This window comes from Spermophilus citellus, assembly GCF_964194105.1.
Source record: "Spermophilus citellus genome assembly, chromosome: 10".
Lineage (NCBI taxonomy): Eukaryota > Metazoa > Chordata > Mammalia > Rodentia > Sciuridae > Spermophilus > Spermophilus citellus.
In genome coordinates, this window is record NC_138197.1 from 71,229,117 (window position 1) to 71,517,474 (window position 288,358).

General features: G+C 42.3%; 5 protein-coding genes and 1 long non-coding RNA gene across 11 annotated transcripts in view; 4 read left to right on the forward strand and 2 right to left on the reverse strand.

The window, feature by feature from the left end:
* The first annotated feature begins 16,137 nt into the window (after positions 1-16,137).
* On the forward strand, positions 16,138-192,474 carry SCN8A (sodium voltage-gated channel alpha subunit 8). The gene is made up of 27 exons (XM_081310121.1): positions 16,138-16,232; positions 74,544-74,873; positions 94,191-94,308; positions 96,213-96,303; positions 97,127-97,255; positions 99,048-99,139; positions 107,979-108,200; positions 109,534-109,597; positions 111,180-111,321; positions 113,186-113,392; positions 114,644-114,922; positions 125,976-126,338; positions 137,403-137,535; positions 142,375-142,613; positions 151,572-151,745; positions 153,835-154,191; positions 158,910-159,380; positions 159,860-159,977; positions 160,427-160,581; positions 163,454-163,627; positions 169,342-169,464; positions 175,935-176,219; positions 178,189-178,242; positions 178,773-178,910; positions 180,169-180,273; positions 182,914-183,184; positions 187,791-192,474. The coding sequence occupies exons 2-27, from the start codon at positions 74,598-74,600 to the stop codon at positions 188,936-188,938; spliced, it is 5,928 nt and encodes a 1,975-aa protein (XP_081166247.1). The 5' UTR covers positions 16,138-16,232; positions 74,544-74,597; the 3' UTR covers positions 188,939-192,474.
* A 1,823-nt stretch (positions 192,475-194,297) lies between these two features.
* Positions 194,298-196,552, reverse strand: TMDD1 (transmembrane and death domain 1). Its single transcript, XM_081310120.1, has one exon. It carries the CDS (start codon positions 195,893-195,895, stop codon positions 194,978-194,980), a length of 918 nt encoding a protein of 305 aa, XP_081166246.1. The 5' UTR covers positions 195,896-196,552; the 3' UTR covers positions 194,298-194,977.
* A 1,722-nt stretch (positions 196,553-198,274) lies between these two features.
* FIGNL2 (fidgetin like 2) lies at positions 198,275-228,966 on the reverse strand. Of its 3 annotated transcripts, XR_014024089.1 has the most exons (3): positions 228,651-228,966; positions 199,197-202,251; positions 198,282-198,362 (listed from the first exon to the last, which is right to left on the reverse strand). XR_014024089.1 is itself a non-coding variant. In XM_081310119.1 (2 exons), the coding sequence occupies exon 2, from the start codon at positions 202,238-202,240 to the stop codon at positions 200,267-200,269; it is 1,974 nt and encodes a 657-aa protein (XP_081166245.1). In that variant the 5' UTR covers positions 202,241-202,251; positions 228,773-228,966; the 3' UTR covers positions 198,275-200,266. The 3 variants fall into 3 exon arrangements, 2 of the variants coding, with proteins under 2 accessions (XP_081166245.1, XP_081166244.1); XM_081310119.1 differs by having other exon boundaries at positions 198,275-202,251; positions 228,773-228,966; XM_081310118.1 differs by having other exon boundaries at positions 198,275-202,251.
* Positions 228,967-229,107: 141 nt separating this feature from the next.
* LOC308657890 lies at positions 229,108-236,885 on the forward strand. 3 transcript variants are annotated; one of them, XR_014024091.1, is made up of 4 exons: positions 229,125-229,578; positions 230,379-230,501; positions 235,203-235,291; positions 235,953-236,885. It is a non-coding gene; the product is annotated as an uncharacterized lncRNA (long non-coding RNA). The 3 variants fall into 3 exon arrangements; XR_014024092.1 differs by lacking the exons at positions 235,203-235,291; positions 235,953-236,885 and adding an exon at positions 232,267-234,907 and having other exon boundaries at positions 229,126-229,578; positions 230,379-230,538; XR_014024090.1 differs by lacking the exons at positions 235,203-235,291; positions 235,953-236,885 and having other exon boundaries at positions 229,108-229,578; positions 230,379-234,907.
* Positions 236,886-261,780: 24,895 nt separating this feature from the next.
* Positions 261,781-264,313, forward strand: ANKRD33 (ankyrin repeat domain 33; the record flags this gene model as incomplete). The annotated part of the gene is made up of 4 exons (XM_081311915.1): positions 261,781-261,945; positions 262,169-262,298; positions 262,459-262,599; positions 263,595-264,313. 4 exons carry the CDS (start codon positions 261,781-261,783, stop codon positions 264,311-264,313), a joined length of 1,155 nt encoding a protein of 384 aa, XP_081168041.1.
* Positions 264,314-276,866: 12,553 nt separating this feature from the next.
* Positions 276,867-288,358, forward strand: part of ACVRL1 (activin A receptor like type 1) — a 14,000-nt gene continuing 2,508 nt past the window's right edge. Inside the window, exons 1-8 of one of the 2 annotated variants that reach the window (XM_081311724.1) lie at positions 276,867-277,260; positions 283,348-283,416; positions 283,949-284,200; positions 284,377-284,588; positions 284,795-284,894; positions 285,226-285,372; positions 285,669-285,944; positions 286,758-286,955. In XM_081311724.1, coding sequence (XP_081167850.1) covers positions 283,353-283,416; positions 283,949-284,200; positions 284,377-284,588; positions 284,795-284,894; positions 285,226-285,372; positions 285,669-285,944; positions 286,758-286,955 — 1,249 coding nt within the window. In that variant the 5' untranslated portion in view covers positions 276,867-277,260; positions 283,348-283,352. The remainder of the gene's footprint in view (positions 277,261-283,347; positions 283,417-283,948; positions 284,201-284,376; positions 284,589-284,794; positions 284,895-285,225; positions 285,373-285,668; positions 285,945-286,757; positions 286,956-288,358) is intronic. The other variant, XM_081311725.1, reaches the window with a different exon arrangement.

The window sequence follows — 288,358 nt, forward strand, 5'->3', positions numbered from 1 at the left end:
CATAGCACCATCTCTTTGAAGACATTTATAAAATGTCTTCCCTATGTATCAGGTACATACTAAGCATTGAGGATAGAGGACTGACTAGGCCTTGGATAAAGACATGATAAAACACTTAGATAGTGGAATCTATGCACCTGGAACACAGAATGAGGAGGCCATATAGGGATCTGGGAAGATTTCTGAGATACTTTGTTAAATAAACAAAACTAAGTCACACAGGACTTTGTATACGATACCACCCTTTATGTAAAACATGAGGGAAGGTTAGAATTTTGGCATTTATAAAAAATATTTTTAGTTGTAGGTGGACACAATATCTTTATTTTTATTAATTATTAATTCAATTAATTTATTAATTATAATAATAATTTATAATAATAATTTATTATTATTTTTATGTGGTGCTGAGGATCAAACCCAGTGTCTCACATGTGCAAAGAGAATGCTCTACCACTGAGCAAAACCCTAACCCCCTTGTGTGTGTTTTACTTGTTTAAAAAGACCCAGTCCTTATCATCGTGAAGTTTATATTCTAGGCAGTATACAATAGTAAGTGCACAATTGATGTACAATGGATTTTGTTCTTGAAAAAATATATATTCTAAAACCTTCACAACTCCCCTGAAATGATAACAACCACCGTGGCAGAGAGGTCTGCCCGTTGTTCAAGGAAGCCTCTTGCTCCCTTCTCAAGTGTAGAGTACAGGAAATGGCTTTGAGCAAAGGACCGTGTTTCCCAACCTTCCTCACATGTTGGGCAACAGGACTGAGTTCTGGCAGAGGAAATGTGGGCAGCAGTGATGCGACCACTTCTAGTCCCAACAATAGAGACCTCCGGGGTGGGGGGGTCCGTGGGCTCCCTCTTCCCCTGCCTCTTCAGGCCGGATGTCAATGTCCAGAATTTTCCTGAATGACTGGGGAGTGAAGCTCCTTTCACCCTCTCCCTGCTATTGCCCAGTGGGCCTCTTATGGGAAATGGAATTCTATTGCATTTAGCCAGTGGGTCACAGCTATTGCAGATGGTGTTGCCTTTGTTGATGCACCATTCCAGTATACAATTCTCTCAGGGTAAAATGTTGATTCCTTCAGACTCTTTAATAATTTATCTCCTTTGATAACCATTTTTTTTGTACTGGCTGGAGCACCCACTGGAAGAGTATTACAAATTGCTTTTTTTTTATATTTTCACCTAATGCTATGGTATTATGATCATTCAGAACACAAAGCTCTGCCACAAGCATATGTGATATCTCACTGTGCAAGTGATCCAAAATTTCTATTTTATTGCAAGAACTGTATTTTCTTAGACCTTTTAACTTCTGTCTCTAGTGTTAACAGCTGCCAGCTTTCCTCTTCTCCTTTGTAAAATTTTATTTTATTATGAGATGCATAATACATATAGAAGAGTGCACAAAACAGAGAATAGAGTTTTCAAGAAAAAGTGCAAAATAGACTTGGTAATCACTGCACAAGTCAAGAAACAGAACATTATCCAGCCCCCAAGAAGCCCTTAAGTTGTCCCTTCCCAGTTACAATTTCTTTCCTTCCCCCACAGAGGTAGCCATATCCTGACCTTTTGTGATAATGATTTTCTTGCTTTTAGTTATAATTTTTACTACCAATGTATGATCCATAAGTTATATAATGTAGTGCATCTGTTTTGGAACTTTATGTGAAGGGTGTAATTGACTTTATTTATTTTATGTCTAGTTTCTGTGTTCAACATGTTCATGAGACTAATTCACGTTGCTTTGTGTAGCTTTGATATATTTTCATAGTGTTTATTCTTTCTGTGACTATACTCCATTTCACTTATGCATTCTGCTGTTGAAGGGCATTTGGTTATTGTTAACATCGCTTTTTAAAATATATATATATTGTAGATGGACACAATACCTTTATTTCTATGTGGTGCTGAGGATCAAACCCAGTACCTCACACATGCAAGGCAAGTGCTCTACCACTGAGCCACAACCCCAGCACCCCTGCCGTGATCATTGCTTTTTATGACCCCTTTTTCTCATGTATCCTCATGTTGCGGCACATGCATTAGGATGTGGAATATTCCTATCTTTGCTTTTGCCAGATAATGTAATAGTGTTTTACAAATGGTTGTGCCTCTCTGTGTGCCAATCAGTGGTAGATGAAAGTTCCCCTTGTTCTTCATCTATACCAACATTTGGTGTTGTTGGACTTGAAGTTTTTGTGTCAACCTGGTAGGCATTTCACTATGTTATTGCTTTGACATTTTTTTATGATTATTAAAGTTGAATATCTCTTTATAAGTTTATTAACTACTGGATTTACTTTTCTGTGTGGTGCCTATTTAAGTATTTTCCCCACATTTTTATTGGTGCATTATAGGTGTACATAATGATGGGCTTTGTTGTTACATATTAGTACATACATACAATATAACAATATAATTGGCCAATGTCTTCCCAGCACTTCCCCCTTCATCCTGGTTTCCCAGTCCTTGGTCCCTTTCCTCTACTGATCTCTCTTTGGTTTTCATGAGACCTGCCCCACCTTTCTTTTCCTTCTTCCTAGCTTCTGTATATGAGAAAAAAACATATAACTCTTAATCTTCTGAGCTTGACTTATTTCATTTAACATAATGGGTCTCTACTTCCTTTCATTTTCCTGAAAACAACATAATTTCATTTTTCTTTACGGCTGAATAAAATTTCATTGTGTATATATACCACATTTTATTTATCCATTCATCCATCGATGGACACCTAAGCTGGTTTCATAGGTTCACTATTGTAAATTGTGCTGCTACAAACATGGGCATGCATATATCACTAATAATTCTAATAATATGCATATATCACTAATTCTTAGGATAAATACCCAGGAGTGGTATGGCTGGGTCAAATGGTGGTTCCATGCCTAGTCTTTGGAGGAAACTCCATACTGATTTCCATAGTGTTTGTTTAATTGACAATCCCCTCAACAGTGTAAAATGTTCTTTTTTCTCCACACCCTCTCCAGAATTTATTAATATTTGTATTCTTGATGACTGTCATTCTGACTAGTGTGAGATGAAATCTCAGTGTAGTTTTGATTTGCATTTCCTTAATTGATACTGATATTGAACATTTTTTCATGTATTTTTTGGCCATTTGTATTTCTTCTTTTGAGAAGTGTCTGTTTAATTTATTTGCCCATTTATTAATTGGGTCATTTGACTTTTTGGTGTAAAGTTTTTTTTTTAGTTATCTAAATCTTCTAGATGCTAATTTCTTTGTCAGAGGAGTAGCTAGCAAAGATTTTCTCCCATTCTGTAGGTTATCTCTTTACATTCCTAATTGTTTCCTTTGTTGTGCAGAAGCTTTTTAATGTGATACTATCCCATTTATTAGCACTTCTTTGCCCGTTTTTTAATTTTTGTTTTAATTATGATTGCAGGAGTCTTAATCCTAGACCTGAGCCTGATCTATGCTTTTTAAACATGCTCCCTACTTTATTTTTTTCTCTCCAAGAAATATTTTTAATTGATTTTTAAAAAATGACAGTGGAATGCATTCCAATTCTTATTACACATATATACTACAATTTTTCATACCTCTGTTTGTATATAAAGTATGTTAACATCAATTCGTGTCTTCATACCTGTACTTTGGATAGTGATGTCCATCACATTCCACCATCCTTGCTAATCCCCTGCCTCCTCCCTTCCCCTCCCACCCCTCTTCTCTATCTAAAACTCATCTATTCCTCCCATGCTCCCTCTCCCTACCCCACTATGCGTGTTCCCTACTTTATACCTTGTCTTTTTACTCTCTTTATGGTATCTTTTGGAAAACAGACACTCTTAATTTTATCTGGTTTGAATTTACCTTTTCCTTTATAGATAGTGCTTTTTGTGTTTTATTTAAGAAATCCTTTTTCCTGAGGTTATGAAGTTATTTTCCAGTATTATAGTATAAAATTGTATAGGTCTGATTTTCACATTTAGATCTTTATTTTGCCTAGAACTAGGGTTCTCATCTCATTGTTTTCCATGTGGTTACCCACTTTCCCCAGCACTTTTACTGAAAAATCTGTCATTTCCCTACTGATCTGCAATGTCACGTGACATCACACATCAAGGATTTATATACGTGGGAGTCTACTTCTGATATTTCCATCCTGTTCCATTGGCCTGTTTGCCTAACTCTGTGCCGAAATCATGCTATTTCCCATTTCAGTGTTCTTTTCGTCATTCAACACATTCATTTTGGGTGCCTAATAGACATCATTGTAATTATGGAGGATGAAGCTGTGGATAAAGCAAGCACAAATCTCTGCCCTCCTGGAGTTTATGTTCTAATAGTCAGACAACAATCAAGTTAAAGATCTAAAATACCTAGATGTTAGATAATGATACTTGCTAAGGAGAAAAAGAAAGGGAAGTGGAATAAGTAGTGCTGGAGGTGGGGCTGAAATTTTGGAAAGGATGGCTGGGAAAAGCCCTGTTGAGAAGGAGATTCTAGTGATAATATCTGAAGATAACAACTGAGCAAGCACCACATGGCTCACAAGAGGAAAAGATCTCTATGAAGAAGCTTTGCAAGTGCAAAATCCAGGAGGCTGGACTATCCCGGATGCGTGAGGAATGGGTGCAGCGGGCCGGGAGCATGCGCAGTGTGAGAAGTGCAATGAAGTCAAGAGTTAACGCACCTGTCATCCCCAATAAGGATCCCAATAAGGAGCCCTCTGAATGTTGAGTTGGGAAAAGACTGGAGAGGGGCCAGCATATGGAATATATCAACCAAGAGACTCTTCAAACAAGTCAGTTGAAAGATAATAGTGACTTGGATGACAGTGTGTGGGTGTGGGGGGGGGGGGCATGCCAGAGTTGATTCTGGATTTGCTGACAGATAGGTTGTGAGGTTTGAGGAAAAAACAGCAGTCAAATATGACTCCCTGGTTTCTTCTTAAAGACATTATCCATAAAAGAGCTTAGTTTTTATTATTTGATGAGCATTACTATGCACAGAATGCTGACAAACAGAACAGGAACTTCACTGTGAAGCAGGTGCTGAGCCAAACTCATGCACCATCACCACTTCCATTTGTAAAAGTCAAAGACTTCTTCAGGGAGGCTGAATCCAAACTGGTCTTTTTGAAGGACAGATGTGAGTTTGCCAGATGAGCCCTAGGCATTTCAAGCATGGCACTGCATGGGTAAAGGTCTAGATGGGTGAAATGGTGTGGGGCAAACATTCCCAAACTCTCAGTTTCTCTGTGACTTTTTCATGGCATCTCTAGGCCAAAAGTAATGTCTTACCATCCCATTATTGATTGACTAGGTCCAAAAAACTTAATAAGCTGTTAAGTAACTGCTTTAAATTTAAATAAAACAACATTTAAAATTTATTCTTAAATAACAATAATATACTAATAGGATATGTGTATCTGTTGGGCACTACAAAGATTCTCTGACATGAGGATCATATTGCACACCCCCACGCTAATTTCCTTTTCCACAATGATTTTCATATACTATTGCTTTTTATTCTAGAAACCTTAAAAATCCAACTTTGCAAAGAGATAATGTCATTTAAAGGAATTCTTGCTATCTAATGTTGAAATTGTGAACTACCTCAAGTTAAAGTTTGTGTAATGTCTGACAGATGTTGAGTATCAGTGTATTTCCCTTGAAAAGTTAAAATATCTTCCAAAGGCCGTGGGAGTTAGGTATCCTGGGGTGCCTTGGTGCATAGTTCAGATCTGCAGGACTTGGACATTTATTTGGACTAAAAGCATTATGATGCAAGGAGATAGTATTTATGTATAAGAAAGAATGAAAATAGAGAAAGCTAAACTATTAGGGGGCAATGTGCACAAGATATTGTCTTCCAGGTTAAGTTTTATCCAGACCAATAGAGCACCAGGAATGCATCATCTTAGTCTCTGGAAAAGCACATTATAGCTAGGAGGAGATAGATACATATCTAGCCAGCTAGATAACTACACATGCACACACATATGTGCACATATATGTGCAACACATTGCAATTATTCTTCTAACAAATATATATAAAAAATAATTTTTACTTGGGAGGAAATTAGAGAAAGTTTAGCTTCATAAAGCACAATATATACAGGTTGGCCCTTGAAGAACAAAGAACAATTGACCGGGGGGAAAAAAACAGAAAAAACTGCTTGAGCAAATGCACAGATGTGATATTGCATGACATATCTGTGAACTGCACAGGGCTGGTATAGCCAATGAATTAAAATCACAGGACATAAGAATGGAAAGGCAATCTAGAAACTAACTGTGAATATCTTTGAATGCAATGCTGTGGAATTTAGATTTTATTCTGAGAAGTATAAGGAGCTGTCAAAGGTTTCTAAGAGGTGACTGATTTGATTAGTTTTATGTTTCAGAAACACAAATCTGGCAGCACAAAGATAGACTGGAATAGGGAGAGATGAGAGGTAGGGAAGCTAGCAAGAAAGATGGTTGCATCAGTCAGCTATCACTGCATTAATACTGCATATCAAACCACTCCCAGAGTGTTTCTTACTCAAGCATTTCTCACTCATGAGCCTGTGGGTTGGCTGCAATTCAGCTAGTGGAGGCTGATCCAGGCTCCAGGCTTCAGGGTGGGTCCAGGTTTGTTCCATGTGCCTGCACATTAGTTTTGGACCAGGGAATAGCTGGGGGCATGCTGTTCTCACAGTTGATCTTGGTACAAGAGATTAAGCCAAATAGTGCAAAGGCGCCTGTAAAGCTTCTGTTTGTATCATGACTGTTAACTTTCTATTGAACTAAGCAAGTCACGGAGCTAAATCCAAAGTCACCAAGGCAGGGAAATATGTTCTGCCTACTCCAGGATGCTATAAGAGGAAGGAAGGAAGAATTAACAATACTCCAGCCACTGTAGTAGTCACAAAGAGAAATACGACATAACAGTTGGAAGGGAGGATATAGAATCAAAGGTATTAAAGACCAGGAGCTCCCAGGACTTAAGGTCCAATATAAGTGAGGTCTCTACCTTGAACATATGAATAATAAACTAATGTTTACAAGGTGCATAGTAGGTGTAAGGCACCATACTAAGTGTTTTTGTACTGTCAAACGACCCGATGAAATAGGAACTAATATTATCTCTATATTACAGACAAGGAAAACATCTCAATAGTTATGTGACAGACTAAGATTAAATGCCTAATACAAGGTGAAGGGTGGATTTGAATCCATGATGTCTGGCTCTGTAGGCCACACGACAGCTGATTTCCATGTTTGTTAAAATATTAGAGAGAGGACACAGAACTCTTTCCTCACTCACTGTTTGGCAAATAATGCTGAATGATAGCTCCAAAGTTATGAACACTATCTCTAAATTATACCTATGTAAGAGTATACTTACCACATAGGATGTCTAGCAGTGTCATTAATGAGGTGGATGCTGACCTAGAGGCATAAGGTATGCTCTTATAGATGTAGTTTGCCCAGATTGGTAAATTATTTGCAAAGCAACAGCAGTTCTAAAATAGGATGTGACAAGAAAACCCCACAGGCTAACATGAAGCATATTGTCAGAGGGGATTTCACACTGGTTGCAGTGGAAAGGAAGGCTTGAGTATCTTCTACATTACCAGTATTTCTGCAGGGCCTGCAGTTGTGGGAGGAGATTAGAGGTAATCTCAGAGATAAACTCTTCAGACTGGAGTCTGCTGGCATCACCCAAAACTAAGGGATTAAAATCTGTCTCCATTGAAGGGAACAGTAAATTTAGAGGAAGCAATAATGTCTGGAATGAGAGAGAGAAGATTAAGTAAATTATTGCTGGGTAAAAAGACAGAAAGAAGTGAGGCAGAACATTCAAAGAAGGAAAGTACCTCTGCTGGATTTTTAGGAAACCTTAGATGACCTCTAAAAGTAGAGTTGAAGATGGGAATGAATCCTAGAGGGTCATATGCTCTCAGAGGAGGAAAGTGCAGGGTCCTACTTTATCCTTAAAACATCTGTATATGCCAGTCATTGTTAACCTGGGCTTCAAGAATAAGTTTCACAGTTGAATACAAAATTGTGGTGTGTGTGTGTGTGTGTGTGTGTGTTTACATGGAGGTGTATGTGAATGGATCTGATCATTATTCTGGCAAGAAAAAAGAACCATGATTTTGATCAGATTTCCCAAAGGGTGTTTGATCCTAAAAATGTTCAGAACAGCTGATTTTACTGTTTTTCCCTGGACAAACACTTCAGGTGCTTTCCCTTGGAAGCAGCCCATTTTGTCACTGCATTGTTAGAGCATCTTTCCTCAAACTGAGCTGGCATCCGTCCTCTCAGAACTCCCATCCCTGCTCCTGGCTGTGCACTCTGGAGCAACACTAGGTAAATCTAATCCCTCTTTTATCTTTCTAAACAGAAACTCATTTCTCAGTGCATTGAATCCTGCTCCTCCCAATATAATAGTTTTTTAAAGGAAATCCTTGATATTTTTGATGCTTTCAAAGATCCTCATGTAGTCAGCAAATGTTCTCATATTTTGAAAAGTTTGTAAATTCAGCTACCTGGAACTTAAATGTAACAGATTCTATTACTTGAACCCCATATAATCTCATGGAGCAGAATTTCCATGTTTGTTAAAATATTAGAGAGAGGACACAGAACTCTTTCCTCACTCGCTGTTTGGCAAATAATGCTGAATGATAGCTCCAAAGGATCTGATTTTCTTTATAAAAAAAGACGTACATTCTGATAGTTACAACCATAGAGTTTCATAAAATGCAAAATAAAAGCTATTTACAAAGACAAGTCTATTAAAAAGAAAGACTTTCTCTATATAAAAAAATGGTGGGCTTTCTTTTTTACAGGTGCTAGGGATTGAAACTAGAGCTTCATGCAAGCACTATACTGAGCTACACCTTGGCCTCCATTTTGTTGGTATTGAAGTTTTATAAAATAAATTGGTGATCTCAAACTCCTCATTCTAACTTCTTTACACACAGGCTTTCTTATAAATTATATGACACAAAACCTTTAGTAATTCTATTTAAATCACATTTTGGATTCCTCTTCCTTTACTTCTGTTTACAATCTCCTTCATTGAAGAACCCTTAGCAGGTAATCACAAAATGTTTGCTGATATGAAGAGAATAAACAAATGCCTATTCACTAAGTATGCACTGAAAGCCTACTATGTACAAAATAATTAGTTCAAGGAGTCAGGGAACTTACAGGTTAGTTTAGTTAGAGTTAAGGCAAATATTTAAATTTATGTATTGCTAAAATAACAAAGAGTTTAGCTAATAAGCCAACAATGCAAATAAAATGGAATCATAAAATACATTCTAATTAATTAAAATAAGGCAGGTATACAGAAGAGGAAACAACACATGGGAACAAATAAAAAACAATACAAGTTTAGATTTAAACCCAATCATATTAATAATCACATAGACTATAACTTGTCTATCCACCCCAATTTAAAACCATGTGCAGTAGTGGATGCCTGATACTCCAGTCACTTAGGAGAGAAAGAATGATTGCAAATCCAAGACAGCCTGGGCAACTTAGCAAGGCTCTGTCTCAGAAGAAAAAATAAAATAAAAAGTGTTGAGGATGTAACTCACTGGTAGAGTGCTTGCCTAGCATGTGCAAGGCCCTGGGTTCAATCCCCAGTATCACCAAACAAACAAACAAAAATAAATAAAACCAGATTTTTCAAATTGGAAAATAAAACAAGACCTAATCATATATTAACTAAAAGAAACTCACTTTTGGTTTTTTTTAATTGATAAATAAAAATAAATTTTATAATTGATAAATTTTATAATTGACAAATAATAAATAAAATAAAAATAAAATTTATAATTGATAATTTTTATACTTGATAAGTAAAAATAAATTTTATAATCTATATGTTTATGGCAAATAACATGATACTGTGATATATATTGTGGAATGGCTAAATATAGCCAATTAACATATGCACACTTTTTGTTGTGGAGAAAACATAACTCTCTTAACAATTTTCAAGTGTAAAATGTGTCATTATTAACTATAGTCACCATTCTGTACAACATATCTTTTGAACTTATTCTTCCCATCTAACTGAAATTTTGTGTCCTCTGACCAACATCTCCCCATCATCTCCAGCCTCTGGAATCACCATTTTACCCTGGTTCTGTGATTTCTACTTTATCAGAATCTACATATAAGTGAGACCATGTGGTATTTTTCTTCTATGCCTGGTTTATTTCACTCAACACAGTGTCCTAAGGTTCATCCATGTTGTCACAGTAACAGAATTTCCTTTTGTGTTAAGACTGGATAATTTTCTATTGGGTATATATATCACATTTTCTTTATCCAGTTATCTAGTGCTAGATGTTTTGGTTGATTCCATATCTTGGTGATTGTGAATAATAATGCAATGAGCATAGGATCACAGCTATCTCTTTGGCATATTGATCTAATTTCCCTTGGATATATATCTAGTACTGGTTTTGTTGGATCATATTTTTAAAATTTGAGCAACTTTTATACTGTTTTCCATTGTGGCTATACTAATTTATATTCCTACCAACAGTATACAAGGATTTCCTTTATAAAAAATATGTATTTTTTTAGTTGTAGGTGGACACACAATCTTTATTTCATTTCTATGTGGTCTGAGGATCGAACCCAGTGCCTCATGTGTGCTAGGCGAGCGCCCTACCACTGAGCCACAACCCCAGCCTCAAGGATTCCTTCCTTTTCTCCCCATCCTTGGCAACACTTATTTTTCATCTTTTTTTTTTGTAATGGCCATTCTAATAGGCATGACGTGATAGTTCATTATGGTTTTAATTTGCATTTTCCTGATGATTTGTGATGTTAAGCATTTTCCACGTCTTTCTTGTCCATTTATATATCTTTTTTTTTTAAAGATGTCTATTCAGGTCTTTGTCCATTTTTAAATCATATCATTTGTTTCATTACTATTGAGTTGTCTGAATTCCTTATATATTTTGGATATTAACCACTTATCAGATATATATATATAGTTTGCAAATTTTCTCCCATTACGTTGGGTTGTCTCTTCTTTATTCTGTTGATTGTTAATCAATCCAGTTTAAATATAAAGACCAAAAACAGGCTAAAATTAAAACAATGAAAAAAAGAAATACTATGCCACAATTACTTGCAGAAATATCTTTCTCACTAAATAATAAAAAATAGAAAGAAAATCCATAAGAATATGGAATATTTGAACATCAGTATCCATCACTTCAACCTGATTATCATTATTTAAAATATTTTTTAGTTGTAGATGAACACAACACCTCTATTTATTTATTTTTATGTGGTGCTGAGGATCGAACTCGGTGCTTCACACATGCTGAGTAAGCACTCTACCACTGAGCCCCAACCGCAGCCCCAACGTGATTATTATTTATAGACATTCCGTCCAATAACAGCAGAGGACACTCTCCTCAAGTGCACATGGAACACTAAGATCATATTCTGAGTCATGAAATAAGTCAAAAATTTAAAGGCATTTAAGTCATATAAATCACTGACCGATCACATGCAATAAAATTAGAAACTAATTAACAGAAAGTAGTCTGGAAAAAAATCTCTGAATATTTGAATACAAGATGATCTATTTCTAAATAACCCATGATACAAAGGTGAAATCAAATAGAAAATTAGAAAGCATTTTTAAACTGAATTAAACTGAAAATTCAACATATCAAAAGTTTTGGGTGTAGCTCAAGCAGGACTTAGAAATTTATAGCATTAAATGCTTATTTTGGAAAAGAAAAAAGGTCTGGGATCAATTACCTCAGTTTTTACTTTAAGAAACTGGACTGTGTTTGGAGGGACAAATGAAACTCTAAAAGAGCAGAAGAAAGCAAATAAAAATTAATAAAACAAAACATAAAACCAGTATAAAAAAAAATCAATGAAACCAGAAAAGTGTTTACCAGGAAAAAGACAGATGGAGCTGGGGTTGGGAGGGTGGTGGTGGTAAGGGGATGAACAATCATCAGTAACAGCAATGAGAGAGTATTACAAAGATTATACCATTTATAGGTACTAAAAAAATGATATGGATGATACAAACAACTTTATGTACATAAATTTAACAACTTACATAAAATAGACAAACTCCTTGGGAGACATAGCTTCCAAAGTTTAGTCAATAAGAAATAAAAGTCTCAAGTATCCTTATATATTTTAAAAAACATTTCTTTAGTTGTAGATGGACACAATACCTTTATTTTTATTTGTTAATTTGTATGTGGTACCAGAGATCGAACTCAGTGCCTCACACATAACTAGGCAAATGCTCTACCACGGAGCCATAACCCTGCTCCCATATATTTTTTAAGTAAATTAAACTTGCACTTACAAACTTTCCCTCAAAGAAAACTCCAGGTCCAGATGATTTCACTTGGCAATTCTATCAAATATTTAGGGGAAAAATAATATAAATTTTATATAAACTTTCCCAGAAAATAGAAGAGGAAGGAATCTATTCTATGGGCCAGCATTACTGTGATACCAGAAATAGACAAGGGATTGCAAGAAAACTATAAACTGATTAACTTCATGAACACAGAAGCAAGCATTCTTAACAAAAGTTAGCTAATCAAAACCAACAGTTTGTAAAAGGGATACTATGTCATGATCAATACATTATCCCAGGAAGGTAAGTTTAGTTTAAATTTGAAAATCAGTATAATCCACTATATTAACAGACTAAAAAGAAAAAAAAAATGCAGATGCATTGACAAAATTCAATATCCATTCCTGATAAAAACCCTCAGCAGAGTAGAAATAGAAGTCTTCCTTAAGACTTCCTCATTATAATAAAGAGTATCTAGGAAAAATCTATAGTCAATATCACACTTAATGGTGAAAGGTTGAATTTTTCCAAAACAAAAATGTCTGCTCTTATCACCTCTATTCAACATTGTATTAGTGGGTCTAGCTAGTATCATAAGGCAATAAAAACAAATACATCCACATTGGAAAGGAAGAAATACAATTTTTTATTCACAGAAAACATGTTTATTGGTAGACTGTACAAAGAAAATCTAGAGTTAACAACATAAAATATAAGCTCAACATACAAAAATTAATGTATTCATATAGAATATCAATCATAAATCAAAATATACTTTTAAATATAAATATAAAATATTTATGAATATAAATATAATATATAAATTTGTGAATATAAAATATTTATGAATATAAATATAATATATAAATTTATGAATATAAAATATTTATGAATAAATTCAAGAGGTCAGCAAGACTTTTTTCCTGAAAACTACAAAACACTGAGAGATGTTCATGAAGACTGAAATTAATGAAATGTTTATGAAATTGAAGATATAATTCTAATATAAGTTTTCTCCAAATTGATCTATATATTCAATTTTTTTGGGGGGAGTACTGGGAATTAAACCCAGGGATGCTTTATACTGAGCCACATCCCAACTCCTTTATCTTTTTATTTCTAGACAAGATTTTGTTAAGTTCCTGAAGGTCTCTTTAAGTTGCTGAGGCCAGCCTCAAATTTGCAATTCTCCTGATTCAGTTTTCCAAATCCCTGGGATTATATTTTATGCACCATTGCACTCAGCTTCAATGTACTCTTGATAAAAATCCCTGTGAATTTTTTGTTTACGTAGAATTTGATAAGTTAATTCTAAAATTCATATGGAAATACAAAGGACCCAGAATTGCAAAACCAATATTTAAAAAAAAAGGAAGGTCAAAGTGAGAGTTTGTGAGCTACCTGATTTCAAGATTTATTATAAGGCTAGAATAATCAAGAGAGAGTATTCGTAGTGTCAAGAGAGACATATATATCAATGAAACAAAATAAAGTGTCCAGAGCTAGACCTTACATACCTGATTAAAACATGATCCATGGAAGGAGAAAAATAAATAAATTTGACACTACAGAAATGATGAACTACTTCTGCTTTTTTGAGTGGGTTGGGAAGGGTTGGGCTGGAGATTGAATCCAAGTCTTATGCATGCTAGGCAAACATCTCCAGTACTGCAAAAATAAAAAATAAAAAAAAACCCAGCTAAGTTGGGTTGGGGTTGTAGCTCAGTGGTAGAGCACTTACCCACCATGTGTGAGGCACTGGGTTCCATCCTCACCACCAAATAAATAAATAAATAAATGTATTGTGTCCATCTACAACTTAAAAAAAAAAAAAAATTAAAAAAAAAACCACCTAAGCCTGGCACAGTGGCATACACCTGTAATCCCAGCAACTCAAGAGGCCAAGGCAGGAGGATCACAAGGTTGAGGCCAGCCTGGGCAACTTAACAAGAATCTGTCTCAAAATTAAAAATAAAAGGGCTAGGACTATAGCTCAGGGGTAGAGTGCCCCTGGGTTCAATCCCCAGTACTGGGGGGAGGGGGCAGGAATGAAAGGAAGGAAAGAAGAAAGAAAGAAGGAAGGAAGAAAGATAAGCTCATACTGGGAAATTGTATAATAGTATTTGCCAATTTCTTATCTCATAGAAGACTAGTATCCAGAATATATAAATAACCCTTAAAATTCAATAAGAAAACAATGCCCAAAATAGGCAAAGAAAAGCTGTGAACATTCAACATCTTTAGTTATTAGCAAAACAGAAGTCAAAATCACAGTTAGCACTATACACCTATTAATGGCCAAAATAAAAAAGACAAATCATACCAAATGTTGGTTAGAAGGTGGAGCAACTGAAACTCTCACGCTTCTGGCAGGAGTATAAAACACTCTGCAAAGCAGTTTGGACCTTCTGAAATATGTTAAATATACACTTACAATAGGGTCAATCATTCTATTCTTAGGTGTTTATACCCAAGAGAAATCAAAGTATTTGTCCATCTAAAGACTTGCACATAAATGCTCTTAGCAGCCTTTTTTTTTTTCTTGTAATAAGCAAAAAGAAACTAAATGTCACCAATAGGTGACTGGATAAATAATTGTGGTGTATTTGCATATTGGTTCCTCTTCAGCAATTAGAGGGAATGAGCTTTTGATAGGCAACAACAGAATAATCTCAAAATAATTATGCTGAGTGGAAGATGCCATATAAAAAAGAGTTCATACTGTTATGATTCCATTTCTTTAAAATTCCAGAAAATGCAAACTAATGTACAGTAATAGAAAGAAGATCGGTGGTTGCTTAGAGAGGGTGTATGGGGGCGGGAGATGCAGGGAAGGATTACAAAGAAGCACAGGAAAATTTGGAAGGTGATGTACGTGTTCATTACCTTGGTGGTGATAATTTCATGTATGTATACATACGTCAAAATGTATACTCTAAACATGCAGTTTATTGCTTTATTAAGCAATAAAATTACTTTAAAATGCATATAGTGAGGCACACTAGGCGGTAGGCATACTGTGTGCCAGTTTGTTAAAGTGTGCCAAATGCATTCTTCCCATTTTGTCCTTACAATAAATCTGAGATTAGTACTGAGACTGATTGTTCCTTTTCACAGTTGGAGAACACTGAGGTTTAGAGAAGTTGTTTAGAGGCATCCCAGTTAGTAAGTGGCAGTCTGAGCATGCTTTTTCACTCTCAACTGTGAATCTGTGGTAGAAAGATCTATTTTGCAGTAAAGAGGCAAAATAAAGTGCTAAAAGTTCTCGCATTCATTATGTAGATCCTCAGAAATGGGGAGAAAGCATTTCAAATGCTCATGCCTACTTCACAGAGGGACACACTGAGGTTCAGCAAGAATGATGACTTGGACACAGTTTCAGACTTGGGCGCTGTGTCTTCCCACTACTTATACCAGGCCCCTGGCTGCGGAAACACAAGCCTCCACGTGCTGTCGGTAGACCTAGACCTCGAGTCTCATCAGTTGGCCAAAGATGATGTAAATCGAGTCCTTGGGTTTACAGATCAGAAACTTCAACAACTGAGCGCTGTACTATTACCAGACAAATTCCAGGGAAAGGTACGACTTGACATTGACAGGGGCCGCGGAGCGCGAGTCAACACCACACCTTTCAGGTTTCCACTCCGGTGTCTGCGGGAAGCGGTTCCGCGGCCTGTGCGGCCTTCCGCGCGGCCCCTCCCGCGACTCGGCGGGGGCGTCGTGGAGGCGGGCCCGGGGACGCTCGCTGGCGCTCCGGCGCGGCGCCCCCTGCCGGCGCCCTGCTCTCCTTCGCCCGGATCCGGTCCTGGCGGCGCGGGGACGCCGGCCTGCAAGCCAGCAAGCGGGCGGGCGGGCGCAGTGGGCGAGCGGGCGCGCCCTGCAGGGGTAGGTGGGCCGCGGGGCGAGGGCGGGCGCGGGGCACGGGGTGCGGGCGGGGGCAGTCGGGCGGGGGGAGTGCGCGGAGGGGTCGGGCGAGGGGCCGATGGGCGGGTGCGCGCGCGGAGGCGCGCGGCGGGCGGGCGGGCGCGAGTCATCAATTATGCAAGTACTCGGGCGGCGCGGGGGGCGGGCGCGGGGAGCGCTCCAAGATGGCGCCCACCGCAGTCCCGCCCGCTGCAGCCTCGGCGCCTCTGCAGTCCGGCCGCGCCTCCCGGGCCCCGCGCTAGGGCCGCCGCTGCCTCGCTCGCCGTCGCTGCCGCCGTAAGTCGCCCCGGAGCCCCCGCCCTGGCGCTGCTCTTCGCCCCGGGCTCCCCTTCCCGCCTCGGGACCCTTGAGCGGGCTCGCCCCTCTCCAGTCAGGGGCTTTGCCGCAGAGTGCGCGGCGGGGCTCGCGGGGCTGTGGAGCCGAGTTTCTGACCTCCCTGTTTTGGACAGGTGTTTTGGAAGTCTTGCTTCCTTCTACCGTGTTTACTGGGGGCCCCTAGGAGAATCTAGGACCACCGGCCGCACGCCCGGATACCTTCCTCTCCTCGTCTCTCTAGTCTACACTGGGGGACACGGGTTGCCCTCGGTGCCCCTTCCGTGGTGCACCCCCCTCCCCCAGCCGGGGTAGAGTCGGGTCGCTAGCCGGCTTGCTCTGGGAAGGGCAGCACTGTCGGGATCTTCCTACAACAGCCCCTCAGCCTTTCCCCCTCCCCCATGTCTTACTGCATCCTTGTCCCTGATCAGGCTCCAGATTTCTACCAACTGCAGAAGCCAGGTGTTCCTGGGTTCTTTGGGTTGCTAGGACTTCCCCTGTCCTTTACTCGGATGTGTCTGTCCCCCTCCTAACAGGGTGTTCTGTGGCTGTGTTGGGGGCGCCCGGGACCTTCCTCGGCAGGCTAGGATTCCTGCATTAGGGAGTACATCACTTTCAGAATATCCCCCTTCCCCCATCCATACGCCACCCGATGCAGAGCTTGTTCCTCTCCTCCTCGCTCCCCTTCCCCCCCACCCTTACCACCGCCAGCAGCACTCTGGGCTTCTTGTTAGCATAGGGTCCAGGACTGACTGTTTGCCCAATTGCACAGCTTGGACCCTTCCTCTCTACTTCTCTGTTGGTACCTTGGGGGACCGCAGAGCCTCTGCATTTCTCCTGGGAGCTCAGCTCCATCCTCTCCATTGCCTCTCCATTGCCAGCAGCAACCACCGGTGGAGACTTGGCAGCTAACTTTTCAGGGGGAGGGAGAGTAGGCCAGGGTTGTTAGACCCCTCCAGGGGACCCAGCTTTGAGTTGGCATGGAGTGGGAATCATTTTTCAGCTTGATAAATAGGATTCTTTAAACCATGTATTGCTTCCAACTACTCCACCCTATGCCCTTTTCCTCACTTACACTGCAGTTTTTAATTTTAAGCATGGGGGAATACATTTTATATCTGGAGATTCCAAGATTCACATCAGTGTTCATGATAAATGAATGTCATCTGTTCGGGGGAGGTGGGTAGAAAAAACTTTGCATTGCATCTGGCTGAATTCAGGGGGAGGGAGTAATAATTAGCATGGAGCAAGCTCTGCTACACAAGAGAAGCCGCTTTAAATGCACAGTGGGCACCAGAGAGGCAGGGATGGAAGCAGGAAGTGTGGGTGAGGACCTTGAGGGCAAAGAGGGGAGAGTGCTTTTTAAAAATAACTGTTTTCTCAAGTTTGAACCTGGAGAGATCCTTTAGAGAGCTAGTGGTGTGTTAGGGCTGGGGGATGTTTTAGCTTTCCAAGAGAGATATCGGGTGTGGTAGGTTTTTCACTGTCTCACAGTCTCTCTGTACTTCTTTTTCTCCACGTGCATTAGAAGATATGGGGGAGGGGGCTTTTTTCCTTCCTAAAATTTTTTTTTTGATGTGTAATGCAAATGGCTGGACAACATTACAGCCTAGTACCAGGATAGTAGGAATCTTGGGGAATTCAGATTTAAAATGACAAAAGCTACATTGTAGCACATTGTCTGTAACCTGGTTCTTGAAATACTGCAGCGTTTTTTTTTTTTTTTTTTCCTTTGGAACTCATGACCTATAAGGCCTTCAGTTCTCCCTGAAAGGATTTGATTGCTTGTTGGGGGGTGGGGGTGGTAGTGATGGTTCCTTGTTCAGCAAGCATTCTCTGTCCTAGAAATTGAGGCTGTTCCTGGAGAAGGCTACAAGCATGTTCTGTGTTCTCTGAACATCTGATTCAGGGTGTATGTAAATGCGTTGTGTTTCTTAGTAGGGTTGGTCACAGGTATTGCAAAGCAGTTCTTGATGGCACAGGCTAGTTTTATTGGTTTCTTGGGTTCAGTTTGAGAGGCTGACTTTATATGCTTTTGGTTTTCATTTGGGGCTTTGTCAGCTTTTATCAAAATATTTGGAAGATTTTGTTTTAAACTGATAAAGAATAATTAAGGAAAATATAGCTTGCTTAAACACACATAACCCTACAGTTGCTTCCTTGTAGGACCCTTAACAAATTTTTCTTGAGCTCCAGCTTCCAATTGCCTTTATTTAGGCTTGTACTAGGGTTTGGTGGTGTGGTGCTGAAAGGACAGTTCCCCAACCAGTTTTGCAGTGAAGAGCACACATGCTGGACAGGATTTGGATTTTTCTTTGCTTTATATCCATCGTTTAGCAGGCTTTCCTGTGGATGTGCATGTGTATGCGCAGCTGGGTTTGTATTTGAGGTTGAAGGCCTAGTTATCATATTTTATTACTCCCACATAACTCCTCATTTTGGCTGTCCCTCATGGAGACAGTGTTTAAAAGGCTGCCACAGATCCATAAGTAAATCATACAGTGACACTCTGCTGATTGCATTAATTCAGTACATTTCAGTCATTTCAAATAGCAAGACACTGATAATATTATGGATATTTGGTTTTCACTAGAAAGAATTAGATAGCTTGCCAGGCTAATCAGGATCAGAAGGGCATCTTCCCTGGGTTGATCTGAATGTGAGCTGCAAAAGAGACAGGTCACAATAAGCTGGTCTGTAATCCATTGTATCACCAAAGTTTATTCATCAAAAAATTCATTTTAAACTCATAGAAAGGGAAGAGGACCATAAAATTAAGCTTGTTCATCCTTCCACCTAACCCAGGAATTCTTCTTACAGGAGATTTCTTCTTCGAATACTTTCATTGGTAGGGAACTTATTACCACAAAAATAGCCCATTCCACATGGATTCCAGTGTGATTGAAGTACTTTAAACTCACTGAAAAGTTAACATAAATCAAATAAAAAGACATATAAATTAGGTTTAGTTTATGAGGAAATGTCATTTTTGTGCTTACCAAGAAACGATTGGGACTTAATGAAATTCTTTATACAAGAATCCTGTACCTACATGAAAAGAATACAAAGGGACGTGACCACTTAAAGCAAGAAAAACATTCTATGAATGGAAAGAAAAATAATTATCTTTAATATGCTGGTATTATGTAACAAGTTGTTCTAGAAGACACATGCTTGAATTAATGAATACTTAATTTCTATGGATTATATCTAAGGAGAGTAAATCTGCACTGTATGGAAAGTGTTAAAGATAACCATTTTATCCAGCGAGAGAAACCACTTACCACACTTATATTAACTTTTTCTGCAGTATTATTTTTTATGTAAAAACAGGAAAAGAGTCATTAGTCTTAACATCCTGAGCAAGAGTTGTCTGTGTTTGTTTTTACAGTCTTTTATTTCCTTTTTTTTTTTTTTTTGCAGGAAGTATTTGAAAAATACTCTGAATGCCAATATTTTTAAATCAAGCCTTTCAAGCTTTTAAATTCATCATCTACAAGTCAGTCATTGGGGTCTTAAACTCTACATTGTCTTATTTCAGTTTACCTTTTTCTTGGCCCTTTTTAACTTTTTGAAAAATCCATCTTTATTGTGAAAGAATTTACTTATAGAATTGGATTCCTTTGACATCTCTTAAATTTAGTAGCTAGAGGAGTAAAACTTTTTTTTTAAGTTAGTGATTCAATATACAGTCTTACTCGTACCTACTATGCTCAAGGAATTGTACTAGGAACCAGATTAGAAGAAAATGCTGTGCTCAAATACTGGTTGTTTAAGGAAGGAAATAGAACTTACACCCTTTAGGTTTATTGATTGCTGAAATGTATGGCGGCTTATTAGGTTGAGCCCAGCGATTTAACCTAGAGAAGAAATAGTTTGCACAGAAATGGGAAGGAAATGAAGGGAGGGGGAAAAAAAAGACAAAGGAGAAGTCTTCTGGAAATTTTTTTCTGTCCATTTGTGAAGTTGTAGAAACTTATCCAAGACACACAGTTAAGTACTATGTTAGGAATTAAGGTGAAATGAAGGCCCAAGAAGGTTGCCATAGTTACACCATTGAGAATAAAAGTCAGGATAGTATGGGCTTTGGTGTCAGGCAAAACTAGGTTCATATACCAACTCTGCTGCTTATTTACTTTGTGACCTTGGGCAAGTTATTTAATCTGTCTAGGCTTTAGTGTTCTCATCAATAAAAATAGCAATAATAATATTCACATTGCAGGGTGTTTGTGGGGATTAAATGAACTCTGTTTCCTTATGGTTTCTGACACAGTATATATTAGTTCCTTACTCTCTAGATATTGAGCAGCTTAGTGTGTGTTTTTATTTGTATTTGATATAGTGTATGTATATTGTTGTAAATTTTAGGAGATTGAAAAGCAGCTGGTTACTTTATCCTCAGTCTGGCATAGCAGATTGAATCTGCAGGTTCTTTAACTTAAATGGACATTACTAGTCTACAAAGAGAAAAGTTTTATTGTACATTTGTTGCGTTGGCCTTTACTGCATTATCAAAGTAATATTCTTACTCATTCCCCATCTACACTAGAATAGGACTCCACGAAAAAGGAATGCTTTGGTACTCACCAGCTGGCAGGCAACTAAACTGTTTTTAACCATAGTCTGGAATCTGAAGGTGGAATGAACCCAGAAATTAGGGCCTGCTTTTATTTTGTTCTGAACTGGGTTTTTAAAATCATGTTTAAGTGATTATATGAGTTTGGAGTTGCTTTTATCCCAATCATTTTAGGTTTTCCATGGTACAGTCATTGAACTTTTTTGTTTGAATAAATTTCATATATTTAGGTCTCACAGATGACCTTTGGCAATTATTACTTTATATTTGTCTGTTTTCAAAACTTTTTTTCTTTTTTGGTGGTACTGGGGATTGAACCCCTGAGCCTCATGCATGCTAGGCAAGTGCTCTGCCACTGAGCTACATCTCTAATCCTGTTATCAGAACTCTTAAAAATGCTTCTATCAGTTGATTGTTGAAGTTCGATAAGATGAATATTATGTTACCCGTTGTATAGTTAAGGAAACTGAAACTCAGTCCATAAGATTGAGTGGTCCAGGGTTAAGGACTAGTTAACTAGTGGAGACTGGTATTCAAGTTAGTTGACTCATGCTTAAAATTTTTTTTTTCCCATTAAATGGTGTTATATTCTGATGTTCATATAACCAAGTAATGTGAACAATTTTGGTTTTATTTTAAGAAATTATCATTATCCTAGGTAGCTAAACATATCTTAGTGAGTGGGCATAATGAAAGATTCTGAGATAGGCAGAGGGAGGGCAAAAGTACCTTTGGAAGAGAGCATTTTGGAAAAGGAAGGATGAAGGGAAATGAACTGAAGATGTATCAATTAGTAGAATATGGGTGAAAATAGGAGGCATCAAAGTAATACACTTGTTTTCCTTTTGTAGCTATCTTAGCTACTGTGTGTGTGTGTGTGTGTGTGTGTGTGTGAGAGAGAGAGAGAGAGAGAGAGAGAGAGAGAGAGAGAGAGAGAGATTGATTCAACCCTTTTGGTGCTCTACCACTTAACTACATCCCTGAACCTTAATTTAAAAAAAAATTGACATAGGGTCTTGCTGAATTGTGAAGGATGTCCTCAAATTTGTGATCTTCCTCCTCAATCTCCCCACTAGCTGGGATTACAGTGTGTACAATTATGCCTGGTTGCTACTTTTTAGATAGACATCATGTCTTAGTATCTGCTCATCTTTCTCTATATCTCTTGACATAAATATACTCACCTTGTTACTCAGAAATTGCCAACCTTAGTTATAACCAGGACTGTAGAGAATTGTGGCCCCTTTTCACCCAGCTATCTTTGCTTATGCAAGACTTAAATTATCGTAGGTCTCAGAGAACAAAGCATGCTGGGAATTAGTGCTAGGAGGAGTAAGCTAGTTGGAGCAGAAGTAGTTCTGTGAAGGATTTGGGCTAGAAGAACAAAGGTAAAAGAATAATAATCAAGATTTTCCTTTAGATATATTTCGACAGAGAAAAGCAGTAAAATAAAAGCTGGAAACTTCAGGTTCTAAGAGGTACTCTTGATTTGGGACTGTAGCTCCGTTGCTCCTGGCAGGAGTTGATTGAGCTGGGATGACTAAACAGGTGGAGAGGTTGGGAACACTTTTATAGTTACTATTGGAGAGACCTCTTGTGTTCATTGGGCTTGTCCCAGTCTGGAAATGGAAAACACTGAAATCCCTCAAAAGTCCTATTAACAGGCTCCTTTCACGTTCAGTTCATTAGTGTGGTTTTTATGCTGTTTAATCTTCTGAGTTTCTAGAGAATAAGAACATTAGATAAGTTGTGAATTATACATTTATTTTCCTATGTTTTGAATATTTAACTGATTATTGACATTTCTACCAGAGTGGAGGGAAGGGAGAAAAAGTCAAAGTTAAAATGTTACTTTTAATTTGTAGATGATTGATAATGGAGGAGATTGCAACTACTTTATCAATGAAAAAGTAATTGATTTTTGATCTGTTCTTATTCCCTCCCTATTTTAATTGTATAGACAAGTGAATGCTGAGCTTCCAAAAGCTTAACAGCTATTGCAAGCCAATGTGTAATAGCATTTTTCCTTCATTTTGCTGAACAACAACCCTGTAAACAAATAGTGCTTAATTTATTATATGGTTAACTCCTTATTTTAGGAGGAATTCTTTTTTCATTTAAGCATAATGCAGCAGGCTTTTGTGTCACATTCACTAATGTCTTTTTGTCTTAGCAAGAAGTTGAATAAAATGCTTTTAAATGAAAACAAATTGATACATTATTATTAAATTGCAGAGAAGACTTAACCAAGTTGCAAATGGGACCAATAGAGTTCAGAAGACCCAGAAATCTCATTCACATAGAATTATCAATTGGATTTCCTAAGATTTGGGTGTAGACTAAAGATATATAATGCTGGGTTTCTAGGGGACAATTCCTTGATGATAGCAAAACATTTTTAAAAGATTTGTATTGTGATAAGGATGAAACTGTTGGGAGTATGAGGAATCATCAGGAGAGTGAGGGAAACTACAGGGGTGAAAATGGACAAGGGAATTAGATGTGAATATGGAGAATTACTTATATTTTAAGAGAAGGTGTTCATTCCTCTCCAAAGAGTCCCATCTAGAATGGTCCATCTAGAGTCCTCATCTTTCGGACAGGGCACAGAAACTTAGGAAGGTGGGATTTTTGTTTGTTTTGTTTTAAAATATTATTATTAGCTCCGTTAGAACTTTGCTACAAGTTGCTTTCTTTATATGATCTTTGCATTAGGAAAACTAGAGAATATTTTCTTGTTTTATGCCAAAAAAATTAGTAACATTCTTAAATGTTTCTTTTATTTTCTCCCTTTTTAAAAAGGGACTTTTAGTTATTTAATATATAAGTCTTTTCTCCACTGAGTGCAGTGGTACATTTCTATAATCCCAGTGACTTAGGAGGCCAAGGCAGGAGACTCTGTAATTTGAGGCCAGCCATAGCAGCTTAGGCCCTAAGCAATTTAGCAAAACTCCCTGATTTCCTCCCCCCAGTTTTTTTTTTTTAAAGTCACTGTTGATGGTATCTCTTTCATTCTAATTTATCTTTTATGTAATATTTGGTGAATAGTTCATAGGGGCAGAGGGTTCAAAAATCAGAAGGTTGGAAGTTTTCTTTTTGTCTCCCAGTCATCTTGTATGCACTCCATAAAGGCAACTCATTACCAAATTTCTTGTGTAAATTTTCCTACCTACATATGCACATATACACTTTATCTCCCTCTGCAGCTGCTGCTCCCACCCCCCAGTTGTTTCCAATTATCTCTTAAAGGAAGACTGTTAAAATAGTTTATGGATTTGAATTCTCATTATAGATATCTTAGATCTAATTGGAAGAATCAAATGCTGTCCCAGTTTTGGGCACCCTAGACTTGTGGAAAAAGCCCTAAGCACTGCCAGCTAGATAAGTCACCAGGCCTTCGTGTGTGGTTTTATCTGTATCTTTAAGATTTAAAATCTCTTGTGGTAAGAAGTAAAACTTAACTTATTCACAAACAACACAATCTTCTATGTTGAATATCCTAAAGAACCTACAGAGAGCCAGGCACAGTGGTGCATGACTGTATCCCCGTGACAGTGAGTGACTCAGGAGGCTGAGAAGGAAGATCACAAATTCAAGGCCGGCTTCAACACCAACAGTGAAGGTTTGAGCAAGGAAATTGACTATATGGTCTAGAGGAAGAGAAGGAATAAGAATGTCTTTCGAGAACTCCAGTCCCTTATGTTCAACATGAAAGCCACAGGTGGAAGATGAAGAATGTCAAAGAAGGATCAATAATGAAAACAAAAGTGCAACAAAATAATTACTTTGCTGGACAAGAATTAACTAGTAAGGAGGAAAGGGAAACCCCTGGAGAAGATGCCACTGCATTGTCATTCTGCTAAACTAGAGAAGGACATGCCCAGAAGGGTCCTTTTGTGCTTGCCCAGAGACAGAGTTCCATTGAGTAGAAAAGCTTCGTTGGCACCCACGTTTGGAAAGTTGGCTCGCCCAGACTGCAGGAGAGCAGGGTCTCAGTCTTTTTGTTCAGATTCTTGGTAAAAGTCAATTCTGAGGCAGTTATTTTTTTAAAATCTTGAATGAACTGTCTATAAATATAATAACTGATTTCAGGATCCTAAAGTAAGTATGCAGGGAATACAGTATATTATTCACTGAATGTTACAAACAAGTGAAATATTTGTCAGTTAGTTACACCTCTGCAAAGCTGAGGGGAGTAAAAACAAGGAATATCCTACAGAATAAAGATCTATTTAATATAGCACCATTAAAAATCTCTCATACCCTTTAAAAATTTCCTTATGATATACATAACTCCTCTATGTTTTATTTTTCCTAGTAAAATTTATATTCCAATTTTTTGATCTATTTAATGTAAAAAATTAGTTTGGGTCAAAGCACTTTTCTACTAACTACATTGCTTTTTAAGGTTCCATTAGAGAAATTTTTTATGAACAATAATAGTGTAGAAGATGTCATGGCCTTGAAAACTCTTGGCCCATTGCTTTATGTGGTGAACCGAAAATCACTTGTCCTGATCACACCAGGGAGCAAATATTTAGTGAGTGTACAATGGGTGAGGCATCATAAGGACTGAGAGAGACAAAAAATGTTATACCTTTTATTGTAGGAACTGATTTGGTTAAATATATAAGAAACACAAAATGTTAAGTAAGGAAAGATTTTTGTAATGTTCATGGGTAAATAATTGAAAAGGCAATAATTGTCAACTGAATGGTACAGTTGATTTTTTTAAGAAAAGAGAGCATCAAGCTGGTATGATCAGAGAGGTTGATGGAAGAAGTGTGAGTTGAACTCGGCTTTACGGAATGGTTAGAAATAACAGTGTGAGCCAAAGTGAGGGGTAAGAATGTACAAAGTATTTTGGGGGAATAGTGAGCAAACCACTTGGGCTAGGGTAGAATTTCCCAGTGGCAGATAAACCTGCAAAACTAGCAGAGAGTTAGCCAAATATTAAGGACTTTCTGCAGTTGTACTTATGACAATAGAGAGCAACAGAAGATTGTTGAAGAGGTACAGAATGACATGATCAAAACTGTGATGTAATGGTTTAGCAAGAATGGGCAGTAGTACCTAATGGGATGGCATATAGCAAGGAATGGGACATCTGGTTATTTGATTTGGCTATTTGATTTGGCCTTGCTGCATATTGATGAAGATTTGGACTAGTATAGTAGACACAATTTAAATATATGTGTCACATGGATGTATGTGCTTAAGTAATCTTTTCTAATGTAAGAGTTTATAGAAAGACTCAATAGAATTTAGTGAATAACTTCACATGGAGGAGAGAGAGGGTAAAGATTATTTCACTGTTTTAAAGTTTAGAGAAAGAGAACCAACTATTTTGAAAAACTTGTGACGTTTGTTCTGTAATATGTATTGGGAGTCTAGTTCAAAGTGTTCAAAAAAAAGTGTTCAAGTTCTCATTATTTCTAATTTTCTTATAATTTCTCTTCAGAGGACTTTTCCCTATTGGTTACTAATGTTGTTTCTTTTAGGAAAACCTGTCTTCGGAATTTCTTTATATTCTATCTTCTCACTGATAAAGATTATTTAATCTTTCTTTGTGGATCTGTACCTTTGGAGTCTTTCTCTCCATTTAAAGACACTTAACTCATTGTCCTTCTCTTTGAGATTCTCAGTTAACCTTCAATTTGGAGGAGAAAGAAACAAGAATTATGCATGTTATTTTCTGATAACTGTTGTAGCCTTTTGAAACTGTGGATTTCTCCTTTTGATCTTTGCTTATATTCCTCATGCTTCATGAGAGCTACAGTATTTGAAATTGTGGGCAGAATTAAAGGTAGCAACTGAAAGGATTCTAACAGATAAAAGCAGAGAGCCAGAGGAAGAGGTCTTATTCAGCCAGTCCTGTTGATTTCTATTTCAGGTACTTAATCTTGGGCTGTGGATGGAAAGCCTCAGACTTGACTTGCATTAATATAACATCCTTGCTGTAGCTGGAGTACAGGCCAGTGGCCAGTGGGCCTTAACATACAACTTCAGCTTTCAATGGTAATTTATAGAAAGGTCAAGCCTGGGGAGCTTGGTTCTGTTCTTACCTTTACTAGTCAGCGAAAATCTTTGAATAAGAATATGTAAAGGGCGATTAGAACATAAGAATGTATACAAAATCAAAAGAATAAAACCCACTTAGAGAAAAAAAATCACAAATTTAATGCAATTTTAAAAACTCAATTTGTTGAAATTATTTTTTTTTTAACCACTAGAGTTACTGAGTTCTTGTAAATTCCACCATATTTTAAAAAAGTTTGTACTCAGATAGTTGGCAGAAGACCCCAGGGTTTGCTGTGTAACCAGTAGAGCTAGCAGAGTTCACCTACGAGATGTTAATAAATTTAGAGCTCTATTTAGGGATGCAGAGCACCCTTACAACAGTAGTTCATTAGGAGGTTCTCTGTGCCATCACATTGTTTGTACTTGCCTCCTAGTTTGAATCTCAGGCTAATAGCCATTAAATAATAGTGCTCTTGGAAGGCATTCTTAAGGTAGCATGGGATGAGGAAAGTTCATGAAGACCATTTGACTGAATGATGTCATCTGTTGTATTAGTCTAGATGTTCTAGTGCAAGTAATATTTTAATAGCTCTATAGTCTTTTTTTTTTTTTTTTTTTACTTTTTAGCTTTGTTTTTATAATTCTTCCTTGTGTCTAGAAAAGGTGTCAGGGGCTTTTACTGGACGCACAGATTGAAAGATACAGTATAGTAGGGAAACAGGATAAAATAATCTTGTACATATTTCACTTGCCTTACAAGGCCTTTTTTCCCCTCCTGATTCATATAGAAAACTTCGACTATAAGTACCCAAGGGGTAAGATTTTTTTTAATATTTTATTTTTTAGTTGTAGTTGGACACAATACCTTTATTTATGTGGTACAGAGGATCAAACCCAGAGTCTCGCACGTGCTGGGTGAGCGCTCTACCGCTGAGCCACATCCCAAGTCCCTGATTTTTTTTTTTATTTGTTCTAGTTAGTTATAATGCCAGCAGAAAGCACTTTGACATATTGTACACGAATGGAGCACAACTTTTCATTCTTCTGGCTGTATAAATAATTTTGAGATCTTAAGGTAAACTTATGGCAATAGAAATTTCTCAAAAGCATTCATATTACAGGACAAAGAACGTAAGTACATTTTTGTCTTTTTGTGTTGAGTGAATATCAGAGACTTGCTATTAATAGATATGAGTGTTTTCCATCTTAAATTTTTACTAGATTATATCTCACTTGACCCTTGGAGGCTGATGTGTTTTTTCCTAGCCACATGTGTCCTGGTCGTTAGTAAGTCTTTGGTTTATCTTGTAACTTTAGGAAGTGATAAGTCTTTCATCCCCAACTCCTTTGCCTGCTGCCTTGCTGGTTTCCATTGGTGAGGCACAGCAATTGAATGGGAGTATTACTTATATGCCATGCTTGGCCTCTGCTCTGGCGCCCTCTCTTCACCCAGGGAGGTGCTCAGAGAAAGGTGGGGTTTTGTTTTAATGAATGATGAATTCATTACTTAGTGCTACTGTTGCAAAACCTCAAGAAAGAAAGAATTCCCAGAATTCTATATCACTTTTCTAGCCAGGATTCCTAAGCCATTAGCTCCTTATAGGTGCCTCTTCTGTTTTCAAATGTTGAGTTGTCAGGCCATTCCAATTTTTAATTCCATGATTTAATCACACAACCTAGTAAGAACTGTCTGTAGGAATTGAATACCAACTTTTGGTAGTATTTCATTGGATAAATTACTTGAGCATATTTTCTCCTATTGTGTAGCTTTTCTTGTCTTAACAGTTTCTTTTGTAATGCTAAAGTTTGATTGGGCCAATTTGTCAATATTTTTTTTTGGTGGATCATGGTTTTTTTTTTTTTTTTTTGTCATTTATAAGACCTATTTGTTTAATTCAAGATGTTCTTTTAAAAGTTTTGTGGCATTGCATTTTATGTTTAGATCTATGTTTTATTCAAGTTAATTTTTTATAAGGGGTGATATTTAGTTTCTTTTTTGTTTTTGCACATGGATATGTGATTGTTCCAGTGCCATTATTGTTGAAAAGGTGATCCTTTCACCCCTGCATTGATTTTGGGTTTTTTGGAAGTCAGTTGCCTGTATTTTGTAGAGGTCTATATCTGGATTTTCTATTCTGTTCCATTGATTTATGTGTCTGTTCCTTCACCAATATCATACTATCTTGTTTACTATAGCTTTATAGCAAGATTTTACTATGGCTTTATAGTAAGTTGTGTCGTATGAGTTTTTCAGCTTTTTTTTTTTAAGTTGTGCTGGCTGTTCTCGTCCTTTCTGTATATTTTGTATAATCAGGGCTGGGGTGGTGGCTCAACCGTAGAGTACTCGCCTAGCACATTCGAGGCCCTGGGTTTGATCCTCAGCACCACAAAAAATAAATAAAGATATTGTGTCCAACCAACTACAACTAAAAAATAAATATTTTTTAAAAAATGCACAATCAGCTACTATACAAAAAACTCCTTCTGGAATTTTGGTTGGAACTGTATTAAATTTGTAGATCAATTTGAGAATTGATGTGTTAATTATATTGAGTCTTCTAATCAAAGAACATGATACATTTCTTTATATGGGCTATAGCTGGTTTTTTTCATCAGTATTCTGCACATTTTTTTAAAAAGATGGATACAATATCTTTCTTTCTTTCTTTTCTTTCTTTCTCTAAGAATCAAACCCAGTACCTCATAAGTTGTGAGGGAAATACTCTACTGCTGAGCTGTAACCCCAGCCCCTCTGCACATATTTTTAGATTTATACTTAATTTGTTTTCTTTTTTCGCAGAACTGATATGCCTAAAGGGTGGGTTGTTTGTTTTTGTATTAATGCCAATGTTTTTACTTTAGGTTTCAGTTTTTGATTCATTTCTTGTATATAGAATTAGAGTGGATTTTTTGTATGAGAACTTATACCTTTACAACCTTATTAAACTCACTTATTAGTTCTAAGGACCTTTCTTTTTTTTTATTGTTGGTTGTTCAAAACATTACATAGTTCTTGACATATCATATTTCATATTTTGATTCAAGTGGGTTATGAACTCCCATTTTTACCCCGTATACAGATTGCAGAATCACATCAGTTACACTTCCATTGATTTACATATTGCCATACTAGTGTCTGTTGTATTCTGCTGCCTTTCCTATCCTCTACTATCCCCCCTCCCCTCCCCTCTCCTCCCCTCCCCTCTTCTCTCTCTACCCCCTCTACTGTAATTCATTTCTCCCCCTTGTATTATTTTCCCCTCACTTCCTCTTGTATGTAATTTTGTATAACCATGAGGGTCTCCTTCCATTTCCATTCAATTTCCCTTCCCTCTCGCTTTCCCTCCCACCTCTCATCCCTGTTTAATGTTAATCTTCTTCTCATGCTCTTCGTCCCTACTCTGTTCTTAGTTACTCTCCTTATATCAAAGAAGACATTTGGCATTTGTTTTTTAGGGATTGGCTGGCTTCACTTAGCATAATCTGCTCTAATGCCATCCATTTCCCTCCAAATTCTATGATTTTGTCATTTTTTAATGCAGAGTAATACTCCATTGTGTATAGATGCCACATTTTTTTTATCCATTCATCTATTGAAGGGCATCTAGGTTGGTTCCACAGTCTTGCTATTGTGAATTGTGCTGCTATGAACATCGATGTAGCAGTGTCCCTGTAGCATGCTCTTTTTAGGTCTTTAGGGAATAGACCGAGAAGGGGAATAGCTGGATCAAATGGTGGTTCCATTCCCAGCTTTCCAAGAAATCTCCATACTGCTTTCCAAATTGGCTGCACCAATTTGCAGTCCCACCAACAATGAACAAGTATACCCTTTTCCCCACATCCTCGCCAGCACTTGTTGTTGTTTGACTTCATAGTGGCTGCCAATCTTACTGGAGTGAGATGGTATTCTAAGGACCTTTCTTATAGATTTCTTGGGCTTTTCTCTGAACAATTATATGGTTTTTGAAAAGTGACAGTTTGATTTCTTCCATTCTAATCTATAAGCCTTTTTTTTTTCTCCATTATTGTATACTTCTAGTAAGATATTGAATGTAGATGATGATAATGAACATCTGTGCCTTATTCCTGATCATAGGGAAAAAAAAACATTCAGTCTTTTGCCCTTGAGTGTGGTGTTAGCTGCTAGTTTTTATAGATGTTCTTCATCAGATTAAGTTCCCCCTCTGTTTCGAGTTTGTCAGGAATAGATGTTGAATTTTGTCAAGTGTTTTTGTATATATAAATTGATATGATCATATGATTTTTTTCTTCTTTAGTTTGTTAATATAATGGATTGGATTGATTTTCAAGTGTTGAACCAGCTTTGCATTGCTGGGATAAAAGACACTTGGTTGTGATATGTCATTCTTTGATTTCATTGGAGTTAATTTACTCTTATTTTTGTGGAGGAGTTTTGCATCTACAAGAAGATAGTTTTGTTTTTTCTTGTACTATCTTTGTCTAGTTTTGGTATTAGAATAATGTTGGCCTTCGTCAGAAAGGAAGTGTCCTTTTATTTTGCATTTCATATTTGGTAGAATTCTCCAGTTGAAAGCATCTGAGTCTAGGATTTTCTTGAGCAAAGATTTTAAACTACAAATTAGATTTCTTTAATAACAATTCAGGATATTTATTTCTTTTGAGGTAAGTTTTGGTAATTTGTGACTTTCAGGGATTGGTCCATTTAATCTAAATTGTCCAATTTATGTGTATGGATTTGTTTGTAGTATTCCCTTATTATCCTTAATGTCTATAGTAATATATCTTCTTGATTTCTGATATTGATAATATGTAATTTTTCCTTCTTTGCTTGGCTGGAAACTTATCAACACTTTTTATCTTTTCAAAGAACCAGTTTTTGGTATTATTGATCCTTCTCTATTGTTTTTTAGTTTTTAATTTAGTTGATTTTAGCTCCTTATTTTCTTCCTTCTGCTAGCTTTGAGTTAATTTATTCTTTCTGTTTTTCTAAAGTAGGAACTTAGTTATTGATTCAAGACCTTTTATCTGTTTTAGGGGGGATACGGGAGTTTATTCTTTTTAAAATATTTATTTTTTAGTTATAGGTGGATACAATGTCTTTATTTTACTTTATGTGGTGCTGAGGATTGAACCCAGTGCTTCACGCATGCTAGGCGAGCCACAACTCCAACCTGGGAATGTATTCTTTTTAATGTAAGCATTTTATGTATAAATTTCTTTCTAAGCACTGCTATGGGTGCATTTTACAAATTTTGATATGTTTAATTTTTATTTCCTGTAGGATGGATTATTTAAAAGCCCATTGTTTGGGGTATTGGGAGATTCTTCAGTGTCTTTGTTTTATTGATGTCTAATTTAGTTCTGTTATGACTAGAAAATATACTTTCTATGATTTCAATAGTGTAAAATTTGTGAAGGTTTGTTTTATGACCTGAGGTATGGTTTGCCTTGTTGACTGCTCCATGTGCTCCTTTTTTTAAAAAAAAACAACAACATTTTTTTAGTTGTCAATGGACCTTTATTTTACTTATTTACATGTGGTACTAAGGATCAAACCCAGTGCCTCACACGTGTGAGGCAAGCACTCTGCCGCTGAGCTATAGCCCCGGCCCCTCCAAGTGCTCTTGAAAAGAACATATGTTCTGTTGTTAAGTAGAATTGCCTGTAAATATCCTTTATGGCAAGTTGGTTAATGGTATTTTAAAATTTTCTTTGTATCCTTGTTCATTTTTTTGTCTATGTGTTTTAATGATTACTGAAAAAGGAAATTTGATTTGTCCATTCGTTGTGTTAGTTTCATAAGTTTTTGCTTCACATATTGTAAGATTCTTTTCTTGAATACATACACATTTAGGATTGTTTTCGTTTTTTAATAAATTGACCATTTATTGTTATTTAGTGTCTCTATTTATCTCTGAAAATTTTCCTTGCTTTGAGGTCTACTCTCTGTTGAGGGTGGTGGTGCATGGCTATAATCCCAGTGACACAGGAGGCTGAGGCAGGAGAATCGCAACTTTAAAGCCAGCCTCAGTAACTAAGCAAAGCCCTAAGCAACTTAGTGAGACCCTGTCTCAAAATAAAAAATAAATAGTGGTGGGGGTTGTGGTTTAGTGGTTAAGTACCACTAGGTTCAATCCCTAGTAACAAAAAAGAAAAAAAAAAGAAGTCTACTGTATGATATTAATAAAGCCACACTGGCTTTCTGATGATTCATATTTTTGTGTATTTATTTTTCCTTTTTTTTTTACTCAAAAAATCTTTTTATCTTGAAGTAATTTCAGGTGCAAGAAAAGTTACAAAAATAGTACAGAGTTCCTGTATACTCTTTACCCAGCTTCCCCTAATGTTAATATCTTTTATAACCATGATTAAATGTATTGAAACAAAGATTTTACATTGATATTTACATTGATTCTATTAAGTAAGCTACAGACTTTATTTGGATTTTACTAGATTTTCTACTAATGTCCTTTTTCTATTCCAGGATCCAAGCCAGGATACCATATTGAACCCTTTTATTTTTAACCTATATATATCATTGTATTTAATGTGGGTTTCTGATAGAGAGCATGGAATATGTCCTTTGGTTTTCTGTAATCCATTTTGACAATCTCTTCCTCCTTATCCCTTCCCCCTCCCTCTTTTCTGGGAATTAAACCAGGGATTCGAATGCCAGGCAAGACTGTACCTCTGAGCAACATCCCCAGCCCTTTTTTATTTTGTTTATTTTGAGACAGGTCTTGCTGAGGTGCCCAGATTGGCATAGTACTTATGATCCTCCTGCCTCAGCCTCCCTAGTAGCTGGAATTATAGGTATTGTGCATTGCATTCTATTTAAATTTTTATATGGGAGTTTTCTTTTCTTTCCTTCTTTCTTTTTTTTTTTTTACTTTATCCCTTTTTATAGTTATTTTAGTATTGCACTAGGGATTTTAATATACATAAGTGTTCAATCTGCTTAGAATTAATATTTTACCACTTCCAGTGGATTGCAAAATTCTGAGTACCACATAGATCTCTTTACTGTCTTTTTTTTTTTCAGTACTGGGGATTGAATAAGAGGGGCACTTCATTACTGTGTTACATCCTCAGCCTTTTTAATTTTTTTGTTTTGAGAGGGTTCTTGCTAAGTTGTTTAGGGCCTTGCTAAATTGCTGAGGCTGGCTTCAAACTTGCAGTCCTCCTGCCTCAGCTTCCAGAGTGACTGGAATAATAGGCATTTGCTATGATGGCTCTTTACCTTCTTTTCTGTGTAATTGTCACATGTATTTTATCTACATACATTGAAAATCCCTTCAACAGTGTTATAATTTTGTGCTTTCAATCATCATTAATATTTTAAAGAACTCCAAGAGGAGTAAATAGTTTTATTAAAATAAAACAGAGAATGTTTCTATTCTGTTTGTTAGTTTGTTTTAGGAGACAACTCAAATAGTTAGGTTCAGGCTAAAATTCCTCCTGCCTTTTGTGGTCTGGGATCTGACATCAGTTCAAATTTCAAAGTATTTACTATGCTATTTCTGTTTGTCTCACATATGTACTAACCAGTGGCTAGTCTCAGACCAGGCAGTTGTATGTATAACCCTGAGATCAGTTGTCAAAATCTTGTTGAGCGCCTGTAATCCCATCTCCTCCCAGGCTGAGGCAGGAGGACTGCAAGTTGGAGGCTAGCCTGGGCAAGATTTTGTCTCAAAAGAAAAAGTAAAATAAGAAGGGCTGGGGTATACATCAGTAGTATAGTAGAATAATTTTCTAGTATGCATGTGTGAGGCCTTGGGTTTAATCTCTAGTAAAACACACACACACACACACACACACTTTGATATGTTGTTTAGGATCAGACACATGCATGTGCAACTTGGGGATGGGTTTCATGGTTCATGCATAGCTTTAATGAGCTCCTTCCTCTTATAGTTGTTCCTCAAACTTTCCAAATCCAAATGATTATCCTTCCTGCACTTTGTCTAGAAATCTAGGTCTTTAGTTCCTCTCTGCTCTGCTTTGCACTTTCTTTGATCTACTTTGGGAATCAAATGAGAGGATAGGGAGAGACAGCAGTGGTGACTCTCCCTGTGCTCTTGGGATCCCAGTTCTCCTGGTCTGATAAAACATCACTTTGCCCATCTGGCTACTACAACTGTTGTCATTGCCATAGCTGCCTCAAGGTAGGGCAGGAGAGAACAGAAGAAACAATTGGGATTTCCTCTACCCCCTCGACTGTTTAGGGACTCTTTCCCGTTTCTTTGACCACAAATGAAGGTCTTCTCTTGGTGTTTGTTCTGTGTATCTGGTACACATTTCTGGATTTGGACTGCCTTTGAGAGTCTAGGCCAGGAGATACTAGAAAGCAAAAAAAAAAAAAAAAAAAAAAAAAAGGGGGGGAAACTCAGTTTCATAATACTTTGGGTTTTAGATTTTTTTTCTCATTCTACCTGCTATCTGTAACTTCATAGAATCATCAGCTACTCAGGGATTTTAGTTGGATTGACTGGGAAATACAGGGTGGAATGGCCTGAGTCCATCTCATCTGAAACCAGTTTAAACACTTGCTCAGAAAGGAACAAGGCTGGCTCAGAAAGGAACAGAGTGAGAAAGGTGGTGGTTGGGACCCAGATTATCAACCCCAAGATATCAAGCGTCCAAACTGATGAATCTCAGGATCCCCAGTGGAGGGAATCCTCCCAGGAAGGACTGCAGTGTTTTTGATCTCACCTCCTCTTTTTTTTTAAAAAAAATATTTATTTTTTTTAGGTGGACACAATATCTTTATTTCATTTTTATGTGGTGCTGAGAATCGAACCCAGTGCCTCACGCATGCTAGGCAAGCGTGCTACCACTTGAGCCACATCCCCAGCCCTCACCTCCTCTTTTTTAAATTTTTAATATTTTAAATGAAAATTCCAGATAATATCTGTATTTAGTGCCAAATTTGAAATATGTAAAGTGAAGAGGTTAGTCTTCCTCATTTACCTGTCTCCTCGACAGGTGGTGACATTCCCTGGAGGCAACTACTTACCAATTTCTCATGTCTCCTTACAAAAACATTCTACAATGTTAACAAAGGAAAAATATGGATAAGTGTGCATATCACAACAGAATGGTGGTTCATTGCACACACTGTTGTATGTCTTGCTTTTTCACTTAATTTGTCCTGGAAAGCTTTCCGTGTCAGTGTCTGTAGAAGGTCTAATTCTTTTATCAGCTGTGCAAAATGCCCATTAAATGGATTTATTATTTTGTAAGTCCATTTTTTAATCAATAAATGTACATTTGTTTAGTAAATAAGGAGCAATTATTCCATTAATTTTGATCCTTTATTGTTACAGAAAATTGCATAGAATTTCTTTGTATACCCATCCCATATATGTAAGACTGTGTCTATAGAATAAATACCTGGGAGTGGAATCATTGAGCTAAAGATGTATATTCATTTTATTTGCTAATAGCATATTGATGTTGTATTTCATATGACTGCTAATAATTCATCAGCTTTTAAACCTTGATGGGGTAAAGAATTTTAGAATAGGTAATAGAAATCTTCAAAAAAAATGTTTTTTCTAACTTGGGTTGACATTGAACTCTGGTTCTCCCAAGTCTTTTACCAAAATTATTTGGGGAAAAATTAAATGGATCAATTGGCATTTTCCTTCTTCCCCACTTCGAATTCTCACAAGAGACATGTTAAGTGACTAATTAGAAAAAGCCAAAAGGGAAGGATATGACATTCAACAGTATTTGGATGACCAATTGCTCAGTCAATTCCTAATCCTCAAATTTGGTTTGAATGAGTTCTTTTCTGCTGAGGAACATTTTATCTATCATGTGTTCTTAGCTACATAGCCATGTCTATGTAAGTAGAGAAGCAAGTGAAAGTAATCATTTATTGCAAGATGGTAGAAAAAGAAGCCCTATAAAAGTAATGATTTTATTTTTTCTTCTGATCTCTAGATCAGCACATGTAATACAAAAAAAGTTTTGAACAGGGTCAAAATGGCAAGCAGGCCTGCCGTTGAAGCCTCCAGCCAGAGGTTAAATAATATTCAAGAATGGCATTATAATGCTGCAGGATTCAAGAGCTGGGGTTAATGCGAGATGATACAGTATATGAGGATGAAATGTAAAAGAAGCCATAAGAAGTCTTCTTGAGAACCTTTATAATGACAGGATGTTTGGCATTAAGATAGCCTTGGGGGCTGGGTTGTAGTTCAGTGGTAAAGCACTTGCCTAGCATGGGTGAGGCCCTGGGTTTGATTCTCAGTACTATATAAAAACAAAAGGGCTGGGGATGTGGCTCAAGCGGTAGCTGGCTCAAGCGGTAGCGCGCTCGCCTGGCATGTGTGCGGCCCGGGTTCGATTCTCAGCACCACATACAAACAAAGATGTTGTGTCCGCCGAGAACTAAAAAATAAATATTAAAAAAATAAAAAATAAGTTAAATTATTTAAATATATATGTGTGTGTGTGTATATATCTGTATGTATATATATATTTTGAAATATATGTATATATTTTAGTTGTAGATGTACACAATACCTTTATTTTATTTATTTTTACGTGGTACTGAGGATCGAACCTAGGGCTTCACACATGCAAGGTGAATGCTCTACCACTGAGCCACAACCCCAGCCCCAAAGGTTAAATTCTTTTTTTTTTTTAAATATGTTTTTAGTTGTAGATGGATACAATATCTTTATTTATTTTTACGTGGTTCTGAGGATCGAACCTAGGGCTTCACACATGCTAGGCGGACACTCTACCACTGAGCTACAGCCCCAGCCCAAAGGTTAAATTCTTTAAATAAATAAATAAACGCAATGGACCTGACCATGAGGCATCAGATCACTCCTAAAGAGCAATGGAAAAAATATGAGGAGGATAAATTCTATCTTGAACTCTATCTCAAAAAGGTTATTCAGGAAAGAAAAGAGAGAAGAATGGGAAACAAAGAATCATGTAGTTGAAATCTGTCCTCATAGTATTTTTATGAAGTTGGTTAAATGTGAAACATACAATTTAAAAATTATTTGGTCTGCATATGTATTACTTTAAATAAAGTCTGTTTTTAAAAAAAGTTTTGTGCAAATAGCTTTCTTGAAAAAATAATATTATGGAGTCAGAATATTAAAGCAGTGTCATTTAGGATTATTTTGATGATTTGCTGTGTTTATTGGAAATCAAGGGTTTCTTAGAAGATCTGAAATACAGATTTTTTTTAGTACAGTGGGACATTTTCCTGATAATAATCCTTTTAACACTAAGAATCGAAAGTCAGAACAATTAAGTGCCTAAAGTTTTCCAAATTTACTTAGTTATGATTATGTATCTATTTCAGTTAATTTTAGTATATCTTAAGTAAAATTAGCTATATAATTAATCTGAACAGAGAAAAAAGAGTATTTTATAGTGATGGTGTGTTCTTTGCAAGAGGGTGCCCTTCTTAGACTATAAAGTAATGAAACTGGTTTTGGTAGCTCTTCAAATAGTCATCTTGTTTTAATTTTTTCTTTATAGATCCTGTGTAATGAGAAAAACTGAAATGAGCCTAAAGAAATACAATGCTATAAAAATACAAAAGAAAGAAAAAAAACCCAGCTGTTTCAGAAGGTTGTGCATTTAATACAAAGAGGCAATTATTGCATGAAATGCACTTGGAGTTTCTGAACCTGTTCCATATAAGTCTGATTAAAAAGAATAAGAAAAGGCTGTGTAGGATCAGGTGCCACTATGGAATATACTAAGAAGGAGAAAATGGTGGTTCTTGCAAAGGCTTGAGTGGTGCGTGCTTACTGGGAGATATACAGAGGTATTTGTCCTTGATCTTTCCTCAGGTAATGACTTTGTAGAGTAATGCAGTGAAGGAACACATTAAGATATTTTTAATTGCTTACATGTTGTATTTATCCATTTTCTGTTGCTGTAACAAAATGTCTGAGGCTGTGTGATTTGCAAGAAAAGGTTTATTTAGTTCACAGTTGTGGAGGCCCAAGAGCATGGCACTGGCTTTTGCTTGGCCCTGGTAGGGCTTTATGGTGATGGCATCACAGTGGTTAGAGCACATCTAAAAGAGATCACATGAGAAGTCAGAGAGATTCAGGGGTACTGTATTTCACCACATAATTGACCACATAATTGTCACCACTACATAATTGTTGCAACCTGTTTTCTCAGTTTTCAAAAATTGGTTTATAACCTTTCATCACATAATCATCACGTGGCATAATTCTGTTTCTCACAGCACTTAAAGGGTAACTAGAGCAGCAGTATATTTACTAGTATCATATGAATGCCCATTCATCTTCTGGTGCATTGTTAATCTGGACCTAGAATTTGCAGCACTTGCACATTGTCAATACATTTCTGAAAGCTGACCTGTATGGTTTGTTTAGAGTGCTGCAGCACTAACGGTGGATACATCTTTTATGAATGGCACTGTGGATGGCACATCAGATAACAAAGCATAGAAGCGTAGAATCTTTGGACACTGAAAATTAAATTTTTAAGTTCATATTTTAGGACAATATAGTAAATTTTCTCAAGTGTAATATTTAGAGTGTAATGCACAAATCAACAACAACTAATGAGTTAACTTTTTTTTTCAGACTAGAAAAATATTTGCTAAATTGTCATGAACAAATCCTGTACATGATTTAGACTGTTCAGTTTTAATGTATATTCATGAGTATTCTGTGCATTCTAATCTGACACCAAATACAATTTAGTAATAGATGATTTTAATGTATTACTGGCACTATTTATTTATTGTGGTACCAAGGATTGAACTCAGTGGCACTTAACCAGTGAGGTACATCCCCAACCCATTTTTGTATTTTTTTTAGAAACAAGGTCTCATTGAGTTGCTTAGGATCTGGTTAAGTTGCTGAGGCTGGTTTTGAACTCACGATTCTCCTGCCTCAGTTTCCCAAGCCATTTGGATTACAGGAGTGCGCCACTGCGTTCAGCTTTGGCACAGTCTTTTTTTTTTAAGCATCACATAATGGTTACAGGAACTAACTCACTCCATGAGACCAGCATTAATTAATCCCTTTTAAGGGCAGTGTCCTCATGACCTGATTGCCTTGCAGTAGGCCCCACCTTTTAAAGATTCCACCACTTCAATACTGCCACGTTGGAGACCAGCTTCTAACAAATGAACAGTTGGGGGACACACTCAAACTGTATTCATACCATAGATGCTCTTTTAGTTTTGAACTTCATAAAATTTGTGTCCTTTTTTACTTAGTATATAAAACTAGTGGTAGTTCTTGGCAACTTTAAACTTACTGTGTCACTATGGGCCTAGAAATTCTCTTTTGAATGATATTTCCTGAATTTCAATTTAGTGATCAGAGTTTATGTGGTCAGTGAATCTTTCCCAGTGAATGGCCAAAGAATTCTTAGAATTTTAAATATTTTTTTTTAAAAAGGTATTGTTAATTTTTACTTAGCAGTACAAAGTATATCAGATTCATGATCCTTTAGATGATGAGCTGATAAAAACAATATAGGCTGGAGTGTCCAGTTTTTTACCCATTAGCTGTGATGTGTTATGTGGAACTTTTGCAGTTATTTGGCTACAGACTAGGACATTGCTGATATATTATCTGTGTTACACCCTAACTAACTTAACCAGATTCTGTCTCAAAATAAAAAAATAAAGGGGGCTGGGGATGTAGCTCAGTGGTAAAGTGCCCCTGGGTTCAATCTCCCAATACCAAATTTAATCAACATATGGAGAGATTGAAGCAGCATAGATTTCTACTTCTGTGTCATAAACAGGAGTATAAAAGAAGGGGCAAAGTCTTAGCCATAGCTATAGGCTTAAGTAGGCCAGAGTTTAGACCATACAAGGTGAGAGATGTATGAGAGACCAGAATTCTGTTACATAAGTAGAATGGCTGGAAAAACCTGGTTATCTCATCTGGAAGCATGGGAGGGAAGCAACGAGTCCTCATCAAAGAAAGAATGCGATTTGGGTTATTATTTTTCCTTCTGGTTCAGAAGCATCTGAATCATGAATATGCCATGGAAATCCATTTTCATCATTAATAGAAGTATCATTACAATGGATTTAATTCACAAGATGGTATAGCAGTTGTACTTTATTTGCTCTTATGAAAAGATGTGCCCAGTAACATAATCCTATACTTCTGTCACAAAGAAGTGTTGCAAATAGGTGTGGTGGCACACACATGTACAGTAGCCTGGTGTGATGCTGCATGCCTATAATCCCAGAGAGTCAAGAGACTGAGATAGGAGGATCACAAGTTCAAGGCCAGCTTCAGCAAATAATGCGGCCCTAAACAACTTAGTGAGACCCTGTCTCAAAATAAAGAATGAAAAGAGCTGATGATGTAGCTCAGTGGCAAAGTGCCCCTGGGTTTAATCCCCAGGACCACCCCCCACAAAGTGTTACAAATAAATTTTGATTAGATATGGAGGGTTAATTTTTCTCATCAACTTGACCCTTAACTAGCATTAGATTTTTTTTTTTTTTTTAGTTGTAGTTGGATACAATACCTTTATTCCATTCATTTATTTTTATGTGGTGCTGAGGATCGAACCCAGGGCCCTGTGCATGCTAGGTGAACGCTCTACTGCTGAGCCACAATCCCAGCCCTAGCATTAGGTTTTTAAAGCCAAATTTTGGGCTGGTTGTTTTCAGCTTTTTTTTTTTTTTTTTTTTTTTGGAAAAATTTTTAGGTTTATGGACACATTTGAAAAGATAATACGGAATTCCTATATATGCCTCACCCTGTTTCCTTTAATGTTAACAGGTTACCATGGTATATCTGTGAAAACTAGGAAACCACTATTGATCTATTACTTTTATTTATTTATTTTTATTTTTAGTTGTCAATTAACCTTTATTTTATTTACTTATATGTGGTGCTAAGGATTGAACCCAGGGCCTCACACATGCTAGGCAAGCACTCTACCACTGAGCCACAACCCCAGCCCCACTATTGATCTATTACTGTTAACTAAATTCCAAATGTCATTTGGATTTTACCATTTTTCACACTGGTGTTCTTTTTCTGTTCCAGGATCCAGTGTGGGATACCATGTTCTATTTAGTCCTATGTTTCTTTAGTCTTCTCTGGTCTCTGATGGCTTCTCAGTCTTCCCTTGTTTTTTGTGACCTTCATAGGTACGAAGAGTACTGGTGAGGTATTCTGTAGAATGCCCCTCAATTTAGGTGTGTTGGATGTTTTTCTCATGTGAAGTGTCCTTCTTATCACATACTGAGGTGGGATATACTAACATAATTTGTCACTGGTGATGTTAACCTTTATCATTTAAGGTAATGTTTGCTAGGTTTCTTTGCTGTAGAGTTGCTGTTTTCCCCCCTTCATACTGTAATCTTCTAAACAAGTCACTAAATCCAGCCTATACTTGGGGAAGAAGGGGGTGAAGATTAATTCTCACTCCTGTTGGAGGTAGTATTTTGTTTGGAATTGTTCTGTAAAGGAATATTTACCCCCTGCCCATGTGTTTATCAAATCATTAACTTTTATCAGTATAGACTTATTTATTTGGATCATAGCACAGTGCTATGCTATTTATTTTATTGCTCAGGCTGGCCCAGCTTATGTTGTGGCCTCTTCCAAGTTTTCTGTGTCCCTTTGATGTGCCCTCATCCTTTTACTATTTGAACACCTCCCTACTTTTTTTTTCTTTTTTTAACTAGAAGATATTCTAGATTCCCTTTGTATTTTCCTTGTTCCGGCTCTAAAATCAGTTCTTTTCCTAAGGACCCCTAGTTCTTTTTATTGGAGAAAGCAAGATCTGATCATTGGGTGTGCATTGCTACTAGGCCTGCTCAGTGAATAGAGCCAGTAAATATATACAGGTTGAATATCCCTCATCCAGAGTGCCTAGGACCAGAAGTGTTTTTGAATATTGGAATATTTGCATATATATAATGAGGTGACTTGGGGACAGGACACAAGTCTGAACACAGAATTCATGTATGTTTTATATATATATTCTGCATATAGCCTAAATTAGTTTCATATAGTATTTTTGGTGTGCCTGTGTTTTGACTGTGATCCATTACATGAGGTCAGGTGTGGAATTTTCTACTTGCAGTATCATGTTAGCAGTCAGAAAGTTCCAGATTTTGTAGTAGTTTGGATTTTCAGATTAGGGATGCCCAACCTGTATATACTAACCCTTGTATACATATGTATTTATTTTTATGTCTGTTGATTTGTATATGTATTAAACTAAGCATGCTTCCCACTGACTCTAACCTAGTATCACAGAGTTTTTTCTAGCCTCCCTCCCTTGTTTATCTGTATTTCACTCTGACAGTGAGAAACCTCTTTCTCACATCCACCATGGTAGATGGGGTTTTACTTATTTTTTTAAAACCCATGCACATGTAAAGCAGGTTCTGAATTGCTAATTTATAACCACCCATGAGCAACAAAGTTACTGCTGGAGTATAGCATTTATGTACAGATCCCTTTGTCTGTAGCCTTATGGTTGCTAGTCACAGCACTGGTTTCTAAGGTTACTGAAGTCGGCTCCTTTTTCCCCCTACCTTCTTCAGTGGGTTTATGTCTTAGATTTATGTTAAATATGTTAAAATCTTTTTTTTTTTTTTTTTTTAAGACAGAGTTTGCCTGTTTAACAGGCTGGTCTTGGACTACAGGTGTGAACCACCATGCCCAGCTAGTATATTAGATTCTTTTGTCACAGTCTTCATTTTATCCTGGAATCCCTTGACATCCTGATTGATTTTTAAAATTTTAAAATTTAAAATTTTTTAAATTCTGTGGACATTTAAGTTCACTCGTTGCAAGGTACAGTTGTATGTGCTTAGACAAAGCTAATGAGTCGTATGTATACCACCCTAATAGCATAAGAACGTTTCCATCACCCTAAAATTTACCTGAGTCTCCTTGCTGCCTCCCACTGCAAACCCTGGTAACCACAAATTGTTTTTCATCCTTGTAGTTTTGCCTTTTTGAGAATGTCACATAAATATAATTATACAGTGTGTGTAGTCTTTCACTTTGCATAATGCATTTGAGGTTCACTCATTTTGTTCTACGAATCAATTGATTATTCCTTTTTGTCATTGAATAATACTCCATTCTGGGGTATACCACAGTTTGTTTATTCATTCACCAGTTGAGAGATATCTTGTTTGCTTCCAGTTTTTGATGCTTTTAAGCATTATAAATGCTTGTGTACAGGTTTTGTGTGAACAGAGTTTTCAGTTCACTTGAATAAATATTTATGTGTGTGATTGCTGGGTCATATTGTAAAATCACTTTTTTTTTTTTTTTTTTTTTGGCACTGGGGATTAACTCAGGGGCACTTAACCACTGGGCCATATCCCCAGCCCTATTTTGTACTGGTGGTAATGGTAACACCAACCTTAATTTATGTCAGAATCTTAATTTATGATTTATGCCGGAGCCTTAATTTATAAATGGTTTATAAATTAAGGGGATTGAACTCAGGGTACTTTACAGCTGAGTCACATCAGCCCCCCCTTTTTAATATTTATTTTTTAATTGTAGTTGGACACAATACCTTCATTTTAGTTATTTTTATGTGGTGCTGAGGATCGAACCCAGGGCCTCACATGTTGGGCGAGCACTCTACCGATGAGTCACAACCCCAGCCCCCTCCCAGCCTTTTTCATTTTTTTAAAGAGAGAGACAAATTTTTTTAATATTTATTTTTTTAGTTTTAATATTTATTTTTTTTAGTTTTTAGATCTTTGTTTGTATGTGGTGCTGAGGATCGAACCTGGGCCTCATGCATGCTAGGTGAGCGCGCTACTGCTTGAGCCACATCCCAGGGCCTCACTAAGTTGCTGAAGCTGGCCTCTCTAATTTGCCATTCTCCTTCCTTAGCCTCCCAAGTCACTGGGATTACAGGATCTTTTGAAAGGGTCAGAATTTTGAAAGGATCTGTGGCAGATTTTTTTTTAGACTTTCATTTAGCTAGCTGTTCTATGTTTTTTACTATTGCTTCTACCAAGAAGTGTAATTGGGGAAATGGCTGAAGAGTGGCAAGATTAGGGGCTATTGGGAATATTGGAGGTTGTGAGGACAGATGGGACTAGGAGACCAAGAGACTTGTTCTTATGCTGGTTTTATTGTTAACACGTACATTTTTGGTAGATTCCTTCCTCTCTCCAAAGCCTCAGTTTCCTTGTTTACAGAATTGGGCTCATGATTGCAGCTTTCTCTAATTATCTCACATTGTTATTAAAGATGAAATGAGATTAAATTAAGACTTAAAGTTCAATATAAATGTATGTTTCAATGCTTTATAAATAAAAGCCTCAGAAAATATTGAGGGAATGAATAAATATCTCTTTTTTTCTTTGTTTCTGATATTGACTCCAAAAAAATGGGAACTGAGAGAACTTGATCTTCTTCTTTGAACTTCTCTAGCATTTTTAATCTATAAATGTAAATTAGTAATTATGAACTATCTTGTATTTAGTCGTTGTTTTGAATGAGTTAGTCTTGGCACTTCAAAGGCAGAAACTAAAGAATCAACATACTTATTGTCACCGTAAATATATTATAGGTAATTATTTACTTTTTGTTGATTGCTTGACATTTGCTGAATCCTTAATGTAACTAAATAAAATTTTAAAGACATTCTAAAGAAGAATATATGCAGGTGAATGAGAAACTGTTGTACAGATTGGGAGAGATCATCATTGATTGGAATTAGTAAAAAAAAGACTTGATGGAAGGTTTAAGGGTAATGTTGATAGAGACTGTGAAGGCACTGTAGGTTTAGTTTGGGAAACAGAAGGAGGATGACATGCCAGGAGGATTAGAGGAGGAATGAGACTGGTATCTGAAGAGATGAATGAGACAGAAGTAAAGGTCAAGTTGGTGAGGTCATAAGCAATATTTTTAAATTGCAGTTATTTACTGTGGTTATACATTTATCAGAGTCAAGCAGGTGATCTGCAAATTTTGTTTAGAAATGAGTCACTGTTGTATAGATTAGCTCCTCAAGGTTGAGACTTCGAGTTTGTAAAGCTCCTTGCATCTGCAGAAGTAATCTCTTAGGCTGCTGATATCACTAAAATATAATCTATGTCGATTGTCAGAGGTTTTTTGTTTTTTGTTTTCCCAGCAGTTTTTTTTTCCCCCGGGTGCTGGGCTGCCTTAGGTCAATATTTTCTGTCCATATAGCTATTATAGCAGAGGTACTTTTTTTCAATTTGTAAAGAAAGTACAGGTTAAGCATCCATAATCTGAAAATCCAAAATCAGAAATGCTCCAGAAAGTTCTGACATATTGCTCAACAAGTTTCAGATTCCAGAGCATTTCTTATTTTAGATTTTGGATTATGGATGCTCGATCAATAAATTCCTGTGCAGCTGGATGCAGTTGTGCACACCTGTAATCCCAGCGACTTGGAAGGCTGAGGCAGGAGGATTGTGACTTCAAAGGCAGCCTTAGCTACTTAGCAAGGCCCTAAGCAACTCAGTGAGACCTGTCTGTAATAAAATACAAAAAAATGCTGGGGATAGGGCTCATCGATTAAGTGTCCCTGGGTCAATCCCTGGTGCCAATAAATAAATAAATAAATAAATTCCTATGCAAATATTCCCAGATCTCAAAAACTCTGAAACACTTATGCTCCTACACATTTCAGAAAAGGGACATTCATCCTGTGCAAGTGTCAGGTACAAGTGGTTGGGCTCTCAGAGGGTGTTAATCTCTGCACTATTGACATTTCAAACATGGTAATCCTGTGTTGTGGGGCACATTTTAAGATATTTAACAGCATTTCTTGCTCCACCACCAGATGCCAGTAATCCCCTCTCCAAGTTGTGACACTCAAAAATATTTCTAGACATTGCCAAAAGTCCCCGGAGGACAAAATTGCTCAGTTATTTAACTTTTGGACTAGATAAAATTAAGGTAACTCAGAACTCTGGAAATTTATAATTTTTGTTTTGTGAGTGCATTATGCAGCATAGATTTTATTAGCAAGCAAGGATGGATTAGAGGACCTACATAATTAGTGAGTGTCCTGTTACCTTCTAAATCAGGTAGGTCTTTTAGGACTGAGGTTTTTACAATCTTTCCAAGTAATGTTGGTAAGCTTAGACTATACAGGATATTCTCCATGACCCACTCTTGGAAGAGGACTGAAGTGAGAGTGAGATCAAAGAAAATTTGAGCAAAGATACTTGGAATGAGAATGACAAGTATAAAGGGGGAAGAGAGAGAGTTGGATCAGGCTTTGGTCAGGTGAGCATCAGGAATCTGTTCCTGGGCTGGGGATGTGGCTCAAGCAGTAGCGCGCTCGCCTGGCATGCGTGCGGCCCGGGTTCGATCCTCAGCACCATATACCAACAAAGATGTTGTGTCCGCCGAGAACTAAAAAATAAAAATAAAAAAAAGAATCTGTTCCTGATAGTTGTCTCTGTCCTTCTCTCCCTCAGCATATATAGTTCTGTGGTGGAGGAGGAAGGAGTATCCTGGGAGATTATAGTCATGAACTAGCATCATGGCTTGAATTGTGTCTTCTTCATCTCTAAGTCGTACCCTAGCCAAATTTCTTAATTTCACTTTGCCTTGTTTTATTTATTTTCTGATTTTTAAAAATCTGTGGTAAAATATACATGATATAAAATTTATCATTTAAATCATTTTTAGTGTACAGTTGAGTGACATTAAGTATTTTCATGTTGTTATGCAACAGTCACTACCATCTACCTCTGGAGCTTTTTCCTGAGCCCTGTCTGAAACTCTATACCCACGAAGCAACACCTCTCCCCGCTGTCTCCCCACCCTACCCTGGCTATCTTATAAATTTGACTATTTTAGGAACCCTATATAAGAGCTGTACAATATTTGTCTTTTTGTGGCTGGTTTATTTTTCTTCACATAATGTCTTTAAGGTTCATCCATGTTCATCCTTCCTTTTTAAGCTCAGTAATCTATTTTATACATAAACAACATTTTGTTATGGACACTTCGGATTGCTTCTACCTATTGGCTATTATGAATAATACTGTGGTGCTTTGCTTTGTTTCATTGTAAAAATGACAAAAATAATTCTTCTTTCACAGAATTATGGCAGTTGCTTGAAGATTGCTGGGCCCTGGCTCAGGATAAGTGACACTTCCTCTTCTCACCGTTTTTTGTGCCAGTTTCTTGCACCTTGCTTATTTTATATCTCCCTCCTAGTATACTTGGGTCATTAAACCCAAGCAAGGACTAATGTTTTATTTTCCCCCTGCTAATTCAAGTTCATTTCAGGTCTGACATTTTACAATCATGTTCTCCAAATTGTTTGTTATTTCTTTTTTTGTTCTTGTTGTTGAATAAAAGTTTATATAAACATGAGGATCTAGGAAATGTACAGCACAATTCAAATCTAATTACAGGAATGATATTCTAAAGCACAAAGATATGGGAAGTATATTCAGTGTTTAGTTTTTTAACTATACTTTTAGCCATAACTTTTTTCATCTAACCCTCTGTTGTGCTTTGGATCTGGACTGTCTCCCAAAGCCTCATGTGCTTAAAGGTGTGGTTCTCAATGAACATTTTTCACAGGTGGAGCTTTGAAGAAAGAATTAGATCATGAGGGTTGTAACCTCATCAGTGAATTAATCCATTTGATGGATTAATAATTCAAATGGACTGACTACTGGGAGGTGGGACCTAGTTGGAGGGAAGTAGGTCACTGGAGCTATGCCCTGGAGAAGTTTATCCTGTCCCCAGCCTTTTTCTCCCCTACCTTTCCCTCCGCCCCCCTCCTTTCTCCTCTTTCCTTCCCTGCTGCCAAGAACTGAGCAGCTTTTCTTTTACTATATCCTGCCATGGTGTTCTATCTCATCTCTGGCCCAAAGCAGTGGAGCCAGGGACCATGGACTGAAACCTCTCAATCTGTGAGGCAAAGTAATTATTTTTTCCTTCAAGTCATTGTTGTTAGTTATTTCTGAGACTAACCAATCTCTTTGAAAATTTGAGTTTTTTTCTTTTTTGGGAGGTTGGGTACCAGGGATTGAACTCAGGGGCACTCAACCATTGAGCCACATCCACATCCCTATTTTGTATTTTATTTAGAGACAGGGTCTCACTGAGTTGCTTAGTGCCTCACTATTGCTGAGGCTGGCTTTGAGCCTGTGACCCTCCTGTTTCAGCCTCCTAAACCACTGGGATTACAGGCATTCGCCACCTGGCCCCCTGGAAATTCCGAGTTTTTTCTAACTTGCCTTACTTGTTTAAGTTCTCTTTAATGGCTATAGGCGTCCTTCACTAAATCTCATTGTCACACTTTTTCCTAAGATAATTTGTTCTAAAACCTTGCAAATGACAGCTTGCTGTGCCCAGAGTCCTGAGGTCTCATCACCAAGGGTTTTGATTCCTCTGTCATTCACAAGACTATTGATATCCTGAGGGCAAGTTTTAGATAATACTTGGTGAATTTCTTTGCTTTGTTCCTTTGACTCTTGCCTTTAAACACCCCAGCTCCCTCCCTCTGTGGGAAGACATATTTTTGGCTGTCCCTTTTCTATCTGTGCTGTGCCATCTGTCACAGGGGTCATTGCTCAGAGGCTGACTTCTTCCCTGCTGGGAGCAGGTGGTCAAAACCAATGGCTATTGATGAGGTCAGTTGGGGGCAGCTTACCAAAGTGCCCCCTAAGCTGTATGTATATTGTTATCCTGCAGAGGAATGAGAAAGCTGGGGGTGTTTTGTATTAAAGAGGAAAAGATGCAGATGAGATCCTAAATTGTTCATTTATCTTTCTAGTCCAGCCACTTATCAACTGTCATGTTTTTGTCTCTCTGTACCACAACTGGTACTGGACCCCGAGACCACTATCTGAAGCAGCCCACGGGGTACAAAAAAACAACATCCATGAAAATTATGGATAATATAATTACTAAACCTGATTTATGTCTTAAGACACTAGAGGCCATGATCTTGACTTTTGTTCAAACAAAATAAAATACCCCTAAAATCTTTTGATGAACTTGAGTGATAACAATCCTGTTTCAAAATTATTTAAATTGACTGTGCTTCTAGCCACTCAGGATTCTGGGCCTGACTCACAGGAGAGCCAGCCTAGTGCTGAGTCACTGAGCCAACTTCATTCATTGATCATGTGCTTGTGCACAGCTTGGTGGCAAGGTGGGAGAGAATTACTATTTTCAAATGTTCCTTCCTGAGGTAGCATGGTCCAGAAGTGAGCTGAGAGACAGGATGCTGGAGTTCTATTCTTGGCCCAGCTATACACCTTCAGCAAGAGCCCCCAGCCCTCAGCCCCCCGCCCTGCCATGCTAATATAGAAGGTTCAGGGAAATAAGTACAACCTACAAGACAGATAAGAACAGAAGAGGTTTTTTTAAAATGTGTTTCCCCTAAGAATTTTTGAAGAAATAGGCTCTCAAATCTCTTGTCTCCCTGACTGGCCAGGTTGTGTTGCCACTACTTGCTCAAAATGACATCCCAGACTTTTAGACTTGCCATAGACTCCACTGATTAAAATAGAGAAGATGCTGTCCTCTAAAGATAAACCTGACATTCTTGGCTTTGTTCTTTTTGAAACCTGTAATGCCTCTTTCCTGTAGTATTCACTGCATGTGCTTGGGGTACTTACCTATTTGTAAAAGCACAAATGATTTTTCTGCAAAGTGGGGGAAACAGTTTAGAACAACAGTCTACAGAGTAAGTCCAGTAACTGGGTTACTGAAACCTGCTTGACCCAGCGTTCAATTGTTGCTGGGTTTTTGGGCCTCCTTAGTTGCCTTCTAGCTTTAGTGTTTTTAAAGCCCTGCCTTCCCTTGCTGGTATATTCATCTGTCTAATCTGTACTAGATATAACTGCACCTTTCACTTTGTCTGATCCTTAGGGAGGTAAAACCTTTTCTACCTAGGCTCCAAGTGCTGTGTAGGCCCAAGGTTCATATCAGAACAGTTCTTTTCACTGACATCTGAACCTCAATGTGTTGGCATCTCTAAATATTTTGAGCGTAAACAAAGCATAGAGAATAATATATTTGCTTTCTTTTTCTGAGAAAGAAGTAATTGCAGGTAGATTTGAAGCCCCAAGACACCATGTTCCCCTAGAACTTTTAGACAAACCTTTTTTTGTCCAAGGTTCAGTGCAGAGTGCTCAGCTTCCCTGTAGGTTTGCCTTCCATGACCTATTCTCATTATTCTGTTTCCACAAGTGTTTTTACAGCCCCCCCTTTTCACCTCTCACGATGACCTTGAGCATATTGCTTTACCTCTCTGAGTTTTATATTTCTCATATGTGAAATGAGAATAATAACACCTGCCTTCTTTGGGTTATTTTGAGAATCAAATGAGGTAATATATGTCAAAGTATGTTATAAAGTTCTGTGTTACATAGACGTTCTTCATCTATGTAGAGAACCTACAGTGGTGTTTTCCAGGCTTTGGGAGAAGGGAGTGGGACTGCCAGGGAAGTGGTAGATAGGAATCCCTGGGGGCTTTCTCAAACTGATACATATTTGTCTGCACTGTTGTGTGTGGGTGTCTATGTAAACACACATATATGCACATACACACTTACACACATAACAATTAGAAATACTATACTTTAAAGGTAGGGACCAAGGACAGTCATCTTTATTGAGATCCTCTTTCATTTTCAAGGTTCTGTGTTATTTTCTGACCTCTCTCTCTTAGGGTGATGGTCATTTACACTGGGATAGCCATTTTTTTAAAAAATCAATTTCTTAGTCTGTTTGTTCAAAGCTCAGACTTTAAATTAAGAATCTTTGCATCAACTTTCTGGCTAAAAAGGTTTGTTTTCATTAATATGCTTTGAAAAATTCCTGCCAGAATTTTTCTTAGACCAGAATGTTTTTCTCTCCTTCCTCTCCTACTGCACGGGGTCTGAAGAGGGTTCTCTTGCTCTGAAAGCTTATATGGGTGTCTTAGCACTTAATTACAGCACATTAGCTTGGAGACAAGCGATCATCACTATTGGATCATGTTAAGAAAAAAATTATTCAGTGATACTTGTTCAAATATGCTAAGGAAGACTTTATTCAGGACCATTGTGATAGGCAGAGGTACTTCTATAGTGACATCTTGCAGTGGGGGAGAGAGATGGGGCTCAACTCTGAATACAGTGTAGACAAGTAGAGATCTATAGCCAAGGAACAATGTGGGAGTTGGTAGATGAAAACTGGTGGGTGGAAAAGGAGTAATGGGGATTCTTGCCAGGGGGATCAGATATCACTGGGGCATGGTGGAGGTTGAAGAACTTGATCACATCAAGGATAATAAGATAGTGAAGCAGGGAGTATTTAAACTGACTTTGCAGGGTTCTTTTGCTGAAATTGGTTTCATAGGGAAGTGCACAATGCAAAAAAAAATTCAGAATACAATTTACAAAATACAATTCAAAAAAATTCAAATACAATTTGGCCAAGCAAAGAACCTTTGTCAACCATTTCTTACCTCTGCTTGTAGGTTCTCTATAGACATACTGGTTGCTGTTCATTGTCTCCTAGCATTCCACATTTATTAATCATTTGCATTTTATTTAATTATAGTATTGTGGCCCAGACTAGAGGTACTTTGTGGAAGATTATCCTTGTATAATTGTATTTAAGAACTGTTCATTTTTATGGTTTAAAATGTTTTAGGATCCAAGAAAAATTTTTTTTAATGTGTAGATGCTCATTATACTCTGGATGCTTACTATACTCTAGAATCCAAAACTTGCACTATGTATATACCTAAAAGAAACTTATTCATGTGGGCACATAACAACCTGAATAAGAATGTTTGTGGTAGCTATGTTGATAATAGCATACAATTGTTGGAAACAAAGTCTTATCAACAAGAAAGAGGATAAATTATGGTAGAATAAAATAGCTACTACCATGTGAAAATGTATGAATTACAAGAAAATGTGTCAAAAGAAATGTCAAACATAATGTGGAGCAGAAAAATCCAAGTTTCAGCATATGATCAATATTTGGCACAAACACAAAATTTTAGCCAGGTATGGTGGCATGTGACTATTTCCCCAGCAGCTTGGGAGGCTCAGCTAGGGAGATCATGGGAACCCAGGAGTCTGAGACCATCCTGGGTAACACAATCAGACCCTGTCTCTTAAAAAAAGAAAAATGTGTTTCAAAACATATCTTTACACTGTATTTAGATATACTCACTATTCGGTAATGATATAAAATATAGAAACACCTGATTCAGGATAGTCTTGAGGAGAGTAGGGAGAAACTGTGTGGGAAAGAATACACCAAGAACAACAATAACAAAATCCAACAATTGGAGAATGATATTGATCTTATATTGTTATATAGTGTGCATAATGAATTGCATCATTATATACCATTATAATACACCAATACAAATATGGAAAAAAAGAAGAAAATAATAAATAGGGAACTTTAGTTTTATCTGTAAAGGTCTGTTGCCATCTGCTTTTCTATACTTAAAATATTTCATAAAACAAGTCAACTGTAATAAAAAGATTCAAAATGTATATGGAATATAATCCCAGGTTTTGTTTCGTTTTGTTTTGTTTTTGGTGCTGGGGGTTGAACCCAGGGGTGCTTTACACTGAGCTACATCCCCAGCCTTTTTATTTTTTGATAGGGTCTTGCTAAGTTGCTGAGGCTGGCCTTGAACTTTTGATCCTCCTGCCTTGGCCCCACAAGATGCTGGGTCTCCAGATGTGCACCACCATGCCTGGCTCCTATCCAAGCTTTTAAAAATAATACACAAAGGAAAGACCATGAAAGAATTCAATGTTAGTTCTTTAAGTATTAGGCTTATAGATGGGTTTCATATTTTTCAAGTTTTCTGCAATGAAATATGTATGGTTATTTTTATTATTTTGTTTTTGATTTTAAAAAACTAGGCTTAGAAGGAAAAAAACTCCTAGGACTTTTTAAACCAAAGAACATTATTTAGCGTTATGTAAAATCATTTTTAAGACTAATAGTTTCAAAGATGGCAGCATGGTTAACAAGTTAACCACTTCCGGATAAGAAGAAATTCTCATGGGGTTATAGATAGAATCAAACTTCAGAGAAATAAACTTGATTTATTATTCTTTTTGGTTTATGTTATTCCTAGGACTTTGCACATTTCACATTATAGAACAGACTTTGCTTCTCAGTTTAGGAAAGTATCCCCCTACCACCCACTCCTAATCCTGAGTTACGGGAATCCCTAATATCTGGTCCTGGATGCTGTTGTGTGTGTTTTGTAATTGACTGGTAATCCATCTGCTATTGATGGAATTTAAGCTCCATAAGGATGGGATACAAGCATTTTGTTCATCACTGAATCAATTTGCAGTACCTAGCACAATGCCTGGCACACGGAAGACTCTGGTAAATAATTATTAAATGAATGAATGAAAGTAAAGGTCACAACTTAAGGGGGCATTCTGGAAACGTAAGTCATTTGAGTCATTTGATGGGGATCTTTAAACTAGATTTTCCACTCATATGTACAGGAAAGGTAATTAGGTTGAGTAATAAGCTGTGAGTAATTCTCTTTGGAACTCTTTAAGTGAGAAATGAAAAGCCAGAGCTTTAAACACCAGTGCCTTACTAGAAATAATGAATGAGGAAATGGGGAAAGGAAGAAAGTACACCCAAGATTGAGATTAGGACTTTAAAAAGTTGATGTTGGTTCTCCTTCATTTATTAGGTGTTATTTAAAAATGTTTCTTTAAATGGTATATCCTCCTCCTCCTCTTGATTGAACCCAGGGTTTCTTGCATCCTATAAGCATGTGCTGTGCCACTGAGCTACACTCTCAACCTCTGATTTCTTAATATTGGATGAGTTTTATCACTATTGGTTTTAACATGCAGACAGAAAAATACAGAAATCATGGAAGTATAGCTCGATTAATTTTGGGTAAATGGCAAGCCAGAGGGTTCCCCCTCTACTCTGTAATCACTGTTTCCCCACAAGTAACTGCTATCCTGAGTATCTCTTTTTTAATAATCCATTTTTAATGGAATGCTTCAATTTATCATACCCCTATTCATATCAGGAGTAAGTCAGCCTGTTGGGCCCAATTTAGTTGTAACCATCTTCCACTTAGTGATATAAGTGAAGGCATGGCAAATTTAGCCCAAGGAGCTCCATCGTATTGATAACAAATGTCACATACTCCAAATCATCATTTAGCTTTTGTCATAGAGATCTTACGCTATGAATGTGTGGGAATGTGAAGAACAGAAATTTACTTACGTAGTTGAAATTATCCCTGCCTTTCTTGGATATGGAAGCTCTCAAAACTGTTGGGTATATTATTTAAGAGGTACTAGAGTCAATTTGCTTCCCCAGCGTGGCCTTTGTTTTTCTTAGGAGAATAGCTGGATATTATTCTTTAATCTATGCCACAAACATGCCATGATTTTTATGGGCCAAGCTCAGTGTAAAGCTAGGCACTGTGAAGGGTGCAGTGGTTAATGAGTTATGCCCTCCAGGTGCTGATAATTGGGCATGGAAAATGAAAAACTTCAAACACAGAACTGTAGTTTAAAATCATGTTTTATAAGTAATATAAAATATTGAAGGGAAGGGAAAGGTAGTTTCTGCCTGGGAGGAATAGGAACAGCTATCCCAGGCAAGGATAGGTAAGAGTGTTCTAGGCAAAAGGAATGGCACAGCCGAAGTGTAGGAGTGGAAAAGTACAGTACGAGTGGGAATGGTTTTGTGAAGCATAAGAAACAAGCAGAGAATGTCTATTAATAGGCTGAAAAGGACCCTGAGTGCTTGGGTAAGGATTTGAGACTTTATTCAACAAGCTATGGAGAATCTGAAAGCTAATGAGCAGAAGGGAGCCATGACTCTGAAACCTATGTTTCATACTGGTTTCCAGTTGTATCACCAGTAGAGATTTCTGTACTGGCCCTAAGGTTGCATGCGTTGTGCCAGCTTGGAAGATTAGTAAAATTTATTTGTCATCAGTAAAGTGGTTAGATGAGAGAGAGAACTTTGACTATCTCAGGGAAAAGTATAAGATTAAGTTTTGTTAATACATACAAATGAGATTAGAAATCTATTTCTCATCTTTTTTTTTTTAAAGAGAGGAAATTTTTTTTTAATATTTATTTTTTAGTTTTTGGCAGACACAACATCTTTGTTGGTATGTGGTGCTGAGGATTGAACCCGGGCCACACGCATGCCAGGCGAGTGCGCTACCGCTTGAGCCACATCCCCAGCCCTGTTTCTCATCTTAATACCACTGTGCCTGTACCATTTTAACTTCTGATTGAGAGACAGCATACTGTATAGAAAAGCACACAGAACAGAGTCAAATCCTGAGTTTAAATCCTGGCTCTGCTACTTACCATCTTTGTGACCCCTAGTAAGTCACATACTCTATTGAGTCTGCCACACGATGGTTAGGAAATTCCAGTTGGAAGGTAGCTAACTATGAAAGCATTATTAGCAGTATTGGGATGTATGTTGCTTGGGTTGATATTTGGACATGGTGTTTCTTACAGGCATTGCTGACAATGTTCATGATGCCTCTGAAAAGACCAGAGCATGTCCATAGTACTTAGAGGCAGTGTTTTGATAAAGAAAAGCAGTGGGAAAAGAAGAAACACCAAATCTCAGCGTACACCCTGCCACTTGGTGTAACTTGGATGTAACTTGGACTTTTTAAGTTACACTACTTTTGTCTGGAGGCACTGTAAAAAAACAAAACAATAGTAGAAACCTTTCTCTCTCTCTCTCTCTTTCTTTTTCCTTTTTTCTCTCCCTCTCTCTTTTCATTTCCAAAAATCTTAATAAATAATTCAGATCTTTACTAGAATTTTTGGAGAGGATATATTAAACACGAAATACTAACCTTCCTAAAGAGTATATTTTAACAACACCATTTCTTCCCTTCTTGCCCTCAAACCTCCCATCCATCTCCTAAGCCATGACATCAGTTGCATTCCTAAATTTTTCTTTGCTGGGCTCTTTATCATCTCTCTTATTATCAGTGTTATTATTAGTGTTTTCCACTTTCTCTTCCTACCCATTGTTCTCTTCAGCTAGACTCAACAGGATAGAAATCCTCCCTCCTTAGAAAATGGACAGGAGACCACTTAATCTTTTGTCCTTGTGTCACTGACTGTTTGATACAAGGCAAATCAGTTCTTCTCTTTAGCTCCAAACACCTTTTCTGTGAAGTTTGGATCTAGTAATATTTGCTTGTTTAAACTCACAAGTGAGGATAAAATGAGATAAAGCATAAGAAATTGCTTTGTAAATGTTAGAGCACCTTGCAAATATGAGGTTGCATTAATATGTAGCCTCAGCCACTGTTTGCCAAGTTGGTCATTCTGTCAGCTCAATCTCCTAAAATCCTAAAAAGAATAAAATCTTGTTCACGAAACAGCCACTCTGTTTTTAATCATGGCTGACCATACTGGTTTGCTTTCTGCTATGATTTCTTAGGAATGCAGAGCTATATTCTACTGTGTTTTTATATTTAGATTTTTATAACACTTTGCACAGTTCTTAACAAATATTCTGTCATTTGCTCCTCACAGTAACCCTAGGAAGAAGATGAATCTATTACTCCTAATAGCTAATAAGCTATGCCTTAGGCTTCCCTATTGTTTTGGTCTCTCTCTGCAGTCACCATGAGTGCCCTAGCAACTACTTGATTGACCTGTCTTCTCTTCCCCTGTACAATCTCACAGAAGTGCGAGCAGTGCTTCTGAATTTAGTTAGTAGGATATCCTCTAGCAACCATCTCGTGAATCTGCCTGCAACATGTGATTGGTAGATACAGCAAAAGCAACACCCATACAAACCTGAGATTACCTTTGTGTGTCTGAATCCAGACCTCTAAGCCACTTGGAAGGCTAGGTCACCTTGCAGATTTTGATGTGGAACTCCTTGTTGCTTTAATGCCTATGTTTGACCTAGTCTCATTGTCTTTTTTATTTTTATTTTTTTTTCAGCCAGCGAAGCAACGTGTGTGTTACTTGAGTAAGAATTCTATGCAGCCGATCAGCTCTCTTAGTTTCATTAAGTCTTTAACTCCTTTGGAGCTCCCTTAGAGTAGATGAGTACTTGATCTTTGTCACCATCGGAGCCATCAGGGTATAGGAAGAACATGGGCTTTGGAGAGAGGCTGCTTCTACTGTGACCTTGGGAAATCATAGTTTTTCTTTCCCTCACTTATAAAATGAAGATGCCAGTACTTAATTAGGTTATGAGGATTAAGGATAATGTTTATAAAGTGCCTGATAACACATATTATCATAAACTTCACAGGTATTACACCAGCTTTGTAGATAGGCCCCTCACCACTTTCATGTGTTTTTTGCATGTCCATTTCAAGGGAATGTTATTAGTAATCAGCTCTAGATCCATTGTCTAAGAGTTGCCCATTGAAGAAGGGAGTTGAGAGACCCAATTTTTAAACTATTTGTATAATAGTTTAGAGTGTCCTGACACTCTGTAGGAGTATATTCAGGGCTTCCTGAGAGGGGTGAGGTGGACTTGAGGCTCCATCTCTGCTTCAACTAGAGCAGAAATATTTACGTCTCAATTTTCGTTTCATGTTAAGATTTCATGGTTATGATAAGAATCAACTGAATGGTCTTGGTATTTTATCCTCTGTATGTGCATGTTTGTAACTTTATTCAGTACATAATTATTTGACAATAGGTTTTGTGTTAGGATGTCCTGTTTTTGGATTTAAGCCCCTATGCTTTGAACAAGAGAAACTAACTTTGCTTAATCTATTAGAGTCTCTTGTTTTGTGGACTCAGAGCTGAAGGGGATTTTATAAGAGAGAAAAGAGAAAGGAAAGAGTTTGATAACAAGAATAGTGAAGTAGTTAAGAGAACACAGATCCTGGAGCCAAATGGTTGGGTTTAAATCCTACTATGTGTCCTTGAGCAATTACCTAATTTCTTTGTGTCTCCGTTTTTTCATCAATAATATGGGATATTAACAATAACTACCTTAAAGGATTGTTGAAAGGAACAAAAGTATTCTATATAAAGCTGTTAAAAAGGTACCTAGCATGTGATTAGTGCTCCATATTAACTGCTATTGTTGGAAGTATTATCATTCGTAAGACCTACTTCATATATATCATCTCATTTAACCCTCATATGAAGAGCTGGAGGCTCCATAAATTTATGTAATTTACCCATGATTATCTAGCTGATAAATTGCAGAGCTGGCTCTATGAATCATTTCACCCACCTCCCAAACAAAACCAAGGTTTGGACAGGTAAATTGATTTGTGAAGGGCTACACAGCTGGTTAATAACAATCTCTGAGCTCTAATATTGCATTTTTAATCATGGCCTAGAATTGTTCCTTTTTTAGGGGGTGTATTAAATTTAAATATATATGTATACTCTCATACACACATATATATGTATGTGTGCGTGTGTGTATGCATATGTATGTATCTCAAAAGTGATGTCAGCCATCCCAAACTATTATTGTTATTGAAAATTGTCCAGCCTCATAGAGCACGTGGACTAGGGTCTTACTAATCATAGAAGGCAGGAATCTTGTAATCCTCATCGTCAAGTGTCATTTTTGAGGAATGCAAAGTTAAGGCCAACTGCAAAATCTTGTGACTTAATCTCTGAATTCTAGTTTCTATGCAAAAAGTATATGGCCATGTGCTGTTTCCAGTTTTATCACAGTTCCTGCCTTTACCCTCAGTTGTAGATGTAGCAAGCCTTTCCACTGTTTCTCTCTCTTTCTCTAGAAGGAAATAATCTTCATTCCTTCATTGAACTTGGCAAGTGTGCAGTATGGCTGTATGTAGTTAAAGTAGAGAGTATATACAATGTGCCTGCTTATCATTTGTACACATATCAATACCCCTTAACTACCGATTATACTCACATTTGGATATTTTGTATCAACTAAAAAATGAACATTTATAGAAGGTGTCTATGAATGTTACCCATCAAAAATTTATTCCCACAATGCTTTCTTCTTTGTTCAACAGGATTTATGCAGTTATCTGAAGAAATTTATTTTAACTTTGTTTTATAAAGGTTGAGTGGGATGGAAAAATTAAACTGAAGGCAGAAGTGGTTTAATATTTACTGTACACTTTCTACATGTTAGACATTGTATTAAGTTCTATACTTGTCATTTAAGTAGATCATTGTACAGTGGAGACAAAACTCAAAACTTTTGGATTTTGGCCAGAGGTACTGAATCTCTAACACAAATCACATACCTAGTGGACTTAAGCCGATTACTTGTATCCAGTTGTAAAGGCAAAGAGCAACATGAAATGGGAGATGTATGAATTTTTTTGCATCAATTACAATAAGAATTTTATCATTTTTCAGTGCAGATAGGTGCTTGTTTATTCCTCACCTTTCTTAAAAGAGAAATTTTCCTATTCCCATCAAGCTCTGTAAATGCTGATGGGAGAACATGTGAAGTAAAAATTTTTCATTCAGGCTGTAGAGTATCAGGTTCTAGAGTAGTACCTAGACACCTGTCTTTGTATACTTGAGATAAAATACAGCTCCTTAATGTTTTGATCCTCTTAGGAGCATGGACACTTATTAACTTGGTATTTCTTTCTAGATATTAAATTCAGGCCAATAGTTTTCTGACAAACATAGAAACAGAGATGTGTGAAATAAGAAAACCTCTGCTGTTGTTACATGGGGATGAGAGGACTGGGACCGAATGGGTGGAAAGGAAAGTCTGAATATTACTATGAAAGGAACGAATAGGAAATTGAGGGTAAAATCTAACATGCATTTTAAAATTGAGGCAAAAAGAAGTTGTGAACCACTGATCACAAAACTGAAATCCTTTTCTACTGGATTCATCAGTGTTTAGCAGGGTTTTTTGTTTTGTTTTCCTGAAGGACTCTTCAGAGCCTTTAATCACTAGTGTTATTTTTCTGGGACTGGTACCCAAGAACACATTAGTGAATACTGTATTAGTCTATGAGATGCCACTAACGGAAAGAAGTTAATGAGTAGAATTATATCCTAGAAACATTACTCTTGGAGCAGATGGACTGACAGGGAGTGAAACTGAAGGCAGTGAGTCTGGTTAATGGTTGCTGTGGTAACATTACAAGAAGTGACAAGAGACTAGGGTAGGGGTAGGCAGGCTTTTTCTGGAAAGGGTCATATTGTCAATATTTCAGCTGTGTGGGCTTGGGCCGTATAATCTCTGTTGAAACTACTTGACCTACCAGTGTAGCACAAAAGCAGTCATAGAAACAGACATATGTAGCCATGTTCCAGTGAAACTTGATTTACAGAAGTCCAGTGGGGCCATAAAAAAGTTCTGGTCTCCCACCCTGGTGCTAATGGTTGTACAATGTGAATTTATTTCATGCCACAGAACTGTAGACTTTTAAATTGCTAAAATGGTAATTTTGTACCATGTATATTTTATCACAAGAAGAGAAAACTTTATGGAAGAAAATAGAACCCTTTAAGTTATAAAGCACTAGACCAGTAAAATGGTTTGCATAATTTGAATCAAGATGACCAGTGAAAAAAATGAGAAAGATGTGGCAGCAACAATGAGTCTACAAACGATTCAATGTGTATAATGTAAGGGGAACGACTCCTGTGCCTCATGGAAGACATAAGCATGGAAAGCAAGTTAAATTTGAAGAAAAGAAAACTGATGATGGCGGGTTAAGTGGTAAAACAAAGAACAGTTTTGACTCATGTTGCCTATAGGGCCAGGGAGATGGAAGTCTAAATATCCTGATTGAGCTGTATATTGGGAATCAGTTACAAAGGTAGCTTAGTAGTTTTATGGTGTGTTAGTCACCTTTCTGTCACTCTATCAAAATACCTGAGAAAATAAACTTTTTTTTAGCCTCTTGCTATATTGTCCAGGCTGGCCTCAAACTCACTGTCCTCCTGTCTCAGACTCGCAAGGAACTGAGATTGCAGGATTGTGCCACTGTGCTGGCTCTGACTCTGGCTCACAGTTTGGAGGTTCAGTCCATAACCTATTGGCTCTGTTGCTTTGGGCCTGTAGTGAGTTAGTATACTATGGCAGAGCAGAACCAGTTACCTTGTGGTTGGGAAGCAAATAAGAAAGAGAGGAAGAGGCCAGGGTCTTACTATCCCCTCAGGAGAATGCCCTCAGTGTCCTGAAGATCACCCTCCAGGCTGCACCTCTTGAAGATTTCACCACCTCTCAGTAACAATACTTGAGGGACAAAGCCTTTAACACATGAGCCTTTGGGAGGTACTAAAGATCCAACATAGCATAAGGAGATATAGAGAAGGTAGAAACCTATCTTCATTTTGGGCTAATGGGACCTGCTCAGAGAAACTTTGAGATCCAATTTAAAATCACTCTAATGACTAGGCTGATGTTGCATGCCTACAGTCCCAGCTACTCTGAAGACTGAGCCTGTATATTTGAGACCAGCCTAGGCAACAAAACAAGACCCTTTCTCCAAAAACAAACAAACAAATAAATAAATAAAATAAAAAATAAAAATTATATAATTTAATTCTAATAATTGATTTTTACTTCATTTGAATAGGATGAATTCTTTTTTTTTTTAAAGAGAGAGTGAGAGAGGAGAGAGAGAGAGAGAGAATTTTTTTTTTAATATTTATTTTTTAGTTCTCGGCGGACACAACATCTTTGTTGGTATGTGGTGCTGAGGATCGAACCCGGGCCGCACGCATGCCAGGCGAGCGCGCTACTGCTTGAGCCACATCCCCAGCCCCTAGGATGAATTCTTACCTCAAAATATCCAAGTACTCAAAGTATGAGTGCTTTACTAGTATCTCCTGATAGTTATTTATCATAGTTAATTTTACATTATATTTGTATTAAGCCTCTTTCAAAGTATTCTATAAACAGGCTCTTCAGAGGGTTTTTATAAAGAAGACATATATGTTAAGTCACCCAAGAAGAACTTGTTTTAAGAGGATTAGGAAGACACCATTTATTGAGAATCAAAGGCAAATAGATCAGCTTTGGGAGAATATGTGGGTGTGTGGCTTAGAAGAACGAATTTTAGAGGTGGCCTTGCTAGTTGGAAAGATAGAAGAATACATGGGGTAGCTCTCAAATGACATACATCAGGGTGAGGATGGGCCACCAGACCAGGGGGGAGAGAGAGTTGGATTTACTGTTACCAGAGAGACTTAATGCCACAATAGTGCGTGTTTAAAATGATTAAAATTAAGCTTTGACAAATTGTTTTATTTAAATTTCTAGAACTGTTATAGATTTTCCATAATGAAATCTGTAAGACACAAAGTAGGAAATTGGCATCCCATCATATAGTCATTGGAGGAAGAAGGAGCCCTGGGAGTGGGGACAGTGTAAACTATCCATCTGGCTGCATTTCTATCTTCTCCTATGATAAGAGCCACCCACCTTCCTGCAGTGCAGAACTGCTTCTCTGGCCAATTCCAAATGAGCTATATATCAACATGCAAAGAGCTGGCTTGCAGTCCTCAGAGTCTGGCTATAGTTGTATATCATGTTTTTGTTGTTGTTTGTTTGTTTTTTGTTTTTTTAAATATCTTCTTTTGGTTCTTGTCAATAAACCTTTCTTTCAAGCTTCAGAACCGTATGCCCTGTTGCCTGAATGGTGTCCCCATTTGGATGCATCAAAGCACCTATTTGAGACATATTAAAAAATGAGTCATCTTAACTCCAGAGCTGTGCATTATATCTTATTCCCTGTCTCACCGAATTCCATTCATTTCCCATGACAAAAATTTGGGCATCTTCCTTGGATTTTCCTTTTGCTTAGTTCCCACCCTCAGTCAAGAGGACTATTCAGTGTGTCATCCCTAATGCTGCTACCTGGTTTGGGCCATCACTGTCTCTCAACTGAATTGCTACCACAATTTTCACTGAGCCTTCCTACTGATCTTGCTCTTCCCCCACCCTCCCCTTTGCCCACTCATTCTAAACATAATAGCTGGAATCTTCCTAAAATGTAACTTAGATGGTCATTCTTTATTTTAAAACCTTTGATATCTCCTTATTGCCTTCAGGATAAAATCAAACATCCTCATGATAACAGGGCTCTGCCTTCCTGATGTGGCATCTGCTTACCTATTGGCTAATTTTCTGAAGTCCACTTACACTGAACTATTTGCAGTACTCATGTGGTTTGATTTCCCTTATCTGCAGAATATGATATTTTCTTCCTGTAAAACTCTACCTATTTTCTTGCCTTCTCCTACTCCACCTATGTCCTCCAGACCTAGCTATAGTGTCAGTTTCTCAAGGAAGCATACCGAGGTCTCTCCAAACAAGATTAGGTATCGTGCTTGCATATTTCTGTAAATGTATGTTTTTGGAGGATGTAGCATGTTGTACTTTGCCTATATATTTGTCTACTACCCCCCAGAAGACTGCAAATTTCCTTAAGACAGGAGGGAACTATCTTATTAATCAGAGTATAACTTATGGCTTATAGTAGGGGGCATAGTAAGAGCTCTTTCTTCTCTTTAAAAAAATGATAAAATATTTTATTATCAGCCCTTCATCACTGGAACAAAAGAAAAATAACTTAGAGGAGGAAGGATTTGTTTTGGCTCATGGCTTCAGAGGTTTAAGTCCGTGGTCAACTGGTTCTGTTGTTTCTGGGCCTGTCATGAAGCAGAAAGGTGTGGCAGTGCAGATCTGCTCACATTAAGGCAACCAGGTAGAAGAGAGCGGGAGGAAGGGGTTGGGGATAAGATATGTCCCTCCAGGGCATGCTCCCAATGACCCTTCTCCCCCAGCTAGAAGGCCTACCTTCAACAGTTTCCACCATCTCCCAATGTTATTAATCCATAAATGATTGATCCATTGATGAGATCAGAGCCCTCAGTGATTTACTCTCTTCCCAAGAGCCTCATATCTGAACATTGCTGCACTGGAGACCTTTTTAGTCAGTTTTTGCATTCTATGACCAAAATACCCAACAAGAACAACTTAGAGGAGAAAAAGTTTATTTGGCCTTCATGGTTTCAGAGGTCTCGGTTCTTAGACAACCCACTCTTTGGTCCCAAACTGAGGCAGCATCATCATGGGGGAAGGGCTCTGTAGAGGAAAACTGCTCAGCTCATGGCAGGGTCAGGAAGCCACTGGAAGAACAGTCTTCCAAGGCATGCCCCAGTAACCTACCTCCTCCAGGCACCTCCTCCATGCCCCAGTAACCTCCTCCTCCCACTTGCCTACAGTTACCACCATGTCAGTTCATTCAAGCTCAGATGGACTGATTAGCTCTCTCAATCAATCATTTCACTTTTGAATATTCCTGAATTAACTGGATCCTTTGGGGGATACCTCATATCCAGATCATAACAGAGAAAAGGCCTTCAACAGATGAGCCTTTGAGGGACATTCCAGATCCAAATCATAATAAATATAAATGATATAAAATTTACGGTTTTACCATTTTTAAGTATAGAATTCAGTAAGTTACAGTCATATTGTTATGCAACCATCACCAATGTCCCTCTCCAGAGTTTTTTCATCATCTCTGACTCACACTCTGTACCAATTAAGCAATACCTCTCCATTGCAACTCCCCCTAGCCCTGGGCAATCACTATTCTACTTTCTGTGTATTTGACTATTCTAGGTATTTCATATAAGTGGAGTCGTATAATATTTGTCCTTTTGTGTCTGGTTTATTTTACTTAGCATGATGTTTTCGAGGTTCATCCATATTTTAGCATGTGTTAAAATTTCTTTCCTTTATAAGAGTTCACAATATTCCCTTGTGTGTGTATGCCATGTTTTATTTATCCATTCAAGAACATTTGGGCTATTCTACCTTTTTGGTAATTTTGAATAATTTTAAGAATATATATTCAAGTCCCTTCTTTCAATTTTTTGGGAGTACTTAAAAGTGAAATTGGTGGGTTTTATGGTAATTCTATTCTTAATTTTTAGAAAAACAGCTGTACTCTCCTGTAACAATTATACCATTTTATTCCCACCAATAGTATGCTAGGATTCCAGTTTCTTGACATCCTTATCAACACTCATTATTTTCTTTTTTGCTTGTTTATTTGCTTGTTTTTAAATATAATTGCCATCCTAATGAGTACAAAATGATATTTTCTGATTCTGGTTTACATTTACCTAATGCTCAGTGATATTGAACATCTTTGCATGTGCTTATTGGCCATTTCTATATCTTCTTTGGAGAAATGTCTATTTAAATCTTTTGTTTAATTTTTAAACTTTATGGTTGTTATTGAGCTGTAGGAGTTCTTTATATATTCTGTGTATTAATTCCTGAGGTATATTATTTGCAAATATTTCCTCCCATTCTGTGGGTTGCCTTTTCACTCTCTTGATAGTATCCTTTGATGCACAATAGTTTTTAATTTTAATGAAGTTCATTTTGTCTGTTTTTTCTTTCTTTCTTTCTTTCTTTCTTTCTTTTTTCCTTTTCCGGCGCTTTTGGCATCATATCCAAGAAATCACTGTCAAGTCTGATGTTATGAAGCTTTTCCCTCATGAGTTTTGCTAAGAGTTTTATAGTTTCAGCCTCTTATATTTAGGTCTTTGATCCACTTTGTGTTCATTTTTGCAAATGGTATAAAATAAGGGTCCAGTTTCATTCTTTTGCATATGGATATCCAGTTTTCCCAGTACCATTTATTGAAATGATTGTCCTTTTCCCAATGAATGCTCTTGGTACTCTTGTTGAAAGTCACTTCACCGGGCCGAGGTTGTGGCTCAGTGATAGAGTGCTTGCCTAGCATGCGTGAGGCACTGGGTTCGATCCTGGGCACCACATTAAAAAAATAAAATAAAGGTATGTGTCCATCTACAATTTTAAAAATAATAATAATTTATAAAAAAGAAAAGAAAGTCACTTAACCATATATGTGAAGATTTATCCATTTCATTGGTCTTCTATGTCTGTCTTTATGCCAATACCAAACTTTTAATTACTATAACCATAGTAAGTTTTGATATCAGGAAGTGTGAGTCCTCCACCTTTGTTCTTCTTCTTCAAGTCTGTGACAAGGTTTTATGGGTTTTTTGGTTTTGGTTTTGTTTTCTTCTGTTTGCAGTGATGAGGCTTGAACTGAGGACCTCAGTTATACTAGGAAGTGATCCACCACTGAGTTACATTACCCCAGCCCAAGACATGATTTCAGTACTACTTGCTACTTTTTATTTGTTCCTTTTCCCAGCATATTTTCTTCTTCTTTTTTTAAAAAATATTTTTGTAGTTGTTGATAGACCTTTATTTTTTATTTATTCATATGCAGTGCTGAGTATCAAACCAGTGCCTCACACATGCCAGGCAAGTGCACTACCGCTCAGCCCCAGCCCCAGCCCCTCCCAGCATATTTTCTTGTGCATCCTTGCACAGAGTGTTTCCTTCCTCAACTCCTCATGGATGACTTCCCTACCGTTCATCCCTGTTATAACCTCGCTTCAATGTCAGTTTTCTTTCTATTTTCCACCCCATAATCTTTAATTTGAATTGTTCATTATTTGCCAGGCTACAAATGGCATTTTAAGGTCTTAATCCTCCTGGATGACCAAGAGAAGAAAGCCCTAGCCATCTATTGCCCTCAACTTTGAGTCAAGTTCATTTTCTTTTGGGACTCTGAGGGCCAAAAGTCACTTTTCTTGTTGCTTCATATCTGGGCTTGGTCATGTCTTTACCTTTAGCACTGCAGGAAGATGAGCAGCAGAGAGAGTAGTGGTGTGATGGATATGGTGCATTGACTGAGAGACTGTGGCTCAGGGAAAAGAGCATTACAGTTGACCCTTGAACAACACAGATTGGACACCCACCCTCTCATGCAGTCAAAAATTCACATTTAGCTTTTGACTCTCCCCAAACTTAAACTAATATCCTGTTGTTGATGGAAGTCTTACCAATAATGGTCAGTTAATACTTATTTTGCATATTATGAATATATGTGGGGGAAAATATACAAGAGCTGCAAGAAATCACTTTTTTGAGATATAGAATTTGCTATAGGGTAGAATTGTTCACATGGAGATGATTAGCAGCACATCAGGAGCTCACTGTAGTAGCAACCAGGGGTGGCTTCAAAATTATTACAGAATTATATACTATATTTACTACAGTTAATTTTATGCAGTTATGATTTAATAGATTTTAACTTTTTATAATGGATTTTTACATACTTTATGGTAATAAATGATCAAATAGACTATTATCTATGTATATTTTGTACCTTCATGACACACCTTTTTCTTAATTTTTCACTATTTCTGCCTACTCTGAGTATTTTCAAATTGTCACAAATCTTTAAAAAAAATCTTCATACAAGTGGACTTATGCAGTTCAAAGCTATATTATTCAGGGCTGGGGATGTGGCTCAAGCCATAGCGCACTCGCCTGGTATGCGTGCGGCCCGGGTTCGATCCTCAGCACCACATACAAACAAAGATGTTGTGTCTGCCGAAAACTAAATAAATAAATTCTCCCTCTCAAAAAAAGAAATAAATAAAATAAAACAACAGAAATTTATTTTTTAAAAAAGCTATATTATTCAAGGGTCAACTGTATATTGGAAGGCAAGAAACTTGGGTTCTAGCTCTGCATCTATCCTAATTGGCAGTTAACAGTCCAGCCTGTCTTACTTAATTTACAGATAAGGAAAGCTGGACTTGATGGTCTCTAAGTTCATTCTATATATGAAATGTTTATTTTCACTTTTTGCAAGACAGTGTCGATTTGATGGATGAATATAGCTTAGGTAAAAGAAGAAAGAAAGAAAGACTTCAGGAGGTTTAGGACAAGAAAATAAATGGACATATATTTAGTAGTAAGAGAAAGTAACATTTTATTAAGTGATGCTGGGTAAGTTGAATATTGGAAAAAAAAAAGGAACCTCTACCTCTCATCATATACAAAATTCTATTTCAAATGGATTACAAATCTAAATGAGAAAGATAAAGCAATAAAGCTTTTAGAGGAAAACATAGAATACCTGTGTGATCTTGGGAGAGGTAGGTTTCTTTAAAAAATTAAAAGGCACCAACTTGAAAGATAAGATTAATAGGTTAGATTTTAGTAAAATTAAGAATTAATGCTGGGCTGGGGATGTGGCTCAAGCGGTAGCACGCTCGCCTGGCATGCATGCGGCCTGGGTTTGATCCTCAGCAGCACATACAAACAAATATGTTGTGTCCGCCAAAAACTGAAAAATAAATATTGAAATTCTCTCTCTCTCTCTCTCTCTCTCTCTCTCTCTCTCTTAAAAAAAGAATTAATGCTTATCAGACAGTATCACTAAGAAAATAAAGGTGAGGTAAATACTTGGACTTATATAGAGAGTAGATAAAGAACTGCCATAAAATAATTAGAAAAATGTAAACACAATAGAAGAAAGTAAGCAAAGATTGAAACCTGCACTTTGTAGAACAGATGTCTAAATAGCCAGTAAACCTAGGAAAAGATGCTCCATATCATCAAACATTGATAATTACAATTGTAGTGAAGCCAGGCATGGTGGTGCACACCTGTAATCCCAGTGACTCAGGAGGCTGGGTCAGGAGGATCACAAGGTTAAAGCCAACTTTATCAATTTAGTAGGGTCCTAAGCAATTTAGTAAGACTCTGTCTCAGAAAAAAGAAAGAAAGAAAAGTCCCAGGGAGGCAGCTCAGTGGCAAAGTGCCCCTGGGTTCAAACCCCACTACCAAAGTGGGAAAAAAAAAAAAAAAACATGTAGTGAACCAACAAACACATGAAAAATGCATCAGTGTCATTAGGAAAATGCAAATATGAAAAAGAGATACTACCTCATAACTAGGATGGCCATAATTTGAAATAAGGGAAGGGAAGGGATAGGAAAAAGGGAAAATAACAAGTTTGACAAGGTAGTGGAGAAATTGTAACCTTTTTACTTTGCTATTGAGGATGAAAAATGGTTAGGCTGCTGTGGAAAATAGTTTGGCAGTTCTACAGAAACGTTAAACAAAGAATTACCATGTGGCTCTGCGATTGCACTCCTAGGTCCATGCTTTGAAAAATTGAACATGGGAACTAAGACAAGTACATGTGTATACACTATTCATAATAACCAAAAGGTGGAACGAACCCAAATGTCTATCAATGGGTGAATGTATATGTAAATTGTAATATAACATATGTAATATCATTCATCCATAGAAAGGAATGAAGTACTGTTATATGCTACATGTGAAGGGACCTTGATATTGTTATTCTAAGAAGCCAGACACAAAAAGATGCATATGGAATGATTTCTTTGATATGAAATATTCAGAATTGATCAGTAGAGAGAAAATGTAGACTGATGGTTACAAGGAACTGGGACTGGCGGTAGGGAGATGGGGAAAAACTGAACTGCTTAATGGACAAGAGGTTTTACTTTGGAATGGTGGGAAGGTTTTGGAACTAAATTGCTACTGAGTTTTTCTTTTTAAAAATAGTTAATTTTATGTGTTTTACCTCAATAAATAATTTTTTAAACAAAACTGTGTGATACTATAGTCCACCCACCAGGATTGGTGAAATTAAGGCTGTCATTTACAAATGTTGGTGAGGAAGTAGAGGAACTGGAATTCTCTTACGTTGTTGATAGGAATATCATTAAAGCTAAATATATGCCTTCTGACCCAGATTCTTCCCCTTGTTATATGCCAAAAAATGGGAATATATATGGCCACCAAAAGACATAAACAGGAATGTCCTTAGTAGCTTTTATTCGTAATAGCCTAAAATGACAAATAATCTACATGGCTGTAAAAGTAGATTGGTAAATAAATTGTACTACATGTATACATGGAATACTACACAGCAACAAAAGAATGTGTGCCATACTCACAACAAAGGTGGATTCATAGAAATAAGGTTGGAAAGAAGCCATACATCCAGGAGTTGTTTATATTTTACTTAGGTGAAGTTCAAGAAGCAGTGAAACTAATCTATAGTGATAGATGTCAGAACAACATTTACTGGAGGTGGTTATTGATAAGAGAGCTTACGAGAGCCATCTGAGAAATAAATCTTCTCTGTCTTGATCTTAGATGTGGTTACACAGATGTACACATTTGTACAGAATAATCAAGTTGTGTACTGCAGATTCATTTACTATATTGTATTATGTTTACCTTTAAAAAGAAACATTAAAAAATAGACAACAGTCACCAGAGCAGATGTTCTTGCAGGGAACCAGTGGAAGAGAATGCTTGAGAAGCGTAAAGTCACTGAAGGCCTTGAGTAGTAGTGACATGACAGGAGTCTGGAATCAGTTCTATAACTGTGGTAGGTTTGCAGGAGGGAAATAACATAAAGAAAGCAGGATTTTTGGTGAAAAAGATCTGTGGAGATGTACCTGGTAGATTGAAGATGATCTACCAGGGGAGAGGCTTTTGCAGTAGGACCTTTTGCAGTAGATGATGCAATTAATTGAAAATGGAGGCTCTGCAGGAAGGATTTGGAAGACTGGTGACTGACTTGTTTTTTTTTTTTAGAATTGTTTAATATTTATTTATTTTTTAGTTCTTGGCAGACACAACATCTTTGTTTGTATGTGGTGCTGAGGATCGAACCCGGGCCGCACGCATGCCAGGCGAGCGTGCTACCGCTTGAGCCACATCCCCAGCCCCTGACTTGTTGTAGATAGCAAAGGAGAACTGGGTAGAGGTGACTGAGATTCCATGTTAGATGATTGGAAAAAACATGGTCCTAGTAACAAAAATGAGAAAGTTGGGAGGAATCCACTTTGGAAGTAAGAGTAGTTTTAAATGCTTGAATTTTGAAATGTTGACAAGTCCCCTTGAGATAACTGAGGGACTCAGAAAAACAGTCAGGGCTGCTGACAGAAATTTGAAAGTCATTGTATACAGATTATTTTGAGTAGTTGAGATCCCTAAAAGAAAGAGTGTAACAGAAATTTCAGAAGGCCAACCCTTAGAGGAGGAGGGAGAGAGGAGACTACAGCTGTGTTTAGAACCAAGATAACATAGTGTTACTGAGGCTGAATGAGGAGTGAGTTGGAAGATGAGGATGTACAGGAAAAAGATAGAGGAAGGAAAAAGGAAGGTTGAAGATGTGCTGGGAAGCAGAGATGACTGAGAGGACACTGTCCTGAAGAAGGCAAGAGGAAGCAGAAGCAGAGCAAGAGCAGAGGACCTAGCTGTGGACTGCCATGAGGAGCCCAGCTGTCTGTAGTTACATCACTAGAATTTGTCAGCATCCTAAGTGTTCTTTGTCCTCTGAGTAGAGGAGTGACCTAGGGTTGAAGATGAATGTGAATATAGAAGCCAGGGAGTCCTAGTTTTGGGGTTCCATTGTGGGTTCTGGTTTTGGCAGTGGTTTTAAGTGTCAAAATAAGTGACTTTAGGTGTTTTGCGTCCTGACTTTGTCATTTTCTAGCTGTGTGACTTCAGACAAGAGTATTAGTTCTCTAAGCCTCTGTTTCTTCATTTGTTAAATGGTGATAATACCTACCTCATATGTTGTTTTGGAAACAAGTGAGTTAATGCAAGCAAAGAGCTTGAAACAGCCCATGATCAGTGTTAGCTCTGATCATGATGGAGCGTTGTAGGAGCACAAAGGGAAGAATTAACAAAGGCTGGAGTTGTGAGGAAGGCTTTGTGGAGAAGGAGGGGTTTATTTAATAGGCAGGAGGAAAGGAATGAGAGAAAAAGAATTCAATGTGGGGGGATATTTGTAAATAAAGGATCAGTAGAGCCATAACATTTTATTTGATTTCCTTAATGTACCAGTCTATTGCTTTAGGGGACTAATAGGAGATATGATAGGATGTGGGTAACTGATTATTGTTGTAATAAAAGAAGTATGAGATGTCAGAGCTCTTGGCTGTGACTTTTAATCCTGGCCCTGGGACTTTGGGTAAGCCGTCTCTTAAGATCCCTTCTCATCTACAGAATGGAATGACTGGACCTCCATGTCTTGCAGCTCTAAAGTCCTATGCAGTTATTTTTCTGGCCCCATCTCCTGTCTGTGGAATGTTTTTCTCTGCAGCATGAGGCTAACGATATGGACCTACCTGGGATAAGTGTGTTGTTCTGGCCTTATCAACCCTGGAGTAGGTGAACTGCCCAGCCCACATACAGATGCTCTAGGCTGCACAGCAGCACCCTGCAGTCACCACCAATAGACAGAGCCTGGGGTGGGGGTGGGATGGGGGTAGGGATGGGGGTTACAGAGCAGGTGGATTCACGAAAGGAGTTCTCAGAAATTGCACTCCCAAATTACTTAGAGTTAATTCTACTACCATTCTCTTGAGGAACTTCAAGTTTTATGGATTCTTGCCTTGAAATGGACCCTGAGGGCTAAGTAGGAGGGAAAAGAATTGTTAACCTTTTAAATTTTTTCCCAGGTTGTCCTTTTAGAGCCCACAAAGCTAATGGAAGAAAGTGGCACTTTGAGCATCAGGTGAGCTGCCAGACTCTGTCTATGTGTTCTGGCAGGAACTGAGCACTGTTGCTTTTGCTACCAGAATTCCTCCATTTAAAGCTTGTATATGGATAACCCGGCTTTTCAAATACCAGGCTTAGAAGTCCCCAGCTCCTGTCTGACATTCAGTCTTTCATTTTAGAAAAGAATTTTGGGTTGTTTCTCCATTGTCACGCCTCATACTTTGGACTTGAGCCCCTCTGGGGATCTCCACCATGGTAGGACAGAACAAGCTCTCTGGAATTCCACTCACACTTGCTTTTTCTCATTGCCAAGCAGGAGGTATTTATGGAGAAGTGTCTGCCCTCACCACAGAAAACCATGTTTAGTGTTTGTCTCAGGCAGGAGCTTTGTCTTAGAAGAAGATACTTATGGACTTTTATAGTGGATAGATTTTAAACAACTTGGTAAGTTGAAAAATAACTTGAAGTGGAAGGACTAAAGCAGACGGAAGCTATTGTATTCATATTTTGTGCCCACAAAGTTTCTAAGGGCTAATTTTGTTTTCAGCAAGTGAAATTTGAGAAGAGGAGCAACTTATCCTTGTGTTGCCCTTAAAGAGGACTGTTTTTTTGGGGAGTGGAGATCCAGGAAAGGAAGGTGACCTGAGCATATAAGGCCACACGAGTTAATATATGCCCAACAGAATGTTAAATATGCCTTACTAATTTAGAATAGAACTTCCCTGAGGATAGGGAATACTTCATTTTATTGTCTATGGTTTCTAACAGTAAGTTGGATCTAAGTAAATGTAACAATTGCTAGCAACCCAGGAGTCTCCTATCTTTCCATTTATCAGGCTGATCATTCTGTGAGGGGTGGTTATGAACATTACCTAGTCCATTCACGCCACAGATTTCCTGAAGAAAAAAGAAGTCATGGAAGAGACTATGTGTTGCAAAGGTTGTGAATAGGGTTGAGAGTGAGATGGTTTAGTCTGGCCTCTTTTTAGAACAGTGATTGATTAATGCTGTCTGTGTTGCTGTTTCTTCTAGAGCTGACCTGTCCTGGACGCAGCATAACTAACGAAGCTGCTGCAGGATGAGAAGATGGCAGCACGGCTGCTTGCACCACCAGGCCCTGATAGTTTCAAGCCTTTCACCCCTGAGTCGCTGGCAAACATTGAGAGGCGCATTGCTGAGAGCAAGCTCAAGAAACCACCAAAGGCTGATGGCAGCCATCGGGAAGACGATGAAGACAGCAAGCCCAAGCCAAACAGTGACCTGGAAGCAGGGAAGAGTTTGCCTTTTATCTACGGGGACATCCCCCAAGGCCTGGTTGCGGTTCCCCTAGAGGACTTTGACCCATACTATTTGACGCAGAAAGTGAGTTGGAGGAGGTGCAGCCGCAGATGCCCCTTTCCTAAAAGGCTGTGGGAGATGGGGAGAAAGAGCTGTGGCGTTTTGCCAGAGTGGGGAGAAGAGAAGTAGTTAGCTTTTTTTTTGGTTCTGATTTTCAGGGGTTGTTTTACCATTTAGTTGCTGGTAAGGATCATTTGTGGATCTTCTTGTCAACTCTGTTAATAGGACTTCTGGTATTGGCTTCAGGTCAGATCAGAAAAAGGGGACATAGGGATTGTGGGGTAGCTCAGTGATAGAGCACATGCACAAGACCCTGAGTTCAATAGCCAGCACCAAAAGGAAGGAAAAAGAATATTTATTAGTGTCAATAAAAAGAAGAAAAAGAAGATAATATAGTATAGCCCTGTGGAATCTCTTAGACACACACATTTGAAATTCTATCTTTAAATATAAAGATGATGTTACTATTGCAAATCAGCAGAGTCTGTGGTTAATATAGTGGAGAGGATGGGTTTGCTCTCTTGTACGGTCCCTTTTGTGACATTAGAGCATTGCTGCTGGGGACAGGAATAGAATAAAGCACTCTGAGCCAAGGAGGAGGACTCCAGGTCTTTGGTCTTGTTACATAGTTGTCTGGATGGATTCTTGCAGCAAAGTCAATTCTGTTCTTCCTGTAGTAGGAAACACAGGTGAAAGAAATACCAGTCTTCCTTTGGCCAAGGGTTTCAGACTTCCCAAATACTTGACTAAATCTTAGTTTTCTTTCTCATAGTTATCTACTAAAACAAAGCAACAGATAGAGAAGCAAAGCCTCCAAGATGTTTCACCAGCTAACCAATTAGCCATTGAATCCTGAGGGCTAACATCAAATACATTTTAGGGGACTGCTATCCAACAGATGCCATTTAAAGAATTATAAAGAATTAGATTGATAGGTTTTTCCAGATAACGGGGGAAATGACTTTGTGTAGTTATATATTTACAATATAAAACTTAACTAAACTGTCTCTGTTAACAAAAATGCATTTAAATTGCATTTTTGTCTTTCAATTTGAGAAGAAAGTTAAGCTTTTTTGACTTGAAAATGGAATAGAAGTAACAGATTTAGCTATAGCTGTGGAGGCATTTTTAGTTTGGGATGACAAAAGGAGTTTAAGACAGCTCTACACAAAATGGCTCTTTACCCAGGTGCTTCTGTTCCTGCGTAGAGTAGTTACATAGTAAGAAAAAATGGAACCAGTGGTCTAAATCTTTCCAGTTTAAGAAATATAAAGAACAGTAGACTGGAAGTAAGGAATTTTGACTCTACAATAATTCACTGTTTATTATTTACTTTTTAAAATATGTATTGTCCAAGATACCACAAATAATTTATATGGGAAAAATTACATGAAGGAGGGGCTGGGGATGTGGCTCAAGCGGTAGCGCGCTCGCCTGGCATGTGTGCGGCCCGGGTTCGATTCTCAGCACCACATACAAAGATGTTGTGTCCGCCAATAACTAAAAAATAAATATTAAAATTCTCTCTCTCTCTTTCTCTCTCTCACTCTCTCTTTAAAAAAAATTACATGAAGGAAAAAAACTTCACAAAAGGATTCATGACTGTTAGCAAGTCACTTTATCTCTCTGGGTCTAAACTATTTATTTTTCCAACTCATATACAAACTAAACTTTGTTTTCTTGAACCTGACTTAAGATTTGAAAAATATATAGATATATTAGTTCTCAGAACCCATTTTCCCTTCTGTACCCTCTGGTTCCTGCCCTGTTGTTTCTCTTTCCTCTTCCAATGCCTCAGTTTTCAGTGGTCTGGATTGCAAGTGAGAACTCTTCAAAGAAAGTAGGTCTCCGGCCCTGATGTGTTATTCTTTGGATAGGCCAAATTGTTGATGTAGCTCTATTATGGGACTGGCTCAGCATGATAGAAAGTCTGACTTGAGCCTTTGGCTTTGCCACAAAGGTAAATTGTCCCTGGAAAGGATAACCTTAGTTGTAATTTTTTTTTGGGGGGGGCGGGGGGTACTCTTTAAAAAACTGTTTATAAAATACAAACACTCAGTTAATGATTATTATAAAACAAACAACACCTATAGTTGTGGAGGCATTAAGAGAAAGAAAGCTCTGCTAGCATTTCAGAAGTATTTATTGTACTTTTACTTACTTTTCTATTTATTTTTATGGTGCTAGAGAACAAACCGAGAGCCCTGTGCATGCTAGGCAAATGCTCTGCTGCTGAGCTACGACCCTCAGCCCCCACATTGTACTTTTTTTTTTTTTAATCTTTTTTTTTCAGAGCTTTTTAATATTTATTTTTTAGTTCTCGGCGGACACAACATCTTTGTTGGTATGTGGTGCTGAGGATCGAACCCGGGCCGCACACATGCCAGGCGAGCGCGCTACCGCTTGAGCCACATCCCCAGCCCCACATTGTACTTTTAAGTGAGGAATTTTTCAGTTGATTAAAATTAATGTGCTTCCTCGAGTTCACTTGCAAATCTTACTAGTATTACTAATACTTCTTACTAATTAGGCCTTGCACTATGCTAAATTAGCAGGGCCTCTCCTACAAGGAAGCACACTGGGAATTAACCCACAAATCAAACATTCATGAAGGTAGAAGTGACTTTAAGAGGACATTCCTTTCTGTTTGCATTTCAAGGGCTGCCTTAAATAAATCTTAGCAAAATATCATCTCATTTCTGTGCTAAATGATACAAGCAGAATCCTTTATCTTTTTCTCAGGTCTCATTTTCTAACTAATAAATCATTTTTATCACTTTCCCAGAAACTTGTTTTTTCGTTCCTTCCCTCTTTCTTTTTTGGGGGTAAGAGAGAACCAGTTCCCTATTATTTTTAAGTTCTGGTGTCATCCCATTTTGGATTCCACATTCCTGAGGCACCCAGGGCCATGCAAGTTGTATATCAGATTTTCAGGAAGCTGTTCTTTATTCCAGTTGGGGGCTGGTTTGGCCTGTCCCAAGCTTCTGAGGTTCTTTTTGGGTTCCACAGTGACTTTTCCAGCTGGTCACTGCAACAACCTGGATCTTCCTCTCTTTGAATTCCTCAGACCTCCCAGTGCTACAACTTTACATTTTCTTTCCCTGTTGGTACTCTGTTCTAATGCCTCCTTTCTTTGGATTTCTTATTTTTCAATTGTTACAAATATTTGAGTTTAAGGGGCATTTAATAATTTTATTTGTTTACCATTTAAAATAGGTAATACGTTTAACTGGTTAAAAATTCAAAGGTATTTATTTGGTAAAAGTCTCCCTTTTATCCTTGTCCCTCATATGCCTTCTCCCTTAGTCTTCTGCACTGACAACCACTCATAGCAGTATCTGCCAGAGTTTCTTTATATATGTGTAAGCCAAAGCAAATACATATTTTTAAGAACTTGAACTCTCCTTTTTTCTTGCCCCCCCCCCCCCGATTATTTTCTTAGGCTCATTTAATTTTGGCTCCCCTTCTTTCAAACTATGAAGTCTTACCTATCAGTTCTTAATTCATTTGCCTCCTCCCCCAATTTTTTTTTGGGGGGGTGTATAAAGTCAAGGACTGTTGAAAGTGTCCCTCTGTCTTCACTACAGAAAATACTCTCTAATGAATCATAATACTTGCTGAATTTTAAATACTCATATATATTCCTAATAACAATAGTAGGCAACAAGAAAGTCTATGGATTAAGTTGAAAGAATGCCTTCCTAGCTTTCCTAGTTGATTCCTATTCCTTTTTCCCATTTCTTAGAACTGATAATTTGTGTGTTCTTTTTATTTATTAATTGTACTCTGTTATAAGAAAGTTCTATAAACAAAAATTCAAATTACAGGATTGATTGATGTGTCTCTAAATAGGGCACATTCCTGTTGCATTAAAAAATTGTATATGGCTTCCCAAAGTTTCATTTTACCTTCAACTCTTCCTCTATTCCTTTGTCCACAAAGGAATCAGAAAATCACAGAAAATTATAATTTGGTAATCTTAGACATCAGCTAGATCAGCCTCTTCATTTTATAAATTTTATGAGGTGAAGTACTTTGCAAAAGCCAGCACCACTCTTAGTAGTAGAACCAGTCAGTATTAGAACTCAGGCCTCCCAACTCTACATTCATTACAATGTATTTCTGTTTCCCACTTTTAAAATTTTATATTGGGCTGGGGTTGTGGCTCAGCGGTAGAGCACTCACCTCACATGCACAAGGCCCTGGGTTTGATCCTCAGCACCACGTAAAAATAAATAAGTGAAATAAAGGTATTGCGTCCAACTATAACTAAAAAATAAAAATAAAATAAAATAAATAAAATTTTATATTATTTGATCCTCAGCCTCAATTGGCTCAGTTCTTCTGATGTTGGGCAGTCAAAATAAAGAAGAAGAAAAATGAACTCCTTTTCATTTACATTCCTAATAATCCCTGTGGTTTATAACTCTTCTTAGTCAGTTGAGTCCTAAAATATAAATGGGTAAGAGCTATGCCTCTGGGGGAGAAGGATGGTGGGCCAGCGGCCCTGGACAGGCTCTCCCAGAGACCCCGGCTCTTATCAACACCACTGCAGTTATTCAGCCATGTGGTCTTCAGACAATTAACAACCTCTTCACTTATTGTTACTTTTCAAAGGAATATTCTCTCCCACCCACTATAATGCATCCCCAGTCTAAGCCAGAATATTATTTCAGAAAGAGCACCTACCTGGGAATGTAAAACCTTGGCTTTAGTTCCAGTTTGTCCTTGTTTGCCCTTAGGTGAATCACTTAAATTCTTTGGACTTCAGTTTCCTTATCTACAATATATACATAATAGTTGTACCTACAAATACATCTTTAATTGTATTTCACACTTATTGCACTTTGTGTTTGATTGCAGACTATTTTGTTCCTTTAGGGTTTTTCCGCCTTCGGGTCTTGTCCCCTCCTGGTGGAATGCACTCAGTTCTTTTCACTTCACTTTTTAGTATTCTACCTGTTCGTCCAGGCCTGGCTCAGAGATCTCCTTCCTTATGGCCCAACTTGATTCTCGTGCAACAGAACAGGTTCCTCCTTCTTCTCTTCTGAATTTTAGTAATATGCCCAGATCTTCAGCCCCACCTTAGAAAAGAATATATTTTTAAGTTTCATTCAGTTTAGGTGTGGAGGGTAACAGTTCCCAACAGTCCTTACAATTTTCTTCTTACTTCACTAATGTTAGTGTCATCAGTTTCCTCAAATGAAAAACACTTACACATGTACACACAGACTCATAAGTTCCTGGCAGAAAATCCTTGCCAAATTTGTTTTCACACACTTTCAACAGGTATGCAGCACAGAGACAGGCTATTAAGGGAAGATTTATGTTCATTCAGCATGATTTTGAAGTTTTGCTAATGAGTTGTTCCATTGCTTGTTTTTACACAATAAGTTTATAAAGATGTTGTTTTCTATTTTAAATAAAAACTACACATTTTAAATTGTTGCTTTATTCTGTTAAAATTTTTCCCAATAATATAAGAAAACAAAGTGGTAGTTTAGTTGTTTTATTCACCAAATCAAATTGAAGCAAATATTTTAGAGCTGAAAGGTGGGCCATTCCCATGGTGATGGATTAATGATGGGCATATATGGGATTTCTTGTTCACCAAATAAGGTTACGTAGAGGGAAAGGAATTTAATTAAGCATTCCTAAGTCTGATTCCTCTTTTTAACTTTAGTAGTTGATCAAGAATTATTCTAGATGATTTGGGGCATATCACAACCATTCGGAGTCTCAGTTTCTCCAATCTAGAAAATTAAGATCATGCTAATAGATAATATCTCACATGTTTTACAGAATTTTTCTAAATATCATTTCTTGGCTAACCTATATAAAACAGATCAGCCAAATTGCCTATTAAATAGCCCATTAATGCTTCATTTTTCTTCATAACACTTAACATTTGGCATATAGTATATTTGTTCATTTTCTCATATTATCATCTGGAGCAGTGCCTGCTCTATAGTAAGCATTTGATCAATATTTGTTGAATGAATTAATCTTATGAAATAATGCATGTGAAAACACTATGTGATTTTCTAAGTGCTATGGACACAAAAGGTAACATGACTTTTTTTTTTCCCTAATGACAAATGTTTCTATATGAAATGAACTAAACTCTAGGGGGAAAATGACCAATTATCAGTATTTCTTTCTCAAAGAATTGATTGTGTTTAGGAACTAAAGAGGGAATCAGGGAGAGGATTTCCTGTTGTTTTGGCTGTATTTTTAGAGGGCTGGATAATTTGTGAAGTGCTATCAGGTTATGTTTCTTTTGTGAAGCCTTAGAATTAGAAAGAACTTTATAAAAGGCCTTAGGCAACAACCTCTACTAGTGCTTAAATCGCTTCTTGACTTATTGGTCACCAGTGTGTATCTTCTGTTGTGTCCATCTGCACTAAATGTTTTGCTGTTTTCTTGGCTATGTCAGTTGTTACCCATACTCTATTAACTGACTATTAAGGAAGTCAGAGAAACTTGGGTGGCCTCATATAAAATGTGATTGATTTGTTCAACAAGTACTTCTTCAGTGAGGCATTCAGTTCTCTTGGAGTAAATAAAGATTCACAAGGTCCATTCTTTACCCTAAAATAGGTTGTAACTGGTGTCACTTTTGACAAGAGAGCCCTGGGTAAATTTCATAACAAGAGTAATGTTTGAATTAGACCTTGGATTTTAGAAATGAGGGATGAACTAAAACATTCTAGGCAGAGAGAACAATATAAACAGAGGCTCAAGGACAATGGCATTGGACATGGTAGAGTGTCTGGCCCTGGTCATCCAAAGTGATTGGAATGTGGGGAATGACTGAGGAGCAGTGGGAGAGAAGTCTGGGAAGGGAGGTACAGAGCCATATCATGGAGGGCTGAGAATGTTAGGCCCAGAGTTTGGTCTTTATTTGATAAGCAGTAGAGAGCTATGAGGGTGTTAGAAGGGAGTGAGCTTATGTGATTACAGCCAACTTCGTTCAGCAAGGTGAATATTGCAGCAGTAGTTAGGATGGACCTGAGGGAAAGAAAACTGGGAGAGAGCAGTTAGGAAGTAATGAAGGATCTGAGTTAAAGTGGTGGAAGCAGAAATTAGGGGGAATGGATAAATTTAAGAGTTGGTGTAAAGATGAATTGATAGGATTTTATGATTGATTGTGGAGGGTTAAGGAAATATTTCATCATTCATTTGATAATGTGATAAATTGTTAGAGTGTTTTCTATGTGCCCAGTCTCTGCCCCATGCCCTGAGAACAAAACGGACAAGCTGCATGCATTCTTAGAACTCAAGTTTTGTTAGGGAGACAGGTAATAGACATATAAGAAAGTAAGGTGATTATGGGTAAAGATACATGGATTAAATAAGATAATATGGTCCAGCCTTAGTCCAAGTATTTTGGAGATTTGGGATGCACTAACCTTGTACTGAGACTAAACTGGGAAGTTCCAGAAGAATTGAAGGTTACATTCTCTCTAAATATTCAGTGTTTTAAATAGGTTTCTAGCAAGTACCAAATTTTAATCTTCAAAAGGATCTGTAATGCAGATATTCTGTGTTGTTTTAAAAAAACAGTGTTGTTGTTCTGTTGAGAGTTTGCTGTCTTACATTTTTATGTGGCAGGAGTTCAGTACATTTTAGCATCAATGTAATCTATAGAAGTGCCTAGAGATAAACCTAGCATTCTCTCCAGAAAATATCTTTAGGTGTTCTGAGGTCTTTTACAAGCACTCAGTTGTGATTCCAAAGTTCTGAGCCACATATCAAGAGCCATCTTTTATCTGAACTCTAGGATATTTGTAACTAGCTAATCACTTCAGCCATAAAATTCCACTGGTAGGTAGTTTTAGGAACTAGTTTCTATAGGATGTGAGCTGTGAAATCCTAATAATTAAAAAATTGACCTATTGAATGGAGTTATTCAAAATAACCATTTAAATGTTGGAGATCTTAAGATTATATTGATATTTTTAATTTTCTAACAATAATTAGCCATCTTTTAAGTCCTTTCTTAATCAAGGAGAGTCAAACTGTCATCTTTACACAAAGGGATACTTCTCTTACTCATTGTGTCTAATTCATATAGAAGTTGTAAGTGGTTCTTTATATACAACCCTCGTTGACACAATTTAAGATTAGAATTGCCCCCACTGTATGGCAGTTTTTGCCAACTCTAATTCTAACAGAATTTTTGATACAAGCTCTGAAGATGCACTCCTATTTCAGGTACTTTATTGAGACTGCAATACTTGGCCTGTGGAATGAAGTGTGAATAAGAGTCCTCCAATTTCAAAGGGGAAGGTGTCCATCTCCTATTCAAGATCAGTCTCTCTCCTGCCTTTGACCCTATCCCTTTCTACCTGCTGCCTCTGGGCCTTCACACTCTTGGTGCCTCCTTCCTCTTCTGCGCTTGCAATCTTTCCCTTTTCTATTGGTTCCTTCCCCCCAGGCTATAAACACACAAAGCCTCTCCCATACTCATGGGTCCTCATAGTTCCACCTAGTGTGATCTCTTCTCAAGCCATTGAGAACTTTTACAGTTCTCAGGAGCCTCTACTCACCACCTCCTCCATCCTTGCAGCCTGACTACTTCCTCACCCTTCTCATAATGTTTTCAGGATAAGATCTTCTGAAGAAGGTAAGCTATCAAATCACTAAGTTAAAGATAGTTTTGAGATCTTATCTCTCTGAACATCTGTGCTGTGCTTGGCACCATTGATAACTCTCTGATTCATCCAGTTCTTTACCTCCTTGGCCTAATTTCCCTTATGCCTCAGACTCTTCCTTTTCTTCCTCTTTCCTTTCTTTCTTCTTTCTCCTCAGTGTTGATAATGCCCCAGGGTTCAGTCCTTGGCCCTTGTTCCTCTCATCTGGCACTCTTCCTGGGTGATCTCATCCCATCTCTCCTTACCAGGCCTCCTGACTAGATCTCCAGCCTGGAATGCTCTGCAGTATTCAGCACTTTCCCAGTCACCTCTATCTGAATTTCCCACAGGTGACCCAGTGCATTCAAAATGGAGCTCATTTTCTCCTCTCAGACTTCTTACCTTCTTTCACCTGCTATCCTAGTTGATGACACCTCCAAAATTCTAGATATCATTTTTGACTCTACAATTTTCTTCATTCCTTGAGGATAACCAATATTATGGAGATTCCAGTCTAAAAGAAGTAAGAAAATTTATGGTTCAGAAACATACTTGTTCAAATTCCCTCAATAAGTATATGATAGAGCCAGATTTCATCTTCAGGGATCTGTGAATTTAATACTCATGATCTTTCTACCATGCTATGTTGTCTCTGTAGAGTATATTGCAGAAAAATATTTTGTTTTATGTTTCTATTATCATTTTTAGAGCATTTCCTATCATTTTGCATTTTCCCAATAGGAAGTTGGTGTTTTGCCTTTTTATAATTCATTGTATGTATTATGTTCAGCATAGTATGGGGCATAGAAAAGGTAAGAGGACCTTTTAAGCCAAAATTAAGTATTCTTATGGGTGGATGAACAAAAGATAGAAAAGGTGGCCATATAGTTTCAGTGGGTACTTAGCAAAAGCCTGAATAGTTATAGGATAGTTGGTTTTAAATGAATTATTTCTTCATATCTCCAAGATCCATTCATACTTTAACAAGTATGTATGAGCTGTGTCGTGCTATATGGGTCTCATGTTACGTACTCTGTGAAGCTGAGAAAATCCCAGTAGATGGAAGATAGACCCTGCCTTCACTGATCCTGGAGTCCAGAGAGAGACACTGACCATGTAGATAAAAATGAGTATTCTGGGGGCTGAGGTTATGGCTCAGTGGTAGAGTGCTTGCCTTGCATACGTGGGGCATTGGGTTCAATCCTCAGCATCACATAAATAAATAAAATAAAGATATTGTGTCCATCTACAACTTAAAAAAAGTGACTATTCTGTGTTAGCTGCTGCCGTAGAAGTAAGGACAAGTGTTGTGGGGATATACAGGAAGGAAGGATAATTCTGTTTGAGAGAACTGAACAGAGTTACCTTCAGAGAGGAAATAGTATTTGAAGTAGACTTTGAAGTATTAAACCCCATTAATGTTGATTAACCCCATTAATACATTATTAAATCCCATTAATTTTAGGGTTTATATATGCATTTAAAAATAAATAAGACAACAAGTTGACTTAAAAAATTAAAATGAAGTATTAAAGTATGGTAAAGGCGCTAGGGTTGTGGCTCAGTGGTAGAGCGCTTGCCTAGCATGTTTGAGTCACTTCGGTTCAATTCTCAGCACCACATGTAAAAAAATAAAGATCCATTGGCAATTAAAAAATAAAAACTAAAACAATTTTAAAAAATAAAGTATGGTTAAAAAAAAAAGAAGGAGAAAGAGGTGTGAAGAACAGGGCATACAGAGGCTGAGAGACATGAAAAAGGGTGAATTGTTTAAAATAGTGAAGTTAGTTGTGACTGGAGCATAGGGTATGGTGTGGGAAGAGCAGGTCAGGTGCCAGAGGCAGGTTGGATCCCAACTTATGCATATTGAACAATTGTGGTTTCTTCCATTTAGAGTGTTGTCAGGTCTGAAATAAAACGTCTGGGACTCATTTTGAGCCAGTGACGCCTTGCCTGTGACTCCAAAGGTCTTTTCACCCTTCCAGCTTGTGCACCTCCCACAGACTTGTGCCCAGTATGTGAGTAGTAGTTAATGTGAATCCTAGCCCTTAGAGCTTTTAATGTTTGGAGCCAAAGAGCAGAAGTGGCAGTTGAGTGTGACACAGCAACAACAGCATAGTCACATTCTGTGCCAGTCACTGTGTTAAGGACTTATGGTGACCTTTCATATAACCCTCACAACAACCCGACAAAGTAGGTACTATCAATTATTATCCTGTTTTATCAATAAGAAAACCTTAGCAACCTAAACTAAATTGCCTCAAATCATGATAGATATAAGTATCAAAGCTGGGTTTTGAATCCAGGTCTCTCTGGCCTCAAAGCCTCTCAATCACTATGAGCTGTTGCTTTCTGAGAAAAAATGAGAACAGATTCTAGAATATGAATTTATAAGGGGTTATTTGTTTTATATAATAAGCATGCATTTTGCCATATCCTAGAGCAGCAAGTCTGTATATCCTAAGACGATAAAGAGAAGGAAGTTACCAGCAAATTCATGTCAAAGGGTAGTGGGAAAGAATGGCCATGGAAAAGGTTTAGACTTGCCCTGCCCTGGGGAGCAGCATCTGCTGGCTCAGCAGGGACATAGTGCTGCTGTTCTGCCAGCTGTGGCTTCCTGTGACCAGGATGTAGGCAGGAACAGTGTCAGCTGCTTCAAATGTGAGTTGGAAGGCATGGGGTTACAAGGTCAAACCAAATGAGGAGATGTATGAAGAAGGACCAGGAAAATGTATAGCCATAGACAGATGTGGTACTAGCATTATCTTCATCCAGCCCAACCTGGGGAAAAGACCCATAAATAAGTAATTGCTATACTCTTTGAGGCAAATGCAGGGGCTTTTCTTTTTGTGAATATCAAAGGGATTAGGTCAAGAAGGTTCCTTCACTGATCTGGATTGGCTCAGATAACCTAGCATGGTAAAGAATTCCTGCCTAGAAGCAGGAGATCTGGACCCTAGTTTTTTCTACTGTTCCTGTTGCCCAGCTCTGTGACCATAGCTTAGGCAGAGCACTTAGCTTGTTTTTTTGTAGGTTTGTTTTTTTTGTTTGTTTGTTTGTTTGTTTGTGGTTTTTTTTTTTTTTTGGTCTGATAATGAAGAGCTAGATTTTTGGTCTGATAATAAAGAGATAGATTTGATTAATAGTTTTGAAGTTGTGTGTTTTGTTTTTGAGTCAGGGTCTTTCCATGCTGCCCAGGCTGGTCTCTAACTTGTGAGTTCAAGTGATCCCCCTGCCTTAGTCTCTTGGGTAGGTGGGACTATAGGCATGTACCACTGGCTTAAAGCTTTTTAAAATTTCAGCGTGGCATGATAAGTAAGAGTATAGGCTTTGGAATTAGACTGTACTGGTTCAATTTAGATTGCTTTATTTTTTATGTGTGTACTGGAGATTGAATCCAGGAGTACTCAGTCACTGAGCCACATCCAACCTTTTTATTTTTTGAAACTGGGTCTCAGTAAGTTACTGAGGCTGGCCTTCAACTTGTGATCTTCCTGCCTCAGCCTCCTGAGTTGCTAGGATTACAGGCATGCACCACTACGCCAAGCTAGGTTTCATCACCTACTAGCCCTGGGGTCTTTGGCAAGTTACTTAACATTTCTGCCCTAATTTCATCATCTGTAAAATTGTATCTACCTCACAGAGTGATTGCTGTGAGACAGTTATTATAGAAAGCATCTTAGGATACCTGCCACATAGTAAGTGCTTAATAAACCTTAAATATTATTATTTCTTCAGATTCATTGGTAAAATTATCAGTAGCCAAAAGGATTTTGGAGATATATATTAGTTGTTGATAGACCTTTATTTTATTTATTTATATACAGTGCTGAGAATTGAACCCAGTGCCTCACACATACCAGGCAAGCGCGCTACCGCTGAGCCACAGCCCCAGTCCCGGACTTTTTATTTGTTAATATGAGATTTAGACATCGCTTTTGCTCAGTTCTTGGTATACTGAAATAGGGACTTGTGGGATGAGGGTTCTAAATATTCAAACAGAAGTACAAGTGTAAAAAAAAAAGTTTGTTTTGCCTAATCCCTCATGCCCTGCTTTATTCAGTATTTCTAAGGACAGTTGGGTCATACTAGGACACAGGTACTCTAGAAATATAGTCTAGTTATGCCTTTGCTGGAGCCTTCCTGGGACACATTGCGTCCATATAGCCTGTATTATGATTTTACTCGAGGGATTAATAAGGCATTATGACATCAAGATACTTCACTATGGTGGTGTCATTTTCATTTGACAAGTCATTCATTTCTGAATAGCTTCATAGCCTGACGTAGAATTTATTTAGATTCTGCTTCATATTTTCCTTTATTAAAACAAGAAAATTTTGAAAGGACATTTATTTGTTGCCTGCTGTATTGGCCATATACATAGTTAATCAGAAGTGAATGCCAAATTGCTGTTGATTGTTGGACAGCTGGCCAGTTGCCCAGTTCAAAAGAGGTACTTAGGTCTGGGAGAATGTAGTATATATAATAAATAGGTTCAGACAGGCAAGAATTTAAGGCCAGAGAAGTCAGCTAAAATGAGAGGGTCAGGTAGTTGTGGAAATCAAAACAGGTAGGATCTAGGGTCCAGGTCCTGGGAGATAGTCATGAGCCAGTGCCAGTAGCAGTTATAGCCAGGTAGGCGCAAAGAGCCTTGGATCCCAGCTGCCTTCTTATAGGTTAGGTAAGCCTCTGAGCCCCAAGTGTTCATTAGAGACAAGTCATCAGGTGTATACAGATTACTTTTGCCCTAATTGAGATCATGAGGCGGAGAACTTGGCTGAGTGGAGAGTCATTCTCCTGGGTCATGTGTCCCACAGCAAACGAGGAGCTGGGTCATAAACATTTCCCTAAGAAGCTTTCTGTTCTGTGATACACTCTAACATCCTTTTAGATTTATATACCCTTTGTTGTTTTAATGTGTACTTTTTGTATGGCTAAAAAAATCATTCCAGTCTTGGGATGGGGGTCAGGACATGTGATAAGTGGCAGCACAGCAGTACTGTGATAACTGTCTGTTGTATTATGTATGCAGTGTGCTGGAATCTGTTTGGTTTGTATATGAATGTGCGCAATGTCCCTTTTCCTAATTAGATGTCTTCCCCAAAAAGAAGACATCTCACCCTGAGTTAGCAGCGGTGGCAATGCTCCCTCATCACATGTTCTGGGCCCCACATTGCTAATTAGAAATGAAAAGCCTGTGCTTTTCAGAGGCTCATTTTATGCCAGCATGACACATTTATTAATACTCCATGCCATAATTTGCTAAGAGCCGTTCCACGGCTCTTAATGGGCCTTGTACGCTAATTCATTGACTGACTGTTGTTATAAACTGATATTTCCCCTTGGGCAGTAAATCACAGTCCAATTTCAATTTCCCTTTTACTCATTTACTTACAAAGATCTAACTTAAGACAGATTAGGTTAAATACTATAGGACTTTATAGGAACAAAGTGATTGTTGCTTAAAATGTATTCTCATAAAAGTATAAAGTTTGTTGTCCTTCCTACTCTGGGCTTCAAAAGCTTTTATGTTGGAGCACAGAGTTGAACAAGGGATGAAACTTTTTTTCTGGATCTCACCAGCAGTTAAACAGTGATGACAGAGGTTTAATCACCCATGCAAATAGCTTTAAAAATCAATTATATGTATGGTCAGTGCATCACCAATTGTACTGTTCATTCTCTCTCCCATATTCACTGTTCCCTGGAGAGAGGGAAGGCAGTGGAGAGAGAAGCAATAGTTGATGCATAACGTACTGCCCTGAGACTGCTCCCTGCTGCCCCCTGCTGACACAAGTATGGTTGTCAGGATAGTATCAAGCACTCTTGTACCTGGACTTGACGGATTATAACTTGAGAGAGCTAATTTAGGAGAGCTCTACCAAGAAGTAATGTGAAAGAATAAATAATAATACGCTTTCTCTTCAAAAGTATGGTTTACTGCTTTGCTGCACTTCATCTATGCTGTGAAATTTCCAAATCAGAGAATCACAGATATCAGACCTGGAAAAAACCTGAGCACACCCCTCAGCCAGCCCTTTCTCTCATTTTATAGATGAGGAAAATGAGATCCAGAGAGGTGTGATGGCTCACCTAGGCCATATAGCTATGTAAAGGTAGGCGAAGATAGACATGAGCTGAGAGATGATCTGGTGGTTCCCAAAACCTGGTGGACACAGATTCTTTGATTCTTCTGCAGACACATTTAACCAGAACCTCTGCAGGTGGGATATATGAATCTACTCAGATTATTCTTATGCAACTGGTCTCACCTTAGTCAGAAACTGGTATTAGTGTATTCCATGGGCCAAGTCAGCTCTGTCATCTATTTTTATGTGACCCATAAGTTCAGTATGGTTTTCATATTCTTCAACAGTTGGACATGTGAAAATTGTATGAAATTTCTGTGTTCATGAAGTTCTGTTGGAACATAGCCACTCTTGTTTTTTATACATTGTCTGTGACTACTTGTGTACCACAGTGGCAGAGTTGAGTTTTTACCACAAAAACTATGTGGCCTACAAAGCCTACAACATTTGCTACCTGTGCATTGACAATTAAAACTGGCCAACATTGGGTGTGTTCTCTCCGTCACATAAGCACTGCCAATACCAGTATTAACGGGGAAATTCCTAAGCTATGAGGACTTGCATTATTCCAAATGTTATCTTGCTTTATGCAAAACTCCATTTTAATTATCTGTAAACCTGATTATCTTAATAATATTTTATTGTAATGCAACTTGCTACTTTACGTGTGGAGGATTTGCTTTCATTTCAGGAGGTTTAATGTGGACTATGTGCTTGTTTCTTTTTTTTTTTAATTCATTTTTCAGTTTTCGGTGGACACAACATATTTTTATGTGGTGCTGAGGATCGAACCCAGCGCCCCTGCGCATACCAGGCGAGCTTGTTACCGCTTGAGCCACATCCCCAGACCTGCTTGTTTCTTTTTGACTAGAGAAAATATCTGGTTTTCTAAATACATGATGAAGATATAGAATATAAATATTTAGAAAGGAGAAATGATAAGTGATTTTTGTTCTATGTGTAGCATTCAGTACCAAATTACGGAAATTTATTCTTCGTAAAATGTCCCTAATAATGCCTTTCTACTTACAAAACCATAGTTATTTAATTCACTAAAGGTACCTAGTTTCCCTCAGTCTCCCACTTGTCAATTCGTTGTTGTATTAATTCAGAATCCTAGCTGCCTCCTAGTTTATCTTCATCCAGAGAATAATAGTTTTAATTTCCTGATGTCATCTTTTTCTTTTTCCTCTTCCACTTTTCCATTATCTCGGACAACATGAACATTTGTTTATTAACCAATAAACAAACATTGATTGAGTGCTTGCTGTATGCCAGGCACTGATTTTGTGATAGGAAATACCCCCCATGGTACTGCTAGATCTGTGTTTCCATTGTGACAAAATTAAGAGACAAGAGGTAGTAGATACAGAACATGACACTTTTTAAAATGCTATTATTTATTTTCTACAGCAGTAGGCAATTTAGTGAAGACCTGGCCTGGTGGTTTGTAGGGGCATGGGACAGTGGTTCTTCCATTGTTGCTTTGCTACTTTATGTAGTATATCCCAGGGACTCAAATTTCCCATTCACAGAGAATCCATCCCCCATTCCAGCTTCATTCTCTGCCATATAGCCATGAAATTGCCTCCCAGTCTGGCACAGTAGAAGCTGAAAGAGGCTCTGAGCTCCACATAATATACTGCTCTTTGCTACCTGAGCTTTATAGGTGGTTTCCCCTCCTGGGCTTTTGTAAGATGCAGAGTGCTAATAATCTCTCCTTCACCCATACTTCACAGAAATATTATGAGGTTGAATAAGGAGGTTATTTGAAAGACTGGCATTTTTACAGAGAAGGTTGCTATAGAAACACAGAGGGCTACAAGTACTTCAGAGAGGGGGTTTGAGGAAAGTCCTGCCCTATTTGTTTCTTTTGGAAAAAAAAAAAAAAAAAAAAAAGGAAGTCAGAGCTGTACCTTTGATCTGTTTCATGGTAACTTTAGATCTACTATTTCTTTTTGCTTTTAGGATCAGACTATCCTTCCAGAACCAGGACACTAGTACAGGAAGTGCATTATTACACTGCAATATTGAACATGGGATGATTCAGTAGATGTTTCCAGAATATATATAGCTTTCCTATTGCGAAGATATTAGTGTGATTGGCAGACTAAGAAAGGTACAAATAGAAGAGAAAAGGAACTTAAAGAAAAATCTACCAACAGTTTATTTGGAACACATGAACTAAACATTATATAGGAACTGTGGGAGGAAGTGTTAAGATTGATTCCTGCCTTCAAAGAACTTAAAGCCTAGTTGTAAGGATGGGGGTAAAAAAAAGTATGTTAGTTGTGATTTGTTTCATAAATAGTCTTAATCAGGTTAAGGAAGCTTTTATTTCTAGTTTTTTGAGTGTTTTTATCATGAAAGGATGTTGGATTTTGCTAAATGTTTTTCTGCACTTATGTGATAGTTATGTGGTTTTTCTTTATTTTTAAAATTTATTTCATTGGTTGGTTTTCATATGCTAAACCATCTTTCATTTCTTGGATAAATTCCCCTTGGTCATGGTGCATAATCCCTTTTAAATGCTGGATTTGGTTGCTGGTATTTTTGTTGAGTCTTTTTTGTGTCCATATTCATGAAGGATATCAGTCTAAAGTTTTTTTGTGATGTGAATATCTGATTTGCCGAAATGTTTCCTTCTGTTCTTTGGAAGAGTTTGTATTAATTCTTTAAACATTGGTAGAATTCATTAGTGAAACCATCTGGTCCTGGGCTTTTCTTTGTGTTCATTCATTTTTTTTAATGTAAGGTAGAAACGATTAATTATTGTATAATCTCATTTGAGGGAGAGACTTTTTAAGGATATACCTTATCTGTATGTTTATATTTATACAGAAAATTTCTGAAAGTATATTACTCCCCCCCGCCCCCTGCCAAAAAAAAAGGTAGCTGCAAAGTTATCCTTCAGTAAAAGGATGATATTAGTCATTCATCCCCCTCTCCCCCAGTACTGGGAATTAAGTCCAGGGGTGTTGTACCACTGAGCTACATCCCCATCCCTCTTTCTATTATGAGACAGGGCCTAAACTGATGTGGCTGGCCTCAAATTTGCAATCCTCCTGCCTCAGCCTCTTGAGTAGCTGGGATAACAGACCTATACCATCAGGCCCTGCCTTTTTGTTTGGTTGTTTGTTTTTAATTGTAAGCATACATTGCTCTAAATTAAAACAACAAAAACTACTTAAAATTACTTGCCTTTGGCCATTGCTCTCTGTATTTATTTCTGATCTGATCTCCTTAGAGACTGCCAGTCTAATAGACCCTGTTTCGCCAGCATCACGAGCTACTGTTCCCCTGCCCAGTTTTATTCTCATCAACACAAAATTACTTGTCCACTCCTTGAAAGTAGCCCACAGTTAACACTGTTGTGCTTCTTTGTACATGTTATGCTGTTCCCTTTCCTGCCCAATTTTTCTTAATTCCTATTTGTCCTTAAAACTCCTTCCAAATATGATTTACCTCTCTTTGTAAACCCTTTCCTGTTCATAGTCCTTTTTATTCTCCACCCAAGGAGGGGTGGGGGTCTCCCTCCTGTAGCTTCTTATACAATATACATATTTTATTTTGAATTTTGTACTTACCCTGCATCATAATTACTAGTTCACATATATGTCTTCCCTAAAAGTACAATTCTGTTCAATTTTGTGTCCCTGGAGCTTAGCACAATGCTTGGCACAGAATGGATGCTCAAAAATAATTGAATTAAAATGAATTCGCAAGACAAAGCATTCAGGGTAGGATGAGCAGTGTGAAGGAAGGCCAGAATTCATGCGTCATTGTAACCTGTTCTGGGGACGTGGACTAGTTTGGCTACATGGGAGGATTCATGCTGGGGATACAGTTGAACAATTTTGGCAAGGTCTAAATTGGAAGCTCTTAAAAGCCAGATAGAGCAGACGTGGTAGATAAATACTGATATAGTGATTGAATGAAGAGCTCTTCTTACTTTCTTCCAGTCTTTGCTCAACTCTCTTCCCAGTAGGCTTACCCTGACCACCTTCTTTAAAACAGTCACCTCTCCATCTATCCATCCTCTGCCTCGAATTCTTGTCTTTTCCCTGGTCTTCCTCTTTTTTCCATAGCACCAATCACCTTCTATTGATCACAGTCTAAATAATTTATTTATTCATTATGTTTTATTTATTGTCTGTCCTCCCCATTGGAAAATACTCTCTCCAGATCAGGACTGCATTGTTCACTGATAATTCCCAAGTACCGACAATATCGTCTGACGAGTAGTAGTGTTCAGTCATCATTAGTTGAGTGAATGAATCCTAAATTAATGAACTTAAGTATCTTATCCAGATCTGGCATGGGGAGCTTAGGTATAGTTCAAAGTCTTATTTCTGAAAGAGACAAATATATTTTGTAAAACTGCCAAGATTATTCCAGCTATTTGTAATAATCTGGGATAGGGCAGGAAAAGGGAGGTGAGGGGGAAAAGATAGTCTTAAGGTTTCTTGCCTTCAAAAGCAGATAGAAGCAAATAGAAGTGTAAAAATTGTAAATACCTTTGAGTTTATTTATTCCATAACTAGAAAAATGTTGTTTTGTATGGTGATTAATTCTCATGCTTTAATCATTTCTCTCTTTTTCTTTCTCCACAGACCTTTGTAGTATTAAACAGAGGAAAAACTCTCTTCAGATTTAGTGCCACACCTGCCTTGTACATTTTAAGTCCTTTTAACCTGATAAGAAGAATAGCTATTAAAATTTTGATACATTCATATCCTTTTTCTACGAATGTGGAGTGAATGCAGCAATTGCCTGATTGTGTATGTCCTGATGTTTGACAACTGAATTATATATTAAGGGTTTGGTTTTGTTTTTGCCAATAGTAGAGTTGGCTGTCCCACCAGTCAGAGGTTTAAGAGTGTGGTCCTGACAAACTGCAAGCTGAAGATTAGCAAATTCTTTTTTTTTCTTGGGATGATATCACTGGAGTCTGGAATTTTGGTGGTGTCATGAGGGACAAATTAAGATGGTAACCTTTAATTGAAGTCTTGACTTTTTAATTTCATCCTATGGGAGACTATTTAGCTTGTTAACATATTAAGATTCAATATGAGAATTTTTTGAAAGCTGACTCTGGAGTTACAAATAGTTGAATGAATGCTTTAGAGATATTCCTTGAATATATATATATTTTTTCTTCAGCAGCTAGTTTAGAAAGTATCCATGATAATTCTCAGATGAAATAGCCTCCTCGTTACAGAGGTTTAGATGCAGATTGCAGGATAGATATGAATATTTTCTGGGATTCTTACTCTCCTTAAGTAAAAAAAAAAAATGTTGATTTATTCATGTGACTTGGCTTTTACATCCTGTTATATAGAAAACCATATGACACTTGAAAAATTATGTGATGGGTTTAGCAACCCTACATAGTGACTTTAAACTTGCATGCTTGGTATTTAATTTAACAGCACTTTAGTCAAGTGTCAAAGAGTATTGTGTCCTCCAAAGAGGATGAAGAAATCAGCAGATGAACTTAGCCAATGAGTTTAGTAAGCCCCTGCCACATTGCAGGAATTTAGCAAACTGGTTCTGAAATCCGTGGTTTACAGGCAACATAGTTCATAAATCAGAAGATTTACGGGAAATAAATAATTTACAATGGACTTCTTCCCTTTCTGTTAGATCAGAGGTGGAGTGCTTTTTTCTTTTCTGGTTCCAAAAAGTATGTTATTATACTCTCTTCTGGTTCCAAAGGGTATGTTATTGTACTCTAAAATAAAATCCAACTAGAAGAAGTAGCTTTCTCTTTTTAAAACTCCATTTGGAGAATAAAGATGGGGAATGTCATTAAGAAAAGAGAATGGGTTAGCAAATGAGTTAGAGCATGCTTGTTAAACTGACAGTTTGAGTTTGAGAATCTCATGTTGACCTGAAACAGTTGAATTTTCCTCAATGAGAACAAAAAGAGCTAAGAAAGATGTGGATGAAACTGAAACAGCAACAAAATGGTTTGCTATTCATAAACTTTCCTGGGCACTCTCAGAACAATCGATTAGATTTGCCCCAGGAGTATGGGAGTACAGATGTCCTTGAAATCTGTACCTAACATGCCACAATTGCATTTCCACGTTGGGCATATGCAGTGCACACTGGCTGGCACCTTTATCCCAAGACAGTTCAGCCCTCTGGAAGGACTGGGGGGCTGGACCATTAATTATATGTAGATTTTCAAATAATTACTTATATAAGATAATTAATAATAAGTGAATACTGAGTAGTAAAGATTTATTTTTTCACCTGATGATTTTTAAGTATAGTAGACTGATAATTTCTATACACAAAGTTAAGGTAGTTAGAGGATTATTCTATAGTTGAAGTGAAAGTGGTAAGAGGAGAAAATATTTTATCCAAAAGATGTAGAACAGTAATAACCCTGTGGAAAGAAGAACCATCCACCCACAGTTCTCTGGTGGGGATATACACAGTGGCTTTCTTTGTTGGTGATGGTAGCCAATTTTCATTATCAACTTGCCTTTTTCTCTTCTGTGATTTGTCTCTGTTCTGTCTATTGATTGAGCTCTTATGATATCCAATGCAAAATGTGTTTGTTCCCTGAGAAAAATTTCTTTTAAAAAGCCAGATTTTGTGTATTCCCCCTTGACTATTCTCTACAGTATTTAGCATGATCATTATGTGCACTATTTTGACCAACTGTGTATTCATGACTTTTAGTAACCCTCCAGACTGGTCAAAGAATGTGGAGTAAGTAGCCCATTTATTTGTCTCCTTGTTTGCTTTAAAGATTTTTAAGTCATTGAATCTTGTGTTTTGCCAGTTTATCCATCAAGGAAAAGAATAGTTATTGACACTATTTCGTGGAGAAAGGTGAGGATACATGTGGAATTTAGGAAATAGTTCTAGAAGTCAACTCTTAAAAAGAGCAAAGTCTGCTCCCACCTCTGCCCTTCTTGTGCTAGCCAGTGTTTGCCCATGGCTCTGTCACTGTATTGTGTCTTTAATTCCTGATGGTACTCTCTTTCTCTTTTGACTCCTCCCAGGTTAAAAGTAGCTCTGAGGGACTCCTCACCTGCTCCAAAATGATGATGTACTAGATGGCAGTACATTATTATTTCCTTGAAATATCACTCAAGCTGGGCAAGGTGGCGCACGCCTGTAGTCCCAGCAGCTTGGGAGGCTGAGGCAGGAGGATGGAGAGTTCAAAACCAGACTCAGCAAAAGTGAGGTGCTAAGCAACTCAGTAAGACCCTGTCTCTTAAAAAAAAAAATGGGGCTGGGGTTGTGGCTCAGTGGTCAAGTGCCCCTGAGTTTAATCCCTGCCAAAAAAAAAGAAAAGAAAAGGAAAAAAAAGACATATCACCCCCAGCATTCCAAAGTTCTAGGTGTGGGCATTTCAGTGAGTTTCATTCAGAGTGCTCCTTTCTCCTCCTCATTCTGTCCTACCACTTTGGCGATGCCCTTTCTGCCCTTCTGCAAAGCCATACTTCAGGCAGGTGTGATCTTGAAAGGTTCATTTGAAGTTTGTGTATGTTCAGAAGTTACCTTAAGTTCTCCATTTCTTTGACAGGTACACGTTCACAGGGATTTATACATTTGAATCACTAGTGAAAATCATTGCAAGAGGTTTCTGCATAGATGGCTTTACCTTTTTACGGGACCCATGGAACTGGTTAGATTTCAGTGTCATCATGATGGCGTAAGTTCTCTGATTACTTTATTGGTGTTGTGGGTGTGATCACGTGTGTGGCAGAGGATTCTCCTGGATGTTTGCATGACGGTGTTTGCAAGTGAGAGCTTGTGGACTCAGTGGTAAGGGGAATCAATGGGTACACACGGGAACTTGTGCTTATGGTTCTTGCTTGTGAGGACCTTTTGTTTTTCAGGCAACAGCAGCCACAGTGTGTTTATATGGAGAAGGTGAGCAGAGTCTTCACAGCTGGGAGGGAAAGTAGGATATATTACCCATGGATACTCATATTTTATTTTTATATTTTATTCCTTTTTATGACATTGACCATGATTGGCACACCTATCACTAGGGGGCCTCTGTGAAGATTCAGAATCTTTTAGAGGTGAAAATGTGTTTTTCTGGGCACGTCTTATCACATGTGATTTAATGAGGCTGTCCAGGTGTTGCAGACTTCAAAGCATACTTTAGAGTCAAATCATGAGCCCCGGTATCCAAATTGGCACTTCCTGAAGTTACTAACCAGAATTTTGAACTGTCACTGGAGACTGTAGAACTCCACATAGGTATGCTAGGTGCTCCTGGTAACTTGTGTTGCTTTAGCAATAAAATGTCTCTTGGGAAACTCACTTGATGATAGAAAAGTTATAGCAGGCTTTAGTATTTTTATTTTCAGGGTGTGAAAGTGCTTTGTGTTTTGGGGATGTGATGGGGGGTGGTGCCTAGGTTTTATGTGTGTGCACAGATGTATGAGAAAGAGTGTGTTGCACATGTATGGGTCTGAGCATTGCATAGAAAGATGTATTTCCCCTGTAAAATGTGAGTGAGTGTTATGCATTGAATATTTGAAAGTGGAACTTGGACTTTCCATTATATAATGAAATTTCTAGCTCTCCAGCATTATGAAATACACATTGGTGTTCATTTAAAATCTTAGTGTCTTTGTAGGCACAGAGCTGGTGATAGAATGGGCTCTCAACTCAGTATTTGTTCATGATCTGGATTTTCCTGAGCCCTGTTTTTGTCTGTCACAGGAAACAATTTCAACTGTGCACATGACTGGAAGCATACGCATACCACTCTTGCATAAGTCATATGTGCAGCCATTTAGGCATTTTTGCTGTCATTAACTAGGGAGCTACATTAATGTAGATTTGTTTTTGTGGGGCTCCTGCTGCAGAAGTTTGTTTCCCTTTCTTAAGAAATTGTTCACAAAACTTGGGGATATGAGTCTCTGCTACTTCCTGGCTTTCCTTTTTACTAAAAATGTAATTGACCTGACAGTAAAATGATTCTGATCGGGATCCGCACATCACTGCTGATTAAGAGAGTAAATCCTAGAAATTTAGAGTGATTCTTTCAGTTACACTTTTGAATTCTCCTTGCCCGTTTTTTTTTTTTTAAGACATGTTACTTAAATGTTTATATTTTGAAATTTTTCTTTTTCAGGGAAAAAATGAAATCATACCTTGTATATAAGACCCTTTCTTTCCCCCATTCTCAAACTCTCACCCAGTGGTACCATTACAAGTTAACTTTGGTTTGATTCTGCAGGTATATAACAGAGTTTGTAAACCTAGGCAATGTTTCAGCTCTGCGCACTTTCAGGGTACTGAGGGCTTTGAAAACTATTTCGGTAATTCCAGGTAAGATGGCCTGGGGTTGGTGTTAGGTGTTGGGTTAGGGCCCTGACGTGACGTATTGTACTTTTTGTTTTGTTGTGGTTTTGTTTTTTCCTTTGGTGTTTGTGTTTGTGTCTGTGTTTGTCATTTGTGTCTGTGTGTGACCTCCCTTACTACAGATATGTGACAGAGTTTGTGGACCTGGGCAATGTCTCAGCGCTGAGAACATTCAGGGTTCTCCGAGCTTTGAAAACTATCTCTGTAATTCCAGGTGAGAAAATGTGTGCACAAGACTGACCTTGCTGCATCTCTTTTTTCCCTTCATTCATTTTGTTCACCACATTCTAAACTGGTGTGAGCATGGTTGATATGCTCTGCATTCTGCATGCTTTTCCTGAGAGACATTCTCTGGAATGGCCTTTTGGTCCCTAGGCAGGTTTTTTTGACTGTGCTTGCAGGCATGCAGCCCCCATTTCATCCATGCTTTTGAAAAAGCACGTGCTTAAGAAACCCTTGGATCTTACAATATCTGAAAACAATCATCGTAGAGCTAGCTGTCTCTTTGTATATAAATCATTTGAATCCCAGCCTCATGGAATTACAGTAATTTTAACATGTGCCATCATTCCATTGCTTGTGATTTCTAGGCTTCCTATAGCATGGTTTGCTGATGGAATGTTATTCAAAGAATTATGTTTTTATTATTACTGTACTAATGGAATTATTTAATCGTAGATGAGACCTACACAGTTAACTAGTCCAGAATTGTAGAAAAACTTAAGAGCCTTGGAGTTAGTGAACTGAACTTTAATAATCACCATTTATCCTGTTCTACTGCTGTCTGTTTCACTAGAATGAGAACCAGTAGCATCTACTATACATATATTCAGGGATCATTCTCAAACCTAAATCCCAATGACAGCTTATACAGGTGCTATTTTTAAAAAATTCAAAGGTAAGATAAGATACAACTAAAGATATGGGCAAATAAAAGTATAGAAACTTGAAGGGGAAAGAAATCCTGAGGGTGGTTTGAGAGGTAGTTGATTGACAATCTCTTTAAAATTTTTGCCTTTTTCTTTTTGGTCCTGGTTGAGTTAGCCCAGTGGTTCTTAACCTTTTGAAGGTTTTGGATCCTTTTGAGAATCAAATGAAAGTTGACAGACCCCCCCCCCCCGAAGCCCATCTGTGGACCCCAGATTAAGATCCCTTAATTTAATTTAAATCATTGCAACTGGCTAATACTTCTCTTCCTAAAGACTAGCCTTAAAATTGGAAGGAAAGGTACTTGGTTTAGTACTTTGTTAGTCTTGTGAGCCTAAGATAGACTAGCAGTAACTTGCCAGAGCTTAAGACAATGTGGTTGCTCTTTGGATTTTAGTTGTATTTAGGATTTTAAAAGAAGATTCCCCAGAGACCAGGCTTTCCACAGTAGTTTTGTAGAAATAGGAGTACATAGAACAGGGACAATCCATTCTGATCACGTGCCTCATCCCCTGCGGCTGCCTCAGAAATATTTCTCTTTTTCCTGTTTCAACATTATCAGATAGCAAGAGGGGGAAGAATAAAGGTAGAATCCTGGAGAGGGCAGACTTAGAATGTGATTTACCAGGAACCTCAAGGAACATTCCTTAGGCAGGCCTTATTTTATGAGGGAGATGGAGTGCCACATCTACTTTCATTTTTCCTTTGGTCTCTGTCTTCCTCTGGCCCCTTTAAAATATGATCCTCTCTTTTCTGTTCATTTCCCCCAGCGTACTCTGCAAGGCATCTGTCTCTTTATGTTCTTGTGATCTCAAAACTTCTCTTCCAGAATTAAATTGGAAAGCTGCATTCTGTTCACTAACTGGGGCAGCAGATGCTATCTCTAGTCTAGCTCATTGCTTCTGTCTTTGTCTCTGCTCTATAGTTACCTTTTGACCAGGGCATTTCTTGATCATGTTACTTAATACTGTAGTAATACAAATAAATACATAAACATACAGTTGACTATAATACAGTGCCTGGCCCATAGCAGTGCTCCATAAATGGTTGTAGTAGTAACAGTTATTATCATAAAGAAACCTAAGCCCAAAGAAAGGGTTTGTGTCAAGATTTAGACATCAGCCTCACAGTTTGAAATAGATTCCCAGGTTCCTCTTTCTAGAAGCATCCCCAGTTGAGCTGGCTTTGGGAAGCTAACTGGGATGGAGAATAACTTTAAGGATAGTAAAGCTAATAATAGATCACTGTCAATAAAAGGTATATTGGGTTTTTGAATTAAAGTGTGACTTTTAGTTCCAATCCTTTTGCTCCCCATTCTACCTTTTAGAGTTAGTAAGAGAAATCCAGGAGTTGACGTCTTCCTTACGGAGAGGCTTTTCTCATCCCGTGTAAAATTCTGAACTTTTCTATCATTCTGTCTTCCTCAGAGTGCTGTTGTCCTTTCCCTACCTTCCAGTTACACAGGTCTCCTTCCAAGGCCAGGCACCAGTGTGAGTCAGTGGATCTGAGCCTATCTCATGTTTGAAAATCTAAGTCATTTTGATTCCACTGTTGTAGAACTAGGACACTGTGCCCCTTAGTACAAACCAAAATTTGCCTGCCCAAATTTTCTTGTGGGCACTTCAATGGAACTGCTGCTTTTCTTGCCTTCTCCTGTTCCTAGTTAGATTAGGCTTTGCCAGATCTGCCAAAAACAGAATGGAAGTGAGAGTGACCATAGAGTTGACACAGAGTCTGCAGGATGTTCAAGTCTCAGCTCCCTTCATGAGAACTTTTCCTTTCCTAGAGCACTCACCCTATCTCACCTGGGCCAACACTGACCTTCCTCTGAATTATCTAGTAGATATTTTGAATGTATCAGGGCTGCCAAGACTCCAGAATATTAGAGAGTAAAGTACATCAGTTAGGTTTGGTGTTTTGTATAAGAAATGCTTTACTTTAAGAGACTTTGTGCAGCTTAGAAAAGCCCAAACCCCACTTTCTGAGCCCTTTTATTTACCAGCTCAAGACCTGGATAAAAATCTCTCATGGTTCCTTCCTTTTTTATTTTTTTCAGAGTTAACAGCTTAGAGAACAGAGTGAGCACACTGGATGCTTAAAGGGTCAGTGATAGAGTAGACCCTTTCCAAATTTGCTTTGGCCTGGAATTTGCCAGGTTCAATTTGACATCAAAATATTCTGCCTAAAAGTTTATGTCTTAAAACTTTGTTTTCAGTTTGTATTTATAAACTTATACTTTGTCAGAAGTTTTATCATCTGCATGCTTTGGTCATATGCCTCAGGACTAACATACCTTAAGATAGGGTAAGATTCCCAGTGGAGGATTCTCAGGCTTCTCTTGGAGGGTAACACTTAATAACCTATATAGAACCAGTTGGGAGAGCCACACTTGTCAGTTCCTTTTCATTTCAGTCATTTAAGTGGCTCCCCCAAAGCACTAGTTACCTGCTGCTCACCAGTGCTGATTTTATACCATTTCTCTCTCTTAGGGTTGTAGTTTCTTAATTACTTTTCTCTTGGATATTTTGCATCTCTGCTCTTGTTTCTGTTACTTTTACTTATATCCAGTGGTATCAGGTAGGAAGCAGGGGAAATGATGAGCCCTTCTTCTTCCCATCCCAGTATTCACAAAGAAAGTACTTTGTTTAAATGTGTGTTCAGTAAATGTGGCAATTTCTGCTACATAATAAAGGGGAATAGAAAAAGTGGTTCAAAACTATATTCAGACTCTTTCTTTTTCTCTTTTAGTACTTTAATGCTGAGCTTCATTCCTCATCCTTTTTATTTTTTTTATTTTGAGACAGGGTCTTGCTAAGTTGCTAAAGATAGCCTTGAACTTGTGATCTCTTGTCTCAGCCTCCCAAGTAGCTGGGATTACAGGCATGTACCATAACACCCAGATCATTTTTTCTTTTAAAATATTACAGTTATTCATCCTGATGGTTTCATATTTCTCCTTCCACATTGCTTCCTAGGAAAGATAACTAAAATTTAATAGTGTTCCTAAGTGGAAAAGCACTGAAGAGTCACAAGATCCCACTGACCCACCCTTGAGGGCCAGTTTAGCTTGGATCATACTTTGTGATGTGAATCTGGTCTTATAAGTAAATCTATAGGCCCCAAATCGCTCCCAAATTACATACATACATACATATATGTATGTATGTGTATATATATATATATATATATATATATATATATATATACACACACACACACATAAACATATATATAAGTTTTAGTTGTAGATGGACACAGTACCTTTATTTATCTATTTTTATGTTGATGTGAAAAACCTTCAAGAACTGTTGTTATGAAGATTGCATTTGCAACAGAAAAATTGATGAGGTTCTCTTTTGTCCCTGGGACTTATCAGGGTCCCAGCCAGGCTCTGGGAACTGGGAAGCTGCTCTTTCACCTTCTCTGAGAACTGCTTGTGACTGCTACTGAGGCTTATTCCAGTATTAATTTTGTGAGGGAATTAACTCACATTGCTTCAAACCACTTAAATTTCTCAGCCTGAGTTACTGAAGAATGAGAATTGATGATTTTGTTATTTATAATCTGGTCATGATAACAAGGGAAGATTTTGATCCCAACATACATAGCTGATTTCTCTGGACATAGCACATAAGCTGGCTTTCTTTGTTTGTTCATGGGATTGTTGGGCATTATGGAAGGTCACAGGAAAATCCGAGGTGCCTTTGGACATAGAGTAGAGTCGAATCCTGTAACAGTGACCTGGCTTCACCTGTTTCCCAAAATTCCTGAAGTACCTGACTTCTTCTCTGGTAGCTAACTTTTCTGTACATTAGATCCAGCTGTCTGTTTGTGGTCTGTAGTAAATGTATTAACTTCTGCTCAGACACATACCAATGCTAGTTAATGTTAGCCTCTTCCAAGAGTTCTTGCTGTCCAATTTGCCCCCACATGGCTTCTGTTGCACACTCTGTTGTGTAGGAGTCGTTGGAAGGAGCATTCTGCTGTTTTGGATAATCGGTTTTCAGTCAGTATCTTGCTTGTTCTAGCATGTGGTATTGTGAGCCAATAGAAAAAGCAAGACACAGCTTCGCTTCACAGCCAGAACAGCAGCACTCTTCATTCTTGCTTGTGTGGGGTCAGGAATTCTACTAGCAACTTCTTGCTTTGCTGATCCATGTTGATGGTGGCAGGAGTGCTTTTGCTTGGATATATTATTGTGTTGGGCAGCCACCGCTGGCAGGACTATAGAGCTTGAGCTTAAGAAATGTATGGATGGTGTCATCTTCATAAATTGACATGGATGTCTCTGCAGATGTGGTCACTCTAAATTATCAACCCTAATGGAAGAAAGAAGAGTCTTGGCTGAGACCAGTATATAATTCAGTGACTATTTACATTTGTTTGCTTCATCCACAAGTATTGAGCCCATTATCTTTTTTCCCTGTGCTTCTAATTTTGTGGTGGACCTGGACAAGAATCTTGGAGAGTAAACTTTTTAGATGGTTAATATTATGTAGTAATTTTTCTTGCTCAATTAAAATTCATTTCTCTGAGCCCCAGTGAAACACAAGCACCTGAATAGGATTTCTAACAAGTTTACACTTTAAACTACTTGATAGCTACATGAACTGTCACCAAGAAGACAAGCTAAGTTTCAGGCTTCAAAACACTTGGGGAAATTATTTTGTTGTTTTTTTGGGTCTTTTGTTTTTTTAGCTTTCTGAACTTATGTTTCTAGATCTCCTCAGTAATGACATCTGGTTTCTGGATAAAAAAATGTTAAACCAGCAGCTTATGAACATTCTTGTCCATCTCTAGGAAATGATGAGTGTCATGCATGGTTGATGTATTCGCTGAGTATCTCTGGGCAAGTAAAAGCATATAGGAGTGCTTTAAAGAATCCCAAGACTGGAATGGTCTTGAACCTCAGGAAGACAGAGTAGAAACAAGAATGCAGAGCCCAAAAGCCTGTTTCCAGGAAGTAATCTCTCTCTCTCTCTCTCTCTCTCTCTCTCTCTCTCTCTCTCATATGTGTCTATTTCTTCTTTCCCTCTCTTTGTGCATTTGTGCACTAAATTCCTTTACTTCTCAGACACATCTTAGTATAATGACAAAGTATTTATATATTACCATTCTCATATATTTATATATTACCATTATATGAAGACTGCTCAACTGTCTCTTGTCCTATTCCAGATCCCTGTAGGAAAGGATCTGGATTTAGATCAGATGTCTACCCTGTCATCTGTAACTACTCAGAGAAGGTACAAACAAGGTGCTGAGAGCCCATCCTTAGGGAACAGGGGATAGTAGCTGCTTATGGCCTGGAATTTCTTGTTTTGTAGGCCTAGAGCTTTCCAAAGAATTCTCAGGAAATTATATCAGACTCTTGCTAAAATTGTGTGCTTTAAAAAAAAAAATTATGTGTTATAGCAAATGGATTGCTTTGGTTATTTCGTAGTTTTAAACTTATTTCTAATACAAATGTCAACTCACACATATTTTTCAGTTCAGTCAAAAAAGCAATAGATGGCTAGAGATGTACCTCTGGGGAAGAACCATTGCCTAACATGTTTGAGGCCCTGGGTTCAATCTTTAGTACTACACCAAAACAAACAAAAAACTTAAAACAGCAATAAAAAAGACTAAAAGTTTTCAGATAAGTAATTTAACTGTTCAGGGCAAGGCAGCTGCATGAGTTCCTTTTGAAGAAATCAAGAAACAAAATCTTAAAAACATTGTTCAGTAACCCATCCAAATATCCCCTTTTAAATCACTTTTTGACTTTGTAAACAGAAGACCTACATGATTTTTAAAGACTTCCAGAGAAGATTCTTCAGCTTCTCCTTCACTGCCCGCTGCCATGTAGCACTGTTTTCTATAGATGAGAAAATGAGGCTTGGAGAGGTGATCTTAAGTTGGTTTTGAAACATGGTGGGTCATAAATAATGACTGAGCCAGGACAGAATTCCTGCTTTCTGATTCCCCATCTGGTGCTTTTTCTGCACAGCCACGTGAGGAGGAAAGGAATCTGATTAGGAGCCCAGGCAAGCCCTTCCTAATCTTTTGGTGGCCACAGTTTTCAAGGAAGATACTCTGTAAGAAAGCCTAGGCTTCTGCACCCATAGCAGCACTGTGGTCTAATTCTTAACGCTTCTCTCTTTAATTCCCCTTAGATCCCTTTCAAGATATTGTATAAGAAGAGAGAAATTTCTCATTTACTCTTTTAATAAAAATTCCTTAAGTACCTGCTTTGTGCCAGGTCCCAGGCTAGACACAGCATACATAGCTATGCAGAGAATTCTGTTGGGCTTAACTTTGAAAATTGTAGGTGGATACTACAGGATACAGCAAGAGATGACCCAAGTCCATGCCACCATCATATGATTGTGTCATTTCCAAGCATGTCCCTTTGAGGAAGGAAATGTCTGTATAGTAACGGTAGCTAATGAGTCCTGCATACCAGCTGTGTGCCAAGCACTGAACTAGATATTTCTTATATTCATTATCTTATTTAAACCTTACAGCAACTCAATGGCATTAGTATTGTAAATCTCTTTATGTAGATGAGGTTCAGAAAATTATTACAATAATAACATTTGAATTACTTACTGTGCATCAGGTGCTTTGTTAAATGTGTTATATGAAGTATGCTTAATCTTCACAGTAGATCTATGATATTCAGCTATAATTTAAAAATAAATAAATAAAGATTCACTTATTTATTTATATTAATTTTTGGTGGTGCTAAGGATCAAACCCAGCCTTGTACATGATAGGTAAACACTACCACTGAACTACACCCCCAACCTTAATTATGTTCATCTTAAAGATGAAAAAAACTGAGGATCCAAGAGGTTAGGTGCTCAGGTCACAGAAGTAAATGACATACCTTTGATTAAAATTAGCAATGATTTGCCCAACTGTATACTTCAAAGCCAAGATTAGGATTACTTTAAATGACACTCTGATATTCTTGCCTTCATAAGTAGATCAGAAACAAGATCCTTTCTGAGGCCTGGGTGTTAGGGCTCAGTATCTGGTTCCTGCTCATCTTGGTACAGTGGCCACCAGAAGTATCAGGTATCAGTGCTCTGTTGGCCATGTCCTGGGTTAGCACAATGTTGGGAATTCCAAGAAGAGCCACATGTAGACTCATTTGAATCCAAACAGCATGAATCTATAACCATGTTTTTCCATCTTCCATCACTGATCTTTCCCTGCGCAATTAAAAATCTACCTTCTTTAGGTTTAAATTTGAATCAGTGGCTTGCACTTAAAAATTAAAATAGATTATAATATAATTAAAATTAAATAGATTATAAATGGTTTTTATTTTTAATCTAAGCCAGAGAAAAGTGGGGGGGTGGGCATTGTAGCAAGCAGGTTATAAATGTGATATAGACAAGGTATACTTTTAAATGTAAAGGCAAATTATAAATAAAGAATTAATAATTAACCTTTTCAATATGTTGGCATTTCCAGAACTGATGGGAAAATATTATTATACCTCCTTGCTTCTTATTGGCTTTTAAATTTCCCAGTTGTTTCCTTTCCAACCTGGAAGCCTCCTTAATTCCTGATTTTTCCATTTGTTTCTTCAACAAATATTTACTGTGGACCAGGCGCTATAGATTCGGCTGTGAATGATACAGACGTAAGAAATGCATTATAGCCGTGATAAACACCACAGAGGAAAGTGTAAGGTGCTATTAAGATAGTAACAGTGGTGGGGGAGGGAGAAGAGCTGGGAAGGAAGGATGGATTCTGAGGGAAGTGATTTCTGTGCTGAGACCTGAAGGAAAGGAGATAGTCAGGTAAGACAAGGGCTGAAAGAAAGCAGTCAGCCTGAGGGAAGCACTGAGGACCTGGCTCATTTGGAGAACTAAAAAGTTGTCCAAGACAGGAAAGTACGTTCAGAAAAAAAGGAGCCACATGTTGGTAGAAGAAGCTTTCTTTAGCTTTTTAAGAATTATAACTTCTGGAAACCCCTCATTTTGCTGACATCGTTATTCTCGTGGTATAAAGACACACTGGGCATATTTCAAGGATGCTGTGGGGAGGAGTAGAAGCTCAGGCTAAGGGGGAGGCTGGGAGGGAGGGGCTCTAAGGTGACTCTGGTTCTGGGTGCACTGTCTCTTCAGGCCTGAAGACAATTGTTGGTGCCCTCATTCAGTCTGTGAAGAAGCTGTCAGATGTGATGATCCTGACTGTGTTCTGCCTGAGTGTTTTCGCCTTGATCGGACTACAGCTGTTCATGGGGAACCTGCGAAACAAGTGTGTCGTGTGGCCCATAAACTTCAATGAGAGTTATCTTGAAAATGGCACCAAAGGCTTTGATTGGGAAGAGTATATCAACAATAAAAGTAGGTGGCTCCTCCCCTGCAAGGGGAAAAACCCATCTGTGCAGTCAGAGCCACCACTGGGCTTAAAAAAATAGTTGGGCTCAGAAAGGAATGGCAGTGTTACCAGAAGCAGCCTCAGGAGGTCATTTCCTTTCCCCAAGGCCAGATTGTGTTCAGAAACTCAAATGCCAGCACTCTCTCCCTTTTTTTCTCTTCTACCCCTTGAAACCCAATGAAACTTTATACAATCTTCACATGTACCCACAAACTTTTGCTCTAAAATTCAGGCTTAGAAACTTGGTCCAAATTCTTCCTTCCTTTGCTAGGTTGCCTGGGGTAGTTAAATATTTAGTCCAAGATATGCCTATGCATAGAACTCAGGCTTTTTTAATATTAATTAGTAAGACATTAGTAATTGACCTAGTCTAGGGAGTCAGGCAATCTCCAAGACACCTTTTGAAGTCAGTTAAGTAACCATTAGAAAATGTTGCAAAGGAGATTCCAGGAATACCTGCCTTCTAGTTTAAAATAGGGCATGGTAACTAGTGACCAACTAGTGAGGAATTCTAGAATATCTTGATAAAAATAAGTCATAAGATGTTTTAGCCAGCTTTTTCACTGCTATGACTGAAAGACCTGCCAAACAATTTTAGAGGAGGAAAAATTTATTTGGGGGTTCACAGTTTCAGAGGTCTCAATCCATAGGGACTGAGAATGAGTGGCAGGCTTCATTCCCTGGGGCTCAAGGTGAGGCAGGACATCATGGTGGAAGAGTGTGGCAGAGGAAAGCTGCCCAGGATGTCACATCAGGAATCTGAGAGAAACTAAGCTCAACTCACCAAATGTATACCCCAAAGGCACACCACCAATGACCCACCTCCTCCGGCCACACCCTACCAGCCTGCAGTTACCACTTAGTTAACCCCTGTCAGGAGATTAATTTCTGATTGGGGTAAGCCTCTCATAAACCACCTTGCATTGTCTCATACATGAGTTTTTGGGGAACACCTAATATCTAAACCATAACAGTACAAGATTAAAATTGTCTAAAGGGATGAAGAACTCAGAAAATTACTTTAGACCCGTTTTTTTCAGGTACCAAAACCTAATATATATGTGATGAGAAGAGTATTATATGAAGGGCTTCAGGGGAGCACTTTAAATTTGTAGATATCTATAGGAAAATCATTAATGGGAAGGACTTCTCATCAGCTTTCAACTGCTGGTGGAAAAGATTTATATGAGCTAAAAATCAATAGCTATTTCTGTTGGGGCTAGCCAGGAACAGTATAACCTTATTCTCTCATTCACTTCAATTTGCCTTTTCATTTCTTGCCTCTTCAAATTTTTCTAGCAAATTTTTACACGGTTCCTGGCATGCTGGAACCTTTACTCTGTGGGAACAGTTCAGATGCTGGGTAAGTAGCTCACCTAATTTTATTCTCCTTCCTTAAAATAATATGCCTATTTTTAGTTGGATGTAAACGGGCAATGTTTCCACTTTTCTTTGAACTCATAAAATAAACCCTACAATCAGACCTTACCTATTAGTTAACTCAGATTTCCTACTGTTTTATATTTGTCCATCCAAAGATGACATTTCATCATAAGGTGAATGTACCTGTAGTCTCAAATTAAAAATTAACGATGTTAAAGGATAAAGAGAAAATCTATAACACCAGGTAGCTTACCACCTCTTATAGATTCCCCTTGTTCTATCTTAACACAGTTAATACAATGTAAAATAAGGACACCATCTTAGTGATAGTTTAGCATCCAAGGATGACCCAGAAATGGTCTAGACCTGACATGGGGGAAAGAACAGATAACAACATAGTATTTGAGTCCTGCTTCTCTTAGCTTTTGACCTTTGCCAAGCCACTTAACTTATCTGAGCCTTAATTTCAGTAAACATAAGATAGATTTAATAGGTCATGTTCTGTCTTCCTCATGAGTTTACTATAAGGAGCCAATTAGATAACATACATGAAAAATGCTTTGTAAACAGAGCTATTCAAATGTACAGAAGTAGTGTTATTATTCAGAGTATATTGGTCCCTTAGGAACTGGTACTTTAATATGACAATGACAACAAGAAATCCATTTAATTTTTACATTGAAGTAGATATTAAAGATTTCATTGAAAACAAAACAGGTGAATCCAAAAACAGAAGAATAGTATAACTGAGGTTACCAAAAATCTCCATTATGACTTAGGTCAACACAGCAAGTGTTAAAAGAACATAGACAACTAAAAGGAACATATAGGCATTTGTCACTTGGGAGAATAGCTAAATTGAATTTTATTGAATTACAGATTGATATGAATCTGGGACAGTGGTTTTCATATTTTGTCATGAATAAGGATTACCTGGGAGCTGAGTGTAGTAGCCCATGCCTGTAATCTCAGCAGCTCGGGAGGCTGAGACAGGAGAATTATGAGTTCAAAGCTAGCTTCAGCAATTTAGTGAGGCCCTAATGAACTAGTGAGACCCTATCTCTATATAAAATATTAAAAAGGGCTGGGGATGTGGCTCAGTGATTGAGAGTCTCTGGGTTTTATCCCTGGTACAAAAAAAAAAAAAAAAATTACCCGGGGCTAGGTATGTAACTTAATGATAACACTTGTCTGACATTTCCTGGTTCAATTACCAATATTGGGGGAAAGAAAAAAGTTACCTGGCATATCTCAAAAGTGCAGGTTCCTAGATCCTATTTCCAAAGCTTTCAGCTCTTAGTTTTGGGGTAAGCATAGAAATCTGCATTTTTAAGGGACTTACCATGTGATTCTGATGTAGGCTCTGCTCTGAAATTGACTAGCTACTTGTGTTCTCTCTCTCATTTTATTTTTCTTCTTCCAGTTTGTTGGCTTGGCTTTGTAAATAGTTACTTCCTACCTATAAGGCCATGGAGTAAATAAAATTATGTTATTTAATATCTTTAAGATTATGGCTTGTGGAATTATGTTGAAAAGTCCTGAATTTCCCTTTCTTTCTTCAGGCAATGCCCAGAAGGATACCAGTGTATGAAGGCAGGAAGGAACCCTAACTATGGTTATACAAGCTTTGACACTTTCAGCTGGGCCTTCTTGGCATTGTTTCGCCTTATGACCCAGGACTACTGGGAAAACTTGTATCAGTTGGTAAATAATACTTCTTTTTCTTTGGCAGTAGAGTCTACATGGGGCAGCGTGGGCTTGGGGGACATTCTGTGTGAGTGACCTTTAGTGAAGACGTTAAACAGGATCTGAGGATGGCATTGCCCACCGTCCATTGCTTTATAATATTTAGAACTGGGAATTCTCCCAGTTCTCATCCCTGTTTCTCAAATACTTAGTCATGTATAGTTGTAGAAGCTTGTAGCACTGTTAGCTTTTGCCTGGCTTGGGAATCTGCTGTCTATACTTAATTCCTATTGTTTTACCACTTGCAGTGTATCTCCTTTTGGGTTTCAGGGCTTAGGACTTCTGTTTAAGAAATACTAAATACCTGTTTGTGTAAGATGAAATTTTTATCCAAAAGGGCTTTGGAGTTTAAATATGTCAGCATTTTTGAGATTTATAATATACTTGGACTTGTTCAAACAGGTTGTAATGGTAGAGATAAGGTCAGTCTCATTCCATCAGGCCATATTGATGACTAAACACATTGTCTAATTTTGCTAGTTGTAGGATAGATTTATGATAAGGGTCTTTCGGCTTAGAAATTCCACAATAGTCCATTGTTTTCTTTTTGACTCTGGCATTTGGTGATGCTGTAAGGGTCCGGCGAAGCGTCGGAGAAAGAGACCACCAAGAGACCACTCATGCAATTGGCAGAAGGGGATTTATTGAACCAGCATGCTGGGGCTCCATGCCTACTCAAGAAAGGAGAGCAGCCCAGAGCCTAGAGCAGGGGTTGAACAATGCTTAAGTACACTTTTTGGAGGGGGGGGGGGCTTTGCATACATCAGAACAAATCATCATGAGGCGCGGGAAAATTGAACAACAATTCTTAGACTTGATTAGTACATTCATTGGCAGGAACAGGCTTGGCAGGGGTGATTGGTCACTTCTAAGCGGGGTACACATTCAAACTGATTGGTTTTGGGGCCTGAATACCTACGTGCCGGGCTACTCAGAGCCCTTAGTTATTAAACAGCCAGAGGATCAGGAGGAATATTTACTGGGCAGTTCAGGTATTGTCCTAACAGCTACAGGAATTTAACCCAGGCTTTGCAGTTTAGAAGCAGGTTTACAATGCCTGGTCCTTTACATTTTAACTCAGGCTTTGCAGCTTAGAAACTTTACCCTTTCAATGCCAGTTTGTTTAAGAATAAAAAAACATGCCCTCCTCATGCATGAAGGATCCTCTTTCAGGGAAGCATCTAGTTCAAATCCCCAAAGCAGTTCTTATTTTTCTGTTGGACACTTTCCTCAGGTTTGACTCTTCTCATGAAACATTTATGATTACAATAAGTTCCTTTAAGTTTTGGGGATTGAAAGGATGAAGATGAAAACTCAGGAATAGTGGGTTTCATTTACATAACCTAAAACCCAATTGTTCTTTGATGTTCATTTGCTCACTGTTAGGGAAAGGAATAGGTCTAGGATCAATCCTCTTCCCTTTTTCTCTTTACCTCTCCAGTCCTTCATGTCATATTGTTTTAGAACTAACTGATGAAGTAAAATATAATTCTTAATTCAGGATGTGTTTTCCTTAAACAAATGAATAAAGCATTGTTATATGAAAGAAGTTTATAGGAAGTATTTGGGAATGGAGAAAGATCCCCCATACACAAAATAGATAGGAGGAACTACTGCCACTTAGTGTGAGTTAAGCATAAGGAAATCCATTTGGCCACTGAGGATGTGTTTCTCTTCAGTAAGAAAGAGTACCACACAAGAAAGGACTGTCCTATTCAAATTGCAGATGGTGCCCCTACAGAGGAACTAGGCTCACAAGGTGTTTTCAGCCTACTTCATTTGATGCAAGTGACTCAAAAAAAAAATGGTTTTATCTTTGCAGACCTTACGAGCAGCTGGAAAAACATACATGATCTTCTTTGTCTTAGTCATCTTTGTGGGCTCGTTCTATCTGGTGAACTTGATCTTGGCTGTGGTAGCCATGGCTTATGAAGAGCAGAATCAGGCAACATTGGAGGAGGCAGAACAAAAAGAGGCTGAGTTCAAAGCAATGTTGGAGCAACTTAAGAAGCAACAGGAAGAAGCACAGGTGGGTGATTAATTTTTTGAAGCAGACCTTCCTGCCAAATCACAGAGATTAAGGCTCCATCTGATTGCCACTGCAATTGATCTTTCCTAAGTACATTATCAAATAGAGGTCATTGATCTAATTAAAATAACCCAAGTAACAACTGCAGATGGTTAATCCAATTATTCTTTTTTGTCTTAATGGCCAAATCGTTTGTTAATATGTTAATATGATCTTTTTCTTTTTTTTTTCTTTTTTCTTTCTTTTTTTTTTTTTTTTTTTTTTTGAGACAGGGGTCTCACTCTATTACCCAGGCTGACTTGAATTCCTGGGGTCAAGCAGTCCTCCTGCCTCAACTTCCCAAGTACCTGGGACTACAGCATGCATCACCATGCCTAGCTATTAGTATGTGTTAATATGATCTTTTGTTGAAGATCATCTCTTCAGTGTTCAACTCGTTTGTTGACTGGGGGGAAAAAAAAAGTAACCAGAACAGTTCAAATAGTTCTTCATATAAGCATAGCCTCTTTTTTTTTTTTTTTTATGTTTGGGATTCACCCCAGGGTCCTCCATATACTAAATATGATCTCTACCACAAAGCTGCACCCTCAGATCCCCTTCAGAGATACTCTATGGTCATAGAGTATTGTTTCCAATTTAAAAGGAGAAACAGGGGCCGGGGATATAGCTCAGTTGGTAGAGTGCTTGCCTTTCATGGACCAGACCCTGGGTTCAATCCCCAGCACCACACCAAAAAAAAAGGAGAAATAGGCCAAATATTAAAAGTAAAACTTGAAAGTAACCTGTTACCCTAACAATTTATATACACACATGCTAGGCACAGTGGCACACTCCAGCAATCCCAGTGACTCAGGAGGCTGAGAAAGGAGGATCACTAGTTCAAAGCCGGCCTCAGCAACAGTGGCACTAAGCAACTCAGTGGGACCCTGTCTCTAAATAAAATACAAAATCGGGCTGGGGATAGGAGTGGGGATTTGGCTCAGTAGTTGAATACCCCTGAGTTCAGTCCCTGGTACCCCCGCCCTGCCAAAAAAAGAATAAAACCCAAAGTTGTCACCGTTGGGTTCTGATCCGATCACTTAAGGCTGTGTGCTAGATGACAGATTTGCCTAGATAACAGAGCCAGCTAGACCTAGCCATGGCCACCTCTCTTCTCTAGCTATGGAATGGAAATTTGCTCCACATACTGGCTGGCTCAGGTGACCCTAAGTAATGCTTCTGAACCTATCTGTCACTGTGTTCCCTTTCTAGGCTGCCGCAATGGCCACTTCTGCAGGCACTGTTTCAGAAGATGCCATTGAGGAAGAAGGTGAAGATGGGGTTGGCTCTCCTCGGAGTTCATCCGAAATTTCTAAACTCAGTTCAAAGAGCGCCAAGGAAAGACGTAATAGGAGAAAGAAGAGGAAGCAAAAGGAACTCTCTGAGGGAGAAGAGAAAGGGGATCCTGAGAAGGTATTTAAGTCAGAGTCAGAAGATGGTATGAAGAAGAGGGGCTATCGAATAGGGAGGAAATTCTCCATTATGAACCAGGTAAACTCTTTGTACTAGATCAGATAAGCCTAGAAATTCTGTTTTTTTGCTAATCCTGCTTGATTTTATTTCCTCTCTGGCTTCCCGACTTTCAAACCAATCCCTGCATCTTCAGTCCCCCCTCCTCCTATGCTCCACATTGCCCTCCCCTAGGAAGAAGCATTACCAGCATTGGGGATGGCTGTTCTCTAGTCCTGCCCTGCCTTCCCTGATGTAACCATCACCTCTGGTGGCCTTGCTTCACAGTAAAATGAATGTCCCACCAGCAAGCATCAAGTTCTAAAAATATTAGGAGGAACTTTTCTTAGCAGTTGAGCTTCAGACATCTTTGTTTAAGAATTGCATATAATTGTAGGTAATAATAATAAAAATAGTGGGAAACTCTTTAGCATACCTTATTTCAGCTTGACAAGTTATAGTAATGAACTATCCTAGATATTCTAGACATATAGTGTTGTGCTGATAAGTTAGCCAATAGTATGTCAAAAGCCTCCAGTTTTACACAACTTGGATTAATGAGGAAACTAAAAGAAAGAAAGGAAAGAGGATATATAATTGTTGATCATTCTACTACTATAAATATCATCATATGATAAATACCTTTGGGTTTTAAACATCACCACTTAGGGCATTAAGAATTAAAATTTCCCCATCTTAAAGAAATGCTAGAAAGTTTAAAGGTACAGAATAGATTATATTTACTGTACATTGCAATGTCTCCAGTGTCTCTCCCTGCCCCGCTCCAGAGATGGTTCATTTAGCCACTTCTTGGTGTCTCTCACTTTCCATTCAGTCTTTGGCCAGTCTTGTTCATTTTAACACAGCAAATCTCCCACCATCCCTTCTTTCCATTCCTATTAATCTGGTTTTTTTTTTTTTTGTTGTTGTTGTTGTTGTTTTGTTTTGGTTTTTTTTTTGTGTGTGTGTGTGTATGTGTGTGTATGTGTGTGTTGCTGGGGATTGAACCCAGGGCCTGTGCATGCAAGGCAAGCATTCACTGAGCTATATCCCCAGCCCCCTCTATTTAATCTTATCTTAGTTCAGATTTTGATTTTCCCTTTAGTCTTTCTCCCTCTCCTTATGGTATGGGCTATCAGCAGACCACTTCCTAAAATGTAGCTGTCGTTATTCAAGAAGCAAGCACTTATGGAGTTTCTACCACATATCAAGGATCCCAGAGACTAAGAGATGGTTTAAACGTCATCTCTACCCTAAGGAGTTTACAGGACAGTGGGACAGCCGGATACACTAAAGAATTATTTATGTAATAGTTGGACAGTATCATTCCATAATTGAGATATACTGGGGGTAATTTTAATTTGTGTACCCTAAGTTTGGATTATTTGTTGGATAACAAAGTAGAACGGTCTTTTAGACACGTGTATAGTCAAATGATGGCTCAGGGAAGAGGTCCTGAGCGAGAAGTGGTGATTGGAACCATGAAACTTGATGAGATCTCACTAACTGAATGTGTCAGGTAGACCAAAAACATGACTATTGGTGTTAATGGAAGTAGGAGATGGAGCTCATGAAAGAAAACAGATGATGACTGCTTAGAGGTGCCAAGAGAGCCAGGAGTTAATGAAACTAAAAGTAGAAGAGTTGGAGAGGGCAGGGCAGTGATCCAGGGGGTTGAAATTTAACAAAGATGCAGAGTGAGATTAGAATGGGAAGAGTCCAGTGGATTTGATAATATAAAAATCACTGAGGACTTTTAAAAACATATTTCAGTCAGAATGAGTGCCAGTCTGAATGGGAAGACAATGAGCATAGACTTCTTTTTTTTTTAAAGAGAGAGAATTTTAACATTTATTTTTTAGTTATCGGCGGACACAACATCTTTGTTTGTATGTGGTGCTGAGGATCGAACCCTGGCCGCACGCATGCAGGCGAGCGCACTACTGCTTGAGCCACATCCCCAGCCCGAGCATAGACTTCATATGTAAACTTCTTTGAAGGATTTAGATGAAAATAGCACTTTTATCATCTGTGAGGGAAAAAACAGAAGATGGAAAGGTAGGATTAGAAAATGGAGTAGACTAGAGTAGAAATGAAGTACAATCTTGAAAGATGGGCAAATAGATATGGTCTTTAACAGAAAAGGTGCATCTCATCCTCTGAAACCTCAGGAAAATAGAGAATATTGAGGCATATAAGTTTGTGGACAGTGTATAAGAAGTTGAAAAAAATGATCCCTCTAATTTTTCCATAATGAAGATAATTTAAAATGTATTGAAGGAAACGAGAAGTTGAGTTGTGGGCTAAAGAAAATATCAACAGTTCCAAATAGTTATTAAGAAGAGTGGGAGAGGGTATTCCCTTAATCAGATTCATTCTGTTTGCTAATAAAGTTCCAACTCTTTAGCATGGAGTTCAGAGCATTCCTCTGCCTTTATTAGGGACACAGTTTATCTTTTAAGTTTCTAGTCAGTGTGCCCCATCAAGCTTCTAGTATTTAACCCAAAATGAACTACCCAGTACTCCTGATGCATAATGTTTGTTTTCTACCCTCTATGGTTTACTCTAAAAAGGTCCACTCTAAAATGTCCCATTTTTCCATCTCTGAATTCCACATCATAATTATCTTTTACCTCTTTTCTCAAGAAACCTTCCCTGACCTCCTCATTCCCTAAGGGAAATTTTCATTTCATCTTTTCATCATGTTTTATATGTCCCTCTCTGCTTGTTGATTTTTTTACTGTATGTGTACTCTGTATACATATTTATTTATGTTCATATCTTCTTTTCAAAGTCCTGCAGTCAAGCTCTCCTTCTTTACAGATAGCTAGCATTCAAATATTGTTTGACAAATGACTGTAGGACTTTAAAAATTTGGTTTAACCCCTTCTGAGACTTCTTTATGGCTGGGAGCCAACTGCCTCACCTTCATAGCACATTTCTCCTAGTTTGGCCTCTCTTAGGGAGCTTTGTTGTAATCCTAGCCTTGTCTTAAGAGCCATCACTGAGCTAGTTAATGAATACCTTAGCGCTGGTAGCACTTGACTATTGAATAGTCTCTGATTAATCTATAGGCTTTAGCACAGAGCTGCAGTGATTACTCCCTGGCTCAAAAAAATCAAACTGGGATTCTGAGATATCCTGCTTTACATGAAAATGTTCACTTCTTCTAATCCCCCTCTTTGAAAAAAAGAATATATATAGATTCCTAGAGGCCATATCAGACTGCCAAGACTTGCTTAGATATCCCACAGGGTAGCAGTATTCTTTTTCCAGGGGCTGGGGTTGTGGCTCAATGGCAGAGTGCTTACCTAGCATGTGTGAGGCACTAGGTTCGATTCTCAGCACCACGTATCAATAAATAAAATAAAGGTTCATTGAGAACTAAAAATATTTTTTAAAAAAAGTAATATTCTTTTTCCCCATGACTCTACTGCAGTTTGTCTGATTTTATTTGAAAGAATGAGGAAACTGAGGCCTAGAGATTTAGTTACTTATCCAATGTTGTATAGTTAGTAGGTTTTAGAGCCAAGATTTGAATCCAGGCCCATCTACTCCAGAATTTGTGCTTCTGACTACCTCTTCCCTCACCTATAACCACATATATGATCATCTATCTCTTACAAATGAATTTGCTGTTGGTTTCCCACAGCAGTTCAAATGTACGTCACTTTCCTTTACATCCTCATATTCTGAGATTGTCTACTGCCCATTCATCTCTTACCTATTTCTCTATATTTTTAAGATGCAGGACAGTTTCTAAGTATTAGGATGAGTTTATATTGCCAAATTAATTTATTCTGTTGGCAGTAGTTCTCAAATTTTTTGGTCTGAGGACTCCTTTATATTTCTATACATTTTTTTTTTGGACCACCCTTTTATATCTCTAAAAACTGAGGACCATAGGAGCTTTATTTAAATGTACCTTTAATTTGTCTTATTAGAAATTATAACTAAGAAATTTTTAAAATATGTACTAATTTATTTAAAAATAGGGATTAAAAAGGCTGAATGTTCTCTCTGATATGCAGGTACTAATACACAATAAAGGGATAGGGTGGGAAGAATAGAAGTTCATTGGATTAGACAAAGGGGAATGAAGGAATGGGAGAGGGAATGGGAATAGGAAAGATAGTAGAGTGAATTGGACATAACTTTCCTATGTTCATATGTGAATACACGACCAGTAGTTCCATATCATGTACAACCACAGGAATGGGAAGTTACATTCCATGTATGTATAATATGTCAAAATACACTCTACTGTCAAATATAACTAAAAAGAACAAACAAAAAATTTAAAATATAGGGATTAAATCCATTAATAGTTAATTTAAATTATATATTTTTTTCTAAAAATGAACTGTTCCAAAACAATAAAAAAAGAAATGGGAAAAGTGGTTTCATTTATATTTCTGCTGTTCTCTTTAATCTGATGTTTAATAAAAAACAGCTAGAATATCATACCTGCTTCTGCACGCATTTAATCTGTTGCTATATATACATTTTTTGTTAAAGTATTTAAAGGAAATTCAATTTCATAAAAATATGTAGTTGGAAAAGGGAGGGATGTTATAATAGCCTTTTCAGGTCATGAATGTTCCTTCTCAGTTCTGTTCCCAAACTTAACAATGGCAATTTTTTCAATAGTTGCAGTGTAAAATTTGAAACTACATGGTGACTTCATACTCTGCTCTATTAAAATCCTTTGCTTTGTTTAGCACCATAAATCTTTAACCTGTGAATGATCTGAAGCATCATGCATTGATTGATCAACTGGGAAATTTTGGTTCACTGAATCATACAAATCTTCCAAATACTGATATACAATATTAAAAATCATATTCATTATTATCACTGCTTTTTGCAAAAGAAAAGTCTTTAAGTATTGTGAAGCTTTCAGGCCTACTGTGTTCACTATATGCTTGTGAGAAAATGAGAGCCATAGAGGCAGATATTATCTCAGCATTATCATGAAATGGCTTTGACCTCATTGGCCCCCCTAAAAGGGTCTCAGGGACCACCAGAAGTCCCCAGACCACACTTAAGAATCAGTGCTATTATTACTAGAATTCTAGACCAAATGCCCAACTCTGGGAGTCCCAAGAAATTAGGTCTGGCCAAAAAACAAAGAGAAAAAGTAATTGTAAAAACCAGGAAAGGGGGAGCTGGGGTTATGGCTCAGCAGTAGAGCGCTCGCCTCGCACATGCAAAGCCCCGGGTTTGATCCTCAGCACCACATAAAAATAAGTAAACAAAATAAAGTTATTGTGTCCAACTATAACTACAAAAAAAATTAAAAACAGGAAAGGAACGTTAACCAGTGTGGCCACATTGGGTAGCAGAGTGAGATCAGGAGTCTCAGCCCTGTCTTCTGAGTGCCGACATGAGCTTTAGGATTAAATAGAGGAAGAATTGGGATAGGGGGAGTAGAAGATATGCATAATTTAATAGTCTTAGTCAAACTGATCTGGTTGTTCATTATTTTAGTTCTGGTTTTGTGAGGCAGCTTTGATCCTTATTGCTTAAGGGGACAATCTCCATTTGCTGCTCAGGGTGTTTATCTATCAGACCTGTGATCCTGGAGGGAGGCAATTTAATTCCCATGAGAGGGGGGCAGTTTTATCCTGGGGTGATCTACCTGAAAGGTTCTGTTGTTCCTAGAAGCTGTAGGGCAATGACTGGAGACTTCTAGGTATCACTCCAGAAGTGTGGAACAGAGCATTGTAAAAGCTGGCAGTTGAATGCCCCTACAAATTTTCAAAATATCTTAGTTATTCTTATCCTGGTGTACTCAGTCTTGAAGAGGAACAAGATAGATTAGGTTAATTTAGGGCTAATAAGCCTTGTTATTATGTTTTAAAATGAATACTCTGTAAATGATAAAGATGCCTTTATGCAGAGCTGAGCAGGAATCTGAAGACAGATACAAAATGAAGGCAGGGATGTCAATTTTTATCCTACTTTTTAGTTATTCCTTGGGCATTTGCAGGTCCAAATGAAGAAGCAATACTTTTAGCAAAAGCAGCTTCTAATTCTCTGTTATATTGTATTGGAAAGAAATGTGAATTAAAAATGAAATATGGCATGGAAATAGAACATTGAAAATCACCAATTTGTCAGATTCTAAATATCCAAGTTGTTGTAGACCTGTGGGTGCCCTGAAATCCCGACAGTCGATTTTTCTGTGAGATCTGCTCCCTCAAATCCTGAACACCTCAAAGCCATTCTCCTAAGAAGTACATAGACCTAAGGTGATATTTTTAATTAGCTGTGTTATGACCATCTGAAAAGGACCAGAAGGATCTAGTTGGTTGGCAGGAAAGATTTTGAAAACAAGAAGTAAGATCTAATCATCTCATAAATCTAACTCGATTCCAGGAATTAATAGAGTGATAAGTCCTCAGACATAATTAGTATTTCATTAAGCAAAATTTAATTTTATCTTCAAACAAATGAAACCTCTTTTCCTTGGGTGGGGACTAATGTATTGGGTAGTGTCAGCACCCATATTGGCTGAATATAAAATATGGGTTCAATCCAGGTGACTTACTTGCAGTGTATAATTGAAATACTTGTTAATTAAGCTAAATGTTGTATCTCATATGCAAAATAGCCCACGAGATATAAAGATGATCAGGCAGTATGCTCTTCCATAGTTGAAAATGGAGTGTGCACTGGAAATGGAGAAAATAAAGTCCTGAAGGCAGGGTGACTGTATGGCTGGGTGTGTGAGGGGAAATAGTGAAAGATAAAATGTAATAAGTAAATTGGAATCAGAGTTGGAAGGGTCTTGATTTCACTTCTTAGGACATGGAGTGATGGTGTTAAGGATGATTGTGGAATTTAACAAAGACATCCCAAAATGTCTGAGTCCTTTTTTACCCCTAGTCATTTTTCTCTCCAGTGAGGCCCTCAGGGTAATATAAGTTCCTAATCTGTTAACATCCAGACCTATACCCTGAGTGTTCTATGTCACACTGCCTTTTTAATTTAATTTAATTTAATTTTTTTTAAGACAGGATCTTACTAAATTGCTGAGACTAGCCTTGAATTTACAATCTTTCTGTCTCAGCCTCCCAAGCCACTGGGATTATAGACATGTCACCACTAGAACCTCACACTTGCTTTTGAGCATGCCTTTCATATGTAGATCAACAAATCCAGAGCTCATACCCCAAGACATCTCCTATCTAACTCAAAAAACAAGCCAGTATTTCTCTTGCCCCAAACCACCCAGGGTCAGGTACTAGATACCAAGTATCACTTCTATAGTCCAAACCCCTCTAAAATTATTGACTGTCCAGTCCTAAAGCTATCTGTTCTGCTTCACTCATTCCTGGAGAATCAAACTACAATAAAGGCTCTGGGCTATGCTTTCCCACTCAATCCTGCCTCCTAGCCATCCCTGATACTTTACACATGGTCCTCCATGGTGTGGCATGGCCACCTTTCTTGGGAGTTGAGAAATAAACTCTTCCTCTGTACCTGTGCATCTTAAGATACCATCTCTAGCTTTAGAGCAGTGAGTGTGTCCCAAACTGTGGTGAAGGACTAATTTCTATTTTTTCCCTATTCTTCATAAACTGATACCATTATAAAATATAATAACAATGAATTTCTGGAAAAGTCATCACATTCTTAAATGTTATGACTATGTTACTTGCTATAAAAATTTCTAAACGTTTCTCAGTTTCTTTGCTTGTCTCTTTGCAAACCAGTAACAAGTCTTATACTAGCATTGATCTGTGAATCACACTTTGAATAGAACTGGTTCAAGGGAATGACTCAATGACTCAATGGGGATGCCCAAACAAGAGAGGAGTAGTAAGGCAGAGGAGGCCCCCATCTCTTTACCAATCCAACAACATAGGAGAAAGCATAAGATTGGCCAGGCACATGCCCTTGTGATAGCGAGTCAGGCTTTACTCATAACAAGACCCAGCCACCATTCTGGAATCTACTAGTGTACCTCCTCCTCTCTGAAGCCAAGATGCTACAGAACAAAATAAACCAGGGTGATGAGAGATGTTCTTACCTGCAGCCTCTTTCCTAGAGGCCTTTGTATATAGCCTATGGCATGTGTTTAACAGTGAACTTTATATAAATGACCTAACAATAATGGTTTAGAGCCTAGGCAGGAAAATACTACATAATAAATGAAAAAATAAATAAACACAGGTGAGAGAATGGAGCCATGATAAAAGTAGAATTCTCCAAAGAAAATGTACTGATCTGGGGATGGGGACTTCGTACGTTATAGGAAGAGGTAGAAACTGAAAGCCTTTTGAGTGTAGAACTAGAAATTGAGTTCTGTACAACACAAAGACAAGGATAGAAATGCTAAAAAGGGTCCTACAGCCTTTCCAATGTTATTATCAAAAGTATTATCAAAAAAGGTTTCTTTAAGCACTTACAATATATGCACTATCTTGGCACAGTGCATGCCCTTAACTTCTACAATGCAGTCTTTTTTTTTTTTTCTCCCCACTGGTAATTGAACCCTGGGGTACTTTTCTACTGAGTTACATCCCCAGCCCTTTTTATTTATTTATATATATTTTTGTTTTGAGACAGGGTCTTTAAATTACCAAGGGTCTCAATAAGTTGCTGAGACTGGAGTTGGACTTTTGAGACTCTCCTGCCTCAGCCTCCTGAGTCATTGGGATTACAGGTGTGCCACCACACACCCAGCGAGGGCAGTTAAGGCCTAAAAACTCTTAAAATCCTACATAGTTTTAAGCTGTTGTGAAGCTCCTTCAAAGTCCTAATTGGACAAAACTAAGTATCTCAGGGTAGCAAGGAGGATTGTCTAATAGCAGTCATTTTTCAAGTTTCTTTCTCTTAGGGCAGTGGTCTTCAAAATGGGCTTATATCCTCTTGGGGCACTTGAAGACTTTCCAAGCACAATTTTAAGGAACCCAATTTCCAGACCTTTAGCACACAACTACCTGAGATCAACCCTGTGGTTCAAAATCACACTGGTTCTCTTTTCCCACTTTCCTTTTCAGAAGTACTCTCCTCCTTATTCATCCCAAATTTTATGTGGTTCATTTCTCTGAGGTATAAAAGTCTTTGGGATGCCAAGTAAAAGGACAATTGAAAATATTACTGTCTATGAATTTTTCTTTAGGGACCTTAAATTCACCATAAGGTTGTCTGAATTTATCTGTATCTTATATTTTTGTTAAAAATAAAGCAGTTATGGGCTAGGATTGTGGCTCAGCGATAGAGCACTCCCCTAGCATGTGCAGGCCCTGGGTTTGATCCTCAACCTCATAAAAATAAAAATAAAGGTACTGTGTCCAACTACAACTAAAAAAATAAATATTTAAAAAAATAAATAAAGCCGTTATAATCAAGGGTGTCGGGCTGTTGTAAATTCAGGGTAGGATGACTGTCACTGGGATACATTTATTTAAAATGAAAAAATGAGGTCATGCTTTTTCAAAATTAAAATAAGTCTAATCTAGCCTGTTACTTTGACATTGAGGGCTAGCTTTATCAATTAAATCATGTGGTGAACACTCTCATAAATGAAATGAGCTAAATCTTTCACTCTAAAGTTTTGATAAAATTTATATTTAAAGCATGTGATAAGATAGAATCATTTTATTGCAAAATGTGGCAAATGACATAAAGAAATTAACAGTGTTTTAATTATTCCAAACTTTTCAAGTGGGTTAAAAAAGGTGTCTTTAAGGAAAAGAGTAACTCATGTAATTATTAGTAAATAATAAATCCTTTTTGGAATACTTCTAACAATTAGGTAAAAAATCCTTTGGCAAGTTTGGTTTTCAGTTTTTTGCTTTCAACAAAATTAAAAGAAGACCTGATTTGTTCAGTGATAGATCATTATGATGAAATTTGCTGATAGTTTGCTACATTAATTTTTGCATATAACTTTGAAAGAGTTTAAGAATTAAGTGATATTACTATAACAAAATTCTTCCTTTCCAAGATAATATTTGTATGAATAGATTTCTCAGGATTTAAAATCTATTACTAGAAAAGAGGGGGAATTGATGGTGAGCCATGTGTCATTCTAATAATAAGTATTAAAACAAATAGTGAAGCCCCAGTTTTATGAAAATCCATAAAGCCAGACTCAGCAATTTAGTGAGGCCGTAAACAACTTAGTGAAACCCTGTCTCAAAATAATAATAAATAAGTAAAAAGGGCTGGGGATGTAGCTCAGTGGTAAAGCACCCCTTTAATCAATCTCCAATTCCAAAAAATAAAAAATAAGAATAAACAATAAAAATTTAAAAAATGAATAAATTCATCTATCTCATTAAGAGATACATTTTAATGAAATTTTCTGTTTAAACTAATTTATTATAAAATATGTAATATATTTGTGTAGCTTGATCAATTATATTCATGAGAATTATAATAACAATGCAGGAAATGTTATTTTTAAAGATTTTAAGGGTCACAAGAATTTTAAGTGATGGTTTTACTTGAAAAATGCGAATGTAGAGAATTATGTAATTTACAATTGTTTAACCTGGGAATTATATAATTTACAACTATTTAAATTTCTGATAAAAAAATGTTATATTGACTTTAAAATGAGGCAAGAGAGGGCATGCATAATATTCAACTAAACTAAAAGGCCCTGAAGACCACTGTAGAGTAGTACTCACGGAGGGAATAGTAAGTGGTATGGGCACTTTTCAAGTTCTGTGTGGCATTAGAGTTTAACTTCAGTAAGCGGAAGGACACACTCACCGTCGTGAACCTTAGTGAACATAAGAAGTACACACAGTGATGTGCTTCCCAATGGATCAGCCACCTAAAATGTGAGATAACAAGCCTCATAGCCATACATTAGTTAACAGCGAGTAGAGTTTCTAGATAGTTAGCTGGTCAGACAGAGGAGTGTCTCAGAGGGTATGGAGGAGGGGAAGTAACAGTGGGTGATGGAGTTGTGGAAATACAACATCCAACATTACTCTAGGGAACAAACATTGCATTCTGATAAGAGAGCTGCCAGGGTGGGGCTTGGGCTGGCAGCACCACTGTCTTGGCTTATCCTGTAAGGGGTCCCAGCCCAACTCATGCTTCTCTTTCTTTTTTCTTCCCCCTTCAGTCACTGCTCAGCATCCCAGGCTCACCCTTCCTCTCCCGCCACAACAGCAAAAGTAGCATCTTCAGCTTCCGGGGCCCTGGGCGGTTCCGAGACCCAGGTTCGGAGAATGAGTTTGCAGATGACGAGCACAGCACCGTGGAGGAGAGCGAAGGCCGCAGGGACTCGCTATTCATCCCCATCCGGGCCCGGGAGCGTCGCAGCAGCTACAGCGGCTACAGCGGCTACAGCCAGGGCAGCCGCTCCTCGCGCATCTTCCCCAGTCTGCGGCGCAGCGTGAAGCGCAACAGCACCGTGGACTGCAATGGCGTGGTGTCGCTCATCGGCGGGCCGGGCTCCCACATCGGCGGGCGACTACTGCCAGAGGTGAAAATAGATAAGGCAGCTACCGATGACAGTGTAAGGAAGTACCCACAGTAGATGAGGCTAGGCATGGCAGTCTCTCGCTCCCTTCCCCTCTTCCCGCCCTGCCCTTGGCACAGGTCTCTCAATCCCACCCTTATTAATACCCGCTGTTTTTTGTTCTCTCCCTCCTAGTTCTCTCTTCAGTCCTGCCTCTGTTACCCTGTTTTCTCCTTTCCTTTATTTTTTTTCTCCATCTTCCCTCCAACTTTCTTCCTTGTTTCTGACTCCCTTTACCATCCTTTTATCTTACTTGTTTCTCTCCATTTTTGCAAGTCTGTCTGCCCATCTGTTCCCCTCCCCCTACCTGCATTAACTGACTGCCCGATGGAATGAGAATGCCAGAGTGCCACCACCAATGACGAAGTCTGACAAGTCTGAGCCAGTTTGGAACCACCATTGCTTCTCCCACACTCCAACTTCCTCTGTCCTCCTAGGGAAACAGCTTGAAATTTAAAAATCTTATTCTTTCTGTTTAAGAAAAAAAAAAAGTAATATAGTTTTGAATAATGTTTTATCTCCTGAGATGTGATTTTTTCCAAAGAGGCATGTTCATGTGGGATGCTGGGGCCAGAGGTGTATACAAGGAGAAAAGCCAGGCAAGGAGAGGTTAAGACCAGTAGGAAACTGGACCTAGACTCTTAGAAGAAATTGAAATGGAAATAAGTCAAAGGAGGAAAAAGTGGGGGGTTGGGGCGAGAACACACAGTGTATGGGGGAGGAAGGAGAAGGGAATCAAAAGATGAATTTTAAATGTAATCAAATGTCAGGCTCTGGAGAAGTTGCATGTAATAGCTACACAAAGTCACTTGCCTGTGGGGTTCCAATAGTGACCCCCTCTTTGGAAAATCCATCTATTAATCTTACTTTAAATTCTAAGCTGTTTATACCTTTTATTTTTTTTTTAGTTGAAATTATTATGACCTTGGTGATCCTTATCCTTTCTACCTCTAATTCCTTAACTTTCCTTGATGCTTTCTTAGCTGGTATAAGCTCTTGATATAAGCTTCTATATTGTTCTAACTTCAGTGTCCTCTAACACAGCATGAAGATAGCTAGCCCTTTAATCAGCATGATGCATGTATGGAGGAAAACTGGATAATCATAGATGAAATCTTTCAGAGTGATTTGTCTTTTTAGCATGTTAGAGCAGTTATTGACTGTACATAAAAATTCAAAAGGCAGTTTGGTTGTGTTTGAGATTCACTCATCTCCCCCTGCCCTGTTATCTTAAAAGCAGAATATTTCCCCCTTATATTTATACTTTTTAAAAAGCTAAAAATTACTTTTACATGCATTATTTAATTTCTTCTAAGCAAAAATTCTGTAAGCTGGGCATGGTGATGCATGCCTATAATCCTAGCAGCTCCAGAGGTTGAGGCAAGAGGTTCGTGAGTTCAAAGTCAGCCTCAGCAAAAGCAAAGCACTAAGCAACTCAGTGAGACCCTGTCTCTAAATAAAATACAAAATAGACTGGGGATTGTAGCTCAGTGACCAAGTGCCCCTGAGTTCAATCCCTGGTACAAAAAAATATATATATATCTATAAGACTGAAAGAGATTAAGATTACTTTTTTGTTGTTGTTAGTTTTCGGCAGACACAACATCTTTGTTTGTATGTGGTGCTGAGGATCGAACCTGGGCGGCACGCATGCCAGGCGAGCGCTCTACCGCTTGAGCCACATCCCCAGCCCTAGATTACTATTTTTAAAATGAGAAACAGGTTCAGAAAATTTGTGTTCCTTTAGGTTATACAACTCATCAGTGATAGATCCAAAATCTTAGACCCTTTAGAAACCCCAATCTGCTGTTTTCCAATTAATTTTAATGTCTTCTCTGTATAGTCACTGGCTATCACTCTTCTGGAGATTTGTTTATTTAAGATCAACTACAATGGGAATAGCAGTAGTAGTAGTGACTGCAGAGTTCTCCCTAAAACCAGAGTGTTGGCAAAAATAACTGTTATAGATGAGTATATTTACATTTAATTTTTATTTGATTTTCACTAATTCTGTATCTAGTTGAATATTTTGGGCTCCACAATTATAAAGATAATTCTATTCTCTGAAAAAAGCAAGAGCTGACATCATTGGAGAGTGAGGGGTAGTTCAGCATGACAGTACAGTGGAGATAGTTCAAATATTTAGAGCTAAATTTGACTTTAATGTCCTAGCAGTTTTAATCTAACATTTTAGCCCAAATAATACAACTTATACAACTAGATACAGAGTTAGTGAAAACTAAATAAAAATAAATGTAAATATAATCATCTATAACACATAATCATCTATAACATTTGTTTTTGCCAACTCTCTGGTTTTAGGGGGAACTCTGCAGTCACTACTACTGCTAATTCCATTGTTGTTGATCTTAAATAAACAAATCTCCAAATAAATCTGTTCTTTTTTTTTTTTTTTTTTTTTGATGAAGAGATGAGAGAAGGTATCTAGAAAGGATCTTCAAAGTCAGGTGATCAGGTTTGGGGTTTTTGTTTTGTGACTTCTGTCATACTGGTGGCTATGGAAAATAAGACTTTCTGTACCACCCTACACTGTGGCCTACACAACTATGCCTTTGCATTTGTGGGACACGTACATACTCTGCACCCCATATGCACTTAGGAGATTTTCTGCAGTGGTCCCAAGTGATGATGGTGACAGAACTGGTCCAGGACCAGGAGGCGAGACCTCAAAGTGGCAGAAAGGTGTAGTAGGCAAGAACATATCATTCCCAAGAGTTTCATAACTAGGAAAAACTCTTTTATTAGAAGTCATAAAGAAGCTGTTATGGCTAGTCATAAATGTAGGGAAATGTCTTTTATGCTAATGGGCCAAAAAGAACAAAACAAGCAAAAGAGGATACCTAGTCTATGTAGTATGAGATCAAATCCATATAAAGACAAAATACATAGAAAAAAATGACTAAAAGTTAGCAGTAGTTGCCCTTGAAAGGAAAAATTACTAGTGACCTTTTTCTTTCTTATGCTTTTTTTTCCAGTTTTCTACAGTGGGCTTAATAACTATAGCTATCCCATGCTGAGTTCTTACTACAGTGTGCTAAGCACTTTGTATATATGATTTTATTTAACTCATGTAACCACCCTACTCAGTAAGAAATGTCCTCCTCAGAGATTTAGTAACTTTAGTTAAGTTTTTATTTGAACCAAGGTTTTCCTAATGGCAAAAAGATCTTTCTGACAGCTTAAATATTAGCTCCTTTGAAAAGTAGGGTAAATAGTCATTTTCTTAGAAGGATATACTATATTAACACTTTTATGTTAATATTGTAAATTTTAATTATAAATCAGTGGTGAAGTACCTCTGGATTCAGTCCCCACTACCAAAAACAAACAAAAAAGCTTTCAGGTCTTTATTAATTATGTGACTATGATTGAATAGTGATGATTTTTTCAGAATTTGGGAATGTTTGCTTTTGCTTTCTGCTAAAGCAGCAAATAAGGGAACTTTTTCCTGTTTCTCAATCTTTGGTTTGAGAAAACAGGACTCATAAAGAGAGCAGGTTCTGTCAGCAATCCAGAAACCACACATAACTCAGATGTCTTATTGAGGCAGATGTGCTAGTACAATGTTCACAGCCCCACCTCCTGTGAGACAGGTACTGCTATTGTCTGCACTTTTGAGAAGGTATCCTAGGCTTAGAGGGAAAAAGTAACTTATCCAAGATTGCACAGTGAGCAATAAAGTTAGAATTTGAGTCCAGGCATTCTGACCAGAGATTTAACCATTAACTGTTACACAGTACTAACTCTAAAGCCCAGTTTCTTCTTTTGCTCCATTTGTTCATATGTTCCTTGGAAAGTGATATCTCTAAATCCATTTTCTTTTCTGTTAAAAAAAAAAGTGGGGGAGGGATCAAAGGACATTTGCTGTAGAACTGTTGTGAAGTCTAAATAGAACATACAAATATGTGAAGTGTATTTTGTAGCCCATTGTTGTAGCCTTTCGTTTCTTTATACTTTTATTATACTTTTGGACTTTTTTGTCCTGAGAATTTGAGGGTGAAATTTCTATAGAATTGCTTGACTTGGAGAGAGTAGAGCTTCTTCTAGTATTCTAAAGATCCTTTGAGAAAGAAATTGTTGTATAATTATTGAAAAGCAGAATGCTGTAAAGGCTTGAAAGGGATTAATGGCTAGATTCTAAGGACATGTCTAAAATCCTGTCGATTTTAGTTCCAAGAAAAATGATTGATAAATTTCTAGTTATGTATTTCTACGTGATAGCAATTTAGAATTAATAAGTTGAGCTTCCTTGGGCAGATCTATGGAAAAGTGGGTAGAATCTGCTGTCTGGACTGCTGCAGTTTAGGAAGCTGGAAGCCAGTAGCCAAATGCTCTGATAAACTTTGAATTTAGATTAAGAGAAACTGACTAATTTGTTTGTTTATTGGTGCTGGGAATTGAACACAGAGGGACTCTACCACTGAGCTACATTTTACATTTTTTATTTTGAGACAAAGTCTTGCCAAGTTGTCCAAGTTGGCTTCAAACTTGCAATCCTCCTGCCTTGGCCTCCTAAGTTGCTGGAAATGCAGATGGGCACCACTGCACCTGATTTTAGCTTTTAAAGAACTTAATTAAGGTTCTTAGTTACTTCCTCTGTTACTGATAGTTTTACTCCAAGGCTTCTTATAGGATGAATTAAGAAAAGACAGCTCCTGGCTTTAAATGGTTTTTAAATCTTCTCCATCCTCTCCAACAGCTCTCTCCCAGATGATAAGAATGGGTAGCTGAGCTCATAGCAGAGGTACATCTCCCAAAATCCCCAGCAGAGGTCTACTGCACAACTGCTTTACTTGGGAGAGTCTACTCCAGGTTTCTTCCCTTCTGTTGACTCAGTGGTCTGCTGGAATATGCAAAGTCAGCATTGCCAATAAGAATGTAAAATTGTACAGCCACTTTGGAAAATAGTCTGGCAGTTCCTCAAAAAATTAAACATAGGGGCTGGGGTTATAGCTTAGTGGTAGAGCACTTACCTCGCATGTGTGAGGCATTGGATTCAATCCTCAGACCACATACAAATGAATAAAGATGTTGTGTCCATCTACAACTAAAATATGTATGTGTGTGTGTGTGTGTGTGTGTGTATAAATTAAACATATGACACAACAGTTCTACTACTAGATGTATTCCCAATAGAATTGAAAATATGTTCTCACAAAAAAAATTGTACAAGAATAGTCAAAATCATTATTCACAATAGTCAAAAAAAGTGCTCATCAGCTGATAATCATCTGAACAAAATGTGTTACATCCTTATTGTGGAACATTATTCAGCCATAAAAAGAAAGAATTATTTAAGCATCAAGGATGAATAAATACTATTTTATTTACTAGAATAAATGCTATTCTAGATTATTTTTAAAAGATTATTTTCCTACTGTAAAGCATTTGTACATTCCTTATAAATTTTAAAATCATTTTATTAGTTTCTTCTGAAAAACTTAGAGTCTTGATAGATAAATTGGGGAGAACAGGCATATTAATTCTAATATCTTATAATCTATGAATGTGGTATTTTTCTTCATTTTTCTAGGTCTACTTAAATTTCTCTTAAGAAAAAGTTTGGCTTCCAGTAGGTCAGATTGCTCTCTCTAGTGACAACCCAGGAAGCTGAACAATAACAACCAGCCCCAAATGACCAGGACTTGAGTAATAACTGATAGGTCTCCTAATTTTTGTTCTCGTTTGCAACTTAGGACCAGAGAAAGCCAGCTCTGCACTCCTAATCAATCACCCAGGATATCTGCTTCTAGTTAGTCCACCTCCAGTTTCCCCATGCCAACAGCTTTCTCTGAAAACTAAGGAATATCTGAAACCTTCCCTTTTACCCCTACAAAGATTTCCCACTCTCCCTGCCTTTGAATCTCTGCCAGAATGCAAGCAGTAGTGACTGATACCCTTGCTGTAGAAAGCTCTAAATAAATAGCTTCATTTTTTCTTAATTGGTTGATCTTTGTTTATCTCAATATATAAAACATTTCATAAATATTCACATACTCTGCCAACCGTATTCTTTATTAAAGGTCACTGTGTGATCAGATTGCTACAGTACACTGAGTAATCCTCACCCAGAGTTATTGAAGTTGAATCGGTGCCTTGCTTGAAAATCAATTGAGGGCTAGTGATGTGGCTCAAGCGGTAGCGCGCTCGCCTGAAAATCAATTGATGTATACATGTGGTTCTGAAATCTATTCTGTTCCTTTAATCTGTGTGTCTATTCTTAGGCCCATACATGTTTATCTTGTAATGAGTCTAAAATTGAGGCAGTTTTTAAAGACATTTAAAGGATAAAAATTTTTAAGAAATAATTTTGCGGGCTGGGGATGTGACTCAAGTGGTGGTGCGCTCGCCTGGCATGTGCGGAGCACTGGGTTCGATCCTCAGAACCGCATAAAAATAAATAAGTGAAATAAAGGTATTGTGTCCAACTACAACTAAAAAAATAATAAATATTAAAAAAAGAAATAATTTTGCTATTCTAGATCATTTTTAAAGATTATTTTTCTATTGTAGAACCTTGGAGCATTGCTTATACATTTTAGAATTTTAATTTCTATCAAAAAACTTAGAATTTTGTAGATCAGTTTGGGGAGAGTGGGCATCTTAATTCTAATGTCCTAAAAATCTATGAATGGTGGTGTATTTCTTCATTTATTTAGGTGTCCTCAAGGTTCTCGCAACAAAATCATAGTTTCATAATGGGGGGTTTTGCACATCTTTCATTGGATTTATTCCTTGTTTCACAAAAGGTATAATTTAAAAACTTGATTTTTCAAGTGTTTGTTGCCACAATATAGAAATACAGTTGATTTTTATATATTGATCTTGCATCATGTGACCTTGTTAAATTATAACATTTGGTCTTATTAAATTCAGAGGTTTTTTATTTTAGGAAAATTCTACATAGTTTTCTATATACACAGTAATATTTTCTGTGGATAACAACTTAAATAATTGTTTTTATTTGTTTTTGCTTTATTGCATTCATTGTGATGTTAGATACAAAATTAAATACAATTGATGAAAGCAGACATCTTCTTTATTTCCAATATTAAGGGGAAGGGATTTAATGTTTTACCATGAGCATTGGCTATTGGTTGGCTATAGGTTTTCATAGATATCTTTTATCAGATTGAAACTACTATGTGCTATTTGTGGCTTGCTGAGAAATTTTATGCAGAGGTATTGAATTTTGTTCAGTGCTGTTCATTTGCATTTATGAGGTGATCAAATTCATTTTCTTCTTTATTCTGTCATTGTGATGCATGACATTGACCTTTTTTCTGGCTCTAAACTAACCTTGCTTTCCTGGGATAAACTGTTTGTGATTATCATGTATTATCCTTTGTGTATATTGCTGGATTTTGTTTACTCATATTTTGCTGAGGATTTTAAACCTCTGTTTATGAGAACAGTTTCTTGTGCTGTTTTTGTCAGGTTTGATATCAGGATTATGTTCACTTTATTAAGCAAGTGAATATCCTTATCCTCTGTTTTCTGAATTTGTGTAAGATTAGTATTATTTCTTACAAATGTTTCATAGAAATCACTTGTAGAGCCCTCTAGGGCTGGAGTTTTCTTTGTAGTAAGGTTTTTAAATTATTAATGGGCTATGAAGATTTTCTATTTCTTCTTGTATCAGTTTTGATAGTTATATTTTGACTAGTTTGACCATTTCACTTAAGATGAATTGGCACAAAGCTAAGTATCTGTAGGATTTATAGTGATAGCCTTTCTTCCTTTCTGAAAATGATAATGTGTGTTTCTTTCTGTTTTTATTGGCCAGTCTTGCTATAGGAATTATGATTTTATTAATCTTTTCAAAAACCAATATTTTACTTTTTTATTATCTATTATTTATCAATTTATTATTTCATTTTCTGTTTTCATTATTTCCTTTTATCTATTTACTAATATTTAATTTAATTTTTTCTGCTTTCTTAAAATAGAAGTTTAGAGCATTGATTCTTATGCCTTTTTTATTTTCAAATGTGAGTAAAGTGATAAAATTTCCTCTAGCCTTTACTTTAGCTGCATCCCATAAATTTTAATGTATTGTGTTTTCATTATCATTGATTTTAAATATTTTCTAATTTCCCTTGTGATTTCTTCTTTGCAACATGGATTTTTTAGAAATCTGTTGTGGGACTTTTTCTAAATATCTTATTGTTCCCAGAAGACTTTGATGAACCAGTTATTTGAATCTATTCCAAATGCTCTTGTTTTATAGAAAGAGAACATATGAATTTTTTACCCATAAAATTACGCAAGCATGGGTTTTGAACTTTTTTTTTCTTGGTGTCTTTTAGTTATTTCTTTTTTGAAAATTAAAATGTATTCTATAAGGGAGTTACAATCAAATTTTAATGTTGCAGACATTATCTCCATGTATCCCTGCTATAGTTTATTTTCATTTAACATCAAAAGATATACATAATAGTTGTTCCGTCTTAGTATTAAGCTTAAGGATTATTTTAGCTTTCCAGTAAGGACTATTAAATGATAATCTAATGTTTAAATAGGTCTTTTAGACTCTGTTTTCATGAATTTTGTTTTTTAAGGTTGATGATAATAAATCCTAAGAATTTATATCTTGTTATAGCCAGCCAGCCAGCCCAGAAAACAGGAAGATATGCTTAGTACAAAAACCATATAAAAGCAACTTCATATTCCTTGATGAGTCAACTGTTTTGGCAGATCTTATAGCACTGTGGAGGTCAGCATTGTGAAAATTATCTACCATGTAACAGATTTACAAAAGGGTAGTTCAGTAAAAATCTAGAATCAGTACAATGCCAGAAAAAAAAATAATAATGTCTATTGTTTAGAGCCTTTCTGTGTTCATTTTTAGATGACTATCATTTTTTAAATGTAGTAATTAAATTCGATTTATTAAATGTCTTGAATATCAGGCTGAAATTTCTTTCAAAAGTGGCTTCTCTAGGAAATGTATCTTCTGGGGCAGGATGTGTAGCTCAATGGTAGAGTACTAGCTTACTGAATGTGCAAGGCGAGGCCCTGGGTTCCACCCCCAACATCACAAAAAAGTAAAGGAAAAAAAGTTGTTTATATTATGATTTGAGACAATGATTAACAAAGTCCTTTTTTTTGGGGGGGGGGGTACCATGATTGAACTTGGGGGCACTCGACCACTGAACCACATCCCCAGCCATGTTTTGTATTTAGAGACAGGGTCTCACTGAGTTGCTTAGCCCCTCACTTTTACTGAGGCTGATTTTGAACTTTCGATCCTCCTGCCTCAGCCTCCTGAGCCACTGGGATTACAGACGGGCACCACCGCACCGGGCCAACAAAGTCGTTCTTACATATACAGATGTTTGTATAATAAGAAGCTGGGAATTCCCAAGGAAATCAGTTATTTTTTTCTTTCCATTTCTCCTATAGCTCTGCCAAACAGACAAGGCCCTGAGGAAACCAGATGTCTGGATCAGTAAAACAGTGTAACGAAGCACTTCAATAAGATAAATCTTGTCATCTACTATGAACTTTTTTTTTTTTGCAGTCCTTAAAATCTAAATATGTATAAGGGACAGAAGGACTTTTTAATGTAGCTCACCAGAATTATTTTATTTTCAAAACAGCTAGGATAATTCTGAGGTTGATCAGACATACTTCTGAGGCCTCAACAAACATGTCTCTCCCCTGGTGGCTGTCTCTGTCCTCTTATTGACCTCTTACCTTCACAGTGGAAGGAGCAGACAATTTCATATAGGTGACATGGTACAGCTGTCACTAGACAGCTAAGTGTTAAGCTAATCTGGTGTAGAATATTCACAAAAGCATAAGTAAGGGACAATAAGAAACCCTTTCTGGCTGGGCACAGTGGTACACACCTATAATCTCAGTGTCTCGGGAGGCTGAGGCAGGAGGATTGCAAGTTCAAGGCCAGCCTCAGCAACTTGGCGAGGCTCTGAACAACTTAGCAATACCCTGTCTCAAAATGAAAAATAAAAAGGGATGGGGATATAGCTCAGTGTTAAGTGCCCCTGGGTTCAATCCCCTGGTATCCAAAAGAAAGAAAAACTTTCCTATAATCCATTATACCATTATTGCCCAAGGTAAAGCATCTAACAAATATTTTTATAACAATTTGATGATTTTTATTTCACTTTTATTTGGTTTGGAATTTGAACATTGCAGGTTAACTCATAAAATAAAATTGTAATGTGGCAAAGTAAACATTATAATAAGGCCAAGCATAGTGGACGTACCTGTAAGTAATCTCATCTACTTAGGAGGCTGAGACAGGAGGACCACAAATTTGAGGCCAGCCTGAGCAACTTAGCAAGTCCCTGTCTCAAAATTGGAAAAAAGAGGAAAAAAATACACACATACACATACACACATGCATGCACACACACACACAATGCATATATATATGTTTTTTTCTTACTGTGGCTCAGAGGAGATTTGAAGTATAACTTCAATTTGCTAATGTTTAGTTAGGCTAATGCTTATTTGGTCTCTGAAAGGGGTGATTTGTTAAGAGTAATGGTGCTCCTAACCCAGGGAAGAAACAATATTCATAATTTTCAGTGTGATCAGGAACTTATCCTCAGTGAAATTTCAGGTAAAAGTGAATTTGACTTATTTTATCATGTGAACCAGTTCTAGCCAAATGCCATGGATGTAAGATTAGACAAGAAAACTCAGGGTCCACTCCTAGTGGCAGTTCCCTGGGGGGTTTGGTCTTTCTACTCTGTGGTTGGAGTTAACCAAGTGAGGCATTTGGGTCCCAGCCAGATTTTTGGGTTTATTGTAGATTTGCATAACTTAAGTGACTTGGTCTTATCTAGACAACTAAGGATGAACTGTAGCCAACTTATTTCATTCTTGAAGTGACTAGATTGCTGAATTGGTGTTAGAAAATAAATTTAAGAAGTAATGAAGATTGTATGTTCTTGTTCATACTCTGGACCATCCATCCAATAAGGCCCAGCCTTACATTTATCAGATCTTTCTTACCCTATTGCTATCTTTTTATAGGCAACAACTGAGGTGGAAATTAAGAAGAAAGGCCCTGGATCTCTTTTAGTGTCCATGGACCAACTGGCCTCCTATGGACGGAAGGACAGAATCAACAGTATAATGAGTGTTGTTACAAATACACTAGTAGAAGGTATGTGCCCTGTGATGCTGCTGAGATATAAGTATGTAGTGTGCATGATAAATATAATCCCTGTCCCTTGATCTGAGTTTTTCAAAACTATCTCCAAGTTTTAGGAATAGATCTTACTGGTTGTAGAAAACAGTATCACAAATTCTCTTCACAAATTGATGTGCAGAGAATCAAACAATTACTTCAAATCTGTCAACATTGTATATAAACAGGTAAAAAGGCTGAAGGAGCAACAGAGAATGAACCAGAAAATCCCAGGAAGCCTCAGTAATCAGCATCATGAGGAGCCTGTGGGGTGTTGTGAGACATCAGGGAATGTGGGTCAAGCACTGAAAAGATACATGATGGAATCCCCTTCATGGCCTCTACCCCAAACCACACCTTTTTCTCTTCCTTTTAATTACTTAGATCCCTTTTGGGTTTTCTTGAGGGAAGAATGTACTCTGCATTTTGATTGCACCTAATTCTGCCTCTCTTCAAACACCCCCACATATCCATAAATACATTTGACGTGTGACTAGGTAAGTTGAACCCCCTCTACTTTAGGCACTCTGTGCCACAGGGAAAGAACAGCCACTATTGAATCATAGCACATCTGCAGCGATGTTGTTGTCAGTGCCAAACTCTCTATTTGAGTGGTTATCTCCAGACATATGACAGATTGAGGATTAGCTGAGGATTTTCCCTTAGACCATGGGGCCCCTGGCAAGTATCAGCCCTTTCTCCAGGCCTGGTGTACATTCCAGGCTCCTCTTAGAGGTAAAGTCGGTGACTGGGTTTTTCTTTGCAATATTCCTATTGATTCTGCCTATATCTTCATTTGACTCATTATATGTTCAGACTATTCTGGAGTGGTCCCAGCTACTTGGAAACAGGAGGATCGCTCAGTCCCAAGTTTGAGACTAGCCTGGGCAAAATAGCAAGATGGGTGAAAAAGAAAAGGATCTATTACTATTTAACCATTCTGATAAATCCTCCATATTTTTTTAAAGAGAGAGAGAGAGAGAGAATTTTTTAATATTTATTTTTTTAGTTTTCGGCAGACACAACATCTTTATTTGTATGTGGTGCTGAGGATTGAACCCAGGCCGCATGCATGCCAGGCAAGCGCACTACTGCTTGAGCCACATCCCCAGCCCAATCCTCCATATTTAATGGTTGCTACATTAACAGCCAGCAATGAATGAATAATTATTCCTGCTTCCCAGACTTTCAGTTAAGAAACTGATGTTATTTTAATACAAAGATTAAAATAATTATTCTTATATATTTTTTTAGTTGTTGATGGACCTTTATTTTATTTATTTATATGTGGTGCTGCTGAGGATCAAACCCAGTACCTCACACATGCTAGGCAAGTGCACTACCACTGAGCCACAGCCTCAGCCCTAAAATAATAATTTTTTTGAAACCAAAAAAGTAGGTTCCTACCTACCTAGAAACTACAGTGAAGAATTCTAGAATCCTGTAATCAGTTAGAAAACTCTGCCTATCTCAGCCCATCCTATTGAAGACATACTCCCTAGGATCAAGTAAACTCATCAGGATTCATAACTAGCAGAGCCATAAATTTCAGAGGGGGATATTTCAGAAGGCTGGGAGTGGGGTATAAACAAAGAATAGTGTAGTCTGACTTCTCAAAGCAGCAAAGCTATGGAAGGTAGCTAGGGAAGTAAGAATGAGGAATTAATGATGGGACTTGGCATTACTCTCAGGTAAACTGTTTCAGACACTTCCTAGCAGTGACTGGCTGTAACTGTTGCTGCCGTTGTTTATTTACTCATTCTTTAACTCATCTGATAAGCACTGAGGGTCAGTACAGTTACTTGTTTGATATCTGACTTTTCTGCAGGTCTGAAAGCTCTGTGAGGGTGGGACTTTTCATCACTATACCCCTAGTGCAGAGCACATTGCAAGTGCTTAAGAGTTATTGAATTGAGCCAGGCATAGTGGCACAAGCCTATAATCCCAGTGACTCAGGAGGATGAGTCAGGAGGATTGCAAGTTCAAGACTAGCTTTAGCAATTTAGCAAGACCCTACACTACTTGGTAAGATCCTATCTCAAATTTTTTTTTTTAAAAATAAGTAAATTAAAAGGGCTGGGGATGTAGCTCAGTGGTAAACCACACCTAGGTTCAACCCTCAATATCAAAAAACAGTTGTTGAATTAAGAGAAACCCTGTTTTCAGAAACCTCTTAGTCTTTGTGGACTTAGGCTCTCTCAGAAAACCATTCCCAGTACCCCCAGGCTGAGACCTGCAGTAAACTCTCTGAAAATGTCAAAAAACAAAGTAGAGAGCTGGGACTGTGGCTCAGCAGTAGCACACTTGCCTTGCATGTGTGAGTCACTGGGTTCGATTTGCAGCACCACATAGAAATAAAATAAAGATATTGTGTCCACCTAAAGCTAAAAAGTAAATATTTAAAAAAAAAAAAAAAAGATCTATCAACAACTAAGGGAAAAAATATTTAAAAAAAATAGGGGAAACCCACAGACCTTCGGACACCTCACTCCCTTCTATTAACCCTTCTATTAACCCATTCTTCCAGACCAGATAGTTCACCATCCAGACAGGTGGAGCCAATAACAATTTGCAAAGTTGTAGGTCATTTTATAAACCTCCCTATTCACCTAGTGATCTTTTCTAGCTCCTAAACCCCACATTGTTTCTGTGGGATAAAAGATTATCCTGAAGATTTCCTCTTCTCAGTTAATGAGGATAAGAGATTTTTAATATCCCGGTAGGGATCTTCTTGGTGCCCAGAAGGGTAGGAAAACCCTCTTGCTATCTCAAAGGACTTTCGGCCTAGTACCTTGTAAAACATAGCAACTGTGTCATCTGTCAGAAATGTGAACAATCAGGCTTCAACCTCCAGGTGCTGGCGGGCTACAGACATTTGGAGAAGGAGGAGATTTAAAAAGGAACGGAACCAAATTTCCAAATATGTACTATAAGAATTTATGGAAATAAGAGAACCTTTTCATTTTCTTTTTTGGGGAAGAAAACTAAATTTACCTTGGGAAGGGAGGGAGTTCTATGAGGAAGAAGCCAAAGCAAATTTTCTTCACAGACTTCCTTTCCCACGCAAACTCCCACGTGGCGCTTACTGTGGCCCCTAAATCTGAAAAACCAAGGCAACCATTTTCTTAGCAACCAGGGAGCCAATCAGACACCCAACCAAAACCACCCCATCTAAAATAAAGCCATCACCATGGGCACCATCCAGCTGGTTGGAGAAAGGGAAAGGAGACTGATTTATGGCAGCCATCTTGTTTGGGGGGGCAATGTTAGAGAGTTCTTTTTTAATTACCACAATGAGTTTTATTTTATTTTGTCAGTAGGATTAGGCAGGGTGGAGGAAGCTGTTATAGCCAATCCTTTAGAAACAATGCCTTCTTTCTAAGAATTATCATTCTAATAGGTTTTCTCTTTTAAAAAGCATCCTCTTAGGTCAAGGACCTTGGGGTTTTGTAATCCAAGTATTACACAGTTCATACTTAATTCATGGATAACTTTATTACCTAGGTCTTCATACCTATGCTGTGTGACTACCAGCTGAGTGACTCTCTACCTTTGTTCTTTTTAATCTTTGCTTCATAAGTAACCGTGGAGACCATCTAGTCCAGCAGCTTCTCCATCTGTATGAGGAGAACCTAGGATTCTGGGGAGGTGTCTCAGGAAAGGAAGAAGTCAACTATACTGGGCTCCAGGCTCCTGTCCTGCTATAACTCCAGCAGTTCTTGGCTTATGAGATCTTATTTGGGGAAAAAAAAAAAAGGTTCTTCTTTTGAAAGAAAGAGAGGGTGAGACAAAAGGAGAGAGATAAAAAGGAAAGAAGAGACGAGCGGAAGAGAAAAACTACAACGACAGAAGGAAAAGATGAGAGTAGGAAAGGGCAAGAGAGAAGGAGAAAGAAAAAGGAAAGAAGGGATTAAGGATATGAATTATATTTCTAACTCAGCTGTGAATTACAAACTCACTGAAGGTAGGAGCAGTGACTTGTATGTGCTTCTTTGAGAATATAATAGATATATTACACATGGTGGCTAGCTGACAATGCTGATCCTGCTGATGAAGACAATAATAAGAGCAAAGGCTTCTATCGAACTTACTCTGTGCTATGTGTTCTTAGGCACTTTGTGGATATCTTAACTCCTTTAATTCTCACAACAAATTGAAGCAACATGCTCAAGGTCCTACATTTAGCAGATGTCTAAGCTAGTATTAAAGTTCGGTGTGTCTGGCTTTAGAGTCTGTGCTTCTCTGATAAGAACTTATTGTTACAATGTATAATATAATCCCTACCATTTAATGAGGACCTGCCTTGTGCCAGGCACTGTGCTGACTGCTTTAGATGCATCATCTCCTTTAACCCTTAATCCTACTCATATAACCTCTTAAAATGAGTTACACAACTCATTTAGTCCCAGAATCTAAAAAAAGTGTATGCTCAGTTTTACAGACAAGGCAACTGAGGCCTAGAGAAATCAATTACCTTGCCTGAGTTCACACAACTTGTAAGTGTCGAAGCAAGTTGAACCAAGAAGTCAGACCCCAGAGGCTAAGCTCCTAATTACTGTGGTCTACACCGTAACTAGAATGTTGGGTCTTATATAAATTATAACTGGATCATTGTTGATAGGGAAGTGACTTGCATGGATCATGCCTCCTCTCTACTTTAAGGGAAAGAATGGAGGGAAATACTTAGGAATATCAACACTTAAATATTATTTATTCTCATAATAATAACAATAATAATGACCTAACCTCAAAGATCATATTGTCCCTTTGCTTTCTCACTCTGATTAAGGGGCCTTTTTTTTTTTCTTACTGCAGAGCTGGAAGAGTCTCAGAGAAAGTGTCCACCATGCTGGTATAAATTTGCCAATACTTTTCTCATCTGGGAGTGCCACCCCTACTGGATAAAACTCAAAGAGATTGTGAACTTGATTGTTATGGACCCTTTTGTGGACTTAGCCATCACCATCTGCATTGTTCTAAATACACTCTTTATGGCAATGGAGCACCATCCTATGACGCCACAGTTTGAGCACGTCTTGGCTGTAGGAAATCTGGTAAGGTGGAGTGCTATGTCCTGATATGATGATTTGAGCATGTTTTGCCTATAGAACATCTTTTTCTGGTACTGGAGTTGACAAGTTGACAAGAAAGTAATAGTTAATTGGAAGACAAATGCTTCCACATATGCCATGACACCAGCACTTCTGCTCACTGTTGTGATCCCTCAGCTGTTTCCTCTTTCTACAGAACTTTGAAGACGTCATTTAGGAGCTATTGGCAGGAAACCAACCATGGTGACAGAATGGGACAGTGGGTTGGTTTCAGCAGCCTGAGCCAAGAACTTCTGTGGGTTTTTTTTTTTTTTTCCTCATTCTGTTTCTCACATTGATTCCTGCATTGCATTGTTCTAGCAAATAACTTCCCCTTTCACCTCAAGTAACAACCACCACAAAATAGGGCAGCTCTTTAGTGCATTAAGCACTGAAATTTACTGCACTGTCAGATCTTACTTATCCATGTGGAGATTATTTATGGGAAATTTTTTATCCTATGCTGGTTCCCCTTTCCATCCAACTTCTGGGCCATCATCCAGTTTCTGCTATTAATTGATCTGTGCCAAATTTATTTTAATGTTAGCTTAAGTCACATTTAATTTATTATATTATTCATAAGAATGCAGATTTATTTATTTTGGTACTAGGGATTGAACCCAGGGGATTTTACCATGGAATTACATCCCCAGCCCTTTTTATTTTATATTTCAAGACAGGGTCTTGCTAAGTTGCTGAGGTTGGCCTACAACTTGCAATCCTCCTACTTTGGCTTCCCAAATGCAATAAGCTGCAGTTTTTAAAAATAGATTACACAGTGTATTCTGAATCAAGTACTTGTTATTTAGAGATGATTTGTTTTACTTCCTTGGTACAAAAATCAGGAGTTGATTGAGTTCTGATGGACAGTAAAGAGTTAGAAAGAATCCTCTAGGTCATCTGGGCCTTATTATTCCTTTGGGGTTGCCCATGGGTATGTTTATATCTAGCTCCCAATTTTTAACTAGAACATGATCTCTTCTTAGAGTGTCCTATTCATTCGTTTCATCTTTTTTGTTCTCTCTTACAGAGCTTCCACCTTAATTACAATACCTACCATTTATTTATTTTTTTAATATTTTATATATATATTTTCTAGTTGTAGATGAACACACATTATCTTTATTTTTATGTGGTGCTGAGGATCAAACTCAGTGCCTCACGCATGCAAAGCAAGCGCTTTACCACTGAGCTACAGCCTCAGCCCCCAATACCTACCATTTATTAGATATTCTATAACATCATTTTTAGTTCCCATTCTGAAAACATATGGCAAAAAGATCTTTTACCTTTAGCCTGTAGTGTTTCCTGCTACACATCCCAGATAGTTCTGTGGTCTTGCCAGTCTCCATATCTGGGGTTAGTGACTGCTCAGGCTTCTTAAGGGCAGCCCAGTGAAACTATAGTTTTGGAAACAACACAGTCTTGGGACTGTGCTGGAATCCTGCTGACTGACCCTGTGGTGGACATTGTGTGACTGACTAGAAGCCTTGGTCATCAAGCAGCATCTTAAGCCAGTCAGCAATCAGAGATAGCCAAGAGTTAGTAACAAGAAACATGATCTGATGATGCTCATTGTTGATGGTGGTGATAGTGGTGTTTTCTCTGTAGCATTGCATTTCCCTCCATGTCTGAGCTTTTCCTTGCTTTTGGCAGAATCGGTCCTTGATACCAAAGGGATTTTGAGAGGCCTTTTCACCTACCACCAGTATTATTGCCTCTACACTGGGCTAGCAAATAACTTTATGTTTTCCTTCCTTAAAAGTCTACTAAGGCTTAAGATGACACCTAAATTAGAGTTGTGAGCATTCAGAGGACTTTGCTGACAGCTGTCAGTGAAGAAAAAGATGTCTGCAGCTAATACTCAGGGACTCTCACGACAAGCCAACTCAGAACCCAGTTCTAAAACAAGAAGGCAAGAGTTCAGGGGACAGTGACTGAACAGTTAACAGTACGGATAGAGTAGTGAATGGTTCTGCAGACTGTGGGCTGGGTATGAGAGTGAGGGAAAAAATAAGTGATGCCTAGATTCAGAGTTTAGTAACTGATGGAAAAAATGGGGCTTACTGAAGAAGAAACATCTTTGGAGTTTAAAATCCAGAGTTCTGTTTGTACGTACTGGTTGAGAGGTGTCTGTCCACTGAGTGGAGATGTCAGATAAAGAAGTTGGGTATTTGCTGGTCCTCAAGGAAACGTACATTTGAGTGTTTTCTGGATGGTATCAGAAACTCAAAAGACATATTTGCTGCCAATCAACATGAGTGTTGAGGCTGGGGTGGTGGCTCAGTGGTAGAGTGCTTGCCTAGCACATGTGAGGCCCTTGGGTTCCATCCCAAGCACCACAAAAAAGGAAAAAACAAGTGCTGAATTGGTGAAAACAACACAGAATTAGAAGCCAGAAGATTCGGGTGTTAGTTCCTGTTAGAGATTGCTTAACCTTAAATCAGACATTGATTTCTGTGGAGTAACGGTCTGCACCTGTGAAATGAGGATAATGCCATCTCCTCCGTGGTTGGGAGGATAAAATGAGAACCTATTCAAAAATATTTGGGGTAGTTAAAAGTACCCTGTAAATATTAGGAACTGCATTAATATAATTCAGTAGGAGAATTTTCAAAGATTTTGAGATTTGGATAGAATCTTTGATCTAAGAGTAAGAGGATGGAAAAAAGTGAGGTTGACTAGCTTGGTTGAAGCAAGGTACAAGCTTGTCTTAGGGTGGAAAGAGGAGACTTTTCCCAGCACCTGGACAGTGAGTTAAATTCTATTGATCCCTAGACAGTCACGTAGATGTTTTTGAGGGAAGATGAGAATAGTCTTCTGCAAATTGAAGTTTTCTGCCTCTTCCACTAACTCCCTGAAAGAGAAAATGCTAATCATAGGAAGAATCTTAGAAATAATTCCATTCAATTCCCATATTTTATAAAGGAAATTGAAGCCCAGGGAGGCTATGTGACTATATATATATATATATATATATATATATATATATATATATATATATATAAAAGCTATGTGACTTATACAGACTTTGTATTATATAGTAGGTAAATGTAATGATTATTTTCTTGCCTGTTTTGAACCAAATGAATACAACAGTAAATTTATAAGGTTGCTTTTAAACAATCTGAGTATTTTTAAAATTGTTATTAGTGTATTATAGTAACAATCTGAATCTTACAGAAAAGTTTCAAGTACAGTATAAAAAACTTTTAAGAGTAACTTACCAACATAGCCTTATCAACCCAAATACTTTAATGTGTGTGTGAGTTTTTTTAATAAACAAATTCATTCTCCTACATAACCATCATATAACGTCAAAATCATGAGATTAATCTTACTACATTACAAACTCTAATTCTCAGGTCCTTTTCAGGTTTTGCCAGAGATTCCAGTGATGATCTTTATAACAAAGGGATGCGGGTCCCAAATTATCCTTTGCATTTAATTGTCATATCTATTTAATCTTCTGTATCCCAGAAGAGTTCCACAGGCTTTTATTGGTTTTATGGCCTTGACACTTTGAAGATTACATGGCCGCTTATTTTGTAGAATTCTCTCAATTTGCATTTGTCTGATGCTTCCACTTGATTAGATGTAAGTTTTGCCTTTGAGTAGGGATATCACACAAGTTAGGTTGCCTTCCTCTCATTGTATCTACTAGGTGTCACAAAATTCCCTTTATTCTGTTACTGATAATATTCATTTGATCGTTTGATTAAGGTAGTGCCTGCCAGGCTTCTCCCTATAGAGTTACTCTTTTCACATTTATAATTAATAAGTATTTGTGATGCAAACATTTTGAAACTATCTAAATTTCCTGTTCACTCAACTTTTGAGTTATTCCTTTTTTTATGTCAGTATGAACTCATGGTTTTCAGTTCTATTCAATGAGTTATAATCCAATAATGTTATCTACTTTCACATTTAAACTGCCCCCGATTTGACCATTGGAAGGCCCTGTAGATTAACTTGTGTGTCCTTTGATATATCCTTGCTTTGATATATCCTTGTTTTTTGATATGTCCTTGCTTTCTGGGCAGGCTGATTTTGCATTTTGGAAATGCAATCAGCCATTTCTCAAAAAGACTTGATCTTTTAATGGAAATAATATTTGAAACTGATCTGGGTGTGCTTATTGCTTAGAGCAACATACAACCCTCATGGTAAAGGATGAGCCATTTAGAGCAAGCTTGCTATATGTGTTGACAACCATGAAAGGCTACTGTTACTTCCAGTTCTAGTCCAGGACTCACTAGGTGCTTTCTAGTTTGCTCAGAAAGAAATTCATTGCTACTCTCTTTGATATACTTACTTGGTCAGAAAGCCACCGTTACCTCTTACAGTGTGACTACCCTCCCCACTATGTTCAGGCACTGACTCTCCATTCTGGGCATCCTCAGCATGCACAGAGGTTGATGCCTCCACCCCCAGCATCCTTGCCAGTATCTTCCAAGTGGACAGACGCCCCCGCCACACTTTGCAAGCTCTGACAGCCCATGCAAGCCATCATTGTTTCCCCTATCCCACTTGACTCTGATGCCTCCCAGGGGACCTTCTGCATACGGACAGCCTCTCACCACACAGCAGCCTTTCCCCAGCATTAGGTGTATGGTGCTCTCTTTATCCTGCTAGATCTTGCTCCCCATACCAGGCTGCCTCTCTTTAGCCTGCTAAGGCTACCACCTGTCTCCATGGACAGTGGATGACACCTGTCTGCATGGACACTCCCCTCACTCCACATCCCTACACTTGTTCCCTAGGCTGTCCTTCCACCTGGCTCAGTGGCTGAACACATCCCTCTCACCTAGCTGGGCTCTCACATCCTGCAGTGGGCTACCTCCCTGTGTGAACACCGTCCTCATCCCTCTATGGGCTGATATCCAGGTTGGGTCTTCCCTTATGAGGAGCTCCTCCTCACTCTACTCATGTGTCCTACCCCGGAGACACCATCTGCACCATACTTAAGCTCTCACTCTCTGCCAGCTCTCCTACCTCCCTCCAGTGTGGACACCCTCCCATTCTATGCTACAGAGGTCTGAGTTAGTATTGTTACTTGGGCCTCTATCTGTGTGGTATAGTCATCCTAGGCTACATCCTATGGTATCACCCTCCTTGTCCTACCTCTGATAGCCCTCACTGGACTGTCTCCCAAAGTGGACACCTCTCCCTGGCTCTGATAGCACATGCCAGGCTTGTCCCCTACATGGACATCTCACCTCCTCAAGGACTGTCTCCCCATCCTGAGCTGAACCCCTGCCATCCCACTTGGGCTCCAATACATGTAGTTAGAAAAGGAGGACTTCATGTACCTTAAGAGGATCTTAGAGACCCCAAGGATCCTCTCCTATACTTCTAGAATGATGGTATTAGAACATAAATTCTTAGGTGAATATCTGATGATGATCACAAGATTGACACTTATGTGCAGTTGCTGATGTGCTGCTTATAAGTCCCTTTTTCTCCCCTAGAATCATCACAGTGCTAGTAAGAGTGTTACTGTAGGGATAACTTTAAATCCATTCTCTCTCTCTCTCCCCCCCCCCCCCCCGCAATACGAGGAACAGAACCCAGGGGTGTTCTACCACTGAGCTATATCCCCAACCCTTTTTATTTTTTAATTTGGGTCAGGATAAATTCAGGCTGGCCTCAAACTTTCTGAGGCTGGCCTTGAACTTGCAGTCCTTCAGTCTCAGCCTTCCATGTCATTGGTATTATAGATGTGCACCACTGCACCCAGCACTTGTCTCAGTCTTTAAAAAAAAATAATTCTGTCACACAACTAATAGTTCCAGATGCATTTTGACATACAACCCAACTAATAGCATACCATGTGCCAAAGCAATGTAGCAGCTGGCCTCCATTGTGAACAGTTCCTACTGGGCATCCAGAATCATTCATTCCAGTTACAGGCAGCACCATGTTAATTGCAATTGTTGAGTTCCCTGTTAGAACTAGCGTTTTCCTGGTGCAGCTGTTATGGTCAGTCAGCTAGTGCTTATTACTGAGCACTTCCTATATGTTCACCATGAGACCATGGGATAATAGATCAAGCTTCTGCTTAGTATTTGTTAAACAGGCTAACATTTCTAGATGTAGAAAACTATGCTGGATTTACACAAACGTTGAAATATATGTCAGCATTTGCTTAGCTGTCCCTACGTGGCCTTAACCTGGGGGATAGGGACTATTCCATCTGCAGATACTTAGCTTGCACTAGGAGCTTTGATTTTGCAAAATTGAATCTCTTTAGGAATTTTTTTCCCATTTTACAATACTGCATCTTAAATGAAGAGCCCATTTATCCATTTTCATGTGTTTCTATCAAGTCCTTCTATTTTGTGACTGCTATATATTAATTTAACATATTTCTAAACAGCATCTATAATGTAAGCATTTTTTACTATTTTTAATTCTCAGACTGTGTCTTCAAAACTTTTCTTAAACTTTTTTTTTATTATTTTCTTTTTAGTTGTTGATGGACCTTTATTTATTTATTAATTAATTAATATGTGTGGTTGAGACTCGAACCCAGTGCCTCACCCATGCTAGGCAAGTGCTCTACCACTGAGCCACAACCTCAGCCCTCTTAAACTTCTTTACATGTGGGCTGGGGATGTGGCTCAAGCGGTAGTGCGCTCTCCTGGCATGCATGCGGCCCGGGTTCGATCCTCACACATACAAACAAAGATGTTGTGTCTGCCGAAAACTAAAAAATAAATATTAAAAAAAAATTCTCTCGCTCTAAAAACAAAACTTCTTTACATGTAAACTTGGTGATCAGGTAGTTATTATAAGTACTAATTATTATGATGGTTGTAAACCTATTGCATGAAAAACTCTCCCCTCTAAAAACATAGTTTTCAGCAAAAGTCTGTTATGTGGCCAGAGGTTATTGGTCTTTTCATAGGGGACACCTGCATATTACCTTAATAAGACTGCAGGATAAGAAGGCCTTGGAAACACAAGGTGCTCTGTCAGGTAAAAGAGTGGGAGGAGGCGACCTAGGGAATAAGTCATTCTTGTGCACAATAAACTGCAAAGCTAACACTTCTTACATCATTATCATATTGAAAAAAAATCAAGAAGGAAGCACCAAAGTCTCTAACAATAAGAAAAATTCTTGAAGGTATAGCCACCTAGTAGAATCTATCCCCCCGCCCCGCCCCCTCCACACACACACACACACATACACACACATTCTCTTTTTCTTTACAGTGCTAGGGATTAAATCCAGGGCCTCATGTGTGGTAGGCACCAGTAGAAGTGTGTGTGTGTGTGTGTGTGTGTGTGTGTTATTAGGGATTTAATCCAGGGGTGCTCTACCACTGAGAGATACCACCAGCCATTTTTAAAATTGTTTTATTTTGAAACAGGGTCTCATTAAATTATTGAGGCCCAGTTACCTGGGAGTCCTCCTGCCTCGGCCTCCCAAGTAACTGAGATTACAAGCATGTGCCACTGCACCCAACCACCAGTAGTCTCTTATATAGCAATAAAAGCAGAAATTAGAAAAACGCAGCATAGATGGATCATAAATAAGACCTAAGATATTATATGTTCTGGGATTTTTAATACTGTCAGAATGTATATGAAAAAGTAAGAGAATGCATAAGAATAATAATGATATGCAAAGTAATGAGATTATGGGTATTTTTTACTATATTTTACACACTTTTGATGCTATTCAACTGTTTTTATGACTTAAAAAGAAAAAATCGTGTCAAATATGTCTTGGTTTCCTAAGACCTATACTATCAAGTGAGGGCTAATAACAATCAATGATCTTTTTTTTTTTTTACAAGTTTTGTTTTTATATTTTAATTGTCACATAATTGTACATGTTTATGAGGTACAGTGTAATGTTTCAATTCATGTATATATTGTGTAATGATACATTCAGGTCAATTAGCATACCTATTACCTCCACTAGAATTTTTTTGTGATGAGAACAAAGTCCTCTCTGGCTATTTTGAAATACAAGATACATTTTTGCTAACTGTGGGCATCCTGCTTGTTCCAGAATTTGTTCCTCCTATCTAACTGTAACAGTTCCATTGACCAACCAACCTCTCTCCTTCCCTCTCTTCCCTGCCCTCCCCAGCCTCTGGTAACTACTATCTACTTCTATGAGATGATTTCTTGTGTTGTTCTTTTTTTTTTTAATTTTCAAATATCTTTTTCTTTTTTCTTTTTTTATTTGTTTTAATTAGTTACACATGACAGTACAATGATCTTGACATATCATACATTTGAATCAGATGGGATATAATTTCTCATTTTTCTGAGTGTACAGTTTGCAGAATTACATTGGTCATGCAGTCACGTATATACCCATAGCAATAATAATGTCTATTTTCTTGTGTTGTTATTATTGTTGTTTTGCCATACTGGGGACTAAAACCAGAGCCTCGTACATGCTAGGCAAGTGCTCTACCACTGAGCTACACCACCAGGCCCTTTATATTTTTATTTTGAGACAGCATCTCACCAAGTTGCCTAGGCCGGCCTCAAACTTAGGATCCTCCTGCCTCAGCCGCCTCAGTCACTGGGACTATAGGCAGGGACCACCATTGGTTTTTTAAAACAAATATCCCCAGCATATACATTCAAAGAGACTGCTGACCCTTGTCAAAAGGAATCACCTTGTGTGCAATTAACATTACTTAGGTTGTTTTTTTTTAATTGCCTTTAATTGATAACAAAGATGGGGACATTGGGGCTGACGTCTTTATTAAAGGGGAAAATAGGGAGATTTTCCTGCATCATATGGGGTGCTTGTGGGACATCCAGGTATTGATATCTGTGGATGCAGAAACCAAGCCTGGCTCTTGAGGTCTCATGGACATACTGTATCCAATGATGGTGATGAAGGCGTTCTCTATTATTTCTTTTCCTTACCTCCTGCCTTCCCCTCTTTAGGTTTTCACTGGAATTTTCACAGCAGAAATGTTCCTGAAGCTCATAGCCATGGATCCCTACTATTATTTCCAAGAAGGTTGGAACATTTTTGACGGATTTATTGTCTCCCTCAGTTTAATGGAACTGGGTCTAGCAGACGTGGAGGGGCTTTCGGTGCTGCGATCTTTCCGATTGGTATTCCATATTTCTCCGATTTCTTTTAATTTCCTATCTTGCAACTACTAGAAAGAGTTTTGTATAAGTAAATTTAATTGTGTTAAAAAAAAAAAGCCTTAGCTATATTCTACTCCCAATTCTAGTTGGTCATTTAGTTGACTTAGCTACTAAAAGCTTGAAAACTTTCCCATTAGATGCACAATGTAGAAGTCGGTTTTTTAAGTCAATAAGCAAACAGAAATGAATTTGGGGAATTTCATCAGAAAATAATGCTAACCTAAAAGACAAAGGCCTCTTAAGGGCTTTTCTGAGGTCTAATTTGGTTTACCGGGGAACTGTTTCTTTATCTGAGCATCCCCTGAAATGGAAAGAATCTCTCCATTTTCAAAGATGGCTTTCCTTGTTTCTTTTATCATAGTGACCCCTTTTAGAAATTTGGAATAAAATAAATTTTTTTAATTATATTGAAATTAGTTGTTGGACATTGGGTTTTCCACATTATTAGCTCAGAAGAATTTTTTATTAAGATATTTGAAGTAATGTGTAATTTATTAAAATGACCCTGAAAGAACAGTTAATAAATCCTCGAAGGAGCTACCTGTAAATAGAGGCATATATTACGTCTTGAGTAAGTCCCTGGAGAAACTGAATTACACTTGAGGGTATCTCACTCCAAGCTCATTGCTGCCTCATTGGCATCAGAACAGTTTAGGGTTTTCTCTCCCAATCAGGAAGATGCCTAAGCACTTGCAACTGAAAGGATTTAAGGTTTTTTCACCAGGATATTCAGCAAATCAAAGAAAGAGAAATGGAATGGAATAAAACTATTTGTAAAACAGAGCTCTCAATTGGTGTAAGTCAAAAATAACATCTGTCAAGTTTCTGAAACCTCTGCTTAATAGTAACTGGTTTAGATCCATCCCAGAGTTGACTTTTTGACAATAGTTCTTATTATATCAATTATAAGTGGAAGGAATGAAAGATAGAAACCAGGGGCCGGGGTTATGGCTCAGTGGTAGAGTATTCGCCTAGCATGGGTGAGGCACTGGGTTCGATCCTCAGCACCACATAAAAATAAATAAGTAAAAAATAAAGGCATTGTGTCGACTTACAACTAAAAAAAATTTTAAAAAAGAAAGAGAGAGAGAAACCAGAAAAATAATAACTTGAATAAATTAGAAGCCAGGGAGGGGGAAAAAAATATAAGTGGCCCAGATACACACATAAGGCAACCCATCTCAGATGAGACTCAAGTTTTAAATTAAAAACAAATGTTCAAATCAAAAAGTTTTGTCCTCTGAATTAATAACAGTATAGGCTCTTTTCGTGATATTTGTAGAACTGTCTCTACTTGGGAGTTGTACTTTTTCTCCAAGTTATTCTGAGCATATCACAAAATTGCGTAGCAGCCATTGATTATTTATTGGCAAGCAAAAGAGATTTTTTTTTTTTTTAACCTGGGATTGAACCCAGGGGCACTTAAATACTGAGCCTTCCCTAGCTCTTAGCCCTCTTCTTATTTTTTATTTTTAGACAGGGTCTTGCTGAGTTGCTTAGAGCCTCACTAAATTGCTGAAGCTGGCTTTGAACTTGCAATCTTCCTGCCTCAGTCTCCCAAGCTGCTGAGATTACAGGTGTGCACCACCATGTCCAGCTAATACTTAGAATTTTTAAATGCTTGCCTTTTTAAGGTGATATATGACTTCTTCTCATTGTCCTTGCCATACTGATCTTTTAGTTTCCAACAAATCATGTTTTCTTTGACATGTACCTTGAGACATCAATGGGAAATAAATAGAAAAAGATATGTTCATGTGTGAGTTTTTAAAAAGCAGATGGATTCGGGATCTAATACAAAGTACTAGAGGCAGCATTCTTAGATCCTAGCTCTAAATTTTCACTTACTCTGAAATTAATTAGTTTTCCCTTATCTATACCTCAGTTTCTCCCCTGTTAGTCTAAGACCCTAAGAAAGTACTGGGAATTGCTCAAGGGAGTTAAATAAATTTAAGCTGATCTTATGAATTTCATATGTTTTTATTTTAGTCATGTGATAAGACAATGGATTGAGTATCATTTAGTTTTTGTTGATTTATTTTCTCTTTAGCTCCGAGTCTTTAAATTGGCCAAATCCTGGCCCACCCTGAACATGCTGATCAAGATTATTGGAAATTCAGTGGGTGCCTTGGGCAACCTGACCCTGGTGCTGGCCATTATTGTCTTCATCTTTGCCGTGGTGGGAATGCAGCTCTTTGGGAAAAGCTACAAAGAATGTGTCTGCAAGATCAACCAGGACTGTGAACTCCCTCGCTGGCACATGCATGACTTTTTCCATTCCTTCCTCATTGTCTTTCGAGTGTTATGCGGAGAATGGATTGAGACCATGTGGGACTGCATGGAGGTGGCAGGCCAGGCCATGTGCCTCATTGTTTTTATGATGGTCATGGTTATTGGCAACTTGGTGGTTAGTATAATTTATAAAAAAATTTTGTTCTTTTCCCTGAACATCCTACCCTTGGCCCAGAAGCCCAGTCTACATAGTCCCTCTCTCACCTTCCATGTCTGTTGAAATATTAGTTCTTTCTTGGACCAGGAAACCTAAGATACAGATGAGGGAAAGATTGGTATTTTAAAGAGTACCTATTAAGGGGCTGGGGTTGAGGCTCATCAGTAGAGTGCTTGCCTCACATGTATGAGGCACTGGGTTTGATCCTCAGCACCATAAAAATAAACAAAGATATTGTATCCATCTTCAAATAAAAAAAAAAAAAGAGTACCTATTAAGTCATAACACAACACAACCTGCCAACCCCTTTTCATAGTTAAAAAAACAAAACTCAACAAACTTAAGTGATTTTCCCAAGATCACACAGCTATTAAATATCAAGGCTTCTATTTGAACCTAGACTACAACGCTGTGCTCTTTCAACTACCAAAAAAAAAAAAAATCCTTTTTCTAAACTAGGATTTCTTCACCGTGGCATTGTGAACATCATGATTCTCTGTGAGACTGTCCTGTGCCTTGTAGAACTGAACAGCATCTCTAGCCCACAAGCTGCCAGTAGCATCTCCCAAATTGAGATAACCAAAAAAGTCTGCAGACATTGCCCATTGTCCCCTGGAGTGCAAAATTACTCTACATGGAAAAACCACTGATCTAAATCATCTTAGAGTTTGACTTTATCTATATAAATGGGAAATCTTTTTTTTTTTTTTTTTTTTTTTTTTTTTTTTTTTTTTGCTTTGCTCCTCTACCTGCCTGTCTTTTGCCTCTATGTATGGAAGAATCACCAGCAGAGATTTTAATAACTTGTTTCTCAACACATAATCTAAGGACGGCAGCAATGAGATCACATGGGAGTATGCTAGAAATGTAGAATCTTAGACCCCACCCCAAACCTATTAAATCAGAATCTTTATTTATAACAAGATCTCCATGTGATTTATTTGCACACCACAATTTGAGAAATCACAATTTATGGATCAGGTCTCCAGATCCTACTTGCAAGTACAGAGCATGAAGGACTGGAAGATGGCAAGCTCAAATGATCCCTTATAAACTCATCCATATTATTTCCTTTCTGTTTTCTGCCATAAAGAAATATGCCACCTAGGCATGGTGGTGCACACCTGTAATCCCAGCAGTTCAGGAGGCTGAGGCAGGAGGATCATGAGTTCAAAGCCAGCCTCAGCAACTTAGCAAGGCTCTAAGCAACTCAGCAAGACCCTGTCTCTAAATAAAATATAAAAATGTCTGGGGATGTGGCTCCGGGGTTAAGCATCCCTGGGTTTAATCCCTGGTACCAGAAAAAAAGAAATATGCCAGCCGAGGGATCCTACTCACCAGCCTCTGAACCAGACATAGCTATCCTATGTTTTCATTTGACCTGTAAAAGTAGCTACCGTGATACTTCTCTAATTAATATTATTTTCCATTCCTGCACCTTTCCCTCTGCTCCTATGACTCTAAATGTTTTCACTCCTTTAGAGAGTACGCTCCTACTTCCTGTCATGTAATGTATCAACATTTCCTGCCCCGTTACCTCACCACCCTCTCTGTTGTCCCCAGACATCTCCCCATGTCTGCCTCCAGGCACCTGAGCACAGGGCTGAAGTCATCTCTGCCCCCCATGACACTTTTCCAGGTTCCCCTCTAGTTTAGCCCTGCCCACCTAGTCTCTAGGATCCTATAACTTTGGAGCCTTTTCTCTTTTTCTTTCTACTACCAACAAGCACTAATCCATCTTAAAGTATATCTTTCTTAACTACATCTTACTTCACAGGTCTTTTTTCATCTTTCTCCATCATATTTCTATGATTTACCCCTTCCTTTGCATTTCTGTAATCCATGCAGTATTTCTAAAAGTGTGGTCTGAAGACCACCTGCATCATAATCACCCAAGATTCATTCATTAATAAAACCCAGTCGCAGATCCTACACCAGATCTACTGAATCAGGGTCTTTTCAACGTAGGGTAAGGAAATTGTGTTTTAACAAGGGTCTGCTTCCTCCTAGAGACTGATAAATGCTAATGATTGGGACCATGATAGCTTGATCCAAACTTTATCAGCTCATGCCTGCAACAACTTTCTAGCTTCAAACCTCCTCTATATGTAGCAAATAGGAATGACTTTCTTAAATCTGTCATCCTCTGTGTCTCCTTTATTCAGAACAAATAGTGGACCTGAGCATAGTGGCACACACCTGTGATCATGCTACTTAGAAGAGAGAGGCAGAGGATTTCAAGGTTAAAGCCAGCCTAGGCAGCTTAGCAAGATCCCATCTCAAAATAAAATTCAAAAAGAGGAGGGGAAGCTGAGGAGGTAGTTCCTTAGTAGAACACTTGCCTAGCAAGTACCCTTGTCCTAGGTTCAATCCCCAGTAGCACAAAAACAATGGTAGATCCAATTAAATACAATTTACATCCCTCAGCTTGGCCTTCCAAGCCCTCTCCTATTCCATTTTGTCAATTTCTTTCCTTCCCCCCCTCCCTATACTATAGATTGAACTTAGGGGCACTCAACCACTGAGCCACATCCCCAGCCCTATTTTGTATTTTATTTAGAGACTGGGTCTCACTGAGTTGCTTAGTGCCTAGCCATTGCTGAGATTGGCTTTGAACTCACGATCCTCCTGCCTTAGCCACCCAAGCTGCTGGGATTACAGGCATGTGCCACCGCACCTGGCTTGTCAATTTCTTCTTCTTCTTCTTTTTTAAAAATATTTTTAGTTGTAGATGGACACAATGCCTTTATTTTGTTTATTTCGTTTTTTTATGTGGTGCTGGGATCAAACCCAGTGCCTCGTGCATGCTAAGTAAGCGCTCAATCACTGAGCTACAACCCCAACCCATTGTCAGTTTCTTTTTAACTCTACAAATAGCCCAGATGATCCAAATACTTATAGTTTATTTATTATTTCTACTCTCTTTCTCAACATACACTATTATCTCTACCTAAAATGTATGCCCTACTCTTCTTCCAAAGTATGACAAAGTAAAGAACAAATTAAATCAGGAAATGAGCACTTCTCCCTCTTTTCAAAGTTGGACTTAATAAAAATAAATTAATTGTTGGTGGAGGGTACTAGGGATCTAGGGATTAAACCCAGTAGCAGTTTATCACTGAGCTACATCCCCAGTCTTTTTTTTTTTTTTTTTTTTTTGAGATAGGATCTGGCTAAATTGCTATGGCTGGCCTTGAACTTGCAATCCTCCTGCCTCAGGCTCATGAGTTGCTGGGATTACAGGCATCTGCCACTACATCTAGCTAAATAAGTTAATCTTAATGTCCATTGTAGTAAAACAAGAAATTAAAACAAAAACAAATAAAGTTGTATCTGGTGGCCTGACACTTGGCTATGAACACAGAAGATGACATCACTGTCTTGCTAAAGTTTTTATTATAATTTTTTTTTTAGTTTTTTTTTTTTAGGTGGACACAATATCTTTATTTTGTTTTTATGTGGTGCTGAGAATCGAACCCAGTGCCTCACGCATGCTAGGCGAGCACGCTACCACTTGAGCCACATCCCCAGCCCTATTATAATTTTTTTATTTAATTTTGTTTTGTTGAAATGAGGTCTCATTATACTGCCCAAGCTGGCCTCAAATTCCTGCACGTAAGCTACCCACCTGCCTCAGCCTCCCAAGTAACCAGCACTACAGGCACACACTACCATGACTGGCAGTTCTTTTATTTTTATAAATGTTAGGAAAGCAAAGAAAAGTCATTCTTTTTTTTTGTTTTGTGGTACTGGGAATCAAAGACAAGCCCTCACACATACTGAGCTACACCCACAGCCTCAAAATTCATTCTTTTTTTTTAAGTTGTTGGTGGACCTTTATTTTTATTTATTTATATGTGATTCTGAGAATTGAACCCAGTTTTTCACACATGCTAGGGAAGCACTCTACCACTGAGCTACAACCCCAGCTCCTCAAAATTTATTCTTAAAATAAGATGATATGAAATATATTTGAGTTCTTCCTTCTTTATTTGTTGTATGGAAGTATGGTTCACCAAGCCTAGTTTTTTGTTTTTTTCTAGCATGGCTACTCTTTGTAAATACATGGCATCTATGTATTCTTTGACCTTTCCCCAAAATCTATATCCACCTATTTTTATTTTCAGAGATTTTTCTAATCAAAATGAATACAATCTTTATTTTTTCTGGTTGTAAGAGAAATAGTATATTTTGGAGTCCATATGTACAACTGTAAAATAGCCAAGAAAAGAGGTGCTAGGCTACTTGTATTAAAATTAAAACAAAAAAAAATCTACCTGGTGACATGAGCATTTAAAATACTATACAGGCCAAAGAAACACAACAGAATTTCTTGAATCTATCCCAGTCTGATGGCACATGCCTATAATCCCAGCAGCTCAGGAGGCTGAGGCAGGAGGATAGTGAGTTCATAGCCAACTTCAGCACCTTAGCAAGGTCCTAAGCAACTTAGTGAGACCCTGTCTCTAAATAAAATACTAAAAAATGGCGGGGATGTGACTCAGTAGTTAAGTGCCTCTGGGTTCAATCCCCAGTACCAAAAGAAAAAGAAAAAGAAATTCTTGAATCTATTCCATAAATTCTGTTGGCTTCTAATTTGCAGCCCCTAGTGCAGCAAGGTGATTGTTCCTAAGACCATTCTATAATCATGTCTTTTTCGAATGCTACTGGTATAGGTGCTGAACCTCTTTCTGGCCCTGCTTCTGAGTTCCTTCAGTGCAGACAACCTGGCAGCCACAGATGATGATGGAGAAATGAATAACCTACAGATCTCAGTAATTCGTATCAAGAAGGGTGTGGCTTGGACCAAAGTAAAAGTGCATGCCTTCATGCAGGCTCATTTTAAGCAGCGTGAGGCAGATGAAGTGAAACCACTGGATGAGTTATATGAAAAGAAGGCCAACTGCATTGCCAACCATACGGGTGCAGACATCCACCGGAATGGTGACTTCCAAAAGAATGGCAATGGTACAACCAGTGGCATTGGCAGCAGCGTGGAGAAGTATATCATTGATGAGGACCACATGTCCTTCATCAACAACCCCAACTTGACTGTACGGGTGCCTATTGCTGTAGGCGAGTCTGACTTTGAGAACCTCAACACAGAAGATGTTAGCAGCGAGTCAGATCCTGAAGGCAGCAAAGATGTAAGGTCCCAGCCCAGAAACCTGCCTTGATCCTATGTGAAATAGCAAACAGGACTCTGTCAACCCCAGGGATTGGTTCAGTTCTGGGTTTGGTAGATTCTTCAAAAGCCAGTTCACTTTGAAAACCAACTCTAGTCTAGGTTGGCTCCATTGCTTCTGAAGCATCTGGTTAGAGACTGGAGTAAACCACTGAGTTCTTCCCTACCATTAATCTGCCTGAGACCAACCCAGGGTCACATTTAGCTTAGGCTGGGTCGCTATCTTCTCTATGTGGGTTTTATTGTTATATCCCATCCTGACAGAATTATTGAGGGCCTGTGGTCTTGATCTCATGATCATGAGTTGGATGGTGATGAATTATAATAAGAATTATAGAGAAGAGTTACATCTGGCCTGTCCCTCCTAGCAGAGTAGTCATCCATGTCCAGTGGATGTGTTTCTGCAGAGTTGCTTCACCTCTCTTTTCCTTGCATATCTAGAAACTGGATGATACTAGCTCCTCAGAAGGAAGCACCATCGATATCAAACCAGAAGTAGAAGAAGTCCCTGTGGAACAGCCTGAGGAATACTTGGATCCAGATGCCTGCTTCACCGAAGGTACAAGGGGCAAGGAGAGGAGTGAGCATGTGCACGGCTCATGGATGTGTCTGTGCCAGGTGGGGGGTGTTTGGTGGCTATCTTCAAGAACTTTGTTCCCAACCCCCAATTTTGAAGAAAGATGTACCGTTTCCCATACTCAGTTCTGACATGTAAGTTTCTCTTCTCCAGCTTCTCTTTTGTCTTTCTGCTTTGGGCATCAGCCCAAACTCAGCCATGAAAACGTCCTCTCCTGTTGTGGCTGTGCCTGTCTCCTGACTCCAGAAGGCCTTGCCCCGTTAACCTTTGTAGTATAGCCTCAGCCCTGCCACTGGCTTCATTCTTGAATCAGATATGCTGATTTAGCCACTGTCCTTCCTGCTGTGTGGTGGGGCCTGGGAGATGGAGGAGAGGGCGGGTCTGGGTAGGGCAAGTTTCCACAGTCTGACCTCCTCTCACACTGGTACCAGGTTGTGTCCAGCGGTTCAAGTGCTGCCAGGTCAACATTGAGGAAGGGCTAGGCAAGTCTTGGTGGATCCTGCGGAAAACCTGCTTCCTCATCGTGGAGCACAATTGGTTTGAGACCTTCATCATCTTCATGATTCTGCTCAGCAGTGGTGCCCTGGTGAGGTCCAGGGGAAAATATGATGAGGCTTTGGCTGGGGAAGGGTAAAGAGAAACCAGTGGGAGGAGGCTGGATGGGGCCCAAGCCTGGTGATTTTAAAGTACAGATGAGCTGTGGCCCTGAGAATAATCATCTATTAAAGTACTTCAGGCTGGTGTTTTGAGCTTTGGGCATTAAAATCCACACTTACCCACATCCTGATCTTCTGATGCCTAAGACCACCTTTTCGTCAGGATGAGCACACAAATTACCACGTGTCCTCAGTACCCCCTTCACCCCAGCCTAAGCAGCTTCCTCAGATGAACTTCCCTCTCTCACCTAACACCCCAATTTCTCATTCTATACGTTTCAGTAGCTCAAGATGAGGGAGGTGGTGTTCCTCCTCCCTCTCCCTTCACATCCTACTGGTTTTGGAGAACCCACATTAGCAAACATTTAGAGAGTCAGATCTCTGGTGCAGAGGTTATTTATATTCACGTTGCCCTAGGTGCTCATCATTCGTTAGTGAGGTGTACAGGGTGCTGAATACACAGTACCTCCCCTGTGATGACTAATGGTCTTGGCATTTGCTCTCATTTTTAGCCTGATTATCACTGAGACAACTGGACAGGGTCTGGTATGAGGGAGTCATCTGTGACTGAGGAGATTTGAGGACAGAGGGACTAAAGGCAGCACACATTTTCTTCCTTTCATTAAAGGAAAGGTGAAGAGTATAGAATTTTGAGATGTTTTTAAAGAAAGTGGATACATTCATGTAAGTAAGAAATCAAGCTACATCTAAAAGCAAAAATAATAATAACAAGAAGGGAGAAAACTCAAATTTGGTGTTAAAGACAGTAACTCAAGAAGTTTCACTGGCTTAGAAGGTAAAAGACCAGGAGAAGCTGACAGAGGCGTAGTGTATAGTAATAAGGAGCCCAAGGACAAAGAGGATGACTTTCTGACTAGGATGTGAGGAGTGGGGAGGATTATGCAGGCAGGCATCAGGACTACAGCAAGAGGCCCAGAAGATGGGATGAGAACCATGGTCTGAGTGAGGGGCAGCCAGACTGTCTCACCTGCCCCAGATCACTTTTTGCATTACTGAGCATTCATGCCATGCTTCCTGGCACAGTGACAGCAGCATGGTCTCTGCCCCTGAGGAGCAGAAGGATCAGACTAGGGCGAGTGACTAGAGAAGGGTATTTGATCATTGTCATCATCATTATTCTTTAAATCTAGTAAGTAAACAAAAACACAAAAAAACAGAACACACCCCATCCCTTGCTGCTTTTCTTCCCTGACTCCATAAAAAGAATAAAACAGCAGGACAGCAAAAGTTTTGAACTTTCTTTACTGATCACCTTTGACAATTTTTATTTGTCATGGATGAGCAAACAGTGGATACCTTAACTCAGGACAGGAAGACCTTGTGCCATAATAGGCATGAGATTTAAGAATAGTGAAGGGACTGAAGCTACTAGAGCATAGTTGTAGTGCGATCTCAGAGATAGGGGATCCTTAGAATGAATTTCTAACAAATAGAGTTAAGGGAAAGCCTGACATAGAAGCTGCTGCTTTTTTAATTGATCAGAGAGTATTTATTGTACTAAGTCCATGAGAAGGATTGTGGATCCCATGACTTCTGTGTCTACTGACCACTGATGAAACTGGAGCACCTGATGTTCACATGCCTCCATTTTGGAAGATGAGGTTGCAGACAGTCGGACTCCAGATTTCCTTCTGGAACAGTTCAGAGCAGGCACCTCCCAGGGGACTTTTTTCTACTTCCACAGTTTTTTTTTTTTTCCATGTTATGTAAGTGTCCCTTCTCTTAACATCACCCTGCACTCTGCAAATGGGAATGCTCATACCTTCATATCAAAGAATTATCTCATTCATGGATATCAGAGAAGAAAGCCATACTACAATTTTCTACCCCTAAGTATCTCCCACCCCTATGGCCCTCCACCCATATCTGTGGTATCAAGGGACTTGAAACAAAATATATTGTCATATGTGTAATATTGGTGAAGATATAGAGAAATTGGAACATTCATATACTGCTGGTAGGAATATGAAATGGTGTAACCACTTTGGAAAACAGTTGGACAGTTCCTCAAAAAATTAAGCATAGAATTAACAGCAGTTCTGTTCCGGGCATATGAAAAATAAAAGCATATGTTCACATAAAAACTCACATACAAGCATTCATAGCAGCATTATTCATAATAACCAAAAAAATTGAAACAACACAAATCTTCATCAACTGATGAAGGTTAAACAAAATGTGACATAACCACATCTTGGAATATTATTATACCACAAAAAGGAGTGAAGTACTGATATACACGACAACATGGAAGAACTTTGAAAGCTTTATGTTTAGTTAAGAAATAAGTCATGAAGGACCACATGATATATGATCCCATTTATATGAAATGTCCAGAATAGGTAAATTTATAGAAAGTAGATTAGTGGTTGCCTAGGATCAGGGGAGTAGGAAGAGGCTGCGGGGTGATAACTAAAGGGTATGGGAGTTCGTTTGAGTTAATGATCTAAAATTATGATGGATGCATAATTCCGAATGTACTAAGAGCCGTTGAATTTCTACATTTAAATGGCTGGATTATATGGTATATGAAGTATTCTTCAATAACGCTGATAAAAAAAAATAAAATAAAACCTTGGGTTGGGGATGTAGCTCAGTGGTAAAGCACATGCCTAGCATGAGCAAGTCCCTGGATTCAATACTCAACACTGCAAAGATATATAATTAAAATGTGTAGCAGGGAAGTAAAGTGGAAGAGGCAGGAAGCTGATGAAAGGCCAGCTTCCCAAGAGCCTGTTTACCTTTCAGCACTGTAGTAGGCAACTGTTGCCTCTCTTTCAGGCCTTTGAGGACATCTACATTGAGCAGAGGAAGACCATCCGAACCATCCTGGAATACGCTGACAAAGTCTTCACCTACATCTTCATCCTGGAGATGTTGCTCAAGTGGACAGCCTATGGCTTCGTGAAGTTCTTCACCAATGCCTGGTGCTGGCTGGACTTCCTCATCGTGGCTGTACGTGTCCTGCTTTCTGTTGCCCAACCCTTCTAGCAGGAAAACAAAGGGGTGTCTCCCTTTAGTGGCTGAAGCTGCCTGGGGCTAGGTATAGCTCAACCTATGGGTGTAGGCTCCAGTGAAGTTCCTTTCAGTGCTCAAATCTTAACTGTAGGAATGGGAACTCTGAAGTCTGCATTTGCTCCAGGGACACACCAGCCAACTCTTTACTGTTGGGCTTGGCTTAATTTTATGTTCAGAGATTAGGAGTGAAAATGGAATCGTTGGTCTCAAAGTTTTTGTTTTTAGCCTGGGAACTGGAAGGTTCTTGCTCCCCACCAGCAGGATGACCTCTTTTGCCAGGAAAAAGGGGTGAGGGGTTGAAGTGGGGCTGTTGGGGTGAAGTAATAGTAGGGTCTGTGCAACTCTCCTGGCCATTCCCATACTTACCTGAGCAAATCAGTTTATCAGGGAGGGTTCTTGCATTGCCATTTCTACAGTGATCACCAAGTGAGAAATCCTTTTTCCTTCCAGGTTCCAAGACCCTCTCCAAGACTTGATGGCTGTGACTACTTGTATTATTTTTCAGGTTAGAAGCTGCATCATCTGTAACTATTTCTCACCCTACAAGAATTTGCTTCTTGTTGGCTTTACTAAAAATAGTGATTGTTTTCTTGTTTTGTATAATAACTAAAGCTTTTTTTTTTCCCTAGACAAATCAGCATTTAAAGAAAGAGTACATGGGAATTGCTGGACCAGGGCCCATGGAGAATTCACATCCTACCAGGGGCTGAGAAGCAACACAAAAATGGGGTGGTTGGGTCTAGGTTGGTATGTTTAGAAGAGAAGGTTCATTGATAATGGTGAACCATCCATAGAGTACTTCTGGAATGTAGGATATGGTGATATGGAAATCTCTCTCTACAGGAGCCCAGCACTCTTCACCAGTAATGATTTCTGTTCCATAAATGCATTCCTTTCCTAACAGTTTGAATTCCTGTGGTTAATGACATCTTTATGAGCTATCACTGTGTCTCCATTTTCTTCCATTTCAAAAAGCCAGCCTTTGGGAAGATTTCTGAATGAGATGAGGAGGCCACCCTGTCCTCTTAAGATAAACCAAAAAGATAATTGCCACAGTCCTTGGCAATAAGAGATCTCTGCACTCCCTTAAGCAACCATCAATGCCATCTGTGAGGGACCTCTCCTTTCAGACAGAAAGCTGCAGTGCTGAGACTTAGCCAGAGTGTAGAATAAGGCCCAGAGACCTGAAATCAGACTGGACCAGCTCTCTTTCTAGAGAAAGGGAAGTTCCATTTCACAGTCACTCCTCTGGACTGCCCAGAGTCAGGTAAGGCACCTATGGGAGCTCATCTTTTGGACCTTGTGAGGACTCAGACATATGCATCTGCTACCATACTCCAGCTACCCTAGGGATGCTGTAATTTGAAACAAAGCCTCCCACTATGGCCTTTCCCTCCACCGTCTACCGCACTCTCTTCCTCTTTCTCTGGGGTGATCTACCCCAGGATTTAAGTATGTTGGTCAGATATTTCACATGCCTCTAGTACCCAAGTAGCCTACTAAATGCGTAACAATCCTACACATCACCTTTTTTTTTAACAAATATATTTATTATATACTATGTAGAAAGGGATTTAAAAATAATAATAATACAGGCATATGGCCAGTTGACAGCAACCCATCAGTTCCTCTAGGTTTTGGGTTTTGCTGTATTATTACATTGCTTTGGGGCCTAACGCTGGTTCCAGAGAATGCTTCTGCACTGGTTTCTACCATGCTCTGTAGAATTGTCCCAGAGCCATAGGGAGTCACAGGGAGACAGGCAAGCATGGTCCAAACCTCTGCGGAGCTTATGTTATCTATTAGGCAACTCTGATCTGATTATAAGTATATGGTAACCCAGCATTTTGGGAATGGATCTCTCCTAGAAACCTCCCTTTTATTGAGTTCTTTCCTCCAACGGAACAGTTTATTTATTCTTCACTTATCAAATGCTTATTGAGCACCTACAATATGCAAAGCCTCTTGCCTTCCAGGTGCTGTGGGGAATACAGCGAGAGTTAGGCATGGGAACTTCTCCATAAAGGTCTGAAAAGACAATATTCATACACAAAGAACCACCAGCTTGAAGCCTAGCATGCTAAGTGAAAATACCCCAGTCTATCACATTGGTTGTACAGTTTGTCATCAATGAGTTGTGGATGGACAATATAGCTTGGACTGGCATCAGAGCTTTTGCTGGGTAAAATATATGGTTCCCTTTGTATTTTGGAACAACCAGCAAGTATAAATTGTAGAACCTAATTTACCACCATCTCTGAGAGACTCTTCCTCCTAGTTGATCATCTGGTGACTTGATACCTGGATCTGTCATTCATTTCCACATTTGTTTCCCTGATGGATGTTCATTTTTCCTTGTTGCATCATCAAGCTGCTGATTTTTTTTTTTAGATACCTGTGGATAACCCAAACAACTTCTAAGATCAATTCTTTTTATTAATAAGTCATTTAAGTTCCAAACAGGGTCATTTTGTTTCGATCAGGTCATTTACTGCCACAGATATTGTGTCCTGTAAAAGAATGTTAGCATCTTTTCTCTAGGGAAATTTTCCCCATCATTTGCAGCAGTTAGCCAGCATATCCATTCTAAGGATGGGAGCTTTCAGAGACCATGCTTCTCATCCAGGGTTCACTACTGAAAACATTTTCTGTTTGAATATATTTACTTATTTTGAAAATGTCACCTAGTGTGTTTTTTTCCATGCCTGCAGCCATAGATACCCTGGATTTTTTTTTTTTTTAAAGAGAGAGTGAGAGAGGAGAGAGAGAGAGAGAGAATTTTTAATATTTATTCTCTAGTTCTCGGTGGACACAACATCTTTGTATGTGGTGCTGAGGATCGAACCCGGGCCGCACGCATGCCAGGCGAGCGCGCTACCGCTTGAGCCACATCCCCAGCCCCCGATACCCTGGATTTTGATTCCTCAGTTCCTTTTTTCTCTTTAGGTTTGATTCGTTCTTTAAATTGTACTTTAAGTAATGTTCTGATTATCTCCAATGAAGGTTTAACATGGAGACTCAGAGGATTATGTGAGCCCTCAGCTGCTAAGGAATAACCCAGATAAGACCCTTATTGATTCTGTCTTGGGAGATCTTCCCTCAATCAATTAGCTGAGCAGTTTATCTCTCAGCAGCATTTTCGAGCCAGCGCTGAATTGGCCTCTGTACCTTCTTCACCCCTCTCCCCACTGTAGACCTGATCATTAACAGATAAGTCACCCACCCTGAAGAGGTGGGGTCCTCTTGCATTGTGTGGGGCCAGTAGCCAGTCAAAGCTTTGTTTTTTACAATCTTTACCTGACAGAGTTCACAGGATGAAGCTGACCTAGGGGACTTTTGAACTCAGATAATGAGTTGAAATGGGATAGCTTACCTTCAGATTTTATAGCTTCAATAAGAGTCTGTCGATTTTAGATTATTTGGGGTTAAGAGTTGGCCGAACTTGAGAAAAGTTACCTCAATATAAATTTTCATTGATAATTAGAGATGGAGCAGAAGTGACTGGTCAGTGCTGCTATGTTCCAGATACGGCTTTTGAAGCCCTTATTTTAGGCAAGGATTAGCCCTTGATCATCTTACTCTCAAAGAATGTGAATAGCCAAATAGGGCAATGTTTAGTTCCAGGTTTACTTTGGATATTGCCTGGGACTCCATAGAAGACACCTAAGCTGATGAATTATGAATGCATGCATAAATCAAAAGTGCATGGCCCATTTTAAAATTGAAACCTTTAAGCCTTCTCATCCCTGATCCTTGTAAAGTCATTGACCTTTCACTTCTACCCCATGCCCATCCTGATACTTAATTATAAATTTCCTCATTTCTAAAAGTGTGTGCATGTGTACACAGTTCAGAGATATGGAATCAATGAACTAAAGCCCTAAAAGCAGCAAATGAAACTAAATTGTAGGGTTTTTTCTTTTCTAATTTAAAATATCATCAATTAAACTAAGTAATATGAGGTGGAAATATCTTAACCTACTCCAGAATCTGTGGTACAATATAAGCACAATGCTACTCTAAAAAACCCTATGCCCAGCCAGGTGCGTGACGCACGCCCATAATTCTAGCAGCTCAGGAAGCTGAGGCAAGAGGATTATGAGTTCAGAGCTAGCCTTGGCAACTTAGCAAGGCCGTAAGCAATTCATTGAGACCCTGTCTCTAAATAAAAATATATAGGGCTGGGGATGTGGCTCAGTGGAAAGGTACCCCTGAGTTCAATCCCTGTTATCAAAAAAAAAAAAAAAAGAGAAAAAAAAACCTACACCCAGACACTGTAGGATATGACCAGCTAAAGGTATGTTCAGATCTGATGCCCCCTAGGATCAGGCCCAAGCAGCCTGAGGTATGTTTAGTAGCCAGTGTTAAGATGTCATTATGTAACTCCCCTAGAGCTCTGTTAGAACAAGGTAAGTTTGCCTCTAGAAGAGCAGGAAAGCATTTCACCCAAGTGTAGACCTGGAGACCTGCAGACTACTTTCCCTAGTATGTCAATAGATCAGCTCTGGATTATTCTGACACTGGTGATCCTATTGGAATATTGTCATGTAACCTGTCTGCTTCAGACGGATCTTCCACAATGTGTTTTTGGAAGAAAGGACACTGGCCCAAGGGTCAGCAGTGTGGGCATCTCATCCTGGCTCCAGAATTGCCACCGACAGTGGGCAGGTTTTTGTGTATGATGGTAAAAGTTTCTTCATCTGTATAAAATGGAAAGTTTGAATTTTTTCTCCCAAGAATTTTGCCAGCTACTATTTTAATGGTGAAAGTTATAGAAAATTGTTCTGAAAGTGACAAACTTGAGGCCAATTTATTTGGGGATGTTCTGGAGGAAAGAATGGGAATTATAAGAAAATGTATAGATTTAGTTATTGAGACCTACCTAAGTTCTTATGGCCATGAAGGAGTCATAGTTATGCTTATAAATTGGAAGGATTCTTTATTAAAAGTGAGAAAGAAAATCACTTGAATGGTCATGGGGTCAAAATTCTGTCAAGGAGTTTCCTTATTTGGTTCTTTTTTGGGAACTGCAAAGTCACCTGCGGTACTTATGGAATATATTTCCTTTGTTGATGTAGTGGCTCATCAGATTCTTAAACAAATGGTTTCTTGTCAACCAGGAGTAAGAGAGCTTGTCCCTGTTGGAAATCCCATGGTGAATGAGCAGAGGAGGGGGCGGCTTGTGTGGAGTATGTGTATTTATCTGTATTCTTTTCCATAGGTACCATTAAATTTGTCTGGCTTAATTTAATGGGAACTTCTGGGACCTGCAGAGACTGTAAAGGGCGAGGGTAAGGTTCTTGTCATCTCTTCAGGCTCCTCTCCTTCCAATGGAACTTCCTCATTCTCTCCCTCTCCCTTCAGCCTCTTCCCTTTCCAACTTGTGTGTATGTTTTACCGCCTTCTCTCAATTTATTCTTCCCTTTGTGTTTTTTCTTCTGCCTCTCTCAACCACCTTTCCTTCCAGGTCGTTTGAGTCAAGTTGAAATAGGCAGCTGGTGTTACCCACTTGCTCCACCTGGGGGGCCCAATCTGTGTAATTCAGTGCTAGGGGCTTTATTCTAACACTCTGGAACCTCTGTTTTCTTTTTTCTTTTTTTTTCTTTTTGTTTCCTTTTTTGTTTTTGTTTTTCTCTTCTGTTTCCGTGTAGGTCTCTTTAGTCAGCCTTATAGCTAATGCCCTGGGCTACTCGGAACTAGGTGCCATAAAGTCCCTTAGGACCCTAAGAGCTTTGAGACCCTTAAGAGCCTTATCACGATTTGAAGGGATGAGGGTAAGATACTAAGAGCAGCTGATCCTTCTGCATGCCAATGGAAACTGTTTAAGCATGCTAGAACTGATCACATGGTGGAAAGATCATTCAAACACGGATTCTGTGATGCAGCTGCCGATTTGATCCTCCACTCTTTATCCCCCGCACCAGCCCCGTGCGCAGGGGAGTTGCATTAAGCTGCCTCATCACATTAATATTGGCCCCACTCCCAACAACATGCCATCGCAGAACATGTTAACATTGGCTATTCTCATTTGGCCTGGCTTACCTGTAGCACTTGGGGCGGCTTTCTGGGCTGTTGATTTAATAGGGAGAATCACCAGGTGCAAAGAAGGGGAATTATAACCCACAGACCCACCGAAAAGCATAGGCTGCAGGCAGGAAGAGTGCTGTGTAGGGGCATTAGCCAGGTGGGGACTGTGGCCTTGGAGTCACTGAGAAAACAGCAGAGAGGGGGTTTGAAGACACGTGGCAGGCTTAGAATTGGGGATGGAGCAGAATTTGGCATGGCCCTGGGAGAAGAAATGCTTTTCTTTCTATTCTGATTCCTCTTTTTGCACCTTGTTGTTCTCAGCCCAGTCCCATAAGGACTGGCAGCCACTGTCTGATAGCAAAGCTTTCCTCCTCACCCCCACCCCTCTGCCCATGCTATATGGTCCACTATCCTAATACTGTCAAAACAACAAACAGGGATGATGCTAGAGGACTGAATACCAATTAGTTCTCCTGAAATTTCTCAAGTCCTCCTATTCCTACTTTGGCGATACTCCACCCGAATATATACAGTACAGGGGCTGTCACCTTGCCAACTCAGAATAAGGCTCCCTCTTCTGGTGCCTTTTTCTTTTATGGTTTTGATAATTGTGCGTGTGTGCACATGTGTGCACACACTCACACTAAAAAGTCAATTTCCTAAAATCAAGTGGACAGCTGGTTTTGGTGATCATAGTTGTAACGAGAGAGGTCTGTTATACTTAACGAGACCAAGAAAACTCATTTCAATTCAGAAGTTGAATACTTGCAGGAGAGCAAACCAGAGGATCAGTTCTTAAGTGTGCAAATATCAGAATGTAGGAATAAAACTGAACTGTTGCAATAGTTCACATGAAGCAAGACTGATTGGAGAAACTAGATACCAGGACAGTGCTACTCCATTTATTCCTCGTCTGTGATCTCTGGCTGCTATTCCATAAAGCCACTCACAGTTGCACAGGAAGGTGAAAATTTCACTGGGACGTGGGAATTTTATCTAACTATTTTAGTGTATTCAGACAAATGCTTTTTGCAATAAACTGGTGTTTCTTCTGTAGCACAGTCACAGTTTGGTTTACTAAACGTGAGCTTTTTCTGTAGTCCTAAAAACCATCTGCAGGAAGGGAAGTTCCAACAGCAGCAATAAATTTATTTTTATTATTAAAGAAAAAGTTGGGGATGCTAAGTGTCCCACAGAGAAGAGAGGCTTCAGAATGTGTGCAATGAGGACATTATTAGGATCAGACTAAATGTAGAGAGAGAGACAAGACTCTGTGATTTTAATGGTCGTGGTTGAAAATAGAATTAAAATGCTCATCCCTACTTCCTGGCTTTCCCATGTTTTTCATAAGGAATAAATTTTTAAATAAATTATAGGGCTGGGGAGGTGGCTCAAGCAGCAACGTGCTCGCCTGGCATGCATGGGGCGCTGGGTTCAATCCTCAGCACCACATACAAATAAAGAGATGTTGTGTCCACCGAAAACTAAAAATAAATATTAAAAAAAATAAATAAATTATAATAGTGTTGTTATAGAGTTAATAATTCACTTTAGTGATTGAAAAATTGTGGACAAGATGCAACTAAATAAATGCCTTTAGAGATGATGCTTATTAAACATTGTGCCTAAGCTCAGTAGCCTGTAATGCCCCCATAGTCTCAGCAGTGATCCTGGATCTCCTAAAAGGGATTGGTAATACCTAAAGCCTCTACTCCTTGCCCCAAAATGCCCAACCAACACTTGTTACTAACTTTCTCCATCTGGTTGCTCACTGCTGTCCCTGTGGCAGAAAGTAGTCCCCACTGAGCGCCAGTTTGCTTATGAGGAAATGAGTTAAATAATCTGATGCAGGAGCCCTTTTAGTAGCCTCACCTTTTCCCTTTAGTTCCTCTTTTCCCCACCTTCCCTGAACTCTCAGTTTTCATTCCCTGGGAAACTTATCAACTTTCAAATAGCTTAGAAATGGATCCAGATCATTCAGAATGGATAATCAAAACAGTAGAAACTTTTAATGAAAATCGTCTACCTCAAGCTTTTTTCAAATAAGATTATTTGGGCAAAACCAAGTTTGAACCCAAAGCTGCAATTTAAAACAGTAACATTCAGTGAGGGAAACTTTGGTGTAGAGGTGCCACCTTATTGGGTTGTTGCCAGTCAGTCAACATTACTGACCAGGGCTGGTTGGGCAGGTAGAGAGAGGTCAGGATCTATTCCTGCCCTGCAGTTTCCCAGCCCTTCTGTGGAAGAGTAACCGCAGAAGAGATTGCATTTGACCCAGCTTAAGTTTCCCAGTAATAAATAGAACTAAGTATATATGTTTCACATAAATTTTGTTTTTCTACAGAGGAATGTGTTTTTCATTCTTTAGCTTGGGTTCTTCTGTATGCCAACACTTGCAAGATTACCATTAGAAAACCTTAAGTAAGAAACCTTCATGAACTGAATACCATCCGTGCAGATGGGCTCAACTGTCACTGTGCTGCTCCAATTATAGACTCAGACCTTCATTTGAGAGGGAGCATATGACCCCGGCCTGTCCTGGGATACTCGTTCAGTCTCCTCTCTCCTTCCTCAAACCAAAGATCAGAAAAATTGAAACACTCCTGATGTTGGCAAAGGAATACTTAATGTAGTTCTTTGCTTTTCTCTCCTCCATAGTAATCTTTATTTAAAGATATTGCTGTGCTATTAAATTTTTGAAAGTATACAATAGTAATGCTATGAAACATGCATGCATTTTTTGTTGATTGTCAGTACATAGTTGTCCATTAAAGCCATGTTCCCTCTGCCAGATATTAAAAGCTATTTGATGGATTTTATAGTGTTTAATGATCAAAAATGTCCTAGGCATTATAGAGAAGATAAAAATACTGTAAGAATTAGTATCCATTGGAATCTTCTCCCTTTTTTTTTTTAATTCTTGAGACTGTAGTCAGTGATTTTTTAACAACATGTCAAGAAATCTTAGGTAAGATTTATGTCCAACAAATTTCCATTGAAAAAAACTTTATAGATTGCTAGAACCTAACTTTGAGTAATATTTCTATACTGTATCTAGTTTTTAACAAAAATGGGTTTCATTATCATGAAGGGCAATGTCAAATAACTAGAGAGTAGCAAGAGCAAAAGAAATCCAATTATTAAGTGAATATCAGTGAAAATTTGAATTGTCTTTTATAATATATCTTTAGTGTAAAAGTTTAAAATAATAAGCCTGGTTTCTTCCCTTTAGTTACTGAGAATAATGGCATAATGACATTTCTATATGGGGCACAGTTAAATAATTTCTGTGTAATATTTTGTAGCTTATCAGCTAATGTTCACAGCAGGGAAGAACTGTTAATTCCATCAACTCTTTACTGTTTTGTTTATAAATCTAAGATGAGGAGATTTTCTTTGGTTGTGATTGATAAATATATATATTTGCACATTACAAATACATTGGATTAACTGGGTGCAGTATTGCATGCCTGTAATCCCAGCAGCTCAGGAGGCTTAGGCAGGAGGATCACAAGTTCCATGCCAGCCTAAGCAACCTAGTAAGATTCTGTCTCAAAAAAAAAAAAATAAAAAGAACTAAAGATATAGTTCAGTGGTAGAGTGTCCCTCAGTTCAGTCCCCAGTACCATGAGTGAATGTATGTGCACGCATACACAAAAAAGTATCAGATTTATAGGATTTTTATGTCATCAGCAAATCCTCAGCAAATATTTTTGTGTTTTGAGCCCTTTGATCAGATCTATGATGTTAAAGTTCAGAGATCACTTAGTTGATTATTCTTCCCTGCTGAAAATATTATCCATATTTAACAATAAGACTTAAGATACCATGTAGGATGGGTTAGACTGGGTTCAAATAGAAGTTTAAGATTCTCTGTATAGCCAGGCACCATGGTGCATGCCTGTAATCCTATCATCTCGGAGGCTAACGCAGGAGGATTGCAAGTTCAAAGCAGTTTAGCAAGACCTTGTCTTAAATATTTTTAAAAAGGGCTGGGATTGTGGCTTAGTGGTTAAGCACCCCTGGGTTCAGTCCCTTGTACCAAAAAAAAAAAAAAAAAAAAAAAAACAGATTGACTGTATAGTGAGAATTCCTGAAGGTTCTGAATTAAGGGGAAAAAAAACAATATTTTCAGGTTTCCATTTTTAGGGCTTACTTCCCAACTTTACACTGGTATTTGTCTAATAGAACATCATGATCTCTCACCTAAACTGCTGCAAAATGCTGTCACATAGACTTGAGCTTTTGAATCTTTACATGATCTACTCTTATTGTTTGAGAAATGATTATTCCATTTGTGGATCATTTGCCTTTTGCTTGTTCTTTTGCACATTCCATTGCTTTTTGGTGCCCTAACCAAAGGGTGAACAACTGTAGAATGAGAAGGTAAAATTTAAATCTGATTATCTGACAAATTTGATATCATAAATTCATAAAAGTAAATAGCATTCTCTAAAATAACATTAAAGATTTTCTGGATTTCAGATATTCTAGCTTTCCTTGCTCACAGTAATAAATATTTTATACTAATGCCAGAGTTATAAGATCTTGAAGAGATTTCTTGGTCTAAGAATTAAGAAATAACTGCCTCTCATTCTAAAGGCCTTCATATGTGAATTGGAGAATCACAAGATGAGTATTTTAATATCAAAGACAGAGTGAGTCCTAGCTGAATATTGTTGCCTTTTGATATAGGACAGAATAGGTAGTTCTTCTCAGCCATGTGTTCTGATGAATGACAGTGCAGTCTAAGACAAAAACAAAAGACAAAACCCAGTAGGATTCAAGTTAGAGCCCAGGGCTGCCCCCTGGCGTTCCTCATACAGCATGACCTCCCTGTCTCTCCCATGCTGTAGCTAGTTGGCAGCCTGTCATCTCTTACCTGTACCAAAAAACAGATGCAGGAACTTGGAAACACGTGTCACCTCCTCCAAACAAAACATCAGAGAAAACACAATTCATTTACATCCAATGTCTTTGTTTTCTACTCCATAATCCTCTTCAGTACTAGAAAAAGAAAGAAACAGTCTTCTGAGCCTTAGCAACCCTGCTTAAGACATCACTAGTGAAAGTTGGCAGAGATGAAACTAGCCTTGTTTCCTGTTCCATCACTAGAAATGTTACCTTTGTAAGCACTCAAACTCTACTAGTGAAAACTGCTGCAACAGTAGAGTTGTTGTCTGACAACTGTCACCTCTAGTATAAAGCAAAGTCCATGTTTAAAACAACCCAGAAACATCTATTCCTAAGGGTTTTTTTTCCTTTGCCCTTTTTTTAAAAAAAAAAAAAAAAATTCTTGAGACTGTAGTCAGTGATTTTTTAACAACATGTCATTTTTTTAGTTTCAAGAGCAGTGATCTAACCCAAAACTATTTTTAAAAAAAAAAGTCATGTTGATCTCTAATACATTGTGAAGAACAGTCAAGCCCTGGACTAAGCAGACAGATATCAACACTAGCCACACTGGGCAGCTCGTAGATTTAGAAGCCTACAAAGTCAGAAAAAAAAAAAAAAAAAAAGGCTGAAGAATAAACCTTGAGTAGAAAGCACATTTGTTCAGATTTTATTTTATACTGTTTGGTAGAGGGAATATAGCTTTTTTTTTCTTGAGCCTGCAAAATATGCATGCTCAGCTATTGCCTGAAAGATAACTGGCCTTGCATAGTCATAAAAGAGACGTTATGTACTGTTGAGTGATTCACTGCTAACCCAAAGGGCAGCTCTCTGTGGTTTTGAACAATCATGCCTTGTTTTTCAGAGGGGGAATGTGTTGAAAGGCAACTAGCAAGCTTGCAATTGCTCAGATTTTTTCCATGGGGGTTTATTTTACAAGTTGAAGAGGAGGGAGACTGGACTAAGAAATCTTTTTTTTTTTCTCTCTTTTTTTTCTTTTTTTTTTTTTTTTTTTTTTTTTTTTTTTTTGGTCCCAGGTTGGTGCCTAGAAGAGATGATCAGGGTCAACTTGGGCAGGGGAGTTTGTTTTAGTTGAAATCAACATGCAATTTATTAAAATTCCCCAAAATGTTGTTCACAAACTTAGAAATTTTTGGTCCTATTTGTGGATCTGTCCAGTTATTGCAAAGAAAACAGTTAAGCGCAAAGAAAACACATTTCCATAGCAGAAAAGCCACACAAATGTCATTCCCCTCCTGGAAATCAAAAGAATGTGCTTCCCTCACTTCCTGCCAACACTCAGCAACCTCCCCTTCCAATGCAGGTGGTGGTGAATGCCTTGGTGGGCGCCATCCCCTCCATCATGAATGTGCTGCTGGTGTGTCTCATCTTCTGGCTGATTTTCAGCATCATGGGAGTTAACCTGTTTGCGGGGAAATACCACTACTGCTTTAATGAGACTTCTGAAATCCGATTTGAAATCGAAGATGTCAACAATAAAACTGAATGTGAAAAGCTCATGGAGGGTAACAACACAGAGATCAGGTGGAAGAACGTGAAGATCAATTTTGACAACGTGGGGGCAGGATATCTGGCCCTTCTTCAAGTAGTAAGTATTATTATTTGTTCAATCTTGGGAAATTCAAGCAGCTAGCAGAAATTTCATTTGGTTCCTTCTCAACCGTACTTTCAGAATCGGAATTACTCTGAAACAGGGAGCAATATCATTTCCCAGACCAGTTTCAGGGAGACATCTTTCCTGTATATTCTGACTTCCACAAGATCTCATTCAAAAGGAACCTCTCTCTTTGTGCTCAGAACTAGACCTACTCAGCAACAACTAAAACTTGCTGCAACATAATAAAGTGGTAGCTCACCTCTCCCCAGCTCTGAATTGTAGTTAAAGAAGTCAAGAAAACAAATAAAAAGGACAATTTTGATGAAGAAGAAGAATCCTACATAATAGCTATGCTAAAGGCGGCTGTGCTGTGATTCTGCTGCTCTGACAGCTCAACCCCAGAAAAAGGGCTAATGTGGATAATATGGAGAAATGTGTTTTAATGATGTAGATAAGTCTCTCTTGCCTAACTTCATTCCATCATGCCTAGTTTTCTCTTCTTCTGTCGCCAATTTTTTGGAATATTTGACAAGACAGTTGATGCATTGAAAAGTTCATAATCTTTGGAATCAGACAGATGTAATCTGATATTTATTGGATATTCAATTTGGTACAAATTATTCCTCAGTTTGTTCGTCAATTAAATGTAGATTATAATACTCTACATGGTTGTTAAGTGAATTCATGAGCCAGGCACAGTGGTGCAACCTGTGCAATTCTGGAGGCTGAGGCAGGAGGATCACAAGTTCAAGACCTGCCTCAGCAACTTAGCAAGTCCCTGTCTCTGAATAAAAAAAGAAAAGACTAGGGATGTAGGTCAGTGGTAAAGTCGCCCTGGGGTCAATCACTGGTACCAAAAAAAAAGAGAGAGAGAGAGAGAGAGAGAGAGAATTCATGATACTTGAAAAATATCTTAGCACAATGTTCAGCACATAGCAGAGCTTAATTATGATAATGGCTATTATGTGTTTTCATTACTATGATTGTAGTACCCACATCATTCACTTGTTGTGAATACTAAATGTGAAATTGCAAATGAAGCTTTCACCCTAACCTAACACAGTAAGCACTCACTGTTAGGAAGAGGAGGCAAAAGTTAGGGGAATGAGCTGTATCATATCCTACCACAAAACTCTTTTGCTGTTATACCCCAGTTCAAGAAATGGAACCCACAAATTGAATCTGAACTGGAGCAGCTCCAGAAAATATTAGTCAGACATGGTATTCAGAGTCCCCACCATAAGCAAGACATTGTTCTTGGCAATAGGACCATCAGGTGAATAAAGACACTGTCCTGTGCCCTGAAAAAGCTTAGAATCTGGCTGAACAAATTAAACATGAAGATATTAAATTGATTATCCATCTTTGTTTCCAAAAGTCATGCTAGATATAGGAGACAAGGAGAATTGAAAAGGGGTATTAATTGGAATTGGCATCAAGGATGCCACCAGGATTGCCATACTGCAGGCTACTTGTGTTTATTAGTAAGAGATAAGTTCTGACCTTGTTGTCTTTTTTTTTTTTTTTTTTTTTTTTTAGTGAAACTGTGAATTTTTCAGACACCCCCCCCCCCATTGCTTTATAAATACTTTTTGAAAAAACACCTCCTCAGTGGAAGGCTAAAGTCTAATAAGCACCTTGAGTAGATTCTTGCCACTTGTTTATAAATCTGCATTTGCCCTGGCTTTAGGCAGTCTTTTCAAACACATCTTAAGACCTTATGTGAAAGTCATCAATCACTTACCGTCGTCAACATGTTTTGTTGCCAAACTCTAATGTTATTTTCAGGGACTTACTCAAAGCCCTGTTGGGCCCTGTACGAACAAAAGGAAACCCTATGTCCATATGAGACTTACCCAAACTCCTTGTCCTGTGTCCTTACTGTTGGCCTTTGGGACTCCTGCCTAGACTCCTCCCACTCCCTCACAGGCACAATCTAATGACTGACTCTGTTTGCCAGGCAACCTTCAAAGGCTGGATGGACATCATGTATGCAGCTGTAGATTCCCGAAAGGTAAGAATGTACATGGTGGAACAGAACCTTGTTGGTTAGAAAGCAGGCAGCATGGTGGAATCATCAAAGAGAAAGGGTGGGAGGAATGGAGGCACCAAAATTTCTGTTTGGAATGTTAATTGCTTGTTTTATTGATTATAGATCATTTTCTTCCTCTCAGTAAGTCCTCGTTCTCTCACATTGACTACAGATGATTAGACAGTTGATTTTTACTCGGCCCCAACAGAGCTGTCTACTCTTCAGTCCTGTCTTGAAATAAAAGTGTGGCTCCTAACAGGCACCCCTCCCCTGCCCCTTACCTCGTGATTTGCATATTCTCCCAGTAAGTCACAGCAGAGATGCTGTCAGATTCCTCTGAGCTGCCAGTGTGGAGAAGGAGGCCGGCTGAAAGAAGCTAGGTCTCTCCCATCCCCAGTTTGTTCAGTAGCCCAGACAGCAAGTCACAGCTGATGGCTTTGGCATGTGGGAGTCACCCACCTGATCGCCATGCTGCAAGCTGACTCTCATCCTTTTCTCCTGTCCTTTGACAGCCTGATGAACAGCCTAAGTATGAGGACAACATCTACATGTACATCTACTTTGTCATCTTCATCATCTTCGGCTCCTTCTTCACCCTGAATCTGTTCATTGGTGTCATCATTGATAACTTCAATCAACAAAAGAAAAAGATAGGTCTCCTCCCCTCACTGCCAGTGGTCAACTCAGATGAGAGGCCCTCTGTCCCTGTCACTACAGAGAAAAGACCCCTCTTTATTTTCTCTAAAATCCAAATTGTCACCTCACTGTGACACTGGCTCCACTGTACATTAACCCCAACCAACTCTTCCTCTTCAGGGCTGGCTTTTGCAACATGTGATTTACTGAATTTACTAGCAGTCTTGTACTCACAAGGCCTACTACTGGTCTTGACTCCACCAGAGGGAGTTAGGGGCAGAGAGAGCCTCCGCTCCAGAAAGAATCGGATGAGTAGTGCAGTGAAGCAGAAATTGCCCAGACTTGTCATCATCCATGTTAATCTCTGGTAATTGGGATCTGAAAGGCCACCCTGGAAAGTTCACTTCCTTACTTATCTCAGATGATTAACAGTTTTTTTCAAAACAAACTGAAGCTGGGTGTGGTGGCATATGTCTGTAATCCCAGTGGCTTGGGAGGCTAGGGCAGGAGGATCACGAGTTCAAAGCTAGTCGTGGCAACTTAGCGAGGCACTTAGCAACTCAGCAAGACCCTGTCTATAAATAAAATATTAAAAAGGGCTGGGAATGTGGCTCAGCGAGTTTAATCCCCAGTACCCCCCCAAAAATTGAAAAGATTACCCTTTTTATTCATTTTGTAAGTCAATTGTGCCCAACAAACTTCAGAAAACTCTCTCTAAACTGCCTTCTTGCACTAGAGTTTACAAATTTTGAATGTCATCTAAAATAAGTGGGCCATGAGTCAGCAACTTAACAAAGCCCTAAGCAACTTAACAAGACCCTGTCTCAAAATTTAAAAAGGCTGGGAATGTGGCTCATCGGTAAAGTACCCCTGGGCTCAATCCTCACATACCAAAAAATAAAAATAGAATATTTTTCCTAGAAGCTTATCAGGAAATCAGGCCAAAAATATGATATTAAGAGACTGTGAGATGTGAGATGTAGACCTTTGCTCTGAGGTTTACCCTTCCCTGAGGGTCTGTAACCAGATAGTCCATTTCCTTCCTACCTAGCTTGGCAAATCTCAGAAATCCTGAGCTGAAAGGTAGCTATCTCTTTGAATTAGAATAATCATTCTAGATCTATCTCACTCTGGGACAGGCAGCCACTAACCTGACCTTTGGAAAGGAAAGGGATATGTCTCCGTCAGTTCTCAGTGTTGATCCAGAACCTGGTCCAGAACCAGGCCTATGAGCACCAGTTGTAATTGCTTTTCTCTTTTTCCCTCCTTTACTTTGGAGGTCAGGATATCTTCATGACTGAGGAACAGAAGAAGTACTACAATGCCATGAAAAAGCTGGGCTCAAAGAAACCACAGAAACCCATTCCCCGCCCCTTGGTGAGTACATTGTGCAGACCAAGAACATAGTGAGAACCTATCTGGGAAGACACTGCTAGGGTTACTGCAAAGGAAGGCAAAAAGTGATTGCCTGGTATCCACTGATCTTCTCCAAGCTGCCCCATCCAAAAGATCAGAGTAAGGTGGCAGCAGAACAAGAATTACAGTGTGGCATGACTTCTACATCATGCTTGACTTCTCCTCTCAGGCCCTCCTCTTCCCTCCTTGGGAAGCAGCAGAGAACTGGCATGCTTACCACATTGACTCTGGCCCAGGTAATGAGATCTTTTTTTTTTTTTTTTAATATCTTTATTTATTTATTTTAATGTGGTGCTGAGGATCGAACCCAGGGCCTCACACATGCTAGGCGAGCACTCTACTGCTGAGCCACAACCCCAGCCGAGAGATCTTTTAATAGACAACCAAAAATGAACAAAAGCTGATTCCTTTCCTATCACTTCAAGACTTCAAGATTTGGTCATCGTTTTCTCAGCCTCTGTGCCCAACAGACATGTGGGCAGGATGTCTGGGAGCTAAAACAATGCTTCTGGCTGTCAGAGCAGAAAGAGTGAAAGTAGGAGAGTCCCGTGACCTGGATTTCCTCTCTCCAACAGAATTGGGGCTGAAATTCAGCCTCACCCTTCATGGGTTGTTGTTCTCTTGTTTCAGAGAAACAAGCTGAGTGGGTCATAATCTCCAAAAGCCTCGAGATTTCTTCTTCTTCTTCTCTAACTTTCATTTAAAGTAATTAAAAAAAAAAAAAAAGGGCTGGGGATGTGGCTCAAGCAGTAGCGCGCTCGCCTGGCATGCGTGCAGCCCGGGTTCGATCCTCAGCACCACATACCAACAAAGATGTTGTGTCCGCCGAGAACTAAAAAATAAAAATATTAAAAATTCTCTCTCTCTCTCTCTCTCTCTCTCAAAAAAAAAAAAAAAGTAACTTTAAAAAAAAAAGGCAGCAGAACACTTAAAGTCAAAGCTTAGGTGGAAGTTTAATTTGACTAATAAAAGTAGAACTCCTTTGTTTAAACCAGCAGTTGGCTTTCCCGCCTGCTTTTCCCTGACCCCACAGTTGTTTCTGGCATACTCCTCCATAGCCACTGAGGGAAAAGAAGCCCAGGGGTTTGCAGAGCATTTTGGAAACCACCAAGTTAAAGTAATCCTGAAAATAAGTGGTAGCCCAAGTGCCTTGGGTGCTTTTAAATATAAAATATCAGGGGAATCTTTAAAAAGATAATAATTTTTTATTAATATTTTTATTTCCATGATGTTAAGACTTTCCAGTTAGTGATAGAAATGGAACTAAAGGGAATATTAAAGGATTAACATTTCTCAAGTTTACATTTGGGAACCTAAGTATATTTTCTTCCACATTAAACTATAAAGGTTAGTAGGTATGCTGGGCATGGTGGCACACATCTGAAATCCCAGCAACTTGGGTGGTGGCTAAGGCAGGAGGATCACAAGTTCAAAGCCAGCCTCAGCAATTAAGTGAGATTCTGTCTTAAATTAAAAAGGCTAGGGATATAACTCAGTGATAAATCACCTCTGAGTACCAAAAAAAAAAAAGCAGGCAGCTATAATAAAATGCAGGCAAACATTGAAGAAAGAAATAACTGGAGAACCATAACAGAGAAAAATGGAGGGTTGTGGGGGCAGATCTATTTCTACATGAGTAGTCAGAGAAAGCCTCATCAAGGAAGGTGTTCTCTGGTGGGGAAAGTGATTCCTGGAAAAGCAAACAAGGCTCTAGAAGCAGGAAATGCTAGTAACAGGCCACAAGTGACATCTGACTGTGAAGGCGTCTCTCAGCCAAGTTAACAATAGGTCCTTTGTGGCAAGCGGGTGAGAAGCTATTGAAAGATTTTAAGTGGGAGAATGATGTGATTCATTTATGTTTTTAAACAGTCCCACTCACCAGTGTGTGGAGACTGCTTTGGATGAGGGCAACAAAGGAAGCAGGGAGACCAGCTAAGAGACTTTTAGAGAAGTACAGGTGATGATGTGGCTAAGGTTAGTCCTCCAACCTTAGCCACTGGAAAGGCAATGAAGCAGGCCCAACCGAGTTCTTTAAAGGAAGAGTCAGTGACTCTCAGGTCATTGGGGTATGAGAGAGAAGACAAAAACAGGGGACTCTAGATTTCTGGCTTGAGAGACAGATGAATAATTGAGAGAAGCAGAACAAGCCACATGAGGGGAAAGGGAAAGGACTCAGCTGTGCTCTGGATCTGGTAAGTTTAAGACGTTTACGAATCATCAGGGAGAGAGACTGAGAAGCTCAAGTAGTAGATAGGTGTAAACAGTAGGAATAAGTGGGCTCTCCAGTACACATGTGTCAAGAAAGAAAAGAGATTGAGAGATGGCCAACAGATGAGACTACAGGGCAGCCAGGGAAGTAGAAAGATCTCAAAAGTGTTTGACACCATAGGTTCAAGAGGGAAGAATGGCAACTCGAGCAAACTCTAGCTGAAGCAATCTTGATGTCAGTCTCTGTCATACTCCCCATAGAGCCACAGGAGGGAGCTGGCCAGTATGACAGAGAAAATGGTAGAGACTGCTTCCTTGAATAGGGCAGTGGCTTCCCCAGGTCTGCATGGGAAGTCTTTCATGAATCCTATTGTATCTCCCCCTCTTCCCCAGAACAAAATCCAAGGTATCGTCTTTGATTTTGTCACTCAACAAGCCTTTGACATTGTTATCATGATGCTCATCTGCCTTAATATGGTGACAATGATGGTGGAGACAGATACTCAGAGCAAACAGATGGAGAACATTCTCTACTGGATTAATCTGGTCTTCGTCATCTTCTTCACCTGTGAGTGTGTGCTCAAAATGTTTGCCTTGAGGCACTACTACTTCACCATTGGCTGGAACATCTTCGACTTCGTGGTGGTCATCCTGTCCATTGTGGGTGAGTGGGGCAGGGCAACAAGGGAAATGGAAAGGGCCTGACTGGCTTTGAGGATGAGATTCTTGGGGTAGCAGTGAGTTACATAGGTCTGAAGTGCAGGCAGGTAGGTGGTCCTCTTAGCTTAAGCCCATACCCCTAAGATATCTCATGGGCCTGCCTAGCAGATTATGTAGTCAGTGAGTTCCTACTATGTTGTAAATGCTGTGACTCTGGGGAAGAGAAAGATATGATTTGGTTCTTGCTTTCAAAAAATTTAAGCAAGGGAAGGTTAAATGTTTTTAAAAATACATCTATGGGAGCCAGGCACAGTGGCACACACCTGTAATCCCAGTAACTTGGGAGGCTGAGGCAGGAGGATTGCCAAGTAAAAAATACAAATAAAAGGACTGAGGCTGTAACTCAGTGGTAGAATACTTCCTACCATGTTTGAGGCCTTGGGTTCAACCCTGAGCACCCCCCAGAAAGGTATGAAATGAGAAATGGAATGGCCAGAGGTAGTTAAGATGGGTATTAATGAAATTGTCTAGGAAAATTTTCTCGTGGCAATGGGTCTTGGTAGTGCTGTTGCTGCTAAGATTTTTCTGTGGGCCAGGTACAGCTTGAGAATTAGCCACATGTCTCATTGGATCTGATGATAGCCCAGGAGGCAGGCTGTTTTGTCATCTTTGCAAAATAGATGTACAGGTCCCTCCACGGAGGCGACCAGAGGCAGAACTCAGGCTAGTCCCAAAGTTTATGTTTTGCTTCAACCTAAAAGAATAGAAGGGATGATGTCTCTGTAGGTGGGCTGAAAGAAATGCTACCCTGCTGATTACCCTCCCAAAACATTTCCCCACCTTCCTGAAAGGCATCCTGAACCATGTGAAACTCTGCTTTGATTCCAGATAGGCATGACTGACCTGTCCCAACAGAGACCGAATGCAGGAGATTCACAGAAACCAGCCCCAGAGCTCCAGGGTTTACCAGGAGGCAGCTGGCCTCCTTAGCCTGTGCCTCCTCTAATTCTGTCCTCCAGAGCAGCATGTCCAAAAGTGTGTTGACACATACAACACTAATCCCATACGTTTCTCACCAATCAAAGAATCCCACAATGGAATTACTTCAGGCAACACTATACATGAAATTTCCTTTTGGAAAGTCACCACACACATTAGCCTACTGAATTCTCTAGGAAGTCCCTATAGGAAACAGTTCTGCTTATCACACCATCCACCTTCATTGGACCATAGCACCCGTCACTCAAGTAATAATAGCTCATGTTTCAATGGAATGTACTGTCAGCTGGTCAGCATTCCATGTGCCTTTCGAGTGTGCTACCATATAGCCCTCAAACAAGCCTCTAAGTAGCATGAGGAACTGAGGTCTAGACAAGGACCCAAGACGGGCAGCAGGTAGGGATCAAGTAGGGGTTCAATCCCAGCCCCCCACTGGAAGTCCATGCCTAACTTCCCACAAAACACACTGGACAATGTAGGTGTTGTCCGCTTTTCTACCCACCCACTATTGAGTGGGATAGAAAATCCATAGATGAAGTCAGGCCACCTGTGCTCAGATGGCCCTCCAAAATAAGAGAGAGAGTAGTAATGTTTTAATGATGGGGATTTTTTCTACATATGAATGTATTCAGAAACAAGTATAGAAACTCTTTCTTAAGAGGAATTGAGCCCGGCGCAGTGGTGCACCCCTGAAATCCTACAGCTTGGGAAGCTGAGGTAAGAGGATCACAAGTTCAAAACCAGCCTCAGGAAAAGTGAGGCACTAAACAACTCAATGAGATCCTGTCTGTAACTAAAATACAAAATAGGGCTGGGGATGTGGCTCTATAGTTGAGTACCCCTGAGTTCAATCCCCAGTTCCCACACGCCACCCCCCACAAAAAGAGGAATTGTGTAAACTAGCTCTATAACCACCTGAAGTACCCCTTGAAGTATCCCTTAAAGTACCCACTGCCTGGATTGCTGACTGTCCCATTTCTGTCTCCTTTCTGTGGGGATAGATATAGGTTCATCCTTTCATTCTTACTCAGAGCCGGGCGCAGTGGCACACACTGTAATCCCAGCAGCTCTGGAGGCTGAGGCAGGAAGATAGCAAATTCAATGCCAGCCTCAGCAATGGCAAGATGCTAAGCAATTCAGCAAGATCCTATTTCTAAATAAAATAGAAAATAGGACTGGGGATGTGGCTCCGTGGTCGAATGCCCCTGAGTTCAATCCCCAGTACCAAAAAAAAAAAAAAACACTTAGGCATCGCTGACTCTCTAAAGCCTTGCTTGCCCACCATGTACAGGATGCAGTATCAACTACAATAGATGTTACACTGCCTAACTTCTTATGATTACTGGTTTTTTACTTAATTGACAAGTAAAAAGAAGAGAACTGAGAAATTGTCTTTGGTTCTGGATGAGGTAGAGATTTTCTGGAAAGTACAAACACTATGGAATCCAAGCTCCTGAAGAAAAATCCTATTCTCTGACCCTTCATAGCCTAAAACCTTCAAAGAAGAGGTTCTATAGCCTCTGCAGATAACTGCCCCAATATTTATGAAATCTTATGGTTAAAAGATACTTCCTTCATTAAATTAAACGTGCCCTGTCCATGGAAACTCATGTTGTTTCATTGGACCTGCATGGCAAGAGGCAGCACTGGAAGACGAGAATAGTCCACGTTTCCCTTCGGTTCTCTTTCCAAGCCTTTTGGTCTCTTTCTGTGGTCCCTCGTTGGCCTCCCCATGTTGTTCTTTAGTTTTAAGGACAAAGTGGTCCTTGTTGAGGTGGGCCTGTGGGTAAGTGTAAGTAGAAAAGGCCCTCTGACTTGTGCATTTTACCTCTACTTGTGTATCCTCCTTAAAGCAATGGCATTTTTACCTGCCAAAATTGGTTTCTGGTTTATGGGTTGCAGCTCAAAATCTCAAAGCTGAGTTGAAAGCCATTCCTGAACTATCACTTTAGTTTTTTAGGCTATTTTGATGGAGTAGGAGATAGAGGGATGGGCAAAGAAAGATGTTTTGTTTTGTTTTTTCAGAACCAATATAAAGATACTTTGAAAATCAGTGGCATTAGCAGAATATCTAAGACATCAAAGTCGAAGGGTAGCATGGTATGGTGGGAAACTGAGACCTCACATTCATTGTTTGTAGATATGGGTTTTTGTGGGGGTGTTTTTGGTACTGGGGATTAAACCCAGGAGTCCTTTACCATTGAGCCACATCCCCAGCCCTCTTTTTATTTTTTGAGACAGGTCTTGCTAAGTTGCTTTAGGGTCTTGCTAAGTCGCTGAGGCTGGCCTTGAACTTGCAATCCTCCTGTGTTAGCCTCTGGAGTGGTTGGGATTGCAGACATGCACCACCATGCCTACAATGGATATTTGATGGCATTGTGAAGAGCAATCCATAGCACCTTGGAAACTTTATGTGCATATATGTGGTAAAAAACTCATTGTCCTTGAATAGAAAAACAGATAAATTAGGACCTACTTATAAAAGTGAATACCATTCAGTTGTTAAAGTGAATAATCTAAAATTATTTTAACACAAGGGATCAATCTCACAAATTAAAACAAGTGCTGTGTGATGGCACACACCTGTAATCCCAGCAACTTGGTAGGCTAAAGCAGGGAGATCACAAGTTCAAGGATAGCATCAGCAACTCAGCAAGACCCTGTCTCAAAATAAAAAATGAAAAGGACTGGGATGTGGCTCAGTGGTAAAGCACCCTGGATTAAATCCCCACCAAAAAAAAAAAAAAAAAAAAAAAAAAAACAAGCTGGAGCTCTAAAAAGATTCAGTATAATTTCCTAAACATTGTAGAATGCTGTGTAATATTTATGGGTTTATGCATAGTAAAACTATACAGTAAAATGATACTTAAATATTATGGATACTTCTGAGAATGAAGAGAGAATGAGCAAATTTTATAAAATGCTAATCTGTTTGTCATGCACATAGTTGTCTATATCAGTTTTCTCTACTTTTCTATGTTTTTGGTTGTTGTCATTGTTTTGCAGAGCTGAAGTTGAACCCAGGGCCTGGTGCTTGCTAGACAAGTACTCTGCCACTGAGCTACACCCTCATCCTTTATTTTATTTTAAGACAGGGCCTCACTAAGTTTGTATAGGCTGGCTGCCAACTTGCAATCTTCCTGCCTTAGCCTTATGAGTAGCTGGGATTACTGTTACATCACTCTGCCCAACTTACTTTTCTGGATGTTTGAAACATGTAATGTCTTCTTATTTTGAGAATTTAGATTCTGTAATAAGGAACTCATTCTACAAGCACTTTGAACTTAAAAGTTCCACAGTTAGGTAAAAAAAAAAGAAAAGAAAAGGGCTCTCTAGATGCAGTGGCACATGCCTATAATCCCAGTGGCTCAGGAGGCTGAGGAGGAGGATTGTGAGTGCAAAGCTAGCCTCAGTGACTTAGTGAGGCCCAAAGCAACTCAGTGACCCTGTCTCTAAATAAAATATAAAAACAGGGCTGGGGATAGGGCTCAAGGGTAAAGTGCCCCGGAGTTCAATCCCTGGGTACCAAAAAAAAAAAAAAAAAAAAAAGAAGAAGAAGAAAATGGACATCTCTAATCCCAGAAAAATAACTTCTTCTGTTCCTCTCTTAGGAATGTTCCTGGCTGATATCATTGAGAAATACTTTGTTTCCCCAACCCTGTTCCGAGTCATCCGATTGGCCCGTATTGGGCGTATTTTGCGTCTGATCAAAGGCGCCAAAGGGATTCGTACCCTGCTCTTTGCCTTAATGATGTCCTTGCCTGCCCTGTTCAACATTGGCCTTCTGCTCTTCCTGGTCATGTTCATCTTCTCCATCTTTGGGATGTCCAATTTTGCATATGTGAAGCACGAGGCTGGTATTGATGACATGTTCAACTTTGAGACATTTGGCAACAGCATGATCTGCCTGTTTCAGATCACAACCTCAGCTGGTTGGGATGGCCTGCTGCTGCCCATCCTAAACCGCCCCCCTGACTGTAGCCTAGACAAGGAACATCCAGGGAGTGGCTTTAAGGGTGACTGCGGGAACCCCTCAGTGGGCATCTTCTTCTTTGTAAGCTACATCATCATCTCCTTTCTCATTGTTGTGAACATGTACATTGCTATAATCTTAGAGAACTTCAGCGTAGCCACAGAAGAAAGTGCAGACCCTCTGAGTGAGGATGACTTTGAGACCTTCTATGAGATCTGGGAGAAGTTTGATCCCGATGCCACCCAATTCATCGAGTACTGTAAACTGGCAGACTTTGCAGATGCCTTGGAGCATCCTCTCCGAGTGCCCAAGCCCAACACCATTGAGCTCATTGCCATGGATCTGCCAATGGTGAGCGGGGATCGCATCCACTGTTTGGACATCCTTTTTGCCTTCACCAAGCGGGTCCTAGGAGATAGCGGGGAGTTGGACATCCTGCGGCAGCAGATGGAGGAGAGGTTCGTGGCATCCAATCCTTCCAAAGTGTCTTACGAGCCAATCACTACCACACTGCGGCGCAAGCAAGAGGAGGTGTCTGCAGTGGTCCTTCAGCGCGCCTACCGGGGACATTTGGCAAGGCGGGGCTTCATCTGCAAAAAGATGACTTCTAATAAGCTTGAAAATGGAGGTACGCACCGGGAGAAAAAGGAGAGCACCCCCTCCACAGCCTCCCTCCCATCCTATGACAGTGTAACTAAACCTGACAAAGAGAAACAGCAGCGGGCAGAGGAAGGAAGAAGGGAAAGAGCCAAAAGACAAAAAGAGGTCAGAGAATCCAAATGTTAGAGGAGAGCAAAAATGAAATGTTATATCAGTTTAAAACTTGCAAGTGAAAGATTGTTTACAAACTTCCTGAATATTATCAATGCAGAACAGCTGTGGAGACACTGTAACCTGAAGAACTATACCAAATGTAGTCTGCTTACCATGTGACACAGTTGCATCTTGAGCAGTGACCTGCCAAGGGCAAAGGACCCTGCTCCCTGGACTCACAGATTTTTCTATTGCTTGGGCAGGTGGTTACTGCATGTTCCACATTCAGTCAATGCAACTTAGGACAAAACTAACAGGATACAAAAACAGGAGAGGCTGCCGGGACCAGCATATTTCCGTTGCAGCCAAATGGATTTTATTTTTTCATTTTGTTGATTCTCAGAAGCAGAAAGCATCACTCTAAAAATTTGTTTGTTCATGCAAACTATATTTGCATTCTTACATTAGTTAAGCTAAGCAGCAAAAAGAAAACACACACACACACTCACATTTAGCCCATGTCATTTAATTGTCAATCAGTTTCTTTGACATAAACCGCATCTTCTCCACATGGGCTTCACGTGGTTTGGAGATGGGTGGGGGAAAACAATCAGGTTTTTTCAGGCTGAGGAGGACTTGCTCAGGCCAATTCCAAACATTGTGCTCGTTCAATGCGTAGAAATGATTTGCATGATGGCATGCCGTGATCAGAAGTCATGCATGAGATCCATACACCACAGGACACTACTAATCCTGTCCCCTGCATTGGGTCAGCCTTTGGACAGGACCCAGCCCTGCACCGTTCACTGTATTTGGAGAAAATGGTAAGAGTTCCATACCGGCTGCAATTCTTTATATGAGTTCCTATAAGTCTTTCATACACCTTCTGGTAGGGAAACATAGTCAATCAATTGACCACCACCAAAAACAAAAAACAATCCCAGTCCAACAAGCAGATGGATCCGTTGCGTGTATTTGTTTAACAGACATCTCTAACATACAGCCATTGTTGCACATTTTGCAAGATGAACTATTTAATGCTGCTCTGTGTCTAGTACATGGGGAGACTTTGATCCCGAATGGCTTGTACTATTAATGTCACTGTAAAACCAAATCCTAGGGCTAAAAAAAAGTTCATTTGTATTTTGCAATATTTATGATGATTGTTTAGCCTTCATACTGGAGAACTGACACTTAAATGGGGTAGAGATAAAAGTGCTGTTCAGGGTAGCATGTTATCTCTAGGGGGTATTTTGGAGAACTTAAAATGACATTTTGTTTGGGGGTCATGGGGTGCTCACTTCACCTAGTTTCATGCCCTTCTGCATTGTGGCTTTCTGTGGGCTTGGGTCAATATGGAGAAGGGTTCAGATCTTCTGAACTGTCCAGAGGGGTTGTCACAAGCTCACACCTGCACACAACTTTCTTGTTGGACCATTAGAAACTGTCCTCCTGCCTCCATCACATTTCCCCACTGAGCAGGGCTTCCCTTTCCACCCTCATAGGGCTGGGTGAGGGCTGCAGCACTGGGTATGGCTGTGGTTTCTTTTGACTGTTACTAGAGCAACAGTCACTGCTGGGACCTGAGGTGTAGATGAAGCCACCTCTGAACCAAGCCCACTTGGTTTCTTTACTGCACTGGTTTTCGTGAGAAAGTGACTTAATATTAATTCTGTAGGGTGTTCCAGCTTCCCCCAGCACATTCCCTCTCAGCCAGTTTTGCTCTCTGCTTAAAGACCTGCCCATTGTCATTGGAGGGTGGCTTCTGGGGGAGTGTCATCTTCATTCCATCTCCTACCCTATGGATGACAGTGCTAATCCAGGGGTATCTCATCTGATGACTAGGTTTCAAAGCCGACATGCTGCAGTTGAATGTTTCAGGAAGTCTGTTTGAAGAGTGAGGAAAGACTTTAGCATGGGAATCAAATCAAAATAAATTCTTCCTGAATCATACAATAGAGGGGGGAAAAAAACCCAACCCATAATCAGACATACCAATCTGCCTTGCAGTAGATGTACTTTGGATATAGTTTCAGAGTCCACTTGACTTGTTTTGCATAGAACAAACCACAGCAAGTCAGTAAGCAGAACTTTCTTGTTGGACCATTAGAAACTGTCCAGCTCTCTTAAGCCTGCTTCTGCAGCCATCCATAGAGTTTTGTATTACACCTGATACCAGGTTGGGAAGGCATCTCTTTCAGTGTTCCTGCTGACTGCTAGGATGAATGTAGAGTACCATGTACAGGCTGCATTGTAAACAGCACAAAACAGAAGCTGACATGTGGTTATTTTTAAGAGAATTATAAATACTGTAATATATAATTTTATTTTATTGGCATGCCTTTTTGTAAATACAAATTAACTTATTAAATAGGAAATGGCTTCTGGCTTACGCCATTGTCATGTTTATTTTTATTTTTTTATACTTTTTTTTTCTTCTTAGAATTTAGATGCTGTCAGCCAATGTACATCCCCAAACCAGACAGACAGACAAAAAATTTTTTATTGCTACTGGTCTTTTCCAAAACAACAAAAAGTATATATTTTTGTTCCAATGTGCAATAAATTCTAACCACTTCTATGCAAGATTTGGCTAAACTTAATTGTTCTTAGGTCTTTAGATGGACAACAGAGCTATCCAGTCCCACTACGTACAACAAGCGCTCATGCTAGTGATGTCATTAAGCTACTAGAGCCTATTAATGAGATTTTTCTGAAATCTGACCTTTTTCCTCCCCTCCACTCCTGATCCCAGCCCAGCGGGCCACCTCCTTAGTAACACATGGGCCTTGGTATCTGACACCCATCAGCCAACTTCATTAGGAAAGAAGCCACCTCCGCTGTATCTGAAGTTTTGTGGTTTTCTTTTTTAACTTTTCCCACCTCTTATCCCTCGCCCACTATCCCTCCACCCACTCACTCACTCTCTCACTCACCCATCCTGCTCCACACCTCTTTGGTAGTAAATGACACCATCACCAGCAGTTTACACCCGCAGTTAACAGGCATTGAACTGAAAGAATCAGCGATGGCGTTCTGCACGCCCTCACTGAGTGAGTGAGTGGCAACGCTTTGCCAAATATTAACAAAGCCAATCAAAAAGCAGCAGCAGCCACAGTATCACTGCACATATATATATATAGATATATAAATATAATATAAATATTTATTTTTTGTAGCCGGGTCCTTGGTGCAGTATTTATACTCCACAATCCACCTTTAAAAAAAGGACAAAAAGCAAAAAGATGTGTGATGCTGTTAATTTAAAATGCAGAACCAAAGCCACTGAGCAGCAGCTGCCATGGTTGCTGGTTTGTGCGTGAAAAAACACTTTCCAAACCCCCTCTTCTGTCCTTAACCTCCTTATTGCTTAGGATAAGGAGAGTCCATAATTTAAAGCAGAGGGTGAGAAAAGAAAAAACTTCCAAGTCAACACAACCTTCTCTTGCTCCTTCCTCAGTGAGCTGCTTTGGGCATCAGAAGTTGCTCGGGCAGAGAAACAGAAATGCCCGTCAAAGCCCCTGGAGCCACAGTGCCCGGGGGGTTCTTTTCTTTTTCGCCACAACCAATGTAAACTGTAAAAGACCAATAGTGTATTAGTGAATGCATGGAGGCCAACGCTGCCCTAAATGAGACGTGATTTAAAAAAAAAATACATCACTACTATAAGCCAAAAGGAAACAAAATAAAAATGACCCTTTTTACTGTACAAGGGAAGCCTGTCTTGGTGTGCATTTGTTGCTTGACCGTCCCAATTCTTGAGTCCGGGAGGGGTCTGGGAACTGGGACCTTAGCACATTTGGGGAAAGAAGGGGAAAGGGAGAGAGAGAGACACCAGAGGGTCTCGCATTTCTGGCTAAACTGAGATTGGAGAGAAAAGCCAGGTCCTCACCTTCCCAGATCCCCACTGAACCATTGCATGTGGTACCCACACCCCAGGCTGGTGCTTAGAGGCCCTTAAAAACTCCCTTCTCACCTAATCCACCTGGCAGAGCCCTCAGCTATGACTTCAGCCAATCCAGCTGGACTGGCCTCACCTCTGCCTTTTTCATCAGTGTGTTTAAAAAAAAAAAATACCCCCCATGCTCCAAAGCTAGAGCAAGCACAAAATGCCCAACAGCCTCTGCTCTGCTAGCTCGTGCTGGGCCCTGCCCTCCATCACCCCCACAGGTAGACCAGCAGACTAGTTCTGTCCATATTTGTGCAAGGGGGCACCCCCCTTAGGGACACCCCCCTCTAGGCTGTGTCTCCTGGTCCAGGAACACTCAGGAGGATCTTGAAGTGCCCACTCTAGCTCGCTCCAGTAGCTCCACTCTGGAGATGTGGCCGGTAGGTCAGTTCCCATTCCTGGCCCCTGGGGCCCCAGCCTCCAGGCTGCTGTGGCTGTGAGATTGCCATGCGTTATGGAGTCCTGGGCATCTTTTGTACTGATGCCTCTTTTCTTTTCTCAGATGTTGCCCAAAGTTTTGCAAAAAGCTTCATTCATTTTCAGGTACCCCCTAAAGAATCAGCTGCAACTAGTCAACCAGGGGGACATCAGGAGAGAAGAGGAAATCTGGTTGGGGGGGTGCCCAAGATTTGCACCAGAGTCTTCATTGTGGCTCTGCTCTGTGCTTTCTTGGATTCCCTTTTCAAGTTTACCAAGATTTCCTTTATGAAAATGCTCCTGAAGCACTCCCTGCCCCTGCCCCCCACTGCTGTTTGCTGTACATAGAGGCTAAGTGGGGTGGGGTGGGCGGGTGTGCACATGTGGTGTGTGTGTGTGTGTGTGAAGAGTGTATATAGGTAAAGGGGAGCGTGGTCCAGTGGTTCCAGAAAAGGGACAGAACTCCTGTGTTCTATTCCTAGCTTGACCACTGGCTCGCTGTGTGGCCTTGGGCAAGTCACTTAACCTCTCTGTGCCTCAGTTTCCCCATCTGTAAAATGGGGATAATAATACTGACCTACCTCACAGGGGTGTTGTGAGGCTTTAACTAAATGTTTTGTAAAGTGTTTTGAGATACAGAGGCAAAGGCACTAGGGAAGGGCAAAGTATTATTTGGACTTAAGGAAGATGAAATGGTACCATAAATGCTGCTATTCTGAGAGCCATTTTAAACTGCACTGCTCCAACCACCCCCGCTTCTCATCACCAGAACAGCAGGTCGAGAAATGTCTCTCCTTTCACTTGCTTCTGGGGTTTCTGATTATTCTCCACATTTTTCCCCCTTGCTGTACCTCCTTTCCTCATCCCCTCAACTTGTTCCCTGTTCTGTTTATGCGGAAATGGCAGAAATGCTAAGCAATGAGAATGTATAAGTGGATTGGTTTATAGTCTGAAATTTCAATTTTACTTTGTACTGTACATCTTTTTACTTTAGAATTTGCAATAAAGGGTTACGTCAATCTTGTTTTCAATTCTCCTCTTGGATTGGCCTGTCATTCTGTCATGGCTCTCACTCCTAAGCCCTGGACTCAGAAGTGGGTGGGAAAGGTCCTGGGCTCCCAGCTGGAACTTCAGGAAGCCTTGCCTGAGTGGGGCAACTGGTAGGCAGCAGCCTCTGCAAGTGGGCGCCCCTCTCCCTGCACTGCCCCTGCACACTCCAGCAGCACCTCAGAGCAAACCCAGGGCAGCTGTGCATATTGTTCTGGTCCCATGTGTGTCTCAAGCTCCCTCATCCGGCACATACCATTCCTCTGGGACTCAAATTTTCAAGTCAGTGGTTCTGAGTTCAAAAGCCTGACTATGGCACTAAGGAACTGTGAGCAGGGTTTCCTGATGTCTAACAGAAATACCTTCCTTCTTGGGTTTGGAGGAGAATACCAAATAATGTACAGAACTTCTTTGCACCAGCCCTGCACACAGACTGTGTTCAATAAGTGGTGGCTCTTAGTGGGAGAAAAACTGCAAGATAAGGCAGAACTAAGGCTGTTAAGAAGTGAGAGGTCCGCCCCCACCCTGCGAGACTGGCACTGTTCCATCTGCAGTCCATGGGCTAGGCCGGGCATTTCCAACTGACAACTGACTGCTCCCTCCGCTGGGCATTTTGTAACATTTTTATCAAACGTCCAAGGCAGCATGGTGCTCCCGTTTCACCACGGAGGGTATGGAGGCGAGGGGCAATCTGGCTCAGCTGCAACCCGGGCCCGGTGGGCTGGGGACGCGAGCGGCTCCCTAGTCAGGAGCGGCTCTGTTTCCCACCGGCGGTGCGCCTCGGCTGGCCTGGGCCGGGGCACGGTGGATGGGTCACGGCCTCGGGGCCGCGCCGGGTCGCCATCGCGGCCGGTGATCCACAGCGTGAGCAGGATAAGCAGAGCCCCGGAGCCCAACGCTCCCAGGAAGCCTGTAAGGAGGCCGAGCGCCAGCGGCCCGGCCCAGCCCGCCGGGCTCCGCTCGTACGGGGGCTGCGGCAGGCGCTCCACGATCAGCTCTAGCTCGTCCCAGTTGGGCGCGTGATCCAAGGTGCGCCGGGGCCGCGGGGCCGCGGCGGGGCCGTGGGCGGCGACTCCCGGAGGTGGCAGGTAGTGCTGCCCGAACTTGCGCAGCTGCAGCGTCGCCTGCTGGTGGAGGTTCTTGCCGAGCTCCCGGGCCACATCGGGGCGACCAGTACGCCGCAGGGCCCGGGCCACACGGTCCCAAGACAGGGACAGGGCTTTGGCAGCCAGCCAGGACGCCAGGGCTTCCCGGCAATCGTCGGAAACTTTCTTGGGCTCGGTCACCTGGCTCGTCGGGACCTCGGTCGCCTCCCGCCGCCGCCGCCACAGCTGGCCTGGCGACCCCGACTTGAGTGTTCGCGGCTTGGGCTTCGCCAGACGATTCTCGGAAAGCCGGGCCAGCTCGGCCTCCACATCGGGCTCTGACGCCTCCAAGAGTGACCGAAAATGGCCACACTCCTCCGGAGTCAGCAGCTCGGCCAGGCGGACGGCCGCGTGAGGGCCCAAGGCGTCCAGGGCCCTCGCCGGACCCAGCGCCCAGCCCCAGAGCGCCAGCACCAGAGCCAGAGCGCCCATCGCAGGGCCCAGTCCAGGACCTCAGCCTTTGCTGGGAGGGGCTCCGAATGCCGGCGAAGGCTGGGGTCCTCACTCCCATGGATTGTGGGAGGGCGGGGGCTTCGAACCCTCAGGAACGCAAGTGCGGGAAGGGTCTCCGAGCCACAGGGAGTGGGGATAGATTTTAACACTCGGGGACTATGGGCTAGAGGCCCCAACCACCAGGATGAGGAGAAGGGCTTCCAACACTAGGACCGGTTGGAAAGGAAGGCTCACTAAGTCCAGGAACTGCAATGAAAGGATCTGCGATAGCCATGGGTTGGGTGGGATGGGCCCCCAGAAGGCTAGGATTCTGGGCCCTTATATTGAAGGGCTTGATCTAGGCCACCTCCTTATTCTCGCTAATCCTCAAATTTGGCCAATTCCTTTTCTAGTTCACTTATCACACCCTTGCCCTCCACCAAGAAACCCTAGACACCCCTGCTCTCCATCATCCCCAATACCCAGTCAAGTCCTAAATTCTCTTGGGGATGACCTTGTCCTTTCTCATTCTTGCACAACTGCTCTGCCTCCATCCTAATTAGATAAGCACCTCTTCTGGTCTCCCATCCTCCACACACACTTGGGCTCCATTTCCCTAAACTTGTTTTATTTCCCCCCAAGAAAGCTTGGCTCTGGCTTTCCTTTGGCTCTTGGTTTGTACTTTTAGGCTGCCTAAAAAGTACAACTCCCCTGGCCTGCTCCCTGACTGGCAAACACACACTGCTTAGCCCAGATTACATAAGCACCCCTCTGCTTGCCCCTGCCCCAGCACCCTGCAGCTCTACCTTTCCACTGTTTCACCCACTGGACTAGCTAATGCTGACCACCCACACAAAGGATGCTGATGACACCACCCTGGATCCAGCCACTAGACTGTGATGTATATCCACTGTCCCCATCGCAACCAGCAGGTAAGAGGGATTTAGATTTGTTGAATCAATGTATAAAATCTTAACTTGCAAAACAGTCCTCTGTCCACTTCAACCTCCCCACCACATATGTACCATACTTTTTTTGTGGAGCTCTAGCTTTTCTCCCCACCCCCATCCTGCCATAATGGGTATGAACCCAGTGGTACTCTTTCACCAAGCCACATTCCCCAGTCCTTTTTATTATTTGAGACAGAATCTCACTAAATTGCCCAGGCTGGCCTGCCTCAGGCCTTCCAAGTAGCTGGGATTACAGGCATATGGCACCTCATTGGGCTTAAGCCCCAGTTCTTAACAGGGAATTTGGAGATTCTACTGGTAAAGTCCCAGCTGACTTCTCCAATCTCACTTACCTACCCCTCCGGCGCCTACTTCTTACTTCATACTCTTGGATTTAAAACAAACAAACAAAAAAAAAAAAATCACACTGCTGCATAGTCCCACACAAAAGATGCTGATGATACCATTTCTAGCCTCCATGCTTTTCTGGGCCATCCTTCCTATCTAGGAAGATCCCTGAAACTCTATCACCACCACTGGTTGGAATCTTTTCTGGGCATTCTTGAGATAACCTGTGCATCATTCATCAGGACGCTGATCTGGAAATTAGAGAATTTATTCAACAAACTCTTTTTTCAACAGTGTCTGCTATGCACTAAATAGTTGTATCAAATGTGAGAATATAAAGATTGGCATGGGGGCTGGAGGAGTAACTCAGTGGTAGAGTACTTGCCTAGCATGTGAGAGGCTGAATGCCTGGCGAGTATTCTCTATGTAGAATGAATGACAAAGTCCCCCAAATAACTTTTGCTGAAGGAACAGAAATATCCACAGAGCCACAGCAAGGATACTGGCAGACCTGAGGGCCCAAGCATTCTCAGAGGACTCCCCACATCCCATCGCCCCAAGAAATCCTCTGGAAACCATATGTCATCACTTTAATACTGTGTAATTCTTTCTTTTAAAATACAGTCTCTTCTGAGGTAGACAGACCACAACTGCAGAGCATCATCAGACAGGAGATAAATACGTCCATGTACAACACGCAGCAAAATGAGGTAGAAATGGTTACAGCTGGAGGAGAGGATCCCAACCCCAATCTGGGTAGAGGAAGCAGAGGGCCAGTTTGCCCTCCCCCACACCCTGCCCTTGGATTCTTTGGTATGCCCCCTGCAATGTTGCCAGGGCTGGAGCTGCCCTGCCCTTCCTGCCCTATGCCTATGAGGTAGGTGCCAGTAGACTGGGGGCTGTCTTCTTGTGCAATGCTCCCCAAGCCCGGGAGGTCAGAAAGGGCCCAGCAGAGGAAGCAACGGGGGCCCTGGGTCTTAGTCAACAAGCTCCTACCCACCTCCAGGGCTGCCTGCCTTGAAGGGAAGGCTGGGATCCCAACCCCACTTCCCACCACCCTCCACTCCCCACCCCACCCCACACTCCATTCTCCCTTCAAGGTTCTTTCCGAGCAAAACCTTGCAGCCACAGCTTCTGAGGCACCAATGTTCTGCGAATCGATAGGCTGGCTTCAAGGAGAGAGGGTCAGAAAGATCCAGGGTGAAGAGGGGGAACACACAGCAGCCCTCCTATTAGCACTCCTAGGCAGCAGGGGCCCTCAATGCTCTGGCTCTGAAGTGTCCCACACAGACACACTCCCTGCCAAGAGAATAGGGTGACAGCTATAGGAGCTGTAGGGCAAGCAGCAAAGGCAGGGGAGGCTGGGGTGGGAGAGAGAGAAGGAGGTGGGGGGTGTTCCCCCTTTGAACCAAAACCAGAGTTGTGAAAGCTGGGAGGCGAGTAAACTGCTAAAGCCCCATCAAAGAAGGAGAGGAATATGGTTCTCAAAGAAGAGCTCCAAGCCTGCTGGCAAATTTCTGGGGGCATGAAAACCCCCCTCAGGGAAAAACACCCTTCCATTCCAGGCCCTGAAGTGTCAGGCATAGGAGTCTAGGAGAGCAGGGAGGCGTACTTCCTTACACAGCTTTCTCTGGTGAGGGATGCTTGCCCCTCCTCAGAGCTCACAGCAAAGGCGGTGGCTGAGGGCTAGTAGTCAATTTTATGCCTAACCACATTTGTGGCCAAAGGACTTCCCTCCCCAGGGAATCCTCTTTGCCCAAGTCATAGAGGATTTCTGCCAAAGCAAGGGCCAAGTGACCTCTCTGGGGACTTTCTGCCTGGGTCATCTTCCCATCTGGGCTCTCCTCCTAGGGCAGGAAATGGGCAAGGGCACCCCAACTCTGGATAAACCCTGCACAGAAAACCTGAAACTAAGGGGTGGGGCCCAGAGGGGAGAGCAACAGGAAGGGAGCAAAACCTACCCACTTCAAATCCCACATCCCCTTCCCACACACGGTACCTACTGGCTGGGTCCTAGGGAGGAAGCCCTTAGAAATACATTCTGCTTCTGTCCCAGGAACAGCCAGGGATGTGAGTGGGCACTGGGTCTTTCTCTGCCCTCCCACAAGCCTCTCTAGATTTGACTCTTCTAGAAGTTTGCTCCCCTGGGGTGGGGGGACACACAGGAGAGCAGCCAAAGTCTAACATTCTTTCTGAGGTCAGTTTCTTCCTGAGTTGTCAAAATAAAAAGAAAAACATCAAATTCTACAACATCTTACAAAAATAAAAAGCCTAAAATATTAAACAAGCTACATTTCTGGGACTTCCCCTCAAAAACAAACCAAGTAAAAAACCCTTCTTTGGGTGGCTTTTTTTTTTCTTTTTTTTTTTTTTTTCACTTGCCCCTCACCCCCCAGACCCAATGTTTCAGCGGGGTAAGGGGTAAGAGGATACAGAGGGACTCCCTACTATGTCCTCCTCTCCACCTGGGCCTCCAGATCTCCTACAAATGGTCACTACAGTGTGAATGAGAGGGACAAAAGGCAGGGAGGAGCGTTAAAGCACAGAAACCAAGAGACACAGGGACGCTGGAGTGCAAGGGACACAGAAAGAGAGTGAAAGACGGAAAGGTGGGAACAGAAGGAAGAAGCAGAAGAGGTACAGGGGCAGCACGGGGAGGTCAGTGACAAAGTGACAGGAGAAAAAAACTGAGCGAATGCACGGAAGAGGGAGTGGGGGAGGAGGAGGGTGCCATTCTGAGGAAACCAAAGGATTGTGGCGAGAGAGCAGGAGTTCCTTAGGGCCCGGGTGCCAGCCCACGCAGGGTGTGCCCGGTCCGCCGAACTGAAACGGCAAGAGATCCCGTCCACAATAAATAGGAAAAACCTGAGTACACGGCGCATATGGCATCGATCTGCAGGCAGAAGCATTTTCCTTCGCACGGAAAACAAATCCACCGGCAGAGCCCTCTTGTCCCCCACCCACATTCACCACCCGGACTCCCTCCCAGTCGAGTTTGACCAAGGACATTCCCCGCCAAACTGAGGAGGCGGGGAAGGAGGGCCGAAGGCTTCCAGGCCTCCCCCGCGCGCCATCAGTGTCCGGAGCCATACATTTTGTCCCACTCCACGAACGAGTCCAGCTCCTTGGGGGAGGCCCTTGGGCCCACCTTGGCCAGCGCTGCCTCCAAGTCCTTGTAGGAGAGGGGGCGCTGCAGCCCCGGGAGGCCTGCCCCAGCCGCTGCCTGCTGGCACAGCTGCCCCAGCTCGCCCCCTGAGAAGCCCTGCGTGCCCTGGACTAGGGCCGCGAGCTCCCGATCGTTCAGCGCGCAGCCCTGCTGGGCCAGCGCCCGCTGCAGGATCTGCCCGCGGGCCGGACTGTCGGGCAGCGCCACGTAGAAACGGAGAGCGAAGCGCCGGCGGGTCGCTTCGTCCAGAGCCGCGGGCCGAGAAGTAGTGCCCACAACTAGCACGCCATCTGCCCTCGCGCCGCAGCCACTGTCCAGGCAGGCCAGGAGCGGCGCCTGCAGCGCACCCGCGGCACCGTCGTCCCGGGCGGGGAGCAGCGCATCCAGTTCACTGATGAGGAGCACAGCCGGAGGACGGCAGCGCGCAGCAGCGAAGGCGGCCTGGAGGAGGCGCGCGCCCTCGGAGGCGCCTGGCGCGGCAAGACTCGCACCGCGCACGCGCAGCAGCGTGGCGCCTAGCTGTGTGGCAAGGCAGCGACCTAGCAGCGCTTTGCCGGCACCCCGCGGACCGAAGAGCAGCACTGTCCGCGGCGGGCGCGGGCTGCTGGGATAGACGGGCGGCCTCAGTAGCGGCCACACCAGCTCCTCCTCCAAAGCCGCTTTGAGCGCGCCCTGGCCTGCCACGTCTGCCCACTGCACCGGGGGTCCGCAGTCCACCATCTTGCTGGTAACCAGCTCCAGCGTACCCTGGTCCACACCCTTGGAGGGCTCCACGGGCGGCACCGCGAAGCCCCCATGGGGAACCGACGCCGGGGCCCGCTCCGGGAACTTTTCAAAGGGCTCAACTTGCGGGCCGTAGACTGGGGAGCCCAGGACCTTGAGAGGGACACCGCCACCGTACTTGCCCGATGCCTCCTCCGCGGTTCCCGGCGGCTTCGTCCGGAACCCGTTGCCCCGACACTCGCCGTTGTCCGCGGCGGGATAGGAGGCGTTGTCAACCGCTGGGGCCTTGGCGGGCTCATAAACGTACTTGCGGTACCGACCCTCTGCGCCCTCGTCGGCCGCCTTTCGCTTCAGTGACACGCCGGCGTCCGCGCCGGGAGTGGCCGCCTGGAAGCTGTAGGAGGTGGGCGTGGGCCGGGGCGGCGCGGGCGCGGGCAGGGGCGTGGGGGCAGCCAGGCCCGAAGGCAAGTAGGGGGCGGGGGGCGCGGCCGGGGGTGGCGGGAGAGCGCCGTAGCCCGGCTGCGCCGCGTAGCCCCCCGCGGAGTAGTTGTACAGAGGCGCCGAGGGGCCGTATCCGGGCGGGGGCGGGGGCTGCAGGAGTGCGGCCGGGGGCGGCGGGGGCAGAGCACCTCCGGTCTGAGCGCAGTAGCCTGGCGCCAGGTAACCTCCGCCGTAGCCCGCAGCGTACTCGGGCGCCGCGGACGGGCCTCCGCACGCGTTGCCAGCATATAGGGGTTCAGATAGGTTCCCTGCTAGAACTGGGGAGCCCCCAAGGCCCCCGGAACCGCCCCCACCTCCGGACTTGGTTCCCGGGAGGCCTTCGTGGAGTGAGGCCAAGGGATAGGGTGGGTCTGGCCCGGGCCAGGGCTCCGGCTCTCCCTTGGCACCATTGAGGAAGGCGGTGTCCCCGTAGCCGCCCAGGGAAGGGCGCTCGTACGGTGAGTCCAGGACCCCCGAGTACTTCTCTGCATACCGCTTGAGGAGATTGGAAGCAGTGAGGGCAGAAATGTCGTCGTGTGCCCAAGCATAGTGGCAGCGTTGTCGACCCCCCGGGGGCAACTCCAACTTGTGGGCTGGTGATGGGGTGGTGGAGGAGACATCCAGATGCTGCTCTGGCCACTGGTTGAGGGGCTGGGCGTGTTCCGGTGTCCAGTGCATCTTCGACAGAGCTGCAGACAAGTGGGAGAGGAGCAGCGGGTGAGGTCCTGCAGGGCCTAGGAGGACTCACCTACTACTACTTATGGAACAGGCTAGACTCCCAGCATCTACCCTCTCACCTACACTGTGCTGGGCATCCTTCCTTCAGGCACCAAATACCCTTCTGACCCAGGATTATCTGAGACTATTTCTCAGAGCCAAGAGGGATCTGGAAACAACTTGGTTGGTCCCTGCTTCCCTCTGTAGGCAATGGATACTATTTTGACCTGGTTACACCAGCCATGCCTTCAGTAGGACACATGGTCCATACTTTCAGACCTCATGAAGTGAAGCGTTGGGAACTGGGAAGTGTCAAACCCAGGTGGAGCTCAGTTAACAGGTGCTTACTGCTCACCTACTATGTGCTGACTGCTGCAGATGCACTAGAATTATGTAAAGATGAATGAGACCTGCCCAGGGTTCCTGGCCTACTGACCCAGCAGTTTAATTCCTAAATGCTCTCCTTGCCTCAGCCTTCCTTCCCTGAGATTTCAAGGCTCCCTTTAGACCTGAGGTCAGAGGATGTGACAGTGCTTCATTGTTGTCCCTGGGAACCCAACTAGTTGGCCCAGGAGCATTCAATTCCTTGCCACTTGCTTTCTTTCAGCCTCTGCCTGTTGAAGTCAGAGCACCTAACTTCCAGATCTGATTGTATATAATGGCTGTGGACCCAGCTCAGGTGCTGCCACCTACCTCTTGCCCAAAATGTCTCACCACAACAGAACTATTATTTAGAATATAAATACTCTGGAGAAGATGGGGAAGCTGAGTACACAGCAGTGCACATCATAGAAAGTGGATCACAAATTTGTCTTTTAGCTTCCCAGTCACCAAATAAAGAGAGAGATGAATAGACTGACTTTGCAAAATAAAAACACCATTCCTCAAAAAAAGTAAAAGTGTTGCTGGCATAGGGACCCTGGAACTTTTATTTGTGGACCTAGGGAAGCAGATCTGAGATGTAATAAACAAGGTCCTTCTTGACATCTGTGCCATAACAGAGCAGACAAGTTCCAAGGCTGTTTCACATACTGTCTTATAATACAAGTAAAGGCACAAACCAAACACTGGCAGAAGAATCCAATCCCTGAGGAACAGCATTGTCCAGGCACTTGGCTCCAATGAGTCACTGATCCTAGGATAAGCTTTCAAAGACTGAATGCACCCAGGGCTCATGCATGCTAGACAGGTGCTCTGAGCTACTCCTTCAACCCCTCTTCAGCAATTTTTATTGAGCAAATGTTAAGTGTTTTTCTAGGCATGGGGCAAGACTGAAAAATGAATAGCATGGTTCGGCCAGGTGGAAGAACAGGCAACATCCTCTGGAAGTGAGAAAAAGTGTGTGCTAGGGGCTTTAGGGCCAGGACAGCATATCACACCTAATTGAAAAGGCCTCACCAAGGAGTTGGTGTCTTTACTGTACTTGGAAGGGTAAGAGACCAAGTTGATCAGACAGGCTGGAGGGAGTGGTGCATCCCAAATTAGAGGACCAACACCTTCAAAGGTGTATCCATTTAGAAAACTAGGGCTGGATGGGTGCAGTGACACTCACCTCTAGTCCCAACACTGAGAGGCAGAGGCAGGGGGAGTGCCTGAGCCCAGGAGTTCAAGACCAGCCTGGGTAACCTAGAGAGACCCCATTTCAAAAGAATGAGAAATTCAGGACTCAGCTACCTCAGGTGTCCTAATCCATTCCTCAAGGCTTTCACTGATACCCTCTGGAAATTTGTCATAGTAAATCTACAGATCTACTATGTCTGTGGTGTGAATTGTGCCCTCTTAAAAGAAAGGCTCCCAGGCTGGGGATATAGCTCAGTTGGTAGAGTGCTTGCCTTGCATGCACAAGGCCCTGGGGTTCAATCCCCAGCACTCAAAAGAAAAAAAAAAAAGAAGAAAGGCTCCTATGCAATGCACAACCTCCGCCTGTACACTGTGAGCCTAAAGAGAGCACCAAAAAGTGGTTAAGTCACCAGAGGCTTGAATGTGGGGGAATGGTAAAAGAGGCTGAAAATAGTCAAGTCTCAGCTTCTGCACATTTGGCCCAACTTGCAGCATCTGGTTGATAGCACCACTAACTGTTAATTCTTACTACTGTGGCTATGAACTGACATCAATTGCAGAAGACAGTCTGAAAATAAAATGATTTACTATCATAGCTAGTACCCTAGGGAAAGCTTGAGCAATAGATACTAAAGCTTTAAAGGGAAGGTAAATTTAAGTTCTAGAGGTTGCTTTGTTCCCGTGTGAGGAGTAACATTGGCCACCAAAGGCAGGAGGGAAGAACAGAGACTGACAGAGCTGAGTGTGTGTGTGTGTGTGTGTGTGTGTGTGTGTGTGTGTGGCAGTGGACAGTGTACATTTTCCCAGCTCTTGCTGAGAAGGGGTCTCCAAAGATCAGAGCTGTTATCTGGTGTTAAATGGGCAACTTCCTAGAACATCAAAAATCAAATGGCCTGGCACGGCCTGTAATCCCAATAACTCTGGAGGCTGAAGCAGGAGGATCACAAATTTGAAGCCATCTTAAGCAACTTAGTGACACCCTATCTAATAAGTAAATGAGCTGGGAATGGTGGTGAATGCCTGTAACCCAAGCAGCTCGAGAGGCTGAAGCTGTAGGATGGAGAGTTCAGAACCAGCCCTCGGCAATGGCTAGGCGCTAAGCAACTTAGTGAGACCCTGTCTCTAAATAAAATACAAAGTAGGGCTGGGATATGGCTCAGTAGTTGAGTGCCCCTGAGTTCAATCCCGGATACCATAAATAAATAAATGGAAAGGATGGAGGATGTATCTCCATGGTAGAGCACCTCTGGGCTCTATCCCTAATACCACCAAAAAAAAAATAATCAAAGTGGTTCTGGTTGTAGGGTCATGTAAGGTAACATAAAAGTCATACAAAAATGCAAGAACTAGCCAGACACACTGGTGTACCCCTGTAATCCTAGCAACTGGGAGGCTAAAGCTGGAGGATCACAAGTTCAAGGCCATCCTCGGCAGCTTAGCAAGGCTCTAAGCAACAAGGTAAAACCCTGTCTCAAAAAGGGTTGGGGTCTGAGGTTGTGGTTCAATGGTAGAGCGCTTGCCTAGCATGCATGAGGCACTGGGTTTGATCCCCAGCACCACATTTTAAAAATTAAAAAATAAAATAAAGGTATTGTGTCCATCTACAATTTAAAATATTTTAAAAATAAATTAAAGGGCGGGGATGTGGCTCAGTGGTTAAGTGCCCTGGTACCAAAAAAAAAAAAAAAAACCAAACCTAATTTTTGGTTTTTGTGGTATTCCCCTCCCCGCTTTACTGCTATCTGTGCCTTGGCTCCTTAATTATAAATATGATACAGTGAGATTTACCTTTGACAATAGCATTTACCCGAAGCTGGGGAAAAGAGACCCCTTCCTAGAAGACACAGACACAGTTACAAAGGCCCTGGACCTAGTTCTACTCACACCCATTTCCTCTCCCACCTACCAGACCCTCTCTTCCCCTTTCTTGGTGCCATGTAGTGTCCTCCACCCCCTGGTTCCCCAAAGACTTGGGCCAGCTCCCTTTCACCAGCGTCTGCCCTGGCCTCTAGCAGACTTCACTCAAATCCCCACCCCCACCACCAAGCACTCACCCTGGTCATCACTGGGAATCACTCCATTTCAGAAATGGGACCCCAGGAACCTACCTCCAGTCCTCCACACCTGCCCTCCCAGCTTCAGGCCTCTCTTTTCTCCAGGACTCAGCCCCTCTCCAGAGGGCATCTGGTCACTGACATTTCATCCACACCATTTGTTCACTACCCTGAGTCTTCTCAGATACTTCTCAGGATCATTTTCTTCCCATTTTAGCCAGGGGGGAGGAGGGATCACTAGTCCCCCCCCACCTTTTTCACCTTTATCTACATCTGTCCACTTTGTGTAGACCAGAAGGCCTGATGGTCCACCCACCCCAGCCCTTGATTTTCTCCTGCCTAGGCTGGGACCTTGCCCCATCAGTTATTCCTCCACCCTGCTTCCTCCCCATGGCAATGTAATTCTTTCCCATCTTCAAAATGACTTTTCTTGACTGTGGGCTCCCCACTAGCTACCAGCCTTTCTCTTTCCCTCTTCCTCATTCTTTGGTGCACCATTATCTACAAGTAGCAATATGGCATTTGCTACACGTCCTTTCAGTTATCTAACTTCTGCTACTTAGTTCCAGAGCCCTGCATTTCCCTGAAAGAACAAAGATCTGGTCAGACTTCAACTACCCAAGGGCCAGGTCCAACCAAAGGGAAAAAAGCAAGGCTGCCTCAGCTGTATACAGGCTGAGAGCACTGGCTTGCTGAGTTCATACACACCAGTGTGCAGAAGCGTAGACAGTTGTAGGCCCACATGCTCACATACGTGTGTGTGCCTGGCACATATGTACATGCACACCAGAGTACAGTCTCAGGTGCTTCCTAACAGACCCAGGCACACCATGGCATTGCCTTCCTCCTGTGTGCCAGCCTGGCTTGGAGAATGCTGTCCCCTGCCCTGCATTTTACAGCCCTCTTGCTTCTCACAGACCTCCCCAGCCCTCAATTACCTGGTACTTTGCCTCCTGTGCCCTCTAAGAGGGGGTCTTCCCAGGAGAGGGACCCCCAGCCTCCCTTCTAGGCTCACAGACCTCACTGCATAACTCTAGATCAGTTGACTGGAGGTGAGGCAAGGCCCTGGGACTTGGGGAAAAGTGTGGGCTTTGAATCAGGAAGTCTTATTTGAATGAAGCCAGTCCCAGACACTATATGGGCAGGTTCCCTGATCTCACTAGACCCCTCTATTAAAGGGTATAAGCACTGCCAGGCAGAATGGCTATGAGCTTTAAACAGATAATGGGTGCAAAGGATGCAGTCCAGTGTAGGGTATGTAGTATACAAGCAGTGCCCCAACTTTGCAGAGTGACTGAACAAGTCACTTCCCCTTGGAGGAAGTGGAGCTGAAAGGTTCTGTGAGGTAGGTTCCTTCCGGCTCTGATGTCAGGCCCATTCTCATGCCATTTTCCCAGCATCCACACACCAGAGATGGAACAGCCTCTTTTCTATGCTTTACCTGTCTTATTAGTCCTGAGACAGATGTTTTATAATCCCCATTCAACAGATAAGAAGGCTGAGGTATAGAGAGACTAATACATTTTCTGTGTCACACAACTTTCCCACAATTAGAGACAGGAGTCAGAGGCCAGAACCCTAACACTTAGTCCATCCAGCCCTTTGCTTCTGCAACCAGAGAAAAGCATGAGGCCATGACAGCACATAGCAACACTCACTATGACATTGGGGTCTGAGAAGCAGCCTAGCACTGGATATTTATCCTTCGAACTAGGCAGGAGAATATGTGTCTTTTTCTGGCCAAAGATCCCACATATGATGGTCCCTTTCCCTGTGAATTTGCCATCAGATGACCACACATAGCCCTGGCCCAGGCACACGAGTCCTTACTTGGGTTTTGTGGCCTTTCCTAATGGTAGCTGGGACTCTGAGAAGAAAATGCTCTTTCCATGACTACCCAGTCTGGGAGCCTCGCTTTGCTATACCCACAGAGGGCAGCCCTTCAAACTTACAGGCAATTAATAAATAGTTGTAGAATTACTGAATGTAAGAGTAAAAAGATGCCTAAAACCCCTCTCATTCTTAGGAAGTCTTCCAGGATTGCTGAGCAGTGTCTCAGCCTTTACAACCTACCCAAACCTTTCTGCACTGATTCCCATACACCCTCTACTGCATCCCTGAGGTCTCATTGCCCACAGATCCTGTGAGTGCCCCTCTTATCCCTATGATGCTCCTGGGCATCAGGCCTGACATAGGCTAGAGACACTCCACCCCTGCCCCACTCTGACATCCTGTGGCTGCAGACACTGAGCTATCCACTGTGACCACAAGCAAGACACCTAACCTCATTAAGCTTCACTTTCTTCATCAAGTCAGCTAAGACCAGTGGTTTAGATGGTAGACCTCAAACTTTTTCACTAGAACCCTAAAATGTTCTTAAAAATTTAAATAAATTTTATACAGGATGGGGTGGGAAAGGGCTCCCACAACACAATGTCTACACCTCCCTCCAACACTTTAAGACCCCATCTGGAGCTTCAGAAATTCTTTGATTCTGGATTCCATTACCCACAGGGAAGTAAGAGGACTGGGCAAACAGGATGTGGGGGCAGGGTAGAGGAGGGGCAGCTGGATGGCGGCTCCATGCCTGTGTGGAGAAGGGGCCGATGCTGCCCTTCTGGGCAAGCTTCCATTATCTCAGCCTGGGACAAAGGGGCTGGAGTGGAGAATCCCATTGTGGGGCCTCCGTATGGAGATCTCATTAATCTATTCACAGAGGCTCCCACAGGCCTTTTGTCACAGGGTTTTTTTTTTTTTTTTTTTTTTTTTTGGTCCACTGCTTACAACTGATGCCCTGGGGGGTCTCCAGCCCCTGGCAAAGCTTGAACAGGGCTGTGCCCCTCCTCTGGACTTTGCCTCTCGTGCCAACACCCCCCCCCCCCGCTACTATGAGAGGAGACAGAGGGTGACAAGACTCTGGAGGACTGGTCACCTGCCACAGCCCTTGCACCCACCACATAGGAACCTCTTCCCCCCAGGCCTAGGCCAGAGAACAGCCCTCCCGCACAGAACCCCGTCTGGGGAATGCTCTGGGGCCTGGCACAGGGCTTCACATGGATGGGGCTCAGTGCATGACTAGGAAGGAGCAAAGGATGCTAGAGAGAGAGCCACAAAACTGTGGCTCCAGGGCTGCAGCCCATTTTCTGCAGGTGCATTGTCTTGCAGCCTCCAACACTTTTGTGTACCTTCAGATGCTAGCCACTGTGTGCCAGCTGTTAGGCAGAGATTGGATCAAACTGCAACCCATGTTCATGAACCTGATCAGCTAACAGGTCAGATAAAGTAGATGTGGTCCATAAGAAAGGAAGGGGAGAGAGAGGTAGGAAGAGAGGGGAGGAAACAAAGAAAGGAAGGTCTTAAAGGAGAAAGGAGGGTTGGGGAGACGTAGGCCAAAAGTTTGAGTTAGGAGAAATAAGTTCAAGAGTTCTATTGTCCTTCATGGTGACTATAGCTAATAATGTATACTTGAAAATTGCTAAGAGAGTAGATCTTAAATGTTTTCACCACAAACAATAAGTATTTGAGGTAATGCATATGTTAACAAGTTTGATTTAGTCACTTAGTCATACAGCAGTGTACACACATAATAAAGCATAGCAAAGCATGTTGTACACCATAAATATATACAATGTTAGTTGCCAATTTTAAAACAAAATGCAGTGTATTACCCTTGAAAAATAGACAACTGCTGATTTTCAGCTAATGAGGCATCACAGTAATAGAATTGATAAATTGTTTTTTTAAGTTCATATAGTTAGAAAAGAAAAAGAAAGAATTCTGGAAGCTCAGGCTACTTGGGGCTGGGGAATCAGGGAAGCACCTGAAATAGATCTGGAAAGAGGGAAGCAATATGTGTATGGACTTGAAGTCCCAGCTTGGAGAATACAAGGAGCAGAGCTGACAGGAAGCCTGGCACCCAAGCCAGTTCTCTCATTAAGTCCCCACCACCCTCCACCTAAGTGCAGATGATAATAGTGAGATGTGGCTAGCCCAAGATCACTCACCTCTCGGAAGGCAAAGCTTGACTCAGAACAGGGATCTCTTCCCCCTACGCCATAATTTTCCCACCTACACAGGCTGTGGCCAGGCACACATGCCAACTGAAGAGCAGACCCCTGAGGGGGCATAAGATCTGACACTCTCCTTCCCAGTTCTTAACCTTACTCCATGGCTAGAGAAATGATGAAGAAGCGCTGCAGAAGGGGCATGGAAAGAGGAGGATGGGGGATACAAGCCATAAGCTGAGGAGTGGGAATGGTCAGGACAGGTGGAAATTGCTGGAATGATTCTCCACATGTGTTTGGGCAAGGTGCTTGTTCTGTGTTTACTGGCTGAGAACATCACAGGCCTTTCTTTCTGATCCTTTGTTGAGGGGGACCAGCCCAACAAAACAGTGCAGGCGGGGCTGGGGATGTGGCTCAAGCAGTAGCGTGATCGTCTGATTGTCTGGCATGCATGGGGCGCTGGGTTTGATCCTCAGCACCACATAAAAATAAAATAAAATAAAGATGTTGTATCGGGCTGGGGATGTGGCTCAAGTGGTAGCACGTTCGCCTGGCATGCGTGCGGCCCGGGTTCGAACCTCAGCACCACATACAAACAAAGATGTTGTGTCCGCCGATAACTAAAAAAAAATAAATAAATATTTTTTAAAAAGCATGCTGGCTGGACTGGCATCTAAAAAAATTTAAAAAAAAAAGATGTTGTATCCACCGAAAAACTAAAAAATAAATATTAAAAAATTCTCTCTCTCTCTTAAAAAAAAAAAAAAAGCAGTGCAAGCCGGCTTTCCTCCCCATGAGGACCTAAGGGATACAGATCCTGCATACAGATCCCAAAAAAGCATGAAAAATTGCCCTGCTCATTTAGGGCCTCAACCATCTCAGAACTTCCAGAATTCTTTCTTTCTTTTTTCTAGCTATGTGAACTTGAAAAACAATCTGTCAGTTCTATTACTGTGATTCCTTATTGCCTAGAAATCAACAGTTATCTATTTTTCAGGGCAATACATGCATTTTGTTTTAAAGTTTTAATTTTAAATTGACAACCAAAAATTGTATATATTTATGGCTTACAACATGCTTTGCTCACTCAGTGCTGCCCACCTGATGTGCCCTTCCTCTGCCAACTAAGTCTTTTCCATCCTTCAAAGCCTACAGCAAGTCCACCTTCCTTCATGTAGTGTTCCTGGCCACTCCAGCTCTAACTGACCCCTCACCTTCTTGGGGAAGCTGGTGAAAGTCCCTCTTGTCAGCAAGAACACAGGACGGATGAACTGTCTATGTGCTTCCTCTTGCACCCTGATCCCCTCTGCTTTCAACACTCAGGGACAGTATCCCCTCAAATTTCCTCTGTCCAGCAAGGTCAATTTCCCCCTCTACTGAGTCCTCATCAGCCCACAAGTATGCTGTTATTTTTCCACTTTGAGGGAGTAAAAAAGCCTGCAATATTCTTAGTCTCCCTCCAACTACATTCTCTGCCTGCTTTTTACCTTACCTATCACCACTAACCTCCCCCACAAAAAAAGTGTAATAGTTGCCTATATTATTTATGATCCCTCTTTTATTTCCCCTGAAATCAACTGGGCATTTGCATCCAGAACTCTACCCACCTACACCTCTTCATGGCCCTCATTGTTCTGACTCATCTCCCTCAGACAGCCACCCCCCTTTAGGGACACCAGGACCACCTGCTCTCCTGACTGCCTGTTTCCTACTCCTCAGCCTCTTTGGCTGCCCAAGCTCCTGCCCCTCCCTCTGCTCTTAAGTCCTCCAGACCCCCAAGCCCAGGCTAGCTCCTGCAGTCCTCCATTCCCTCTCCAGGCAGTTCCTTGGATGATCTCATCCAGTCTTTCAGCTTTGACCATCACCTGGGTGTTGACATTTCCTAGACATGGTTCTGCAGCCTAGATTTCTTCCCTGCACTCCACACTGTCTACCCAACTTTTTTCTTGACAACTCCACTCCAACACTTAATTGGCATATTTTACATATCCAAAAATCAAATATCTGGCTTCACCACGCCCACAACCTAACCCTCCTCAGTCTTCCCTATCATAGGAAATGGCAGCTTCATCCTATCTAGTTACTCATACAGAAACTTTGGGGTCATCCTTAATTTCTCTTTCACACTTCAGACTAACAAATCCAGTAGGCCCCAGCTTCCAAATGTTTATGCAGAATGAAACCTCACCACCTCAGGGCCCTCTCTCACCTGGGTAATCACAGAGGCCTCCAGTTGTGCCTCCCCACTTTTTTTTATTTTTGAGGGGTACTGGGGATTGAACTCAGGGACACTCAATCACTGAGCCACATCCCCATCTATTTTATTTAGAGACAGGGTCTCACTGAGTTGCTTAGCACCTCACTTTTGCTGAGGCTGGCTTTGAACTCTTGATCCTCCTGCCTCAGCCTCCCAAACCACTGGGATTACAGGTGTGTGCCACTATGCCCAGCACACCTCCCCATTTCTACATTGTTTCCCACTTTCTGTTCTTAACACAGTAGCCAGGTAGGTATCCCTTGAAAACATGTCTGACCATGTGATTCTTCCACTCAGAAATTTTGGTGGCTTCCACCTCACTCAAGTTAAAGACCCCTCTGGCCTCACTTGCCATTATTCTCCCTGACTCTTCTGTTCCTTTCAGCCACACTGGCCTCCCTGTATCTTCTACCATACCATGTTCCCTCCAACCCCAGGGTGCTCGCCCTTGCTGCATTGTGCCTGGAACATTCCCAGAGCTCACTTATCTGAGGTCTCTGCTCAACTGTCACCTCAAGACACTGTTTCTGTAGCACTCACCCTAATCTGACCTATTTATTTTTGTTTTTTGTATTGCTGGGGATTGAACCCAGGGCCTAGTGCATGCAAGGCAAGCACTCTACCAACTGAAATATATTCCCAGCCCCTAATCTGACCTATTTGATGCTTTCTTATCTATGTACCCACTAGAAAGTTCCACAAGAGCAGGAATATTATTTTGTTCACTGTTAAACTCCAAGCACACAGAACAGTACATGGCAGACTGTTGGATAGATGGATGGACGATGGATGGATGGAGCAAAAAGGCATGAAACTGCCTCTGTGTCCAAATCAAGGAAACATTCAGAGTGACTCAAGTTAAGCCCACATGTGACAGTGAGGGTAACAGTGAGGGAATTACCTCAGGAATGGACAGAGAGAGGTGCCGGGAAGGGAAGTTTGTGATATGAACAACAGAGCAAACTGCTCAGCCCTGACCTGGCTGGAGCCCAAATGAACCTGTCCCAGCTCCCCAGGACCCCACCTGGCCTCCTTTTAAAATTATTATTATTATCATCTCCCTCCTTCTGTTCCTCACTCCCTCAGGCCTCTGTGGAGAGGACAAAAGGGGCAATGGAATTCCCATCAAAAGCCTGGTACACATGGTAAAGAGATCAGGGCCCTTGGGATCCTGCTTCCTGGAGGTAGTAAGGCCTCCCGCCAGCTCGGCTCCTCTCTGGGATGGGGGTGTGGGGGGCACATTGGCCCTAGCCTCCTCAAATGTCAAATGCCAAACAGCAGGAGGTCAGCCCAAGCAAGCTGGCCAAGGCCCCCATCTGGGCTGTGTGTGTACACACACGCACATGCTGGGGGAGGGGACAGCAAAGAAATCCCTGCCTGGGTCCGCGGTCAGGGCCACAGCCAACCTATGACCATCTGTTGTCATCTTGAGAGGCCAGGCCAGGGACCTCACACCCTCCCAGCCTTCTAGCATCTACAAAGAACTTTGATAATTATCATTCAACTCTTCTCTGCTAGATAGGCATTCTCTCCCCATTTTACAGAAAAGGAAATGGAGGCTCAGGGAGGTGAAGTGATTCTTCCAAGTCCGTAACAGCTGGTAAGAGGGAAGTGGGACTCAGCCATTCTGTCAGCCTCTCCCCACTCCACCTTGACTGAGGTATTCTTATTCAGGCTCAGAATAAGCAGGTCCTTGGGGCTAGGCTCTCAGGCATAGCCACCCACTCATCCCCTACTGCTCAGCTCCAACTCTGCCTGGTTCCACCCAACCCCTCTTCCAGGAAGCCTTCTTGGACTGGCATCCTGAAGGACATTTCCTAAAATGCCTCAAATTCTAGGGGCATACAGCTACCTCTCCCCCACTGTGGACTGCTCATATCCCTGTAGCCTAGGGCCTCTTAAGAGCAGCTCAGCCACTAAGGAACAGATAATCCCTTAACTGCTATGAACACACAGCAGTTCCATTTGGGGCAGCCCAACACAGAGAGGAAGGAATATAATGTGGTGTAAGGGTCCTGCCCAAGGCCACCTAGCCAGAAAGGGGCAGGGGTGGCACTTCATCCAAGGGTTTTGCTTAAACCCATCAACACACCCTCTAATCCTGTACTGTCCAAATGGCAGCCACTAGTCACAAGTGAATAGTTACATTTTGATTCATTAAAACTTAGTAAAATTAAAATTCAATTTATCAGTAACGGAAGCCACATTCCACATGCTCAATAGTCAAGTGCAGCCGTGGCAACACGGAACATTGCCATCACTGCAGTAAGTTCTACTGGAGGGTGCTGCTCAATATATTTCCAACTAGGGCTCCACTTTGCAGCCAGGGTATTTTCTGACACCTAACCTAGTACACTCTGATGTCCTACTACAACTCCTCTCTCTGGAGCTGCACTGGAGTCAGGTGGACTTCTTCACGATTTAGACTGTATTCCTTCAGCTCCCCTGATAGTTTACAGCTACACTGCACTCCAGCTTCCCCAAGATCCAGGGCAGGGAGGGTGACCTTGCTGGGCCAGCCCTCTCCCCACCAGTCCAGCCTGTCTGGCCTGCCAGGGGAGACGGGAGGGGCAGGCAGGGGGAGGAAGGTAGGACAAGGCAGTTTGTCATCTGGCCCTCCAGGCTGTGCTTCCCTCCCCCATCAGCTGCTCAGCACCCCTCCCCCATCCTGCCTACCATCCTCATCCTCATCAAATCCCAAGGACAGATGGGGGCTGGCAGAGGGCGAAATGTGACCACAGTGAAAGCAATCTCAAGGGTAACAGATTCCAGGGGTCACAGCTGTGTCCCCTGAGGCCTGGACAGTCCCTCATGTCCTGTCTTGATGTCTGACTAGGCCTGGGCTAAAGCAAATCTCAGTGAGGGGAGGGAGATACTGAGGAATCTTTGGAGGTGATTTAGGAATATGTAGGAGCTGGATTATTCCAGTTTAAAAATATCCCAGTTAAAAATGTGTGGTCACTCATCCATCCATCCATTCAATACACGTGGTCTAAGCCCCACCATGTCAAGATGTAAAGATGGACAGGTGGGCTCCCTAACCAGCTTGACCAGGTAGGGACACAGCTCATTCTGCTTTTAATCCTTGTTCCAGGTTAGATGAAGAGCCTTTGTCTCTGCCCAGTGGTCTGAGCAAGGTGGACACCCTCTAAACCCCTCCCCTCAAATAGGCTCTTGTGCATGCAAGCATGTGTGCATACACACACACACACACACACACACACACACACTCCCAGCTGCTACCATGAGCCCCCTCCCATGATCTCTCTGGCCAATCACAGCTCTGAAGGGCAAGGCCTACAGTCCAGTGGCCCCCAGGGAGTGTATTAGCACATTTGAATCGCTCAACCTGCGACTGACAAAGCCTGGGGCCTTGGGAAGAGCCTCAGCAGGAGGGATGGAGAGCTGTACTTCTCTGGGCCTCCCAGGGAGAAGCTGAGGACTAGATTAAACATTCTGGGGCACAGAGGAATTTGGGGGCCCCAGCTCCAGCAGTGAATAAGCGATCCATAAAATCCTGATTTGCACACTCACTGATCAAACAGACTATCTACTACCCCAGGAGGTTACGGATGGCTCCCAGACCTCCCCCACTCTTACAGAAGGTCTTAGGGAGCTGAGAACTAGACACAGGACACAGGTTTCCCAACAGTTCACACAGACTCCATCTTACCCCAAGGGTTTAGAGATCTGCCTGTGCCCGCTGTGATCTGGCTGCTCTAGGGAGATGCTCCATCCAACCTGGCAGCCACCCTGGTCCACCCTGGTGAATCACAGCTTCACAGCTCTTTTTTCTTTCTTTCTTTCTTACTTCCTTCCTTTTTTTTTCCTTTTCCTCTCAAGCTTGCCCAGCCAGAGCTGCTAATCACTTTTCCAGCTCTGAAGCCTACTCTCCTCCCCGCCCCCTTTTCCCAATGGTCAGCCCTATTCTCCCTTGACCCTCCTCCTAGTGCAGTCCCTGCTGAGCTGCAGAGGGATGCTCTAAATCCTTTCCTCCCCAGACACAATCTGCCCAGAGAAGGCTAGCCAATGCCCAGGAACACAGGGAGGTGGAAGACAGGTCTCCTAGCCCCAACCATCTCCCTGTAAAAGCCAAGTAGGGAGAACAGCCTAGTTATTACCCCTACCCTTTCCCCAAAAGAAACAAATTTGTCTACACCCTGCCCACGTTCACACAAGAGAAATCCATTCTGTTTAACAAGCATAGTACTCGTTCATCTCTCTCTCTCTCTCTCTCTCTCTCCCCCCCACCCCAATACTGGGGATTGAATCCCAGGGCACTCTACCACTGAGCTACATCCCCACCACTCTTTTTGTTTTATTTTTTTGAGACAGTGTTTCATTAAATTTCCCAGGTTGACCTCAAACTTTCGATCCTCCTACCTTGGTCTTTTGGGATTACAGGGGTATACCATCACCCCAAGCTAAGCATTCTCTTTTAAACCAAATAGTATATGTGTGTGTGTGTCTGTCTGTCTGTCTGTCTCAGGATGGGACAGAGTCCACTGGGGCAATCAGCCAGCCATTGTACTCAGGGAGGATTAGCTGGATCGATTTGCCTTCTTCCTCATGACTGCTGGAGATGGGGTGCCAGAGCAGCCAGAAGCTCAGAAGTTTTCACCCATGCCACCAGGTAAAATGAGTCTGGGGCTGAGGACTGTTTCCAGGGCAGCACAGTCCACCCTACCCTGCCACACCCCTCTTCTCACTCTACTTGAGCTACTGTTGCAGCAGGTTAGGGAGAGAATGACCCCTGGGCGCTGGGGAAAGGGCAAAAAGGGACTAAGTATAACTCTATCTCTGGGCTTCCTGTGAGCTGGAAGGGCAGGCCTGGGCTATTTTCCTAAGGCCATTGAGCACTGGACTGGAGTTTGTTCTCCACTATGGGAGGGGGATTATCATGTGAGCCCATTCCACAGTGGAACACACTCTTCTCCCTCTCCCTCTCCTTCCCTTAACTAGCTGCTCTCAGCATCCCAGTACTGCCTGGATCCACTGTGGACTAGAGTAAGGCAGGTGCCTGAGGGCCAATTAGAAAGACTGACCCAGAGTTGGGCTGGTGGTAATCCCAGCGGCTCCTCTGGCTCCTCCTCCTCCGGCTCCTCCAGGAGGCTGAGACAGGAGAATCCCGAATTCAAAGCCAGCCTCAGCAAAAACAAGGAACTAAGCAACTCAGTGAGACCCTGTCTCTAAATAAAATACAAAATAGGGCTGGGGATGTGGTTCAGTGGCCAAGTGCATTGGTACCACCCCCACCCCACCCCCAAAAAAAAAGACCGATCCAAGGCTACAGGGTCTTTGAGCCCACTAGAAAACCCAGGGACCATCTGAAGGTCACGGGCCTGTTCCTCCCTCCCACAGCTCCTGATCAGTTGTTTCAAGAAGGAGCACTGACCATGGAATCAACCCCTGAGGTGTGGGACAAGCATCTCTGTTTCCTCCAATGTGAAATGGAAAGGAGGGCAGCAACCCCCTCATAGGCTGACCTGAGAGTACTTCCAAGACTAGCTGGCGTAGGCCAGGGCTGGGACAGGACAGCAGGACAGAACCTGGGGCATGGTGGGTTCCTGGATAGATGGCTAGGTGCTTCAGCCTAGGAAAGCCCTGCAGGTGGGGTACTTTCCTGCGCCAGAGGATTGAACCGTTTTGAAAAACAACTCCAAGGAGATTTCTTCCAAGCTGCTTGCTAGGTCCCAGAAGAAGAGAACCACCCTGGAGTGCTCCCTCCCTTGCCCTGACCAGCTGACTATCACTGAGTCTGAGTCCCAAATCACAGCTTCCCAGGACATCCTACCCTTATCCCTGGCCTCTCTGACTTGTGTCCTTGGACATCATTTCTCACCAGTTTCTCTGCCAATAGAAGGAGGAGCCCCAGGGCTCTTCCACACCTCTACTTCTGTCACTTAGAAACTGCCCATGCAAGGTCACGTGCCCCTAATTCAGGTCCTTTTGAGAGCCCCTGATGCCCTCATCTTCATCCTGAGCCCCATTTTTCTTTGTCCCTGGGAGTCTTAAGAGGAGATTTAGGAATCTAGGTGAGAATTTGTCCACAGAGACCTCAGACTCAACATGCCCAGGAAACATCTCTGCCTTCTCCCACCGGAGTCCATCTGTCTACCTAAGTTGGAAACTCTGAAGCCCCAACATCTCCACCTGCAGCCACCACCCATCCAGCTGGTCTCCCAGTTCCTTTGACATTCTCTCTGAAATGATCCATCACAGTTGCTCCACATCTGAACTCCCTGCCTCTGCTCTCTCTTTCCAACCCTTATGCCTAGCTGCTAGGGAGGTCCACTTACCCATCCAAACACAGAACCAACCTCCCACCACCAGCAGAAGGGAGGCTAACCCCTTAATGTGGCCCCAGATGTAGTCAGTGTGTTCACCTTTCCTGCCTCAGGCCCTGCCAATCCTACACCCCCAGCCACATCACTCCATACTCTGGGCCATACGTGTTCCTGCTGCCAGGACTTTGCTCTATCTGGTCTCTCTGCCCAGAATGCCTTCTCCTCCATTCTTCAGCTGGGGGTTTCTCAGAGTGTTCATGTCACTTTGACTCAGAGGTTGTTGCTGGCTCCCTTTTTAGTGACCAGAGCAAGTCCTTAGCACCTCTATCCTGTCACTTATTGAGAGTGATATTACTTGTTAAACTGAACTTTAATTTCCCTTGCCTGCTTGGCCACTCCTGCCTCTGCACCTCTGCATAAACAGGTCTCCAGCCCAGCACCCCTTTCTGTTCTCCTTCCACCCAGTCCTTTCCCTCCCACACTAACCTCCCTGATACAGAGAGCTAGGAAGAGCAGGGCTGGAGTGAGGCTGATATTTACTGTTCTATAACAGTAATAACTGGCTTCAGTTTAGTTGGCCCTCTGGATCTGCTGGTTCTTCATCCTCAGATTCAACCAACTACAGGTTGATAATTTTCAAGGAAAAAAATTTGCATCTGTTTTGAACATGTGCAGACTTTTTTCTTGTCATAGTCCATAAACAATACATTGTAACTATTTGCATAGTACTTACTTTGTATTAGGTATTGTAAAAAATCTATAGAGATAGTATAAAGTATAAAGGAAGATGTGGGTAGGTTCTATGCAAATATTACCCCACTTTATTTTACTTTTGTGGTGCTGGGGATCGAACCCAGGACCTTGTGCGTGTAAGGCAAGCACTCTACCAACTGAGTTATATCCCCAGCCCAATATTAATCCATTTTATATAAGGGACTTGAGCATCCTTGGATTTTGGTATCCAATAAACCAATCCTCTGAATTGACCTGTGAGGGTGGGGCTGGGGACTGAATCCAAGGCCTCTAGCATACTAAGCACATGATCTATCACTGAGCTTCACACGCCTATAATACTAGTGCTGCTTCACTGTGGTCAAGGACTTGCAGTTAAGGCCTGTGCTCTACCACATCTGAAGTCAGCTCCCCTCCAGCTCTCAGTTCCTCACTCTCTCATGGAGATAGTAGCACAGCCATGAGCCAGGATGTTGGGGGACTCAAAAGAGCTAATGTATGGGGTGGACACAGGTGCCCATTAAAGGAGGCTGATGCCTATTGTTCTACTAGCTGAAGCATCATTGCTATCTGGGACTGGGCAAGAAGAGTCTTACAGGACCCCTCATGAGTCTGCACCTGTGACTCATCTTCCCCTAGGACTTGATCCTACATGAGCTCAAGTTGGACAACAAGGTCAGAGCTCTTTGCCAGATATAAGGCATAAGCCCCCTTCACAGTTGGGAAACCTGTGGCTTGTTTTCAAAAATACTTTCCTAGTGTATAAAATAAAAACATGTGCACCTAAAAGGGGAATGAAGAACATTGGACTATAGTTCTAACCATGAACTTCTCAGCAGTAATGGACCTCAGGTCTCAGCTCCAAAGACTAGGGTCTCCTCTAAGGCCCCACATTGCCCTCCACCCAGCCAGAACCCAGGTCACCTTGTGTCCATTTGGGTGGCATGTGGCCTCCAAAAGGCTTAAGTTTAATGTTTGGGTGACTGACTTTTATGGTCTCAAATATGCCCCCATCCCTGTGCATGGAATGGGTGAAAGACACATCTCACAAGGCCAGCCTAACCAAAGCAGGGGAGACAGGTGCAGGCAGCCCACCCAGGCATCCTCAGGGGCTGCCTCAGCAGCTACCTCAGCAGCTACCTCAGCCCCTCCTGTCCACTTCCCAGACCTGGAAGTGATGAACTGAGTCACTCAGTTATGTAGCTTGGCCAGTCTACCTGGGTGTGAGTAGACAGGGCTGTCCTCAAGGGGGTGGCCCCCACACCTGCAGGGCCACAGGGATAGAGAAAGGAGAAGCAGGGAGGGTACCAGACACATGCCCTGCATCACACACAACAGTCATTTAATCTTTAAGAGAACCAAGGGGGAGGGGGCTGGGGTTGTGACTCAGGGGTAGAGCTTTGGCCTAGCATGTGTGAGGCACTGGGTTTGATCCTCAGCACCACATAAAGTAAAGATACTGTGTCCACCTATATCTCAAAAATAAATATTTAAAAAAAAAGAACCCAGGGACTTTACTGGCATGTGAGAGAAGAGGAAACACTTGTCTACATCACCAAACTAGGACAAAGTGCTACCTGCCTGGAGAGTCTGGCTCCAGTGGCTTCTCTGCCTTCCACATGAAAAGCAGATGATATTGTTCTCATTTAACAGCTATAAAAATGGGGGTATCTGTTGTTTTCCACCCTTCTCATCAACCTCTCCTGACTCCCTTTAGCTTTCCTCCATTGATCCCTCTTCCATTTTTAATCTCAAACCCCAGAGCTTAGCACATTCAAGTTGTTCTAATGGGAAAGTAAGTCATTGCCCAGGTTTGAGGGGCTCTGGCCTCCAGGTTAAAACCCCAGACTCTGGGCTGGGGTTGCCGCTCAGCAGTAGAGCACTCACCTAGCATGTGTGAGGAACTGGGTTTGATCCTCAGCACCACATAAAGTAAAATAAAGACATCGTGTCCACCTATAACTGAAAAAAAAAAAACAGACTGGCTAGAGTCATCACCACATTCAAAGGAAAATTGATCAATCAGAGACAGGGCAGCCAGAGGCCCAGAAATTGGGAGAGATGTTCCCAAGAAGAGAAAGTCAAAGCACTGTCAGGTAGAGGCAGTGCAGCCCCCCCATCACACACACACACACACACACACACACACTCCTTCTCCTCACCTTCCTCAATAGATGCAAACCCCCATGAAAGACTTTTGGCTTCACAGAAGGACTTGGTTCTGTCTGGACCTGTGGGTTGTCTCTACAAGTGCTAAGCTCACCATCTGAAGGAGCATTCGGCATCAGAGGCTGTCTTTACTGGGAGGGCTCTCCCAGGCAGGGCTCTTCCCCTCCTCTGAAGTTTTCAGGGGTCATCCCCATGTGGATGCCTAATGGATACTGCAACAAGTCCCAAATAGAACACCTGACCTCCGCACCCCCACTCCCCACTGCTTTCTCCACCCTATTAAGGCAGTTCCAGCTTTCTCCATGAGGGGCTCAGACCCCAAAACTCAGGCCTGAAGAGAACTACAGTATGGAAGATGGCGATGAAAGAGTGTCCTTCCCCCACAGGATATGGTCTGCCTTGAAAAGAAGCCCCTTCTTGGGCTGGGGATGTGGCTCAAGTGGTAGCACGCTTGCCTGGCATGCATGCGGCCTGGGTTCGATCCTCAGCACCACATACAAACAAAGACGCTGTACCTGCCGATAACTAAATAATAAATATTAAAATTCTCTCTCTCTCTCTCTCTCTTTAAAAAAAAAAAAAAGAAAAGAAGCCCCTTCCTAGAAAAATGAAGGTCCAGTTCTATGGTGTGAGTGGCCCCTCCAAAATTCATGCTGAAATTTAATTGCCATTGTGACAAAATTAAGACATGGGACCTTTGAGAAGTAATTAAGTCATGAGGGTTCTGTCCTCAAGAATGGATTAATGCTGTTTTGGCAGGAGTGGGTTAGTTATCAGTGAAGTGAGCCGCTGGTAAAAGTGTAAGTTTGAGCCAGGCATGTGATTGATGCATGCCTGTAATCCCGGCCACTCTGTGAGGCTGAGACAGGATCACAAATTCAAGGCCAGCCTCAGCAATTTAGCAAGACCATGTCTCAAAATTTTTTAAAAAATAATTAAAATAAAAGGGCTCAAGGGGCTGTTGTGGCTCAGCGGTAGAGCACTCGCCTCGCATGGGCGGGACCCGGGTTCGATCCTAAGCACCAAATAAAAATAAAAAATAAAGATGCTGTGTCCACCGAAAACTAAAATATAAATATTAAAAAAAAATTTTAAAAAGGGCTCAAAAAAATAAATGAAAATAAAAATGTAGCTCAGAGCACCGCTGGGTTCAATCCCAGTACTGCACGCGCACACACACACACACACACACACAAAGGGTGAGTTCGGTAATATTTCCTCTCTGTCTCAATACACACCCTTTACCTTTCTACCATGTTATGACACAGCACAAAGCCCTCACCAGATGCTAGCACCATGCTTCTGGATTTCACATCCTTCAGAACCATGAGTCAAATAAACTTCTGTTTTATTTATTTTTTTATGAATTACCACAGTTTGTGGTATCTGTTATAGTACCAGAAAATGGACTAAGATGTCCTGCCACACATGAACCACTATCTCTTTGAGGGGCAATTTCTCCTGGTGGTCAGAGTTACTGCCCCAGCAAAAGCAGACACACAGGCTGGGTGGGGATGGAGTCCCATGGTGCAGGGTCCGGGTAGGAAGGGAACAGTATAACCTAAATCTACCAGTTTTCTTTCCCTACTAACCTGGAAGGAACACCTCCCACTCCTAGCCCCACAGACTCTTGACTGTCCAAGATTCAAATAGGACAATCAGCTGCAGGTGAACTCTTCCTAAGCGGTGGCCCTTGTCCCAGTTTCCTGGTAATTCCTATCAACATTGCCTCCCAGGAAAAATGATCTCTTCAAGACTCCTCCTCAAGTAGCTGGCCTCCCCCCTCACAGCTTGTCTCTTCAACTATCCAATACACTTTCCCCACCTCTGAGTGTCACACCCAGCTCACATGCCCTCAGTGGCACCCTTCTTCTCAGGGCACATAGGGACAGTGGTCCAAAATATGTAGCCTGTACCTTTGGCTCCCAACATCTTGAAAGCAGTATGTCGAAAAAATAATGGGGGGGCTGGGGTTGTGGCTCAGTGGTAGGGCACTTGCCTCGCACGCGTGAGATACTGGGTTTGAGCCTCAGCACCATATAAAAATAAATAAATAATAATATTGTGTCCATCTACAACTAAGAAAAATATTTTTAAAAAATAATAATGTGTGGGGCTGGGGAGGTGGCTCAAGCGGTAGCGTGCTCGCCTGGCATGCGTGCGGCCCAGGTTCGATCCTCAGCACCACATACAAAGATGTTGTGTCCACCAAGAACTAAAAAATAAATATTAAAAAATTCTCTCTCTCTCTCTCTCTCTCCCTCCCTCCTCTCTCACTCTCTCTAAAAAAAAAATAATAATAATAATAATGCGGGGCTGGGGTTGTGGCTCAGTGGTAGAACACTTGCCTAGAATATTTGAGGCATTGGGTTCGATCCTCAGCACCACATAAAGATAAATAAATAAAGGTATTATGTCCATCTACCACTAAAAAAATTTTTAAATATTTATTTATTTGTAGATGAACACACAGTATCTTTATTTTTTTTTTAATGTGGTGCTGAGGATTGAACCCAGTGCCTCATACACGCCAGACAAGCACTTTACCACTGAGCTATAGTCCCAGCCCCCTAAAAAATATTTTAAAATAATAATAACACTATTTGTTGGATAAGTGGCTACTTGTTTAAAATATCCAGGGCCTAGAAGCCACAAATCATGCTAAGTGCACTTGACAGAGCAACACCAGGGCTGGGGGTGTCCGCCAGCATTCCCAGACCATGTAGGAGACTGAGGCTTGTTAATTGAGACCCCAGGTGTGAAAGCCCCAACTTAGGGCCTGGTACATAGGTGCCCAGTGAGTACTGGGGAGTGCCAGGAGCCCAAGAATCCCAACCCTGGATGGGCATCATCTAGAGCCTGAATGAGGTACACCAAGCACCTTGTACAGGCTGGGACACAGTAGGCAGCACAGGTTAATTGAGAGTAAAATGCAGCCTCTTTATCATATCCCTGACTAATCCCAGCACTGGGGTGGGGACCAGATGGCCTGAGACTGTTTAGGCAGTGAGAGAGCACAGAGGAAGTTCTATTTCCACCCCCCAGATTCCTCCAGGGAGCCAAGCTGACTCTCCTCTCTTCTATCTCCGGAACTCCCATCTCTGCTCTGACTCTACTTTGGAGGGAATTTCAAGGGTGGTGTGGGCAGGCCCTGCTGCAGGTCAGAACCTATGCACACACCCTCTTCCACTTCTCCTTACTCTTGCAATGGAAGTTGGCTCTCTGGAATCTCTGTGCTCTGTGTCACTGAGCAAATCATTAGAGGTTGAGAGTATGCTGCAGAGACAAGGGGCAAACTGAAACTGAGGCCCATCTCAACATCATGTAAGGCTCTTTCTCAAATGACCTGGTCATTCAAGATCTGAACTGTCTCCCAGCACCTGTCTCATTTAATCTTCTATGAGGCTTATGACACCATTCTTAGTCTCACTTCGCAAAGAGGACAGAGATTGTTTAATATGTGCTATAAAAGTGTTAATTAAGTTGCCAAGATCCTTATGGAAATGCTCCAAGAAGAGCTAGGCTTTCTTGCCACTCATCCTTATTCCTGGGGACAAGTGGACCCAAAAACAAAACAATCCCAGGACAGCCTCTTTCCAGACCACACAGTCAGAAATGAGATGACCAGCCTAGACCTTGACCCAGGCAGTGAGAACCCTTGAAGTCTGGCCCAGCATCTCCATCACCTGCCTGTGGCTCTGTGGCTCATGCTGTCCCCCTGCCAGTTATCAAAGGTATGGAGCAAGCACTGAGTGTAGAGGTCAGAAGACCTGGGTTGCAAGCCAGACTCTGCCTTCAGCACCTCAGATTGGTTTGGACTATGGGAAGGGTTCCTGAATATAGGGTCCCTCTGAGCTTCAGAGGGTTCAAGAACCCTCTAAAGGAGAATGCAAAGCCGGGTATAGATTAATGGCAGTGCATCTTTCTGGGGACGGATTTTATTGTCTCTCTGAGGGCTCTGTAAATTAAAAAAAAAAAAAAAAGTTATGAGATCCCAGACTGTTTGTTTTGTTCTGTTTTGTTGGTGCTAGAGATTAAACCCAGGGCTTAGCAGTACCCTGTCTACCACTGAGCTACACCCTAGCCCCATTTCTTACATCTTTGATTATGGGAAAGCCTGGTATCCAATGCCACACAGTCTTGCAGGGGTCTCTCTGCCCTGATTTCCTTGATTAGGCCTCCAGCCCACAAAAGAGAGCAGGGCTATCCCAAGGCTAGAATTTCATAAGATTCAAGTATACCCCAAATATGTGTCTCATGCCCCCCTCCCCCCATGGCCTCTGTCTCATGGCAGGCAGAGACTCTCAATGCAATGGACCACAGGTGCATCAGGGCCTTGAATCCACTTCTTCTGCATGCAGCCCTTGGAACATCACTGAGCCATGCTCCTGTGAGGAAACTGGTTTTCATTAAATAGAGTAAAGGAGTCATTAACTGCCAAATCAAGAAGAGGCAAAGTTCTGCTGGAAGGCTTAGGGAGGGTGAGGGAGACCAGCCTGTCCCTTGCCCTCCTCAGCTGACTGGGGGAGGGGGAGGGGAGGCTGGGCTCCTAAGGGTCCAACAACAGCAGCAGGAGGAGCTGGGGGTGGAGAGTGGGGGAGTCTTGGTCCAGATAATAAGCAATTGTTAATGTGATCCATATGGATCCTGACTGGCCTCTCTGTTTAACAGGATGATAATGGCAGGGAAAGAATGCTGGTCTGTGGGGAAGAGAAGGGGCAAAGTCCTCCCCAGACTTGGGGGGGTGGGGAGGGCCATCAAGAAGGAGGAAGAGGGGGAAGAAAAGGAGCAGGAGCAGGAGGGGGAAGAGAAGGAGGAGACCCACCCAAGGGGTCTTCACCACCCAGGAGGGCAAAGCTATTTACCTGAAAGTGGTCAGATTCCATGCTTTGTAAGCTGCCTGGCTACATGCCCTTAGGAAACTCCTTTTACTCAGCCAACAGATATTTATGGAGCATTCACAGGGTACCAAGCCCTGTGGGGGCAGGGGGCAAAGGGAATACATGATCCACCTCTGTCCTTCCCAAGGCAATTCAGACACAAAAGCAGAAGGGGAGCACAGGTGCAGGGCTAGGGGACCACAAGGGAGGCAAAAGTGAGGGGAGCTGGAGGTTCTGGGGAGATTAGACATGAGGAAGTATGGCATCCGATCTGGGCCTTGAAGAATGAGGAGGTTGTGGCAAGACAAGGACAATGGGGAAGACATTTGGCTGAGGGAACAGCAGGAGCAAAGGCAGAGAGGCGTGAAATTGCGTGGAGAGTCTGGGATCTCAGCAATAAAGCTGCAGCCCAGTCAGGGGAGGGGAGGGGATTCTTGATCCATAAAAAGCTTGGCCATGTATGACCAGGAGGAACACAGGAAAGGGCTGTGGGACACCGCGCTGGCTCCCCTACCTCCCTGGGGTTGTGTACGTACGGGAATTGTCCAATCGGGATCCTCACCCCAGCCCACCACCATATCAGTCAGAGAATTGTAGGCTCAACTTATCCTTGTGTCCTTCAGCACCCTCTTCTCCTGGGGAGATGGAAGACTCCTGAGGACTGGTGAAATCTGGGTCTCACCAGGAGCAACTCCCTAGGCTACATGGCCCACAAGGACTTCCCCCAAGATATCACAGCAAGGGTATAGGGTCACTTTCTGGCTGCTGCGGACACCAATGGAATCAAGTGGAAATAAATGAAATGGTGTTAAATATGGGAAAGGGGGGATTTATGAGACCTGTCACACCGTCTAGCACAGCCACCCGGCAAGCTCCGCCCCTTTTCTCGCCCACCCCTGGAAGTCCCGCCCCGCCCCCTGCCCCCAGCAGCTCTCCTGCAGCAGGGTACCCGCACCCAGCTGTTGGGTCGCCACAGCCCCGCAGCGCGAGCAGTCAGAATAGGGTCCTCGGGGGCTGAGGCATAGCAAAGAATGGCGTTTGCTCCTGGCTTAGGAGGCTCGGGGAAAAGACCGATTCCAGAAGGATGCTCAGGGGGTTCGGATTTGTCTCTGGGAGGATTCGGGACTCCCTTTTCGGGGTCAGAGGTCTTGGGACTGCGGCATCTCCCGGCCCATTCTAATGGCTGGGCAACTCTAAGAAAGACACAGTAACTGAACAGACCCCAATGCCGTTAAGCCCTGAGTGGGACTGGAACCGGGTCCCCACTTCTCGCTGCGGGGCCGAGGGCAGAAGCTCGCTCCGCCGCCGCAGCCCGTGCGGACGGACGACAACACAAACATTCTTCCGTCCTCTATTCTCCTCCAAATTAGGTAGCCATGGAGACAAGGCCGGCAGCCTGACAGCCCCACTGCCTAATCCTGATTTAGTGACGGTCCCTTTAACAGCCCACCCACCCGTCCACCCACCCCTGCGCTCCAGGCCGCCGCGGGGTGCAGGCTGCAGGCCGCCAGCACTCTACCCCGCGCAGACCCCTTCGCAGGCCCTCAGTCAGAAGGGACACCGAACCGGAGCGGTCCGGCAAGGGATCAGCATTTCGGAGCGCCTAGTGGGGTGTCCAATACTCTGCGGAGGACCCTCAGTATTGGAGGCTTCTAGCATGGGAATCTGTGTAGACCAGGAGAGGGCTCTTAAAGTGGGGAAGTTTAAGGGACTCTCTAGAGAAAGTTGGGGTCTCCCTTGTAGCCAGGAGCCCTACGTGACTGTAAGGGCAGCTTCGTGTAACACCCTGACCCTGAGATGGGGCTCTGCTCTCCCGGACCACAGAGAAGAAATGAAGAGCCTGGGCATTAGGAGCGCGGGGATCCGAAGTAGCCTCAGTCTCCTGTCACTGCCCCGTCACCATGCTGGGGAATCTCCGGGCCAGTAACCCAGCCCCCACCCCCTCCCACACACTCAGGGGCCGCCGGACAAAGACCTGACGGAGTGGGAGGGGCCTGCGGGCCAGCCCTCGGGCTCCGGCCGCAGGATCCTCTGGGACCCGAACCCACAAATCTTGGCTTTCGGCCCCCTACCCTGCAACCTTCCCAGAGCAGGCTGCTTGCTATCCCTGCAGCCTCGACACCAGAGAGGACGGCCAAACGGGTGCCCGTCCGCTGCCCCAGCGGCTAGCCCCTACGGTGCCCACCCCCTCCCCCCCGGGAAGTGACCCTGGGCTCCCACGCACCCGCTCGGGTCTCTTGCCGGCCTTGCCCTCCGACCTCCGCTTAGTTGAACCCCGCGACCCGCAGCCCCCGCCCTCGCTGGCCCTCGCACGGCCCTGCGCCCGCGGACAAAGCTCCGGACACCCTGACCGAACAGTCACCACCCCCTGACCCCGGCCCGCCCGCGCGCTCCCGTGCCTGCCCCCGCCCGGGCCCGCGACGCGTACCTCGGCATCCCGGCCGGGTCCTAGGTGAGTGTGCGCGGCCTGGGGGGGCGTCCGGCTCGGGGACCGGGGCGGGGGAGCGGGCCGGGGGCGACTGGCCGGGGCTGGGGGGCAGCGGCGCTCACCATCCTGGAACCACTGCTGCTGCAGCTGCTGCGGCCACCGCGGCCGGGAGCGGGACTGGGCAGTGGGGGTGGCCGGACAAGGGGCGGCCCCGGCTCCCCCCGCAGGCAGGACCCCCACCCCTGCCTCCCCTCTCCCGCCCCCAGCGCCCTCCCTCTCAGGCCCTCGCTCCCCTCCCCTTCCCCTGCTCCTCCCCTCCCGAGTGTCCCTCCCTCCCCCAACTCCCGCCCCTACTCCGGCCCTCTCCACCCCGCTCCTTCCCGCCCCGCCCCCACCTCCCCTGGGCTCACCCGGCCCCTCGGAGCCGCCCTCCCCGCCGGCCCCGCCCCTCGCCTCCCCTAGCTCTAAAATAAATTAGCCACAGAGGGGAAAAAGAGCAAATGACCCTCGGTGTGGAGAGTGTCCTTGCGCCACTCTCAGGCCCGCCCGCCCCCGCCTTCCCCGGGCCGTCGGAGCGGGAAGTTGGGATGGGGGTGGAGGCGGGGTGGAGGCCCGGCGGGCAAGTAGGGGTGGTTGAGCGGCCTGGGGAGGCGTGGAGGCCGGGAGGCTGGGGTTGTGCCGCCCGGCTCGCCGAGAGCGTTCGCTGGGTGTGAGCGGCTTCCTGGGTCGAAGGGCAAAAGGGAAGTCGACTGACCCGGGTCCGCTCCGTCCGCGAGCTGCCCAGGACCCCCTCTGTCACCAGGGCCCCTTTGCCAAAGCCGTGTAGACCCACGCTTACTTCCTCCGCCCCAGGTGAGCTGAGCACCTACTGCGTGCCGGACTCTACTGCGCCGCCAGCCGGGACGCAGAGGGCAGGATGCAAAGCCAGGCAAGTCCACACCTCCGCACCAATGCCACCCTACTGCGGGAGGGTGAAGGGAGAAGCGCAAGCCCTGGACGTAGGCAGCGGCCTGGGGTGTGACTTTTAAACCGCGGGCTTCACTAGAGGGCTTCCCCTAGGAGGCGGCATTCACACTGTGGGAAGCGGGAGAGAATGTGAAGGATGCGTCTGAATCCTCTAGTCGGCTTATTGGCATCCAAAAGCATTCAGTGATTGCTGAGTTCATTCAGCAGATGCACGTTGAGCTTCTACTTTGCGCCAAGCATTGGGCTAGCTCTAGGGATACCTAAGAGAATCCAAAGGCACTGCCCTGCCCAGGTGATACTCCTAGTCAAAGAATCCTAGAGTCCTGCAGGCACAAAACTTTGCATCACTGGGGAAAAAAATCCAGGACCTCCCTTTGCCCCGGAAGGCCGTGGGAGCAAGGGCTATACTTATGGTGAGAGGTCCAGATAAGATTCTGGAGAGACACTGAGCATCCAGAAGGGCCCCAGGGACATCAGTCTTTCCACCCATGGGCAGTGCTCAAGTGCCCTCTTTTCTGAAATATTTTTATTTTTTCCTTTTGGAGAGCAGCTCAGCCTGTCAGTAGAGCAAGACTGACCTTGTGGCCCTCACCACCCCTGACTCCCCACTCCCAACAGGCTCTGTCCTTCATTTAGCAGAACTCTAAACACTACCTTCTCCCTTCTAATGAGAAGGAGGCTCAGCTCTGACAGACCTGGGGCACCCGGGTAAGTGCCATTCACAGAAGGGGAAGACCCTCAATCGCTCATTTTTTTTTCCAGACCACATATGGGAAGCAAGACCAGCATCCAGGAAGGCTCTAGAACTCACTTTACCACCTCCAGAATTCTCTCTTCTCCAAATTCTCAAGACTGCACCACTGCACAGAGGAGGAATGTGCTGAGGTTCAGAGTGCTGGGGCCCAGCTTCAGAATCAGAAAGGCAGGAGGCTCAGCCACCATCCTGGCTGAGCAGAACCCCCAAGCAGGAGGGATAATCCCATGATAACAACAGGAAAGAGCACCTGGGATCCAATATTTTATTTATGGTGCATCTGAGGCCCAGAGAGAAGTGACACGTCTGAGGTTATACAACAGAGTTGGACCTAGAATCCACTATATACTTTCTATCCCACTTGTCAGCCTCCTCAGGGGCCAGAGACAGGAGTTAAGATAGAAGCCCTCAGCCCTCAGGATTAGTGCCTTCCTGCTGGGACACCAAGCCTAGCATTGCAATGGGAGTGTCTGGGGGCATATGCCACCAGGCTCAAGGGCAGGGGTTGTGATAGGAGTGGGGTTGGACTGAAGGGCCTGGCTTGAAGGACTTGCTGATGTGCACCCTGGAGTTCTGTTTTACTTAACCTTCTGGAAAGAGAACCTCCCTGTGCATGTATGAAGGCCAAGGTTAAAGATAAGGAAGGCCTTGCTTATACCATGGTAGGACAGGTCAGTATACTAGAGAAGGCCTCTTTGGGACTCCATCAGGTAAGGTCAGCATCTTGGCAATACTAAGTTGTTCTTTTTGCCATGGATTTCATTAAAGGGGTTTAGTTAGCAGGTGGGGGTGAGATTGGTCACTTCACCCCTCCACCCCCATCCTGCATCAGCACTCAGGCAGTGAAGTGTGCCTCTTCCTCCCTGAGCTCATTAAAATCCTGTTAATACATCATCCTTTCTAAGCTGACAAATACTCAGTCCTGGCAAATGGCCCTGCACCGGATCTCTACCTCCTGTACTCTGGGCCAGGTCCTGGGAGTCTAATCTCTGAGGATACTGGCTAACCCTTCTTCTCAAGGCAAGGGATCTGTGCCTTGAGAGCCCCTTGCTGAGGTCATTGTGATCATCCCAGGGCAGGTCAAGTGCCCAGCAATGGATTGGATAATAATAGTGGTAATGATGGCATAATGCCTGACTTCTATGGAGGCCCCTCCATTCATTCCCAGCCCTTTTGCTTGTATCACATCAAAAAGAGAGAATCCCACTCTCACCCTGCCCCAGGCGGCAGGGGCTGTGCTTGGATGTGCAGCCAAGTGCCATCCCATGCATAGGTGGGGGCATAAGTATTTGGGTAGGAGCGTGTGTGACTGTCGAACCTTCCTGGCCCAGAGACCAGCAACAGGCACTTTCCAAAACATTCAGAAAAACATCCCCATCCCCGCTGGCTCAGGGAGAATCCATATGAAGTGTTTTGGAGAGAGGGAGGAGAAAGAGGGAGGCAGTAGAAGCCAGAGGAGAGTAAGTAAGGGAGGGAGGAACAGGTGGAGCTAGGAGGAAGGAAATAAAATGGCCTCTGAGAGAGAGGATAAGGGGTAGGGAGAGGAAAGGAAAGGAAGAAAGAAATGGAGGAAAGGAAGAGGAAAGGGCGGGGAGACCTCTCTTTGTGGCCCTCTAGCTGGCCACTCAGAAGTCATTATAGGCAGGAAAGGAAGGAAATGTGTCTTGGCCGGGGAACTGGGGTGTGTGCCCAGAGGACACCACACCCAGCTGGCTGCTACCCCCTGCATGTTCGCCAGGGCCCAGGCTGCTCTCCCTGCAAATGGAAGCTCTAGCCCTTCTCCTGGCTGTTTGGGCTTCAAGACCCAATTCCCAGGGCCTCTCCAGCCCTGCTCAATCCCACCCAACCCTTCCTGTTTATGAACTGATACCAGCTTTGTTTTCCCCTGGGTCACAGGTTGTGTCTGGGTCCAGTCCCCACCCCACAGCCAGCTGAGGGACCACCAGGAACCACTGTGAGAATCAGGAAGAGTGCTCCTTCCTCTGCACAGATCCACTTCTGTGCAAGGCCACTCAAGACTTGGAGGAGGAGCTGGGACTGGGCATCAGCCCCCACTTCACCTCTGGCAACCCAACACTTGGGGACCATGATATCACACTTCCAAAGTCCTTACCCCACGCGGGCCCCTAATGTTTAATGTGTGTTCCTTATAGTCCCACAGAACCTCTCACTAAATACTCACCCCATTTTAATACCTGAGTCTCTGTGCCTGGAATCTCATTTCCCTACTCTACCCAGTGAACATCTATTCATCCTTCAGAACCCAACTAGATGTGCCCTCCTCTGTGAAGCCCCTGCCTGTCCCCCATCCCCTGCAAAGCTAGTAGCACCACCTCAGAGCCTAATCCTACCTGTTCCCCAGAGTTCATGGGTTGGTCCCAGAATCCTGCTACCTAGAACCCACTGTCCCACCCCAACCCCAAAGGCAGAATACGCCACCAAATCCTGTATGACTTGTCCCCTAACTTGCCAGCCCCTCTGGAACCCCACTGGGATTCTCCCCTCCCTCAACCTTACAGATTTAAGGCAGAATGGGAAACTGAAAATCCAAGTAGCCCAGAAGCTCCCCACCCCCACTCTACCCTCACAGGAGCTGGTCCTGACCGAAGATTCCCAGCACATCTGGTTATACTTAAATCATCCAGCACTGGACTGGGCTGCCTGGGCAGGTTCCCGCTTCTCTCCCTCCTGCCCTTTACTCCTCCCCTTCCTAGCCCAGCCTGCCAGCTCTCTCCTCCAGGAGGCCTTCCCTGACTGGACTAGCCTCTGTACCTACACCCTTGACTCTCTATCTCTCTGGGTTGAGGGTCTAGAAGGTGCATGCTCAGCAAGGCTTGGTGTGTGGGCCCCCATCCTGTCTAAGCACTGATCCTGTATAGAAACCATCCCTCCAGACAGGGAGGGGAGCCAACCAAGTTCCTCCCCTCTATTCCCTTAATCCCTAGGGTGGTTGCCCTCAGCATCTGGTGGTATAGCAGGGAGGGAATCGGTTCCTTCAGTGCCTTGGTTCAGATAGACAGCCAGCAGATCCTGCTGCCAGTCATTGTCCAAAAGTCTCATAAAATATTATGAAAGGGGAAGAGCCTGACATGGTGGTGTACACACCTCTAGCCACAGCACCCAAGAGATTCCTTCAGCACAGGAGTTTGTGCTTCGTGGTCACCATGGACAACATAGTAAAAAAAAAAAAAAAGAAAAAGAAAGGAGGTGGGGAGGGGTAATAAATGCAGATAATACATTAAGTACAAAAAGACAAGGCTAGCTGAGTACAGTGGCACAGGCCTGTAATCTAGCAGCTTGGAAGGCTGAGGCAGGAGGATCAAGAGTCCAAAGCCTCAGCAACTTAGTGAGGCTGTCTCTAAATAAAATACAAAAAAAGGGCTGGGGGTGTGGGTCAGTGGTTAAGCACCTTGAGTTCAATCCCCAGTACACACACACACACACACAAAAATAGTACCATGACTGGCCCCACCAGGGCTCCATATTCAAATGTTCAGTCTTTCATTCCATAGCATGTACTGATGTCTATGAGTAGTAAGTTATAGGAATAAAGACTTGATTAACAATGAGCTGGGGATACAGCTCAGTTGGTAGATTGCTTGCCTTGCATGCACAAGGCCCTAGGTTCAATCCCCAGTAACACACACACACACACACACACACACACACACACACATGAAAGACTTGATTAATAAGACTCCAATACTTCCTAGAGAAATCAGGGAGTCGGGGGCAGGCAGTGAGAGGAGCAGGGGGATGAACAGACACAAGGTATGTGAGGGGCTTGAGTCAGGGGCAGGGTGCAGTGGTTGAAGGGTAGAGCTGAGTATGGGCTCCATCACTTTCCTGCTGCTGTCCCTGGGGGGAGCCACTTAACCTCCTGAAGCCTGTCTCCCCACCTGGAAAAGGGGATAGTGTGACCTCACAGCGTTGTGGTGGGATTCAAATAAGATAATGTGTGTGGAAGCACTTTCTCAAGTGCTAAGGGAGTTGTTGCTATTGTCATCATTAGCTCAGATGTTGCCTGTCTGGTGCTCACTCGTGTAATGCTTCAACAGCTACCTGTGCTTACCCTCAGAGCAGAAGAGAAACTTCAGTGAAGGAGGCCTAGTCCAGGGCAGCAGGCAACTAGTATGTACACACACACACACACACACACACACACACTTTGCTTATACAAGTGATAAAATACCTTTTTAAAAAAATCAGAAAATATGCCTGGCATGGTGGCATGTGCCTGTAGTCTCACCTACTCTGGAAGCTGAGGCAGGAGAATCACTTGAGTTCAGTTTAAGGCCAGCCTCAGCAATTTATACCCCTGTATAAATAAATAAAATAAGGTACACCAGTAGATATGTTTTTTAAAAATAAAAAATTAGACACCTTTAGGGGCTGGGCTGTGGCTCAGTGGTAGAGCACTTGCCTAGAATGTGTGAGGCACTGGGTTCTATCCTCAGCACCACATAAAAACAAACAAACAAAAAAGGCATTCTGTCCATCTCCAACTACAAAAAACAAAACAAACAAACAAAAACACCTTTATCCCACTAACCAGAAGTAACCATTGGTAAATTCTTGGAATCTGCCAAATATAGATACAGATATGTAGACAAAGAGAAAGATCTGCACAGCATTTTGCAATCTGCTTTTCTCAGTAGACAATTATTGTGTGTGTGTGTGTGTACATCCTATCTGGAAAACACTGTATAATGGGGGCAGGGGGTATGAACCCTGGGGTGCTCTACCACTGAGCCCTTTTTCTATTTTTGTTTTGAGACTGGGTCTCACTAAATTATCAGGCTGACCTGGAACTTGCAATCCTTCTCTCTCAGCCTCCCCAGTACCTGGGATTACAGGGCTGTGCCACTACACCTGGCTATTCCTGGGCAGCCTCACCTGGAGGAGCTCCCACGCACACATGGTAGGTACTTACACTAAGTACTGAGGATGGATTACTCCCAGGACCAGACCACTGAGTCAGCCTTTTTTTTTTTTAAATATCCCAGCCCCCAGAATTGAACCCAGGGGTTCTTTACCAATATGCTATATCCCCAGCCCTTTCTGTTTGTTTGTTTTGATACAGAGTCACACCAAATTTCTTAGGGCCTCCCTAATTTTTTTTTAATCTCTATTTTATTTATTTTTATGTGGTGCTTAGGATCGAACCCATGGCCTCGAACCCAGGGCCTTGCATGTGCTAGGCGAGTACTCTATCACTGAACCACAACCCCAGCCCAAGGCATCCCTAAATCGATGGGGTTGGCTTCCAATTTGCCATCCTCTAGCCTCAGCCTGAGTAGCTGGGATTAAAGGCAGGTCCCCCTGCCACTTTTTTGGGGGGGTACCCTAGATGGAACCGAGGGGTGCTTAACCACAGAGCCAAATCCCCAGCCCTTTTTTATTTTCAGACAGGGTCTGGCTAAATCACTGAGGCTGGCCCTCAAATGCTCCTGCCTCCAGCCGCTTGGATTACAGGCGTGGGCCTCCACACGGGCTATTCCACATAATTGTTAATGGCAGTTTAATATTCCACTCTTCGCGCATGATTAACAGGTTTCCTTCATTTTTCATTTTCCCCCAAGATAAAGTTTGATGAATAAACTTGTGAGGCCACCTGTGTGCGCACCTGTGAGATTGCTGCTTACAATCATTCCTGGGGACCTTATGGGTGCCTGTCCTTAGCTGCCAGGAGCCTCCAGGTGGCTCTTCCAGGACCCAGTACTTTCATCTCTCAGACCTGCCCTGAAGCCAAGGAAACTGCCCTGAAGGCCGCACCACACCGCCCGGGGCCTGGGAAGAGCACAAAGCCACCAAGCCGCCACGCCACCGGAAGCCGCCCCGCCCTCCCGCGGACATTCCTCCCGACAATGGCTGCCTCGGGAATCCGCGGAATGAGGAGGCCCCGGCCTCCCAAACCCACTCCCCTCCACCCCGCATCTATGCGTGCCCGCTCCAGGCCTGCAGCCCGGCGCCCTGCTCCCCACGCCCATCCCCAGCGCCCGGTCCTTGGCAGGCCCTGCTGCCTCTCGGGCGGCTACTCTCCGACTGTAAAATGGGGGGCTTGGGGTCAGTGGCTGCTGAATCCCCCACGGATCACAAACACGTAAAAAACGTGAACAGGCTTTGGGGCCAGAGTGCCTAGGTTGAAATCCGCATCTGCCCTAATTTACCTGTGAATTCAGTGCCCTGGGCCCCAGCTTTCCCCCTGAAAGTGGGTTGATATATACCAGCACCTTCTCATTGGCCAACCAGAGGCTAATCTGTCAAAATCTATGAATGGGGACCAATGATTAACTCGGTCCAAAACCCAGCTGGACACCATCCCCAGTCCTTTCTCAAGCCCAGTGCAGATTTTGGCCCCTGGACATTTGCCCAACCATTGGCCACACCAATGGAAGCTAAGAAGAGCATCCCTCTGCAGGTTCCATAACCCCTCCTATTAGCCATGAAGTTGTGAATGGGTAAACCCATAAAGAATTTGGGTGTCAAATAAAAGTTGAAAGGTAGGAAACTCATGTCAGGTCACATGTTCCTGTTTTTTATTTGGAAAACACAAGCATTTCTAAGGCAGCCAGCATTTGCTAGACACCAAGAGTGATAAGACTCCAGGCTCAGTCTTAGCAACTTAGTGAGACCCTAAGCAATTTGGCAAGACCCTGTCTCAAAATAAAAAAAAAAATAAAAAGGGCTGGAGATCCCTAAAGAAGAATGAAATTATGACATTTGCAGGTAAGTGCATGGAGCTGGAGAATATCATGTTAAACAAAATAAGCCAAACACAAAAAGCCAAGGCCAGACGTTTTCTCTGATGAGCAGATGCTAATCCATAAGGGGGGAGGGCGGGTGCAGTTAGAGAAGAATGAAGGAATTTTGGATTGTGCAGAGGGGAGTGGGGAGGGGAGGGGTGTGGGGATGAGAAGGACAGTGGAATGAGATGGACATTATTACCCTATATACATGCAGGATTACGCTACCCATGTGACTCTGCACTATGTTCAGCCAGAGGAAGGAGAAGTTGTCAGAATGCATTCTACTGTCATGTATAACTAATTAGAACAAACTAAAAAAAAAAAAAAAATGGGCTGGGGTTGTGGTTCAAACTTTGTCAGAGTGCTTGCCTGGCATGTGTGAGGCCTTGGGTTCGATCTTCAGCACCACATATAAATAAATAAAACAAAAGAGCCTTTGACAACTAAAAAAATAAATAAAAAGGGCTGGGGATGTGGCTCAATGGTTAAGCACCTCTGGGTTCAATCCCTGATACCAAGAGATGGGGAAAACACCTCTAGGCTCTTAGTAAACCACTGGAGGATTAGTACAAACACACTTCAACAGTGAGCAATATGGATCTCCTATAAATATTTTTGAGCTATTTGCCACAAACCCTTGCCCAGCCATCCGCCAGTCTCCCTCATATACCTGTTCTTTTCCCCTTACTTCCTCCTCCTCAATCTGATTTCCATGTTCCCCTGAGTTTAAAACCCTCTGCTGAAAGTGCTATTAAATTCACCTCACAATAGCTTGTACAATAAGAATACCATATTTCTTCCCATTAGGTGCCACCAATGTCAATAAACACTGCTGCTTTACGTACCATGAGAAAGAAAAAACACTGCTGGTTAAACTGATAATGGTTTTTATCACTTAAATTTTTTTTTTATTTTATATTTGCTGAAAAAGCTCTTAGACTTACATGGAAATTTTTAACATAAATTATTCTTGTACATATGTAACAAAGAAAATATAGGTGAAATAAATCACTTAAGGTGTTCTTAAAACTTTGTCAGAGTCTAATTCTTGGAATCACCTTTTTTTTTCTTTTTTTTTAAAGACAGAGTGAGAGAGAGAGAATTTTTAATATTTATTTTTCAGCAGACACAACATCTTTGTTTGTATGTGGTGCTGAGGATCGAACCCTGCCACACGCATGCCAGGCGAATGCACTACCGCTTGAGCCACATCCCCAGCCCTTGGAATCACCTTTCAATTCTCAACCATCAATGTCTATTTTTCCACACAATCATCATCTGGAATATCATCAGTATTGGTGATAGGACTTTTCTTTTAATTGTTTAGATGGACACAATAACTTTATTTTATTTATTTATTTTTATTTTTTAGTTGTTGATAGACTTTTCTTTATTTATACACAGTGCTGAGAATTGAACCAGTGCCTCACACACGCCAGGCAAGTGTTCTACCACTGAGCCACAACCCCAGCCTGAGAGAACATTGCTTAAGAATGCTCTGTTGAGGGCTGGGGATGTGGCTCAAGCGGTAGCGCGCTCGCCTGGCATGCCCGGGTTCAATCCTCAGCACCACATACCAACAAAGATGTTGTGTCCGCCGAGAACTAAAAAATAAATATTAAAAATTCTCTCTCTCTCTCTCTCTCTCTCTCTCCACTCTCTCTTTAAAAAAAAAAAAAAAAGAATGCTCTGTTGAATTTATTATCTATTGCTGCATTAAAAAAAAAAAAAAACTATCACAAATATTGGCAGTTTTAAGCCACAAAGCATTATTTCTCTTTACTCTGTAAGAGTCAGGAATCTGGGAATGTCTTAGCAGGATGGTTCTAGCTTATCATGGTCTCTTAGGAGGTTGTACTCAAGCTGTGTACCATGGGCATGGAGAATCCACTCCTAAGTTCACTGACATGGCTGTTGGCAGACCTCAGTTCCTAGTTGGTCATTGGCTGGATACTTCAGGTCCACACTATGAGGGCCTCTCTGTATACCTCCTGACTATCTTCACGACATGACAGCTGACCTCCTACACAGCAAAATAATCCAAGAGTATGAATGAGCATTCAAGACAGAAACCACAGCCTTTTGATAACCTAAGTGACGCATCATGATTTCTGCCGTATGGTATCAGACAGTCCAACTCCAGAATAATGTGGGAGAAGGCTGCACAAAGCTATAATAAAGAGCAGAGGTGAGGATCATCTGGGGCCATTTTGCAAGCTGCCCACCACTACCACTACTACCTCCAGGATTTCCTTTGGAGCCACACAGATATCATCCTGTCATGATACCGGGAATACCATCAGATTCTCACATTCAAGGACAGCCAAGTCACAGAGGCTATTTAGCTGACAGAGACTAAGATGCTGTTGATTCTATGATGTTTACTGATTTCAAAAATGTTAAATATGCTTCTTAGAATGGACTAAACAGGATGTCACATAAGAAATCCAAAGAAGTGGTGGTTCCTGAGCTAATTCAGAGACTCAATTCCATCTCTAAGGACCCAGGTTCCTTCTGTCTCTATATCCTAACACCCTCAGCACATTTTCTGTGTCCCTGGATGGTTTCCCTCATGCTTACAAAATGCTTGATGAGGTTCAAAGCAGTTTGTGTGCATCCAACAATTCCTCCCAGGTGCCTTCTTTGAAGAGCAACAAAATCTTGCCCAGATACTCCAGATTTTCCCTCCTGTATAGTTGACCAGAAACCATACTCTGCCTCTTCTAATTAGAATTAAGTTTAGTTACATATGTTAGCTAAACTCAGTGTGATTTACATAAGACTGAAGAATGTTTTTTCTCACATAAAAGTCACATGTGACTTTTAAAAGGCAGGCAGTGCTAGTGTAGGGGCTCCATAATGTCAGTACCATCAGGGACCCAGATGCTACCCATTTCACATCATTTCATTCTCAAATTCATCTCTCACTCCAAAATGGCTGCTGGAGTTCCAGCCACCAGATCTATGTTGGAGACCAAAGTGAGCAAAAGAGGAAGGACAGGGGCTAGGGATGTGGCTCAAGCTGTAGCACGCTCGCTTGGCATGCGTGCGGCCCGGGTTCGATCCTCAGCACCACATACAAAGATGTTGTGTCCGCCAAAAACTAAAAAATAAATATTAAAATTCTCTCTCTCTTAAAAAAAAAAAGGAAGGACAAATGTTGGTCCTCAGCAGAATCAGCTTCCTTAAATGACCACCTCATATGTCCCACAGAACATATCTGTTTATATCTCATTGATCAGAACTTGATCACATGGCCAGACCTAGCTGTAAGAGATGACAGAAATATTTTTTAGCTAGGCATTTGGTCACCTTAAATAAAATCTGATTCTTTAAGGAAGAAGAGAGGAGAATACATGTTAGGTGGCCACAGGTAGTGTCTTTCGTTGTTTTCATGCTTAAACCAATCCCTGGTTAGAGGGCAGGAGTACTAAGACTGTATCAATGTATCATGATCTGTTCCTGAGTTGCATATAGGTTTCATTCATTGATGTGGGATCGAGGTGGGATCCTTGCACAAAATCTAAATTCTAGAAATGAGGAAGAAGCAGGCATAAAACAACCACTATAGGTAATTTACCAGCGACCATTGCCCTCGTTACTTGCTAACAAAACCTTGGTCTTGCTGGGGACACCAGGCTGCCATGCTCTTCAGGAAAGCTACCACCATGCCAAGCTATAAAATGGGAATTCCAAAAGAATCCACAACTCTTTAGATTACTCATTATGAAGTGATATGCATGCCCAGCTACTGCCACCAGAGTACTAACCACAGCTGACATGTGGGACCCTTTGAGTGTTCACTTACTCTCTAGTGCCTCAAACAGGATGTTCCCCTACAGAGGATTTCCACTCCTTATCCTTTTCTTTGACTCTGTCCCTCCCTTCCTTCCCCTCTCTATTCTGCCCCACCTTCCAGGAAGTCTTCCTTGACTAATGTCTCCCCATTCTGCCAAGTTCTCTATGGCCTCCCAGTAGGGTCTAACCTTCCAGCTTGGGCCTCTATTCAACCTGCCTCCATTACCCATGCCTCCAATACAGACCACAGGCTTTCTCCATTCCAGCGTTGATTAAGTTCAGACACAGGGATGCCTGCCTGGTAAGGGGAGGATGCCTGCCCTGGCCACTTCCCCACAGTCTGCTGGATGAAGGCTGGGAAAAGGGGGGCGGGGGTGAGAAGGAGGCCACCTGCCAGAGTGGCAGCAGACAGGCCAGCTAAATCCTTGACCTATGATTTAAGGGGTCGGGCATAGTTCAATAGAGCACTCCAGGCTTGAGTCCCAGCTCATTCACACAGGTCAGGGGAATGAAGGACTGGAGTGGAGGAGGGCCGTCCCCTCCAACAGCCCCTTGCTCTCAACCCTGGTCCTCTGGAGCATAACTCAGAACCCCCAAAACCCACAATCCCGTCCTGATCTGTGCAGAAGCTGCAGGTGGGGGGCAAGACAGCAAGGAGGCCGAGCAGCTAGGTGGGCTGGCTAGCGCAGCGCAGGGCAAAGGAATACAGTAATAGCTCAATAAGGTTCCTGTCAGTGATAGCTGAGCATTTTGTTTGGTCCCGAGGCCAAAAACTCAAGTCCAATTTCCAGATGGGCCCTGGACACTACTTCTTCTTCTCCTTTGGAATTTTACCCTAGAACCGGGAGGCTCCTGAAGTGGCGGGATTGTGGATGGAATCCCCCGAGCAAAACGGAGAGGTTTTCCTGGCATCGCTTTAAACGCTAGCCAGACCCCACAGCAGAACCAAGCCGGTCCAGCTCCCAGTCCTCCGCCCTCCTCCACCTATCAGGGTCTCCGCACACACTGCCTAAGTTTGCCCACAGGCAGTGCTATGCAAATGAGACGCAAAGCAGGCGGAGACAGCCGGAGGGATTGGCTGGCATGGAGACTTTGCTGCCCAATCAAGTGCGGCGGACAGCCTGGGCTCCCCCCAGCCGGAGTCGGGCCCCGCCCATAAATCAACTCCGTCAGCGTTAATGGCTCCTGACTAATTGCCTGGACTCGGGCTCCAGGGCTCGAGTCACCCACATTAAAATTCAATCAGGCCCAGCGCTGAGCTATTAAATATTCATTGGGAACGCTTCCCGAAACCGCGCTGGGGGATGGGGTTGGAGGAACTACCCGTGTCCCCAGCTCCTAGGCCCAGCGCTCTCTCATCGCTTACAACTGCGAATGGATTTCCATTCTGCTGGGCCCTATTTCTCTCTGGAAGCCTCTGAACTTCCTCTTTGAAGACCACTGGGAGACTAGGCTACCCTGCAACAGGACTGTGTGATAAGTCCTGTCAAGGGGAGGCCCTAATTGCCTGCCCTGTCTTGGGTGCATGCCTGATCACTTAAACTCTGGACCACTACCTAGTGACTTCTGTGGGCCTCAGCCTTGGGTTCCACCAGGAGTGGAACAGCTGCAGACACAGAAGACTTCCTCCTGAGCAGAGGTCAGGAGAGGCCCATAGGTCCCTGGCTCTGCTGCCTTTGCCAGCGGCTGGCCATCTTCACCATAGCTAGAGAGTATCAGTCTGGCAGCATATATCTGTGCTGGAAGGGAGGAGAGAGCACTGCAGTCTTTCTCTCCTCTCCCCTTCCCCCAGGAATGCAGCCTGTCCCAGCTCCTGGGCCCCTGGCCTGATGCTGAGCAGGCTGCCTGGAAGTTCTCATGAGGGGTACCAAGGGGGAGGAGGCTGGGCCAGAGGTGGGCACTGGAAGTGGCATTGAAGCAGAAAGTGCATCCCATCCACATAGATACCCTACAGGCAGAGGGTGATGAAGAGGGTTTAGGGGATGTGATGACAGTGCCTAAACCCTGGGTGAGCCACGCGAAGACCAGAAGTTTTTCTAGCCCTCTGCTAGACTCCTTTTCACACAGCTGCAGTCCCTTGACCAGAAAGTTTGGGAGTTAGGGGAGAAGAAAGTATGCAAGGAGAGACCCATTCCCCTCCCCTGTTTTTTTTTTTTTTTTTGCGTGTGTGTGTGTGTGTGTGTGTGTGTGTTGTTGTTGCTTTTGTTTTTTTTTAAATACTATTTATTTATTTATTAATTAGTTAGTTATTGGCGGACACAACATCTTTGTTTGTATGTGGTGCTGAGGATCGAACCCGGGCCGCACGCATGCCAGGCAAGCGCGCTACCGCTTGAGCCACATCCCCAGCCCGTTGCTTTTGTTTTTGTTTTTTGTTTTTGAACCCAGGGACATTTAACCACTGAGCCAAATCCCCAGCCCTTTATTATATTTTGTCTAGAGACGGGGATCTCACTGAATTGCTCAGGGCCTAAGTTGCTAGGGCTGACCTTGAACTCAAGATCCTCCTGCCTCAGCCTCCTGAACCACTGGGTTTACAGGCGTGTGCCACCACACCTCCCAGTTTTTACAGTCAAGTTTTGGGAGCAAAACACCTGCTCTCAGGTGTTTCTACCTTGACTACTCCCTGCTCCTGGGGCCTGAAGTTGGGCAAGAAATTAACCCTATGGGCCATGGCAGGGGCCTGACTGCCAGAGCCACAGAGCCCAATATGGAGGAGGGAGGTTGAAGATACCAGTCTCTACAAGGCCAGACACAGCTTAGGGATCCAGAAGGGCTGCTAAAGTTCAGGAAACTCTGCTTTAGCAGACACTGGAAGGAACTTCTATCTCTGATGGCATCTACCCTTGGCCCAGCAGAAAGTCTAGAATTCTGATCTGAGAATCCCTACTCCCCCAAGGATTAGGTGCTCTCCAATCAAAAAATGGGTCCCCTCTTTAGGAACCAGGCAGGCCTCAGGGCTGGTGCGGGGCAGAATATGTCTGGCAGCCATTACAAAGGGAGCAGGCCTGGGAGGCCTCAGACTTCAGTGGGTCAGGAGTGACCCCAGCCAAGGGTCTGATTCCAAAGCCAAACGTCACAGGCAATCCAGAATTCCAAGCTCACCCCACGTGTGGTTCCCATTAGGGCTAGCTGGGGTCTTCCTGAAGGCCAGGCCAGATTCCTGAGCCCTTCCCCCAGCATGGCCCCACTTGGTCAAGCTTTCTGGAATATTTTATCCAGCTCCATGGGTGGCCACCCAACCTTGGAAATTTTCAGAGGCATCCATCTCAAAATAGGCCTCTCTACCCACTAAGATGACTTTTTTTTTCTTTTTCAGTCCCTTAAAGGGGATAAAGGGATAGCAGTCTTTAAATCTTTAACAGTCCAGGAAAGCTAATCCCTGAGGACCCCTACACTGTAGTCCTCCCTCCTCTCTTGGTCAGCTGCTTTTATTCAGGCTACAGTCAAGCATGGGTAACTAAAACTGCCTCTAGTGACCAGCTTCCAGGCCATTCGCCACACTGCCCAAGAGGGCACCCTAAGACCTCGGCCTGCCACTCAGGTCTTTTCCCTCCTCACAAGACTTCTCACAACTTTCCAACAACTCTGCAACTGCAGAAGAGTGATGCCCAATGGGTCCAACTTGGTTGCCCAATGGGTCCAACTTGGTCCCCAGATATGTTTGTGTTGTGGTATTTTGAGTGCTAGTCTTAAAAAATAGTCATCAGCACTTAAAAACCAGTAGGCAACACATGAAAGTCTACATTTCTAATTTTTCTTTTTTTCTTTTTCTTTTTTTTTTTTTTAGAGAGAGAGAGAGAGAGAGATTTTTTAATATTTATTTTTCAGTTTTCGACGGTCACAACATCTTTGTTTGTATGTGGTGCTGAGGATTGAACCCGGGCCGCATGCATGCCAGGCGAGCGCGCTACCGCTTGAGCCACATCCCCCAGCCCCATTTCTAATTTTTCTTGAAAACATCTGGCAACACTTAGGCTTGCATTCCCATATGGCAATAAATGGCTAAGCCTCCTGACAACTGCAGCCCTCAGAAGGAATCCTTGGGGCTTCCTCATGCTCCAAAGTCCCCCACCAGTACCTGCCATCTCCCAGGTCTGTAGCCCAGATGAGTGAATAGACTGTGTGTGTGTGTGTGTGTGTGTGTGTGTGTGTGTATGTGTGTGTGGTGCTGGGCCTCAGAGTTTCTAAGCAAGTGCCCTACCACTGAGCTACAGTCCTTTCCTTGAATGGCCTTTTATCACAGGGCTAGCCCTGACCCTTTTATCTCACTTCCTGTAAGCTTCACTCCAGTGAGGATATTCAATTTGCTACAGCAAACTCAAGTCTAACTCCCTTGTCCTGGTGTATATGTCCACTTTGGTTGCCTGTTACACACCTGTTTCCTCCTTACCACAGTCCACGCCTCCTCTCCAGCATTTGCTCCAGACTCATCAAGCTCTCACTCTTTCCCAGCACAGATCTGCTTTCAAACTCCTGAATCTTTGCACACGCTGTTTCTTCTGCCTGGGATACCTTTTCTCTTTTGCAGCTAGAACTTCCACTCCTTCCAACCCCAGCTCCAGATGCCTCGGCAGAAGACAAGTACCCTCAGGTTGTCATTGGTCCCTGTGATTCCAGAACATCTCACAGTGCTTCCTCTCCTTGTAGGGAAAGGGCCATCAGGGCTGACCAGAGGCCTGCTTGGCATCTCCAAGACTCACTGTGCTAAGGAATTAGGCAGCTTTGTCATAACAGAAGGGAAAGTCTGCAGGCATTCTGTGCTGCAAAATGAGGTACTGGGTCCTGGGCAGGAAGGACAACTGTGTGTCCAGGTGACCTGGGTGAGTGGCTTCCTGGACTTCCTCTGCCCTGTGAGTATTCCAGTGAATAGAATAAAAAAAAAATGTTGTATGGACTGGGGGAGTTGCTCAGTAGTAGAGGGCTTACCAGCCTGTGCAAGGTCCCAGGTTCTATTACCAGCAACTCAAAAGAATAAAGGAGGGTGGAGAAAAGCCAAGATCAATCAAGATTCAGAGTGCTGGGCAGAAGTGTTCTTTCTTAGGAGAAAAATAAGGCAGATTATTTAAAGCCATGAAGACACTAAAAGCGACTCCCAAACATTCACTGACATGCCCCCGAGCTGTAGTAAGACCCACCTTTAACCCTGCAGCTGAGGGTGCAGAGAACTCAGGAGATGGCCTTGACACTACCTTGTAGCCCACACTCCCTCTTCCCCAGCGAGTCCCTATTTCCTCAGGGTTCCCAGCTCTATCACAGTAACTTAACCCTGTCACCAATTCCCCCCTGCCCAGGGACGGGGTGGGCGGGGCTTCCCAAGACTACAGCAAGGCTATGGAGATGCCTGAGACCAGCTGGACTTGCAACTTGCCCACAGCAGGTTATGGCTTCTCAGACTCTGAGATCAAATCCCAGGGCGTACCCAAAAAAGTAGGTGCTGCGTGCCCTTTCTGCAGTCCGGGCACGGGCTCTGAGCGGTGCCCAGAGCTGCAAGCCAGTTTGTTCGGCCTCCAGAGCCAACTTCTGCCTCCTCTCCGTGCGCTGGGGGCTCCGGCCTCGGCTTCCGCCGCCCCTCGCCCTTGCCCTCCCCCACACCCCCCACATCCGTAGGGTTCCCAGATCGATGCGTCCACATCCCAAGGCAAGGGCTAACTGCCCAGCCCGGCGCGCCAGCGCTGGGAGCTGCCGAGGGTAAGCCCCGGGTCCTCCCCAGGGCCGCCTCCCGAGGGGTAGAGCCTGAATGTCGCCGCGCAACTCCAGCCCCAGCCCGCCGCCACCGCGGGAGCCTGCAGGGATTCTCCTATCGTCCCGGTTCCCGGCCCGCGGGGCCCGGCTGGCTTGCGCCTCGGCCCGCGTCCTGGCCGTGGGGGAAGGGGAGGGAGGAGGGAGCAGATGGCAGCAATTACGCTCCGACCCTCCCCCGCCCGCAGTCCGAGGCAGGAAGGTCAGCCTCTGGCTTGCGCTGGCCGAGGGGCGGTGTCCCCAGTCCTCAAACCCGGCGGGGCGGGGAGGGACACTCCGGTGGCCATCGCATGGACATCCAGGCTTCCAGGGAAAAGGGCTTGAGTGTCAGGTGGGGACACTTCCTTTTTCAGGGACTGGGCCAGAGAGTCCCTTGGGAAAGGCCACCATCTCCCCTACCCCTATAGTTGTTTGAGGCCAGTGCCCCATCCAGCTCCAGGCCTGAAGATTTATTTCCAGGTTGAGTGGCCCAGGGTGGGGAGAGGGGAGATGTATGTAGTGCACCTAAGTGACCTCAGGATGGATAGGGTGAGGGTTCGACATCTAAGCAGTGGGCCTTGGCAGGTGCTGACTTATTATAGAAGAAAGCAGAGGGCACAAAGGACCATCAAGAGCCAGCCTGGAATGCTCTGATTTAGGGGTGCTGACTGTAGAGAGAAGGAGAAGCACATGGTTAGGGTTGGCTTCTGTGGGTCAGGGGCAAGAGGATTCTCCCGACCTGGAATAGAAACAACTGGGCCAGTTTGGCTCCCTAGTCCTTTCTTCCTCCCCAAATTTCTCTCCTGTCCCAACCCTGAATTTTGTCAGTGTTTCTCTAGGATCTTAAGTCAGCAAAACCCCCACCCTCACTAAGCCCCTATCATTTCCTTGCACAAACAGAGGCTCCTGTTTGCTTTCCAACAGTCAATTCACAGGCAGCCTGAGATACCTTTAAAAATACCAATCAGAAAAACAAAACCATACAACACATCACTCCCAGCTTCACAAACAGCCAAGGTTTCCCAAGTTTCCTCCCTGGCCTGTGCTGATCTCTCCTCTTCCCACTCTCTCCTCTACCTAACTCTGTTCACACCCATTGCCTTTCTGATCCTTGAGCTTGGCAGGCTTTCCCAACCTCTGGCTTGGCCTTGCTGGTCCCTTTGCTTAGATGGCTCTACGCGGCTCCTTCACAGGTTTCTTCCTACCATCATGACCACAACACGAAAGCAACCTCTTCTGCCCTACCCACTCTGAAACTTAACCTTAAGTATTTCTTTGCAGGACTCACCACATGCTGTATTTCTCTTCCTTATTCAACTGGTTTGTGGTTGGCTTTATTTGCCAGAATGTCAACTTCATGAGCTTGGGACCTTGTCTTTCAGGCTCTCTGCTAGTGCAATGCCTGAAACAAACCTTGGAGGTATGCAATATGTACCGCACACATTTACAGAATGAAGGAGCTCCTGAAACTGAACACTGGTCCATTTAGTCACCTAGGAGAAGCCAACTGCAAACACCTGTATGCACCTATGTTCACCCAGATGCGTTGCACACACAGGTGGGGTTGTAGTTTATGAGGACAATAATCTTGGTGGTCCACAGAGTGCTCACTATGTGCTGGGCATTATTCTAAGCACTTCACATGGCTCACCTAGTTTAATTTTGCAACAACTCCTCTGTGAAGTAGACACTCACCCCCTCAGTAACAAGCAGATACACCATGCACAACAGCTCTACAACAGAATTCACAGAAGAGTGTTTGGTCATGCCAGGATCAATGTCACATGCCTAGGATTCCAGTGATTGGAAGGCTGAGGCAGGAGGATCAAACACTTGGGGACAGGGACTGGGGTTGTAGCTCAGTGTTAGAGCACTTGTCTAGCACATGTGAGGCACTAGGTTTAATCCTCAGCACCACATAAAAGTAAATAAATAAACAAATAAAATAAAGGTATTCATCAATAACTAAAAAAAAATTTTAGATAAAAAACTTAAAAAATATGTTGGAGGCCAGCATGGGCAACTTAGCAAGACCCTCTTTCAAAATAAAAATGGAAAAATAGGGCAGGGGGGTGTAATTCAGTGTTAAAGTACCCCTAGGTTCAGTCCTAGTACTGCCAAAAAAAAGAAAAAGTGAGTAGTCATTCAACAAACATGAATGTGCATCATAAGCATTGATGATGCTTAATTGTTACTATATAATATACATATAGGTATGAGAAATAAATATAAAGGAGAGAAGGGGGAGTCATTACTATTACAGGGAGGTGGAAACAAACAGAAGTCCAACAGAACGTGTGGGAAGGGTCAGCACGGTAGGGGCTGGCGTGGGGCTAGTTTGGTCAAGGGGGCAGGGGGCAGTTTAGTCACAGCTAAGCCCTTACTCTGGGTGCCCATAACATCCACAGTGGTGTGGAAAAAAGGGTCTAGTTCCTAGTTCCGTTCTGCCACCCTCCAGAGGGTCCTGCGCAGGAGAACTGAGAGTTCAAAGCCAGCTTCAGCAACAGTGAGGTGCTAAGCAACTCAGTGAGACCCCGTCTCTGAGTAAAATACAGAAGAGGGCTGAGGATGTGGCTCAGTGATCGAGTGCCCCTGAGTTCAATCCCCATACAGTTGGGGTTGTGGTTCCCTGGTAGAGCGCTCGCCTAGCACATGCGAGGCACTGAGTCTGATCCTCAGCACCACATAAAATAAATAAAATAAAGGTATTGTGTCCAACTACAACTAAAAAATTAAAAAAATTAAAAAATAGAAAATAAAAATGCTCAGGAAGGTGTTTCATCAGCCACAGAGGCCTTGCCCATGAAAGAATAAGGGCACTGGTACAGGCCACTAACGGGAAAGCTGGCTTACAGCTACTCTTTGGCGCCTCTGGATCCACAGGTCAGTGCTGTGTGGCGCTCAGTGCAAGGGCCTGAGTCTCATCCATATCCGACTTCTTAGCAAGTTTTTGGCCTTGCAGGAAGAGCTGGAACTCCCTAGGTGTTTGTTGAGTGAATGCCTGACTGAGGAACCGACCAGGGGACCAGCAAGCGGAGGAGAAAAAAGGAGTGAAAGCCGGAGCGAGTGCAGCAGGGATTAGAGACAGGGAGGTCAACCTCCGAGCCTCAGCTTCTTCTTCTGTAAAAGATGGTGGTGAGATTTAGCCACCTTTCTGGCTCCAGGGTGGATCACCTCTAGTTATTTACGCAGAGCCTCCAGGGCAGGTAGGGGGCGCTGAAGGAGCCGGTGTTCCCCTCCCCCACACCCCTGTCCCCCGGAATTTATAGATTCCTCATTGTCCTGCACAAAGGCCTTCTTGGGGAGGGGGCGGGGTGGGTGAGGAGACTGGGGAATTAAAAAGTCAGAGGCTGAGTAACAGCCAGCCACACCCGCGGCCCCATAAATCTGCCCCGGCCCCTGTGAGATGGACTGACTTGTCCTCACCCGTAGTGGCTTGGGGGACTCCTGGTGCTGCGACCAGCTCGCCCTGCCCGCCGCTGGCTCTGGTGCCTCCCGGAGGTGGGGGATGGGGGGAGGAGTGGCTCCCCTCCTGTTACCCCTCTGCCTCAGCAGGTCCTTCCTCCCATCTTGCTCCCCTGAGTCCCCAATAATTCTAGTTCACAGCTTTCTGTGGGTGTGCTGAGACCCTGGGGCAGGGAGGGGGTCCTCCAGGCCCAGACTCCCTGGAAAATGGCCTCCTTTCCCAAATCTGGCCTCTTGAGTAGAAGGTGGAGGCTGAGGCTAGGACTGACAGATGGTGTTAACAGAAAAACAGAATTACTGTGCTGCTTGTCCCTCCATCTTTCCCATGGGAGGAGGTGCCCTTCATACTGGGAAATGACAATGAACTCCAGTAAGAGGACTGCAGAGGAGACAGAAATAGAAGCTACAGGGGATAGGGGACCCTGAACAAGCACAGGTGGGCCTGACTTGGATTCCATCCCTGCCACTTCCTGGCCAGGTGTTCTCAAGCAAGTCTATCAACCACTGAACCTTTGTTTCCTCATCTATAAAATGGAGCTATGAAAAAACCTATCTTCCCGTTCTCACTGGCTTTCATGAAGATAATGTGGATATTTGTATTTGTAAATTGGTCTTTAAAACTTGTGAAGGTGTAAAAATGTAAGAGGTTACTTTTTATAAACTGCACAGGCCAGCACAGGATTGTTCTTTATTATTACTACTACTACTACTACTATTATTTTGGTACCAGGAATTGAACCCAGGGCCACTTTACCACTCAGTCACATCCCCAGCCCTTTTTATTTTTTTATTTTGAGACAGGGTCTTGCTGAATTGCTTAGGGCCTCGCTAAGTTGCTGAAGCTGGCTTTGAACTTGCAATTCTCCTGCCTCAGCCTTCAGAGCCACTGGGATTACAGGTGTGCACCACCACCCCCGCTCATAAGATTATTTTTAAAACTTCTCCTTTTTACGAAAAAATAGAGAACACCACAGTATATCATAAAATTTTATAAAACTTTGCTTTTAGTTAAACATATTTCCACGTTTCCTGGGTCCTGATTGATATAAATGTTTCTCTGGTTGACGATCAAAAAAGTTTGAAACAGATTAGAGGAAATTCTTCAGTGACAGCTCCAGGACACAATGGTGGATAGATGGAAAGTATTGCCATGAAATGTAGCAGGCTAAATGAAAAGAGCACTGGACTGTGGCCGCCCAGGCCAGGGAGACCAGGTTGTGAGCAGCTCTTTGTAACTGAGGTTGGTGGTGATGGATAGAAGGGCCTGACTGAGGAATTTGCCAACTGTCCTTGGTGGGCAGTGAAACTCTCTTTCCTTTGTAGGATTCCTTGAGCCTGCATCCTGAGGATGTGGTCTCTGAATGCCCTCTGGGCCATGAATACAACTTTCTTAGCATGGCCCCAGCTGAGCCAGAGAGAATGGGCTGGTCAGAGAGAGCTTTGAACTCCTTTGCCTGGAAACTGCAACCTCCTACCCCACCCCCACCCCACCCCACCCCCACACAACACAATTCATTAGGATTGCAGAAGGATCTGCTACAGGTACAATGTAGTGGTGGTCAGAACCCTCCTTCCTGAACTTCACCCATGACCCTTGTCCCTGCCCACATCCAAGGGGCCATCGTCCAGTGAGCTGGTCAGAGCAGGCCCTAAATCAATCCCAGACTTTCCTGGCTGGCCCTGAGTTACCAGCTGCCGGCTTTGTGATGTAGATCAGAGTTGGGGAGTAGAGGGCATGACCTGTGGCAGGTCACACAGGACCCCCAGAAGGGGCTGAGCTGGGATCAGAGGCCACCTCCTCCATTCCCTGCCCCACCCGGCTAGGTCCCGTCCTGTGCCTAGTCTTTGCCTTTATGCTGGGTCTGGCCATTTCTCTGGCAGTACCTGCCCCCAAGCCTGTAAGATGGAAGTAGGGCTTCTCATGAAGAAAGAGCCCAGAAGAAAGGAAGAGGATGAGATACTTGGCTCCCCAAAGATAACTGGTTCATGTTCAAATCAGACTATCATGTCTCCTGAGTTCCTTCTCTGTGGATTTGTTACTATACTCTCCCCAAACAGCCCTTTCCCTTCTGATTCCCTCCTGACTGAATTCCACAAGTCAAGATGAGAGTCAAGCCTCACTCCAGACAATATATGTTATCAGGGCTTTTTTTTTTTTTTTTTTTTTTTTTAAGGGAGAGTGAGAGAGAGGGGGACAGAGAGAGAGAGAGAATTTTAATATTTATTTATTTTTTCTTAGTTATCGGTGGACACAACATCTTTGTTTGTATGTGGTGCTGAGGATCAAACCCGGGCCCCACGCATGCCAGACGAGCGAGCGTGCTACCGCTTGAGCCACATCCCCAGCCCTGTTATCAGGGCTTAAGAGGGAGAATTGGAGGAATAGAGATGGGAAGAGCCAGTCAGTGAGAAAGGTTAGAAGTTGGAGGAAAGTCAAAGACTTTCAAAGTCAAAGAGTATCAAAAGAAGACATTTGGAGAGTGTCCTTGAAGAGAAATCGGAGTAGCAAGCAAAGATAGTTCCCCTCAGATCCCATCAGCTAAGAGAACAAAAGGAGGATTACCCATTTTACTTTTTAAAATATATTTTTTGTTATCGTTGGACACAATATCTTTATTCCATTTATTTATTTTTACATGGTGCTGAGGATCGAACCCAAAGCCCCGCACATGCTAGGCGAGCGCTCTACAACTGAGCCACAATCCCAGCCCCATATTCCTTTATTTTTGATCCTTAAGGGTACCATACAGCTAGAAACAGCAGCATACACTTGTCTATAATCCCAACTACTTAGGAGGCTGAGGCAGGAGGATTGCAAGTTTGAGATCAGCCTTTGCAGCTTAATGAGACCCTGTCTCAAAAAAAAAAAAAAAAAATTATAAAGGTCTGGGGCTGTAACTCAGTGGCAAAGCACCCCTGGGTTCAATCCCTAGTACCACCACCAAAAGAAAAAAAAAGTTACCATAGGCCCTGACTGATATTTACCTGTATCACCCAGGATCTTATTCATCATTTTACACATTGAATGGCAATCTCAATTCAGCACCACTTTTACCTCCATCAGCAGATACATACTTAGGGAGGGCCGGACTCAGCCGGGGGACTAGGCAGGGGCTGGGGCGGCATCCCTGGAGTTTTCCTGGGGAAGGAAGCCTGGACAGGCACCTTGGCACAGGGTATCCATGAGGGAGGCAGAAGTTTAAAGAAACATCACAGACTTCCTGGATATCCAGCCAGTTTGGCTAAAGATGATCTAGAGAAGTGACTCTCCTATTCTTTGCACTTTCAGCCAAGCTCTGACAAGCCCTTGCCCCTGTCTCTGACCCTGGAGCCCTCTACGGAAGCCTAGCTGTGGGTGGGGACGCCTCCCAATTCCTACCCACGGCTGCCACCTGCTGGTTGAGAGTGGTCTTGCAGAAACAGGACCTTTGTGAGGGCAGGGGATTGATCTCCACTGAACCAGAAGTAGTTTCTCTAGGCTTGGGGGAAAGAATTGGAAAAACAAGATGTAAACTCCCCCTTCATCTAGCTAGGTGTCTTTGAGGCCTGTCAGCATAGGCTAAAATGTCCCTATCCCTCATCCCATTATTCCTGCATGGTGCTGTGGGACTTCTCAGGCCAAGGAAAGACTGTCAGGGAACTCACATTTACCAAATAGACAACACTGTTCTGGATGCAGGAGACAGAGATGCCAAGGTGAGAATAACAGCCAAGAATGAGATTAAAGATAACCAGTGGAAAACTCACAAGAACCGAAATATATGCCTGTCAGAGTTCAAATTTCTAATTAATATTTATTGAATGGGCTGGAGGGGTATGTAGCTCAGTGGGAGAGCACATGCTTAGCAGGCCCTGGGTTCCATTCCCAACACCAAAAAAATAAATAAATAAATAAAAAAGTTAGAAAATGAATGGATTAAAGATAGCGGGAAGGAATGGTGAACTGTGTGTACAGGAGAGGTTGAAGAGAACAGGAAGAAGCAGGCCGGGGGGGGGGGGATCTTTCTGATTTTTCTTTTTTATCATTAGTTACCAAGTGATCTCATTTTGTTCTTCTTTCTCTTCCTCTTCTTTCTCTTCTCCTTTTTTTAATGTTGAGGGTTGAACCCAGGAGCACTAAGCTACATCTCCAGCACCCCTCTTTTAAAATTCTTATGTTGAGAAAGGGTCTTGCTAAGTTGCCCAGGCTGGCCTGGAACGTGTGATCCTTCTCCCTCATCTCCCAAAGCAGTTAGGGTTACAGATGAGTGTCAGCTTATTGGCTTACTCCACCTTTAAAAATTAACTGTATTTTTTGTTATTTATTTATTTATTTGTTATTGGTTGTTCAAAACATTACAAAGCTCATGATATATCATCTTTCATACATTTGACTCAAGTGGGTTATGAACTCCCATTTTTACCCCAAATACAAATTGCAGAATCACATCGGTTACACACAATTAACTGTATTTTAATGAGCATCATCTTGGGAAGGTTTCTCAACTTTGTACGTTGGAGTCACACAGGGAGATTTTAAAAATTCTGTTGTCCAGGTTGTGTCCCAAAATCTCTGGAATGGGTTCCAGGCAGCTCCATTTATTTTCTTTCTCTCTTTCCACACTATCTTTTTCATATTTTTATATTTTTACATAATGATGGAATTTGTTGTTACATTTTCATACATACACATAATATAATCATCTAATTTGGCCAATCATTACCCAGCACTTTTCTCCTCCTTCCCTCCTAACCCTTGGTCCCTTTCCTCTACTGATCTCCCTTTGATTTTCATGAGATCCACCCCCACCTTTGTTTTTCCTTTTTCCTCTCTAGCTTCCACATATGAGAGAAAAAAAAGGACCCTGGACCACCTGAGTTTGACTTATTTCACTTAACATGATGGTCTCTAGTTCCATTCGTTTTCCTGCAAATGCCATAATTTCATTTTTCTTTATGGCTGGATAAAACTCCATTGTGTATACATGCCATATTTTTTTTATCCATTCATCCATTGATGGACACCTAGGCTGGTTCTATAGTTTGGCTATTGTGAATTGTGCTGCTGTAAACATGGATATGCAGGTATCACTGTAGTAAGATGCCTTTAATTCTTCAGGGTAAATACTAAGAAGTGGTATAGCTGGGTAATACAATGGTTGCATGACTAGAGTTTTGAGGAAACTTCATCCTGATTTCCATAGAGGTTGTACTAATTTACAGTTCCACCAACAGTGTAGAAGTGCTCCTTTTTCTCCACATCCTCTCCAGCATTTATTATTGTTTTCTTTCTTTCTTTCTTTCTTTCTTTCTTTCTTTCTTTCTTTCTTTCTTTCTTTCTTTCTTTCTTTCTTAACGGTGCTGGGAAAACCCATGCAAAGCAAGCACTTTACCAACTGAGCGGTATTCCCAGCCCCTTGTTTGTATTCTTGGTGACTGCCATTCTGACTGGTGTGAGATGAAATCTCAGTATAGTTCTGATTTTCATTTCCCTAATTGCTAATGATGTTGAACATTTTTCCTGTATTTGTTGGCCATTTATATTTCTTCTTTTGAGAAGTGTCTGTTTAATTAATTTGTCCATTTATTAATTGGGTTATTTGATTGTTGGGGGTGTTTTTTGAGCTCTTTGTACATTCTAGATATTAATCCTATGTCAAAAGAGTGGCTAGAAAAGATTTTCTCCCATTCTGTGAGTTCTCTCTTCACATTCCTAATTGTTTTCTTGGCTGAGAAGTTTTTTAATTTGAGGCTGTCCTATTTATTAACTCTTGGCATTATTTCCTGAGCTTTAGGTGTCAGTGAGAAAGTCCTGCTCGTTCCTAAAAGCTGGAGTGTTGACCTTACGTTTTCTTCTAGGAGTTGCGTAGTTTCTGGTCTAATTCCTAGGTCTTTGATCCATTTTGAATTGATTGATATGCAGGCTGAGAGATAAAGGTTTAGTTTCATTCTTCTACATATTGATAACCAGTTGTCCCAGCACCATTTGTTAAAAAGGCTGTCTCTTCTCCATTGTATGTTTTTGGCTCCTTTGTCAAAGATCAGATGAATGTAGATGTGTGGCTTTGTCTCTGTGTCTTCTATTCTGTACCATTGGTCTATGGTTTTTAGGCCAGTACCGTGCAGTTTTTGTTTCTGTAGCGCTGTAGAATGATTTGAAGTCAGGTACTGACTTCAAATTGCTCTTTTGGCGTATATTGCTTGGGGTACTCTTGGTCTTCCAAATCAATCTTAAGACTGTTTTTTCTAGTTCCGTGAAGAATGTCATATTTTAAGGGGAATCCCATTGAATCTGTATATTGCTTTTGGTAGGATGACCATTTTAACAATATTAATTCCAGGCAGCACTATTTCTAAAAAGTCCTTAAGCGATTACACTGTGAAGCCGATGTTTAGAACTACTGTTCTAAACTTGTGGTCAAACTTGTGATCCTCCTGTCTCAGCCTCATGAGCCACTGGGATTATAGGCATGAGCCACTGTGCTTGGCTAGGAAAAATTTTAATAAATTTAACCATGTCAAAATTGAAGTTTTCTAGGGCTGAATAAATGACAAGTGTTAGCAAAGATGTAGATGAACTTATGCACTGCTAGGGGCACACTGCAAAACAGTATGTGGTCAATAAGCATGTACGGGCCCTAAGACCCAGCAATCTCAGAGATGTTCTTGCCTGGTTCCACAACTACCTACGTACAAGGATAAGTACTGAAGCATTATTTGTAGTGGTAGGAAGTTGGAGGCAATCTAGGTGTCCGTCACTGGAAGAATGGATAAATAAAATATGGTAGATGCAAACCATGGAATTCTATGCAGCAGAAGAAGAGAAACAAAGATCAAGAGAACAAAGATTTTCTTTTTTTGGGGGGGTAACAGGGATTGAACTCAGGGGTGCTTAACCACTGGGCCACATCTCCAGCTCTTTTCTGTATATTATTTAGAAATAGGATCTCACTGAGTTGCTCAGGGTCCTGCTAAGTCACTGAAGCTGGCTTTGAACTTGCAATTCTCCTGCCTCAGCCTCCCAAGGCATTGGGATTATAGGCGTGTGCATCATGCCCGGCGTAAGGTGCAAAGATTTTCCCAGGAACCCCACTATTACAGTTTGGATCTGGAATCCAACTGTAGGCTCACATATTGAAGGCTTGGTCCTTAGATGGGGGTGTTATTGGGAATTGGTGAAAACTATAGGAGGTAAGACTTAGCTGAAGATAGCGGGCCTTGTGGGTGTACTTTTAAAAACCATATTTTGCCCTGTATACATTAGTAGTCTCTCTTGCTCTGCCCCTGCCCCCTCCTCCCCAGCAGCTGAGGTGATCGGTTTTGCCCCACCATGGCCCTCCACCGTTATGCCCGGCCTCACCACAGGCCCAGAAACAATGGAGCCAACTGACAATGGACTGAAATCTCTGAAGCCATGAGCCAAAATAAATCATTTTTTTCCTATAAGTTGATTTTCTCAGGTATTTTGTCATGGTAGTAGAAAGCTGCTAGCATTTCATTGGTCAAAATTGTATTACATGTTCACACCTAACTAAAAGGTGACTAGAAAGAAGGGGAATTGGGAGATGTTTGACATCATCTACTACATACCATCTGACTTCTGCGTAGAGGCCCATAGTGTGCATTCACCACATTTTACTGAGGTGGCTTGAAGGATAGAAGCTTTTTATTTTCCCCCTCCCTCAGCCTCTTCCTCTGGGATTATTTTTTATTTTATTTTTTCTACTTAATGCTTTTTATTAGTTCATTAGAGTTATACATAACATTAGGATTCATTTTGATATAATTACAAAAGCATGGAATATAATTTGCTCCAATTCTGTCCCGATGACTTCCCCTTTCCCTTCCCTCCTCCTCCCCCCTGTTCCCTTGCCTCTACTCTATTGATCTTTCTTCTATTTACTTAGAGGTGTTTTTTTTTAAATTTTTTTTTATTAATGCATCATGAATATATGTAAAGGTGAAATTCACTGTGGTATACTCACGTATGTACATAGGAAAGATTTTTTGTTTGTTTTGGTACCAGGGATTGAACTCAGGGGTCCTTGACTACTGAGCCACATTCCAATCCCATTTTTGTATTTTATTTAGAGACAGGGTCTCACTGAGTTGCTTAGCACCTCACTTTTGCTGAGGCTGGCTTTGAACTCACCATCCTTCTGTCTCAGCCTCCCGAGCCACTGGGATTACAGGCGTGTGCCACTGAAAAAGGAAAGTTTGATCAGATGTGTTCCACCATTCTTGCCTTTTGCCATCTTCCCCCATTATCCCCTTCCTCTGGTCCACTGAGCTCTCTTCTATTTACATGGCACCCCGTCACATCTTGAGGTGTATCAGCTATCTTTTTTTTTTAATATTTATTTATTTTACTTATCGGCGGACACAACATCTTTGTTTGTATGTGGTGTTGAGGTTCGAACCCGGGCCGCACGCATGTCAGGCGAGCGTGCTACCACTTGAGCCACATCCCCAGCCCCGTATCAGCTATCTTGTGATTAAAAGGAAAAGTAAGAGCAAGCCATGACATCTAGTTGCTTAACACTAACAGCTTACTATCCCTGAATGTTTTTATCTTGCGTGAAAAATAAGCCCCTATTTTTTCTTCTTTCTTTCTTTTTTTCCCCCTGGGCCTGGGGATTCAATTAATTAGTTAATTAATCAATTAATGGTATTAGGAAACTGGGGGTTGAGCATAGGAGGTTTCACCACTGAGCTATACCCCCAGCCCTTTTATTTTGAGTTAGTCTTCCTTGTTTAGGGCCTCACTAAGTTGCTGAGGCTGACCTGGAACCTGTGATCCTCCTGCTTCAACCTCTGGAGCAGTGAGTAGCTGGGATCACAGGCATGAACCACCACACTCAGCTAAAACCCTATTGCTTAAGCCGTGCATGTCAGAGTTCACTTGCAGACAAAAGAAATTAATCTGGCTAAGGTTAAGCAGAAAGGATTGGGAAAGCAAGCTCTGTGTAGGGAGCAACTTCTGGCTTTGAGAGTCACATGAGCCTGTGATGAGAAAACAACAGTCCCTACTACAGGAAGCTGATGAATCAGGAAGCTACTCACCAGAGCCCGCCTGCTGCTGTCATGATTTGTGACAGCAAAGCGGATGTCCCATGCTATGTTGCTCTGTTCCAAATTTATGTCTTGCACAAGAGCAGAACCTAAACCACAGATTCCTTGTTCAAGAGAACCTGGGAAGTGCTGTTTTAGCTTTCTAGCTCCTGTAGTTTCGAAGAAACCCTAAAAGCAGCTTTGGACTGATGTTAAGCAATCAGCCCACTACAGACAGCTTTTGGTTCCTCACAACCAAACACTCTCCTAACTGCTACGCTACACAGCAAGCAATAAGGATAGGTTTTTTGTTTGTTTATTTGTTTTTTGCATTACTGGGTTTGAGCCTAGGCACCTACTCTACCACTGAGCTTCATCCCCAGGGCTTTTACATTTTATTTTGAGATAGGGTCTCACCAGGTTGCTGAAGCTAACCTTGAACTTGCGATCCTCCTGCTTCTGCCTCCCAATTAGCTGGGATTATAGGCATGGGTAAGAACAGATCTTAAAACAAGGTACTGAGTGAGACAAACAAAAAGAGCTCTGTAGCACCATTCTTAATTTTAGTTGAAAACAGATACACAAATCCAAACTAACTTTTTCAAAACAAATGTATATTTTCTTGTTTTTTGGTAATGCAGATTGAACCGAGGAGCACTTTACCATCGAGCCATATCCCCGGCTCTTTTTAATTTTTGAGACAGGGTCTCACTAAATTGCTTAGGTTGACTCTGAACTTTCGATCCTCCTGCTTCAGCCTCCTGGCTGGTGGGAATTACAGATATGACACCACCATACTCAACTTTGTATTTTGTTTTGTTTTGTTTTATTTTGAGACAGGATCCTGCTAAATTGTGGAGTCTAGCTTGAACTGGTGATCCTCCTTCTTCAGCCTCCCAAGTCACTGGGATTACATGTTTTTGCCACACACCCTGCTGAAATGTACATTTTTAAGGATATATAAGTGCCAATTGGTAAGGGGAGGAGGAAAAATTGGAACCAGGACCAAGAATGAAAGGGAAACAAAGAAAAACAAAATAAGAAAGCAGTGAAAGTGATACAAACAGGGGGATATAATTGGCTCAATTTTCTACATCAGAGATCTAATTCATTAAATTTAATATTAATTTAAATAATTTAACAACAACCTATTATTGCATTAATAATTTAACTTAAAATTTCACATTTAATTTACCACATCAAAACTAATCCATTAAATTTAACACATCATAAATTCTATACTTCTTTTTTTCTTTTTGTGGTACCGAGGATTGAACCCAGGGTTCCTTAACCACTGAGCCACATCCTCAGCCCTTTTTTATATTTTATTTAGAGACAGGGTCTCATTAAATTAGGGCCTTACTAAATTGCTGAGGCTGGCTTTGAACTCTTGATCCTCCTGCCTTAGCCTCCTGAGCTACTGGGATTACAGGCTTGCACTACTGCCCCTGGCAAGTTCTATATTTTGCATGTGAGGGTCGGGGGGCCAGTACTGGGGATTGAACATAGGGCACTGTAATACTGTTACATCCCCAGCCCTTTTATTTATTTATTTTTTTTATTTTTGAATCAGGGTCTCACTGATCACTGAGGCTGGCCTCTAATTCACAATTCTGCCTCAGCCTCCAGAGTGGCTGGGATTACAGGAGTGCTCCATGATACCTGGCTATAATCTATACTTAACTGGACAATTCTTTATTCCTTGATTTCCCCAAAACCTAAAAAGAAAGAAAGAAAGAAAGAAAGACAGTCAGTCAGTCCAGGTGACTTCTGAAGACCCCCACTCCAAGTGCTCCTCAGAGTCCAAACCCTATTTAATGGGATACCTTCACTCCAACACTCTCCTGCCACTGCCCTCTCCCTAATCCTGCTCCATCAAAGGAGAGGGGACTTCAGGCCTAGACCCCACAACCCTTCCATCTTCAAAAGCTCTGTCTTGGAGGCATTCAGTTGGCGCAGAAGGCTGAAGGTGAGCACATCTGGTCGGTGCCAGTCCTACTCTGGGCAGCCGCCCCCACCTCGCCCCAGGTAGGAGGAGCTGCCCTGGAGCGACTCGGCCTGGCAGGTTCTTGGGGCGGATCTTGGATGGCTAAGACAGAGCACCTGCCCCTCCAGGTCCCCAATCCCTTCCTAACCGGCTTGACCCAGCTCAGCCCTGAGGTGTCTGCAGCAGCTCTTTCTGAGAAAGTCCAGCCAGCCATCTGTTATCTGCATGGATTCCTGGGGAGGGACAGTCCCTCCAGCCACTCCAGAGACCTAGGGTGAGTGTGCTCCTATGCATCTGGGAAGTGCTCCTGGGCCCCAGGCTGTGCCACAGCAGTGACCACCTCCTGAGGACCCTCAGAGCCCCAGGTAAGAGAAATAAAGACAGACCCCAGCCCTGAACCTCACTGACACCCTGTCCTCTGCTGGATCCCCAGCCACCCGGGCTTGTTCTTTGTCCTCCACCTGGTGCGTGGGTGAGACCCCTGCCAGGAGAAAGGCCTTCCCTGGGGAGAGGGCTGCAGCTGGGGGACCATCCCTCAGATTCAGGGAGACTCTACTCTTCTCCCTTCTGCCATAGCTGCTGCCAACTGCATGAGGAAGGACCTGTCTTCTGGCCCCAGACTGGAGGAGGAGGATCTGCCATTGCCGGGGGAAGGTGGCCATGTCTGAGGCACCATCCTGCCCCAGCAAGGGCACCGCAACCCCAGGCTGCAAGCTGGGGGCCCTGTACCGGGCCTGTGTCCACAACGACCCCACCCAGCTCCAGGCCAAGCTGGATGTGGGGGTCTCCCCAGAGGAGGCCACCCAAGTGGACAGCAATGGGAGGGTGAGGAGCTCCAGGTGCTTGCCAGGGCAGCTGGGGGCAGGGGGCTTGGTATCCCCCCTCATCACCCTGGTCAGCCTCTGAGAGAGTTTCGGGGCAATCCCCACTGCCAGGAGGAAGAGGGTGGGTGAGGGTGGACTTCACAGGGTTTGGGACAGGCTCTGGACAGATGTGGGGGACAAGGGAGACCCTGAAGGAAAGCAGGGCTGAGCTGTCCTGCCCCCAGACAGGCCTCATGGTCGCCTGCTACCACGGCTTCTCGAGTGTCGTTGCCCTGCTCAGTCGCTGTCCTTTCCTCGATGTGAACCATCAGGACAAAGAAGGGAACACGGCCCTCATGCTGGCTGCCCAAGCAGGTGCGAGGCTGCTGACCCCCACCCTTCACCAGCCATCAGGGCCACAGCCCACATTTGGTGCACAAGGTCCACGCCAGGCTTTGTGGTGTCTGGTGCAGGGTGGTTTGGGAATCTTGTCACCCCTTGCTTTGAAGCCAAGCTCCACCTCTGTGCCCTGCAGGCCATGCTTCTCTGGTGAGTCTCCTGCTCAACTACTACGCGGGCCTGGACCTAGAGCGCCGGGACCAGCGGGGGCTCACAGCACTGATGAAGGCTGCCATGCGGAACCGATCGGAGTGTGTGGCTGCCCTCCTCATGGCAGGTGCAGGGGGCCTGGACTGGATGTGTGACCTCCAGTCCCTCCCCGAAGCCTCCCCACCAGATGCTAAGTCAGCCGTCATTTAGTTGCAGAGAGGAGAGAGGTGGAGATGGAGGGTCAATCTAGGCCAACTTCCTGGAGGAGGGGAACTTGCTGTGGGCTTCTCACAATGAACAAAACCAAGCTATTGACAGCTCTGTTTATGGAGATCTCAGGAAGAAAAGTTTGGGAGAATAACCTAGACCAGCTGTAAAACCCCAAACCCAAAAGGGCTGGTATCTAGAACCACACTCTTGGGTTCTGGTCTTCGCCCTGTTGCTGACTGAGTGACCCAAGGCAGGTGGACCTCACCATCATGAGGGTGCTGGCCTTGTCTAAAATGACCTTCAACTCTGGCAAGCCTGGCCCCCAGGAGATGCATGATGTGGCCTTTGAGGCTGGTGGCCAAGTGGAGTTAGGGGGTGGCGAGGCCCTTGTGATTGTGGGCCTTTGTTATTCCTGGAGGTGGAGCTGCCCTCTACTGGTCACTCCGGGGGATGCCCGCCTCCATCTTTTCCCTTCCCTCACCCTGGCTTTGGGATGAGACAGGAGGGAGATCCACAGCCTCCTTTGTCTCAGAGTGACTCAGGATAGAGGGGTGTGCTGATGAAGAAACAAACCAGGAGAGGGGACCAGCAGAACCTGACCCCACATGCCTCCCCCAGAGGGTGCGGGCCTCTGCCTGGGCTGAGCAACCGTCTTCCACTCCTCAGCTCAGCCTCTTGGATTCCAGAGGCTGTTATTCAGCTCTGGGTTGAAGACACCAATAGTTCTCAGAAGTCCTTTCCCTGTCTGGACTTCAGTCTCTTCATCTCTTTCGAACAAGAAGTAGCAGTCGCAGGCTGGGACTCTCTGGTTTTGAATCTAACACAAATCAGTCCTGGGGCTCAAGCCTCTGCTCTTCTGCAAGTCACACCATTCCTTCTCCCACCCACTTGTCACTCTGTGCATCTTCCTAGGTGCTGACCTGACCTCTGTGGATCCTGTTCGGGGCAAGACTGCCCTGGAGTGGGCCTTGTTGACTGACAGCTTCGACACGGTGCAGAGGATCCGGCAGCTGCTGCAGAGGCCCCGAGTAGAGCAACTGAGCCAGCATTACCAGCTCGAGTGGCCGGCCTTGCCAGGGCTTGTGGCCCAGGCGCAAGCCCAGGCCCAGGTTGCTCCCTCCTTCCTAGAAAGATTGCAGTCCACCCTGAGCTTCTCCTTTGCCCAGTCTCCTCAGGAGGGGGGTGTTCTGGACCACCTTGTGACCATCACTACGGGCCTGGCCAGTCCCTTTCTCGCCACTGCCTGCCACACACTGTGTCCTGACTACCCACCTGCACTCGGCACCCGAAGCAAGTCCGTGCCAGAACTGCTAGGTACTGCCCCCCCACCTCCTCCAGTACCCCAGCCCCCCCAGGAAGTACCTGGCCCCAGGGTCTTTGTTCCCTACCAGAGCCCTCAGGGCATGTTCTCTCAGTGGCTGCAGCCCAGGAGTAGTACTAGCACTAGGTCCCAAGTTCCCAAAATCCTCCTCTCCAAGGCACCCTCAGCCCCTAGACAATTCAAGTTTATGTCCAAGTCTTCAGGGCGTAATAACCTGGTCCTTCCTCTCTGGCGATACCAGGAGCTCAGGTTGGAGAGGAAGAGGCAGGAGGAGGCAAGGTTGGCACAGGATCAGGGGAAGATGGGCTAGGCCAGGATAGGAGCAGGGAATTAGGCCTTTTTCTATGCTGCATTCTTGCCTAGAGATACTTCTGCCCCCCATCCACCTCTACCTAAGTCCTAAGTAAAATGTTTTCCAACCTATGTACAAAGTTGTTATAGCACTGTTTGTATAGCAGAGTAGAACTAACCTAAGTGTCCATCAATAGGGGTGCTAACATTTTGGGGGTGGATTACTATATTCTGTGAAATGCATTACGAAGCTAGAGTAAGGAAGTTCTTTATGTCCTGATATTGAAACAAACTGAATTTGGCCCCATTCTGAATTGGGAACAACTTTCTCCTTCTGAGAATGGAGACTGAAAGGCTGCCTCCCTGCCCCCTCCTTGGCCTGACAGATGCTAAGAAGCTGAGAGGCAAGACAGCTCCCTCCCCGGTCCTGTGTAGCACAGGCTAACAAAATCTATATATGTACATTTCCTGCCTTTTGTCTCACTTCCCTACTGCTACTGCTTCTCCTTTAAAGCTCTGTTCACGGTCAGGGATTTCAAAGATGTAACTTATGCCACAATACGTTTCTTCTATCTTCCTTTAAAACTAGCTTTGAATAAAATCTATCTTCCTATCAATTTGATTCCAAATATTTCTGGAGCTAGTTTCTTCCTCCCTGGGCAGGACTGATGCCATCCGGTCACAACATAAAGCTGTCTTCAAGATGAATTAAAGTGATAATAACTGAGAGGTGGAAAGGCATGGAGGTCATCCCACTATTTGTCAAAGTAAAATTTTCACCAATTTTATAAATATGACTAACACGCATACCTGTAATCCCAGCAGCTTGGGAGGCTGAGACAGGAGGATTGTGGGTTCAGAGTCAGACTCAGCGAGGTGCTAAGCAACTCAGGGAGACCCTGTCTCTACATAAAATACAAAATAGGGCTGGGGATGTGGCTCAGTGGTAAAGTACCTCTGGATTGAATCCCTAGTACCAGATAAACAAACAAATATAGAGTACCAAGATGTAGTTAACAACTTAATAAGCCAACCAGCAGGATGGATCAAAGAAAAAAATGAAAGACCATTACTGACAATCAGTGGAAGAAAATATGCTGGAATAAGATTGTAAAATTAGGCCAGGCATAGCGGCACACCCCTGTAATCCCAACTGCATGGGAGGCTAAAGCAGGAGGATTGTGAGTTCCAGGTCAGCTCAGGCAATTTAGTAAGACCCAGTCTCAAAATAAAAAGGGCTGGGGATGTAGCTCAGTAGTAGAATGACCCTTGGTTCAATCCCCAGTACAAAAAAAAAAAAAAAAAAGTCCTTCAAATGAAGTTTATTAGCCAATGATCTGAAATGAAATACCTTTATGGGGCACTTAGTAACTCAGGGGGGATTTGATTTGCAAACTTTGATTATTTCATTCTTAACACATTTGTTGCAGAAATATATTTGTTTGTATATTTATCATAATCCTAGCAATCATTTATAAGGTGCTTACTGTATGCATTAACATATTTACCTCTCCCTACAATCTTAAGGATTCCAACTTGGAGGATAGGAGGTACAGAGAAGTTAAATAATCGATCGAATCTCATAGCTGGAAGCCAGCAGAGATCAAGATTGAAACTGAGACCCACTGGCCCAGTTGTGGCCTCCACAAAGCTACCCCATATGCCCTCACTGGAAAAACTCTGGGAAGAAACACATTGTTTTCTCTGGGAAAGAACTGAACAGCTGCCCAAATGTGGGAGGGAAAATATTTATTGACTATCTTTTTTTTTCTTTGTTTACTTTGTTCTGGGTTTTTTGGGGGAACGGGAGGTACTGGGGATTGAACTCAGGGACACTCAACCACTGAGCCACATCCCCAGTCTTATTTTATATTTCATTTAGAGACAGGGTCTCACTGAGTTGCTTAGCACCTTGCTTTTAGGCTGGCTTTGAACTTGTGATCCTCCTACCTCAGCCTCCTGAGCTGCTGGGATTGCAGGTGTGCATCACTGCTCCCAGCATCATTGACTATCTTTGAATTTTTTGATTTGAAAAAAACAGAACTGTATTTTTTAGGCCAGTTTTAGATTTACAAAGAAGTTGTAAAGATAGTACACAGAGTCCCCTCGGTTTTCTCTTATTGATGTGAGTATAGTACATTTGTTGCAATGAACGAGCCAATATGAATACATTATCATTAACTGCAGTCCATATTTTATTCACACATTCTTAGTTCCTACCTAATGTCCCCGTTCTGTTCCAAGATCCTATCCAGGATGCCAGATGACATTTATGCATCACGTCTCCTTTGACTCCTTGATTGTGGCAGTTTCTTAGATTTGCGTTGTGGCTGAGAATCTTGGCAGCTTTGAGTAGTACTAGTCAGGTATTTTGTGATGGTTCCTCAACTGGAACTTTTCTGTTGTTTTCTTGTGATTGAACTGGGGTTATGGGTTTTTAGGAGGAAGACCAAAGACAGAGGTCAAGTTTTCATCATGTCACGTCAAGAGCACTTCCTGTGAACATGACCTGTGACTGTGGGTGTTGATCACCTGGCCGAGGTACTATTAGCAGGTTTCTTCTGAAAAACGTATTATTTTCTCCTGTTTCTATTCTGTACTCTTTGGAGGGAAGTCACTATAGGAAACCTACACTCAGAGAATGGGAGTTGTACTGCATCTCCTTGAGGATAGAGTATCAATGTGAATTATTTGGAAATCTTCTGCGTAGAGTATTTTGACTTTTTATTATAATTTTTTTTTTGGTACTGGGGATTGAACCAACCAAGATTGCTTAACCACTGAGCCATATCTTCAGCCTTTAAATTTTTTTTTTTTTTTTTGAGATAGTGTCTTGCTAAGTTACTTAGGGCCTTGCTAAGTTGCTGAGCCTGGCCTTGCACTTGTGATCTTCCTGCCTCAGCCTCCCATATTGGCATTTTAACCTTTTAACCATGTATTACTATATTTAGAAAAAATATTTTAATCTGATCTTTAATAGAAATACACACACACACACACTCACACACACACACACACACACACGTGAAAGTGACTAATATAGCAATATTTCTTCCAGGGGCTTTGATAGCAACTGTGGTGGGCCAGAATGAGCTCCAAGCTAACTTTACTATTTCCCACCTGACATTAAATTAGGCACTTATGTTTCTCTTGCTTCAGCTCTCCCATCCATTAAATGGAAAACACAGAGATGTTGGAAAAATATATTAGATAATATGGGGGAAAGGGTTTTGCAAACTGTAAAGTTTATCAAAAGAGGCCTTATTAGCTGGGCATGGTGGTTTTATGCCTGTAATCCCATTGGCTCAGGAGGCTGAGGCAGGAAGATCACAAGTTCAAAACCAGCCTTAGCAACTTATCGAGGCCCTAAACAACTCAGTGAGACTCTATCTCTAAATAAAATACAAAAAAAAAAAAAGGGCTGGGAATGTGGCTCAGGCTCAGTGGTTGAGTGCCCAAGTTCAATCCTCAGTACCAAAAAAAAAAAAAAAAAAAAAAAAAAGTGAGGGAGTTGTATGTAGGAAGGGCCCTGGGAATTGAGTGAGCTGCTTTGGGACCTCTGGGATGGAATTTGTTCCTTCCCACCCAGTGCTAAAATCACATTACCTGAAGGCAGACCTGGCACTAGGTACCCCAGGCAGGGGAAGAATAGCACAGTGGTGAAACGTTTCTGCCTGTGACCCTTGCAAGTTATTAAACCTGTCTAAGCCTCACAACTCTCAAGTATAGAATGAAGGTAAGAGTGACATGCTCACATAGGGCTGTTGTGAGAAACGAAAGAGATAATGTAGCACTTACCATCGTGCCTGGCCTTGTTAATATCACTTTTTTTTTTTTTTTTTTTTTGCATAGAAGTTGAATTGGGGCACTTAACCACTGAGCCACAGCCCCAGCCCTTTTAAAAATATTTTACTTAGGGCTGGGGCTGTAGCTCAGTGGCAGAATGCTTGCCTGGCATGCGTGAGGCACTGGGTTTGATCCTCAGCACCAAATACAAATAAATAAAATAAAGTCATTATGTCCATCTACAACTACAAAAAAAATTTAAAAAATATATTTTATTTAGAGACAGGGTCTCACTGAGTTACTTAGGGCCTTGCTAAGTTGCTGAGGCTGGCTTTGAACTTGCTATTCTCCTGCCTCAGCCTCCTGAGCCACTGGGATTATAGGTATGTACCACCATGCCTGGCCAATATCACTTTCTTATTTAATATTTATCCTCTTTCTATTGTTCAGTTGAGGAAACTGAGGTTATGAGGGCTAAGCGATAGGCGCAATGTCTCCTGTTGGTAAGTGGCAATATTGTGCTCAGAGCTCAAGTCTCTGAGACTCCAAAGCCTATGTTCATTCCAGTGCAGCACATGACCTCTGCCCACAGCTGAGCTTCCTCTGATTCTTTGAACCTCTCCCTCCTATCTCTCTCCTGCTCAAGGGTGACCCCAGCATCTACAGTGCTCCCTCTATTCCAACTGGGCTGGATCTGGGGCAGGAGGCAGTGGAGGGAGAAACCTTCCTACCTTGGTGAAGACCTGTCCTTCCAATCCCTGGCCATCTCCAGGACAACTGGAGTCCCAGGCTTTCCCTCCAACAACCCCTCAGGCCTACCCTATCTCTCTGATCCCCTAACAGCTCCTGACAGCTACCTCCAGTCCTTCCCAGAGCCCTTCAGGCTGATCAGAAGGGAGAGAAGACTCCAGGCCTGGACTTGCTCTGCCTGGACCTCCCAAAGCCTTTCCTCTGTTGTCCCAGTCCCCCCATCTCCATTCCAGCTCCTGTCCCTGTCAGCAGAAGCTGAGAAACCCATGACAAGGCCTGTAGCTGTGCAGAATGCAAGCCACAGGGAAATCTCCTGGCTACAGCCTTTGAAATGAAGCCATCCCGGCCCTGCCTCTCCCAGCCTCTGTTTTCTGGTTTATAACATCAAATGGCGATCATATATAATCACTATAATCACTACTGCTTTCTGGGTTGTTGTGAGGCCTAAAGAGTGAGGGCTGTAAGCACCAGCTGGCATCTGGTTAGACCTGGTAGGTAAGCAGCCGTCTAAGCAGCAGCCAGTGATAAAGCAGTCGAGGGAGTGGTACCATGGAGGAGGCTGGTGGATGTGCCCTTGGGATCCCCTGGCCTCCCCTGTGATTCTAGGATGTTATTATGGTGACCCTCAAAATGCAAAGACACAGCCAGGTACAGTGGTGCACACCTGTAATCCCTAAGCAACTGTAAGGCCCTAAGGAGGCTGAGGCAGGAGGATCACAAGTTCAAAGCCAGCCTCAGCAAAAGCAAGGTGCTAAGCAACTCAGTGAGACCCTGATGTGGCTCAGTGGTTGAGTGGCCCTGAGTTCAAACCCTGGTATTAAAAAAAAAAAAAAAAGAAAAGAAAAAAGAAAGAAAGAAAGACACATCCCAGACAGCCTTCTCAGCACTCCTACCCCAAGCACAATCACAGTCTGCTCCCCACCACTGGGGCACTGAGCACAAGCCAAAGTATTCCTTGCTGGGCCTGTATCCATCCCTGCCCAGGAAGATGGGGCTCTATTGGTGCGACCACAGGGTCAGCTGTCCTTACACATGTTGGTAACTCATTGGTCTGTGTTCCCTTTTCTCCACACTGGGGAACTCCAACAGGATTCCAGCCTCTCCAGCAGTCATATTTTCCAAATGATCCAATGCACCCATGCATCTTCCACACACCCAACAGGCCAGCCATGCCCCTGCCCATACTGTCTCCTCCTCAATCTCTTCCTTGCCCTGGCCTCTCAGGACCTTTGGCCTGTCAGGTCTTAGCTGTCTCCACTGAGGAAGCCACCTGGCCAGGGCTTATGCAGAGGTTTAGATCTGCTTACCTCTCTCCTTGCCCTCAGAGGGACTGAGGCTTTTCACTGTTAAGGAAGATACCCAGGCCTGAAGCTGAGGATTGAGAACAAGACCTGGTCTTCCCTCCACAGCCCCTGCCCCTACCAATTCCTGCTCGAGTTAGACAGACTGAAACCTCTATCATAGTCACACCCCAAATGCTATCTACAGATACCAACACACAGGCCCACTGGTCCCCAGATTCCCAGTAGCACATAAAGGGCCACATACTCAAGCACACACGAACACAGTTACACAGGTGCACAAACATGTAGAGGCACTGACCAAGAAAGACAGGGTTCCCTACTCCCTATGGTTCCAGGCCCATCATCTCTTCCCAACCCTCTCTGCCCTCAACACTGTGTGTCCAGCTCCATGCATTGCCTGGGTGATTACAGTTAGAGTTCCAAAGTCCCACTGACCATCTGGAGCAAGAGATTGGGAGGGTGCTGGAAAGGCCCAAGCCTTGGCCTTAAGTCTCCCTTTAGACCTGGTGTTTTTCTGGGAAGAGCCATGGTGCTTCTCAGAGAAGGAGAGAGGGGAGCAGGTCTAAACCCAATTCCTTTGTGCCCACTGTCACCATTCTTGGAGAGCGCTCTGCTCCCCATTCCCTGCATCTGTACCAATGCCCTGCACTTGGGGCAAAGGTCAGAGGCCTGTGATTTGGGGAGTCCTGGAGACAAAAACTGGCCTGAAGGCCCTCAGTCCCAGGGCCTCTGGTCCTGGGAAGGGCAGAGCCTGGGCACGGATGCTGGAGGGCGGGAAAGGGGCAGGATTTATGGCATTTCCCCTCCAGCTGGAAACAAAGGCAGATTCCTGTGTCCAGTATGAGCAATCCGGTCCCACCCACCCGAGTGGCTGGAGTCGAAGGAAATCCCGTTGGCCTCTGGCCTCACCCAGCCACTCAGCTGGCTCTTTAAAACAATCTCTTTCCCAGCCAGAACTGTTACCTCCTCTCAGATCCTGGGAACCCTCTCCTTGTCCAAACGCCAAGCCCTTTCCATTGGGGACAGCCACCCTAACTCCTCAAACTCTCTCTCCAGGCAATAAAGTTCCCCTTAGCACATGTCTCCCACTCCCTTGCCAGTCAACTCTGGCCTCTCTCACCCAAGTACAGGCCCAGCTCTTCTTTAGAGGGGGAAAGTTGAGATGCCTCTTAGAAGTTCTGTGCCACCAAAATGCTCAGCAAGGTCCTGGAGGCATCTGCTGTCATGAGTTTCACCTGAACATCCCCCAATAACAAGAGTGGCATCCCAGCAAATTGACAGATTTTTTTGTGGGGAGGGGGTACTGGGGATTGAATCCAGGGGTGCTTACCATTGAACCACATCCCCAACCCTTTTTATTTTATTTTTTTTAATTTTGAGACAGGGTCTTGCTAAGTTGCTGAGGGCCTTGCTATATTACTGAGGTGGGTCTCTCACTAGGATTAGAGGCATGTGCCATCATACCCTCTGGGCTTCCCTTCTTGCACCAAAATTGTAGCTTCAAGGAAGGGGTGGATGCCACTGTTCTTAATCAGTGAAGTGTCAGGAGATCCTGCCTAGTATTAATAGAATAGGAAGTAAGAATTTGGCTATATTACTTATACTTTCAAAATAATATTAAAACAATCAGTAATTAGAGGGAAAGCAATCTAAATGACCTAAATCCCAAAGTTTTTGAATAATGTCTGATGTTTTAAGATCTAGAGACAGCCCAGGAACACACATTGAGAGTTATGGAAGTGTCAGAGAAATGAACAGCTGAAACCTTGAGAGAAGGGTCTGGGGATGAGTACAATTACTTCTCATTTTATACTCTTTTGCAGAATATTATTATTTCACCCTGTGCTTATTTGGGTTCTATTTCAAAATGGCTGCCTTATACGTTACAGCCTCCCCAGTGGTTGATATTCATCTGTAGGATAACCCCTCAGGTAGCTACTAGAGGAGGTGATACTTATTACTTACTTTTGAGCAGCTGAGAACACAGGGGCTACTCTACCATCCCCAGCCTTGCCTCTGGCTCCTGACTCCCCATTTCTGTGCTATTTATCCTACCCAACAGCTTTGCTCTCTCTTCAAACCAACCAAAATGGCGAGTGTGAGTTTCACAGCTGGTGGGGGACTTTCTCACGTACCACATTCTCATTAGTCTGAGAATGTGGTAGAGAAGGAATTACCAACCCCTTCCCACAGGTATGGCAACCAGGGCTTGCATGTGGTGTTCCAGTTCCCAGTCTGGACTCTCCACTGACACTCTTCTTCCTCAGCAGCCAAACTGGTTGGTGGGCTGGAGTTTGAGAATTCAGGGTTCTGGGAAGCATGTGGGGAGGGGTGTTCCAGAACCAGGAGCACTGCTGGAGAGAAGGTGGCATTTGGAACCATGTTCCGAAGGATACTGGCATCACACAGGCACCTTGCAACCTCCAGCCTCCCCTGCTCTCATGTTCCAACCCTTCCTCAAGAGGCTCCATCCTGAGATGCATTATCCCAAGAGCCGAAGGTTGGGCAGGGAGGAGACAAATCCATCTACAGGAGATCTGGAAGAACTGGGAGGAAGAGGAAGGGGACTTGGCGGCTCAGAGTCTAGAAGTCTGGCCCATGTCTGCTAGCCTCTTCCTGAGGAGCTGGGCAGAGCCCTGGCTTCTCTCCCCTGCAAACATTGGTACCAACCCAAATGCCTGTTGACCTGAGTTATGAAAATAGAGCCTTACAGTCCAGGTAGTTTCCTGAATCTTTTTTTTTTAAATATATTTTTAACTATAGATGGACACAATATCTTCATTTATTTATTTTATGTGGTGCTGAGAATCGAACCCAGTGCCTCACACATACTAGGCAAGCGCTGTACCACTGAGCCAAAACCCCAGCCCAGTTTCCTGAATCTTAATGTCAAAGAGTATTACATACACCAGGAGGGACCTTCAGGATTCTCTAGTCTAAACCCCTTAGGGTACAGAGGAGGAAACAGGTTACAAGAAGTGATGCAGACCCAGAACCCAGGTGCCATGACCCAGAGTTACTCTTTTCAGGAGACTATGGTACTTTCTGTCCTGAGCTGAAGGACACTTGAAGGTCACTTCCTCTTCCTCTTTTTCCAGGCAAAACTCATTCAGCCTACCTCACTAAGAATCTCTCCTGGGTGTTGAATAGATGGATCAATTAAATTTACAGGTATCTGTTCTTTTCCCCTAGAGTTAGATCCACTGTTCTTCCTCCTCAGGCAGCCTGTTCTACTGGTTTTCTGTCTCACGTTTGAAAAATCCCTATATTGTCTAATCACATTCTCCCACTCTGCAATTTTTCTTCTTTTCCTTTTGCAATGTCGGATGTCAAGTCCAGGGCCTCACACATATTAGACAAGCCCTCTACCACCGAGCTACACCCTCAGCCTTCCAATCTACAGTATAAGTGGAGCAAAGCCCAGCTCACCCTTTTCTTCCTACTTAGCTGGTACAGAACCAACACACAATTTGTGGGATCCAGTGCAAAATGAAAAGTCTGGGCCCTTTGGACATTATTAAGAATATTATGGCCAGGTACAGTGGCATACACCTGCAATCTCAGTGACTCTGGAGACTTGCTGGCAAGAGGATGGCAAGTTTGAGACCAGCCTTGGTAACTTAGTGATACTGTCTCAAAATAAAAAATAAAGTGGGCTGGGGATATAGCTCAATTGGTAGAGTGCTTCCGGGCATGCACAAGGTCCTGGGTTTAATCCCCAGCACCACAAAAAATTTTAAAAAATAAAAAGTGTTGGGGATGTAGCTCAGTGGTAGAGCTCCTCTGAGTTCAACCCCCAGTACCATGCACACACAACAAAGAATATTATGAAGAATCTTGAGGGGCTGGGGATGTGGCTCAGCGGTAGCGTACTCGCCTGGCATGCGTGAGGCCCGGGTTCGATCCTCAGCACCACATACCAACAAAGATGTTGTGTCCGCCGAGAACTAAAAAATAAATATTAAAAAAATTCTCTCTCTCTCTCTCTCTCTCTCTCTCTCTCTCTAAAAAAAAAAATGTATTAAAAAAAAAAAGAATCTTGAGACAGAAATAACAGAGCATTAAACAAAGCATGTTTCCCCGAATGTCTGCATTGTTCACACACCTATGAGGCCAGCCCTGCCCTGGTCTGAAGAATAATGCGTGGCCAGGCATGGTGGCACCCGCCTATAATCCCAGTTGCTTGGGAATCTGAGGCAGGAGGATCACCAAGTTCAAAGCCAGCCTCCTCAACTTAGTGAGGTCCTAAGCAACTCAAGAAGACCCTCTCTCTCTCTCTCTCTCTCTCTCTCTCTCTCTCTCTCTCTATATATATATATATATATATATATATATTTTTTTTTTTTTTAAGAGCTGGGGATATGGCCCAGTGGTTAGGCACCCCTGGGTTCAATCCCCAGTACGAGAGAGAGAGAGAGAGAGAGAGAGAGAGAGAGAGAGAGAGAGAAATGCTTGGACTCCATACTTAAAGCTGGACCAGAAAGTATGGTCCATTTTCTTGCTTTCTTGCTTTCACACTGGACTCTGTGTCACCAGCCATCTGTAAAGAAGACTCTTGTTCCAGGTTCACCCACACTCTCTTCTCAGGACCTCCAGGCCTGTGTCAGGCACTGCTGGGAAATTCTGTGTATCTAAATCTCAATCGAAGTCCTGGGCTGTTTCCTCTTGTTCTGTCCTCACTGAATATGAGGAACAGCTGGTTCCTTTGAGCAATTAATTCTTGAAGACTTGGACACAGCCTGTAATTCCTTTTCCATGTCCTCATTGGCCTGAGGCTCCAGTGCTTTCTCCAACTCTTGTGTCCCTTCTCTGACACCTCCCCCAGGTTCTCTGTGTGCAGTGGGAGGCATGGGGTTTGCAAGAGCCCCCCCAGCAGCACCAGTCATGGTCCAGAGGGCTCAGTGCCCTGAGAAGATGGGGGAGATTTCAGCACCCATGAGCAGCACCCTTCCACACAGGGTCCTCTCTTCTTCCTCCCAAACCTACCCTACTACTTTTACCTGTTTCATAAACCCTGCCCACATAAAGTCTTCCATTCCCACTGAATCCCATCAGTGACTCTCAGCTCTTGACTGCCTTGATGATCTCCCACATTCATTTCCCCAAGCGGTCAGGCCTTGGACTTGGGCTATGGGTATCCCATGGAATCTTGGCCCAGAGCAGATATCCATGGGTTGGGGGAAGGAGAGGTTTACCAGAATTCAAAGCAGGGCAGAGAGGAGTGTGGGTGTAAAAGATGGTCACACACCACGCTCCCAGCTGTGTAGTAGTAGAGTGCCAAAGTGGCCACTATAATCTGAAAGAGCAGATAGCGTAATCCCATAGTACTTCCTATTGGCTGAAGGACACGGTTCTGTCCTGACACTGAAATTTGGGTGTGTCAGGGTTCTGGGAATTCATGAGGCTCACAAATTGTGAAGCAGCTGCAGGGTGGGGAATGGGGAGGCTTTCAGCAGAGGAAGTGAGGTCAGTCAACTATTGATGCCTGTCTGAGCCTTTGGCCATTGTCTCCCCCAGCCTCTATTCCTGTCAGTGTGTGGGGTGGTGTCACTGGCCCATCTTGCAGAATCCCCATGTTAGAGAAAGACACCTTAGAGGTCTGTCTACTCCTTCATTTTTCCACTGGGCACTGAGGCCACTTCCTCTCCAGCCTTTTCATATATATTAACTTATTTAACAAACTCCTTCATTGAGGGCCTACTTTGTGTGGGCTCAGCCAGCCAGCATCTTGGCTGTAGACTGAGATAAACATCATGTCCTTTGATTCTGCCTGCAACCAGAGGAGTCTGGCACTGTTTATTATGACCATTTAACAGATGAGGGGCTGAAGCATGGAGAAGTGTCCCTTGCCTAAGGTCATACAACTAACCTGGATTCCCAGTAGGTAGTCTGTTTGGATAACCAGGAAGCTAGGAATGAAATCTTGCCACAGATCACTCTCAGTGAGTGAAGCAAAGCGTGATAGGGTCTGCACTCGCAGAACATGTCAGGGCAGGAGAAAGTCCCTTGTTCTCTTGATCTCCATTCTGTTCCCCTCCCCAGCTGCCTGGTCTCAGCAGTGTGAGGCTCAGTTCCCTACCTCTAGAGTTCCATTTTGGCGGACTGGGGCTTTTCCTGGACGGGGAAAATCCAAGGCAGCTCCCAGTGTCTTCATTCTGGCCAACCCTGGTAGGGAGCGCGTCCTTGTAACCGCAATGCTGCGGACTGGAGGAGCTCAGACCACCCTCATCAGAGACTCAGAGCCGCCCTATTTGGGCCGCTTTACCCCAGTGTCTAAGACAGACGTGGGCGGCCGCGGAAAAGGGGAGGGGACAGGGTGTGTGTGAAGGGGCTGGAGGGAGGAGGTGAAAAGTTTTGGGCCGAGGGAGAAGTCCCAGAGGGCGGAGCCAAAATTTATTCGGACCCTGCGGGCCCCAAACTCTGCCCTCGCTCCTGTGACACTCCTAGACCCAGAACGGCTGGGTAAGGACAGGGTAACATCACTCCGCCTGCCACCCTTGCTCCTGTCCTTCCCTAGATGCCCCCCTTATGGACGCCAGATTCCAGGCTGCTCCCTCAGCGGCTTCGAGCGCCCCCACTCATCCCAGCCGTCACTCTGTGCCTCCTGTCTCAGCTCTGGCCCCCACGGCGCTGGGCCGGGACCCCCACGGGACCCCCACGGCGCAAGTCCAAGGCCCGCCCCCTCGGGGAGGCGGATGTGGGAGGCTGGGCGGGGGCGCTAGCCGGTGACCCGGAGCTGGGGGTGGCCGGGATCGCGGCCGCGCTGGGGTCTGGGAGCCGCGCGGGGGAGCAGCTGGTCCCGGGGCGCGGCTGGGGTCGAGCGGGCGGCCGGTCGGCGAGCTGGGCAATAGGAAACGGTTTATTAGGAGGGAGTGGTGGAGCCGGGCCAGGCAGGAAGACGCTGGAATAAGAAACATTTTTGCTCCAGCCCCCTTTCCAGTCCCGGGAGGCCGCCGCGCCAGCCGCGCGGAGCGAACCCCTGCCCGGCCCCAGCACGTCCGGGGCTGCGCCCGGACCCCGGGACCCGGGTCCCCACTCCAGTGCTTGCCGTGTGTCGGCGGCCGCCACCGGGGAGAGGAGGCGGCCCCCGCCCGCTCACGCTCGCGTGGTGCCGGCTGGCCCGAAGGTGAGTCCAGGGCGGCGGCCAGGATGCCAGACGGCGGCTTGACCCCCGCCCCAGTGAGCCCTTGCTTCAGTGATCTCTAAGACCTCTCGGAGAGGTCGCAGTAGGGCCAGTCCCAACTCAGGATGCGCTGTCTGCGTACATCTAAGACTGGAGGTGATATGGGGGCTGTCACTTCTCTCTTTTCCTATCCTCCCTCATCCATGAAGTGGGCAGAAGCGTTCTTGCTTTGCCTTTCACATGTCCCTCCAGGGCGCTGGGTTGACCAGGGAGGGTGTCCATTTTCATTGCTGTTGAGCCTCCTCTAGGAGCCACCTTCCTCGGACTAGCCTTTGAAGCTCTTGCTTGAGGTACCCGACACTTTTCACTCCTTCCCACAAGCCTCACTTCCAACCCTGGATGGTGGCATAATTCCCATACCGTGGCTTTCTTCCTTCAGGGTCCAGGTTTTCAGTCTGCCTGGACACTGAAATCTCTGAGGTTCCTGGATTGGCTGCCGGCTCCTTCTTTTCCTTTCCAAGGAGGGTCCATAATGGGCAGTAGCGCTCATCCTCTATTTATAGACAGCTTCTGGCTGAGTTAAGGTCTCTCCTCTCGGATCCTTCACTGTTTCAGTTGCCCAGTACCTGCCCTCTCACCTGTCCTCCCCTGTCATTGGGCTGTTAAAAGTAGCTATCATTTATTGAGTATTTACTATGCACACCTGTAGATATAGTTTGTCTCATTTAATCCTCTTCACATCCAACAGAAAAAGGATTAATTTATGCCCAACCTAATCAGGTTCAGATTTGAACAACTTGTCCAGTGCATCTTGAGTGGTTTAAATAGTAGGATTGGGGTTTTGGTAGCATTGATTAAGTGATTACTGTGTACTACTTAGTAATCTGCTAAATAACTTTACTACTTACACCTATGAAATAAACACTATCACTAGTCCCATTTTACATGAGGAGAAGCCTAACCCAGAAAGGCTAAATAACTTGCTCTAATCTTACAGCACTAAGTGTCAGAGGTGGGATTTGATCTCAGGTCCACATGATCCCAAGCCCTAACTTCTAGGCTATATAGTAGTCAGATTCCTTTATCTATAGTTTTGCTTTCCTGAGGTTTCAGTTACCTGCAGTCAACTGTGGTTTTAAAGTATTAAATGGAAACGTCCAGAAATAAACAATTCATAAATTTTAAATTGTACACTGTTCTGAGAAGAATGGTGAAATCTTGCATCATCCTAGTCCTTCCTCCCTGGGACATCATGCTATATAGACTGCCTGTCTATTAGTCACTTAGTAGCCATCTTGGTTGTCAGGTTGGCTGAGGAGGTTTTGCAGTGCTTGTGTTCAAGTAACCCTTATTTTACTTAGTAACCACCTCAAAGTGCAAGGGTAATGATGCTGACAGTGTGGATATGCCAAAAGAAGGTGTTAATTGCTTCCTTCAAGTGAAAAGGTGAAAGTAGAAATTTTATTACAGTATATTGTTACAATTGTTCTATTTTATTGTTGATGTTAATCTCTTTCTCTGCCTAATTTGTCAATTAGATTTTAGCATAGGTATGTACGTATAAGAAAAAACATGGTATATGTAGGGTTTGGTACTATCCATGTTTTCAGATATCCACTGAGGGTCTTGGAAAATATCTCCCTCAGATAAGCGGAGGTACCCTACTGTGCTGCCTCTACATTCTGCCTGAGACCCTAAAATCCAGGCTAGTTTTTGCTCTGTTGCACTTCTATGAGGGGCTAATAAAATGCTGTGAATGAATCGTAAGGGCAGCCTGATATGCACAGCCCAGTCTGGTCCTGTGCTGTCTAGGTCAGACATAATGAAGTGAGACTGAGGCAAGATGGTGGAGTTTGATGCCAGGCAGCACTGCTGTGCTGAGCCTTTCTGCTGATGGCAGTGAGTTTTATCAGTCCCTCAGATGCACTGAGGAGAAAAAAATTTAACAGCTACCTTCCAGCCACATTCTGGCTTACCCCACCTGAGACTCAAACACTAACTATACGCAGATGGGCAGCAATGCTGTCTTTGCAATTAAACTGGAAGGGTACCAGTTGATGACAATAGTGGAATATTTGTTAGCTGGGTCCCAGACCATCCTTTTCCTCCTTTGAGGGACTCACCTAATTCCAAACAGTTGGAGGAATAACAATGACCAAAACAGGATTTATTCTCAGCAATTTTTTTTAAAGAGAGAGAGTGAGAGAGAGAGAGAGAGAGAGAGAGAGAGAGAGAATTTTTTTTTAATATTTATTTTTTAGTTCTCGGCGGACACAACATCTTTGTTGGTATGTGGTGCTGAGGATCGAACCCGGGCCGCACGCATGCCAGGCGAGCGCGCTACTGCTTGAGCCACATCCCCAGCCCCTCAGCAATTTTTTTTAAATTGTTTTTTTTTTAGTTGTAGGTGGGCACAATACCTTTATTTATTTATTTTCATGCTGTGCTGAGAATTGAACACAGTACCTCACATGTTCTTGGCAAGCACTCTACCACTGTGCTACAACCCCAGCATAATTCTCAGCAATTTTTTTTTTGAGAGAGAGAAAGAGAGAGAATCTTTTTTTGTAGATGGACACAACACAATGCCTTTATTTTTATGTGGTGCTGAGAATCGAACTCGGGTCCCACCCGTGCTAAGCGAGCGCTGTACCGCTGAGCCACAATCCTAGCCCCTCTCAGCAATTTTTAAGTTTATCAAAACACATTTGGAGGGGCTGGAATTGTAGTTCAGTGGTGGAGCACTTGCCTAGCATGTGTGAGGCACTGTGTTTGATCCTCAGTACCACATAAAAATAATAAAATAAAGGTATTATGTCCATCTACAACTCATATATATATGTATCTTATTTACATAAGATACATATATTATTTATGTATGTATATATGTGAGAGACATTTAGAGCTGAGCATGATGGTGCACACCTGTAATCCCCGCTTTTTGAGGCAAGAGGTTAAAAAGTTGGAGGCCAGCCTGGGCAATTTAGTGAGACCCTGACTCAAAATAAAAAATTTAAAAAAGGACTGGAGATGTAGTTCAGCTGTAGACCATCCCTGGGTTCAATCTCCAGTACAAAAACCAAACCAACCACGTTTGGCTTACCATCCTGAGCCCCGGTTTCCTTGTTGGATTATTGTAAAGGATTAAATGAGATAAACCATTAAAGTTCAGTAGTTGGCATATAATTAGTACTCAGGGAAAGTTAACTATTATTATTTCATAGTGTTAAGCTACTGTTTCAACTTGGTTTAAGGTTTGTGTTTTTTGGCCAATAACAGTGATGCTTCTGTCTGTAGGAGATGTTTCATACAGTTTTGCTTAGAAGTTAAAGGATACTGCTAGGTCCCAGATGTCTGTGCTACAATCTGGTTCAAGGCAAATCATGGTGTGGGGGTGGGGTCAGTTCTGAGTTTGGCCTGGTGAGAATTCAAGACCCCTCCTGTACTTAACCTTACGTGGTGCTTAGTTAGGAATTGCACAGTCCCAGTTTTACCCTGTCGCATTCCCAGGATTAGACCAGAGGTGAGTTCTGCAAATGCTGCCAGCCCTTTGGTGCATGGCCAACAACCAGAGCAAACCCTTCATCCCCATCCTTGCTCCACAGTGTTACCAAGTCCCTGACTTTGTGTTGAAACTTGTCTGTTACTTCTGTTCCTGGAGTTGAGGAGGTCCCTGAGCAGGATTGAAATCCTTTCCCTTTGCCACCCATGCCCACTCACCCAGCAGGACTCTGCAGGGCAAATGGAAGCCTAGGAGCCAATCTTAACTTCCTGTTGGATACATTTCTCAAAGCATGGCACCCACACAAACTGATCAGAATTCCCTGGGAAACTTCTGAAAAATGTGTGTTTCTTGCTGGTCCCGGAAAGACTGAATCAGAATCTGGAGGGGGCAGGGCAGGTGCTGGGGGTGTCTTTCAGTGATAGAGTATTTGCCTAGCATTTGTCTAGCATTTGCCTAGCATGTGGGAGGCTCTGAGATCAATCCCCAGCACTGAGGAGAAAAAGAAAACAAATAGAATCTACAGTTGGGGTGAGACCAGAAAACATGCATCCCTAACTCACTGCAGGGGATGTCTAGTAGAGGAAGTGAGTGGGTGGATGGGTGGGCGGGGATGGTCCACAAGTGGAAGCTTAGGTAGAGGATCCTAGAATGAGGACAGATGCCATGTTTATTGTTGGCCACTTTTTTTCTTCCTGCCTCATTCTGTCTCCTCAGCAGCTTTCTGGGCAAAGGCTGCTAAGGATGGCTTCCTGGCATCCTTACCTACCCCAGTGGGCAGATTCATCTCATCTGGGGCTTTCTCTCCATCCAGCCACCAGTCCCACTGCAGAGGGCTTGCCAGAGTCCTGACTGCCTGGAGGGACAAAAGGGAAGAGGTCAGGCAGAGGCTGGGGACATAGCTGCAGCAGCCCAGGGCTCTGTTTCCTCCCCCAGCCCAGGCCTCTAGGACAGAGGAAGCCCAGGCAGGAAGGCCAGAGCTGCCACCAGCCAGAACCATGAAGCCCCCCACCCAGACATCCCACTTTCAGAGCCTCAGTGTCTTAAGTCTTCATTTGGCGCCATTTTTAGACCATGGACCTTCTGCAGCCTAGGTGGCCATATGCCCAGCCCTACAGCCTCATCATGTCAGGCTAAAGCTCCCTCATGTTAGCTGTGCTAACTTCAGAGCCAGTCCCTAGACATTCCTGAACATTCTTTGCCATTCAGAAAGTCCTTGTTGCTGTCTGACCAGCCTCAGCCCATACCTCCTGGTCTGAAGCTTTGAAAAGTGAAGAGTGGGGAGGCTTCTAAAGCACTAGTTTGCTTACGCTCTGAGTTGGGGACTTTTATAGATCAGAATTACTACCATTAACATTCTCCATCAAACTTCTGGAAAAGTCCAACCCCAGCCAGTCATGGAAGGTCAAATATTTAATGTCTAAATGTGTTTCACTTCCCCTCCCACATCTCTGGCCCTCCCCCACCCTTTCCCAGGACAAGGGACAAGAATTGGGCTGGGGAATGGCTCTCTTTTACTCTGCTGAGGTGGCAGAGAAGCTCCTTTATGCCTGGCATGACTCCACGCTGTCCAAGCTATGGCTGGTGGTTCAAGGGCTCAGACACGTGCTACCACGATTATATCAGAAAACAGTGGAATGAGCACTGGACTGGGAGTCTGGACACCTGGGATGAACTGCTACTGAGTCTTGACTGGCCCTGGACAAGCCTCCTTCCCTTTCTTTTTAAAGATTTTTTTAAAGTTATACATGGACATAATATCTTTATTTTGTTTATTTATTTTTATGTGGTGCTGAGGATTGAACACAGTAGTGCCTCACCCATTCAAGGCAAGCACTCTGCCTCTGAGCCCCAGCCCCAGCCTGCCTCTTTCCCTTTCTGAGCCTCAGTCCCTTCTTCTCTAAAACCAGGAGTTGGATTTTATGATTTCCAAGATGTCCTCCCAGAATTCTGTCATGTTTGTATCTCAGCCCCTAGACCCTGCAGCTACTCCAGCCTGCTATGACAATATGCCCTTAATTCCCTGCTATGCGTGACTCTGCTTGTTCTATCCAGACCTCAATCTAAACAATCTTGATTCCTGTTCCTGGCTCAGCAGGACCCTGAATGGCAGGAAGTGAAGACAGGAGCCTGTTTATGTTTGAGGCAGCCACAGTGGGGGTGGGGCAGGGGGTGGCACTGGGAAAGGGATGGGCAGGGGTGGAGGCTGGGAGGGGTGGGCAAGAGGCATTGGAAAGAAGGGGGGCTATTGAGGAGATGCTCTATTCTCCCCATCTCAAAGCCCTGTGCAGCCTCCCAGCCTGCCTCCAGTCTGAGCTCAGGGGCAGGGGAGCAGAGCTGGGTTCCCTCAAGCTCACAGATCACTTCAATATGGCTTTCCACCCTTTACCTCTCACAGGATGGTTTCCATGGGGAAGTGAACCAGGACTTCCCTTGCAGGCCCCGCCTCAAAGCCAGACGTAGTGGGGAGGTGGCCTCCCTGCCTCCCCCCAAAAAGCTTCCCAGTGATTTCCTCCTGCTAGGAAGGAGCTACAGTCAGCGGCTGTCACATTTTCTGCAGATCTTACCTCCTCTCTTACTCTCTCCAGGGACCATGACCTTGGGCCTCCCCAGAAGGGGCTTTCTGGTGCTGCTGATGGCTTTAGGCCTAACGCAGGGTGAGTATGAGGGGGCAGTTGGGAACAGGAGCCTGGATGGAGAAAGGGCTATCTGGTCTCTGCTCAGCCCAAATCTTGCAGTGGCTGAATCTGAAGAACTGGAGGGAAGGAAGGTGGGAGCTTGACTGGAGGGGGGGGGGGGTCAAAGAGGCTCCATTAGATTAAGCTCCTTGCTGCCCCAACCTTCCTTTGCTGTCCTCTTGCCACAAACCTGCAGGTTGGGGCTCTGTCAGACTCCAGGGTGGGAACCTCCATCTAGGGTGGAAGGTGGGGTATCGGTAGGGAGAGGCTGGAGCTGGACGAGGAGGCTTGACAATCACACAGCAGACAGAAGTCTGCTTCTCACAGTCTCATCTGTCCTTGATTAGGGTGAGGCTGTGAGTGAGGGATGATCAGAGGATGGGAGTAAGGAACTAAGGCCTCAAGGGATTTGTTTGGGGGATTAGAAGGGAGAGGAATGGAACAGAAATGGGTTTTGAGTTCACCTTGGGAGAGCTCTGCCCAGAGTGGCTGAACTTCCTGTGTCTCCCAGGTGACCCTGTGAAGCCCTCTCGGGGCCCGCTGGTGACCTGCACATGCAAGAACCCACACTGCAGTGGGCCTACCTGCGAGGGGGCCTGGTGCACAGTAGTGCTGGTCCGTGAGCAGGGCAGGCACCCCCAGGAACATCGAGGCTGTGGGAACCTGCACCAGGAGCTCTGCAGGGGACGCCCCACTGACTTTGTCAATCATTACTGCTGCTTCAGCCCCTTCTGTAACCGCAATGTGTCCCTGGTGCTGAATGGTATGTCCAGTGGCCCCAGCAACCCCTCTTCACCTTCTCAGACCCCCGCTTCCTCTCATGCTGTGGCCCATAAAGGGTCAGGGAGCAGGATGCTGGGATTTGACTGGCAGAGTGACCTGACCCAAGGTGGGGAAGTGGACTGGTGGAAGTTGGAACTCAATGTACCCTTCCACCAGCCACTAAACCTCCTCCGGAGCAGCCTGGAATAGATGGTCAGCTTCCTCTGATCCTGGGCCCCGTGCTGGCCTTGCTGGTCCTGGTGGCCTTGGGTGCTCTGGGCCTGTGGCATATCCGGCAGAGGCAAGAGAAACAGCGGGGCCTGCACAGCGACCTGGGCGAGTCCAGTCTCATCCTGAAGGCATCCGAGCAGGGAGATAGCATGTTGGGGGTATGGGCCTGGGGGAATTGGGATCCTGGGTGGAGGGTGGATTGCCAGGAGCCACAGAATTAGAAGGGGACACCTGGAGGTTAGAGCAGGCAGGGAGCTGGGCGAGTAAGGAACATGCAATGACAGCAGCAGGATGCAGGCTGAGGATAGAGAAGAGGGCCATGGCTGGTGCGAGCAGCCTCTCAGTGGCTTCTTGGTATCCCCAGGACTTCCTGGACAGTGACTGTACTACCGGCAGTGGCTCTGGGCTCCCCTTTCTGGTGCAGAGGACTGTGGCACGACAGGTTGCCCTGGTGGAGTGTGTGGGTGAGCAGTGGGTGAGCCCAGGGAACGGGGACTGAGTGCTTCCATAAGCCTGGAGGAGTGAGAGAACTCTTGACTTCCAGAGTCATAGTTGAGGCCAGGCCTGGGTCAGAAAAGAAATTCTGCTGGACGGAGCGGGCTGGAGATGGGCCAAGGCTAGGTTCTTCTGCAGGAATGGGGTTGGAACAAGAGGTGGTTGAGGGTAGCCTGCATTTGAGTTTAGATCTCAGAGGTTTTGCAGGTGGGGTTTGCATAGCATAAGATGGGGGGGGCTCTGCCCAGATTTTGTGTGCCCCGTGTGTGACCCTTCCCCTCCTCTCTGGCATTGGATCAGGAAAGGGACGCTATGGTGAGGTGTGGCGAGGCTTGTGGCATGGTGAGAGCGTCGCGGTCAAGATTTTCTCCTCAAGGGATGAACAGTCCTGGTTTCGGGAGACAGAAATCTACAACACTGTGTTGCTCAGACACGACAACATCCTAGGCAAGGGGGATGGGCACTGTTCCAGGCTTGGGGCTCTCATCCCCCTACACTTGTGGCTGGAGCCCAGAGACCTTCAGAGGTTAATCTAACCCTGAAATACTCCCAGCCCATCTTCAGCCCCAATCTCTGACTCCAGTTCAGGCTTATGATCTAAGTCTGATCAACCTACACCCCAGCCCCAGCTTTGCCCTGACCTAGCCCATTCCCTGCCTCCCAGCCCTACCCTGACCCTGACCAGTCCAGTCTCCCTCTTCCCCAGCCCCTTGTCTGAGCCATCCTGACTCTTCTGTGCACAGGCTTCATCGCCTCGGACATGACTTCCCGCAATTCAAGCACGCAGCTGTGGCTCATCACGCACTACCATGAGCACGGCTCCCTCTATGACTTTCTGCAGAGGCAAACGCTTGAGCCCCAGCTGGCCCTGAAGTTAGCTGTGTCCGCGGCCTGCGGCCTGGCGCACCTGCATGTGGAAATCTTTGGCACGCAGGGTAAACCGGCCATCGCCCACCGTGACCTCAAGAGTCGCAACGTGCTGGTCAAGAGCAACTTGCAATGCTGCATTGCCGACCTGGGTGAGCCGCCCGAGCAGGGGGCGGGCCCTTTGCCGGTGGGCGGGGTTCGCGCGCTCTGCCTCTGCTTTGCTTGTTTTGGTGGGTGTGGACTGCCATTGGCCCTTTAAAACTTGAAGAGGTGTAGTCTCATTTCACCTCCGCAAGAGGCCCCCACGGGTTCTCCTAACATTCTTTTCAAGCCCAGATTCCTTCCACCACCCACTCTGGCCCCAGGAGTTAGGGAAAAAAGGGACAGGGCACCAGGAACCAGGATTCTCTTCCTAGTTTCCCTGACTACATGGCTCCCCAGCACCGAACTTAAGGTGAAATGGGCATAATAAAGCCTGCTTTGCCTATTCACACTTGATAGGTTTTGGGGAACCTTGAGAGCGCTATGGAAGTAAAGGGTAGCCCGGCATGGTGGCTCACGCCTGTAATCCCAACGGCTAAGGAGGCAGAGGCAGGAGGATCGTGAGTTCAAAGCCAGCCTCAGCAACATCAAGTTGCTAAGCAACTCAGTGAGACCCTGTCTCTAAATGAAATACAAAAAAAAAAAAAGGGGGGGGGGCAGGGTTGAGTATGTAATTCAGTGTTTAAGTACTCCTGGGTTCAATCCTCAGTGCAAAAAAAAAAAAAAAAGTGTGTGTGGGGGGTAAGCTGGAAACTTTTCCTTCTAGACACTCTCTGTCTTCTAGCCCATCTCTGTGCAGGTCTCCCTTTGCTTATCCCTCATTGTTTCTTCCCATCCCCACCCGACCTGGACCCCAGCTTCTGCTGGCAGCCCTATGTATAGGCCAGCATGAATGGCAGGAGTAACATGCTTTGCACCCACAGGCCTGGCTGTGATGCATTCCCAGGGCAGCGACTACCTGGACATCGGCAATAACCCAAGAGTGGGCACCAAGCGGTACATGGCACCCGAGGTGCTGAATGAGCAGATCCGCACTGACTGCTTTGAGTCCTACAAGTGGACTGACATCTGGGCCTTTGGTCTAGTGCTGTGGGAAATTGCTCGACGAACCATTGTCAATGGTGGGTGAGGGCTCACTACACACAAGGGTGGGAAAGGCTGGTGGAGATGGGGGCTTTTTCTGCCATGGCTGATGCCCATGACCTGAGGGGCTTGTGGCTAGACCTGGCATCCCTTCACTGATACTCAGCAATGGTTCATCTGAGGGACCTTTTAAGTTTCATCTGAGTCTGTGAACCTGGCTATGAAATCCTGGGCTAGGGATAATAACAGAAATATTAATAGCAGCTAACATTTATTGAGCTTAAAAATGTGCTATATCCTCTACATGTATCAGCTTATTTAAATGTCCTGCATTGGCAGGGAGGTAGTAGTGCTTAGTGATTAAGGCATAAGCTTAAAATCAAATTGGCTGAGTTTAGTTCCAGATTTTGCCATGATCCTGGTTACTTAGCTTCTCTGTGCCTCAGTTTCCTCATTATGAAATAAGAATAAAAATAGCTTCTTAACCATTGAGATAATCCAAGGGAAGTATTGAGAACAATCTTTAAAGCTAAACATTAGTGGCTATCATTGTTGTGATAGGATAAGTGCCTAATATAGTATTACCCCTACTTCATATATGAGAAGACTGAGGCACAGAAGTGTAGCCAACCAGACAGCATCAGGATCTAAAACCAGGCAATCTGATTCTTGAGCCAGTGTTCTTTATTATTGGGACACTTAAACCTCTCTGGTTCTTGATTTCCTTAGCCACAAGAATGCAGGCCATCATAGTGTCTGCATTTACAATGGCATCATTAGTACTATGGCTTGCCAAAGGGGACTCAGATTAGTCAAGCTGGGAACAGGTAGAGGCACCTGCCTTCTGTGGCTCTGTGGTGGCTGCCCTCTGAGCCCTGGGGTAGATGGGCGATGAATGGTCATCTGGACTGGATGAATAGTCAGCTTTTGCAGAGGTGGCCAATGGCCAGGGATGCCAGGAGCCCTGACAGGTTGGGGACAATCTTCAGGACATGACTGGAGTTCTGCTCCCTAGGACAGGAATGTTCTTATTTCCTGAGCATCTGCCAGGAGCCAGCCCCTTGCCAGACTTCATCTGCCCTCAAAGATCATCCTGACAGCAGGGAGTATCCCTTTGGGAGACTCTCAAGAGGCTGAGATTCCTGGGCTCGAGCTGCCAGAGTGGGCTGTAAGAGGCTGGAGTTGAAAGAAGGGGGGCACTGGGACACAGCCAAGGCTTCCTGGACCAGGCTGCCGGCAGGAAAGGAAGGGCCAGGAGGAGGCAGCCTGTGGGCTGCTGAAGCAGAGGGGAAGCTCTGTCACCCCACACAGATTCCCAGCGCATTATCAACACTGTAATCTGGTGTCAGCCCCGGCACTGATTAAAGGCTCATTAGACACGCTTAGGCCTCTGCGCAACACTGATTAGGGGCAAGAGGCACAGGGGCGGCCTGGAAACCCG

Excerpts from the sequence above, each read along its gene's own strand:
- SCN8A (XM_081310121.1), top strand. The coding sequence starts at position 74,598 with ATGGCAGCACGGCTGCTTGCACCACCAGGCCCTGATAGTTTCAAGCCT. Across the intron at positions 97,256-99,047 it reads TTCAGTGTCATCATGATGGC|ATATGTGACAGAGTTTGTGG; the intron begins GTAAGTTCTCTG and ends CCCTTACTACAG. Across the intron at positions 126,339-137,402 it reads GCGGGCGACTACTGCCAGAG|GCAACAACTGAGGTGGAAAT; the intron begins GTGAAAATAGAT and ends ATCTTTTTATAG.
- TMDD1 (XM_081310120.1), bottom strand. The coding sequence starts at position 195,895 with ATGGGCGCTCTGGCTCTGGTGCTGGCGCTCTGGGGCTGGGCGCTGGGT.
- FIGNL2 (XM_081310119.1), bottom strand. The coding sequence starts at position 202,240 with ATGCACTGGACACCGGAACACGCCCAGCCCCTCAACCAGTGGCCAGAG.